At 42.3% G+C, this 287,327-nt stretch overlaps 3 protein-coding genes across 12 annotated transcripts; 1 reads left to right on the plus strand and 2 right to left on the minus strand.

Moving 5' to 3' along the window:
• Nucleotides 1–3,420: 3,420 nt before the first annotated feature.
• Nucleotides 3,421–199,324, minus strand: DNAH3 (dynein axonemal heavy chain 3). Of its 7 annotated transcripts, none has more exons than XM_049903322.1 (63): nt 198,806–199,324; nt 196,119–196,294; nt 194,086–194,190; nt 192,902–193,124; nt 188,793–188,865; nt 187,066–187,237; nt 184,470–184,656; nt 182,267–182,462; nt 178,777–178,902; nt 177,363–177,558; nt 172,463–172,642; nt 170,526–170,612; nt 167,774–167,910; nt 164,260–164,365; nt 163,891–164,069; nt 161,346–161,530; nt 159,530–159,653; nt 155,471–155,624; nt 154,506–154,650; nt 147,098–147,309; nt 141,564–141,655; nt 134,508–134,622; nt 131,692–131,808; nt 129,692–129,871; nt 127,966–128,102; nt 123,946–124,147; nt 122,707–122,799; nt 120,921–121,031; nt 114,575–114,689; nt 111,954–112,152; nt 110,363–110,471; nt 110,035–110,148; nt 108,514–108,690; nt 106,102–106,193; nt 104,016–104,235; nt 103,250–103,384; nt 97,529–97,640; nt 96,019–96,260; nt 92,459–92,559; nt 90,075–90,180; nt 87,387–87,516; nt 78,780–79,025; nt 66,045–66,148; nt 63,283–63,577; nt 61,938–62,117; nt 50,570–50,693; nt 50,322–50,478; nt 49,935–50,078; nt 48,135–48,801; nt 46,775–46,940; nt 44,612–44,828; nt 39,982–40,164; nt 33,725–33,923; nt 28,369–30,510; nt 23,914–24,139; nt 17,840–18,084; nt 15,906–16,022; nt 11,970–12,124; nt 10,977–11,144; nt 8,910–9,052; nt 6,119–6,323; nt 5,280–5,417; nt 3,421–3,818 (listed from the first exon to the last, which is right to left on the minus strand). In XM_049903322.1, exons 2-63 carry the CDS (start codon nt 196,164–196,166, stop codon nt 3,465–3,467), a joined length of 12,309 nt encoding a protein of 4,102 aa, XP_049759279.1. In that variant the 5' UTR covers nt 196,167–196,294; nt 198,806–199,324; the 3' UTR covers nt 3,421–3,464. The 7 variants fall into 7 exon arrangements, with proteins under 7 accessions (XP_049759279.1, XP_049759274.1, XP_049759273.1 ...); XM_049903317.1 differs by lacking the exon at nt 170,526–170,612 and adding an exon at nt 195,451–195,682; XM_049903316.1 differs by lacking the exon at nt 170,526–170,612.
• A 6,838-nt stretch (nt 199,325–206,162) lies between these two features.
• Nucleotides 206,163–222,172, plus strand: LDAF1 (lipid droplet assembly factor 1). Of its 4 annotated transcripts, none has more exons than XM_049904162.1 (6): nt 206,163–206,286; nt 206,710–206,931; nt 208,818–209,001; nt 214,729–214,897; nt 217,162–217,300; nt 220,976–222,172. In XM_049904162.1, the coding sequence occupies exons 3-6, from the start codon at nt 208,906–208,908 to the stop codon at nt 220,986–220,988; spliced, it is 417 nt and encodes a 138-aa protein (XP_049760119.1). In that variant the 5' UTR covers nt 206,163–206,286; nt 206,710–206,931; nt 208,818–208,905; the 3' UTR covers nt 220,989–222,172. The 4 variants fall into 4 exon arrangements, with proteins under 4 accessions (XP_049760119.1, XP_049760122.1, XP_049760121.1 ...); XM_049904165.1 differs by having other exon boundaries at nt 206,710–206,911; XM_049904164.1 differs by lacking the exon at nt 206,710–206,931.
• Nucleotides 222,173–266,193: 44,021 nt separating this feature from the next.
• On the minus strand, nt 266,194–278,857 carry ZP2 (zona pellucida glycoprotein 2). The gene is made up of 16 exons (XM_049905033.1): nt 278,776–278,857; nt 277,725–277,808; nt 277,200–277,294; nt 275,243–275,401; nt 273,838–273,999; nt 272,974–273,070; nt 272,700–272,881; nt 271,805–271,931; nt 270,557–270,744; nt 270,392–270,480; nt 270,150–270,274; nt 269,810–269,999; nt 268,360–268,495; nt 268,184–268,280; nt 267,419–267,502; nt 266,194–266,336 (listed from the first exon to the last, which is right to left on the minus strand). Exons 1-16 carry the CDS (start codon nt 278,855–278,857, stop codon nt 266,194–266,196), a joined length of 2,040 nt encoding a protein of 679 aa, XP_049760990.1.
• Between the last annotated feature and the right edge of the window lie 8,470 nt (nt 278,858–287,327).

Genomic DNA, 287,327 nt, shown 5'->3' on the forward strand with positions numbered 1-287,327 from the left:
GGATAAAGACAGAAGCTGAAATGTGCCAGCAGTTGTGTTGGTCATTCCACTCAGTGAGCACATACACCAGCCTAGCTTGAATCGATCTGAAGGTTTGAATCTGCTGTTCTCTGGGTCACTCTCCTTCCAGCAGGTCTCACTGTGGAAGCATTTTCCTGCCCTGAAGTGATTCTGATGTTTAAAGTTAAATACTTCTCATGGAACATATGGCCTGTGAACTCAAGCCAACTGTTTCATCTGGTGGTCAACCAAAAAAAAAAAACAATCTGTCCTGCACTGGAGGCAAAACTGGCTATGCTGGACCCAGTGAGGCATGGCCTGCCTGCATCTGTCGTGGTCTCGTTCTGAGTAGCTCAAGGTGATTGTGACTGTGTGCGATTTTCATTTTACCCTGCTGAGTTTAGAAACCAGCCTTCCCTATCCAACCTCCTCCAGTATGAAAGTCAACCATGATTGCCAGCTAGCCTTGGAGTGTCTTCCCTGTCTCAGGAATCTCACCTACATGTGAATTTTATATGCCCAGCCTCATTTGTAAAGATACTATTACACAAAAGCATAATTATCAATTTACTTCCAAACCTTGCATGTAATCTGTTTTGTTTATAATAGCATTTTTTTTTTCATTTTCTCTCCAAAACTACAAAATCCCCATCTTCAGTCTTTTAAAGGCAGAACCTACCTTTCCTACATTCTTTTTTCCTTCAATGTAATTTTCATCCAGGGCTGACAAGGACTGAATTGTTACTGTTTACCCAACAGCCAGATTTTTAAAGAGCAAGAACTAGCTTGGTGAGAAAACTTGCCTGATGTCATAGGCTGAGCTATTTATACTCAGGGCCTGCAGCTTCTCACTGAGCTGATCTCTGGCCATCTCTGCCCGAGGACTCCAGCCTCTAACTCACCATGGTTTCTGAAGAACATACTGCTCTTTCCCAGGGGGAGACATTAATTATACTACATTGGCCCAACAGAAAATGACCTCAAATTTAGGGCATTTTTTCTTTTCAAAGAGGAGGAAATTTTTTAAATTACAAAAATGTAATCCATCATACGGGAACATTCTGTCCCTTGACCCCTGAAGAATGAGACAACCAGTCCCTGCCTTCATCAGCTTTTTGTTGCTGAAGCTGGAGTTAGATAACTATAATTAAAATTCAGTTGTTCTCTCAGCAGACCCCTCACAGCCAGCTCTTTTACCGCTTACAATGTGACTTACCTACCAGTCCAAGATTCAGGGATTTGGGATCCTGACCATCTTTACATCTCACATGACTAACAATCTTATTTGGAATGATATGGCAGTTCCAGCGATCTGTTCATTCTGCCCCCCCTTTTTTTTTCCTCCCACTGGCAAAAGCTGTTTCTTTCTTGAAAAAAAAAAAAAGCTATTAAAGCTACTGTGAGCTGAACGAGACTGGCTCCTTGCTGTCTCTATTGCCCCCTGGCAGAACTTGGAGAACTTCTCTTTCGCACTTATCTCTAGGATCTGATCACTTGGATGATTTGCCCATCTCAGCATTTGGAGTCCTCAATCAGAATTTGGTCAGTGCCATTTTCCCCTGAAGAAATTGAGGTTTTCTGGAATATGTTAATTGGATTCTCGGCAGCTTCCTGCATCCAGGAAAAATGAAAGACTGAGTTAGGGACATTTCTTAAAATGAAGAGGCAGAGAAGCCAGTCCAGACAGATGAAGACTCTCAAACACACCTTATGTCCTTGCTCAACTAGGTATTAACCCTGAAAGATGCCACTTAGATCCAAAGAACTACACAAGAGTTAGTTGAGAAGTAATACATCAAGAACTTTATTTTTATTCCCCTCAGGTTACTCTTTGAGCTGGCCCTGGGGAGAAATAAGTGATAAACTAGAAATTTGGGGGGCATGGTGGTTAGAGTCACACATTTCTTCTAAGATTCTTTATCACAACATAGCCAAGTCGTTGGCAGGAGGGCAGCACATGACAGTGAAAAATGAGTGGGTTTTACAAACAGACATATTCGTCTGAAAATCTGGCTCTGCAGTGTGAAAGAGCTGTGTGACCTGAGGCAAGTGACTTAATCTCCCAGAACCTCCAGCCAAAAAAACAAACAAACCCATTGTTATCAAGTCAATTTTAATTCATAGAGACCCTATAGGACAGAGTAGAAGTGCCCCATTGAGTTTCTAAGGAGCAGGTGGTGGATTCAAACTGGCAACCTTATGGATAGCAGCCACGCTTTTAACCACTGCACCAGCAGGGCTCCCTGAACCTCCAGAGGGAGAAGCAATCATACCACATAGGATCAAGCAAGATATCTGTAAGTCTGGGCACAACCCCTGGCACACAGTAGGCAGACAACAAAGACTGGTTCTCTCACCTCGCCTTTCTGAAATTTCAGCTCGTCTATATAGGTTATTAGAGAAGCAATTCAGTCCAGTTCTACCACTGACTAGCTGTGGAATTTGGGCTAATTACTATTCTAAGCCTTCATTTCTACATTCGTAAAATGACAATAACGATAACACCTACCTTATAAGAGTGTTGTGAGAAGTGCATTTTAAATAGAGTCATGCGTTGCTTAATGTCCATGGTACGTTTTGTGAAATAGGATGTTATGTGATTTGGACATCGTGTGAACACCATATTATATGCAGGTAGTCCCCAGACTACAAACGAATTCCATTCCTAAGTCTGTTTACGTCAAATTTGTATGTAAGTCGGAACAGTTAGGTACAGTTCATATCTAACATCAGTCACATGTTTGTCTTAGTATATAGTGTACCTTTCTGTGTATAAAAACATTAAAGAAACATTTCTGGATACACTTAAGCATCTTTAACATAATACAATAATAATGACATAAATGTTTTGATGCGTGTTGCAAAGTAGTGCCCATTTGTTATGAACCATTGCATGTACCGCAAATTTTGAATATAGTAGGCTTTCGGAGGTTGATTCATATCTACGAGTTGTATGTTTATAACCTGGGGACCATGGATAAATACGCAGTTGGACATTGCCTGGATGATTGTATATCAAAAGCCTTAAAAACTAAAAGTGGCCTAAGTCTCTCCCAGCCTCTGAGAGGCCCCAATTTTAGCTTCCATAGACTAGGAAAGAAGCAACTGAATTCAACAGTAGTTACAGCAAAATAATAGGAAAAAAAAAATAAATAACCTCAAGGGAGCATAGTCAAATGGGAAGTCCTGGTTGCCGAGTCCCACTCTCTGTGTTAAAATCCAGACTCCAACACTTGGTAGCTGTCTGATTTGTGGAAATTACTTACCTTCTCTGTATATGGTTTCTGTAGCCATAAAATGAGTATAATAATAATACTTTATAGGGTTGCTGTGAAACACCTGGCTCATAGCAAGTGCTCTATTAATATCACCATCATCTCATACCATGTGCCTCTCAAGAAAGGAAAACCAGGATGTAGTCAAGAGTGAAGTGGTTTTTATTTTCTGAACTGAGACAGATGCTGTCAGTCATCCAGCTGGCACAATGAGGCTACCCCTCGGTTTATCCAGTGCTTCTGGGGCCTGTCTGTCGGGAGCTCAATGGAGAGGACATAGTTGGTGGAGTGGCCGGTGGTGGAGAGAATGCCTCTCCGAGCACTTGTTTTGTAGACTGGACACACGTAAATGTTCTTATGCAGAAACGTGGCACTGTCCCCAGGTTTCAGCCAAATGATGGGCAGTGGGTCGTACAGGATTTTGGGGAGAGACTCCCCGATCTGCATTGTTGTCCTGTCCCAACGGCCACCTTCTAAAAACAGCCCTTTTATGTAGGCCCCATCTTCTGGATTACACTCCATGGCTGTTTCTTGTTTGGTCACCTGGAAGAGTGGAAAGCTATGAGCTCTATCACCCACCATTTTCCTAAATGGGGCAACATTAAAAGACTGCAGTCCTCAGACACCCAAAGTGCAATCTCACTGCCAAATCTGCCTCTCCCAGGATGTATCTTTCAGGACACTGGGGCTTCTGTGATAATATTCCTGCCTGCCATACACAGACATGTCTGATTCGCTGCCCTTTTATATGGTGGGACAGAAAGAGCAAGCACTGAAGTAGGAGGCAGGAGGCCACATTTGCTATAACTAGCTTAGTGACCTTGCACGATCCCTCCCCTTTCTGGACCTGTGTCTATAAACTGAAGGGTTATATTCCGAGGCGTGCTGGTGAAATGGTTCTGGGGGGGCATGCTGGGAGGGCAAGCTTGATTGTTGTTGGTTTTTGTGGTGTAAATACTCTTGACCATGGTCTCTTTCAGGCTACCAACTATTAACATCCAGCTCATAAAATTCCTGAAAATGTAACAACTGGCTCTGGTAAGTTGATATGAGCCAGCTCCAGCATACCACTGTTTAGATTCAGAGGTGGTAAACTCACATTCCTTCAGCAGAAAATGATCTACATGTAGGAAAATAGAAAGTGGTGGGGCTTATGGTGAATCGGCGATCATAAGCTCCATTTAAAATCATTCAAGTTCTAATCTTTTATTGTGAATGGAATGTTTTTCCCATTTTTACTTCTAAGTACTTATTGCTAGAATATCAAAAGGCTATTAATTTTTATGTATTTAACCAGTATCCAGTTACCTCAGTGGATTCTTCTATTAATTCTCATGGGTGTGTTTTTAGAATCTTTTGGGATTTCTAGGTATACAATAATTTCAGAATCAAAAAGATAGTTTTATCTTTTTTCCAGTGTTAATCCCAATTATTTGTCTTCTTATTGTATTCAATTTGGCTTAACATTGCTCAGACGCCCATCAAATCAAGTTCATTCATAAACTAACTTGAGATCTAGAGCAACCAATTTATGACTTCTGACCTAGGATTTTACCACAGAATTTACAATTCTATGATGCTCCATAAGAGTCCCCCTTTCCCCTTCCTCTCCATATATTGATAGGGTGATGCTTAACTATGGGCTATTCCTCTGACTTTACTCCAGGCAAAGGACTACCCAAGGGGATTAAGCTTCTTCCAAATGTAAGAGTACCCCAAGTTGAACAGACAGCCTAGGAGGATGCTTCCATTGGTATGATAGTGGCAGAGTTTTCCTCTGGAAAGCTTCCTTTTTATATACACAGAGACAAAAGCCTTGGAAATACTCTGATGCTGGTGAGAAAAGCTTTTGGAGCTACTGTAAGTCATGCCAAATACTTCATTTGTGCCATTTCCGAAGCATTTGGGCCTTAACACACTCAGATGTTTGGGCTCGTAAGGAAATGAGTAATGTTGCTTTCTCTGGTTAGCCCTTCGAGCTGACCTAGCCCAAAGCACCCCTACCTCAAACTCAAATCCGATGTGATCAATGGGGATGGTGTATTTCCGGGCATAATTCTGGGAGACGCCCGTCAAAAAAGACTGTGTGAAGTAGAATCCAGAGATCCAAAAGACCACAGGGGGCCCCTTGTCAATCCATTCCTGGAGAACCATGGGAAATAAAAATTCAAAATCAACAACACATCAAAAAGCATTCAAAGGCAGGTAATAGACATGAGTCCCACAAAGAAATATGCTTTTCTGGATTTTTCTTGAAAGAGGCAGCCATCTCAGTTTAGCTTATATTTCCCCACTTTTGATAGAGATGAGGGTACAAAGTAAAATATTTCTACTTTAAGAAAAGCACAAGTGCAAATTGGTGTCAGGAAGACAACAGAGAGTGGTGGGGACTGTAGCAGCAGGGAATATGTGCCATGTCTAAACTGAGCAAGGCTGCTCATCTCTAGAAGTTGTTGCCACGCAAGAATGCAGTCCCATTATTTCAGGTCTTTCATTTTTTTGCAGGACAAACACCTGCATTTTTATGTATAATAATCCAACGTTTACATGCTAGCTCAAAATGTTTTAAATTACCAGGCAGCCAAACCAAACATATCTATTGACCAAATCTGGATGATGAACCACCAGTTGGTGACATCTATTCTAGTTCCTACTCCTGCCTCCGTAGGTCTTTGAAAAGTTTCCCTCCTGCCCCCAACGCTGGGAAAACTGTTTCTAGTAGGTATTCAATCCAGAATACCGCGTGGATGTCTGTCCTCCCCCATGCCTTTAATCTGTCATTTTAGGATGTCCTCTCTGCCTGAATGAGTGCCAGGTGCCCAGTTACCCTAGCTCCCCGGTACCTGGAAGAAGGTCAGGCGGGCCAGCAGGTCAGTGATATAACCCCCCAGGGGCTTCAGCGATGGGTAAGACTTGGCTGCCCACATGGAAGGCACTTTACCCACGAGCATACTATTGAAGACATCCTCGAGCTCCGAGGACATCAGGACCTGCCCTTTGATGGCTCGGCCAAGATCAATGAGGCTTCTGCGAACCACTTTGGTCAACCTGCAAGAACAAAGGAGCTGAATCAACCTGGCTCTCCACTCAAATATACTGACTCTGGGTCTTCTTCCCTCCCACTTCCCTTAAAAAAGTCACTTAATCCACATTCATGGTAGGAAAATTCTAAAGAAAAAAATTAAATCATCCATTATCTTACCACCAAAAGATAACTTTGGTGTATATCTTTCCCAGTTTTCTCTTTGTAAATACATTTTTTTCCCCTCCATGGGATCATACTATATTTACCTTTCTGTAATCTGCTTTTTTCTCTTAGCCTATAGGGAACATATTTCCAATTCAATAAATAGGGAACTGAATTGCCTGTGTTAGTTACTGCGGTGTGTTCCATTTTATTTAACTCTCCCCCTATTGTTGGAAACATATTTCTGGATTATAGTCATTGTAAACAACATTGCTAGGAACATCTATCCATACCAATCTTTGTTCAAATTTCTAATTATTTTCTTATTAAAAGTAGAATTTCTAAGTTAAAGTGTATGCACAGTTTTAAGGCCTTTAATCTGTATTGCCAAAGTTTTTTTTTTTTTTTGTATTGCCTGGGGTGATTAGTCCTGATTAAACAGAACAACAAAGCCATTGCCAGAGTCAGTTCCAACTCATAGCCACCCTATGGGACAGAATAGAACTGCCCATAGGGTTTCCAAGGCTATAATCTTTATGGAAGCAGACTGGTGGGGTTCAAATCACCAACCTTTTGATTAACAGCTGAGCACTTAACCACTACAACACCAGGCTCCTTTAGTTCTGATTACCATGAGTAAATAGGATTGCCGTTTCCCCACAGCAACGGCCAGTGGTAAAGGCTCACGGAGGCTCCTACCACCACTAAAGAAGGGCTCCAGTGGACCACTACAGTGGTTCTGGCCATAGGGGAAACTGGGGAGCAAAGGAGGGAAGCCATGAGGCCTGGTGTCTGGTTGGACAAAGGAGAATTACAATCTATCATGCCAAGGTGTCTGACTTACAGCAGAGGTAGCATGTCATAGGCTCATACCCATACCTTGTTTGGCTCCCCATACAGCTATCTTAATTAAAAAAAAAAAAAAATTACATATATATATTTGCGTGTGTGTGTGTGTGCTGTAGGTGAAAGTTTACAAAACCAATCAGGTCCCCATTTAACAATTTTTATACAAATCATTCTGTGACATTGGTTACATTTCTCACAATGTGTCAGCATTCTCATTATTTCTATCCTATTTATTGTGTTTCCATTAATCTAGCTTCCCTGCCCTTCCTTACCTTCTCATCTTTGCTTTAGGGTAAATGTTGACCGTTTCATCTCATATAGTTGATTATTTAAGGAAGCACAATATTCATGGGTGATATTGTTTATTTTATAAGCCAATCTATTATTCGGATGAAAGATGACCTCTGGGAATGGCTTTAGTTCCAAGTTCAAAGTGTATTTTAGGGTTATAGTCTGTAGGGTTCTATTAGTCTCTCTTGGTCTGGACTTTTTTAGGAATTTGAGTTTTGTTCTACATTTTTCTTCCATTCTACCAGAGACCTTCTATTGTGTCCCTGGTCAAAACAGTCAGTAATGGTAGCTGGGCACCATCTAGTTCTTCTGGTCTCAAGCTAGCTGAGACCGTGGTTCCAACTGTCTATTGACTCTATAGAGTAACCCTAAGGCCAGGGAAGTCAAGAAATTCTCACATGACATTCCTCCAGTTTCTCAATCCTTGAGAGCCAGGGCTATCCCTAAAATCGAGCAATGACTCCATGAGACAAAATGGAGACAGTAACACATAGAGTATCTGGAATAACAAGAATTTGGACCAGGAGGCAGAAGTCATGAGTTTCAGCCCAGGCCCCAATACAGAGTCACTTGAGACCTGAATCAAACCACTTGTCACCTCAGGGCCTCAGTTTCCTCAACTGAACAAAATGGCCTTTGGGAACCCTTTCAGTTTTGACTAGTTACAAATCAAATCAAGATGATCTCACTGTGTTCTATGCTGTACTGACTGGGGGGAAAGACATGGTCAACCCTTAATGCCCTTTCCCTATCTCTGTGGCAGAGGCAATGGGATGAAATTCTCCTCACCCATTTCTATGTTTACCTTGATTTTGCATATTGGTTAAGTGCATGGGTTCTGGAATCAGACTGCCTAGGTTCAAACTCCCTTCTGCTGCTGAATGACTGTGTGACTTTGGGCAAATTACTTAACCTTTTGGTCTCAGTTTTCTCGTGTGTAAAATGGTGGTGGGGGAGGGTTAAAGACTATGCATATTTCAAAAGGCTATTGTGTGGTTTGAATGAGATAACATGTTTATGCTTGGAGTCATATCTGGCACTGAAGTCTCAGTAAAAGTGGCTCTAAGGATTATTTTTACAATTAGTCTATGCTTGGATTGGTTCTAACTGGACTTTACAGAAGGCATGCAAATGTTGGGAGAGAATGAATAGGAGTGATTTAACCCTGGGCCCAAACATGCTGGGCATGGCCCTATTTATAGCCCTCCCTATAGGTGGGGCAAATCACTTCCTCAGTAATCTCTTATTAAATGTCCATCTCAGCTGCCCCCCCATTAGATTTGGCCCTTCAAGAGTACCCGGCCCACCTGTTGAATCTGATGAGCTCCTGCCTCAGGACGGTGTTCATGGACTCCTCATAGACCACAGGGTACAACTTCATGACCACTTCCAGGTCAAAGTCCTTGGGAAGCTTGGAGAGTACATCCTGGGCCAGCTCCTCAACCACTTCCTTAAAGTGCAGGCAATGGAGAAGTGAGTGAGAAACAAAACCCTCAGGCTGTGCCTTTGCTGGGTAAATGTGAAGTGATTTTCCAACATAGTGTGCAGAAGTGAATTCCACCTTGGGGGCGGGGAGAGGACATCCACCAACCTCACCACCCATGGGGAGTATATTACCCCTTGGCTCAGAAGCTAAGCAAGGTGAGCCCTGTCCTCACACCTGAAGCAAGGGCCTGAGGGTTAGACAGGGATTTCTGGCTCAGCAAGGTAGCCTCAGGGCAGTGCTGAACCCTGCAGAACTCTTCCTGTATTCAGAGTCAACCTGAGTAGGAATCTCCCACAGTCTTCCCAGCTCCCGGTCCAGATGGGACTCGTGCTTAGTGCCCAATGAAACCTGGGAAGGTGCTAGGCTATTCCTCAGCACTGAGCAAGAAAGGCCCCGGGCAGTGGGCTCAACAGAGTAGGGAGGGAGACAGACCTGGAGGAACGAGGAGGAGTAAAGTGTGGGTGTGAGAGAGAGGGACAGCTCTGCAATTCTATGGATCTGAGGGCCTAGAGCCTACTCTTCTTTCCCTCTTCCCTCTGTGAGAGGAATTTCCACCCCTAAATTGAGACACGGAGCCCTGATGGTGCAGTGGATAAAGAGCTTGACTGTTAACCAAAACAGCAATAGTTTGAAACCACCAGCTGCTCCTTGGAAACCCTATGGAGGAGTTCTACCCTTTCCTATAGGGTCGCTATGAGTTGGAATCAACTTGACAGCAAAAGGTTTTTGTTTTTTTTTTTAATTGAGACACACCAACTAGTCTGGTTTACCTTCATTCCTATTATCATTTGTGGCACTATGAACCAAGTCAAGAAACTGAATAAGTAAGATCCAAAGCTGAGAGGGGCTGAGCTTGGTATAGCTTGGAAGCTGGAGATGGGAAGGGAAGGATAGAAGCGAATGGGGTGTGCTGGGAGTCAGGAGACTTGGTTCTGGGTCTGGCTCTGCCTCTGATTTTATGAACCACTTTGAAGCAGGTCACTTCGTCTCCCAGAGTTTGTCTCCCTCTGGTTTATTGACTGAGGAGGTTGGACTGGGTCAGTGTTTCACAAAGTAGGGACTGGTTCCACTAGAGTACCCAGAATGATTTTAGGTGGTTCAAAGTTGTGGAGCAAATAACATTGAATCACATGGTGAGAAGTTTCTCCCTTTTCAAGTTTTGGCCACCTTTCTCCTCTCATTTCTCTCAAGAAGTCTCAGATTGATGCTAATTTAAGAGCCCCGTAACACTTGCTAATCTTTTTAACAATAAAGGAGCAACACCTCAACTCAGAGGCTTTGGCCAGGAACACCATCTGGGAAGAATTTAATAAGTTTTTAGTGCTCATTTGCTTTTTGTGGTTATCATGACTTTCTGGAAGTGATATTATTTTTCCACTTATGGTGGTGATGTCCGGTTTCTTTTATAAATAAATGTTTTAAGCAGAATAGAGTTAGTTTTAAAAGTATTATGTAAATGTAGTACAATAGGCTCCTCCCCTTATCTCGAGGGTTCTCTTTCTGCAGTTTTAGTTACTAGCAGTCAACCACGATTCGAAAATGCTGAATAAGTACACAGGATGATGAAATCGAAGACTGTTCTGCTTTATCATTCATATAACTTTTATTACAGTATATCGTTATAATTGTTCTCTTTAATTATTAGTTATTGTTAATCTTTTACTGTGCCTAATTTATAAATTATACTTTATCATAGGTATGTATGTATAGGAAAAATCACAGTATATATAGGGTTCGGTACTATCTGTGTTTTCGCGTATCTGTGCATAGGGGGACTTCTGTATAGGAATCTTTTCACTGTGATTAGTAAGTAAGCCAAGTAAGCCTGTGCTTACCTTGCTAATTGGGTAATCCACCACCCCTGCAGTCTTGCCCCAAGCCTAGTTACCTGAGGGGACTTGCCACTCCCTGCTGACTGCCTAGGGAGGGTCAGCAGCACCCCCTGAAACAGCTGGTTGGTTTCCTGATTGTCCTTGGTGATGTCGGCATTCTCGTGGAGACCGAATACTTCTGGGTGGGATGTGATGGGGAGGCCCCTGAGGTACTCGATGTAGGACTGGAAAGGAAACCTTCAGTTGACCTAAATGTGGGTTCCCTGGGATTCCACAGATCATTCAGGGCTTGGCTGGACCAGACTCAAGCAGGAATCACAGTGTGTCAGTAGCACAACCTCTCCCTCGCACCTCCTCCCCTCCACAAAGGCTTCCTAAGCTCTTCCACATACGTTATTCTGGGGAGTGAATATGAAGGCAGGTAGGGCTGAGTATTTTCCCTCCCATCCCTCATTCCCTCCGCCCCCCAGTAGTCCTGGCTTTAGAGTTAGACAGAACTGAGTTTGGATCCTAGCTCCATCTCAAACTAACTGTGTAACCTTGAGCTAGTCATCCGTTGCCTCTGAAACCCCAGCTTCCTTATCTGTAAATGGGAAGATAAAGAGATTATAAAGGAATAAGGCCTTGGCACATAGCAGGTACTCAATAAAAGTTAGCTCCTTTTCATCCTTCCTCTAGATACCTTGTTTTCCTCTTCCGTTTCTCATTCCCCATCCAGTTTTTCTGTTCCTTCCCTGTTGCCACCTTCTGGACCTTTGTATTCAAGTAGCAATTTCTACCTTGTCCACCACCAAGGCTTTGTCTTAACCATTCTTCCCTGTTCTCCCAGATGGATCCCAAATTTTGAAAGCCTTTGTCTACCCAATTTTTCATTCATTACACAATAACAATGTCTCTCTTGAAGGCTTTCTGAAATATTACAAATCAATTATGGACCCAAGTCAGGAGGCCCAAGGCTATCCCTGGCACTCCCTGGACACACTGCTGTATTGAGACTACTGAGCCCCCTCTGGAGGAAAGAGGGAGGCCATTCTCCCCTCACCCCTCACCTGGTAGGTGCCATGGGCAGGGATATAGTAAGTGTCTCCAGGAGCGAGGTAGTAATGGTCCTGCTCAATTTCCTTACAGTAGAATGTGGACAGAAGGGACAGCAGGAGACGCCTGTCTTTGTCATCCGTCACTCTGCCACCATAATTACATTCCCCTGGGGAGAACCAGCAGAGGAAGAAGTTGAGCCCCAGGCAGGTCATAATGAATTTGGTTTTTAACCTGAAACGAGGAATGCCTCTGGCTAAGGAGATCTGCTGGGACACAGAGCTGCTGAAAACATGCTTAGCTTGGGATGAGGGCAGGCTTCTTTGGTATTATGGTTGCTACAAAATAATACATGCTGACCACATTAGAAATTAGAATATAAACATAAACTGAAAGAAAAAAATACAATTGCCAGTAATTTTACCAAACAGAGCACTCCTATTTAGGCATCTTCCAGATATTTTTTTCTGTCTGTGTGCATACATATATGTGAACTTCGGTTCAGGGCAAAGACTTTGGCATGAGACAGTCTGAGTTCCAATTTCAGCTCTGCCACTTAATAGCAGTTTCTCATCCATCGAGAAGTAGAGATTTAAAAAAAAAAAAAAGTGGAGATAATTTTAGTACCCATCTTACAAGGTTATAAGATGATTAAATGAGATAATGCTTCTAAAGCATTTAGCACAATGCTTACATACAGCAAGTATTCAGTTAAATACAGCTAGTACAAATATGTACCTTTTACAAAATTGGTATTGTCCTATATACACTGCTTTGGGATGTGCCTTCTCTCCCCCCATCATTAACATTATTCTCTGATACTCAGGCTTCTACATTTAGATTTTTTAATGAAGAATGAGGCAATTTTTTGGAGGGGACATCAAATCAAGCCCACTAACCCCATGAAGCATTTTCTTGCTTGTCCAGATTCCACGGGTATGTTCTATTGCACTTACAGAATATATGTGCCACTTGGTATCTGGTAGTTGGGGACAACACATTAGGTCTGTAAGGACCATCTGTATGGGACTCCCTGAAGGGTGGGCTCATTCTCAGTCATTCTGGACAAAGGCAGGTCTCAGGCAAGAGACAGGAAGCATGACCTGAGTTGGTGAGCTTCTCTTGGTCTTGACTTGGAGGCATCTTAATGTCTAGGAGGAGAATCCTGGGTTGCTAGTTAGGGGAGAAGTAAGGACTAAGGGGAAATTCATCTTGAGTAGCTTGATCCCTACAGAAGCAGTTGTACCTTCAGTTAGACCATCCAGATTCCAAAGCTCCTCTGTTGACTTCTCCAGGCTGTTAGCAAAGTTCAGTTTAACACTACAGCTTATCTCAGCTCTAAAGAAGTTTATGATGGCACTGAACTACAGTGTTAAGGGGAGAGTGTCCCCCACCCCCCCACACCAGCAAGGCAGTGCTAGAGGGCACCCAAGAGGGACCTCAAGTGAAGGTAAATTGCAGGCAGAGAGTCAAGACCCAAGGTCCACCATTACTCCCTCACTAGTAAATGTTCCTTCAGGGGACATTCTTGCAGGCTCTGGGTTTTATGTTTATAAAGGAAGGTGCATTTCTTTATAGCTACATATATGTCTATTCTTTGTAGCAAGAGCACAAATTTCTAGAAGGGCAAGGATGTACCTCATGCCTCTTCTGAATTCTCCCTTGTCCCTGCCTTAGGGCTGGGTACCAGATTAAGAATATATTGACTTCAACCCATCTGACTCAATGACCACACATTTGTAAGCTAGATCCGTCTCCCCAGTTAGTGTTGTAGAGAATTCTAATGGTCACATAGGAAGATTATGCTTCCCTGGGTCCCTTGCAGTGGGGTGGGGCCAAGTGACAAGTTCTTGCCAGTGTGATCCCTTCAGTGCTACCCTGAGGCAGTGACCACACAAACACATGTTAAGATGGTGGCAACAAAACTTGTTGGAGTCTTTGCCCACTGTGTTTCTGATAGACAATGACAATGATCAGAAGACCCCGGCCAATTCACATTGGACATGCAGTGTGGGCAATAGACAGGCTTTTGGTGTCTTAAGCCTTTAAAGTTTTAAGTGTCTTAAACTTTTAAAGTTTAAAAAAGGGGCACTGGTGGTGCAGCGGGTAAGCACTGGGCTGCTAAATGAAAAAGTCGATAGTTTGAACCCACCAGCCGCTCAGCCAAAGAAAGATGTTGCAGTCTGCTTCCATAAACATTACAGCCTTAGAAACCCTACAGGGTGGTTCTACTCTGTCCTCTAGGATCACTATGAGTCAGAATAGACTCGATGGCAGTGGGTTTGGTTTTGGTATTACCTCAGCCTAAGGAGCCTATCCTAACCAGTTGGGGCAGGTTGGTTTATGACCTGCTGGCAGTCCTTTGCTGAGACCAGATCCCAGGGTAATTGTGCACTCATCCTATGGTCTGAAGACGAGTCCTTGGATATGCAACTTCAAGATCTGGAACAATGGAAACATGGCCCACTTCTTTGAAGAGCTTCTGTCATCAAACAAGGATCCACTGAACTTGGGTTTTGTTATAGGGGACAATGCGCTAAGTTAAGGTCTCTGTGAGCTTCTCTAACTGAACTTAATCACTCAATACTATTGACATTTTGGACCACATCATTCTTTGTTCTGGGGGACTGTCTTGTGCACTGAAGGATGTTTAGCAGCATCGCTGGCCTCTGCCTACTAGATGCCAGTAGCACACCATTCCACTTGTGACAACTCAAAATGACTCCTGGCATTTATTAGCTAATAATAATATTATTACTAGGTCATTACCTAGCAATGCAATAAGCTACACTGAAAAACAATAAGAAGCTACCATTTATTAATGTTTATTATTATTGGGAATTATTATTCATGTCTCCACATGTCCCCTGGGAAGCAAAACTGCCAGGGTTGAGAACTGCTCCTCTAAGCCTCAGTTTCCTCACCTATAATGTAGGGTTACTAACATGGAGCTCACTAGATGTTGTGAAGATCAATGTGTTGATTGTGTATATAAAGTGCCTGTCACAGGCTTGGGGAAGGGATCTAGACCAAGTCCTCGGTGTATAAAGATAGTGGACCTGGGGCTCAGGAAGGAACTTGAGTGTGGTCTTGAAGGTGCCCTAGTTTTTCTACTGAAAACTTGGGCATGGTATTCCATTGATCTAGCATGCCTCTACTCCATCTCCTGTCTCTGGGACTATGTGGTGTGTTTTTTGAGGGTATGGACCAGGTTTTATACATTATTCTTCTATACTACGTACTAAGGAGCCCTAGTGACGCAGTGGTTAAGTGCTGGGCTGCTAACTGAAAGGTCCACAGTTTGAACCAACCAGCCACTCCGCGGGAGAAAGATGTGGCAGTCTGCTTCCATAAAGATTGCAGTGGTTCTATTCTGTCCTACAGGGTCGCTATGAGTCAGAATCAGCTCCAAGGCAATGGGTCTCTACTATATACTAGTACATCCCCCACTTACATACTGAATGACTAATAAATCTTGCTAACAGATTCCTTTAATACAAAACAGCAAGTGCTGTTTCTACCTCAGGGTCCCTCTGCTGAGCAATGTTTTCTTCCTCTTGCCTATTGCCCCTTTCCTCTTCTAGATGTAAAACTCCTACTCATTCCTCAAGACCCATCTCTATGTATGCCTTCAGGAAGTTTTCCATGACATTCTTCTCCCACCCTACACTCCTCCCCTCGGATTTAATCATTGTGCTGCCTTTCTACTTTATAAACGTTTCTCTGGTTGAATTTATTGTGTTCTCATTTATTTTACATTTTTCTCTCCCTTTCTAGACTGAACCTCTTGAAGGTAGGGGTTCTCTCTTAATTACCTTGGTTTTTGACAATCTCTAGCACGGTGACCAGCACTTAATAGAAGCTCAATGTTTGCTGAATGAATGAGTAAATAAATGAATGGAGACCAGAGCAGAGAAGCAGGAAGACGGAGCATAATACTGGAGGTTTACCTGTAAGGTAGATCAGAGCATCAAATGGCACCTCCTTATATTCATTCAGAAACATCTGGGTCTGCCGCATACTAATCCTCAAGTCAGATTCGTTGAACTCATAAGGGATATTCCAACCTGCGTGAGGCAGAGAACAAGTGGAGGCTTCAGTGTTAAGAGCTCTTAATTTCCACTCAGAGATCGAGCTGGTGGAGTTAAGCATCGTTATGGATCAAGAGCCTCATTCAGCCTATGAATATCAAGCACAGGGCCAACTATTAGCCTTGATGTTTACTGCCAACCTGGGAGCCATTCTGCTTGAAAAACATCCATTCTAAATCAGTTTCCTTATGGATCTCGCTATTTGCTAAGGAAGATATTAACATTCTGGGATTTGTGGAATGAGAATAATTCACCCTGGCTGGAATACTGTGGCAGTGCACAGAGCTCCAAAAATAATACAAAAGCAGAGTTAGAGAGCAGTGTCTAGATAGGGCAACAGAACTAAGTTAGCTCTGAGAACTCCCCTCCTCGAGCTGGTGGGAGAACTGGATAGCCAGCCTTGAAGACACTGTGGCTTCTATTTCCAAGGCTGGTGGCTGCCTGAGTGGCGCAAATGGTTAAGTGCTCAACTACTAGCTGAAAATTTGTCGGTTTGAACCTACACAGAGGTGCCTAGGGAGAGGGGGCTGGTGGATCTGGTTCCAAAAGCTCACAGCCTTGAAAACCCTATGGAACAGTTCTACTCTGCACACATGGTGTCACCATGAGTCAGAACTGACTAGATGGCAACTGCTATTTCCAAGGGTATAATGCTAAATATCCTCTGGGGCAAGACAATGACACAAATGTGTGAACCCGGCCTGGTGTAAGATAGCAGGGTACGGTAGGACCTGTGCTGTACTTTCCTCTAGACACTTACATTCAGATTAAAATAATCCAATAATAAAATTTGAGTGCTGGCAAAATAAAACAAAACTAGGCAGTGGGTTATAAGCCAAACTCTTGCACTGAATTTTGGAAGCCTGGCATGCGTAGAAGAGTGGTGGTGGGAGAAAGTGATGTATGAAATGCAGAGGCCGAGGGACTGTCATCCTTGGCTGTCTCTTTCTCCCACCCCTCAGTAAAAAGAGTCAGGTGATCTCTGGAGCTAAATGGGGCTGGAGGACTGTAGACAGAAGGAAAAGGAGAGGATGCTCAGAGACAATCACCAAGTAGACAAAGACCTCCTTACCTAACCCAAAAGAACAGCTGAGGATACCTTGAAGTGGGTCACTCCAAGACTACTGACACACAGCCCATGGGTGAGAGGAAGGCAATCTGACCTTAAAGCCAGGATGACACGGGCTTTGTATTTAGCGGTTTGATGACCTGCTGTAACATGGTAATTAAACTACTCTTAAGTTAGGTCAATAATACTACATTAAAAAATAAATTTATTTTAATTTTTTCAAGAAGAAGCACAGACTAATGTCCCAGGGGTGGTGTTTCTGTCTTCATTGTTATGCACACGTCAAGGAAGCTACCTAAAGTGTTACAAATTACCTGGTGACAACTCCCTGGAGAATGGTCATTGTGCCTAAGATAGGTATTTACAATACAATAGGCCAAAGGGAAGCTCCCCCTCCCTCTCACCTCTCGTTATCACATTACTTCAGTAATTAAGGGATCTTCGATTTTGGAGCATCACCTCTTTCCCTGACACTGACATTGAACTGGATACAGGGTTGTCAGATTTAGCAAATAAAAATACAAGACACATGGTTAAATTTTAATTTCAGATAAATCATTTTTAGTGTTAAGTATATCCCAAATACTATATGGGACATACTTATACTGTATTTTACTGGCAATCCTACCTGAGTACAAGCTTGAACACACACACGGACACACACGGTCATCTGTTTGTTTGTGACCTTTCCTACAGGGAACTCAGGTGAGCTTTCATTGCTTACCCAGGGGTCCAAAGTTTCTCCTCTCTTGAACGATGGCATGGAAGAAACAAAGGCCAAACAAAAGCTTTTGCCACATTACTGCCTTGGTGCAGCTTTGGAAGAATACAGGGTCTGAGATAGGGTCATTGAGGTAGGAGCGCAAAAGGTTGGCCCGGAGCCCTTTGGGAGGCTCATTGGTCATTTTGATCCCATTCTGGAGAATGCTGACTGGAAACTTCTCTGATGGATAGCTAGTTAGCCAGAGTCTAGAAGAACAACAGACCCAACTATTTAGAGCAATGCAATAAGTTACACTGAAAAAAAACAATAACAAGAAGTCAAATCTGTGCTAAGAATTTAATATATGTCCTTTCATTTGCTTTAGTCTCACACCCACCTATCAGGAGGGTATTACTATCCCCTTTTACAAAAGAAGGAAACCTTTGTGGAGTAATGGTTAAGAGTTTGGCTGCTAACCAAAACGTGGGCAGTTCGAATCAACCAGGTGCTCCTTGGAAACCCTATGGGGTAGTTCTATTCTGCCCTATAATGGCACTATGAGTCAGATTCTACTCGACAGCAATGAGTTAGAAGCCCTCATGGCACAGTGGTTAAAGTACTGGCTGCTAACCAAAAGGTCGGCAGTTCGAACCCACCAGCTGATGCTCAGGAGAAAGATGTGATAATCTACTTCCATAAAGATTACAGCCTTGGAGACCTTATGCGGGCAGTTCTACTCTGTCCTACAAGGTAGATATAAATTGGAATTGACTCTATGGAACAGGTAGGTAGGTTTACAAAAGAGGAAGCAGAGGCATGGAGAGGCATAACAGGAGTACGAGGTGAAGAATTACTTTACCCAAAGAATTTAGTCTTTTCCTTGGTTCCTGGGAGATAACTTTAACCTGGGATTTCTTGGATGATTGGAGTATCTTTGTTAATCATGGAAGGCTTCCAACCACACCTGATGGGTTCTGTTAATAAGGTGACTCACGCTGGGTGGCGACTGGCCCATGCCAGAAACTACCACAAGCTATCAGCCTGACCTTTAGGGAGGGGAGGTAGGCTGGAGATTGAGTTTAACCATGTGGGCCATGATGCAACCAATCATGCCTACATGATGAAACCCCAATAAAAGCTCTGGACACTGAAACTCAAGAGAACTTCCTGGTTGGTGACAGACATTGATGCACTGGTAGGGTAGAGTGTCCCTTGGGAAGTGAAAGCTTCACTTTAGGGATCCTCCTAGACTTCGCCTTTTGTGTCTCTTCTTTTGTATCCTTTTTGCTGTAATAAAACTGTAATCGTAAGTAACCCAAGTTCTGTGAATTGTTCTAGCAAATTATTGAACCCAAAGGGGTAGGGGGACTCCTGAATTTATAGCTAGTTGGTCAGAAGTGCAAGTGTCCTACGGACCCTTGAGCTTGTGGCTGGTGTATGAAGTCCTGGGTGGACTTGGAAGTCTGGAGGACTGTGCCCCCTAATATGTGAAGTTTTGGATCTAACTCTGGGTGGTTAGGGTCAGAAGAATAAGGACTACATTTGCAGCTGGTGTCAGAGAAGACATTTAGAGTTGGTGTCAGAAGAGGTTGAGTTTTTTTTTCAAGAACTCACAACTTAAAAGTTGCTAAAACCAAGGTGTGAACTTGGCATTCTCTGACTGCAAAGCCCATGCTCTGAGTCACCGCACCACACTGCCTCCCCTGCTGGACTTTTTGAGCAATGCATGGGCCTTTATAGTAAAGTACTACATCACGAACTATGGGAGTGACCAAAGTGAGCAAAGCATTGTTTCTAGAAACAATGGGGGGAGTAAGTGAGGCGCCAGGAAGGGGAGAAAAGCAGGATGTGACAGTACAAGACATTATAAAATCAAGAGTATAGAGAAATAATGGGCTATGGGAGTCCACGGAAGAAAGAGCCTCTGACGGGCTGTGGGGAGCTAGACAAACATCAGAGACCAAAAGTTGGCAAACTATGGCCAGCAAACCAAATGCAGCATGCTGCCTGTTTTTGTTTTTTAAAATTTTCATTGTGCTTTAAGTGAAAGTTTATGTCAGTCTCTCATACAAAAATTTATATACACCTTGCTATATACTCCTAGTTTGCTTTCCCATTAACGAGACAGCACACTCCTTCTCTCCACTCTCTATTTTCGTGTCCGTTCAGCCAGCTTCTGACCCCCTCTGCCTTCTCATCTCCCCCCCAGACAGGAGCTGCCCACATAGTCTCATGTGTCTACTTGAACCAAGAAGCTCACTCCTCACCAGTATCATTTTCAAGTCTGAAGAGATGGCTTTGGGAATGATTCCTGTCTTGGACTAACAGAAGGTCTGGGGACCCTGACCTCCAGGGTCCTTCTAGTCTCAGTCAGACCATTAAGTCTGGTCTTTTTATGAGAATTTGGGGTCTGCATCCCATTGCTTTCCTGCTCCCTCAGGGGTTCTCTATTGTGTTCCCTGTCAGGGCAGTCATCGGTTGTAGCCAGGCACCATCTAGTTCTTCTAGTCTCAGGCTGATGTAGTCTCTGGTTTATGTGGTCCTTTCTGTCTCTTGGGCTCATAATTACCTTGTGTCTTTGGTGCTCTTCATTCTCCTTTCTCCAGGCGGGTTGAGACCAACTGATGCATCTTAGATGGTTGCTTGCTGGCATTTAAGATCCCAGATGCCACTCTCCAAAGTGGGATGCAGAATGTTTTCTTCATAGATCTTATTATGCCAATTGACCTAGATGTCCCCTGAAACCATGGTCCCCAAACCCCTGCCCCTGCTACAGTGGCCTTCGAAGTGTTCAGTTTATTCAAGAAACTTTTTTGCTTTTGGTTTAGTCCAGTTGTACTGACCTCTCCTGTATTGTGTTGTCTTTCCCTTCACCTAAAATAGTTCTTGTCTACTATCTAATTAGTGAATACCCTTCTCCCTCCCTCCCTTCCTACTCTTGTAACCATCAAAGAATATGTTCTTCTCTGTTTAAACTATTTCTCAAGTTCTTATAATAGTACTCTCATATAATATTTGTCCTTTTGCAACTGACTAATTTCATTCAGCATAATGCCTTCCAGATTCCTCCATGTTATGAAATGTTTTCACGGATTCTTCTTTATCGATGGGTACTATTCCATTGTGTGAATATACCATAATTGTCCGTTCATCTGTTTATGGACACCCTGGTTGCTTCTATCTGCAATGAACATGGGTGTGCATGTATCTGTTCGTGTAAAGGCTGCCTGTTTCTGTAAATAAAGTTTTATTGGAACTCAGCCATGCCCCTTCATTTACATATTGCCTATGCTGCTTTCACACTACAAGGGGAGACAGAATTGAACAGTTGCAACAGAAGCCATACGGCCCACAAAACTGAAAATATTTACTACCTGGCCCTTCATAGAAAAATTTTCCAACCCCTGTCATAGAGGAAATTGCATTTGAAATGGGCCTTGAAGAACATGGAGGATTTTTTTTTTTTTTAATACAAAAGTTTATCTGTGCCCACAAAAAATGGGAACATTGGAAAGACATAACATTTATAACTTTACCACCTAGAGGTTAACATTTTGGCATATCACCTTATAGGCTTTTATTTATTTACTTTTCCTACCTGAGCCCAAATTACATATACACCACGGCATATCTTATTTTTTTGCTTGGCATTAGAGAGCGGGGCTTTCAACAGGTGGGTCGGGGGTGGAACGTCATTAGAAACAGAGGGCTCAGGCTGAGCAATTGCATGGAGGAGGGAAAACTACACATATGATAAGGCTCCGCGGGCAGCGTGGTGTGATCCAGGCCCAGCACGTGAGCTGGAGGAGAGTAAAGAGGCCACCAACTTGTGGCCTCTTTACTCTCCTCCAGCTCACGTGGCCCTACTTCACCTACAGATAGGTGATGCTTGGCTGGTACCATGCCAACCTACCCAGTGTTGTAACATATTTTTGAAATAGGTGCCAACTTTTGAAAATCTGGAGCTTTCTTTTAAAATTCTAGATTTCTACCTTCCCTTTAAAAAAAAAACCAGACACTCTGATTACAAGAGGTCTTTATGCCTACACACAGCAGTCAGCTGGTACTGAGCATAACTGTTCCTCTCTACAGGGCATGTGCTCCTGGTTCACCGCAGCCCCCACCACTATTGCCATTCAACCCTGAGGCTGGCTGCCTGCAGTGATTGCTGTTGCGCTGTAGGAATACTTCTTGTGTCCAGACATCTTCACTCATTTGTGTTATATGCCTGGCTCCTGAGGCACTTGAGTTTGTGACTTTTGGGTTAGGTAGGACCATATTATGTTGTTGTATCCCGTTGAGTCAATTCCAACTCATAGTGACAGAGCAGAATTGCCCCATAGGGTTTCCTGGGCTGTAATCTTTATGGAATCAAATCACCAGGTCTTTTATCTCTCAGAGCCCCTGGTGAGTTCTAACCCCTGACCCTTTCAGTCAGCAGCTGAGTGCTTAACCACTGCACCACCAGGGCTCTTGACCATATCATTTTAAAAAAACAAAAACTCATTGCCATTGAGTCAATTCTGACTCATAGCGACCCTACAGTACAGAGCAGAACTTCCCCACAGGGTTTCCAAGGAACTGCTCGTATATTCGAACTGCCAACCTTTTGGTTAGCAGTTAACCACTATACCACCAGGGCTCCTCAACCATATTATAAAAAGACCTTAAATGCCATCATGAACAATTTTTTCTTCGTTGAGTGTGCCATTGATGGTCAATGAATCAACTCACCACCCCAAACCAAGTAACTCCTTGAAATTAATGGGCCTCCCCTAAATTCTCTCTCCTTTGGAATTCTTGGAGCCCTGGTGGCTCAGTGGTTAAGTGTTCAACTGCTAACCAAAACGTTGACAGTTGGAATTTACCAGCTGCTCCTTGGAAACACTATCAGGCAGTTCTTCTCTGTCCTATATGGTCGTTATGAGTTGGAACTGACTCAACAGCAACGGCTTTGGTGTGGCTTTTGGTTTTGGAATTCCTGCATGAATACAAATCAATTATACCCTAATCTGGTTTTGTAAATAAGCACCAAGCACTTTCCTGTTTTTAGGCAGACATAACTAAAATGAAAATAACTAGCATGCTTCATTGCTTAGAGCAGGAGTTAGCAAACTTTTCCTATAAAGGAGCAAACAGCAAATATTTTAAGCTTTGTGGCCATATGGTCTCTGTCACAACTACTCATTGTAGTGTGAAAGAGGCCATAGACAAGACACAAATGAATGAGCATGGCTGTGTTTCAATAAAACTTTATTTATGAACACTCAAATTGAATTTCATATAATTTTCATGTGTCGAGAAATATTATTCTTTTGATTTTTTCAACCATTTAAAAACATAAAAATGATTTTTAGCTTGTGAGCTGTTCAAAAGCCGGCAGCAAGCTGGATTTGTCCTGTGGGCTAGTGTTTGCTGACTCTGGCTTGAAATAAGAGAAGTGCTGAATGTTTGAGTTGAAAGGGTCTTTAGAGTCTCTTGGGTTCATCTCCTCCATTTGTGAATGCAAAAAACAAGGCCCAACCTTGCTGGGCTTTAGAGTTCACAAAAAATCAATAGCTATTTCCAATGTTGATTAAAATTCCATGGACCCAAAGATAGGCAAACAAAAAAAAAGTAGTGCTTGGACTACAGATAGAATTCTTTTTAGACAAATATGAATTAATAAAAAATTAGATTTACTGACATTCAATTTACCCTCCTAAACATGTCTCCTATCACCTCCTGCCCTCGCAACTTCTCACAGTATACACCCCAGGATCATAGGAGAATTTCTTGGTATTCCCTCAATATACCTCTTTGCTTCTGTAAATGCTGTCCTTTCTGCCTGGAATGTCCTTCCTGGCAAACTCCTTTTCATCTTTCAAAACCCCAGACAATTGTCAGGCTGCCAGGTCTCCCCCAACTTTTCTCCCACCTTTTCTGTGTTCCTCGGCTCTTGTTCACATTATAAGTATAGCAGGTATTGCATGGTATCAACATAATTCATCTGTGGGCTGCCTTCTGCTAGACTTCTTTAGGGAAGGGGCTATGCCTTGTTCTTCTCTGCATTCCCAGTCATCTGCATCAATACCCAGAGACAGGCAGCATCTTACCTGAATCGGATGTTGGTGCTCTCAGGAACGATCACCTCCTCGCAGATCTTCTCCAGTGTAGGCATCCAGCTTGTGGCCAGATGGCAGTTCTGTAAAACCACCCATGTCCCATCTTTGATGGCAGTGTTGATCATTCTGGCAGCAATAGGGCCTTGGCCTTGGCCAAGGGAGATGGTCTGTGTTTTGGCACCTCCCATGCCAAGATCATCAGCAAACTTCAACAAGCCTGAGGCCACGAAGAAAAAGAATGTTTTAAAGAGGACAGGTCAGCTAAGACCATCTTAGGAATAGCAACACAGAAGGAGGAGCTGCATTAAATTTCCGGACTCAGAAAGAAACTCATCAGCTCTTATTCATTACAAAATAAACACCTCTTTGGGAAAGCTTTAGATTTCTGATAATCCGGTGCACTAAGCTAAAATTAATTCCAAACACATAAGACATTCTTAACAAAAAATCATACTACCTGGGGAAAAACAAACGAACAAAAAACTGGGTTTGAAAGGAGGAGAAATCCCCAGGTGCCAAAAATGAAGAGGTAGCTCAAAACCAGAGAGGTGAGCACACAACCAAAGAACTGGGGACTGAGTTTTTACAAATTTATTTTACTAGGAAATATAGGCAATTTGTACAATGAAAAGTAAGCCCTTTTCAATCCCTTGACCATCCTGTTGTCTTCCTGAGAGGCAGCCAATGTTACTAGCTTTTTGTGAATCCTTCCAGAGATATTTTATGCATTTAAATAAATGTATACATCCTATTACATAAATGTATTGTAGAATACTGCATTTGTTTTCTTTACTTAACAATGTGTCTTAGAGATTTTTCCAGATCAGTATATATAAACCAAAAAACCTGCTGCCATCCAGTTGATTCTGACTCATAGCGATGCTATTGGACAGAGTAGAACTGCACCATAAGGTTTCCAAGGAGTGGCTGGTGGATTCAAATTGCCAGCCTTTATGGTTAGCAGCCAATCTTTTAACCACTGTGCCATCATAGCAATGCCTTATTCTTTTTCATGGCTGCACAGTATTTCACCATAAGAAAATACCATACTTTATTTAGCCTGTCTAGAGGTTAGAGTTTTAACGCCCAAGGGAGACATAACTTTGCAGCCATAAACAGTGGGGGGCTGGAACTGAGACTTTTGTATAAAGTTAGGATCCTAAAAGGGCTGTGCCTTCATGGTAAGAAGGCCAAGGAAAATTCAACACCTCTACAACAGAAAGGCAAATAATCCAATTAAAAAATGGGCAAAGGAAATGAACAGGCACTTCACCAAAGAAGACATTCAAGCAGCCAACAGACACATGAAGAAATCTTTGCAATCGCTAGCCATTAGAGAAATGCAAATCAAAAACACAATGAGATACCATCTTACCCCAGCATTAGCAGCACGAATCAAAAAAACAGAAAATAACAAATGTTGAAGAGGCTGTGGGGGGATTGGAACTCTTATACACTGCTGGTGGGAATGCAAAATGATACAACTATTTTGGAAGACGATTGGCACTCCCTTAAAAGAAAGCTAGAAATAGAAATACCATATGATGCGGCAATCCCATTCCTAGGAATATATCGTAGCGAAATAAGAATCGTCACACGAATAGACATATGCACAGCCATGTTCACTGCAGCACCGTTCACAATAGCAAAAAGATGGAAACAACTTAGATGCCCATCAACACATGAATGGATAAACAAACTATGGTACATACACACAATGGAGTGCTATGCAACAATTAAGAACAATGATGAACCTACAAAGCATCTCACAATATGGATGAATCTGGAGGGCATCATGCTGAGTGAAATAAATCAATCACAAAAGGACAAATATTGTATGAGACCACTACTATAACAAATCATGAAAATGTTTACACACAAAAAGAAACAATCTTTGATGGTTATGAGGGGTGAGGATGGAAAGCCCTAAATAGACCATAGATAAGTGGTAACTTTGGTGAAGGGTAAAATAGTACATGATACTGGGGAAGCCAGCACACCGTGTACAAGACAAGGTCATGGAAGCTCCATAGACACATCCAAACTCCCTGAGGGATCAAATTGCTGGGCTGAGAGCTGTGGGGACCATGGCCTTGGGGAACATCTAGCTTAACTGGCATAACATAGTTTATAGAGAAAATGTCCTACATTCTACTCTGGTGAGTAGCATCTGGGGTCTTAAAAGCCTGTGAGCGGCCATCTAAGGTACCTCACTGATCTCACTCCTTCAGGAGCAAGGGAGAATGAAGAAAACTAGAGATACAAGGGAAATATTAGTCCAAAGGACTAATGGGCCACAACTACCACAGCCTCCATCAGACTGAGTCCAGTATAAGTAGATGGTGCCTGGCTACCACCACTGACTGCTCTGACAGGGATCACAATAGAGGGTCTTGTACAGAGCTGGAGAAAAATGTAGAACAAAATTCTAACTCACAAAAAAAGACCAGACTTACTGCCCTGACAGAGTCTGGAGAAACTCCCAGAGTGTGGCCCTGGACGCCCTTTTAGCTCAGTAATGAAGTCACTCCCGAGGTTTACCCTTCATTCAAAGATTACAACCAACCCACTTTAGACATGCCCATAAAACCAAACAAGACTAAAGGGGCACATCAGCCCAGGGGAAAGGACTAGAAGACAGGAGGGAACAGGAAAGCTGGTAATAGGGAACCCAAGGTCGAGAAGGGAGAGTGTCGACACATCATGGGGTTGTTAACCAATGTCATAAAACAATATGTGTACTAACTATTTAATCAGAAGCTAACTTGTTCCGTAAACCTTCGTCTAAAGTACAGTTAAAAAAAAAAAAAAAAGAAAGCCAGAAATCTAGCTACTGACTCTGGGAGGCAACATGGGAGCTTATCACTGACCTAGAGCCTGGGTGAAAAAATAAACAACAGCAGCAACTCTGCAGTAAGAAATCAAAACACCAAGTCTATCCCACATGAAGATGAGGGGTGTGAATTTACAGTACCGTATTGTGTGGAATTCCCAAGCTGAGAAATTTCCCATAAATCTGATCCAGAATGGTGAACCTCCTGAGGCACCAGTATTTGTTCATACAAAATTGTTCTGTTGGAATGCCCCTAAAACCTAAGGTATATGACACTCCCACAAAATAACATAAGTTTGCTGATGGTGAACTCGCAATAAAAAGTTACAAACTATATGAGGCAATACATCACTATAAGGGATAGTCAGCACATAAAACAATCAGTAGAATTAACACCCCAAGGAGTACATATAGTCTCTGAAAGAGACCATAAAAGAAACGCATCTAAAAGCATTAAAGAAGGAACATGTTTAAATTCAGAATTTTATGAAGAAAACAAATAAAAAAAGAATATATGGATTTGGAACAGAACTAGAAATGGAAATCATTGTCATTGAAGATAAAAACACAAAGCATTGTTTAAAAGAGCAGATTAAATACAGTCAAAGAGAGAATTAGTGGCCAACAAGAGGCCTAGAAACAAGGATTTACCCAGTAGCAATGAGTACCCCTAGCGCCCAGCTGGTGGTTTCCAAACAGCATTGCTTGCTAAAAGAAGCAGGGTTCCTTAGAGAAATGACTATTTCCAGATTAGGGGCAGGAGATGTACAAGATAGGCCTGGAATATATGTTGTTCTAGAAAGCAAAGAAGCTACCAAAAACTACTGGGTTTATACGAAAAGGACACAGGCACGAAGGAGCTGCCACAGGCCAAAGACTGAATAATTTGGGCATTGAAAAGTATAATGGCTGCAGTGGGGTAAAACACCACCATATTTGAAACATCAAATATGTTAAAAATCTATTAATTCACAATAGTACACAAATTTGTATTGGCTCACTTAGGAGTTTACTAGGGCACTACTTAATTATTCTGAAAGCTGATAAGTGAAGAGAAAGAATGAAGTATCTATTCTCCCTGTCCTGTTTGAACTATATTCAGAGTAAACCCCTGTCCTACGCCTTTTGGTATTATTTGAATTTTTTTAATCACAATGCAGTATTAATTATTCAAAAAAAATTTTTTTTAAAGGAAAAAGCCCTGCCGAGACAAGCAATAGTCAGAGAAAATGGTTTAAGATCAAGGTGACAAACTGGAAGGCAGGAAGCCAAGTCTGGCCCCTGGCTTGGACCTCAGGAGATAGTTAAGAAGAAATCTGAATGAGTGATGGAAATTTAAAATGGGAGCTTTCTGGTTTCTCTGGAAAAATCAGATGATCTGGCTATCCCGGGCTCATATTACCGCATGGCACAATTTGTCAGAGCTGAGTAGCAGCTGCTCCCTTTAGCCAGAAAAAAGAAGTCTTCAGTTGCCCAGATGCACCTTAGCCTGGCAACTGCTTGGCCATCTAAGACAATTGAGTTTGAGATCCCTGCTGTCAGAGATATGCTATCATTATCCATCCACTCATTCTGGGCTTTCCACGTCCTACCATATAACATTCTGTCCTTACCTGCCATTGGGTCTGCACCTGGAGACAACACGAAAATCAACGGTGCACAACAACTGGAATCATCGTAGGAACCCTGCAGATCAAAAGTGGGAGGTTCAACGTATACCTTTCCCATGTGTTCAGCAATGAACTCCCGAACAGCTGGAATAATTTTGTCAGGCCGCAAACATCGAAGGATCACCATCCTCTCTAGTCCTTGAATGAACTTCCACTGTCCGGGAAATGTCTCCTCATGGGGCCAGGCTGAGTCATAGATAAGTTTCCAATCCTCAACATTTTGTTCAAAACTTTCCATTAGGCCTTTCAGTTTGGGTAATGCGGATGCACGGACAACTTCCGACCATGCCTTCTCAGACAGCCATTCAGGAGCTGGGTTGGGGAAGGGGTTATCCAGGGCAATGCCTCCAGTTAGAAGGAAGTACCAAATTTCCTCATTAATTTGCTTTTTCTCTTTCATGATGCCGATGGTCAGGAGGAAGGAGAAGAGCAGTTTGTCCTTCTCAAACAGAGAGCGGCAAACGTTGTTGTAAATGCTCAGGGTGAAATGTTCAATGATGTACTCGATACGTAGGTCTAGCTCATCACTTTTCCTGCTGTTAGCCAGGGACTGAACATACAGGTTTATGAACCATGTCAGGGAGTACTGGTACATCGGCTCGATGTTGGCCAGGTCAGAGATGCAAAAGAAGATGGTGGCAGAATGAACAGCCACTGGCTTGTAGCCCATCCGAGTCTCATCAATCTGCATTTCTGTCACAGAAGCAATTTCCTGTTTCTCAGATATTTCTTCAGACAGCACTTTAGAGGAAGACAAAACTTTGATGGCAGTTTCATCCTCAAGGATGTTGCCCTCGGACAGGGAGAGGACCTCCAAGATTTTATCTTCAATTTCCTTTAGCTGCTTCTTGTTCTTGGCACTTTCCACAATCAACTGGTTCTTCTTCTCTTCCAGTTCTGGCTTCTCCTTGGCAGCCACAATGCCAAGGAGTTGATCTTGGAGACCCAAGGGGGTGATCATGAAGTTAAGGAGACAGACTTTCACGGCGACTTCAGGGAGGTAATGTGGGTTCCTCAAACGGGTTGTGATGTATAACTTAAAATCCTTGGAGTATTCAATGATATTTTCGCCCAGCCTCATATATTCAACCCCCTGCTGCTTGAATGTTGCCTTGAGCAAGATGGGTTCAATGGAGGCATCCAGCTCTTCTCCGATGTTTTCAAGTAAGACAGGGGTGCCAAATTGCAAAGCGTTTTCCAGTGTTCTCATATAGTTGGCATCAGTGAACTTGATGACAGACAGCTTATTAGCTTTCTCCATGTTCTTAATCCACTTATTGGCCTGCCCCTGAGGGTCAATCATTAAGGCCCAGCGTCTGGAATTGGACACAATGATGCCATTGTCAATGGAGAAGGAGTCAATGGGCAGCCCAGCAATCTGCCAGGCCCGGATTTTTACAGGATCCCCTAATGTGTTGCTGAGACTAAAGTCAGCAGAGCCAGGGATGACCTTCTCCTTGCAGTGCTCCAACCACTGCTTTTGGCACTTGGTCCGATAATCCACTGTAAAGGCACCCAGGTAAGCCACGGTCCCCGAGGACACCAACACATCCCCTGTCAGGTTAATATAGCGGATCCCCAACTGCCGGGCAGCTTCTGTCCATCTGTCCTTCTCTCCCCCAAGACCACTGATCAGCTTCTCTGCCCTGATTAGCTTTTGGGAGCAGATTTCAATGTTTTCCTCCAAGGCATTTTTCTTGAGGTTCATGTCTTCAAAGTCATCATTCAGGGCCTGCAGGCGGTCTTCCACCAGCTTCAGCTCTGCCCGCTTCAGGTTCAGTTTCTGCATCTGTGCGTCCAACTTCCCCTCAGCCTCCTTCAGCCGCTCCCGTTTGGGAGCCACCACTTTGGCCACGCGGTCGTATACCTCCATGGCCCTCACCCACTTGCATAGGCCTTCACAGGCCGATGACACATTTTTAATGACAGCTGGTTGGAAATCTGGGTGATCGATAAACTTTTCCCGGATCCTCTTCATGACGGTTGAGGGGATGTTGTCTTTATCGTATGTCTTAAGACTCTCCAAGAATTTCAGATCTCCAAGAATCTTTCTTGACACCCCCCAGAAATCTTCTATCATCTTACCTATTCAGTACAAGAAGCAGAGATAACAGGTACATACTATTAAGATCTTCTGGTTGAGACTTAAGACTGCATAGAGGCTATTCTTTGTATCTGGGAAAAACCATCTAAGCTCCTCACCATGGCCTGGGAGGCCCAGCCAACCTCAACAACTTCATTCCCAGCCACTCTCTCCCTCACTCTCTGGACTTGGGTTACAAATCACCTTCTTTCGATTCCTCCATGATCCCAAGTGCTTTCCTATACATGAGCCCTTCACCTACGCTGTAAATGGCATCTGGCTGGCTCCTGCCCATATTTTGGATTTCATTTTAAAAGTCACCTCCACGGAGAGGCTTCCCTAGATTAATTGCTCTCTTTAAGGTGGTCCCTCATCTCTCCCCCAGCATCTTCTCTTATCTCAGCTAGGAGGAGGAGTTTGCAAGAGAATCCTTCAAGAAAACAGCTCAGATATAAGTTAGCCTGAGCAAGGATGAGCTAGCCAGTACCTCTCCACCCTGGCTGTCCCTGGAATTTCCTGGGAGCTTACAAAATAGGAAAGCCCATGCTTCGTTCCCTTTACAGCACTTGTCACAATTTCTAATTTTTGTTTACTTTTTATTGTCTACCTCACCCTCAAAGCTGTAAGCCATTACTGTGTTTACTAGAATCTAGCTCAGTGCCTGATATTCAGTGATCACTAAATATTTATTGAATGAATATTACCCTGTATCCCACTCAAAGACAGAGAGGGCAACAAGGGTTAAAGCCTGTGAGCATGTATTTTGAATACTCCTTTTCAAATCTGGGAGGTAGTTTGGATGAGCCTAAAGCGTTCCTCTGGTGGACAGTGGGAGTGAGCGAGTAGGGTGGCACCTGGGCAGAAGGCTGTCCATGGCCTCCCCAGAAAACAAAGCCAGGCCCACATTTTCCTTAGTACCAACTGTGCTGCTGACTAACGATGGATCAAGTGAGCTGGAACGCCACCCTGGGACAGTGGCCCTTTTGTTGACATGCTGGAAAAAAAATTCAGGAGTCTCTTTGGCGCATGGTACTGTAAACACTTGCCAAGCTCAGTCGCCTCAAAAAGTTATGCTTTTAGACACTGTATTAAGTCAAACAGGTCAACTGTGTCCCATTGATTTCTAATGTAAGCACAGCCACCAGCCAAATAGTTTCCATGAAAATTTTTGTTTACATTCTGGAAATTAACCTGCGTCATTTAAATTGACAAAGCTAATTTGATAACTCTTTTGCTCCATTCACATGTACCCACTAAATTCTATAGGTTGGGTGAATAATATACACCAATTAAAAAAAAAAGATCTCATCAAGTCGACCCTGACTCATAGTACTCCATGAATGTCAGAGTAGAACCATGCTCCATGGAGTTTTTGGTGGCTGATTTTTCGGAATAGATTGCCACATCTTTCCTCCATGGTGCCTCTGGGGGGACTTGCCAACATTTTGGTTAGCAGCTGAGCTCGTTAACTGTTTGCACTACCCGGGGACTCCAAATAACATACCATATTTTTACACAAATAATGCATGCCTCCTATGTTTGTTTGCCAACCTTGCCCTCCCCGCTGGAGATATTTTCAAGGTATTTTTATAAGAGCAAAATTAGCACAGTGCACTTATAAAAGTACCTCTGGGGGGAGGGAGAGCTTGGCAAACAAACGCAGAAGGCACAGGTTATTTGCATAAACTACGGTACACAATCTGCTTTAGTTTTAAGGTAAGGCAGGTAGATGTTGGGTCCTGTGCTGATCATCAAGGATCCAAGAAAAAATTGACATGCATGATCTGGCCCTGCTTTGTGTATCACAGGAGTTCTCAACCTTGGCTGCATCTTAGAAAATGCTACTACTGTGCTCAGGCTGCACTCCAGACCAACGGCACGGGCCTTAGTATTTTTTAAGCTCCCAAGTGATTGCAGGGGCAACTAGGGTGGAGAGGTGCTGGCTAGCTCATCCTTGCTCAGGCCAACTTATTATATCTGAGCTGCTTTCCTAAAGGATTCTCTTGCAAAGTCCTTCTTCTGCTCCTCCATTCCCAATCTCGTTTGCATCTTCTTCAGGTGGCTTTTGGCCAGAAATTGGCCAAAAAGGAGGAAATGTTAAGAAAAGAAGGGGAAGCAAGAGCTGGAGGTTCCCACGTGAGGGTGCAGAGATTTCTAACAACATTTCTGAAGGAGTGAAGGAGTGGAAGGGCGGTTTCCAGGAAAGGAGAACTCAGAAGGCAGGAAGTATCACTGGACTTGGTTTTTAAAGCTCTTGCTCAGTTCTAAGACACTGGTCTTAATACAAGGTCCTACAACTAATTCCGATTTTAAGTAGAATGGACGTTTACCCATAAATGCCTCTAGGCTCAATTGCAAAACAGAGCTTTCCTTTGTCCCTCCTTTATTCCTTTCTCCTCATTTCCAACTCTTTGTAGTCTAGCCTCTCCCTGTCTCTCTGCTTCCCCTTGCCCCTCTCTCTTACTCTCCATTGGCAGTGCTCTCTCTCTGTTTCCACTCCTGTCTGTCTCCTTCTGGTCTTTTCTTCCCACTTGCTTGCTCTTTGGCTCTGTGACTCCCCATGTGTGTCTCTATCTCTGGGTCTCTCTGTCTTCATTTTTCTCCCACTTTCAGCATTTTTGTCTCTCAGGTTTTTTTTCTCCCTGTTTCTCTCTCCACATTTCTCCCTCCTTTGTCTCTCTATGTCTGACTTCAGGTATGTGAGTCTCTGTCTCTCCTACTCTCTCCCTGTCTCTGTTCTTCTCCTTCCTGGTTTCTTCCCCTCCCGGTCTCTGTGTGTGTTTCAGTCTCTCTCTCCACCTCTTTCTCAGTGTCTCAGTCTCTTTCTGTCTTGCCTTGCTTTCTCCCTGCACCTTTCTCTCTCCTGTTTCTCTCTGCCTCTCTCCCTCTCCCACACACCCTGCTCTGTTTGTGCTTGCTCCATGGCAGTCCTTTTATCTATGTGACCTTCATTTTTGGGATGATTTGCAGGCAGGGGCCTTGACCCAGCTTAGCTTCACCCACAGATGCTGCATCTTCCCAAATGAGGAAGAGGAGAGAGGATGGAGAAGAAGCACAAGTGAGACCTACAGGTGCACAAGTACATCCCAGTGCCTTTTTTTGATTCCTCCAAAACGGTGCTGCCTGCTGGCCTGGTGGGGGCAGGGGCACCCTCCCTGTCAGGGACCAGCAGACCCTGAGGCCTCTGGGTGGGGTGGGGGTGCTGGTGGGGATTACCAGAGCCACCGGGGTCTGGCTTCCTCTCTGGTCGCAGCCCTTTCATGACACAAATGCTCTCCATGACCAGCTTGACCGGGCCAGGGGGGTTCTGCATTGACTTCACCAGGGAGATGTCTGCAGGGTTCAGGGTGTCGAGCGCGGCTAGTGCGGCCTCCAGTGCTGGCATCGCCTCTGCCAGGTCTCCCTCACATTCGTTCTGCAGGCAGTAGAGAGAAAGGGTGAGTGCCTGCATGTCCCCACGGGCTGTGCCTGAAAGCACTGCCCTGAGCGTGGCTCTCGCTGTCCACCAGCCACAGGGAAGGGGCACGGCCTCAGGGACTGCGGTTTGGATGCTCTGGACATCTGAGCATTCACCTAATCTTAAAAAATTAAGCTTTTGGTTTTTAACAAATTCCCAAGAGATATATGCAGTGGGTAACTTCACACCCATCAATTAGAGATGGAGTAAAGGGTAAGGGTGAGGCTTGAGTGACAGACGGATTGAGGACCTGGGTGGGAAGAGGGTCAGGTCAAGTTTAGGGGAGAAATAAGGCATAAGGAATGGAGAAGGTGAAGGATGGGCTCAGAATCAGGAATATATTTCAGCTCAGAGACGGGGTAGGGAGGAAAGAGGGATAGGGTGAGGCTTGGGGATAAGGCAAGGTGCCATGGAGTTGATTCCAACTCATAGCAACTGTACAGGACAGAGTAGAACTGTATTCTTTACAGAAGCAGACTGCCACATCTTTCTCCTGCGGTGCGGCTGGTGGGTTTAAACCACTGAAATTATGGTTACCAGCCGAGCGCTTAACCACTGTCCCACAGGGATCCTTTCAAGGCAGGGTCAAGATGAAGAGTGGTGGTAGAGAATACAGCTGGGTAGGGAGTCAGAGGTAGGGTAAACTCAGGGCAAACAGGACAGTGTTATGTCCACTATTTGCTAATTTAACAACAAAATTAATACAATGGAATATTATTCGGTCATAAAAGAAACACAGCACTGATTCCTGTTACAACATGGATGAGCCTTGTAAACATTATGCTAAGTAAAAGAAGTCAGACACAAAGGTCATCTATTGTATGATTCCATTTCTATGAAAAAGGAAATCCATGGAGACAGAAAGCAGATTAGTGTGGCTGGTTGCCAGGGGCTGACAGAGGCGAGAATGGGAAAAGGCTGCTAATGAGCACAAGGAATGAAAATGTTCTGGAATTAAGTGGCGATGTCAGCATGATTTTGTGAATATACTAGACAGCACTTAATTGTATAATATTAACAGTGTGTGAATTCTGTATTAATTTTTTTTTTAAAGAAAGCTTAATATTATAGGATTTTAGAACTGGAAGGGGCCATTAGTTAGGTTTTTTAGTAGTTCAATTACCAAATTGTACAAAAAAGAAAAATGAGGTCCGTGGAGATAGGATAGCTTAGCCAAGGTCACCCGGTTTAGTCACAGAGTAGGCTCCAACCCTGAGCTCCCGTCCCCTCTCTCCACTAGTGACCACTCTGGTTCTGTCAGTCCCCCAGACCAAGGAGGGATCGCACAGCCATGACTGAAGTGAAACTTCACAAGAGAATGTCAAGTCTCAGAAAACTTATGGCAAGCGTGTGCTGAAGCTTTAATATCCTGCAAGTTTACTGTGATAGACAAAGGTGTTTCCACCTTTGTACGTATCCTGCATGTGTGTGCACATATGTACGTACCTGCCTGTGTATATCATAAGAAGTCCTGGTGGTGCAGCGGTTAAGCACTCAGCTGCTAACTAAAAGATTGGCAGTTCAAACCCACCAGCGACTCCATGAGGAAAAAAAAAACAAAACTGCCACTCCATGTGGCAGTTTGCTTGTGTAAAGATCACAGCCTTGGAAGCCCCATGGGGCAGTTCTACTCCATCCTATAGAGTTGCTGAGTTGGAATCGACTTGATGGTGTATATCAGGGGCTTTGTATTTTATGTTTTCTGCTTTTCTTATAAACGTATAGTTTTATTGGGCCTCATCATGTTAAAACAATATGTGTCCCCCTTATGCCCCCAAAATGAGCCATGTCAGATGTCCCCGACATCAAAATGGAATGTCCTGCTTCAGATGCCCCCTTCTCATCGCTATGACATCCATCAGAGTAAAGTGCCAAGCACAAGGAAAAAAAACAAAATCAAAACCAAACCTGCTGCTGTCGAGTCAATTCTGACTCAGAGCAACCCTATAGGATGGAGTAGAACTGCCCCATAGGGGTTCCAAGGATTGGCCGGTGGATCCAAACTGCTGACCTTTTGGTTAGCAGCTTCCCTCTTAGCCACTGCGCCAGAAGAACTACTCAAACCAGTCTTTCCTGTTTCTCAAGTCAGCTTCAGAAAGGCTTTGGTGGCAGAGGAAACCCAAGAGGTTGGCTCCATCACAGCTTCGGATGTTTGGCTGATTTTAATAGTCCAGGTGCCTATGGTGTCCCATCGTCAACGGTTCCACCCTATTTTCTTATAACCTGCCAGGCAACTAGAGGCCCAACACTCTTCATACCTGCCAGTGACTTTCTAGCTCCAAGCCTTTTCCTAGGGGGCAGGGCTGGACACCACCTTGGTCTTGGGGCAAGCCTGGTTGTCCAGTAACTAACTCAAAACCGAAACCAAATCCAGTGCTGTTGAGTAGATTCTGACTCATAGCGACCCTATAGGACAGAGTAGAACTTCCCCATAGAGTTTCCAAGCAGCACGTGGTGGATTCGAACTGTCGACCCTTTGGTTAGCAACCATAGCACTTAACCACTATGCCACCAGGGTTTCCCACTAACTCAAAAAAAAAAAAAGAGGCCTCTAATTGTGACATTACCCATAACAGTGACTCGCAAGCCTGCCATGCCTCAGAATCATCGAGGTACATTTAGAACATCTTCCCCGTCAGGCCCCACGCCCGGAGATTCTGAGTCACCAGTCTGGGTGGGGCCTGGGCACCTGCCTTTTTTAAAACTCCAAAGGTGATTCTGACATACAACTCTGGTTTACACTATTGGAACGCTGAACACAAAGGGGAAGGAGGAATCAACTTAAATGCCCAGTAGGGGAATGGCTAAGGAGCCCTGGTGGAGCAGTGGTTAAAGCGCTTGGCTGCGAACCAAAAGGTTGGCAGTTTGAACCCAGCAGCTGCTCTGCAGGAGAAAGATGTGGCTGTCTGCTTCTGTAAAGATTACGGCCCTGGAAACCCTATGGGGCAGTCTTACCCTGTTCTACAGGGTTGCTATGAGTCAGAATCGACTTCACGGCAATGGGTTTGGGTTTAGGGGAATGGCTACTTGATGGGTGATGTGCTTACTTTAAAAAGTCATTAAAAGGATGACAAGGGTATTTTGGGAAAGCATTTGTAATAGGATACTAAGAAAAAAAAGCATGATACAAATCACAATTGTGCTGTGTGTAAGAGCTAGGAAGACACTTGGAAAAATGAGTGTTAAAATTGAGCTTTTCAAAGTTCTCTCCTGTGTGTCATCACTGTTACAACAGTTGTTTCCACGATAAGAGTATCATGATTAAGACTGACCCTGTGGCTTTGCAACGCAAGGAGCAACAGGGCTGTTGGAGACGGATGAAGCATGGGGTACCCTGGTGAACGTATTCAGCTCTGCAGTCATTCTGGCATCATTTATTATCCTTATTAGGGGAAAATAAAGGATTCATGAGCTTAAAAAGAATCATCCAATTAAAGCAAAACTTTGTGCTTGTGAAGCATGTGTGCCAGAGACCCTACTCTTTCCCTTCCGGTCTCCTCATTTCCCCAATATGGATTCCATTCACATGGCTGAGCCCCTGCTATGCATTAGGCTTCACACTGGGTGCTCTTCCTTGTAGCATCATTTATGGAGTGTGATGAGAGTAGAGAAAATTCCCAGACCTCCCGTGGAGGAAGAACTGCAGCTCTGAAAAGTTCAGGGCTGAATTCTGGGCCACATGAGAGCCCCAGGGAAGCTGTGGAGCAAGCACAGATTTCTTCTCCTTGGGTGGACTCTTCTCCCTCCTGACACACCTCCATGATGTCACTGCAGGACCCGGGATGGCATGGCAGACGTGAGACCTCACCCTCTGCACCGAAACCCAAGGTGGCAGTTTATTGCCCTAGAGTGGGTGTGGTAGAGAGTCCTCGGTCATCTCCTTATAAACCTTAGTCACTGCCCTCCTCCCTCCCTCATGTTTGCCCCTGACATTGCAGAGCAGAATCCTGAGTATGGTTTCCCCCTTTCCTACGGTCCCCTATGTGGTGAAAGGCTGGCCTTATCAAGCAGGCAAGTCCACGTGGTACAGGGCAAAGAACAACTGATTTGGACCGTTAAGGCCTGACTGTGGCTGGGCACGTGCTACAAACATTACATGCTTTTCTCTTAGTATTCCCATTTTATGGATGAGGAAACTGAGGCTAGGCAAGGACAGCGAAAATTGAGCCCTGGTATGCCTATAAAAGCACGAAAGAGGACAAATCCACGTGTCTTCAGGGGTCAGGTGGTTGTTCTGAGTGCGGGAAGCCAGCTAGCTGGGGCTTTGGTGAACTGGGACACACAGGGGGCAGCACCTGGTCAACACCACTGATGGTGCAACACAGGAATATAGGCCCAATGTTGCCAAAATGCCTGATTTGGGGTTTTTTTTTTTTAGGGAAAAGTTCAACATTCAAATTTTTTTTACTTGAAATCTCCAGAATTTTAAATGTCAAAAACTAGTTTTGAGTTTTAAGAAATACTCTGGGTAGTGTGTGTCACAGTGAATATGTGCTCCCTAGCTGCCAGTTTGCAACTTCTGGAATAAGGGTCAAATACAAGGGTTTTGGGACCAGAGAGCTCTAAGTTTGAATCCTCGTTCAGTCACTTAGTAGCTGTGTGACCTTGGGCAAGCCTTTTAAGTTCCTATATCAGGATTTCCTCATCTGTAAATTGGGAACGATACCACTTGCTTACAGCGCTACTAGGATGACAAAAGGTAATGTAAATTAGGTGGAGTCGGAATATATCTCCCATGGAGGAAAGGAATGTTGTCCGTCTTATTCATTCCTATTTCCCTACTGCCTTGAAAAGTGCCAGCACATCGTAGATGCTCCATAAATATTTTTGAAATGAAGGAATACAAGAGACACCACCATCATGCTGATTAGAAGTTGTTACTGTCATCTTGTTGCACAATGGCAAATCATTTGCCAGATTATGGTTCTTGGTGCTGGCGGTCACCGTCTTTTATGGTTCCACTCATGCCACTAGGCCTGTGAGTGAACAAGTCTCTGATACCCAGGGCATTCACTGTGAGTCTCTGAGATCAGGGATTAGACGAGAGGCCAAGTCTCAGAACTCATCGGAGAAAAGTCAGTCTGGAAGGCCTGTCCTTTTCAAGAAAATAGCCCATGACCCATTTATCATAGAAGGCAGACACAGGCTATTTCTTCAAGATCCTAGTTTCAAAAACAGTTGACAGGCTTTTCTAGCTGCTAAGTGAGGGCATAGGACAAGAACCTTAAGCTCAGTACCACGAGCCTTGGATTCTGATCACACTAACTAGCTGTATGACTCTGGTCTAGTCATTTCACCAATGAACTTCAATGCCATTGATTCTCAGATATTGACACCTGTCAGTCCTAAGTCTCAAGGTGATTGCGATACTCAAATGAAATAGTGTACTCAAAAGCACTTTAAGAAATACACATCACATCAATGTTAATTAGGTGTTCTTCCAGTATCTGAATATAAGTTAAGCCCTTCCCAGGATTATTTCTTCTCTGGGTGAAAAAAAAAAACCTTTGAACGGAACCCTTTAGGTTCAACATCCATTCGTTTGATAAATATTTATTCCACACCTACATTACACTAGGTGCATTTGAGCAAAAACATGATGGAGATGGAGGAGACAGCCAGGTAGGTATCTGCAGGAAGAGCATTCTGGGCAGAATGCAAAGGCCCTGGGATGGGAGCTTGCCTGGTGTTTCTTTGAAGGGCAGTAAGGAGGTCAGTATGGCCAGAGCAGAGTGAAAGGGGAGGGGAGTGAAGTAGTAAGAGATGAGGTCAAATCATGCCGGGTCTTGCAGGCAAATGGAAAATACTGGAAAACAATAATGCTTCCTGAGGAGAACCAGGGGCCAGAAAGACCTGCTTCATCACTTACTAGCTATGCGGCACTGGAGAAGTCACCTACCCTTTCTGAGCCTCACTTTTCTCATCTGTGAGATGGGCATGACTACAGACATCATACAGGGCTGTGTTAGGCTCTAGTGAGATAAGGGACTAGCCCTTTTCTCTTGGCTCTTTATACCTTGATTCCTTGAGCAATCGCAGCAGCAGCATTGGCTTCTTTTTCATCGGCCTGCACGAGAAGCTTCTTGGCATCAGCTTCTTTCGTCTCCGCTTCAATTTTCACCATCATCTTAGCGGTCTCCTCAGAGGTCTGAATGAGCTGAGGCTGAAGTGCAGTCAGTTCTATTTGCATGACTGCCACCTAGCAAGGAAAGAGGGGCAGGAAGAAAGGAGGGTCAGGACGTCAATGCCGAAAATGGCCGTCGGCAGGAGTGGAACCCATCGGCCAACGAGCAGAAAAATATTTACTAATGATTCTGACATGGTACTGGGATTATCTTTTTCAGTTGCTGTTCATCTCTTTGATCTTTTAACAGTTAGTTATTGGGTTCAAAAAATGGGTCGCCCAGACATAAAATGGTAAGCTAAAACTAAAAAAAAAAAAAAACAGGCTGTGTTTCTTTCCTCATTGAGCCTACATCCATGTATTATGGTCAGGGAGAAATAGGCTAACAGTAAGTTAATAAATTTTTAAAGATCTCTTTAAAGTGTTAAAAAGCAAAGACGTCACTTTTAGGACTAAGGTGTACCTGACCCAAGCCATGGTATTTTCTATTACCTCATAGGCATGCAAAAGCCAGACAATGAATAAGGAAGACCAAAGAAGAATTGGTGCATTTGAATTATGGTGTTGATAAAGAATATTTAATATACCATGGATTGCCAGAAGAATGAACAAATCTGTCTTGGAAGAAGTACCGTCAGAATGTTCCTTAGAAGTGAGGACGGCAAGACTTTGTCTCTTGTACTTTAGACATGTTATCAGGAGGGACCAGTCCCTGGAGAAGGACATCATGCTTGGTAGAGGGTCAGTGAAAAAGAGGAAGACCCTCAAGGAGATGGACTGACACCGTGGCTACAATAATGGGCTCAAGCGTAACAACAATTGTGAGGATAGCACAGGATGGGGCAGTGTTTCTTTCTGTTGTACATTGGGTCACTATGATCTCAAGCCGAATTTATAGTACCTAACAACAACAATTTTTTTAAGGCTGGATAGAAGGAACTTTCATCTTTTAAGATTATCTTTTCCAACAGTCAGGTGCCCTCTATAACATTCTGCTAAGTGGTTTTCTGGCCTCTGTTTGAACACCTCTAATGACAGGACCACCACCTGTCTGTCAGTTTGTCATTCTTGGTGGCTTGAGTGTTGCTATGATGCTGGAATTATGCCATCAATATTTCAAATACCAGCAGGGTCACCCATGGTGAACAGATTTCAGCAGGACTTCCACTAAGGCAGACTAGGAAGAAAGGCCTGGCTATCTACTTCTGAAAATTAGTCAGTGAAAACCTTATGGATTACAACAATTGCTAGAACAGGACATCATGCTTGGCGAAGAAGAGGGCCAACAAGGGCATGGGAGACCCTCGGTGAGATGGAATGGTACAACAGCCACAATGATGGACTCGAACATGCTGGCAATTGCAAGGATGATGTAGGACCGGGTAACATTTTGTTCTGTTGTACCTAAGGTTGCCCTGAGTTGGAGCTGCCTGGACAGCAGCTAACATCAGCAATGACGGGGCACTCACCAGCCGTTGTAAATTGAATTCTGTCCCTCAAAAGATATGCTGAAGTCCTAAACCCTGTACCTATGAATGTAACTTTGTTTAGAAATAGGGTCTTTGAAGATGTTATCAGGAGCCCTGGGGTGAAGTGGTTAAGCTCTTGGCTGCTAACCAAAAGGTTGGCAGTTCAAACCCACCAGCCACTCCATGGGAGAAAGATGTGGCAGTCCGCTTCCATAAAGATTAAAAAAATACAGCCTTGGAAATCCTGGGGGGCAGTTCTACTCTGTCCTATAGGGTCGCTGTGAGTGGGAATCCACTCAAGGGCAAGGGGGTTTGGTTTTGATTTTAAAGATGTTATCAGTTAACATGAGATCATACCAGAGTAGGGTGGGCCCTAATCCAATCTGCCTAATGTCTTACAAAAGAGAACAAATACAGAGAAAGGGTTAGACAGAGGAAAGATGGCTATATGACAGAGGAGGCAGACGCAGCTACAAGCCAAGGAATGCAAAGGATTGCTGGGAGCCACCAGCAGCTAGGAGAGAGGCATGGAGCAGTTTCTCTCTCACAGCGCCCAGAAGGAATCAACCTTCTACCCTGATGTGGACTTTCAGCTTCCAGAACTGTGAGAAAACAAATTTCTGTTCTTTAAAACCACCCCCTTTGTGGTACTATGTTATGATAACCCTGGGAAACAAAGGTACCACCTCTCAGGGGGGTGGCACCTTTTTTCAGGCAACCAAACCCCTCCCATTCTCCTGACAAAGAGCTGGAGTTTACGCCCCTACAGTTTTTGCCTGCTAGTTCGGATTCTGCCTTCTAAGGCAGCTCAGACACAAATGATTGGCTTTCAAGTATTTGAAGAGGGTTTCTCGACCTGCTCCCACTGTCCTCAGCAAACTGTGTGTGAGAAGAAGCACGGCGTGCTGGCCTGGTTAGAAACACAGGCTCTGAAGTTCAGCAGGACTGAGTTCCAATTTGGCCTGGCCACTTGTGGGGACTCCTTACAAGGCTGCATAACCACAGGAGAGTTGCCTGGCCTCTCTGTGTCTTGGTTTCCCTGCATGTGACGTGGAGATGAAAGCACTACGTTCCTTGCACACAGTGCCAGGCACATGGCAGGGCTCAAGGAATGTTAACGGGCACTGTCATTTTCTTTCATGGTCTAAACTGCCTCAGGCCTTTTGCTGCTCCTCAAGCAACACAGTTTTCTCACCTCTGTCTGGACAGACCCCAGTTTTCAGCATCTCTCTAAAACCCAAGGGCCCCAAGCTGGACCCAGGACCCTGAGGTGCCGAGCAATGGGGCCACCTCTGATGTCCTTTCCCATCTCTATGTTGCAGAATTCATGGGTTTGCTGTTCACAGCGACAGGTCACCCACTATAAACCAATCAGCTATCTCAGTTCTTTATTGGTGGCTGAAAATCCATCTCTTAATGTGACCCTCTTTTTAGATGGTTTGCGAAGTGGTTCCAAGTACAAATGAATTAAAAATTGATACGCCAGGCATTTTTGCTATGGGTTGTACTTGTGTCAGCTCATTTAGTCTTCATAGCAGCACTGTTATGGAATGAATTGTGTCCCCTAACTCTTATACACATAGATATAATCCCACCTAGGAATAGGGCTGTCTTTGTTATGTTTATGAGGCTATGTCAGCGTAGAATGTGTCTTAAGCTAATCACTTTTGAGATATAAAAGGAGCATCTTAGACAGAGAAGCAAGCAAGCACCAACAGAGGGGAAGATACTCATCACATGAAGGTCACCAAGGAACTGAGGAACAGAGCTGAAAAGAGACAAGGACCTTTCCCCAGAGCCAACAGAGGGAGAAAACCTTCCTCTAGAGCCTGCACCCTGAATTCGGACTTGCCTCCCCAGTTCTGAGAAAACAAATTTGTCTTTGTTAAAGCCACCCCCAACTTGTATTTCTCTTATATCAGCACTAAGAAACCAAGACAAGCACCTCTGAGATCATTCTCTTTTTATAGAAGAAGAAACTGAGGCTGGAAGAGGCGAAAAAACTGTGTCCAAGGTTCTATAGCTGCTAAGTAGTAGAGCTGGAATTTAAGCCCAGGTCTGACTCCACAAAGCACCACTGCCTTACTCTGTCCAATTCTCCAATGACAGCATCCAGGGCTGGGCAAGGGTATGAGAGGATCCAGGGCTGGGCAAGGGTGAGGTAAGTGAGGCACTCACCTTTTTGTGTGTGTGTGTGCTTTAGATGAAGGTTTACAGAGCAAATTAGTTTCTCATTAAACAATTAATACATATGTTGTGTTGTGACATTGATTGCCAACCCTGCCACATGTCAACACTTTCCCCTTCCTGACCTTGGGTTCCCCATTTCCAGCTTTCCTGTTCCCTCCTGCCATCTTGTCCTTACCCCTCGGTTGGTGTGCCCATTTAGTCTCGTTTTATTTTATGGGCCTGTCTAATCTTTGGCTGAAGGATGAACCTCAGGAGTGACGTCAGTACTGAGTTAAAAGGGTGTCTGTGGGCCATACTCTCAGTTTCTCCAGTCTCTGTCAGACCAGTAAACCAGGTCTTTTTTTGTGAGTTAGAATTCAGTTCTACATTTTTCTCCAGCTCTGTCTGGGACGCTCTATTGTGATCCCTGTCAGAGCAGTTGGTGGTGGTAAGCTGGGCACCATCTACTTGTGCTGGACTCAGTCTGGTGGAGACTGTGGTAGCTATGGTTCATTAGTCCTTTGGATTAATCTTTCCCTTGTGTCTTTGGTTTTCTTCATTCTCCCTTGCTCCAGGGCACTCACCTTGGGCACAAATTTTAAGAGGTGCCAAAAAACTCGGTACTCAAGATAACTGGTATTTTAATGCAATATTTTTTTTTAATCAAATGTAATGAAAAAAAAAATCCATGATGAAGAAAATATCAAAATCTTAAATAAAGACAGGATCCAACAGGGCTGGAATTAGGGTGAGGAGAATGAGGTGAGTTATATAAATGTAGGTTCAGATCCTCTCTTTAGTTGGCTCCCCCTTAAATGAGTGCCTCACCTGCCTCCACCTAGTCCAGGACCAATGTGTCCCTTTTCTACTTGGTAGCCACTCACCTGTGAAGCTGCAAAATCAAGTTTCTGAAGGCCTGTCAGGTAGCGGTTCCTCATTGTATCAACCTCTTGTCTCTTGCTATTCAGGAGTGTCTTGAAGGTCAGAATCAATTCGAGGTAGGAGGTAGGGGTTACATAGTTGTGTCTGCGCAACGTGTTGTAATAATCGAGGGACAGATTCCTCACGCTCTCCTGAAAATATTTGCACATGGAGACAACCCTGCAGAGGACACAAAGATGGTTAGGGAAGCCCCACTTCCTCCAGAGAGCACAAGTTGGGTACAGACACAAAAGTGTAAGAAAGCACACACTATTAAAGCCCATTCGAGTCCAAGATTCACTGAAGATAATTCAACAGAATCAAGGTAGAAAAGGATGGGGTAAGTGCATACTCTTACTGGAAAGATCTTTGATCATATCATTTCCATCCCTAATCCCTTTGATGAATAATCAGGACTTAACTTTTTTTAAGCAGCAGTTCTCAACATTTGGCAAAATGGTGAAGGCTCTGGACTTTTCAGAATAATGTTTTTAAATGCATAAAACAAAATACATAGAATTCCAAAGGAAACCAGTGATATTATAATAGAGTTTTAAAAATATTTTTAAACAAATTTATGGAATAGTAATGTATGTGCTTCTTACTGGAGCATTAAATCAGGGATTGGAAGACTTTCTCTGTAAAGGCCAGATGGTAAATATTTAAGGCTTTGTGAGCCACACAGTCTGTCACAACTACTAGTCTGCCTTTGTAGCAAGAAAGCAACCATAGATAATATATAAACTAATGTGCAAGGTCATGTTCCAATAAACCTTTACTTAGAAAAACAGGCTGCAAACTAGATTTGGCCTGTGGACCATAGTTTGCTGACTCCTGTGTTAAATAACAAGATGGATCAGTGGGTCTAATAACTACCACTGTTTTGAAGGAAATGATACACTGAGGTATCTAGAATGACTGAATGAGTCTTGAAAATAACCATAATTCCTACAAAGTCACAGGTTTTGCTAATCCTACTGGGGTATGATGACTATATTCATCATTGAAGGAAATGTAACCTACCAGTTAGACATCAGTGAAAATGCAGATAAAATTTTTTCCCGTTCACATTCACCAACCCTCTGAATTCTATCTGTGGAACCTGTAGACCCAGGTTCAGAAATCTCCTGGCCTAGATAATAAAGCTCAAAACTCTCAAAATGGAATTTAAGGCCATCGACATTCTGAACTCTGCCTAACTTCTTAATTTTTCATTCATTCCTTCAATAAACATTCATCGAGCTTGTGATGTACCAGATGGAGCCCTGGTGGTACAGTGGTTAAGAGCTCAGCTGCTAACCAATTAGCATTTTGAATCCACCAAACGCTCCTTGGAAACCCCATAAGGCAGTTCTACTCTGTTCTATAGGGTTGCTATAAGTTGGAATCGACTTGATGGCAATGGGTTTGGTTTGGTTATTTTATGTACCAGACACCTGCTGGGCACTAAGGATGTAGAAGTAGACAAGGCAGGTGACATGATCCTTGCCTTCATGGAGCCCCCAGAATGGTCTACATCATCTCTTTCCTCACACTAGCCAAAAAGGAAGTGCTTTTTTTGGTAGAGTTGTGTTTTACAAATAAAAGAGAAAGATTTTTTTCATTCCCCCAAAAGAACAACAAAAACTTTGTCAAGTGATTCTGACTCATAGCAACCCTATAGGACAGAGTAGAACTGCCCTATTGGGTTTTCAAGGCTGTCAATCTTTAAGGAAGCAGGCTGCCACATCTTTCTCCTATGGAGCATCTGGTAGGTTAGAACTGCCCACCTGTTGGTTAGCAGCTAAGTACATTAACCAGTAGGCCACCAGGGCTCCTTTCACCCCCCCAAGAACCAGTTTTCATCCCCTTGGCAATGATGTCACCCCTATTGAGCATGCATGCTCTAAGATGACTGAAATAGCCATATTACATCTAGGTCCTCATAGATAGATGACAGTGCATGACAAGACAATTCTGAACAATTTCATTTTATTCTTTTTCAGCAAAGGTGTCTTATTAAATATACAACTAAACGTGGTTTGATTTGAAAGTGTAAGACTTCTTCTATATTAAACTGAGACAGCTTTAAAGCAACAGCAAAAATAGAGCCACCATCCAGATTTTCAAAGACAGCTAACACTTACTCTGCCCGAACGTCGTCATCAAGCTCCACATCTTCCAGAAATTTGTTGGCCACTAACTCCAGGGCATCTGTGGGCCAGGACTGGAACCAATCAATTGTGCAGCAGTTGATCAGCGAAGGGAACATCCGCAGGCGGTTCCGGAAGGCGTCCCCAATTGGGCTCATGGCTTATAGAAAGTAACTTTGTTAGTTCCATTCCCTCAAAGCAGGGAGGCCCCCAGGGGAAAGGCAGGTATTTTTCAGGGTCCTGGTTGGGCAAAGAGGTGTGGGGGCTGGTAGTCTATGTTTCCCTTTGGTACTACAGGTGTGCAATCGGGAATAGATATGGTAAATGCCTGGGAAGCTCAAAGGGGATCTTTGGATATTTTCACGCAACTTTGTGATAGGATCTCCAAAACCAAAAACCAAACCTGTTGCTGTAGATGCAATTCCAACTCAAAGCAACCCTACAGGAAAGAGTAGAATTGCCCCATAGAGTTTTCAAGGAGTGTCTGGCGGATTCCAATTGCCAACCTGTTTGTTGGTTAGCAGCCATAGCACTTAACTAGTACACCGCCAGAGTTTCCGATAGGATATCAGCGTATAAAAATAACCTTCTAACTGTTCTCTCATACCCACTGTTGTCCCTTTCAGACCCTTCTGGTCACTTAGCCAGGATGGTCTGAATTCTTTGACTCACTTGCTCTATCCTTATCAACTCACAAGTATAAGAGAACTATGAATGCCCCATAGTTGCTTATAGCAGTTGTTGTGTGGGCCGTGAGCTTGTTTCTGACCCCATCTCCCTCCAACCGCAAATCTTGGGTTGTATACCCCAAATTCCATTCGTTGGTTCTTTAGACTCAATGTGGTAGGAGGAAGCATGATACATAGGTGGAACTGTGAAGAGGTTAGTGTGGCTGAAGAACACAGAGAGAAGGAAAAGCCTGGTTTAAGATGAGTGTGGAGAGGAAACAGGGTCCTGCCTTATAAGGCGACATGTTAGGAATTTTTTTTTTTTTTTAGTGGACAGCTATTTAAATGTTTGTGTGTGTATGTGTGTGAGAGAAAGAGACAGATAGAAAAACATACCTGCAATAAATGAAAAATAAAAAGAGCATTCTGGTTCAGTGGAATAGAAAGGCCTGGAAAGGCAAGAGTGGATATAGACAGGGGTTAAGTTGTAGGGGTTAGGTCTGGGTGAAATAATGGCAGCTTTTTATCTAATGTGAAGGTGGTAGAGATGGAGATAAATGGATGGATATGACGGATATCTAGGAGGTAAAAATCAACCAGGACTTGGTAATGAGAGTGTATTAAACACAACTCCTGGGTTTCTACACTCAGAGGAAAAAAGTCAGACCATGTTTGCTTCATCTTACCAAGGACAATGTGAAGGTTCTTTTTCACTCTTTCAATAAAGAAGTTATACATAGAGAGAGGGGTGATTTCAATCTTCTCTCCTTCTGTCCTGACTGCCATTTGCATCTTTTCCACAATGTCAGCCTTCTCGTCAGCTGGGAAGATGTTGGGTACATCACCTGTGTTCAGAAGCATGTTGATGTCCTCAACGAATGACTCATCCTTGATCTGGTTATCAGCAAAGAGGAACACGGTACTTTTGGTGGCCACACCGACCTGAAGCATGATCTTCTTTAAGTCCTCTCTCCAGTCATTGCCTGTGTAGTTCTTGGTGATCTCAATCTGGTATAGCTCGTATGAATTCATGAATGTGGACAGTTTGGTGGCACTCTGCCGCCCGCTGCCCCCAATGCCCACCAGAAGCAAGTGGCCTTTGTTCTGCTTCAGGACCCTGCAAATCCGGGAGATGTGCTCAATGGCGAACCTGAACATGACCAAGGACATGGGGGCCTTGCTGATGTTGTTGAACTCTTCCAGATAATATTCCATGACCACTGTGAGCTGTTTCAGGTCGGTGATCTCATCATAGATTTTCTGGTCACTCTCTGGTTTGAAGAAATCTCCAAAGAAGAGGCTACGAATGTTATCATCGACGATCTTTCCAGTGGGTGACAGGTGGATGAGGACCTGTGAGAAAGGTAAGTCTCATCTAAGCATTCAGCCAGTGGCCCAACCAGGATGTCAGTGGAAGATATGGGGGGAGGGAATAGGGAACACGCTTGTTTCTTCTGAGCACATTCTTCAAAAGTCATGGTTCACCAACAGTTTTTTTTTTTTTAAACATAATATGCATATGGTCATAAAGACTATGATAAAAGGACATTAGAGAAAAGAGTATGACAGCAAGGATCAGTCTGTTTGCTAAGTGGTTAAAACACTGGTGTTCAGATTGTAAGACTCCCAGAGAAGGCAATCGGAGGATGGTACCATTTTTTATGCGCTTGCTCCTACACCCGATACAGATTTTAACACTAGCTCTGGTTTCCACTCTCTGTGCCTAAAGTAGTAATGTTTTTTATTCTTCCTCCTTCTGATATTACCAAAAACAAACAAAAAAAAACCTGTTGACATCAAGTCGATTCTGACTCATAGTGACCCTATAGGACAAAGTAGAACTGCCCCCATAGAGTTTCCAAGGAGCATCTGGTGGATTCAAACTGCTGACCTTTTGGTTAGTAGCTGTAGCTCTTAACCACTATGCTACCGGCGTTACTTTCAGAACCTGTTAACACTCTACACTTAGCCTCCGGATTCAACATAAAAACTCTCTCAATTTTCATATAAAGAAATCACAACTTCTTAGCAATGGAGGCAGAACTAGATGATGTAAATATATAGGCTTAAAACAACATTTCTTATATTAAAATGGAAAAGAGGAAATATTCACAAATGGAAGACTATGATGATCTTTCAGTTGGGCTTTACCAGGGCCTCAATCAAACCGTGAAAATTCATGGTTCATTTCTTCATTCCCAAATTAGTTGACCCTAAAAATATATTTTAACTGAATTACAACAAACGTCATCATATTGTAAACCACTTTGAATGGGTCCAAACTTATGTATTACTATAGAAGTGAAGCAAAATTGGACCAAACGGAACATTACCAAATCAAATAACTATTTGACTCGGTCCTGTTTCCCAAGAATTAGACAGCACAGCAGTTAGTATCCACTGGGAATAGAACTTGAAATCTGAGACTATTTGGTCAAACATTTGGGACCATTTCTGAGGCCAAATGATCACAGAGTCTGACTTACCTTTTCCACGGTCTGCTTGAAGCAATTGGCAGTGGTTTCTTTCACCATGTTGAAGAAGACCTGTCTGTCCTCCTGGTCAATCAGACGGTCATAGAAGACTCGATAAACCTCATGGATCCAAAGCCGGATAAATTTTTCTACATCCTGAAAATCCGTAATTACTTAGATGAATGGAAGGTGGTACCTGAGGAGGTAGCTCTCAAGTAGAGGTAACTCTCAAGTACAGCTACCTGGGTTAATATGAGGATTAAATGAGATAAGTCTTATAAAATGGCTAGCAGAGGCTAAGTGCTTATCAAAATTTAGCTATTATTATTATCACTGTATATTCCACCTAGCCAAGGATACTGCTGAATAATCTTGGTAACAGAAATGATAGTGGCTGACCTGCAGGTGGGTATGAGGGCAGAGCAGTACCCCTTGGATCACCCGCGAGAAGTCCCGCAGGTTAAAGACGTAATGTGACTTGGAGGGAGTTGGCAAGAAATTCTCTACTGCAGCTTTATAAATTGTCATAGTAGCTTGCACCAACATCTTTCCGTACCTTGGGGAGAAGGGGGAGACAGACCAGTCAATGAGGGACCCAAACTGAGGGCCCTCAGATCAATCGTCAGGAAGACAAAGGAGCCTCTTACCTTAAGAACATGACATCAAACCCTTTCCCAAAGTGCCAGTCAGCGATAGAACTGAAAATCTTAGTTAAAATGTCATCCTCAAAGGCATTGATGGAAAGGATATTCAGATGGCGAGTGAATCGTCCTGGAAAAACAGGCACACATGTGAGTGTACACATACACTTATACTTACCTTGCAGCCCTAGGCAGCCACTAATCTACTTTCTGTCTCCATAGATTTAATTACATATCTTTAAAAAATATATATTTCATTATAAAGTAAAATACAGACGTAGAAAACCACACAAAACAAGTATATACTTTAGTGAATCATTAAAAGGTTAACACCCTTAAAGCTACCATCCTGGACATATCAGGAGAGACCAGTTCCTGGAGAAGGACAACATGCTTGGTAAAGTAGAGGGTTAGCAAAACAGGAAAACTCTCAACGAAATGGACTGACACAGTGGCTGCAACGATGGGCTCAAATATAGCAACTACCGTGAAGATGGTGCAGGACTGGGCAGTGTTTCATTCTGTTGTACACAGGGTCACTATGAGTCGGAACCGCCTCGACGTCACCCAACATCAACAGTTACCATCCAGGTCAAGAAATAGAACTTTGTCGGCCCTCCACAGTAGCTCCTCCACACGCCCTATCCTAATCACAACCCTCTCCTTCCCTCTCTCCAAAAGTTAGGACTATCCTGACTTTTATAGTAATTGTTCCCTTGCATTTTTTTATGGTTTTTAATCACCGAAGTGTTCATTCCTAGATATCAGAGTTTAATCCCGCCATTTAAAAAAGTGTGATATGTCTTTTAAGCCTCTTTTAATCTATAACCTATAGGTTCCACCTCCATCCTTTTCTTTTATCTTTTGTCTATTGAAAATCTGGGCTGTTTGACCTGTAGAATTTCCCATGGTCAGAATTTTGCTGATTGCATACTCATGGTTTAGTTTATCACATTTCTCTGTCCTCTGCGCTTCCTAAATATTTGCAGCTGGATCCAGAGACTTGGTCAGACTCAAGTTCCACCGCTTTGGCAAGATTATAGATGGTGGTATGTTCTTTTGTCAAAAGACACATGATGATGTCTCTCCTTTTGTGATGTTGGCAGCTATTGATGCTTGATGGCTAGATCCATTAATCCACCAGGGATTGCTAAATGGTGATATTCTATAATTTCCTTTTTTTTTTTTTTAATTTTTTAATTTTTATTAAGCTTCAAGTGAACATTTACCATTCCAATCAGTCTGTCACATGTAGGTTTACATACATCTTACTCCCTTCTCCCACTTGCTCTCCCCCTATTGAGTCAGCCCTTACAGTCTCTCGTTTCGTGCCAATTTTGCCATCTTCCCTCTCTCTCTATCTTCCCATCCCCCCTCCAGTCAAGAGTTGCCAACACACTCTCCCGTGTCCGCCTGATTTAATTAGCTCACTCTTCATCAGCATCTCTCTCCCCCCCCACTGACCAGTCCTTTTCATGCCTGATGATTTGTCTTCGGGGATGGTTCCTGTCCTGTGCCATCAGAAGTTCTGGGGAGCATTGTCTCTGGGATTCCTCTAGTCGCAATCATACCATTAGGTGTGGTCTTTTAATGAGAATTTGGGGTCTGTATCCCATTGGTCTCCTGCTCCCTCAGGAGTTGTCTGTTGTGCTCCCTGACAGGGCAGACATCGATTGTGGCCGGGCACCAACTAGTTCTTCTGGTCTCAGGATAATGTAGGTCTCTGGTTCATGTGGCCCTTTCTGTCTCTCGGGTTCTTAGTTGTCGTGTGACCTTGGTGTTCTTCCTTTGCCTTTGTTCCAGGTGGGTTGAGACCAATTGATGTATCTCAGATGGCCGCTTGTTGGCATTTAGGACCCCAGGTGCCACAATTCAAAGTGGGATGCAGAGTGTTTTCATAATAGAATTATTTTGCCCATTGACTTAGAAGTCCCCTCAAACCAAGTTCCCCAGACCCCAGCCCCTGCTCCGCTGACCTTTGAAGCTTTCATTTTATCCAGGAAACCTCTTTGCTTTTAATCCAGTCCAATTAGGCTGACCTTCCTTGTATTGAGTGTTGTCTTTCCCTTCACCCAAAGCAGTTCTTATCTACAGATTGATCAATAAAAAGCCCTCTCCCTCCCTCCCTCCCTCCCCCCTTTGTAACCACATAAGTATGTGTTCTTCTCCTTTTTTTCTATTTCTCAAGATCTCATAATAGTGGTCTTATACAATATTTGTCCTTTTGCCTCTGACTCATTTCGCTCAGCATAATGCCCTCCAGATTCCTCCATGTTATGAAATGTTTCAGAGATTCGTCACTGTTCTTTATCGATGCGTAGTATTCCATTGTGTGAATATACCACAATTTATTTACCCATTCATCCATCGACGGACATCTTGGTTGCTTCCAGCTTTTTGCTATTGTAAACAGAGCTGCAATAAACATGGGTGTGCATATATCTGTTTGTGTGAAGGCTCTTGTATCTTTAGGGTATATTCCGAGGAGTGGGATTTCTGGGTTGTATGGTAGTTCTATTTCTAACTGTTTAAGATAACGCCAGATGGATTTCCAAAGTGGTTGTACCATTTTACAATCCCACCAGCAGTGTATGAGAGTTCCAGTCTCTCCGCAGCCTCTCCAACATTTATTATTTTGTGTTTTTTGGATTAATGCCAGTCTAGTTGGTGTGAGATGGAATCTCATCGTAGTTTTAATTTGCATTTCTCTAATGGCCAGTGATCGAGAGCATTTTCTCATGTATCTGTTGGCTGCCTGAATATCTTCTTTAGTGAAATGTGTGTTCATATCCTTTGCCCACTTCTTGATTGGGTTGTTTGTCTTTTTGTGGTTGAGTTTTGACAGAATCATGTAGATTTTAGAGATCACGCGCTGGTCTGAGATGTCATAGCTGAATATTCTTTCCCAGTCTGTAGGTGGTCTTTTTACTCTTTTGGTGAAGTCTTTAGATGAGCATAGGTGTTTGATTTTTAGGAGCTCCCAGTTATCAGGTTTCTCTTCATCATTCTTGGTACTGTTTTGTATTCTGTTTATGCCCTGTATTAGGGCTCCTAGGGTAGATCCTATTTTTTCTTCCATGATTTTTATCGTTTTAGTCTTTATGTTTAGGTCTTTGATCCACTTGGAGTTCGTTTTTGTGCATGGTGTGAGGTATGGGTCCTGTTTCATTCTTTTGCAAATGGATATCCAGGTATGCCAGCACCATTTGTTAAAAAGACTATTATTTCCCCAATTAACTGACACTGGTCCTTTGTCAAATATCAGCTGCTCATACGTGGATGGATTTATATCTGGGTTCTCAATTCTGTTCCATTGGTCTATGTGCCTGTTGTTGTACCAGTACCAGGCTGTTTTGACTACTGTAGCTGTATAATAGGTTCTGAAATCAGGTAGGGTGAGGCCTCCCACTTTCTTCTTCTTTTTCAGTAATGTTTTGCTTATCCGGGGGTTCTTTCCTTTCCATATGAAATTAGTGATTTGTTTCTCTAGCCCCTTAAAGTATGACATTGGTATTTGGATTGGAAGTGCGTTATATGTATAGATGACTTTTGGTAGAATAGACATTTTTACTATGTTAAGTCTTCCTATCCATGAGCAGGGTATGTTTTTCCACTTAAGTATGTCCTTTTGAATTTCTTGTAGCAGAGCTTTATAGTTTTCTTTGTATAGGTCTTTTACATCCTTGGTAAGATTTATTCCTAAGTATTTTATCTTCTTGGGGGCTACTGTGAATGGTATTGATTTGGTGATTTCCTCTTCGGTGTTCTTTTTGTTGATGTAGAGGAATCCAAGTGATTTTTGTATGTTTATTTTATAACCTGAGACTCTGCCAAACTCTTCTATTAGTTTCAGTAGTTTTCTGGAGGATTCCTTAGGGTTTTCTGTGTATAAGATCATGTCATCTGCAAATAGTGATAGCTTTACTTCCTCCTTACCAATCTGGATACCCTTTATTTCTTTGTCTAGCCTAATTGCACTGGCTAGGACTTCCAGCACGATGTTGAATAAGAGCGGTGATACAGGGCATCCTTGTCTGGTTCCCGTTCTCAAGGGAAATGCTTTCAGGTTCTCTCCATTTAGAGTGATATTGGCTGTTGGCTTTGCATAGATGCCCTTTATTATGTTGAGGAATTTTCCTTCAATTCCTATTTTGGTAAGAGTTTTTATCATAAATGGGTGTTGAACTTTGTCAAATGCCTTTTCTGCATCTATTGATAAGATCATGTGGTTTTTATCTTTTGTTTTATTTATGTGATGGATTACATTAATGGTTTTTCTGATATTAAACCAGCCTTGCATACCTGGTATAAATCCCACTTGATCAGGGTGTATTATTTTTTTGATGTGTTGTTGGATTCTATTGGCTAGAATTTTGTTGAGGATTTTTGCATCTATGTTCATGAGGGATATAGGTCTAAAATTTTCTTTTTTTGTAATGTCTTTACCTGGTTTTGGTATCAGAGAGATGGTAGCTTCATAGAATGAGTTGGGTAGTATTCAATCTTTTTCTATGCTTTGAAATACCTTCAATAGTAATGGTGTTAAGTCTTCTCTGAAGGTTTGGTAGAACTCTGCAGTGAAGCCGTCTGGGCCAGGACTTTTTTTTGTTGGAAGTTTTTTGATCACCGTTTCAATCTCTTTTTTTGTTATGGGTCTATTTAGTTGTTCTACTTCTGAATGTGTTAGTTTAGGTAGGTAGTATTGTTCCAAGAATTTATCCATTTCTTCTAGGTTTTCAAATTTGTTAGAGTACAATTTTATGTAGTAATCTGATATGATTCTTTTGATTTCATTTGGTTCTGTTGTGATGTGGTCCTTCTCGTTTCTTATTCGGGTTATTTGTTTCCTTTCCTGTTTTTCTTTAGTCAGTCTAGCCAATGGTTTATCAATTTTGTTAATTTTTTCAAAGAACCAGCTTTTGGCTTTGTTAATTCTTTCAATTGTTTTTCTGTTCTCTAATTCATTTAGTTCAGCTCTAATTTTTATTATTTGTTTTCTTCTGGTGCCTGATGGGTTCTTTTGTTGCTCACTTTCTATTTGTTCAAGTTGTCGGGACAGTTCTCTGATTTTGGCTCTTTCTTCTTTTTGTATGTGTGCATTTATCGATATAAATTGGCCTCTGAGCACTGCTTTTGCTGTGTCCCAGAGGTTTTGATAGGAAGTATTTTCATTCTCGTTGCTTTCTAAGAATTTCCTTATTCCCTCCTTGATGTCTTCTATAACCCAGTCTTTTTTCAGGAGGGTATTGTTCAGTTTCCAAGTATTTGATTTCTTTTCCCTAGTTTTTCTGTTATTGATTTCTAGCTTCATTGCCTTGTGGTCTGAGAAGATGCTTTGTAATATTTCGATGTTTTGGATTCTGGAAAGATTTCTTTTATGACCTAATATGTGGTCTATTCTAGAGAATGTTCCATGTGCACTAGAAAAATAAGTATATTTTGCAGCAGTTGGGTGGAGAGTTCTGTATAAGTCAATGAGGTCAAGTTGGTTGATTGTTGTAATTAGGTCTTCCGTGTCTCTATTGAGCTTCTTACTGGATGTCCTGTCCTTCTCCGAAAGTGGTGTGTTGAAGTCTCCTACTATAAATGTGGAGGTGTCTATCTCACTTTTCAATTCTGTTAAAATTTGATTTATGTATCTTGCAGCCCTGTCATTAGGTGCATAAATATTTAATATGGTTATGTCTTCCTGATCAATTGTCCCTTTTATCATTATATAGTGTCCTTCTTTATCCTTTGTGGTGGATTTAAGTCTAAAGTCTATTTTGTCAGAAATTAATATTGCTATTCCTCTTCTTTTTTGCTTATTGTTTGCTTGATATATTTTTTTCCATCCTTTGAGTTTTAGTTTGTTTGTGTCTCTAAGTCTAAGGTGTGTCTCTTGTAGGCAGCATATAGATGGATCGTGTTTTTTTATCCAGTCTGTAACTCTCCGTCTCTTTATTGGTGCATTTAGTCCATTTACATTCAGAGTAATTATAGATAAATAAGTTTTTAGTGCTGTCATTTTGATGCCTTTTCATGTGAGTTGTTGGCCATTTCATTTTTCCACATGCTTTTTTGTGCTGAGACGTTTTTCTTAGTAGCTTGTGAGATCCTCATTTTCATAATGTTTAACTTTGTGTTTATTGAGTCGTTACGTTTTTCTTGGCTTTTTTCTTGAGTTATGGAATTGATATTCCTTTTTGTGGTTACCTTTTTATTTACCCCTATTTTTCTAAGTAAAAACCTATCTTGTATCCTTCTATATCGCCTTGTATCACTCTCCATCCGGCAGTTCAATGCCTCCTATATTTAGTCCCTCTTTTTGATTATTGTGATCGTTTATTGATTTCCATGATTTCCTGTTATGTGTATTATTTTGTTTATTTATTTATTTTTTAGAATTAGTCTTAATTTGTTTGTTTTTGTGCTTTCCCTATTTGAGTTGCATTGATATCAGGACGTTCAGTTTTGTGACCTTGTATTGTGCTGGTACCTGATATTATTGGTCATCCGGCCAAACAATCTCCTTTAGCATTTCTTGCAGTCTTGGTTTAGTTTTTGCAAATTCTCTAAACTTGTGTTTATCTGTAAATATCTTAATTTCTCCTTCATATTTCAGAGAGAGTTTTGCTGGATATATGATCCTTGGTTGGCAGTTTTTCTCCTTCAGTGCTCTGTATATGTTGTCCCATTCCCTTCTTGCCTGCACGGTTTCTGCTGAGTAGTCTGAACTTATTCTTATTGATTCTCCCTTGAAGGAAACCTTTCTTTTCTCCCTGGCTGCTTTTAAAATTTTCTGTTTGTCTTTGGTTTTGGCAAGTTTGATGATAGTATGTCTTGGTGTTTTTCTTTTTGGATCAATCTTAAATGGGGTTCGATGAGCATCTTGGATAGATATCCTTTCGTCTTTCATGATGTCAGGGAAGTTTTGTGTCAGGAGTTCTTCAGCCATTTTCTCTGTGTTTTCTGTCCCCCCTCCCTGTTCTGGGACTCCAATCACTCGCAAGTTATCCTTCTTGATAGAGTCCCACATGATTCTTAGGGTTTCTTCATTTTTTTTAATTCTTTTATCTGATTTTTTTTCAGCTATGTTGGTGTTGTTTCCCTGGTCCTCCAGAAGTCCCAGTCTACATTCTAATTGCTCGAGTCTGCTCCTCTGACTTTCTATTGCGTTGTCAAATTCTGTAATTTTATTGTTAATCTTTTGGATTTCTACATGTTGTCTCTCTATGGATTCTTGCAACTTATTAATTTTTCCACTATGTTCTTGAATAATCTTTTTGAGTTCTTCAACAGTTTTATCAGTGTGTTCCTTGGCTTTTTCTGCATTTACCCTAATTTCATTTGTGATATCTTTAAGCATTCTGTAAATTAGTTTTTTATATTCTGTACCTGATAATTCCAGGATTGTATCTTCATTTGGGAAAGATTTTGATTCTTTTGTTTGGGGGGTTGGAGAAGCTGTCATGGTCTGTTTCTTTATGTGGTTTGATATGGACTGCTGTCTCCGAGCCATCACTGGGAAACTAGATTTTCCAGGTAGTCAGCTGGTACGCTGGCTCCTGGTTCTGAAAACGGTTGCTGTTTGCCCGTATTTGTTCGTTTTCCGTCTCTAAGTCTGTGCTTGTTGTTCAGAGTTCGTAGATTGTTATGTATGTGATCGATTACCTTGTTTTTCCGAGTCTTTGTTGCAAGAGGGATCCGTGGCAGCGTCCACCTAGTCCGCCATCTTGGCCCCGCCTCCTCTATAATTTCTTTTTCATTTACTAGTTGGAATACTTTTGTAAAGAGACACCTTCCCTCATCTACCATTTGGTTATACAATGTTACACTCCCTATAAGAAAGTAAGGATAAATGCTTGATTCTTTCCATGTATTTACTAGTTTTCAAGATGAGTTGGTTCCCTATCATTCTCTGAATGTGACCAACCATTATTATTGTTATGGACTCATGGATTTAAATATATGTTGATTAGTTTCAATCTATTGCAGTTACTATCACTGTTGAAGTTCAAAGTTTCCCGCCTTTGGCCAGTGGGAACTTCTTTATGTTGGCTCCTGAATCTTTTTGATATGACCCTTGTAGTCTTTAATAGCTTTCTCATTATCTAGTATATTAAGATGTTCCAGGCTTATCTTATAGATTTCCTGCCCCAGACATGCAATCAGCTATTTCTTCAAGAAGCCCTGATTTCTTTTAGTAGGAAATTAGATTTTAAGACCACAGTCTGGGTGCGAGGCATGCTCATTATTAGTGGGCTGGTCATCATAGTGGAAATTGGTAGAGATCATGAGTTAGTACTGATATTTACAATTAAATTTAGGACTACATGGCTTTTAGTCAACCTCTTCTATACTATATCTTTTTTCTTCCACACTGAGGCTCCTAGTTCTCAAGGACACAAGCGATAATAGAATTAGAAAATTTGACAATTTGCATAATTCACCTTTACAGATATCACAGTCTAAGAATAATAATATACTACAAGCCCTGGTGGCACAATGGTTAAGATCTCAGCTGCTAACTAAAAGCTTGGTGGTTTGAACCCTTTCAGTAGCTCTGCAGGAGATAGACCTGGCAATCTGCTCACCTAAAGATTACAGCCAAGAAAACTCTAAGGGGCAATTCTACTCTGTCACATGGGGTCACTATGAGTCAGAATTGACTTGAGAGTACCCAACAACAACAGCACAACCACTACCAATTATGATAACTGGAAAGTTTAATTTTTGTACATGCTATCCATATCCCCATTCCCCTTCCCTTGTTTATTGTTCTACGTCTGAATTATCAAATCATATAGTCTTTACATATTATTGTCTCTTCCATTTATTCCTAGTTGAACAAATAACCATACATTTAATTCTCACTATCAGTCATTTTTATTGCCTAAAACCCATTTTCTAGTAGATGCCTTAGGAAGGGCTTATATGACTAATTGTTCCCAAGTTCTTGCATGTTGATAAGCATGAGCATAAGTTTCCTGGCTGTAAAATTTTGACTCTCATTTCCTTGATTGTCTTAAGATATGTCATTCCATTTTCTTTTGGCATAAAATGTTACTATTGAAAAGTCTTAAGATCATCTAATTGATTTCCCTTTATAAGTTATGTGCTTTTTTTGCCCAGAAGCCCAAATGATTCTTTTCTTTCTCTCTCTCTCTCTCCCTTTCCTTTCCTCCCTTCCTTCCTTTCCTTCCTTCCTTCCTCCCTCCCTCCCTCCTTCCCTCCCTCCCTCCCTTTCCTTCCCTCCCTCCCTCCCTTCCTTTTCTTTCTTATTGTTGTGAAAATACATAGAACACAAACCCAAAACCTGTTGCCATGGAGTCGATTCCAACTGATAGCAGCCCTATAGGTCGGAGTAGAACTGCCCCATAGGGTTTCCAAAGAGCATCTGGTGGATTTGAACTGCTGATCTTTTGCTTAGCAGCAGTAGCTCTTAATCACTATGCCTCCAGGGTTTCCACATATAACACAGCATCTCCAATTCAACATTTTTTGGGTGTACAATTTAGTGATAACAATTAATCATGTTGTGCAACCATCACCCACAATCATTGTCAAATTTCCCACCACCATAAACAAAACTTTCCTTTTTCTTTAAGGTCTAGTAGTTTTACTAGCATATAATTTGGTAGTGATCATTTTGAATCAACATTCTTAGGTATACAATACACTATTTCAATATTTAACTTTTGAAAATAATTTTTTTCTTTTTTTATTTCAGGAACACTCTATTGGACATAATTTTTATTATTGGTTCTATTTCCGTACTTTGGTTTTCTTCTTCAGATGCTCCTCTTAGTTATATGTTGGATTTTCTTTGCCTAACTTCAATATTGTCGCTTCCTCTTGAATCCTTTTAATCCCTTTCTTCATTTTTTTTTATTTTTAAAAATTTCCTTTTAATTTTTATTTCTTAGGGCATTATTTGTTGTGTTTATTCTCTCCTGTGTTCCTTCTAGTTTAGGGCTCACTTCTAAAACAACCTACCTTTTTCTAATTCCTTTTTGAGTTCCACCATCCAATTTCTGAGTTTTTCTAATTACAATTTATGTTGTTTTTTTGTCTTGTATCATTTATCAATGTCTTTTAGGCTATTTTGAAACAGTAAATTTCAGTTTCATCTATTTAATTTTATTATTATTTTTATTAGTATACCTTTCTGTTGTGCTTTTCAGGTGGGGTATTATTCTGCTCTTTATTCCCTTTTTTCTTATGGTAACTTCCCCCCCAACACCACCCAATTGACAGCTGGTAGTTGGCCTAGAAACTATCAGCAAGGCTGTGGGTTCCCTGCTGAAAAGAATTTCATTAAATATCAACATCAGATGTGGTCACTCCATGACCCTGATGAAACAACACAACAGATGTGTACCTGGTGGTCTTTCAGCACTGGGCTTTTTTATAGGGTCTTTGCAAAGATCATGTTTAATAAGGCAGCTTAAAAATTGTTAATTGCTGGGCAAATGTTAGTTATTACTAATTCTGTGATGTGTGCTGGAAACAGATATTTCCCTTTGATTGGCCAGGTCTTATAGAGGGAAAAATAATGTACCAAGTTCCCCTCCCTCTCACCAGTGAGAGAAGTGTTGAATTTATAAATGCTAGGGACCTGAGATTATGCTGTATTCAAACCCAAGGCAAAGTCACTCTCGGATTCTATACTTGAAGTGGAAGATGATGGCTTGGGTACCCGAGTGAGATCATCCACTCTATTTTCCATATTTTACAGATGAGAAAGCTGAGTGCCAGAGAGAAAAGACTTGTTCAAGGTCAGACAGCAATTTAATATCTCACAGAATCTAAGTCCGCAAATGCTAAGTCTGCAAATGGTTAAGATTCCTAACCAGGTATGCATATCAGAATAAAAATACAGATACTTGTAGATCTGGATCGGCTTGTACCTACTCTGGACTGTCAGGTTACAGGACAAAAAAAAGAAAATCCTTTCTCTTTCTTTTTTTTTTTTTTTTTTGTTTAGGCTACTTTCGGTCAGGTTTTTTTCTGGCAACCTGAAGAATTATAACAAATATACAGATGATTTTGACACGCACCCCCTAGTTGAGGGCCTCTCATCTAGCCTCCTCCCTGGAGGACATGCTGTCATACTGAATTCTCCCTTCCATACAATACTCTTTGTTCCTCAAGGGTCTAGGCAAAAACTTCTCACCTCTTCCTTTTGTCTTCCCTTCCAAGTTCACACAACTTTCAACATGAAGTGTTTCAATGTCACTCCCTGGGGCTAACTCAAACCCTTCCATCTGCAGCATAAACACACTCTGCTCCACCCTCAGTCAGGTCAGAGTGTCCTGTGTCACTTCTGCATTCATTAAGGTGGCCTGGTCATCTAGAGGATGAAGAGGAATGAATTTTCTCCTTCACATACCAGTAATGTCATTCCTTCCTCCCCCGGGTGGCCCCATAGCTGTCACAAGCAACACATCTGCGATGTCCAGCCTGTTTGTGTCCTTCTTATCAAACCAGTAACCGTGGTCAATCCATTGCCTCAAGAGCTCGATGGGGGGCTGGGCCCCATACACCTCTTTGGCTGGCATGTTGAGGTCATCTGTGGAAAGAAGCCAAACTCATACACTGTAAGTTCATGGATCCTCTGGTCAAACCTTTTTGGACAGGAGGTAACAGATAATCATTCTCTCCTAGAGGGAAGTCTGGGCCCAGCTGTCTCAACCCCACTCCATGCAGGGCTTAGCATGTGGACATTCTGACCAGATGGGAAGGGGTTTTCCTGGGTTCTGGACTCTCTTGCCTCATTGTGCCTGTTGTGGCTTTAAGGGTGCATGGGTTGGCATCAACAGATAGGAATTCATTTTTTCCCCATTCCATCAACCACAATATATTGATTGTCTACTATGGGGAGGAGTTTGTTAATTGCTGGGGATATGATGGTGAGGATGACAGTCATGATCCCAGCCAACAGAGAATTTAATTTAATCAGCAGGTAACAGTTGATTTCCACTGGGAGCAAGGCTTTGGAACCAGGGTTTTTGAGCAGCAACAATCAAATAGCAAGAATAGATTGTGACTTCTCCGGGGCAGGGACTATGTTTTCCCTGTACTATCTCTCTCAGTCCTGGCACAGAAGAAGCGCTTAATAAAATGGAGGCTCTTTTTAATTTTCTCCAGTAAACACTGGTTGAATGCCCAATTTGTCAGGCAACATTTTGGGAGTTTTACATACGTTACCCCATCTAATCCAAGTAATGAATTTGTAAAGGAAGTTTTACCTATTTGTTAGATGTGAGAAACTGAGGGTAAATCATAATATGCCTAGGGTTAAAAAAATGAGATTTTGGACACAGGTCTGTTTGACTGCAAAGCTTAAATTGTTGTTGGACAAATGATAAAGAAAAGGAGGGAGAGAGGAATGAAGAAATGAGAATTTAAGGAGTAAGCCACGAGATTGTTTAGAGGAAGAGGGTTCAAGGCAGAAGGAAATGGAAAGCCCTGAGGTAGGTTTGAGGAGCAGCAAAGGACGCCATAGAGCTTGAGTGACTTGAGTGAGAAGGAGCATGCAGGAGATGGCATGGAAGAGCTAACCAGGGGCTAAATCCTTTTTCAAGATTTGGGGGAAAATACTAAGTTATATTAACCAGAAATATTTTCTTTCTCAGAGAAAGTAAAAAGATTGTACAGTGACCCTACAAAGGGAGTTTCTGGCTTGCTTTAGCTTGTGGTCGAAGAACTTGGTTGTATCCAGGCAAATGCCTTACCCACAAACACCACCGCTTTCTTCCCTATGGGAGGTCCAAAAAGGCCTTTCCTCCGCCGATCCAGCTTGGACATGATGATATCCTGGGTCTGATTGGCTGAAGTTCTGGCAGAGAAGTTGATGCAGTTGGGCAGGTAGATGTTTTTGGGAAGGCGGAGAAGGAAATTGTTGGTGATAGCTGATTTGCCAGTGCCTGTGGGACCCACAGACAGTATTGGAATCTCATGATCCAAGTAGGTTTTCAAGAAGAAGGTCTGCCGGGCCGTTTCCATTGTGGGGATGATGAGTTCTGAGACCTGTACCACAGAAACGTGGGAGACTCTTGGTACTGGGCCCAGAAGGCTGGGTCCTGGTATACAAGAGACCTGGGCTTGAATTCTAGCTCCATCCCTTACTATATCTTTATGACTTTGAGTATTTTAAAAAAAAAAAAAGTAGCCCTTATGAAATGGGGATAATAATGGCATAGAGCTATTCTGAGGATTCAGTGAAATCATACATGTAAAGGTGGGTATGATTGTCCCTGTTTGATAAAGAAAGCTGAGGTCCAGAGACCTTTTGCATCTTGCCCAAGTAGCACAGCAAGTAAATGAAAATGTAGCAATTTGTAACCAGGCTTGTCCGATTACAAAGTCTACATTCTTAACTGCTGAACTATGATATTATAAACACAAGTTACAGTAAAGATTGGTCCATAGTTTCTGCCCTCTGAGACAATTGCTCTGAACCAACCTGTCTGCCTTGCCCCAGGTAAGGTTCACCTCCCATATGCCATATATACTGCCTGGCTCATAATCATTAGGTGTGACCTAAACACCCCCATCCTCTCTGCTTGTTCCTGATTTGCTTTTCTCAATACTCAGATTACTGGTTCTAAGATCCATCCCTATCTAACCCTTGGCCTCTTCCTATATGGGGACTATACATACTCTTCTTGGTATTCAGACCTCAACTGGACCTTAAAACGTTGGTCCTGGGCTCCTGGAATCTCCATTACTTTAGGAGAATATCTCACCTTAGCTTGGATCTCTGAGCCCAAACTTTGTCAACGGCCATTTGGCCCATTTGGTTCCTCCGTGGGGGGCAAAGGAAGGGGCGGAAAGATGTGTATCATATGCTGAAGTCTTCTTGTGTGCCTATACTGGAAGAGGTTAGTGAACATAGATCCACTTCAGGGAATAGCACCATTTAGACTGTGGCTTTTGTAAATGACGCCCCCTACAGCATAACTAGATCGTAATGCAAGTGGTGCCATTTGTGTTTGCAACATGGTAGCCCTATGCATACTGGTGGACAAAGGCTTGGCTTCTTCTGATTATTTGATCAAAGAAGGAGGAGCAGATAAGGCAAAGGAATTGAATTGGAGAAGAAGAGAACTAACAGGTGTTGAGTTATGGATGTTTTATATGCATTACTCTCTGCAGTCTTCCCAGTAACCTTAAGAGACAGGTGTATTATTAGCCCAGTTTTTCAGAGGAGAAAACTGAGGGTTCAAGAAAGCTGGCTACCTTGTCCGAAGCCATATAGCCAGTAAGTGATACTGGATGCAGAACCAGGTTCAAGATTCCTATTTGGCCCCAAGACTGTGGATTTAAAGCAAGTTTGTTTTCATAGATTTTTTTTTCCCTCCAGGGGCTTGCACAATTATTTGACAAGGGAAAAATTAGTAGCAGAACTGAAAATACTTTCTGCATTGGACAAAATTTTAAATTTCTGGAGTTCAGAAGACTAAGCTCATTAAACCCCAGAACCAAAACTGTTGCCATTGAGTTGATTCCGATTCATAGTGACCTTATAGGACAGAGTAGGACTGCCCCCATACGGTTTATAAGGCTATAATCTTTACACAGGTAGGTTGCCACATCTTTCTTCCACAGAGAGGCTGGTGGGTTTGAACCATCAATCTTTCGGTCAGCAGCTGAGCTGTTTAACTACTGCACCACCAGAGCTCCCTAAGTTCATTAAGGAGAATTAAAGTTTAGGGCTTTAATTGTTGGAGATTTCTTCACAACACTCAGCACCCCGCATGTGTCTTGAAGTCAGCACACACATTCACCCTCTTCACCTACAGCCATCATCCTGACCACGATTGTCCAAGTTTCCACTTTTTACCACCATTTACCACTGTCTACCATTTCGCCCAGTCCTGAACGACATGAAATCACTCCATAAAAATAAATTATAGCCACAATATTCTACTAACAGAACCATAAAAGTGCACATCAGAAAAAATTTTCCACGAGGATTGAAATGAGGAGGAGTTTTAGGTGAATCACCTACTAACCAGAAAACTTTTAAATAAGAACCTCCTTTTCTGAGAATTCTGATGAAGGAAACCTTTCTCTGAGGATTTTAAAGAAAAAGCAAGGATCCTTTTAGGCTGAGATGACTGAGAGGTAGACTGAGGATCACCTGGCATTAATGATAATAAAGAGAATAGTAATCAACATCAATCTAGCACCTATTATGTGCCACTTGTTCATGTATATTGCCTTCGATCCTTGCAACCATCCTGTAAGTAATTTCTCTTCCATTTTACAGTTGAGTAAACTGAGGCACAGAAAGTGAAGGCTGAGTAAGGAATCTGGGTCTCTCTCATTTAAAGTCCATGCTTTTGAAGGCTCAATCCAGCCCATGTTTGAATCTTTTTCTAAAGAAACCTCTTCAGGCTGCTAATACAGAACTGACATTAATTCCTCCATCTTGGAGAATATTCAGGTAATTCTGGAAACCAAAATCCCATGGCCAATGCCTCTCATTTACCTTTGCATTAGCTGGGATAGTTTCCTCCTCTTTGGTGATATACTCTGTCCAAGCGTTCCAATGTCCACTACCTTGCTTGAGAAAATAAAAGTCGTAGATGCTTCCTGGGCCACAAAGGAGCAAAACAGATCATTAGCACATGAAGGTTTTACATTTCATGTCTGAAATATTTAACTGCCCGAAATATCAAAATCAAAAAACCAAACCCATTGCCATCAAGTTGATTTTGACTCATTGTGACCCCACAGGATAGAGAACTGTCCCATAGGTTTCCAAGGAGCAGCTGGTGGATTTGAACTGCCAGCCTTTTGATTAGCAGCTGAACTCTTAACCCCAGAGCTCCAAGCTAAAGGCATCTAAAATTGTATAATCACCAATACTGCCATAGTTGTGGTGAAACTTACACATTGCCGATAACTACGTAAACTGGAAAAACACTTTTAAAAGAGCAAATTATTTATTTATTTTTTGTATAAAAACAATAGGTGTTAATTATTAAATTATTTTTAATAATGTGAACAGAAAGTACTAAGAACAACAACAACAAAAAAGGCAATAAACACTCCAAATCCCATTTCCAGAAATAACTTCTGATGGCCATCCTTCCAACTCTCTTTCTAGGCACATAAACATTTAGAAAATAGAAAGAAAGATTGATGAGATAAAATTTCTAAGAACGAGATAAGAATATTTATAAGAACGGGATAATTTGACACATACTTATTTTAAAATAAAGATATTAAATTTAACTTTACTTACATTTTAGGAGATTAAAGTCAAACTGGAGTCCCTGGGTGGCATGAACAGTTAAGTGCTCAACTACTAGCCAAAAGGTTGGTGGTTCAAACCCACCTCGAAGTACCCAGGAAGACGGGCCTGGCAATCTGCTTCCAAAAGGTCACAGCCTTGAAAGCCCTATGAAGTAGTGTTATGCTGCACACATGGAGTCATTGTGAGTCAGAATGGACTCAACAGCAACTAACAACAGATAAATAAGCCTTCACTATGGGAAATACTGGTTTTTAAAAGATGCTTATAAATTAAAAAAAAAAAAAAGCCATTAAGGGTTAAAGTCGCACTCCTAGTTAACATAGTGCCAGCAGTCCTAGCTATAGCAACAAGGCAAAAAAAAGAAATAAACAGCATCCAAATTGGTAAGGAAGAAGTAAAACAATCCCCATTTGCAGGTGATATGCTACTATACATAGAGAACCCTAAAGACTCCACAAGAGAACTACTGGAACTAATAGAATGATTCAGCAGAGTAGCAAAAACATACAAAAATCAGTTGGATTCCTATACACCAATATAGAGAACTATGAAAAGGAAATTAGGAAAGCAATACCATTTATGACAGCCCCTAAAAAAATAAAATACTTAGGGATAAATCTAACTGCGGACATAAAAGACCTATATAAAGAAAAGTACAAAACACTACTGCGAGAAACCAAAAGAGACCAACAGCATTCTTTAATGAGATGGAAAAACTAATCATTAACTTTACATGGAAAGGAAAGAGGCCCGAGATAAGTAAAGCATTACTGAAGCAGAACAAAGTAGGAGGCCTTGCACTACCTGACCTCAGAGCCTACTACAGAGCTAGGGTAGTCGAAACAGCCTGGAGTTGGTACATTGACAGACACGAGGAACAGAATTGAGAACCCAGATGTAAATCCATCTACTACAGCCACCTGATCTTTAACAAAGGCCCAAATGGACGAAAAGACAGTCTTTTTAACAAATGGTGCTGGCAAAACTGGATGTCCATCTGTAGAAAAATGAAACAGGACCCATACCTTATGCCATGCACAAAAACTAATTCAAAATGGATCAAAGGCCTAAATATAAAACCAAAAACTATAAAGATCACGGAAGAAAAAATAGGGTCAATACTAGGGGCCCTCACATATAGCATAAATAGGATACAAAGCATAACTAACGATACACAAATACCAGAAGATAAACTAGATATCTGGGATCTTCTAAAACTCATCAAAAGACTTCACCAAAAGAGTGAAAAAAGAACCTACGGACTGGGAAAAATTTTTTGGCTATGACATATTCGACAAAGATCTGATCTCTAAAATCTATAGGAAAATCCAACACCTCTACAACTAAAAGACAAATAATCCAATTAAAAAATGGGCAAAGGATATGAACAGACACACACACAAAAGGATTGAAGTCATTAATCCCATTTTGTTATTGTATTTTAATGTTTTATGATGGAAATATCTCAAAAATACACAAAGGTAAACAGCATAGTATAATAAACTGCCATGTACCCATTATCCAGCTTCAGCACTTATCAATAGTTACAATTCTTGTTCTACCCATTTCCCTAACATCAACCAACACTATATTCACTTTCCTTCGTTCCTTCCTTCCTCCCTCCCTCCTTCCCTCTCAGTTATTGCCTGTTTGAGAATCTCTACCTGTTGCTTTTGTATTTGAACTGTGACTAATATGTCACTGAGAATAACATGTCACATTTCTTCAGAATTTTTCAGACATTTCCGTATTCTGTCTTCTTGCATTTTAAGTTGCTTTTTTTTTTTTTTTTTGTGGGGGTGTCTGAGGCTCTTCATCGACTTGTCTTTCTTACCTAGTTGCCAGACAGGATCAATTTCTTTTATCCTCGAAGTCCACCAATTTAATCAGACTATTGTTCTGTATCAGTTTTTTTCATGGAATATACCATACACTTAGAATTGGTAGAAGCAGTTCTTTCTTCATTGGGGAAAATTTTCTCCATTTTTATCTTTGTATATAGTGTGTATACTATTTATTGGGTTTCCTACATCAGGTATTAGCTCTGTGTGGCCTCTATGTCAATCATATTCTCTCTAATTGCCTCAATGTCTTTGTCTTTTTCTTCTACAGTAAGTCTGATTATCTCAAACCATTCCTTTAAGCTATTTAGTAGATGTTTAGCCTTGTTGGTTCTAATTTACTTATTAGATCTTTAATGGTATTGTTTGGTTCTCAATTTGTTTCTTTGGTTTTTCAATCTCTCTTTTCATTTCTATCTGGGATTTTATCACCTCATCCATAAACTTAAAAAAAAAAAACAGCTTTATTAAGCTAAAATTCACATACCATACAATTCACCCATTTCAAGTGTAAAATTTAATGGTTTTTAGTGTATTAGCAGAGTTACAAAACCATCACCACAGTCAATTTTAGAACATTTTCATTACCCCAAAAAGAAACCCCACACCCCTTATTCATCATCACCACTTCAATTCCCTACCTCCTGTAGCACTGGGCAACCACTAATCTACTTTATTGCTATAGATTTGCCTATTCTGGACATTTTATATAAATGGAATTATACAATATGTGTTTTTTTGTGACTGGCTTCTTTCACTTAGCATAATGTTTTCAAGGTTCATCCATGTTGTAACAAGTATTAGTACTTTATTTCTTTTTTTGCTGAATAATACTTCATTTTTATGGATATACCACGTTTTCTTTATCCATTCATCGGTTGATAGACATTTGGGTTTTTTCTACTTTCTCACCATTATGAATAATGCTGCCATGAACATTCGTGTGCAAATTTTTGTGTGGACACAGGCTTTCACTTCTCTTGGCTATATACCTAGAAGCAGATTGCTGAATCATATGGTAATCTATGTTTACCGTTTGAGGAACTGCCAAACTGTTTTCCAAAGCTGCACCATCTTACATTCCCATTGGCAATGTATGACAGTTCCAATTTCTCTACATCCTTGTTAACACTTGTTATTATCTGTCTTTTTTATCATAGCCATCTTAATAGGTATGTAGTGGTATCTCATTGTTTTGATTTGTACTCCTCTAATGGATAATGACATTGAGTGTCATTTTATGTGTATATTGGACCTTTGTATATCTTCTTTGGAGAACTATCTATTCAGATCCTTCGCCTATTTTTTAATTGGGTTGTCTTTTTTTTATTCAATTGTATTCCCTTATCAGATACATGATTTGCAAAAATTTTCTCCCATTCTGTGAGTTGTCTTTTTATTTTCCCAGTTCTGTCCTTTGATGCATAAGAGTTTTTAATTTTGATGAAGTACAATTTATCTGTTTTTTCTTTTATTGATTGTGCTTTTGGTTTCATGTCTAAGAAACCACTGCCTAATCCAAGGTCACAAGGACTTGAACCTATGTTTTCTTCCAAGAGTTTTATAGTGATAGCTCTTACATTTAGGTCTTAGATTCATTTTGAGTATATTTTATGTTGTGAGGTAGGGGTCTAAATTTATTCCTGTGAATGTAGATATTCAGTTGACCCAACACCATTTGTTTAAAAGACTATTCTTTCCCCCATCCAATTGTCTTGGCACCGTTGTGAAGATCAATAGGCAATAGATGTATGGGGTTATTGCTGGGCTGTCAATTCTATTCAGTGGATTTATATATTTATCCTATATTAGTACCCGGAAACCCTGGTGGTGTAGTGGTTAAGAGCTACTACTGTTAACCAAAAGGTTGGCGGTTTGAATCCACCAGGTGCTCTTTGGAAACCCTATGTGGCAGTTCTACTCTGTCCTGTAGGGTTGCTTTTTTTTTGTTTGTTTTTATACTAGTACCAGACTTATCAATTTAGAATTAAAAAAAAAATTAAATTCCTATTATTGCTAAGTTCTTTCAACAGAAATATTCTCTGTTCCTTAGATCATATTTCCTCTTAGACTGGATCTCTCTTTTTGATGTTTACACAGTTGCCATACCATTCTTGCTCTGATATACCATCCTCACCAGCTGCTGTCAAGTTGGTTCTGACTCATGATGACTCCACGTGTGGCAGAGTAGAACTGTACTTCACAGAGTTTTCACTGGCTTATTTTTCACAGTAGATTGTCAGGTCTTTCTTCTGAGATGCCTCTGGGTGGACTTGAACCTCCAACCTTTCAGTTAACAGCTGAGCACATTAACCGTTTGCACCACACACATTTCCCAACATTATTTGGGGCCAGTTTACCACCTTCACTTTCTTGGCCACAATTCAAGGATTGGTGTGTGACTTTCCTTCCTGGAACCTGGGCTCTATGCTCACTCTGAAATTTGGCAACTATCCTGAATCAGGAAACCCTGGTGGCGTAATGGTTAAGTGCTACAGCTGCTAACCAAAAGGTCGGCAGTTCAAATCCGCCAGGCACTCCTTGGAAACTCTATGGGGCAGTTCTACTCTGCCCTATAGGGTTGCCATGAGTTGGAATCAACTCGACAGCAGTGGGTTTTGGGTTTTATCCTGAATCATGATCTATCCCAGTCCCACCCCAGCTAGTAATATGCCCCACTTCTGCAAGATTTGGGTCATGTCTCCAACCCAGCATGGTGCTGCGGAAGATTGAAACCTTGGTAGTCTCTTCTGCCCCTGCTAAGGTACTGCAGAATTATATTGGGGCTCCTGTGCTTGAGGGTTTCTCTTAAGCATTTTCCACAGTTGCCCATTCACCATTATAGTATGCTTTCTCCAGAATGGTGATTGCCAGTGAGAACTCTCAGAGTTTTAGTAACTCACCCCCTTTCCTCTCAGCATCATTCTCAGCAGGACAATGGTGGTAGTGGGTTGGAGACGTACCCACCACTGGATGTACCCGTCACTGAAGAGATGCCAGAATCCTTTCTTTCCCTTCCTGCCCATCGCTTGTCAATATTTATAGCATAGGTTGTAACACTTCCTTTGGTCATTGTTGGAGAAATTCTTAGCCTTTAAAAATTTTTTGTTGTTCATCTCAGTAGGCACTAGAGAAGGGAGCTTCTGTATTCCTACGTCATTCTGTAGCTTTACCTAGAAGGCAATCTGGTACAACCCTTTTAGAAAGCAATCTGGCACTATGTTTAAAAAGCTACAAAAATGTTCCCTACTCTAACTCAGAAATCTCACTTCTGGGAATTTATCATAAGGAAATAATTCATAAAGAAAAAAGAATCTGTATACATGACTATGTAGCACCATCTGTGATAGCAAAAAATTGGAAGTGATTTCCATATTCCACATTAGGAGGCCAGTCAAAATCACATCTTTTAAGATGGATGAAATGTTTGGCAGTCATTAAAATGATAGCTACAAAAAGCATCAACATAGAAAATGCTTTTAAGAAACAATGATAGATGAAAATAGCAGAATGGAAAATGGAACATATGCCACTGGGGCAACTACGTGAAGAGATGAAAGCAAGTGGGTAGGCCAGAGAAGGGATTTCTTTTTGAAAAATAAAATACTTGTGATAAGATATGATTTCAAGGGAAATACTTTTGACCATTTTTCTTTAACATAACTGAATTGTGTGTACCATAAAAAAAAAAGTGGAAACTAAAAGCATGAATTAGAAAGTATTTATCCCCTTCCCTTGAGGATGTTGAGCTAAAGCTAATTTGTGGCTTCATACATGAATATTTAGGCCAAAGAGAAAAGGTCTGACTGGATAAAAGTAGATTTAGCAGCTGTGTAATATTAGCCAAGGTGACTGCACATCTGTAAAATGGGTTTGATTTTAATTCTAGCTTGGAGAATCACGGCAGACAGAGAGTGAGCTATGTGTGTCAAGGATTCGCACAGGTCTAAATCTGTAAAATGGGTTTGATTTTAATTCTAGCTTGGAGAATCACGGCAGACAGAGAGTGAGCTATGTGTGTCAAGGATTCGCACAGGTCTAGGCACACAGAAAGGTGCTCAGTAACATTCAGCTTTAGGTCTCTCTGGTTCTCTGCTCAGAGTAATGGCGCCCCTTCATTCTGTGCTGCTGTTGTAACTCAAACTCTTAACAGAGTGCAAGGGAGGGAAGGGAAAAGCAGCAGAAACCCAGGAAGACAGATGACTGCTATTGTTTCTGCCACCTTCAGCTCTGTTTTCCTCTCTTCCACTGAGAGAATAAGGCAAACTTTTCAACAGAGAGGCGAGTGACTTTTAAAAGAGCACACAGTGAAAGTGAAGAGAGGGGGATTTAGTACTTTCTGGACAAGTAAATCCCTGGGTTAACAACCAAGGATTCATGTCAGGTGATGTGAACTTGACATTGAGAGGATCCCCCAAAGGCCTGCCTGTGTAATGTTCATTCCCCAACTTGGTTCCTCTGGCATTTATTTGAGAGATTCATTTCCCCGGGGCTCCTAGATCATGGAAAGCCAGCAGACAATGCTCTAAGAGGGCAGGGAAGGCCTCTCTAGAACTCTCCCCGTGAGACGCTTGTAGAAAGGTTAGAAAGGCATTTTAAGCTTTTTAAAGATGGATATAAGAAAATATACTCAAAGCCAGATACAAGAGCCACATGCTGTATGATTCCATGTATATAAAATGTCCAGGAAATGCAAATCTATAGAGACAGAAAGTAGATTTGTGGTTGCCTGGGGTTGAAGATGGGGACAGTCATTAATGTAAACGGGTGTCGTGGATTGAATTGTGTCCCCCAAAATGTGTGTCAACTTAGCTAGTCCATGATTCTTAGTGTTGTGTGATTGTCCACCATTTGTCATCTGACATGATTTTTCTATGTGTTGTAAATCCTACCTCTGTGATGTTAATGAAGTGGGATTAAACCAAAACAAAAAGTGGGATTAGCAGCAGTTATATTAACAAGGCAGGACTCAACCTACAAGATTAGGTTGTGTCTTAAGCCAACCTTGTATCTCTCTTTTGAGATATCAAAGAGAGAAGTGAGCAGAGAGACATGGGGGACCTTATAGTACAAAGAAAAAAAAAATCCTTTGGACCCGAGGTTCCTGCACTGAGAAGCTCCTTGACAGGGGAAGATTGATGAAAAGGACCTTCCCCTAGTGCCAACAGAGAGAGAAAGCCTTCCCCTGGAGCTGGTGCCCTGAATTCGGACTTCTAGCCTCCTAGACTGTGAGAGAACAAAATTTTTTTTGTTAAAGCGATCTACTTGTTGTATTTCTGTTATAGCAGCACTAAATAACTAAGACAGTAGGCATGAAGGATCTTTTGGGGGTGATGAAAACGTTTTAAAGCTGGATTGTGGGATGATGCACAGCCAGGTAAATTTACTAAAAACCACTGACTTGAACACTTAAAATGAGTGAATTTTATGGTATGTGTACCTCAGTAAGGAGCCCTGGTGGCAGTGGTAAAGAGTTCGGCTGCTAATCAAAAGATCAGCAGTTCAAATCCACCAGCTGCTCCTTGGAAACCCTATGGGGCAGTTCTATTCTGTCTATAAAGTTGCTATGAGTCGGAATTGACTCGACAGCAACGAGTTTATACCTCAATAAAGTTGTTTTTCAAAAAATAAAAGTATGCTTAGCCTTTAAAAACATGCCGTTTGATTCAAATGGGCTCTGAATAGTAGCTTGCCAATTTCTGACCAAAGTAGATAAGAAAGCACAGGAGAAAAGAGGAATGACATCACTGAAAACAAAAATGGAAAGAATCTAGGCAGAATCTCCTCTAGCTATAGTGGAGACAAAGCTGGACTGAGAAAAGTTACTTCAAGAGACTGCATGAGGGGAGGCAGGAAAGTCCACCTGACAGCTCCCCAGTGGCCACCCAGGATGCCAAGACAGGGGTTAGATCCTGCACAGAACACCAGGCAGCTGTTCTTTTGCCCTTCCAGGAACCCATCTGGGAGGCCTGTTCTCATCTTCTTACCATCCCCTGGCCAGGCCATCTTTCTATAGTTGATAGGGGCAGCAGGATCCCAGACCACAATGAGTGAAGAGGTGAAAGTTGAGGCACCATGAATTCAGTGAGTTGTGTACCCCACCCCACCCCCCAAAAAAAGTAAAGAGCTACAGAAGCCCTACTGTTGAGGAACTTCCTTTTTTTGAATGCTCACCGAGGAAACAAACAGAAATGGCTGCCTCCGACAGATGGTATTAGTTGACCACATCATGTGGTCATTGGATCTTGGCCATCCTATTGCTCCTTACTCTTGAGCAAAGTTTACTGCATTTGAGTTCATTTTTAAGGCATTTTATGAAAACTTAATTTACCCTTTTCACATTCAAAACCAGTGAGAATTTTGACAATTAGTAGGAAGAGAGGTGTGTGATTACCATGGAGACAAAGTAAAGCTAAACTTTCCATGGACATGTGCACAGTGGTCACTTGTAAGGGCTCATTTTAGTCTTACAAGACTTTTCAGAACCAAACCTGCTTTTAAGTAGAGTAGCTGCTGCAAGAGCAGTTATATGGAGAAACCAGTTTGCAGTGTGTGTTGGGAATTATGGCATCAAAGTAGACAGGAGATGTTATAGGAGAAAGTTACCTAGAAACTGACTGGGAGTTGGGCATACCATCTGCCCTCTAGCTGAGAAGGGAAAGAAAGATGCTGTCATAAAGTGGGCCAAGAGTAGGGTCAAGGGCAATTCATGCACTATCTCTGTTGACCCAGAGTGTGAACAGATTGATCGTGAAGGATGAGAAAAGTGGGAAATAACATATAGAATCTGTGAAAAAACAGTGTAATATATATCAGGTTTCTTTTTTTTTTTTTGGTAAATAGGGATTCAAGCCCTAAATGGTCTTTGCTGTTGTTGGGTACAGTCAAGTCATTTAGTGACCCTGTGTGTCAGAGTAGAACCTTCCTGTAGGGTTTTCTAGGCTGTAATCTTTACAGAAGCAGATCACCACGTCTCTCTCCTGTGGAGCCGCTGAGTAGATTCGGTCCAACAACCTTTTGGTTAGCAGCTAAGCACTTAACAGTTGCGCCACCAGGGCTCCTTAAAATAATGCGACAAAAAGGTAAAGGAACATCAATACGGGAGATCAGCCTGAAGAGCATACCTTCAATCCTTATTAAATGCAGGACTTAGAATAAGATTTCAGGAAACCGCTTGGTATCCTCAATAGTGTGGGAAAAAAATAATTTTTTTTTTTAATATATAGTCAGAAAGTCATCAGAGAAACAAGCTAAGAGAAAAAAGCAAAGAGATGAAATATAAAGAGCAATGGATGAGCTAATAGAGATGATGATGATGGTAACAGCAATAACAATTTTTAATATTTATTCAACCCTTTCTATATGCCAGTTTCTATTCTACATGTTTTTTAGATGTATTAACTCATTTCATCCTCACGAGAACACCACGAATACATACTAATATTATTGTTTGCATTTTATAGTTGAGGAAACTGAGAGAGGTTAAGTAAGTTCTTCAAGGTCACCTAAGGAGTAAGTGTTGGAGCCAGGATTCAAGTCTTTCAATTCGACTCCACAGTTTATGCTCTTGATCATGACTCTAAGAAAGGAGGGCAATGAAATAAAAAATACAACTGCAGAATTAAAATCATTCAAGGCAGTAAAGAGTATAACTGAAATTATGGGCTACTGACATTAATGGTAAGAATCAGCAGCCCACCTATGAAGGGCAAAATATGAAAACAAGGAAAGAGAAGATGATAGTCGTAGATGCCAGAGGACAGGTGGCAACTCATAGACAACTGGCCTTTCCAAAAAGCCAAACCAAACCTGTTGCTGTCAAATCAATTCTGACTCATAAGGAGGGACTAAAACTAATGGAAGAGAAGCCAAAATCAAAAGCTATAATAAAACAAAACTTCCTGTGCTATCTGAAAGGCTTCATCATGTTCCAGGCAAATAAACAAAAGGAGACTGACATCAAGACATGGCCTGGTAATCTTGGACTATCATGACAAAGAAAAAACCTTCAATAGAATATTAGACAAAGAACATAAACAGGCCAAGCAGAACATATGAAAAATAAACAACCACTAAGTATTTAAAAAAAAAGAACTCACTTCAAATAAAAAGATTAGAAAGTTAAAACAATGAGATACTATTTTCATATTCAAATCACCGGAGATTTCGGACAAAAAGGATAATAATCAGTGTTGGTGAGGGCATGTGGGAAATTTAGCAATCAAAATGTGGAAAGTGTATTGACCTTCCGACTCAGTATTTCTATATATAGGAAACTATCCTAAGGAAATAATCATGGGTTAGGAAAATACGTAGCTACCAGAATGTTGTTTATTACAGTAGTGTTAATGATAGCAAGAACTAGGAAACAGCCTATCTAAAATACATAGTCAACTGGTTGAATATATTATGGCACATCCATTCAATTTTTAGCATAATCATTAAAACTCATGTTGTAGAAAAATCGTTTAACAAAGCAGAAATATGTTCCCAATATATCAAATGAAAAAAAAAAGTTTCAAAAGAGTAAGTACAGAATGATTTTCTATTTGTAAAAATAAAACTATAGGCACAGATATGTGTCATAAAAATGTTAGTGGTTGTTGTCTGTTTTTAATTGTATCTTCTATTTTTTATATTATCTGTTCACATTGATTTTTTCCTTGAAAAATAAGAAGGAATATACAGCTGTCTAATGGATTGGCACAGGACTCCCATACAGTTCATCTGACAGACTGACCACATATCACTCGAAGTGCCCCAGGTGTGCTGGGGAAAGAGGGAAGGACAGCGGCACCTGCTTGCTCATTCATTTTTCGATTGTTAGGAAAAATTTCAAACACATGGCACCACTGAAAATACTGTATAGTGAACATCTGTATACCTACCTTCTAGAATTTACCATCGGCTTTTTCCTCGTCTTATCATATACTTGTTCATCCCCCATCCATCCATTAATGCAACTTATTTATTTTTACAACTTTCAAAGTAAATTGAAGAGGTCTGCACTCTTCCCCCTAAATACTTCAGCATGTGTATAATTAACTAGGGATCGATATTTATGCTTTTCCTTTTGATATAAAATTTACATACAATGAAATGCACAAACATTAGGTATCTATTCACTGAGTTTTGACAAATGCACATATCTATGTACTCCAAGTCCCTCTCGATATATACAACATTGCCATTACCCCAGGAAGTTCTGCCTCATGGCCCTTCATATATATATTTTATAATCACAAAAAATAAGCTACCTGGAGAGGATTTATAGTATTAGTATTTTTTGTTAAAAATATGCACAGAAAAACTGGAAAAAATATAAAAAGTGATTCTCTCTGAACAATGGGATTACGATTGATCTTTATTTTCTCCTATTTCATTCTTTGCATTTTCCAAATTTTATATAATGCACAAATATTACTTGGATGGTAAGAAAAAGCAGTAAAAGCTACTTAAAAGAAACATCATTCCATTTTTTAGCAAGTGATGTCACGCACAGAGAATATTTACAGCCATTAAGGTGATCATTTTAAAGATAATGTAGACAGCAAAATGGTAATGTTTCTATAGGATATTAAATTACAATTACAAAATTAAAAGAAATATTAATACCATGATCACCATGATGTAAAATATGTAAGTACATAGAACAGGACTAGAAGAGAGTTCTGTCCCCTGGGGCCTGTGTTTGGATGATGGGATTACAGGTCTTTTCTTTTTTTTTTTTGTCATAAAAAAATATAACACCACAATTGCCAATTTAATGTTTTTCAAGTGTACAATTTAGTGACATCAATACCATTAATAATATTGTGCAACCATCACCAATATCTGATGACAAACTTTTATGGGTAATTTCTTAATAAAAATACAATGCTATGTCACATTTTTATAAATAAAAACAGCAGTTAAAATAGCCCATAAGACCTTGACTTCAGGGTCACCCATCTCTTACAAGTACGTGGGCCAGTTCTGAAAAAATGAACTTGCCAGTCAAGCTACAGAATCTTCCTTGGTTTCTGTAAATGCTTACTTACATGGTTCGCCCCTTTTGGGTAGGTTTGAAAAACAGGATACAAACCATTATACTATAGGACACAACAAACATGTATTAAATTACCTCTTTCTGGAAAGATGTTATTTTTGGTGAGTTTGACACTTTTGGGCCTCGGGTGGTTGTCATCCATGCCCATAATCAAGTTGCGGAAAAACACATCAAATTTCTTTCTGCTGTCCGCGTTGATGGTGCCAGCTACAGTCCACACCAAGGCAAAGAGGAACAGGCCTTGCAGCCAGAGGAAGATCTGTTGGCTTGTCAGACCTTCAAATAATTCACTTTCCTCCTCTTGTACATCCCTGATTTCATCTAAAAGAGGGGAAAAGGAACCTCAGAAAAAGGTGTAGAGTGATGCCACAGATGAAAAGGATGTGAACTGACTGGCTTTGCCTGTGACCAACTGATACTGGCTGAGAGACAATCCTGCCAGATTCTTTATCTACATTCATCTTTTTTTTTAAACATTTGTAACAAACTTAGGAAAAACGCACGGTTCTCCCTGTTTTATAGATGAAGTCACTAATGCTCAGAGAGGCCATGGGTCACACAGCTAGGCCGTGGTGAAGCTAGATTTGAATACAAGCCTGACTCATCCCAAAGCCCAGACTCTACCACTAAGCCAGTGCTTCTCAAACTTTAGTGTGCACATAAATCATCAGGGATCTTGTAAAAATACAGGTCCTGGTTCAGGGGGTCTGGCAGGGTGTATGGAGGGAAAAGAGCGCTCGGGGCAATCTCCAAGTTGCGGCCCTTCACCCAGTTTCAAGATGAACAGACATGGATAGAGGCAATGAGTCAGCAGAAACATCTTCACCCCTCTTGTCCGGCTGCCTCAGTCAGGGGCCTTTCATATTTGTGGCACCTCAGAATTATCATTCCACACCTTGTCTGATGCTCCCTGGGACTTGTGTCCAAGGCAAGTGTCCCCCTCTGTACCCGCCTCCCCCACACACAAACTCTGGAGTCTGGAGTGGGACCTGAGTAGGGCCTCTACATTTCTAATGAGCTTCCACGTGACGCTGATGTTGCTGGTCCCTACTACTGTGAGTAGCAAGGCACGGCAGAATGTTCTCTTCTTTTAGATGACAGGAAAGCTCAAGAAAAAACTAAGAACTAGATGGAAGTTGTCTTCCACATGCTCCCCTCTCCCTTTCAACATTCTTCCTCATCCCTTCAGATACTTTTCCCTCTACTCATGCTGCCCGTGGTTACCCGGGAGTCTTTGCTGCATTTTATCACCTGGTCTTTCTGCTTTAGTCAGTTTCTAGTACTTTCCTGCTGCTTCTCTTTCCAGCAACACTTAAGAACATTTGGTGCTCCTCTCCAGTAACAATGAGCACCATTAGCATCCAGATCTTGAGTTCTAAATACCCCTCTTCAATATAAAGAACCAGGACTTCTTAGAGAAGTGGTTGATTACAGACTGTGTTGAGCCAGGAAAAATACAGTGTGGAATATCCTGTGGTGTCAAAAAATGAGGAAGTCTTAAAAAAGGATGGGTATGTGTTGCAAGGATACAGGAGCCAACCTGGAGTCCCCAATCTCCAGTAATTTGAGCACCAAATAATTATAGATTTGGATTATAAACCATAGAATACAAAAAATACCCATGAGTCCATACTTTCATCAACAAATAATTGAATAACTAAGTAAATAGGAAAGAAGGGCAGTTCTTCATTACAGAAGAATTCTAATTAGTAAATGTAGAAAGAATAGAAAAAAGAAAATAGAAATGGAAAATTTCCATTAAGCATACACCACTGTAATAATTATTGCAGGCAAGATCCACCAATGGATGCTAAAATTAGTGGGTGAGTTGGAGGAAAAAGATGATATTTTTTTTTTTTTTTTATTCTTTTTTTTTTATAATAACTTTTATTAAGCTTCAAGTGAACGTTTACAAATCCAATCAGTCTGTCACATATAAGTTTACATACATCTCACTCCCTACTCCCACTTACTCTCCCCGTCTTGAGTCAGCCCTTTCAGTCTCTCCTTTCTTGACAATTTTGCCGGCTTCCCTCTCTCTCTATCCTCCCATCCCCCCTCCAGACAAGAGTTGCCAACACAATCTCAAGTGTACACCTGATATAATTAGCTCACTCTTCATCAGCGTCTCTCTCCCACCCGCTGACCAGTCCCTTTCATGTCTGATGAGTTGTCTTCAGGGATGGTTCCTGTCCTGTGTCAACAGAAGGTCTGGAGAGCATGACCGCCGGGATTCCTCCAGTCTCAGTCAGACCATTAAGTTTGGTCTTCTTATGAGAATTTGGGGTCTGCATCCCACTGCTCTCCTGCTCCCTCAGGGGTCCTCTGCTGAGCTCCCTGTCAGGGCAGTCATCGATTGTGGCCGGGCACCAACTAGTTCTTCTGGTCTCAGGATGATGTAGGTCTCTGGTTCATGTGGCCCTTTCTGTCTCTTGGGCTCTTAGTTGTCATGTGGGCTTGGTGTTCTTCATTTTCCTTTGCTCCAGGTGGGTTGAGACCAATTGCTGCATCTTAGATGGCTGCTTGTTAGCATTTAAGACCCCAGACACCACATTTCAAAGTGGGATGCAGAATGATTTCATAATAGAATTATTTTGCCAATTGACTTAGAAGTCCCCGCAAACCATGTTCCCCAGACCCCCGCGCTTGCTCCGCTGAGCTTTGAAGCATTCATTTTATCCCGGAAACTTCTTTGCTTTTGGTCCAGTCCAATTGAGCTGACCTTCCATGTATTGAGTGTTGTCTTTCCCTTCACCTAAAGCAGTTCTTATCTACTGATTAATCAATAAAAAAACCCTCTCCCACCCTCCCTCCCTCCCCCCCTCGTAACCACAAAAGTATGTGTTCTTCTCAGGTTTACTATTTCTCAAGATCTTATAATAGTGGTCTTATACAGTATTTGTCCTTTTGCCTCTGACTCATTTCGCTCAGCATAATGCCTTCCAGGTTCCTCCATGTTATGAAATGTTTCACAGATTCGTCACTGTTCTTTATCGATGCGTAGTATTCCATTGTGTGAATATACCACAATTTATTTACCCATTCATCCGTTGATGGACACCTTGGTTGCTTCCAACTTTTTGCTATTGTAAACAGAGCTGCAATAAACATGGGTGTGCATATATCTGTTTGTATGAAGGCTCTTGTATCTCTAGGGTATATTCCGAGGAGTGGGATTTCTGGGTTGTATGGTAGTTCTATTTCTAACTGTTTAAGATAACGCCAGATAGATTTCCAAAGTGGTTGTACCATTTTACATTCCCACCAGCAGTGTATGAGAGTTCCAATCTCTCCGCAGCCTCTCCAACATTTATTATTTTGTGTTTTTTGGATTAATGCCAGCCTTGCTGGTGTGAGATGGAATCTCATCGTAGTTTTAATTTGCATTTCTCTAATGGCTAATGATCGAGAGCATTTTCTCATGTATCTGTTGGCTGCCTGAATATCTTCTTTAGAGAAATGTGTGTTCATATCCTTTGCCCACTTCTTGATTGGGTTGTTTGTCTTTTTGTGGTTGAGTTTTGACAGAATCATGTAGATTTTAGAGATCAGGCGCTGGTCGGAGATGTCATAGCTGAAAATTCTTTCCCAATCTGTAGGTGGTCTTTTTACTCTTTTGGTGAAGTCTTTAGATGAGCATAGGTGTTTGATTTTTAGGAGCTCCCAGTTATCGGGTTTCTCTTCATCATTTTTGGTAATGTTTTGTATTCTGTTTATACCTTGTATTAGGGCTCCTAGGGTTGTCCCAATTTTTTCTTCCATGATCTTTATCGTTTTAGTCTTTATGTTTAGGTCTTTGATCCACTTGGAGTTAGTTTTTGTGCATGGTGTGAGGTATGGGTCCTGTTTCATTTTTTTGCAAATGGATATCCAGTTATGCCAGCACCATTTGTTAAAAAGGCTGTCTTTTCCCCAGTTAATTGACACTGGTCCTTTGTCAAATATCAGCTGCTCATACGTGGATGGATCTATGTCTGGGTTCTCAATTCTGTTCCATTGGTCTATGTGTCTGTTGTTGTACCAATACCAGGCTGTTTTGACTACTGTGGTTGTATAATAGGTTCTGAAGTCAGGTAAGGTGAGGCCTCCCACTTTCTTCTTCTTTTTCAGTAGTGCTTTGCTTATCCGGGGCTTTTTTCCCTTCCATATGAAATTGGTGATTTGTTTCTCTATCCCCTTAAAATATGACATTGGAATTTGGATCGGAAGTGCGTTAAATGTATAGATGGCTTTTGGTAGAATAGACATTTTTACTATGTTAAGTCTTCCTATCCATGAGCAAGGTATGTTTTTCCACTTAAGTATGTCCTTTTGAATTTCTTGTAGTAGAGCTTTGTAGTTTTCTTTGTATAGGTCTTTTACATCCTTGGTAAGATTTATTCCTAAGTATCTTATCTTCTTGGGGGCTACCGTGAATGGTATTGATTTGGTTATTTCCTCTTCGGTGTTCTTTTTGTTGATGTAGAGGAATCCAAGTGATTTTTGTATGTTTATTTTATAACCTGAGACTCTGCCAAACTCTTCTATTAGTTTCAGTAGTTTTCTGGAGGATTCCTTAGGGTTTTCTGTGTATATAATCATGTCATCTGCAAATAGTGATAACTTTACTTCTTCCTTGCCAATCCGGATACCTTTTATTTCTTTGTCTAGCCTGATCGCCCTGGCTAAGACTTCCAACACGATGTTGAATAAGAGCGGTGATAAAGGGCATCCTTGTCTGGTTCCCGTTCTCAAGGGAAATGCTTTCAGGTTCTCTCCATTTAGAGTGATATTGGCTGTTGGCTTTGCATAGATGCCCTTTATTATGTTGAGGAATTTTCCTTCAATTCCTATTTTGGTAAGAGTTTTTATCATAAATGGGTGTTGGACTTTGTCAAATGCCTTTTCTGCATCAATTGATAAGATCATGTGGTTTTTGTCTTTTGTTTTATTTATGTGATGGATTACATTAATGGTTTTTCTGATATTAAACCAGCCTTGCATACCTGGTATAAATCCCACTTGATCAGGGTGAATTATTTTTTTGATGTGTTGTTGGATTCTATTGGCTAGAATTTTGTTGAGGATTTTTGCATCAATGTTCATGAGGGATAAAAGATGATATTTTTAATGTCTGAAAGTATCTCCCTCAAGATATTAATTACAAGAAAAAATTAGTAACTTTACAGTGGAGAAACGTGGCTCCAATCAAAATTAACTTCACCACTACGGTTGGTGTTGCTAGGTGCTGTTGAGTCGTTTCTGACTCGTAGAGACCCTACGTACAACAGAAAGAATGAAAGACCGTCCAGTCCTGCACCATGCTCACAATTGTTGCTATGTTTCAGCCCATTTTTGCAGCCCCTGTGTCAGCCCATCTCATTGAGGGCCTTCCTCTTTTTTGTTGACCCTCTACCTTACCAAACATGATGTCCATCTCTAGGGACTGGTCCCTCCTGATAACATGTCCAAAGTACATGAGAAAAGTCTCACCATCCTTGCCTCCAATGAACACTCTGGTTGTACTTCTTCCAAGAAAGACTTGTTTGTTCTTCTGGCATTCGATGGCTTGTTCAATATTCTTTGCCAACACCATAATTCAAAGGCATCAACTCTTCTTCAGACTTCCTTCTTCATTGTCCAGCTTTTTTTTTTTGGCAACTGGTTTTATACTTTACTATTATTATTATTTTAATTGTACTTTAGATGAAGGTTTATAGAACTAGTTTCTCATTAAATAGTTAGTACACATATTGTTTTATGACATTGGTTAACAACATGTTGACACTCTCCCTTCTCAACCTTGGGTTCCCTATTACCAGCTTTCCTGTTACTCCTTGCCTTCTAGTCCTTGCCCCTGGCTGGTAGGCACCTTTAGTCTCATTTTGTTTTATGGGCCTGTCCGATCTTTAGCTGAAGGTTGAACCTCAGGAGTGACTTCATTACTGAGCTGGAAGGGTGTCTGGGGGCCATACTCTCAGGGTTTCTCCAGTCTCTGTCAGGCCAGCAAGTCTAGTCTTTCTTTTTGAGTTAGAGTTTCATTCTACATTTTTCTCCAGTTCTGTCCGGAACCCTCTATTGTAATCCCTGTCAGAGCAGCCAGTGGTGGTAACCAGCCACCATCTAGTTGTAATCCAGCTTTCTTATGTATAGGAGATGATTGAAAATATCATGGCTTGGGTCAGGCACACCTTAGTCCTTAAAGTGACATCTTTGCTTTTGAACACTTTAAAGAGGTCTTTTGCAGAAGATTTATCCATCGTATGATTTCTTGACTGCTGCTTCCATGGATGTTGATTATGGATCCAAGTAAAATGAAATCCTTAACAACGTCGATGTTTTTTTCTGTTTATCATGATGCTACTTACTAGTCCAGTTGTGAGAATTTTTGTTTTCTTTATACAGAGGTATAATCCATGTTGAAGGGTGTACTCTGATCTTCATCAATAAGTGCTTCAAGTCCTCTTAGCTTTCAGCAAGCAGGTTGTGTCATCTGCATATCACAGGTTCCTAATGAGTCTTCCTCCAATCCTGATGCCATGCAATATCCCTCACCAGTATTAAGACATATCAGCATCAACATTATGTATCCCTGATAGGATGCACTGAGAATGATACATCATCACTCCTGTGTCATTGTAACCAAAAACGCATGATAATTTCAATCTAATTATGAGAAAACATCAGGCAAGCCCAGATTGAGAGACATTTTATAAGATAACTGACCAACGCTCATCAAGCGTCAAGATTATGAAAGACAAGGAAAGACTGAGGAACTGTCGTAGACTGGAGGAGCCTAAGGAGATAGAGGGGACATTGATGGTTCAGTGGTAGAATTCCTGCTTTCCATGCCAGATTCAATCCCTGGCCCATGCACCTCATGTGCAGCTACTATTCATCTATCAGTGGTGGTCTGTGTGTTGCCAAGATGCTGAACAAGTTTCAGTGGAGCTTCTAGACTAAGAGGGACTAGGAAGAAAAGCCTGGCAATCTACTTCTGAAAACCAACCAATGAAAACCCTATGGATCACAACAGTCCAGTCCACAACCAATCGGGGAGCTGGCGCAGGACCAAGTGGCATTTCATTCCATTGTGCATGGGCTTGCCAAGAGTTGGTAGCTGACTCAAGGGCAACTAACAACAAAAACAAGGAGATGACGATGAAATGTGATGTGGCATTCTGAATTGGCTACTGAAACAGAAAAAAGACAATTCATGGAAAAACTGGTGAAATTTGAATAAGGTCAGTAGTTTAGTTATTAGTACGTACAGTAACAATATAAATTTCCCAGTTCTAATCATTGTACTTTGGTTAGGCAAAAAAAGCTGAATGAAGGGTATACATGACTCTCAGTACTCTTTTGCAACTTTTCTGTAAGTCTGAATTTATTTCAAAATAGAAAGTTAAAAAAGTCTTTAGTTTACTTATCTCAAGGCCTTGTTAACCATGCATGCCATGTTCTTGCATTTTAAAACTGACAGAACAAAAAGTTAAGACATAATAGAGTCAGGTACATCTTTGTTCAAACCAGTCTCCACTTGTTAGTACAGTGTGCATTTGAGCACTCTCAAGAGGATTCATAGCTGTAGATTTGGGAAGGCAAGAGATAAGCCACTCAGAGCTGAGGACAATAAGTCTATTTCTGGTATTTAGTGCCTTTTTCCTGAAGAACACATTATATAAGAACAGTAAACAGATATTGGAAAAACATGCAAAGTTTTAAAAATAATGCAACTACATGGCGTAGTATGCAATTGGTGTACTTCTGAAAAAAACTGCCTACAGATTTAATTTTAGAAAACTAAGTTATCTTCAGCCAAAGGAGGCATCATTCAACTGTTCACCATATAACATTTTTGATCTACACCGACAATGTCTTTGAAAGAGATGGACTGGGAAAATACGTTCATGTGCCAGAAGTTGTAAAGAAGATCCGTTTTGAGTTTGTTATATGCTGCCTTGAAAAAGAAATGGCATTTGATAAAAGTTCTCCAAATGGAAACATCTTTTGTCATTTCCAGCAGAATTCAGTGAAATTTGATTTATGCACAAAAGTTGGAGATATCTGACTTAACCATGAGAAGTACAGAAATCATAGTACCATTGGTTTAAATGCCTTACAGAACTTCCCTATTTTTGGAAGCGAATGTGATCAGCTCTCTTACACATGACTGTGTATTTGTGTGTTTTGTCACTTTATATTTTTGTAATGTAGTTTTTTTTTCATAAATGGGGGGGCATCTGGCAATATCGGGAGATCAAACGTTAGGAGTCTGCATGATAAATATAATGTAGGTTTTTTTAACATGGGAAAATACCCTCTCTATTTTTTCTTCAGAATCTTTATTTCTCAGATAAGAGTCCTGCGTATCATCTAAATTTATTTTCCTCCAGTACACTCCTGTGAAATAAAGTGGTACAGGAATTATTACTCCCATGTGTGGATGAGGAACCTAAGCTGAGGAAAGATGGGGTCATTTGCACAAGGATACCCAGCAAATCAATGCCAAAAGAAGGCTAAAGTCAATACATACTGACTCTTTCCACTACATTTTACTATCTACATTCCAAAGGCTAGCTTGTTCTAGACCAAAAGCCCTGTCCCATTGTAACTCATAGGTGGAAGAGAAGGGTAGGGGCAGAAGAAATAGCCAAGGCACCCCAGCCTTCCCCTGGTTTAAGAATCATGGTTAGCACTTACCAAGCAGAGAGGAGTACAGTCTCATCATAGAGAAGGCAAGGTGGATGGGAGACGTTTGGACCACAAATCTACACTGAAGGCGGGTAAAATCCAGGCAGGGCTGGACGAGCCACATGAACATGTCATCAACCTGAGAGTAGAATGCTATGTGAGAACTGGAGGCATTACCAAAAAGTACGTTGAAGACCAAGTGCTTGGTCTACCTCGGGGAGGCTGGAGGTGTTGGTAAGATTGCTGATTACTTTTGAGTGTCGGTGCATAGGAGAAAGCCCACTGGCACCAAGCTCTGCCCCCACCTTCCGCCTTAATGATCCTAAGGCTGTACAGCCCACAGGCCATGCTGACTCAGTTTCCTATCCTCATCCCTTCTGTCCTACTTCCCAGAGCTTGATACACAATGAGGCTCAGTGCTACTCTAGTTCGGCTGTACAATGCATGAAATAGGTTGAGGGCCCAGCCACAGAGTTTGACTTTGTTTTTATAAAAACGTTAGGCATTCTGAACAACTGATTTATAAATAATTGGCCTTTGTAAAGTGGAAGGGCTGTATAAAGTGGCCATAGGAAGTGCAGAGCTAAGTTTGGGGTTCATTTTCAGTAATTCACTTATTTCCTTCCTTTCTTCCTTCCTCCCTTTCTTCTTTTTTTAGTGAGGGGGTACAATAATTCTTGTCTGCTCCCCACCCCATTTAACCTTTTTAAAAAATTACTGGACTCACTTTTCCTCTCTTAGTGTTTTTTCATGTTTACTATACTTTATTTGTGATTCTCACTGTAAATTATCTTAAAAAAAATTTTTTTAGAAGCAGGTAAAACATCAGTAAATACATGTACCCACAAAAAAATGCACATACATGTGTGAAAAAAACAGGTGCCGCAGTGTCAGTTCTGACTCATGGAGGCCCCATGAGTGTCAGAGTAGAATTTGTCCCATAGGGTTTTCCATGGCTGATTTTTCAGAAGTAGATTGTCAGGACTTTCTTTTGAGTCATCTCTGGGTGGACTCGAACCTTCAACCTTTTGATTGGCAGCCAAGCATATTAACTGTTTGCACCACCCAGGGACTCCAAACCTGTTGCCAGCGAGTCGGTTCCGACTCACAGCGACCCTATAGGACAGAGAAGAACTGCCCCAGAGGGTTTCCAAGGAGTGGCTGGTAGAGTCTAACTGCCGACCTTTTGGTTAGCAGCTGAACACTTAACCACTTCACCACCACGGACTCCAGGTTTGTGAATATGTATATACATGTGTATAAATGCATTTATATGTATGTATGACTACCTGTATATATATGGATATGTGGTATATTCAACAAATACTTACTGAGCATCTATGAATTACATTGTTCTACATACTGGGGATAAAGGATGGATAAGATAGACAAGGTCCCTGCCCTCATGGAGCTTACAGTCTGGGGGAGGAAGAAGACAAACAATAAACAATTAAGCAAGCAAGGAAATAAAATACTTACAGACCATGAAAAGTACTAGCAAGAAATAAAGGTGCTACAATGGAGAACAACAGGAAGGGTTTAAATAGGGTGGTCAGGGAGGGCTTCTTGGAGGAGGAAACCTTTATGCAGAGACCTGGATGGCAAGGCTGAGCTACCCATGAGATGACCTGGGGCAAGATTTCTAGGAAAAGGAATCGAAAGTGCAAAAGCCTTGAGTTGGTAAGACCTGAGGTTTTCTCCAACCAGAAATAAGGCATGAGGGTGGAGAGTAAGGACTCCGGCTCAGGAAGGGGGTAGGTAGTGAAGTTGAAGAGAAGGGCAGGGTTAGATGGAAGACCCCTGTGGACCCTGATAAGGTTTTAGACTTTATGCTGAGGACATTGGGGAGTCCCTGGAGGAGTTTTTGTGTATGGGGATTTGGCAGTTTCCAATGTGTGTGTAAACTGGCCCCTGAGAATGCACGTGCACATGTGTTTGTATAAAGGTCTGTGTTTATATAAACTATCCCACGCATTTAAGTGGTGACAGTCATAGGGCTATGCCACAAAATTCCCCGAAGTGTTTCTATGGTGGGAACAGGACCTGACTCAGACCCTTCCTCACTTCTCTGTTACTGCAGGAAGGGACAGGAGGCACTACAAACACGGTTTCTCCCTGTTTCTCCCCTTCCTGCTTCCCTAGTCCACAGGTGTGGCCTGCAGCTGCCTAGCCTGAACTTTCACACCTCTTTTTGGAAGGGAAGAAGGTTAAGAGTCACTCTTCAGAGCTACAATAAAAGCATTTCCAACTGGTTCCAGCTCCTTCGAGGTGGGAGGTATGGGCCCTAGGTTACTCAAATGGAGGGTGGCAGGGCAGAGAGAAACACAGCTCTTCCTAACTGGGCACATCTCTTTGAGCAACTTCTAGAGATGTTTCTGCTTGTGGGGCAATGGTGAAGGAGGTGACATTCCAGCCACCGTATAGAATGGCTCTTTAAGCACCGGAATTCTCTACTGAAGCTGAGGAGAGATGGAGAAAGTAGGAGGAGGAGGAGGAATTGACTGTACCACTCCACCCCATCCCATGGTGAAGAAAATTAGAAAAATGGCAGGCAGCCATGAAACAAGGTAACTGGGGACAGGCAGGAAAACCCCTGCCCCTTCTTGCCTCCTGAAACTATGTTGATAAAGAGGCAGCCAAGAGGTTTTTGAGATGAGGAGTACGGAGGCAGGGAGGGAAGGGGGCTGAGGGTCTCACCAATGCCTTGTGCTCCTCAGTGAGGCTGGAGGGCAGGGTGTCCATGTAGGAGTCCTTCAGGGGCTTCCAGCCTAGCTGATGGGGCTCCATGTAGATCATCCCACACCTGTCAAGCACAAACAGGACCAGCCTGATCCACATCTGGGCTCGCAGGCATAGAGGGGTGAGGCAAATGAGGGCAGTCATGGCAAGGTAAGGCTCTGGAGTTTGAATCAGGGCACAGACCCCTCACCAGGTCCAGGCCAAAGGGAAGGTGCACGAATGATAAGAGACCAGTTATAAGAACTACGTCTCTGGAGTCAGAGACACTTGGATTCAAATTCTAGCCTCAGATTCTACTGAGTGATCGTAGCAAGTTTCTTTCTTTTTTTTTTTTATAATTTATTTTTATTTTTGTTGTTGAGAATATACACACCAAACTGTACCTCAATTCAACAATTTCTACATGTAAATTCAGTGACATTGATTACATTCTTTGAGTTGTGCAACCATTCTCAGCCTCATTTTCCAAGTTGTTCCTCCCTCGTTAACATAAACTCTCTGCCCCCTAAGTTTCCCATCTGATCTTTCCAGTTACTGTTGGTTAATTTGATCCCATAAGCAGGGTTTGTTTTTTTTTTAAATGTCTTTGAATTTCTGTGGTCTTCTCTACAAAATGAGGAATATATAAGTCTGTGGCTTATAAGGCTGTTATAATGATTAAATAAGAAATTGCCAATAAAGAATTTAGCACCATGCCCAGTACATACCCACTGCCATCAAGTTGATTTTGACCTACAGCTACCCTATAGGAGAGGGTAGAACTGCCCCCATAGGGTTTCCAAGGCTATAATTCTTATGGAAGCAGGCTGCCACATCTTTCTCCTGACAAGCGGCTGGTAGGTTCAAACCGTTGACCTTTCGGTTAGCAGCCAAGTACTTAACAACTGTGTCACCAGGGCTCCCTTGCCCAGCACATAGAAGACCCTTGATCAATGGTAGCTATTGCCATAAATACACACGTACGGACACACAGCATTTTATGTAACATGTCTTTTTTTTTTCCATTCTGCTTCATGTAAATGCTGTCTTGTTCATTACTAATACTGGCTACCATTTATTGAGCATCTCTTGCATGTCTGGCACTCTGCTGGCCTTAATGGCCTTCATCTCTGAATCTTTTTCCTCATGGACTGCATTTCAGACATGAAGAGGTTGTGGCTCAGAGAGGTTAAGTGGCTTGGAAGGGGTCATACAGCTGGCAAGTGGTATAGCCAGGGTGGGAGCCCAAGTCGGTCTAACTTGCCATGTACTCTTTCGACTCCGTCTCATTCATTACCTTTGGGAATGTGGGCTGATTTTATTTTATTTTTTATGAAGTTCAGGTGCATAGATGTGGATTACTTATCCTCCTTGGCAAACTCGGAGCTCTGATGGTGCAGTGGTTAAGAACTGGGCTGCTAACCAAAAGGTTGGCAGTTCAAACTCACCAGCTGCTCCTTTGAATCCCTATGGGGGCAGTTCTACTTTGTCCTATAGGGTTCCTATGGTCAGAATTGACTCGATGGCAATGGGTTTGGGTTTGGATTGGCACACTCATCATTAGCCTATGCGTGGCCTTTCCTAGTTTATTGTTTTCAGTAATATAATAAATGCCCATTAACCTACCACCCAGGCAGAAGCTAGGATCTTGACAATAACCATATAACTTGGAACCACGTAGCTATAGCTTATCCTACTGCCCTGGCTTTCCCCCTGAGGTAGCACAGCATCTTGAATCTTGTGGTCACCTGTTCCTTGATTTCCTTCCTTTTTAAATCGTTTTATAGCATTTCTGTATATCCCTAAAACACATACATTTTTATTTTAGTTGTTTTTAATAATTTAAAAGGGGCACCATACTTTATGTAAGATGTTGGACTTATTTGTATATACACAGTATTGTTATGATTTTAACCTTAACATATTTACTAAAATTTATCCATATACTTATATGTCAGTATAGTTCATTTATTTTGAGTGCTATATAAATATTCCAACTTATGACTATATTAAACTTTATTCATTCACTTCTGTTAAAGGACATTTGCATTGTTTCTAAGCATTTGTCACTGTGAACGATGCCACTATGGGCAAAAGTTTTTTTTGAGCATATCCTTAGGAACAAAATTGTTGGGCATGGGGTGTATGAATGTCCAACTTTAGGAGATAATGTTAAACTAACTCTTTTCCAAAGTGCCTGCTCAATTTTAGAGCAATGTGGGTTGAGGGCTGATTTTATGACCAACCTAAGTAAGAACAAATAATGCAGCCGAATGCTGGGGTTAATCACATTTGTGAGTTTTTAGCCGCCCCCCCTCCCACCACAGGTCAGTGGGGCCACCCCTTCCCTCGAGGTGACTTACCTGCTCACAGTGGCCGGTGAGGCCTGCTCGAGGTCAGCTGGCTCGAAGACCAGACTCATCTTGGGGCTCATTTGGATAATCTCTCCACTCATTAAACACAGCTGAAAGCGCAAAGCAGAGAGGCAGAGTGCAGGCAAAAGGGTTAAATTCCATCTTAAACAACAGGCTTTAGTGGAGACAAAGCTTGTTTGAATTCACTGAACATATATTGTTTGTGCACTGACTATGTGTCAACACCATAATGGTATTGGAGAAGAATACTGAATAAACCATGGACTGCCAGAAGAAAGAACAAATTTGTCTGGGAAGAAGTACAGCCAGAATGCTCCTTAGAAGCAAGGATGGTGAGACTTTGTCTCACTTACTTTGGACATGTTATCAGGATGGACCAGTTCCTGGAGAAGGACATCATGCTTGGTAAGGTCAGCAAAAAGGAGGAAGACCCTCAACAAGGTGGATTGACACAGTGGCTACAACAACGAGCTCAAACATACCAACGATCGTGAGGATGGCTCAGGACTAGGCAATGTTTCGTTCTATTATATATAGGGCCACTATTGAGTCGGATCTGATGGGATGGCACCTAACAACAACAACAACGACAGCACTATGTGTGAGGCATTGTATTAGGTACAGGGAATAAAACATACAACCTCTGTCCTTTTAGAGTTTACATTCTACTGGGAGGAGACAGATGCTAAGCAAAATACATAGTCTATAAAACGGTGAAAAGTGTTAGGGAGAAAAATAAAGTAGAAGAGGGGAGAGAGTGGTACTGAAGTATCACTACCCTCACTCAGAGTCAAGTTAATTGTAATTTTAAATAGGGAGGTTAGGGGCTCACTGAATTGTAGCCTTCATTGTAAAGGACCAAGAAGTTCTTAGACTGCCCCACCTTTCATGGTCCCTTTCTTAGTGCTTCCCATTTGCTAACATGGGTTCAGGCAAGATGTTTAAGTCATAAGACAGCCTGAGGCCTTCGTCTCTCATAAGAGAGAGGAAACACCATGGCTCATCCTAACTGGTGGGCGAAAAGCTTCCTGTATGTTACCTGGCCCACATCAAACACATCTTGAAACAGGTCACTGTGTGCATACCCAGTAAGGTCACAGCTGCCATGGGGCTACCACCACCAGCAGTGTCATCTCTGAGACCCAAGAAAAGTAAAATAGACACCCACCTGTGACAGTAGTTTGATTTATATCCAGAGGTGAGAAGAGAAATTAGGAAATTCACTCATTAGGACACTTTTGATATGCCTAATCTCAAGACCGACCTACACATTTGTACAATTAGTATATATAATACAGTCCACCTCATGTAATAAAATTGATTTCTATTTTTATAGGTTATATAATCAAAATTATGCACACACTATAATTAGTGGATGTGTAATTTGGATAATCAGGCCTTCCATGGTTGAGCATGACTCACTCTTAGTCTTGTGAAATTTAAACAGCTATGAAAATATATTTTGACTTGATAATGACTTATATTCACTGTAGGAACCCTTCCTTAAAATGGCAATAAATTTTATTATTTATTTTATTAAAAAAATACTTATATAGCTCCTGCCATATGTCAGGAAGTATCATAAGCAGCTTGCAGATATTAATTTATTTAATCTTCCTAACAACACTATGAGGTACATACTATTTGCGCATTTTACAGATGATGAAACTGAGGCATAGAGAGATTAAGTAGCTTGTCCAAGTTTATACTGCCAGTAAGTGACAGAGTTAAGAGATGAACCCAGGGAGTCTGTCTCCAGATACCAAGCTCTTTAACCACAACACACATTTTGACAGAATGTATTTTCCAAGAATTGCTGCAATAATTTCTCCCATCCCACACCCACTTTGTAATGTGATCTTGCCGCACTTCCATCAAGGGGTGGAGTCTATTTCTCTATCCCCTTAAATCTGGGGGGACTCTGTGACTTCTTTGACTAAGAGAATTCAGAAGAAGTAATGCTGTGCCAGTTCTGAGGCTAGCCCTTAATTTCTTTTAAACATACACTTCTTGCCTCTTGGAAGCCAGCTACCACATAAGAAGTGCCACTACTTTAAGAACATCATATGAGAAGCCCAACCCACGTGGAGAGGCAGGGAGATTAAGATGCTATTTGCAGAGAAAGAGACCAAGGAGGAATGAGACCCCAGTCATTGAGTGAAGAAACCATCTTGGATGTAGATTCTCCAGCATTAGCTGCCCAGCCGACGTCCCAAGGAAAAGAGACCAATCATCCAGCTGAACCCTTCCAAAATTTCTCACCTCAAAATCATGAGCACAATAAACGGTAATTTTAAGCCGCTGAGTACTGGGGTAGTTTGTCATACAGCAATGAATAACCGAAACACTTCCCATATATCAGATACTACACCTGCACGATCTCATTTAATTCTCAACAAGCCTATTTTATTATTATCTTTTTACAAATGAGAAAACTGATGTTCAGAGAAGTTAAGTAACTTGCCCAAGACAACACAGCACCGTGGCAGAGCTTAGAATTCCAATCTGATACCACCACCGAGGCTTTTAACCACTGGAAACATAAGCAGTTGATATCTGCTACTTTCTTTTTTTTTTCTTTTTACTATTGTAAACGTATAGGTAACAGAACATTTGCCAATTCAGCGTTTTTCATTTGTACAATTCAGTGAAACCACTTAGACCAATCATGTTGTGCAACCATCACCAACATCCATTGCCATATTTTCCATCCCCATAAACAGAAACCCAGTGTTAGTGAAACAAAGATTCCCCTTCCCTCCCGCCACTGGTAGCCGCTGTTTGTTAAACTGTTAAACTCTGATCTCTATACATTTGCCTATTTTAAGTGTTTCATATTAATGAGATCATACAATGTTTTTCTTTTTGTGATTGACTTATTTCACTCAGCATAATGTTAGCTAGGTTCTTCCACGGTGTGGCATGTTATCAGGGCATCATTTCCCTTTATAGCAGAGTATTATTCAATTGTATGTATGCACCACATTTTGTTGATCCTTTCATCTGTTGATGGGCATTTGGGTTGTTTACAGGTTTTGACTGTTGTGAATACGGCTGCCACGAACACTGGTGTGCATGTCTGTTAGTGTCGCTGCTTTAAGGTCTCTTGGGTATATTCCTAAGAGTGGGATTGTTGGGTCATATGGCAGCTCTATTTTTAACTTTTTGAGAGACGACCAAACTGTTTTCCACAGCAGCTGTACCATTTTGCATTCCCATCAGCAATGGTTGCGGGTTTCAGTTTCTCTGCATCCTTGCCAACATTTGTTATTTTCTGTTGTTTTTTTTTTTAAAATCTTAACCATCCTAGTAAGTGTAAAGTGGTATCTCCCTAATAGCTAATGACACTGAGCATCTTTTCATGTTCTTGGTGGTCGTCTATATATCCTCTTTGGTAAAATGTTTATTCAGGTCCTTTGCCCGTTTTTCTATTGTGTTGTTTGTTAATGTAGCAAATGTATGTATTATATATTTTTAATTAATCACTCACTTCAATAGAAGAGTTTATACCCCACCCATGTAAAAGTGATATCAGACTCAGTAGATACCTTTTTATTGTCATCTAGAACAGTGTTCATATTTTCAATCCAAACAGCATCCACTGGCCCATCAAATATAATCCACTTGCGGTCGTCAGATACTGAAGATGCTTGTTCCCGGAAAGCGTTGGCAAGGACACCGTCTGTCCACTCATGGCTCACTGGGTCAAAGCACCCATAGAGTTGCCCCATGGTGATAGCCTTGGGGTTGATGACCTTGTACTCCACGGCAAACTCCTCCATCTGGTTGGCTGGGCAAGAAGGTCCAACACCAGTTACAAAAGCTCCGAGGAGACCAGGAATATTAGAGAAGAGATTATGTCATCTCAAAGACCAACCAACCTTTATGAATGTGCCATCCAAAGACAGTCCTTATAAAATGTGTGATCAGTTCTTATAAAAATTGGGATATCTGTATAAGCAATGCCTTAAATTGTTAGGTTACTATTAAAAAAAAACAAAAACAAAAACAAAAAACAAACCCACTGTCATCAAGTTGATCCTGACTGACAGCGACCCTACAGGACAGAGTAGAACGGCCCCATAGGGTTTCTAAGGCTATAATCTTTATGGAAGCAGATTGCCACATCTTTCTCCCTTGGAGCAACTTGTGGGTTCAAACCACTGACCTTTTGGTTAGCAGCCAAGTGCTTTAACCACTGCGCCACCAGAGCTTCTTATCAAAACCTCAAAAATCCAACAGCGATGCAATCATCAAACGTTATTAGAAAAAATTTTAAAATGAAGTACTTGAAGTGATCATGTAAACACACCCACAACAAACCACTGCTTTTCAAAACCACAAGTTTGAGTTTTACTAAGAAACAAAAAGAAACCCGCCCAAAAGACCCATTCCTTTTAAAATAAACACAGCTTACATTTGTTGAACAGGTACCGTGTGAGGTTATTTACCTGCATAACCTCATTTAATTCTCACAACAATCCCGTTTTACAGCTGGGAAAACAGAGGCTAAGAAGAAAACAGGGAGGTTTACTCATTTGCCTAAGGCCTGGGTCTGATTCAAAAGCCTGAGCTCTTATCCTTTACATTAAAAGAAAAAAAGAAAAGGCAGGAGGGAGGAAAAAGGATGAAAAAGAAAGAGAAGGAAGGAAGAGAAAGAAAAGGAAGGAGAGGGGAGGGGAGGGAAAAGGGCAGATGGAAAGGAAATAGTAATGATTTGCTTGTAAACTAATACAATGATTTGTTTTTAAACTAATTTTGTTTAGGCCAAAGACAGGAGTTTCTCTCTCAATGGGAAACCTTTGGAGAAGCCACCTTTCAGCATTTGAGAAAATTCCTCCAGTCTTAACGGCATCCACATAAAATCCTGTTAGGAGCCCGCCTCTCCCCCTGCCTTGTATTTCCCACCAGCAGACATCTGTGTGCCATGGTCTATTTCTAGCTCTGACGTCATCATCCAGGACTGGCAAGACTAACAGCCTGGCATTATCTCCATGGAGCCAGCCAACTGACTGGGGAGTCCTGTTCTCCCCTGGAAGCCAGAGATATGAGTTTTACCTGCATATAAATCACCCAGAGCTGCAGCCAACACTTTATAAGCACAGGTCTTGCCGCCCATGGGGTCTCCGACAATCATGTAGCCATGTCTCACCAGCATCATCTCGTAGATCTGGGAGGAGACACCATATAAGAAGTTAATCAGTGCTGGCCTTGCCAAACTGCAAGTGAGTCATAACCACATGAGGAATGAAGGGCTGAAAGGAGAGGCTCATGGCCACTTCTACATCTGGTGAGCCGTAGTCCTTTTTATGATCTATTGTTTCAATACTTTTTGGATGAATAAATATGTGTGCATGCCTCAAATTATTTAAGAAGTTAAAAAAAAAAACAGTTGTCATCGAGTTGACTCTGACTTACGGGGAGCCCATGTGTGTCAGAGTAGAACTGCTCTCCATAGGATTTCCAATGGCTGTGATCTTTTGGAAGTAGATCACCAGGCCTTTCTCCCTAGCACCTCTGGGTGGACTTGAACCAACAACCTTTCAGTTAATAGGCAAGGGTTTAACTCTTTGCGCCACCCAGGAGGCCATTTGAGGGATGTCATTGTTGGGTGCTGTTGAGTCAACCTCGACTGATAAGAGACCCCATGTGACAAAGCTGAATTGCCCCATACAGTTTGCTTGGCTATAGTCTTGATGGAAGCAGATCACCAGATCTTTCTCCCATAGAGCCACTGGGTGGGTTCCAACTGCCAACCTTTTGAGTAGTAGCCAAGCACTTAACCGTTGCACCACCAGGGCTCCTTATTTAAAGGATGTTGCTGCATGCCGTTGAGTAGATTCCAGCTCATAGCGACTCTATAGTACAGAGTAGAACTGCCCACAGTGTTTCACAGACTGTAATCTTTACAGGAGCAGATCACCAGGTCTTCTCTCCCTCAGAGCCACTAGTGGATTCGAATCACGGACCTTTTGGTTAGCAGCTAAGCACTTAACCATTGCACCACCAGGGCTCCTTATTTAAGGGAAAAAACCAAAAAAAAAAAGCAAACCCATTGCCATCAAGTCAATTCTGACTCATAGCAAACCTATAGGACAGAGTAGAACTGCTCCATATGGTTTCCAAGGAGCACCTGGTAGATTCAAACTGCCAGCCTTTTGGTTAGCAGCTGTAGCTCTTAACTACTATGCCACCAGGGTTTCGTGCTATTTAGAGGATCCCAAACAAAACCCAGTGCTGTTGAGTCGATTCTGACTCATAGCAACCCTATAGGACAGAATAGAACTGCTCCATAGAGTTTCCAAGGAGCGCCTGGAGGATTCAAACTGCCAACCCTTTGGTTAGCAGTTGTAGCACTTAACCACTATACCACCAGGGTTTCCATTTAGGGGATAGGAACTACTATTTGCTCAGCACCTTTCTAAGTGTTAAGCATCAGGTGATTTACCCAAATTGTTTCACTTTGTCCACTCAGGTATCATTATCCATGTTTTACTGATGGGAACAGTGAGCCCAAGAGACGTTAAGTAACTTGCCCAAGCTCATCAGTGGTAGAGCCAGGATATGAGCACAGGGCTGTCAGACTTCAGTGCCCCTAACCTTTTCATTACACCGTTGCCATTTGCTTTTATAGAGAAAAAGGGAACAGTGGTCATTTTAGCAAATTGTACTTCTATTGAAACGTCCCATCTCAAGGCTTAAATGCTGTTCTGCCTTGATCGGAGCTCTCAGTAGATGAAAATGTGTTTTCTGAGCCAGGCCTCAGACTGTAAAATATCAGTAACCTTCCATATAAATTTACCCTCAACCTGGAGAAGCAACAGCTACGAGGAAGCCCATTTCTTGAATGTTCTGACTGCTCCTCCTTGTCTGTGACAAATAGCCTGGTTACAGTTGAAACACAAATGCCACGTTCATTTACGTTTACATGAAATTTTATGGCTTTTCTCTCTCTGTCTTTAGAGTCCCCCAAAGAAAGGGGACACAACAAAGATGAGAATGTAAAGTGGCGGGGAAACTAGATTAACGGACATGTAACAACCAGAACAGAAATATTGAGAATGTTCACACATTGTGAAGAAAATAATCAATGTCACTGAACAACTTGTATACAAATTGTTGAATGGGAACCTAAACTGCTGTGTAAACCTTTGCCGAAAACACAATAAAATATTATAAAATAAATAAATAAGAAAGGGGACACATGAAGGTTTTTTTTTTTTTTTTAAAGATGACGTTCCCATTATTTTTCTTGTCGGAGGTGAGTGATAGAGGTCTAAATGAGGGTAGTGACAACAGAGTGTAGTGCAAGGTGTTAAGCACCTATTATGTGCAGGCATTGTTCTAGGTGCTGAGGATGTATCAGGGGAACAAAACAACTAGATCTCTTACCATCAACTGAGCTTATATTCAAATAGATTTGAAAGCTATTTCAGATTGAATACAGATAGATGGTGTGACCATGTATTAGAAATAAAGCACAGGAAGGTATCAATGATTTAATAGCCTCACACCTTCCCCACCACATACTCCTCAAGTGGATTATCACGGTGTCAGTATAAAAGGGCATGTGGCTCCAGATATCTTCTGAAAATACTAATACTTGGTACCAACCCACATAAAAGCTCATCTGTAGGTCTGCGACTTACTTTGAAATATATGATGGCTGGCCAATGATGGATGGATAAGTGATAAAGCAAGCATAGTAAAACATTAACTGTAAAATCTGGGTGGTGGGTACATGGGTGCTCACTATACAATTCTTTTAACTTTTCTGTATGTTTAAAACTTTTCAGAATACAATATTAGGAATAAAAGCTCACGCCTAATTTAAAAAATAGCCCATCTGTAAAACATCAATGAATATGTTGGGATTCAGTATTGGTTTACATGAATTGTGTAGAAAACTAGCTCACTTGGTGATCTCACAGGGGAAAAATCATTATTTTTATCACGAGACAGTCTGATCTCAGAATGCAGAGACTTGGGTTCTAGCCTTTGCCCTCCTTCTAGTGGTTATGAGTTCTGCTGCTAACCAAAAAGTTAGCAGTTCAAATCTACCAGGTGCTCCTTGGAAACCTGTGGGCAGTTCTACTTTGTCCTATAGGGTCAAGTCAGCAACAAGTATGGGTTTTTTTTTAATTTTGGTTCTAACTAATGGTGTGACTTTGGGAAATGAAGATGCTGACTATGCTGATGATGACTGTGGAAGTGAGGGAGTTAATAAGCATGTAGTAGTATTGGGCACAGTACCTGGTTCTTTAAAAAAAAAAATTTCATTGCAGTCAAGCTAATTCCAACTCAAAGCAACCCTATATGACAGGTCAGAAGTGCTCCATAGGGTTTCCAAGGCTGTCGTCTTTACAGAAGCAGAATGCCACATCTTTCTCCCATGGAGCAGCTGGTGGGTTCTAACTGCTGACCCTTTAGTTAGCAGCTGAGTGCTTTAACACTGTGCCACCAGGGCTCCTCACCTGGCACTTTATATACCTGTTATCTCATAGTTACTCTATGGAGAAGGTTTCACTCCCTCCATTTTGCATACAAGGAGCCTGATTTAGACAGAGGAACTAAGGTGCCCAATAGTCCACAGAAAAAAGTGATGGGACTGGGATTTGAACCAAGGTCTGCATTAATCCCAAGCCTCTTCCCTCTTCAGTCTCCTTAAGGAGACTGAGCCAGATGGCATTTAAGGTGCCTTGTAGCTCCATCCTGTGATTCTGCAGACAAAGTGCATTTGGGGCTTATTTCACTCAATTGATCATTTTACCCTGAAACTAGCATGATGATTTACTGTGGTTTTCTAATGTCAGGACTGTGGAGACATTTGTGGTTTGCCTGCCCAACATCCCTTCTCTGTCTATTGATAACAGCACACTAAGTTTTTCTGGGGAACCACCACTTCGTGGTTCAGTCCACATGACTTGGGTGGAGCTGACTCCATCTCCATGTCCAGTGGAGGTGTGTATGTGTATGTGTGGCAGGGGAGGTTATGGCCCAGGCCTTGTCTGTGTGATTGGTTCAGGGCTGGCCATGTGACTTTATCAGAACCATTCAAAGCTAATCCTGAGACTTTTGCTGAAGCCACCTGGACAGTCATGTTCTCTTTTCTTCAGGGCTTGAACCTGAGAAGGTCTAAGTCTGAGGTTCCTGGGGACCCATCTAAGAATGAAGTTTTAACATAGAGAGAGGCAGAGCCCAGAAATGAGGAAAGAGAGATTCCTAATGACATTATCTAAAGACCTGGATACCGCTACACCTGAGGCCAGCCTATTTTGGGACTATTCAGTTAGATGAGTGGATAAATTCTCTTCTTGATTAAAGCAGTTTGAGCAGGTTGAGAAAAAAAAAAAGAAAAAATCACTAATTCAAAATCTAAAGCCAAAGGTTGTGTTTCATTTCCAAATTAAAAAAGAAACCCCAAGGAAGACAGTCACAGGAAGATACTAGATTTTAAACTTTGACTCCTGAAAACAAAATTGAAGGCACAAACAGGTAAGTGTTTGCCTCCATCTCCTCTCAGGTTCCATGGTGCCATAAGTCTTTCTAAAGGACTTTGAACCAGTTCTTCCTGGTTCAGTCATATTTGAGGAAGCGGCATCATTTTAACAGACCCAAATTTTTAAAATGTGGGTGAACCTGAATGATAACTGGAATGGGAAAAAACAGGTCAAGCCCTGCTAGAAACTTAATCTCCCTCTTAGAAAATAGCAGCAGCATGCACATTGCATAGTAAGCAAATCTCTTGACCAGCAGAGTTGGAAAAAGCACTGCTCAGCTCAAAGGTAGTGGCTGACCACACCGCTTTGAATGTGTGCTGCTCTCCACCATCCTTCCAATAATCCAGTCTCCCACATCAGGCTCCTGAAAGCGTTCACTATACCTCTTCTGAGTCTCCCACTTCAGGGCTTCGACTCATAATTTTTCCCATTCCGGTTCACCCAAATTTTAAAAATTCAGAGTCTCTGGGAACATCTAGCTCAATTGGCGTAACACAGTTTATAAATGTTCCACATCCTACTTCGGTGAGTAGTGTCTGGGGTCTTAAAAGCTTGCAAGCAGCCACCTAAGATATTCCACTGGTCCCATCCCACCTAGAGCAAGGCAGAATGAAGAAAACCAAAGACATAAGGGAAGGATTGGTTCAAAGGACTAATGGACCACAATTACCACAGCTTCCACCAGGCTGAGTCCCAGCACAACTAAATGGTGCCCGGCTACCACCAACTGCTCTGACAGGGATCACAATAGAGGGTCCCAGACAGAGCTGGAGATAAGTGTAGAACAACACTTTAACTCACAAAAGAAGAGCAGACTTTCTGGTCTGGCAGAGATTGGAGAAACCCTGAGAGTATGGCCCCCGGACAACCTTTTAACTCAGTACTGAAAAAGCTCCTTAGGTTCACCCTGCATCCAAAGATTAGACAGGATCATAAAACAAAATGAGACTAAATGGGCATATCAGCCCAGGGGCAAGGATGAGAAGGCAGGAGGGGACAGGAAAGCTGGTAATGGGGAACCCAAGGTTGAGAAGGGGAGAGTATTGACATGTCACAGGGTTGGCAACCAATGTTACAGAACAGTATGTGTATTAATTGTTTAATGAGAAACTAATTTGTTCTGTAAACCCTCATCTAAAATACAATAAAAACTTTTTTCAAAAACGCAGGTCTGTTCTGATGTCACTTCCTCGGCCATGACTGAAGCATTTCGAACCGGTTCAAAGCCCTGCTTGATTCAGCAAACTGTAAAATTCCCAGAAGGATACAAAAAACCAACCTGAATAATTTTCCCAATAAACCAAGGTACTGGCTGCAGTTTCATCTTTCTGATGTTCTCATTCAGCACTTCCATGAAAACGTCATAGTCTGGCTTTGGAAGAACGACTCCAGGAAACAAATCTGATATAATGCCCTGTTAACAAGAATTCAGGAGAAGGTGAGGAAGATGATGTATCAGATATGTGATCTCAACATTTTCCTAAAAAGAGATCTATACCAAAAAAAAAAAAAAAAAAACATGTTGCTGTCGAGTCGATTCCAACTCACAACGACCCTATAGGACAGAGAACTGCCCCACAGGGTTTCCAAGGAGTGGCTGGTGGATTCAGACTGACACCTTTTGGTTAGCAGCTGAGCTCTTAATCACTGCGCCACTGGGGGGGTCATGTTTTACAGATAGTGTTGTAATTTGTGATTTTAGGTGAGTTTTGTGGAGGAAACACAAGGTTTGGAATTTTTCAAAAATCTCTGGTATCTATAGATCTCTTTTATCTAGACACCTCTGGGTAAGTTTGAACCCCCAACCTTCCAGTTAGTAGTTGAGCACTTAACCATTTGAGCCACCCAGGGACTCCTTGCTATCATCATTGTTATTTAAATTTTGGGGGGAGGGTATTAAGCAAGAGTCATGCTGGCTAGACATAGAGAGGGGTCAGGAGATGGAAGAGGAACACCACAAAGATGTGCTGAGGATGTCAAAGAAAACATTTCATCTTTAGAAGTTGTGCCCCAGTACTTGGCCAAGGTTCCAAACCACTACTTACCTGAAAAAGAGGGACATCTTGAGCCAAGAACTTGGCTAGGTTGACATCAAGCAAGGCCCGGAGTAGCAGGACACTCTCATCCTCCTCTGGATACTTGAGCTTCAGGTTGCCTGCAGCAGTGAGCACAGACTTGACAGCACGCATGCCATAGTCATAGTGGTGCTGGGAAGAGAGCTGCTCCGAGCATAGGCGGTAGGTTGCGACAATCTTCTGGGCAAGACTGAGAGAGCAAAGACGTGCATGTAGACCCTCAGCAGACGTTTCCAACATCCTTGTCCCCTGCCCCGTTAGAAGCCAGGCTTGCCATGGACTTGATGGAGAAGCCCTATCATTTGAAGGTCTTTTTATAGAGTTACCAGAGTGAGCTAAGGTAGCTCTATAATTATTTCAAAGTTAAGATCCTCTAAGATATGTTGATTGAAAAAAGCAAATATACACACATACATATGCGTACACACGTGCACATACACATTATGAAATTATGTGTATATACTTCTATGTATATATACATGTACACATACACACACATATATAACATACTGTATATGGAATTACATGCATATATACTTACATGTGTATATATCAATGTATGTGTATACATATACACACACACTAACACCCCCCACACACAAAGCTTTAGGAAGAATACATCAAACTATTAACATTGTTAAATCCCGGAGAGTGGGACTAATGGCAAACTCACTTTTTTCACTTCTGTAACCTTACCAATTTCTTCAATGTTTTACTTTTTTAATTGAAAAAAATCAATTCAAAATTTAATATACACAGAACACAACACATGTACACTCAGGTGCACTGCCATTTCTTATTCTTCCTTGGCATACAACTGGACCACATTTCCCAGCCTCCCATGCAGTTAGGTGTGGTCACTCTACTGAGTTCTGGCCAATGGAATGTGAATGAAAGGGAAGTACGCCACTTTCAGGGCTGGTCCACAGAAACCTCCTCCCTGAGATCTTCCATGCTCATGTGTTGTAGCCACAAGATACAAGTAACCTGGGCCCGTGAGTTACCCCTTGGGGGAGAACCGCTCCTGATCATAAACACCTATTTTGGTTTTCCAGTGAGTGAAAAACAAACTTCTGTTATAAACCATTGGGATTTGGGAGTTAGGGTTATCCTAACTAATACATGTATGCACACTGCCCTGATGGGGGTCCTCTTTATAAAACTGATTTATCGTAAAAGCAAAGGGTCTGTGTTGTTCACCAGCCCCTACCTAGCACAGGGCTTGGCGTAAGGCTCAATAATGTTTGCCAATTGAATAAATAAATAAATTAAATGGGCAAATCAATGTAATCTAGTTGTACTATAGAAAAAACAAACCTCATAACACTAAGGCAGTTTCTTGGCCAAGGAAGGGTGACGCATTCTATTGAGACTCTGCAGCCCCTTGGATGTGTTATAACACAAAGGCACTAAGGGCCTTGTGGAGACATCTGTTGTAACAAAAAATCAATTGACTATAGTCAAGACAGTGGCTACAAAATTTGGGACAAATCAATATAAGCCACTTTACAATCAATATTCATTACTCTTGGTGCGTGTGTTGTAGGTGCATGTACGCACACACACATGAAGATACTGACCTGTGTGTGTATGTAAATGTGTGTTTGAAAACTAGATAACACTTGAGTAAGAGATAACCTGGTTTATTGCAGTCAGTAAATGTTATAGGGATAACAATGTTATATTAAATTTTCCTCTTCAATCTTAAAATAATTTCTTAGGTTTTACAGTCTCACCTTAAGCCATTTAGCAGTGCGTGTTAGAATGAGGGGTGGGCAGGAGAGAGTTGGTGGCTTTCTTTAATAGAAGTCAGGATGTATGTAAAAAAAAAAAAAAAGAGGTTTCTTGGGAACCTGGGCCATTTCCCAGGCAGGGATGTTATCAGGATCAAGGCCAGGACTGTGTGCCCAATGATCAGCCAATGAACAGAAGTAAGTTCCTCAAAATTGTCCCTTTTCTCCCAATGGGTAACTCAGCTTGAATTCACCAGACCAAAAACTACTCTTTAAGAGCCTTTCCTAACTGACTGGAAGGTAGAAGACCCAATGTAACATACCTTCTAGAGTCCAGAAACCCCATAGAGTAGAGGGAGATTTCTCCAATCAGGGCGTAATCTGGCACCATCATGGCCACTGTTCTGAACAAGGCCTGGAAAAGAGATAACCAGCCAATCAGAGCCTGGACACGTACACTGATTATGGGGGTGGGGGAGTTCATTTACAGAGGCAATGAGAAATAGCATGATCATGCAGATGGCTCCAATGATAATTATAAAAGGAGGCCTGGAGAACAAGTTAATGTGGAGGACCACCTTCACTGGATAGCTGCGCTGCTCAACAAACCTCCCCACTGGCCCTGTCCAGGTCTGTGTTGTCACACTGGGCCCTCGAATGGCTGTATGGGAGGCCCTAGATACTGGTATCCCAGTAGCACCTTATTCTCCTATGCTGAGTGAGTTCATTTCAAAGCATCATTCAACCATTGGCGCTTCCCAGGGTTCAATATGGACAGCAGAAGTCATTTAGGAGTGCAGGACCAACATGCATCAGAAGAATCCTGAAGTCACAGACCTTGTTTTGAGTCCTCGTTCTGTCACCTACTAGTTGTGAGCAAGTTAAATAAGTGGCTGCTAGATAGGGCAACCTCAGCCTTCTAGTCTTCAGTTCTTTCATCTCAAAATGTGAAAATAACTTTACCCTCTTCACAGAGAACAAATGATACAATGTAAGTGAAGTGCTTAGAAAAGTGTGTCACATTGTGAGTGCTCAGTAAACATCAGCTTTTGTTGTTATTGTTATCTGAGATCTTAGAGGAGATGTGAGCCCCAGAAAACTGAAGTGGCTTGCCCAAGTCATACAGTTAGTTAGAGGTGGAGCCAGGTAGAACTCAGGCTTTCTGATGCCAACCCCCGGGTGCTTTCTACTGTGCTACACTGTCTCATGCAAGTTGCATGTGCAGATCCAACACGGTTGCTGGCTGTGAGAGGTGCAGGTTGGGGGAGCTATAGCTACTAGGTGGTAAAAAAAAAAAAAAAAAAATGAGGAATCTGGGTCCAAATTCGACTTGTACATTCACTGGCCTACGCTGACCTAAAGGAGAGCAGCCATACTTAACAAAGGATCTCCCTGACTCTTTTCCATTCCCAGAGAGACAGAGGAATCATCTGTCTAGAATAGATTCCAGACACTAACCAGGATGCATTTTTAGCAGGTGGAGTCACCGTGCTCTAAGTCAGTAGATGTGGGTGTGGTTGGGTCTCCCTTGTCTCTTCTACTTCAGGGTGCTGGAGCAATAAATTAGAATAAAATCAGTAACAGAGCAGGCCTGGAGGCAGGGGTGGATTACCTAATAAGCAAGGTAAGCACGGGCTTATTTGTGCTTACTTCCTAATCTGTAGTGAACAATTTCACGTTTGCTACAGATTAGGAAGTAAGCACATGTAAGCCCGTGCTTACCTTGCTCACTGAAGGAGCCCTGGTGGTGCAGTGGTTAATGCGTTCAATTGCTAACCAAAAGGTCAGTGGTTCGAAACCACAAGCGGCCCCCTGGGAGAAAGATGTGGCAGTCTGCTTCCATAAAGATTTACAACCTTGGAAGCCCTGTGGGGTCACTATGAGTTGGAATCGACTCAATGGCAGTGCGTTTTTTCTTTCTTTCTTTTTTATTTTTTTTTTTGGTACCTTGCTCACTAGGTAATCTGTCCCTGTCAGGGATTATAAATTTGAAAAGAGGCTTTCATTCTGCAGGAAGGAGCTCTGGAGTTGGGAGAGAGACAGACGCCAGTCATACCTAGAAGCAGAATCTTTGATGTGGTGAAAAAATGTGAAATTGTTCACTACAGATGATCTGGTAAGCAAGGTAAGTACAGTGCCCCTGCCTGGAAGTCTCCCTCCGGTTGGTCTTTTCATGCAGCTCAGGTGGTGGGAGGAGACCTAGCCATCTTATACCCTTTGGTTTTTATTTTCCTTCCATGAGAACAGCGTACTAAGGTCACCCACTAGCAGCAAGGCCAATGGATATTGTCATGGTTGTACCTTGGACTAGCTCAGCAATAGATACTGGGGCAAATGTGCTCTCTAGAGCTGGTTAGAACATCCTGCTTTGGTCTGGAAACCACTTAGGCTTAACCAGCTTCGTTAGGTGGTTCACACATGGGGCATCTACCAGAGTCCCTACCATGCCCAGCTTGCTTCTCTCCTAGAGGCAATTGAAATAGTGACCCTTGTTATAGTGTTCATTATTTCCTATTTACCACCGGTTACTATGTATGTATTCCCCCTCCTTCCATGAGACCTTGTTGAGGAGGTGGTTGTGATCTGGGGCCAAGTACCATCTTAATACCATCAAACTCCACTTTTACTTCTCACAGCTGAAAACGCGACCTGGACTCATTGTTTGGCTTCTCTACGAGGTCCCTGGCTACATACAGAGATTCACATATCATAAAGTATACTCAGCATTGGATTACCTTGAGGTTATCTGGCAGCTCAGCCCTGCCAGCATACCCAGGGTTCATGGTGATGAAGACGGCACAGGTTGGGTTCAGAGAGAGCTCAGTGCCTTCAAAGATGAACGTCTTTAGCTTCCGGATAATGGCTTGCTGAATGCTGAGAATCTGTTGAGCTACCACAGACAGCACTTCTACCTGGGGTGAGAACACCTGGTTGATGCAAGCTACTGCTTCTGACAGCCTTCCCACTCTGCCAGGGTCCCCTTCACTTAGCAAGGAGAGAACCCAGTCACCTGGAACCAGACCTTCACAGTCAAAACTCAGAGCATGATGTGAGATTTGAGTAGGGAGAAGAAAATTGGTGTGCATGTGTGTGTGAGTGTGTGTGTGTGTAAGTGGTTTCCATAGTATTTTATCTTTGTTCCAGCACTTAGCTTAGTGCTTGACACAAAATAAGTATTCAAACTGTTTATTGATTCAAATTTCTTGTTTAAATTTCCTGACCTCCATTAGCACCCAAAAAGAACTAATCACCCCCTCTTTTAAAAAAAAAAACTTTTATGTCACCACTATAAACTTCTAGCATATTAATTTGTTTTGTTTAATTTTTATTTCCCTATACTAGATTGAAGGAGCCCTGGTGGCACTGTGGTTAAGCGCTTGGCTGCTAACTGAAAGGTTGAAGTCACCTGCCCATCCATGGAAAAAAGATGCGGTAGTCTGCTTCCGTAAAGATTACAGCCTTGGAAACCCTGTGGGGCAGTTCTACTCTGTCCTATAGGTTTGCTATGAGTGGAAATCGACTCAATGGCAAAAGGGCTTTTGGTTTCCTGGTACACTAGATTGTAAGGGAGCCCTGGCAGTGCAGAAGTTAAGAGCTCAGCTGCTAACCAAAAGGTTGGCAGTTGAAATCTACCAGCTGCTCCCTGGAAGCCCTATGGGGGAATTCTACTCTGTAATATAGGGTTGCTACGAGTGGGAATCTACTTGATGGCAACGGGTTAGATTATAAGGAGCCCTGGTGGCACAAGGGTTAAGTGCTCAGCTATTAACCTGAAAGGTTGACTATTTGAACCTACTAGCAGCTCCGAGGGAGAGAAGGCCTGGCTATCAGTTCCCATGAAGATTACAGCCTAGGAAACTCTATGGGGCACTTCCACTCTGTCACATTAATCGCTATGAATTGTAATTGACTCAATGGTGCGTAAGAACAACAACACTAGATTGTAACAGTCTAGAGGGTAAGAGCATTTCTTACTCGTCTTTGTATCATGAATATAGGCAGACTACCTCACATACAGTAGCTGCTCAATAAGTGAGTAAATGAATGAATATGATGGGAGTGGGGATGATGTTTATAACGTACGAATTTTGTCTCCTTGAGGATGTTTTTGTTTTTAGTTCATTGAGTACCTAATCTCTGCATGGGGCCGTGGAAGAGACAAGGCCCTGTCATCCTGTCATTAAGGAGTCAAGAGCCCAGAAACATAGCCCCTGTGTGTCCAACCCTTCTGTTCTGTAGCTTAGCAGCAGAGTTACCTCAATCCTGTTGAACTCATCAAAGCAGGCCCATGCTCCAGCCTGGGCCAGCCCCTTGAAGAACTTCCCCATGGCTTTGTAATCCAAACCATCAGAGCAGTTGAAGACCACACACTAGAGAGAGGAAGGATGGAGGCATCATTCAGGATGGGTTCCATCACAACTAGATCATCCTGCACCATGAAACAGGTGGCCGGGGCTCCTCTCTTCCTGTTACAGTGGAGGAGCTGGAGCCCACTCTGCCTGTTACACTAAGCCACCTTGAACTTCATGCTAACTACCAGAGGGGAGTGGGAAGAGAGGGTAGGGGTGAATGGCATTTCCCTACCTGCTTGGCCAAAGCTTTGGCCAGATCTTTGGTGGTTTCTGTCTTGCCTGTCCCAGCTGGGCCCTCTGGAGCGCCCCCAAGGTTCAGCTTCAAAGCTCCCATCAGTGTCCTAAGGGGAAGAAAACAAGAACTCAGTGCCTGAGGCCTAAGAAATTAGAGCAGAGAAGCTGGCTTTTTGGGTTTTCTTTTTTTTTTTTTTTTTGACTCATACAAATAGTTTAAATTTTTTCTCCTGGTCATAGAGCCAATATATTCTGTTTTATTCAGCATCAGGACCTCAGACATGGCACAGTGCCTGCAACATGGGTCCCAGAAAACCCCAGTGCCCTCGAGTCAATTCCGACTCATAGCGACATCTATAGGACGGAGTAGAACTGCCCCATAGAGTTTCCAAGGAGCGCCTGGTGGATTCGAACTGCCAACCCTTTGGTTAGCAGCCATAGCACTTAACCACTATGCCACCAGGGTTTCCGCAACATGGGTAGCACCTATAAATATCTGTTGAATGAACAACTGAATGAATAAGTGAACATGCACATACATACATAAATGAGTCAAAAGCAAAAAATTCTCATAAATTCCACATTCTGAAGACAACTGGTGCTAATGGAATGGTGAAAATAGCATATTTCTCCCACAAGATTACGAGGTCTTGACTACAGAAATGGTATTTGATTCCGTTTCATATTATCCTTAGCAAACTAATACAGTGTCGGGCACTTGGTAGATACAACAAAAACGTTAGTGAATGAGTGGCGTGGTAACTGTGGTTTCACAGCCCCTAGATGAGCGTCTACTAATTTCAGTTAACACACCACTTCATTGTAATCCTTTGTGTATGTGTTTCTCTCTCTCTTCTATTAGATTAGGGTTCCTTGAGGCCATGCATGGGGTACAGGAAGCTTTAATAAATGTTAAATAATGAGTGGAATAAATGAATGAATGAATGAAGAGCAAAAACCACAAAATAAAGAAGTTATTGAGGATTTTGAAAGGAGAAAATATCCAAGTATTATTTTCATAATTTAAAAAGATTCCAAAGGCTGTAAGGAAATATACAAAAGCAAAGAAAATTTAAACATCACAAAATTGACAAATTCACAAAATTGAGATTTTAATGTTATGAATTCCAAGGAAAGCAGCAAAGCACTTTGCTGAGCACAGGATGACAGTGTGTTTTTATCACAGGCCCTCTAACCCCAGTCTGGCTGGCAAAGCTTAGAAGTTCCTTGCCTGGATTCTTCATCAGACTCCTTATCTATCTCCAGGAGCCATCTTGATTCCCGCCATTGGACAGCTTTCTATTTAAGTACCATGTCAGTTTCAAGGACATACATCATCCTTCCCCTTGTTGGTTCAAACATATTAATTTGCACTAGGGTTTCTACTGGGTCCTCATTTCTACCCTGAAGGCTTCGTTTCTGTCATCATCTATGGGGCCATGGTGACTAAGAGCAAAATTCTAAAAATCCAAGAATCTGAAATGTAAAGATAATGAACACAAGATATCCCTACCCTCCCCCCCAGATTCTTTCACCTCTGGAGTTCTTCTCTATTCACCCATCAGTTCTGAGGGAGGCCCAGCATTTACCTGTAGCAGCGGTCAGTGAGGGGAGTAATCACCAGTCGGGGGGAGTTGCCCAGGTACTCATAGCCATACAAGGCTTCTGTAGTTATCATCTGCACCTTCACATCCTTGGCGTCCCAGTAGTAGCGCAGCTGGGAGATCCATTGGAAGTCGTTCAGATCAGAAATCTTGTCCTCAGATAACTTGGCCACCACGTCACGAGCTATTGGGACACAGAGATGGAAATACACACATGTGGAGCCAGCAGAATCCTTCCATCTCTATAAATTCCTCAGAAGAGGTCTACGGAGATCATCCAGGCTACCTCTCACTCTCCAGTTTTAGGCTCAACTACCTTCCTTGTCTACCTGCAACCTGTAGGCAGTAGTATCTTTCAGAAATTGGTTTTAGCTTATTCCCAAGGAGCCAGGCGGAGAACCTGCTGAACTGTATGCTCTCGGACAGTATGGCAGAGGCATTAAAACCACATGCTCTGAACTGAGACTGTCTGGGTCAAAATCTGGTTCTACCATTAACTAGCTATGTGACTTTGGGCAAATTCCTCAATTTCTTTCTGTCTCTCAGTTGTATAATCTGTAAAATGGGGATAATATAATATAATATGGCTATTATGAAGATTAAATGTAAATATATGTGTGTGTGTATATATATACACGTAAGAGGCCCTGGTGGTGCAGTATTTAAGCATTTGGCTGCTAACCAAAATGTAGGCAGTTCAAATCCACCACCTGCTCCTTGGAAACCCTATGGGGCAGTTCTACGCTGTCCTACAGGGTTGCTATGAGTCGGAATTGACTTGACAGCAACAGGTTTTGTTTTGTTTGTGGTTGTGTACCATCAAGTTGATTCTGACTGATAGTGACCCTATAGGACAGAGGAGAAGAGCCTCATAAGGCTTCCTAGGCTGTAATCTTTACAGGAGAAGATTGCCAGGTCTTTTCTCCTGCAGAGAGCCTCGACGGTTGGAGCCCTTTTGGTCAGCAGCCGAGCACTTAACCATTGTGCCATCAGGGCTCTCTCTCTACTAACTGAACTGTGCTTCACCCATAACATTATATGAATGTTAGCCTCTGTTATACTGTTATCATCCCCAAATTCTTGGAGGACAAACCCAGAGGTCTTTGCAATATATAGTTTCTCCAAATGCCACCATATCCTCGCTATGACCCCTTTGGCCCTGTTCCAGGCCTCTAGGATGGCCTAGAAGAATGCAATCAGCTTGGCTTGCCATGGTTATCATGGGAAGGGGTCCCATGAATTCATAGTTAGATGTTTTCTTTCCACTGGGGGCTGTGAAACCAGCTGGGGGATACATTCCTAGGTTTTCCGTTTCTCTCATAGGATTGTGAGTTCAGTTTAATTTTCTCAGTAATGGTCACCCTGATGTTGGAGAATGGACATAGCCTTATGAAAATCATTGATTTTTTTTCTTTTTTAGGTAGCTCAGATAACTATTGAGATCTCAGAGCTACTACAGTATGTTCAAAATTAGAATCATTGGAAACATAAATTTGCAAAAGGACACTTCTGAAAGTCTACGGCCTCTGTGCGAGAGAAGTATCCCTTATTACAGTAAAATCCAAAACTCCGCAGAGAAGAGTCCTTAAAGGAGATTACACCAAAAGCCCTTCTTCCCTTCCCAAGGAATTTAACTGGATTCTTGGTAGTAGGAGTAGGGATCTGCATGACAGTCCCAGGAGGAAGGTGAATATCAAAGGGATTGAGTTGGGGATACCTTTTCTAAGCTGTGTGTGTGTGTACACGTGCTTTCATTGCCACACCTGCACTTATCATGCCTACCAGCTGTGTAGAATGCCATATTATTCCTTCTCTCTCCGCAATTTTATGTTAGTCTATCCAAGTGAAATCAGATTGAAATGAGCATCAGCCTTGAGGGGAGTAAGATGCCATGAAATGCCAGTAGAAAGCTGAATGTATGAGCAAGAGACACTGTTACCAGGCAACTAGCCTGGTCCAGCCCTTGTTGCCTTGGTGATGATGGAGGGAAGATGTGGGAGTGGTTTGTTTTATATAAAGACCCAAGTTTTTTGCTGTCTTCCTTTTTTCTTTAAGGAAGAGCTGGAAGGCTTCATCCCTCACCCACTCCCTCCCAGCATCACTGCCCATTTCCAGTCCCTTGGGTTTGGAATAAAACAGACAAATTCAAATTATGAAAGAGCCTCTGCTACTTACTAGCTGTGTGCCTCTCAGAAAGTTATTTACCTCTCTAAGTCTCAGGTGAAGTACATATGAAAATGAGATAATGTGTGCCAAACACTTAGCACAAACCTTGGCATCTAGTGAGTACTCAAAAATATCAGCTATTGTTAGCCCGAGGAAATCACCCCAAGTTGGTAAATCTTGGAATTGGCTTTGGCCATTACTGTCTTAGCAAGAGGTCTTCTTGGAGTGTTCCTTGCATAACGTTGGGGGTGGGAAAGAGGGACAGAAGATGGAGGACACAGAACCTTTTTGGTGTTGGCTTCTTTCCTTACTCCTTCACCTTTGTCTCAGTCGGAGAAGTCAGGAGACCATGTATCATTCCATCCAGGAGAAGGGGAAGGGGTACATGTGGCTGCTGTTCCTGGACAGTCGGTAACACCAAAGGAGGTCTCTTTGCTTACCATGGACATCGATGACCGTGAGGGCCCCAAGAGTGAGCCGAGCCCCACTGCTCAGCTTTCCTCGCACCAGCTGGACAATTTGTGCAATCTGATCATTGCTCTTTTGCAGAAAATCCTGGCAGGAGCATAGGTGGAGACAATTGGTTAAACTGGATTCTCCTCTGGTAATTCCCATCTCTGGATATAGCACCATCAACCACCCAATGGCCAAAGCCATACACTTGGATGTTGTCCCTCAATACCCCCCATTCCTCACTTCGTGTTATTAACTTCTAAGTATTAACTTCCTTAATATGTCCCTCATTTGCTATTATTTTTCGTTCTCATTATCACCACCCTAGTCTACCACCCTGTCTCAATGGAATATTTCAGCAGCTTGCTACACTCATCTGCCTGCATCCTTTCTTGCCCCCTTCTCATCTATTCACATAAAGCTTTTATCTTTTCATGTTGCTCTTCAATGGGAAAGAATATGGCTTTAAGGCTAATAATAAGCAAAAGCTTGATAAACTACAAAATCGTTACTTTTCTTCAACCCATAAGAAACCTGAGGTCACAGGGCAACCAAACCACCAAAACCAAACCCATTGCTGTTGAGTCAATTCCGACTCACAGTGACCCCATAACACAAAGTAGAACTGCCCCACAGGGTTTCCTAGGAGCGCCTGGTGGATTTGAACTGCCAACCTTTATGGATAGCAGCTGGAGTTCTTAACCACTGTGCCACCACGGTTTCTAATTAAGTAGCCTGAAATCTAAGGAAAGACAGATGCCTCCAAGTAGCAATGGGATGTAAGCATCAGCTTGTCTGATTTGAAGAATTACTATGAAGTTAGAGCAATTAAGACAGCGTGGCAGTGACAAAAGGATAGACGATGGAACAGGGTAGAGAGGTCAGAAATAGGTCTACACATATACCATTTAATAGGTTTTTTAACAAATGTATCAAACAATTCAGTGGAGAAAGGACAGTTTCCATTTTTTTAACTAATAGTGGTGGAACAACTGAATATCCACATGCAAAAAAAAAAAAAAAAAAGAACCCAATCTATACTTTGCTCTATATAAAAAATGGATCGTAAACACTAAATATAAAACTTAAAACTATAAAATGTCTAGAAGAAAACATGAAAGTTTTTTTGACACAGAATTAGGCAAAAGAAAAAAATTAATTGGATTTCATCAACATTAAAAATGTCTGCTCTTTGAAAGACACTGTTAAGTCATAGACTGGAAGAATATATTTTCAAATTGCATATCTGAAAAAAAATGTGTATATATAAATATATAGAAAGAGCTCTGAAAACTCAATAGCAAGAAAACCAACCTACTCACTCAAAAAAATGGGAAAATGATCTGAACAGGCTAATGTTACCAAAGATGACAAATGGATGGTACATAAGCATGTGAAAAGATATTCAGTCTTATTAGTTATTAAGGAAATACAAATTAAAACTACAACGGGATAATACCACACATCTATTAAAATGGAAAAAAATCACAAATAACAATACCAAAAGCTGGCAAGTTTGTGGAGCAACTGAGACTCTCATTCTTCGTTGATGGGAATCAAAATGGTACAGTCACTTTGGAAAAGTTCGGCAGTTTCTTATAATGTTAAACATACAGTTACAACACACCTCAGTAATCCTAGTCCTAGGTATATACCCAAGAGAAACGAAAACTTACGTTCACACAAAAACCTGTACATGAATGTTTATAGCAGCTTTATTCATAATCATCCCAAACTAGTAACAACCCAAATTTCCTTCAACTGGTTCATGGATAAATATAAAATGAAATACTACTCAGCAATAAAAACAAACTACTAATGCACTCAATCTGTATGCTAAGCAAATAATCTGAGAAGTTGGACCATATGAAGAAGAATGAGGCATCAGGATTGGAGGAAGACTCATTAACAACCTGCGTTATGCAGATGACACAACATTGCTTGCTGAAAGTGAAGAGGACTTGAAGCACTTACTAATGAAGATCAAAGACCACAGCCTTCAGTATGGATTACACCTCAACATAAAGAAAACAAAAATCCTCACAACTGGACCAATGAGCAACATTATGATAAATGGAGAAAAGACTGAAGTTGTCAAGGATTTCATTTTACTTGGATCCACAATCAACAGCCATGGAAGCAGCAGTCAAGAAATCAAAAGACACATTGCATTGGGCAAATCTGCTGCAAAGGACCTCTTTAAAGTGTTGAAAAGCAAAGATGTCACCTTGAAGACTAAGGTGCACCTGACTCAAGCCATGGTATTTTCAATCGCATCATACGCATGTGAAAGCTGGACAATGAATAAGGAAGACCAAAGAAGAATTGATGCCTTTGAATTGTGGTGTTGGCGAAGAATATTGAATATACCATGGACTGCCAAAGAACGAACAAATCTGTCTTGGAAGAAATGCAACCAGAATGTTCCTTAGAAGCAAGGGTAGTGAGACTCGGTCTTACATACTTTGGACATGTTGTCAGGAGGGATCAGTCCCTGGAGAAGTACATCATGCTTGGTAAAGTACAGGGTCAGCAGAAAAGAGGAAGACCCTCAACGAGGTGGATTGACACAGTGGCTGCAACAATGGGCTCAAGCATGACAACAATTGTAAGGAACACTGGGCAGCATTTCGTTCTGTTGTACATAGGGTCGCTATGGGTCAGAACTGACTCAATGCACCTAAGAACAACAACAACACTATCAACTCACCTAACAACACCACCACCACCAATGTACACAACAATATGGATTTATCTCGAATGCATTATACTAACTGAAAGAAGCCAGATTTGAAAGGCTATATACTGTGTGATTTTATATGTACGGTATTGTGGAAAAGACAAAACTACAGCAGCAGAAAGCAAACACTTTAAGGGCTAAAGTGTGCCTGATCTAAGCCTTGTTATTTTTACTCGCCTCATATGCATGTGAAAGCTGGACAATGGACAAGGAAGACCAAAGAAGAGCTGATGCCTTTGAATGGTGCTGGTGAAGAATATTGAATATACTATGGACTGCCAGAAGAATGAATAAATCTGTCTTGGAAGAAGAACAGCCAGAATGCTCTTTAGAAACAAGAATGGCAAGACTTTGTCTCACATACTTTGGACATGTTATCAGGAGGGGCCAGTCCCTGGAGAAGGACATCATACTTGGTAAATGGTCAGTGAAGAAGAGGGCTTCAACAAGATGGGCTGACACAGTGGCTACAACAATGGGCTGAAAGATAGCAACAGTTATAAGAATGGCTCAGGAGCAGGCAGTGTTTCATTCTGTTGTAAGTAGGGTCACTGTGAGTCAGAAGCGATTCAGTGGCACCTAACAACAACAGCAACATAGAGGCAGAAAACAGATTGGTAGTTGTTGGAGGCTGGGATTGGGAGTACAGAAAGTGTTTCACTACAAAGGCAATGAGAGAATTTTTAGGGTATGGAACTGCTCTACGTCTTGGTTGTGATGGTGGCTACACAAATGTATGCATTTGCCAAAATTAAGAACTATACAGTAAAAGGGGTATTATTTTACTATATGTAAGTTAGATTGCAAAACACCAGAACTGACACCAACAAACAGACTGGGAAACTCTTTCAGATTAAAAGAGACACAGGAGATATGAAAACTAAATACAACACGCAATCCTTGATTGGATCCTGAACCAGAAAAAAAATAAAAAAGACATTAGTGGGACAATTGGCTAAATTTAAATAAGGTCTATAGATGACATAACAATAGTGTATCAATGTTAATTTCCTGAACTGGGTAACTGTACTGTGGTTATGTAAGATGTTAACATTTGGGGAATCTAAGTGAAGCGTATATGGGAATTCTTTGTATTGTTTTTGCAACATTATTTGTAAGTCTGTCACTATTTCAAACTGAAGAGTTAAAAAATAAAAAAAAGAATTAAAAAAAAAAAAGTGAGACCACTGTGGGTTCAAACCCTCACCTTTCCCACTTTCTAGCTATCTGATTTTGGGTAAAAGATTTTAACCCTCTGAACCTCGGTTTCCTTATCTGTCAAATGGAGATAATTACAGCTACCTCTCCACGCTGTTTTGAGGGTTAAACAAGATAGTCTATGTGAAGCACTTGGCACAATGTCGGATGTGAAGAAAGCATCCAATAAATAGTGGGAGTTATTACTGTTATGGATAATTAAGTACTTGGCACACAGCAAAGACTTTAAAAACAGAAACGTTTTTTAAGTCTCCCCATCACCTTTGACGTGTCTGCGAGACCCTTCCTGATAGGGCTATTCCCCACAATTCTCTTAACCATGTCCATTCTACAGCTTTCCTGGACTAAAGGGCCTTCAGCTGCAGCAATGCAGCCTGCTTCTCATCTTCAGACTTTGGTATGCTCCAGTCCCTCTCTCTAAAACACTCCTCCTCCTACTCTTTCCTTGGCCAACCCCTACTCAAATTTTAGTTCTCTCCTTGTTAGTTGCCGTTGAGTCTATTCCAACTCAGAGAGACCCCACGTGTGCAGAGTAGAACCTTCATAGGGTTTTCTAGACTGTGACCTTCAGACATAGATCACCAGTCCTGTCTCTCTGGGTGGAAGTGAACCGCCAATCTTTCAGCTAGTAGTCAAGGGCTTAACCATTTGCACCACCGAGGGACTCCTTAGGTCTCCCCTTAGACACTACTTTTCTGGGAAGTCTTCCCCAACCCTAACTATTCTCTCACTTCCCTCCTCCCTCCCTATGCTTCTTAGATCCCTGTACTTACTGCAGTTCTGTAAAGAGCCCTTTTATCTCCCCAACAAAACAAAACCAAGCCCATTGCCAACGAGTCAATTCTGACTCATAGTGACCCTACAGGATAGAGCAGAACTGCGCCATGCAGGGTTTCCAAGGAACAGCTGGTGGATTCGAACTGTTGACCTTTTGATTAGCAGCCAAGCTCTTCACCACTGAGCCACCAGGGCTCCCCAACTAGACTGTAAATCCAGGAGGGCAGAGACCATGACTTGTTCCCCTGTAATTCCCAGTATCACAGTCCCAGCAGAGAGCAGACGCCAAACAAATATCTGTTAAATGAATCATGAGTGCATGGCTGGATGGCTGATTACTCTGTTCCAATGCCTCCTGCCTTTAGGATGCCCAGGCCCGTCACTCAGCTACCTGCACTCCAGCTTTGGGTGTGCGATAGGAGTTGTTCTCCTCACTTGACAGGCAGGAAAACTGGGGCACAGAGAAACAGTCAGAAAACTCGGAAGTTTCTACAATTTTTGAAGATTGAAACGGTACGTATGAAAGCAGCCTAATACATCTATTAGGAATTATCAGCATGGAATCTATGTAAATTTGAAACTTGGTCAAATACTCCGATGTTCTAATTTTCATGTATAAAGCAAAATATAGTAATGTAAAATACATTCTGGTTCACAGCCGATAATCTATAGGGGAATAACAGGAGGTCTGGTGAGATAACCGTGGGAAATAATACCACTGTAGAAAGGTTGGGAATGGAGTTACCACCATTCATTCTTTCAACATATGTTTTTTGAGCACCTACTATGTGCTGGGCTATGCATTAACCCTGGAAATAGAATAGTGAGCAAAACAGACATGGCCTCTGCCCTGTGGGGTTTAGAGCCTAGCATCTAAGTACTGAACCATTTACCGGCATCTCATTTAACCCCTCCACAGTACTAAGATGTGATGCTATTATTAATTGCCTTTTATGGACAAGGAGACTGACACTCAGGTTAAGAGTAACTTGCCCACACTCACAAAACTAATAACCCAATGTGTCAGGATTTAAACCCAAGTCCATCTAGGTCTTGCACTCTGAAGCACTGAAATCAATGGCAGGACTTGACTGAAAATATGTGAACCTGGATTCACACTCAGGAGAAGTGTGAGGATAAGCAGGCACTTGATTGCACTCGGTTTCAAGAGGGAGAAGGAAGGGCTGGGGTGGGTTTGTGTGGGAAGGGGGATGGTGAAACGGGGTCGTGGTGGAGGTGGAAAAGAGGAGAATAGGACCAGGTGGTCTCTTAGCCCAGGGTGAAGACAGGGATGGGTTGGGGGATCTTTGCTGGTGGACATTCTGACAGGTTTACCCCTGGAGGCAAAGGGGTTAATTGGCAAAGCCTGATGAGCCTCAGAATTTCTGTTTGGGAAGAACTATGAGAGGTCTTGCCCTATAGAACAGCCCCAATTCCAAATTCTCCACCCCTCTGTCCCCATGAAAACCCTGACTTTTGTGACACCATGGACCCCAATTATTTTTACGTAGAAAACATGACTACCGCAGTTCAATGCCATTCAAATCCTAATCAGGTGTGTGAATGTCTTCTGCAAGCTTCATGGCAGATTCACTTACTGGAAGGGTGTTTTCGACCAGGGCTTGGGACACCTCCTGGGTCCAAAAGATGGAAGAGACGCAGATAACCACCTGGCCAGGCCACTGCAAGACCCAGGAATTACGAGGCACCTGGGGAAATGCAGAAATGGCTGACTGAGTGAGGTATGCTGTCGGATCAGTTCATCTCGGTCATGTGTGATTTAACCTGACTGCTTAAGAACATCCGCCACCACCTCACTCCCACAACAAAAACAAAATCCTCCTCCATCTGCAGATGCCATGAGGTTTGAAATCTCTGGGATTACTGATTTATGCCATCCTCTTTATATTTTTTGAAAGAGAAGAAAATTACCAACAATCTCATCAATTCTTTGCATTTTTTTTCACGTTCCCATCCAGTGATTTTCTGCCATATAGGGCAGTTCTACTTTGCGCTATAGGGTCGTTATGAGTCGGAATTGAATTGATGGCAGTGGGTTTGGTTTTTTTGTACTGTAGGCGATGTTCTGTTTTCAGAGAGTATTTACAATTGTTCTATTTAGTGGCTAATGACACTGCTGTGCTGTGCCACAGTTTTCTCAGCCATGCCCTCTACACCCACTTTTAGCTACAGATCAGGGGTCAGCAAACTATGGCCTGAGGGTTAAATCTAGCCTGCAGTTTAATTTTGTAAATAAAATTTTACTGTAACACAGCCATGCCCATTTGTTTACATATTGTCTATGGCTGCTTTTTCAATACAAGGGCAAAGTGAAATTTTGTTGTGACAGGTATGTGGCCCGCAGAGCTGAAAATATTTATGGTCTGGCTTTTTACAGAAAAAGTTTGCTGACTATTAGTGTAAATGCTATTTCATGAAATAAGTTCATCCATGTAGCTGTTTTTCTTTCATTGAATTTCTGATTTAGAATATATCTTAGAAAAGAGGGTTGTCCTTTTATTTACAATGTGAATATTATGAGAGGGATAGCAGGGTCAGTTCCCAAAGTGTTAACTGAATATTCTTCTGTGTAATGGAAGGGGCCCTGGGAATGGGGCTGGGAACCGGAAAGTAGGAAGAAAAGGCACATAACGTAGAGGAGACAGCACTGAAGATGTATAGTGTGCCACCTTGACATTGCCCTTGCTAGGGTCAAGTTGGAAGAGCTAATGTGACAGGTTCTTTTCTCTTATTAGTACCTTACCACCCTAAACCTGTGGGTACTCATTGAGTTATGCCATTCAAGGCATGTGTAATGGAAATGAAAAGCCTACAGGGGGAATGCTGAATTGGACCACCAACTGGCGTCAAGTCAACTCCAACTGATGGCAACCGTATGTGTGTCAGAGTAGAACTGTGCTCCACAGGGTTTTCAATGGCCGATTCTTCACAAGTAGATCACCAGGCCTTTCTTCTGAGGCACCTCCAGGTGAACTCAAACCTTCAATCTTTCTGTTAGCTGAACAGGTTAAACATTTGCACCACTCAGGGACTCCTGCTTAATTGGAAGGGACTCTAAACAGACCTCGTGCCATCAATTCCAACCCACAGAAAGGACTGGCCCGTAGCAACCAGAGGGTCCTGGCTAACAATCGTGTTAGCAGCTGCTTCCAACTGCAAACATCTTACCAGAAATATGTTCATTCCCCCAGAATTTACAAGGAAAGGAAACAGAGGTACAGGGTGTCAGGTGTCACCTATCAGGAGAGGACAGGTTTTGGTAGAAGGCAGAGAGAGGCCATTAGAATTGATCAGTTTAACCTTCCCCCCAAGTTCCTGTTACTGTAGCAGCATCTTGGCACGCGGACCCTCATTCTTGCTTACCTTGGCATATGCTTCAATCCCAAGTCTAATGACCTCTCGCATACTGGCGAGCATCATCTGCTCCACCTGCTGGAGCCACTTCTCCACCATGCCCTGTGGGGCAAGACACACAGACAGGCAGCAAGAGTCAGCCCAAGCCTGGAGAGAGGGACCATGGGCAAAGCCCAGCTTTCTATTTGGACAGGGATGGAGGAGGCTGGAGATTCGGCCCCTTCAAGCAATAGTCTTTAATTATTTGCTTTACATTATTTACTGTATTCTAGGAAGTGCCTGCCCTTAAAGAGGCAACGAAAGGTTTGAACACGTGTTGCTTTCGTGTTTTGAAACAGACAACTTCTTGGGAGGCAAACAAAGTCATTTATATTTCAGTTAATAAAATAAATTGTTCACTTACAATGGACAGTTCCAATTCATGCACTTCCCAGTGGTTCCTGAGCTTTGCTGTGCATTAGAATCACCTGGGGATCTTTAGAACATAATGGATGCCTTGATTCCCACTCCCAGACACTCTGATTTAATTCGTATGGGATGCAACCTGGGCACCAGGATTTTTTTTTTTTTTTTTTAAAGCTCTACAGGTAATTCAAATGTGCAGCAAATTATTCAGTTTTAGAATTTTAGCTAACTGTAGCCGTTCATTTCAGGCACCTGTCAGCTAGCTGGTGTCTGGTTTGGTGACACAACTCTTGGTTGTTACAGCTTTTGTGTGTGGGTGGCAAAAATAGTCAATGACATGAAGCAAAGAGTGCTTGGCTATTTCCATTCTAGGGTGCTGTCTGGTTCAGCAGGAGCAGAAGTCATTTACATTTTCGTCATTATGTGAGGGCACATGTATGAAAGCCTGAGTTACATGGCGTCATATCTCTCACCAATGCCCCAGGAAGCTGCCTGAACGCATGGCCCTTCAAGTGGGCTCTGCTCAGAGAGATCTAAACATCAGTTGTTTGGATCTGATTCCTGCTATCACCTCCACGTTAAATTTGGCTGAAATCCCTTCCACAAATTTCGTTACGTCACTTGGATTGCAGTATAATCCCCATTTTCAAGACAGGCAAACTGAGGCTCAGTAAGATTGAATAACGTCCCAAAGTCACCCAGTTGTTAAGTTGTGGAACTGGGATTCCCACCCAGGCAGTCTGCAACTAGAGGCCAAATGCTTAACCAATACTCTCTGCCTGTCTGTGTTTTGCTCTGTTGTGGAGAAAAGAACCCCCAGAATAAATGGGGGCAGGGAGTTACTTTGGCTTTAGCTGGGTAGATTTTCTGTTTGAATGGAACGGTTTCTTTTTCCGAGCTGATCATGCCCTCGATTTCCATGTTTTCTGTAAAGTTCAGCTTGGCAATTCCCTCAAAGCACTTCTTCAAGTGTGGCTGGACTCGGAGTGGGTCCTTTGTCTCTGATAAGATCTCCAGCAGTTCATCATTTGACAGGAAGAAGAACCTATTTCAAAGCAAAGGAAGATGGCAACAGGAACCTCTTCTGTGAACTTCTATCCCCAAGAAGGTGATGCTCCCCCGCAGGTAGATCACACTCAGGTGAATACTAGATACGTCCTAGAGTCCTTTCTAAGGCCTACTCCCTTTGCCATTTTTCATCTAGAAGATGGAGATGGTGTTGACTCAGAGAATAAGAAAAAGTATGAAAGCTGGTACACAGGACTTTAATATGGGTTTTTGGGGGGTAGGGTGTTACCAGCTGAAAGAAGCATGGGTAGAGCTGTGGTTCTCAACCTTGGTTGTACATTTAAACCACCTGGAGAGCTTTCAAAAATACCAATGCCTGGGCCTCACTGCCCAGAGATTCTAATTGATTAGGGATTGGGCCTGGGGATTTATAGTTGTAAAATTCCCAGGTTATTCTAATGTGCAGTCAGTGCTGAGAACCAATGAGTAGGGGAAGGAGCAAGAGAAGACCCCACTGTCTTTCATTACCTCTAGGTATTTCAGAAAATGTTACAGGTTTGAAACAAGAAGTGCATGAAATAAAGAACCTATTTACATGCAGAAACCTTTACCATACTTTAAATTAGAGATAGTAAGACAGCTTCACTCTTTTGTTCATACCCTAACAGCAGCAATAATGAACCTTTAGAAAATGTCCAAGGGACAAATCTCTACTGTGGCCATAGGCTGACAGTTCCACAATGGAAGGACCATGTTAGTATGGTCTTCACTGTATGTGGTGGATGACAAAAATAGTCACAATACTTTGCAGCTCCTCTCATCAAGAGGTGGAGTCTATTTTCACATCTCTTAAGCCTGGGCTGACTGTGTCTTGCTTTGGCCAACAGACTACAGAAAATATGAGTTTGGGTAAGTTCTGAGCCTTGGCATTAAGAGGTCTTGGAGCTTCCACTCTTGCTGCTCTTGGGAACCCTACGACCAGCACCATGCAATAAAGCCAGGCTAGCCTAGAGGACGAAAGCCATGTGGCTAGCCAATAGCCAGCCAACCACCAGACAAGTGATTGAGGCCATCAGCTGCCATTTAGCTGTACTCACATGAGTGACCCCCACTAAGACCAGAAGAATCATCCATCTGAACCCAGCCCGATTTGCCCATCCACAGAATTCTGAGCTAAATAAAATGGTTATTGTTTTAAGCTTCCAAGGAGTCCTGGTGGTGCAGTGGTTAAGTGCTTGGCTGCTAACGGAAAGGCTAGCAGTTCAAACCCACTAGCCACTCTGCAGTAGAAAGATGTGGCAGTCCGCTCCCGTAAAGGTACAGCCTTAGAAAACCTATGGGGCAATACTACTCTGTCCTATAGGGTCGCTATAAGTCAGAATTGATCTGATGGCAATGGGTTTGGGTTTTGGTTACACAACAGAGCAAACTAATACATTGCATCTGTAGTGTGGAACACATAAAGAAGCTCAATAATTATTTGTTCACCAAATGACTAATATTTAATGGGGAGGTTAATTTCTCCCCCCCACCTCCAGTGAAATTCAAGCAGGGGGACCCTAATGATTTATATTGCCACTGTCTCCATCATATGTGACAATGAATAAGGCCCAAATGTCCATCAGAGTAATAATTAATATATTTACATAATTTAAAGTTAAAAGCATTATTTATGTAATTTAAAATAAAAACCATTATTTAGCTTCCTATATTTTTAAGATATATTTTTAAGACTCGACGGCACTGGGTTTTATTTTTAAGATAAAATTAATTTAAAATATGTGACTATCCATAACATGTTCAAAGTGTTTAGTGAGAGTGCTTAATTTCACTTAATAAAAATGCATAAATAAATATTGAGATATTCTGATCCATTCTGTGTGTGTGTGTGGTTTTTTTTTTTTTTTTGAACTTATGGAGAAAATGTAGTCCAGAGAGGTTAAATGACTGAGCATCTTATCCAGACTGACTGGGCTTGAATTCCAGCTTTGCCATTTACCAATTGTGTCTCCTTGAACAGGTTATTGTTTTCGCATTTATAAAATGGAGATAATAACAATGGTCTAAACCTTACAGGGTTATTGTAAGGATTTAATAAGTTAATACATGTAAAGCACTTAGAACAGTGTCCTGGCAGATAGTAAGCACTGTATTAGTATTGGCTATTATTAATATTTCCATTAGGAATAACAGTACTGGGCAGGGGTCTAGGAGCTAAAACCTTAAGGATTTCCTGAGTTTAATCTCTTTGCAAGTTCTGTGCTCCCAAATCTGGGTTCACTCCATTATCTGTGCTGTATTTGTGCATCCAGTGTAGTGGCCATGAGCCACATGTGGCTATTTACACTAGAAAAATTAATATTAAATTAAAAATTCACTTCCTCAGGCACACTAACCACATTTAAAGTAGTCTGTAATCACATATGGCTAGCCAGTCATGATACTATGGTATTGGACAGCACAAATACAGAACATTCCAAAGTTCTATTGGACAATGTTGCACTTTATAATAGATAGCAAGGACATTTAGGAGTCCCAAACAAGCCACTTTTTTTTTTTAATGGTGAGCAGGGTGCTAACTTTGACCCTATATAAGTGTCATGGATTGAATCGTGCCCCCCAGGAGTGTCTGTTGGCTTGGCTGGGTCATGATTTCCAGTGTTGTGTGATTGTCTACCATTTTGTCATCTGATGTGATTTCCCTATGTGCTCTAAATCCTATCACTATGATGTAATGAGATGGATTAGTGGTGGTTATATTGATGATACCTACAAAATTAGATAGTATCTTAAGCCAATCTCTTTTGAGATATAAAAGAAAGAAGCGAGCAGAGAGACATGGGAACCTCGTGCCACCAGGAGGACAGTCCTGGGAGCGGTGCGTGTCCTTTGGACCTGGGGTTCCTGTGCAGAGAGGCTCCTAGAAAGAAAGATTGATGGCACAGGCCTTCCTCCAGGGTTGGTGGAGAGAGCCTTCCACTGGAGCTGGTGCCCTGGGTTTGGACTTATAGCCTGCTATATTGTGGGAGAGTAGATTTCTCTTTGTTGAAGCCACCCACTTGTGGTATTTCCATTGGAGCAGTGTTAGTTTTAGATGACTAGGACATAAGGGAACACTCAAATTTATTTTTTCTTAGAGGCCAACTGGGATCAAACCTAATAAGAGTCAAATGACATGGGTGACCAGCCATTGTGAGCTAGACAGGGATGAATTATCAGGAATGGTGACCCTCCTTTCTGGAACTAGCCCTCTAAAACTACTTTGACTTAAACTTAGAAGAACATTGGCTGTCTGTCATGGAAAGAGTCAAATATTTATAAACGTACCTACCAGAAACTAAACAATTTAATGGCAAAAAAAATTTAACTGACATTTCTTAAACACACAATCTAGGTGCTAAATGCTTTACAAGCATTATCTCATTTAATCTGCACAACAAATAGATGAAGTAGGGGACATTATTATATCCCTATTTTACAGTGGAGGACCTGAGGCTCAGATAGATTTGCTGAAGGTGTCACAACTATTAAGTGGAAGAGCTGGAACTTGAACCAAGATCTATCTAACTCCAAAGGCCAGGGCTCTTAATTGTGACTACTGTAGCCTCTTCAATGGGGGCAATGACCATGGCTGGTTGGCCAAAGTGTGGATCCAGTCCCCAATGGTTTCAACTTGACTATAAACAATGGCCATAAATACATACCTTACCCTGACAGCTGTCTCCTGAAGGAATGGAGAACCAGGAGAGGTTATGGAGACAGTTTGGTAGAAGCCATCTCTCAGTATGAAAAACGTAATTCCACCTATATATGGCTTAAGAGAGCAACTTCAAACAAAAGAATAACATTGACTACCTGGGGAAAAATAGTCTCTTCTTCTCCAAGTAATCATTTAGCCCCCTCTGGATATCATCCAACAGAAGGTTAGCTTCTTGAAGCTTCTCATTCATCCGGGGCTGGTCAGCTGCCATCAGAACCCTGGAATCTTTTACCTGAGTTCAATCAAGAGAGGTGAAAATCACCATGGGTTTAACCTCTGACAAAAACATCATTATCCTGGGTTCTGAGATGGTCATTGTAATGAGTGTGTGACCAGCCCATCAACTAATGACCCTCCCTGTTCAGCTAACTGCCTCCTCAATCCCACAGGGGTGAATTCTTGGCAGTCATATAACATGACCCTTTTCCTTTGGCCATGGTTGACTGGGTCAGGGTTGGGCACCTGAAACAAACTGAGCCAATAATACATTAACTCTGGGAGTCTGGAATTCAGACCATGACATTCTATACTAGTCTGGACTGGCCCCTAGAATGAGGGGACTTCGGAGTTGAGTGAGGGTTGTCTTCCACCATCTGACTGAGTGGCAGAGCAGAGATTAAAGCAGAGAGAGATTGAAGCAGGTGTGGAAAAATGAGAAGGGATTAGAGGCACGGAAAGAGCACTCTGGGAGTTCCTGAAAGGTTTCTGGATTCTAGATCTATCATCTGTGAGATCTGGCTGCACTTTCTGCTCTTAGGTTCCATTCACTCAGTTTGTTGAGTGGGTTTTTGTTACTTGCAACCAAAGAACCTTAACTAAGATAGAATTGGCCGAAGCAAGGCACTATGAGAATTGGTTTCACTGGCTGGGCAGATATAAATTCCCACTTAGTTCACTCCTGCAAACAACTAGAACAGACATATTACCTTGAGACAAATTCTTTGTAAGTGTGCCCCAATTTGAGCATACTCAACTTAAAAAAGATGAACTTCTCAATAGATAACCACTGTCTGTCTTGTGCACCTGGTAAACTTCTCATCCTTAAAGACTTGGTTCCAATGCCACCTCTCCTTTGGAAGGCTTCCTTGAGAGTCTCAGGCAACTAAGTCACTCCTCTGTATTCTAAAAACTGTTTTGTATACTTCTATTATAGCTCTTATTTATCTAAGCCTGTCTCCCCCACAAGACAGTGAATTCTATAAAGATAGAAATCATATTGTAGTCATTCTCAAATATTTTCTGACTCCTATTACAAAGCTTGGGCCATCTTAGGTAGTGAATAAACATTTGTTAAATGACTAAGTGGTGAATGTGATAATTATTTGACTTCTAAAAGGATTCTCAGTCTATAAAGACTTTATTGTATTACCCTATAACAAAGTCTTCTACCTCATTAGAAATGATAACTAAGTAATACAAACTGTTAATAGTTGGAACCTTGGTGGTGAAGTGGTTAAGAGCTCGGGTGCCAAACAAAAGGTCAGCTGTGCTAATCTATCAGCCACTCCTTGGAAACTCTATGGGGCAGTTCTACTCTGCCCTATAGGGTTGCTATTAGTGAGAATTGACTCGACAGCAACGGGTTTTGCCCTGTTTTGCTAATAGTTACCTCTATGGAGGTGGGATTTCTATATTACAGATTTCTATGTTTGAATTTTTAATAGCAATGATAAATTTTGAAATTAGAAAAAAGATATAAAAACATCAAATTCACAAAAATCCAGTTTATATTCACGTTTCAAGTTACAAAGCACAACGAGGAATATCTGCATGGCATTCCACATTTCTGCTGGTGAGATTTGCTTGGGGGTAAAAACTTACCGCTTGGGACATGATTGACTTCCAGTAACCATCAACGATGGCAAATTTCCTGCCCTCTTCTGGCATCTGGGCTATGATGTCCTCTGAACTGAAGATAGGTTCCAGGTACAGCCAGGTGGCTTGGCACTTGAGCCAGGAATCCAAAATTTCCTGCACACGGACTAGCTTTTCTTCCCACTTCTGTGAATTTAGCATTCCATATCTAAATCAGTAACCTGCCACTTTGCATCACAGGCCCATGGACTGAACAAATGGATGGATGGATTCACTCACTCATTCATTCACTTGTTCATTCATTTAACAAGTACTTATTGAGCGTCCTCTATGTTCTGGTCACTGTTGTAGGCACTGTGGATACAGTGATGAATGAAACAGACAAGAGTCCTTATTCTTGAAAATATTCTTTGATGGTTACAAGAGGGGGAGGGAGGGAGGGTGGGAAGAGGGTATTCACTAATTAGATAGTAGATAAGAACTACTTTAGGTGACGGGAAAGACAACACACAATACAGGCGAGGTCAACACAACTAGACTAAACCAAAAGCAGTTTCCTGAATAAACTGAATGCTTTGAAGGCCAGCATAGCAGGGGTGGGGGTTTGGGGACCATGGTTTCAGGGGACATTTCAATCAATTGGCATAATAAAATCTATTAAGAAAACATTCTGCATCTCACCATGGAGAGAGGAGTCTGGGGTCATAAATGCTAGCAAGCGGCTATCTAAGATGCATCAATTGGTCTCAACCCACCTGGACCAAAAGAGAATGAAGAACACCAAGGACACAAGGTCATTATGAGCCCAAGTGACAGAAAGGGCCACATAAACCAGAGACTACATCAGCCTGAGACCAGAAGAGCTAGATGGTGCCTGGCTACAACCAATGACTGCCCTGACAGAGAAAGCAACAGAGAACCCCTGAGGGAGCAGGAGAGCAGTGGGATGCAGACCCCAAATTCTCATAAAAGACCAGGCTTAATGGTCTGACTGAGACTAGAAGGACCCCAGTGGTCATGGCCCCCAGACTTTCTGTTGGCCCAGGACAGGAACCATTCCCAAAGTCAACTCTTCAGACAGGGATTAGACTGGACAATGGGCTGGAGAGGGATGCTGGTGAGGAGTAAGCTTCTTGGATCAGGTGGACACTTGAGACTATGTTGGCATCTCCTCCGTGGAGGGCAGATGAGAGGGTAGAGGGGGTTAGAAGCTGGTGGAATGGACATGAAAAGAGAGGGTGGAGGGAGGGAACGGGCTGTCTCATTAGGGAGAGAGCAACTGGGAGTATGTAGCAAGGTGTATATAAGTTTTTGTGTGAGATATTGACCCGATTTGTAAACTTTCACTTAAAGCACAATAAAAATTAAAAATAAAGAGTCCTTATTCTTCTTATAGAGCTCATATTCTAGTGGAACAGTAATAATAATAATAACTATATATACTTGCTGTGTGCCAGGTACTGTTCTGAGTGATTTATATATATGAAACCAATTTAATTTTCATGACAGCCTTATAAGGTAGCTATTGTTACAAGCCTCACTTCATGAATGCAGAAACTAAGATGTAACAGTTCAAGTACCTTGCCTAAGGTCAAGGTCACACAACTAATATACGTCAGAGCCAGAATTTGAACCCAGCTAGTCTGGCTCCAAGTCTGTGTCTTAGTTTATACAACTCCTCACAAACAGTAAGCAAAAGCAACCAAAATCCCTACTATCACATAGTTTACATTTGAGATTACTATAGTCCATAGGATATTTATATAACCCTCAAATGTCTTTTTATTTGGTGCTTTCAACATCTCTTTGGGCAGACTGTTGCAAAGGGTAACCATGCCATCCGCTTAGCTGGATGGTTATTACTTTCAGTCTTGTGTTAGTTTTTTTTTTTTTTTTTTCTGGAGAGAATGAATTTCCTTGTCAAGAAACTTGAAAACCTTCAACCTCCTCTGAGAAACCCAGGGCAGATGGGATGTCACAAAACATTCAACCTCATTTCCTCTTACCCGGCATTCTGCTTCTATCGGTTTGATGAATGGCGAGCCACACATGGTCTGGGTCTTTATCACGTGATCATCGAGTAGCAGTTGAATGTCATCAACTGCACATAAGATGCTTGTATCCTGCAGATAAAGATGCCCCACCCCATCAAAACCATGAGACCTCTGCTCTTGGTGATAATACCAAAGGTCTCACAGATCAGATCTCTACGCCAGTGGGTCAGGAATCTGTTTTGCAGTAGATGGAAAATTCCTATTTTCTTCCTTGAAAATGTTGTTAAAGACATTTATAAGCTCAGACACTGTTGGGGTGGGGTAGAGTTCTACCCCTTTCCCTAAGCTGCTGCTCATCTGCCCACTTGCTTCCTGGCTCTCCCTCAGTTAGCATCAGCTGATAATCTGACTGGTTAGGCCTAGATCTGTGGTTCCCGAACTGTACACCAAGGTGCCCAGGGCACTATAACAAACCCCCAGGAAATAATTGTGGTTATTTAAAAATACTGTACATATATTTTTTTCAAACAGCTATTAAGGTGATAGGACATAAATACTTATTTGGACCTAATTACTTAATAAATGAAGCTGGTAGGTATTTCTTTCGGCCTAAGGGCACCATGGAAAAAGTACTTAGACACAAAAGGTATTGTGAACCAGAAAGTTTGCGAACCTCTGCCTTGTACATTACTGGGCCATTTGGCGCAGTGGTTAAGTGCTTGGCTGCTAACCGAAAGGTTGCAGGTTCAAACCCACTAGCCACTTTCTCAAGGGAGAAAGATGTGGCAGTCTGCTTCCATAAAGATTACATCCTTGGAAACCCTTTGGGGGCAGTTCTACTCTGTCCTACAGGGTCAGTATGACTTGGAATCGACTCAACAGCAATGGGTTTTTGGTTAGGGCTATGGTGCTTTAACAGGAGCCCTGGTGGGCAGGGGTTAAGCACTCGGCTGCTAACTGGGAAGACAGGGGTTCGAACCTACCAGTTGCTCCACAAGAGATAAGACCTGTCAATCTGCCCCAATAAAGATTACATCTCACGAAACCCTATGGGGCAGTTTTACTCTGTCCTATAGAGTTTCTACAAGTGGGAATCGACTCAAGAGCACACAACAAAAACAACTGTGTCTTAAAGGTCAGTCTCTGTGGATAGCACTTTCCCTCCTGGGTCCAAATGGCAAGCAAACTGACAAGGGTCTGTGCCTTGGGGCAGGCTTCGTCCTTCTGTTTTCAGTCCCTTCAAGCCTATGTCTGGGCTGGGAAGTTTGGTCCAGGACATATTCTCTCATCTACTTTTTACCAATAGCTTTGCACTGGGAGGCTTGTTAATAAAGAGGTACCTTGATTTCAATTTTGCTGTTGATCTTTGTCTATAGCTACCTCAGTCCTAAACCCTGAGGATCGAGCAGGTGTAAATCAGCTGTTCCCAGGTCCTCCAGCTTAACTCCTCATCTCAGCCCAACAGCCTCTAGCAGTATCTAATCCAATCAGATCATGGAGCACCAAGCTTAAGGTAGATGAAACATGGGCTTCGGTACCCATGGTGGCCTGTTTTCTCTGGCAGAGGCCCAGGAACTAGCCCGTGTGCTCTCAGCTCTCATCCCTTCCATTAGCTCCTGCATAGTTCTTATCCAAGTAAAATTAAGGCACCCTGACTATTGAAACTGGAGGGGAAAGAAGTCACAAAAGGATAACATGCAGCTTTGGGGGTGGAGGGAGAAGTATAGGAGCCCTTAGCGTTTTGGTTCTCAACCCAGGCTGCACATTAGAAAAACCAGAGGCCTTAAAAATATAAATGTCCAGGCACTCTGGGGTGGAGGGACCAGGAAGGATTTTTTAAAAGCTTCCCAGTGATGGTACTGTGCAGCGAGAGTTGGGATGCACTGCCTTAAGAGCTGATGGTCTGCGCTACGAGAGTTCTGGCCTATTGCCTCGGTGATTTGCAGCTCAACCAGAGCAGCAAACACCTCCATCCCAAGAGCAAGCCAGACCTTAGAGAGAGTGAGCAAACACTGCTGGTTTATGTGCTTCCACATGCCCTGCACAAACTCGTAGGTTCTCTACAAAGGCCAGTGAAAAGAATTAAGTCTAAAAACCAATGAGTTACCATTGAGTCGATTCTAACTCATGGCCATCCCTGGGTGGCGCAAACAGTTAACACACTTGGCTGCAGACCAAAAGGTTGGAGGTCCCAGTCTATCCAGAGGTGCCTTGGAAGAAAAGCCTGGTGATCTACTTCCAAAAAATCTGCCATTGAAAACCCTGTAGAGCACAGTTCTACGCTGACACACATGGCGTCACCATGAATTAAGTCTACTTCCTTGAAATTCAAAGGGTGGTCTAGAGGCCACAGCTCCACCATCAACCTGGGAGCTTGTTGGAACCGTACAACCTCAGGCCCCGCCCAGACCTGCTGAATCTGAACCTGCACTTTTAACAAGATCCTGGGGTGATTCCTCCACATATTATCTTTTAAGAAATGCCAGCCTAGGCCCTTGTCTACTCAGCTATGCTTCTGAGGGACTAGGGGAGCTTGGGATAGGCACATAGGCTGAGCCCTCCCTGGGAGATGCTAATTCAGGAGGCCAGCTCAGCTCTCTTCCACTGAGAACGCTTCTTGCTCCGGATCAAAAGGCCTTTCTGGTATGAAAAAGCATACCTTGGTGGTGACTGGTAGGAAGGTGACTGGCCCCAGAGGGCAGACAGGATGAGATAATCTAGATGTTAGGGATGAGAGTCCTGTTACTATTCGGAATGAATCACCTCTGCAATCTACTACATAGAAAACGGCTGCTTTCAGGGGGCCCCGCAGTTGGATTCAGACTCACGGTATCTCTGTATTTCACGAAACTGAACGTCATGTTAACCCAGTCCAACTTCATTCTGTCCAAGTTTTTCTCCAAAGAATATTCTTTACTGGCTGCTGCACCAATGGGTTCCAGTCTAAAGAGAAAACACACCAACAGTATCAGCAACAGGAAGAGCAGAGAAAACATGCCAAAGGAGGAATTTCAGCTCAGCCTTCAGAGAAATTCAAAAAGCCCTTAGCTTTACCAGAATGTTTACCTAGCCCAATCTAAGATTCGCCAGCTGCCACCACTGCTTTGCAGGGTTTCTCACCCTCAGCCTATCAACATTTTGGGCTGGATAATTGTTATGGGAGCTGTCCTATGCACTGGTAGGATGTTCAGCAGCATCCCTGGTCTCTGCCCATTAATTGCCTGTAGCAGATCTCACCCCTCAACACTCCAGACCCCTCTAATTCCTTACCCTTTTCCCTGACTCTCCACTCTACCAGGTTCAACAACCAATAATGTCTCCAGACGTGACCAAATGTCCCTTGGGAGCGGGAAATCACCCCCAGTTGAGAACCACTGTTTTAAGGTCACTAAAACAAGACTTCTTTTTTCCATTTTTATTTACTCCTTACTTGCCTACCTTCTGATATCTTATTCAGATCTTGAACTTATGTTAATTTTCTTAATTTTAATTTTGGTGCAAATATACACAGCAAAACCCACTCCCATGCCACAGTTTTTGGACATAATGATCAATGACACTGGTTGCATTCTTCACATTGGGCCAAACTTTCTCCTTCTTTCTGTTCTAGTTGTTTCACTTCCTGTATTTAATCTCCCGGCTCCCCAGCCTTCTTATCTATGCTTTAAAATAGCTGTTGACCCTTTGGTCTTAATTTTTTTTTAAAGAAATACAGCACTCAAGGGTGACAATCTTTACTCTTTGGGCTAAACTGTTATTTAGTTTAAAGGTGACTTCAGTGGATAGTTTCAATTCAAGGTCTGAAGAGCAACCCAGGACCATAGTCTTGGGACTCCTCCAGCCTCAGCAGGTCCAGTAAGTCTGGTTTCTTTAAGAATTTGAAGTTCTCTTCCACATTTTTCTCCCTTCTTATCAGATTCATCTATTGTGTTCCCGATCAGAACATTCAGTAGTGATAGCCAGGCACCATCTAGTTCTTCTGGTCTCAAGGTGGAGGAGGCAGTGGTTCATGTGGACAAATTCGTCCTGTAGTTCAGTTCCTTCTCTGATTTTTAGTTTTCTTTCTTTCTCTTTTGTTCCACATGATAAAAACCAATGCAGTCATGCATCACTTAACGTCCACTATATGTTCTGTGAAATAGGACGTTATGTGATTTGGACATTGTGTGAATACCATATTATATACCAGCAGTCCTCAGGTTATGAACCTCCAACTTACATACAATCTGTAGTTACGAGCCAAGCCCCATAAAGCCAATTATATTAAAAATCTGAGGTACATACAATGATTTGTAATAACAAATGGGCACTACTTTGTGACGGGCATGAAAACATTATTATTATTGCTGGATTATGTTAAAGATGTTTTAGTGTACCTGGAAGTGTTCCTTTAATGTTTTTTACGCATAGAAAGGTACATTATATGCTAAGACAAACATTTAACTAACTGATGTTAGATATGTCTACTATGTCCTATTCTCCAATTGGGTTTTCTGAACTCCATTATAAACTTATGGGACCATGGATGTATATGCAGTTGGATGTTGTCCAAACAGATGTTATGTGGTGCATGGCTGTACTTGTATCTTAGATGGCCGCTTGTAAGCTTTGAAGACCTCAGACCTCACCATACTAAGGTAGAACATAAACTTTAAGAACTATATTATGCCAGTTGAATGGATTGTCCCATGAAACCATGGCCCTAAACCTCCAAACCAAGAGAACTAATCCCATGAGGTAATTGGTTATGTCTATTTAGTATCAGCATCTGTAATCCTCCCTTTTTTGGGGGGTTGCTGTTATTGTTGCAAAATCATACACAATCTAGCATTTGCCCATTCATCCCTTTACGTACAGCTTATAGACATCAGTTACCTTGCAAATTTCACCCATATTCAGTGCCACTTTTCCCATTTCTATAAACCTTAAAGTGACTACTACCTAGGAAGTACTTCTCCCTCTTCCGCCCACCCGCCACACCCCCACCACCCCTGGTAAGCACAAATGAAGGTTAGTTTCTGCATATTTACCTATTCATGTCATTTCATAAAAGTGAGAACATACAATATTTATTTTGTGTGTGTGTGACTGACTTATTTTGCTCAACATAATGTCCTCCAGGGTCATCCACTTCGTAAGATGTTTTGGGAACTCATTTTTATTTATCACTGAGTAGTATTCCATTGTATGTATGTACCACATTATACTTGTCCACCCATTGATGGGTATTTAGGTTGTTTCCATCTTTTTACTATTGTGACTAGTGCTTCAATGAATACAGGTGTGCATATGCCTGTTCATGTCAATTCTATCAGATTCCTAGGGTGTATACCTAGGAATGGAATTGCTGGGTCATATGGTAGCTCTACTCTAGTTTTTTTTTTGAGGAAACACCAGACTGTTTTCCACAATGGCTGAACCACTTTGCATTCCCACCAGCAACAGATGAGGATTCTAGTTTCCCCACATCCCCTTCAACACTTGCTATTTTCCTTTTTGTTTTTAATTTTAGCCACCCTAGTAGGAGTGAGATGATATCTTATTGTGGTTTTTATTTGCATTTCTCTGATGGCTGATGACATTGAGCATCTTTTCATGTGTCTGTTGGCCATTTGCATATACTCTTTGGTGAAGTGTCTGTTCATGTCCTTTGCCCAGTTTTTGATTCGGTTGTCTTTTTGTTGTTAAATTGTAGAGTTTTTCTATATATTTTAGATACTAGGCCGTTATCAGTTATATCATTCCCAAAGACTTTTTTCCAATATGCATGTTGTCTCTTTACTCTTTTTATAAAGACTTTTGATGAATATACCCATTCAGTTTTATGAGGTCCTAGTTATCTATTTTGTTTTCTGTTGCTCATGCATTCACAGTTGTTGATAGTTGATAATCTATCCTTGAAAAAAATTAGGTCCCAAAGCTTTTGCCTATATTTTCTTTCAAGAACTTTATTGTCTTAAATTGGACATTTAGGTCCTTGATCCATTTTGAATTCCTTTTTTTATATGGCATGAGGTATGGATCTTCTCTCTTTTTTTCTGCATGTTGAAATCCAGTTTTGCCAGCACTATTTGCTGAAGAGACTGTTTCTTCCTCACTGAATGGATTTCGATTCTTTGTTGAAAATCGGTTGACCATAGATGGTTGGATTTATTTCTGGGTTTTCAGTTCTATTCCATTGGTCTATGTGTCTATCATTAAACCAGTACCAGGCTATTTTGATTACCATAACTGTGTAATATGTTTTGAAGTCAGGGAGCATAAGGCCTCTTACTCTGTTCTTCTACTTCGAAATTGCTTTGGCTATTTGGGGTCTCTTATCTTTACATATAAAATTAAGAATTTAATTCTTCCATTTCTGTAAGCAATACTGTTGGAATTTTAATCAGGATTCCACTGTATATGTAGATTGCTTTTGATAATATTGACATACAGACTGTATTAAGTCATCCAATCCATGAGCACAGAACGTCTTTCCATATATTTAGGTCTTCTTTATTCTGTTTCAGCAGTGTTTTATAATTTTCATTGCGTAAGTCTTTCATATCCCTGGGTAAATTTATTCCTAGATATTTTATGTTATTAGTTATTGTAAATGGAGTTGTTTTCTTAACCTTCTTTTTAAAATTTCTCATTGCTGGTGTATAGAAGCCATTCCAACTGATTTTTGTGTGTTGACCTTGTAGCCTGCAACTTTACTAAATTCCTCTATTAATCCTAGAAGCTTTTTAGTAGATTCTTTGGAATTTTCCTATATACAGGATCATGTCATCTGCAAACAGAGGTAGTTTTACCTCTTCCTTTCCAATTTCCAATCTGGATACCTTTTATTTCTTGCCTTATTGCTCTGGCTAGGACTTCAGGTACAATATTAAAGAGGAGTGGTGAGAGTGGGCATCCTTGTCTTGTTCCTGTTTTCAAGGGGAAAGTTCTTAATCTTCCTCCATTGAGTATAACGTTGGCTGTTGGTTTTTCATAAACACCTTAATCATACGGAGGAACTTCCCTTTTATTCCTATCTTGTTAAGAGTTTTTTTAATCAAGAAATGGTGCTGGATTTTATCAAATGCATTTTCTGCATCGATTGAGATGATCATGTGGTTCTTTTCTTTTGTTCTATTAATGTGGTGTATTACATTGACTGATTCTCTAATGTTGAACCAACCCTGCATTCCTGCAATAAATTTCACTTGATCGTGATGTATAATTCTTTAATATGCTGTTGGATTCTGTTTGTTAGTATTTTGTTGAAAATTTTGGCACCTAAATTCATAAGGGGTATTGGTCTGTAGTTTTCTTTTCTTGTGGTGTCTGTCTGGCTTTGGTAACAGGGTAATGCTGGCTTTATAGAAAGAGTTAGGGGATATTCCTTAATCCTCTACTTTTTGAAAGAGTTTGAACAGGACTGGTGTCAGTTCTTCTCTAAATGTTCAATACAATTCCCAGTGAACTTGTCCGGTCCTGGACTTTTCTTTGTTGGGAGCCTTTTTATTACTGATTCAGTCTCTTTGCTTGTTATAAGCCTGTTGAGGTTTTCTACTTCCTTTTGAGTCAGTTCAGGTAGCTTATGTGCTTAACTCGTGTTAATTTACATGATGTTTTTGCTCCATTTCCTGCTCCCCCTCCTTTTAAAAAACACCTGCTATTCTTCCTGATACACTGAGTCCACCCAGCTACATCCCTTCTGTTCCATAGAAAAGTGCCTTGCGGAAGACAAATTCCATTCTTCTTATTTCCGTAAAAAGCCTCATACCTCAGTAATAGGTAGTGGTTGTGTACATGGACGTTAATTCCATTCACATGACACGCCTTATCTCATTAACCCTCACAATAACTCTAATCACCTACCTACTATAATTCTTCCCATTTTACAGATAAGTACACTGAGGCACACAGAGAGACACAGCTTGGCCAAGGCATCCCCATTTCTGGATTCATCACAGTTAAGCACACTCGCATGGAGAGTAGCAGAGCAGAGGTGTGTTTGCTCAGGCTCTGTCTCCTGACATGGGTTTACTTTTTAGGCAGTAAAGGGTAATCTCTACATGGGCTTAAATCTTGAATTTGTTAGTTACTAGCTGCGACTGCTGACTAGTTACTTAACCTCTCTAACCTTCAGTTTATTTCCTCATCTGTAAAACAGGAATAATATTAGGTAGAACATTAGGTTGTAGTGATGGTTAAATTTGTTAATGTATATAAAATTTTTGGTGAAGTACAGGTGTTCAACAGCTGGTGTCTCTTGGAAGCACCTTATTTGGGTAAAGCTAAGGATCCTTAAGAAAAGTTAAATTTGGTAAAAATGCACATCTCTAGGCCTGCTCCTTAAGGAGGGACAGTACTGGTGGTATAAGTAGGCACCAGAGCATTCAGGTGGCAGAGAGATTAGGGGGCTAGGAAGTAGCTTAGATTAGACCTGTTCTGCTGCTGTATGGAGCAGGAGTTCTCAAACTCCAACACGCATCAGAATCAACAGGAGCAGCGATCTATACATATTGCCACATATAATGTGAACCATCTTTGTCATTTTATATAATCTCATATTTATATATGCACCACATACGTAATTTTAAAGTTTCTAGTAGCTACATTTTTTTTTACATTTAAAAAGCTTTAAAAAAAAAAAGTGACATTATTTTAAATTCTTTTTTCTAACTGAATATATCCAAAACTTATCATTCCAACATGTAATCTATATAAAAAACTTAATATGTTTGCATTCTTTTCTTTGTAAGTCTGACATCTAGCAGGTATTTTACACTTACAGCCAAAAAAACCATACCCGTGCCACTGAGTCAATTCTGACTCATAGCGACCCTATACACTTACAGCGCATCTCAGTTCAGACAAGCCAGGTTTTAAGGGCTCAGTAACCACCCGTGGCTATTGGACACTGACATGGAGGATTTGTTAAGGCACAGACTGCAAGGTCCACCCCAGAATTTCTGATTCAGCAGGTTTGGGGTGGGGCCTGAGGATGAGCATTTCTAAAATGTAGCTGGTCTGAGGACCACACTCTGAGAACTACCCCGTCAAGTTAGACCCAAACCCAGTTGCCTAACAGCGTCTCCAATCCAGGCAGGCGACGCCGGTCTCCCCATCTAACACCCCACAGGAAGCGTGGAAAAACAAACAGCAACCTGAGAAACTCTAGCTCTAAAAAACAGCAATTCAAATAGTACAAATTCTAGAACACAAATTCCTGGGGCATCTGGAGAAGGGGAGTAAGCAAGCACTGTATCTGACAACATTCTGTTGTGATCCATGGTGCTTAGGGTCGAAGAACTTAAAAAAAAAAAAATTCCCTTTGAAATAAAATCTTTGACTCAATTTTCTAGGCACAATCTGCCATTTAGATCTGCAGCTAAAAACTGGGCATCACCAGTAGCTATTCGGCCAAAGTGGAGGTTACTAAAGTGTCTTAAAAACCCGTTGCTGTCAAGTTAGTTCCAACTCCTAGCGACCTTATTGAATAGAGTAGAGCCGCCCCATAGGGTTTCCAAAGCTGTACACATCCTTCTTCTGCAGAGTGGATGGTGGCCACCACCACGGCTCCTGTGAAAAAGTTTTAAGTCACTCTAAACCGGGGCGGGGGGGAGGGGACTTGACTTGAGGCCAATTATATCATTACGGGGTCTTACAGCCCTAGTGGTGCAGTGGTTAAAGTGCTCGGCTGCTAACAAAGTTTGGCAGTTCGTACCCACCAGCTGCTCCATGAGAGAAAGATGTGGCTGTCCAGATTTACAGCCTTGGAAACCCTATGGGGCAACTCTATAGGGTTGTTATGAATCAGAATTGACTCTACAGGAACTAGTTTGGGTTACAGATACTCTGATCAAAAAAAAAAAAAAAAAAAACTTCCCAAAGGAAGGGATGAGCCTTACTTTTCAATGAATTTGCCAAATCCCAATTCCAGCATATTTAGGAGGCAAGTCGTTTCGTTGGGCTTTATTTCATAGCCGATAATCTCACTGATCTGCAAAGAAAAGAGAAAACAAGTGCTTATCGTACAAGGTTGCCCAACAGAACATTCTGTGTTGAAAGAAATATTCTATACTGTCCAATACAGCAGTCGCTGTAGCTAGTGTGACTGATGACCTGATTTTTAAATTTATTTAAGTTTAATCGATTTAATGTTAAATGTAAATAGCACATGTCACTGTTGTGTGCTGTCGAGTCTCTTCAGACTCAGAGCAACCCTACAGGACAGAGAACAGCCCTATAGGATTTCCTATGTTATCATCTTTATGGAATCAGGTTGTCAGGTATTTTCTCCCTCAGAGTCGCTGGTTGGTTTGAACTGCCAACCTTTTGGTTAGCAACTGAGCGCTTAACCACTGCGTCACCAGGGCTCCTTCACAGTCGAGTCGATTCCGGCTCTTAGTGGCCCTATACAACAGAGTAGAACGGCCCCAGAGGGTTTCCAAGTCTGTCATCTTTATGGAATCAGACTGCCACATGTTTCTTCCGAGGAGCAGCTGGTAGGTTCCAATTGCCAACCTTTTAGTTAGCGGCCAAGCACTTAACCATTGTGCCACCAGGCCCCCACTCACATGTCACTAATGCTACCGAATTGCACAGCATGGATCTAAGGGATCAGGAGCCCACTCTGCATTATATCTGGTTTACTGAGGGATGGCCTCTCTACCAGGGTGCCAGCACCGTAAGGGCCAAGACTGGGTCTGGTTTGCTTTTGTGCTCCCAGGGCCTAGTGCAAGGTCCAGTCCATGACAGTAGTTGCATTCAGTATTTGCTGAATGAAAGAATGGAGTCAAGAGTACATGAGACAGGCAGACCCCCAAATTCTGGAATCTGAGGATGCTACAGAAGGACGAAGGGCCCTCCATTTAAAAATTTCTCCTTCCACCCCAGTGAGCTAACTTGTGGGAGATCTCCAATTCCCTTGGATTAACAACTACTCCAGGCTTATCTTTTAAGTGCAAATACCCCTGAGAAAGGTCTCAAGTGAAGTGTCTGATGGCTTTTGAAAACTTTTCTCAGGGGTTGAGAGATTTGTGTGGAATGAGGGTCACGTGTGCAGAAGACAAGACCAGCAGGCTGGAAGGGGAATGAGGTGCCATGAAAAACCTGACCTACTGCTCCTTAGAAGCAAAGGTGGCAAGACTACATCACACAGACTTTGGACACGTTATCAGGAGGGACCAGTTCCCGGAGAAGGACATCATGCTTGGTAAGGTAGAGGGTTAGTGAAAAAGAGGAAGACCCTCAATGAGATGGGTTGACATGGTGGCTGCAACAATGGGATCAAGCATAAAAAGCATTATGAGGATGGTGCAGGACTGGGCAGTGTTTCATTTTGTTGTTCATAGAGTTGCTATGAGTTGGAACCGACTCAAGGGCACCTAACAACAATGACAAAAACTGCTCAATTCTGTCTCTGTCCAGCCCCAGAACAATTAAAGAATGTCCAAGCAGGAAGGGACATGAGAGTTGTGTCTCATTCTGTGTTATTTAGCCCTCAGTCCCCAGTGCCTGGCATTTAGTTTGGCATCAGTTAGTATTTGTGGAGTGAATCAGTTAATTCAAATGGCTTCCAATCTAGGGCCTAGGGACACCTGGAGGTCCACAAGGGTAATGGAGATAATAATTAGCATTTATGGAGGGCTCACTATGTAGTTAGTCCCTGAGTGGCCCAAACGGTTAAGCACTTAACTACTAACCGAAAGGCTGGCAGTTCGAACCCATTCAGTGGCAGAAGAAAGGCCTGGTGATCTACTTCCATTGAGATTATAGCCAAGAAAAGCCAACAGAGCGGTTCTACTCTGTAACACACAGGGTCGCCATGAGGCAGAACAGACTCAATGGTGATGGGTTTGGTTTTGTACTATGTGGAGGCATTGTTTCAAGAGTTTTATGCACTTAGTTCATCCTCGCAACACTGTGAGGAAGGTACTAATGTACTATTTTTTCCATTTCACAGATAAGAAAACTTGAGACAAAGAAATCAAGTATCTTGTCCAAGGTCACCCAGCTAATAAATGGCAGAATTAGGACTTGGATCCAATTCTTTCTGATACCAAAGCTTCTTATCCATTATACCCTAGTGTCTCTCACAGGTCTTCCATGTACAGTTGTGTAGGTTATACACTGCACAACTCTAGAAAGTACCAGTCACACTGTAGTCCATAAAAGGAGCATTCCTGAGAGTTGTGCATTGCACAACCTGCACAGTTGTTCCAGTCACCCTGGGTTTTCTCATTTATTCTCCCATATCTGAAAGTGTGGCTTAGAACAACACACTAATTTTCTCTAGGGCTCAATGGCATACCCATGTAAAGCACTGACAGCAGTACTTGGCCCATACTAAGGACTCAAAGATTGGTAGTTTTATTTTTTAAATTACTTTTGTTAACTATGGAGATTAACAAAGCACCTGGCTCTCTAAGTCTAAGAGCCTAGAGCTATGCTGTGCAGTAGGTATCCGCTAGCCTCTGGCTACTGGGCGTGGGAAATGCAGCTGGTCCATGTGCTGTTGTTGTAAAAACACACCATATTTCAAAGACAGTGTGAAACTGTAAAATATCCTTGATATTTTTATATTGATTATATACTGAAATTCATGATAATATTTTGGATATACTGTATTTGGTTAAATAAAATATATTTGTAAAATTAATTTCAGCCGTTTCTTTTACTTTTTTAAATGTGGCTATTGGGAACTTAAAACTTGCCTATGTGGTTTGCATTATATTGCTATTGGACGGCACTGTCCTAGAAAGCCAGCTCTGGCACATATCAGTGCGGTTTCTCCCTAGGTTCAAACGTTACCTTGCTGCATCTTGCTTTAAATCACTGTAGCAACCCCATTGCCAATATCAGTAAAGTCTGTTCCCCAAACACAGGAGAACACACTTAATTGATGGTGTTCGCCTTTCTTGCTTAAGTTCTGGAGAATAGCCAAAAATCTCAGCACAGCCCCCCTATAGCCCCGGAAGGTCCATTGTCTAGCCTGGAGAGCTACAGATGGTTCAGCCTTCAGAGGCCCTGCCAGAACCAGCTCCTGGGCAAATGGGTCTCCTGAGTTGGCCATTAGAACAGAGAATGGCTTCCCCATGTTTCAACCCGGGGGACATGGTGCTGTCACTGGTGTGGTCTGTGGTGTGACCTACATGGTCAGCAGAAATGTGCTTTGAGTGGGGACAGGCTCGAGTGTATCAGATGGCCTTTATCCTTTCACACACACCCCACCTCCTGATGACACAAGTGGTAAAGTGCTCGATTACCAACTGAAAGGTTGGCAGCTTTTGAACCCACTCAGAGGAGCCTGGGAAGACAGGCCTGGCAATATTCTTCTGAAAGATCACAGCCTTGAAAACTTTGGTCACAGCAAGGTTCCACTTTGACACACATGGGGTCACCACGAGTTGGAATTGACTCTACAGCCACTAACAACAACAAAACAACAACAGCCCTCCTGCCCCTCTAAGTCATCTCCCATAGTTAACTGTTCAGCCCACTGGGCTTCCACTTTAGGGGCTCACTGCTCAGGAACCACTCTTCCCTGTAGTTCACTGCTCCCTACTCTGCCCCTCACTCTGGCCTGATACTTCTCACCCCCTTCTCATACTTCTACGCTGAGTCAAACAGACCTAGATTCCAGTTTCCTCCTCCACTACTTATTAGCCATGTGATATTTACTTAATCTTTCTAAGTCTCAGTTTTTTTATCTGTGAAATGGAGATAAAAATAGTCCCTACTTCACAGGGTTAAGAGGATGAAATGAGAGAATTCAAAAAAGTGCTCAACACAATACCCAGTACATAGTTGGTACTCAAGACACTTTAGCTATTATTATTATTATCTTATTATCACTCTAAGAGGCATTTTTCCCAATCTGTCTATCCAGAGTAATCTAAAAATGAAAATTATGAATGTCTAGCAATGGTTGGGGAGCCCTGGTGGCACAATGGTTAAGAGCTCAGCTGCTAACCAAAAGGTTGGCAATTCGAATCTACCAGCCGCTCCTTGGAAACCCTATGGGGCAGTTCTACTCTGTCCTATAGGGTTCCTGTGAGTTGAAATCGACTCGATGGCAATGGGTTTTTTGGGTATAGAAATGGTTGGGATTTTTAAAGTGTCCATATGCGAGGTGGTGACATAAGCATCATCATGGGAGAAGTGACGGCTTTTTTAACCCACCTGGAATATAATATACATGTCACGGATGAGGACACTTGATAGTGCCATCTCATGGAGGGACCTACCATTACCAGAGGCCCTCTGCCTACCTGGCCACCCTAATCCTCCAAACAAGTCAAAGTTCTAGTTAGGCTGGGTTCATAGGGAGAGGCACCCTATGAGCATCAAGGAAGAGCACCTACCCCTGAGCAGATCCCTCTGATGGGACATTTCAAAAACGGAAGTTGATCCAGATGACCTCTGTCTTTCTTTATGTCACCCCGCGCCTTCCTTCGGTCTTAGGTCTCAGGGCTTTCTGGGAAATTGGAAGTAATGCCTCCCTACAGAAAAATCTTGTATCTCTCATGCAGCAAGATCTCTGTCTTCCAAGGGAGATCAAAACACTTCTAGCAATGGAGCTAGGAGTTCCACTCCCTTGGAGGTAATATGTGTGCCTTCCGATTTTTTTTTTTTTTTTTCCGATTGGGCCCTTCCAGAGAGAATGTCCTCAGTCTTGTTCAAGGTTCCATGAGAGGGAATTCAAGGCCATGTCAGAGCGGAATCTGCCCCATGGAAAGCCAGTCTTTACCTACACATACAGCAGCTTCCTGGTAGAGGACACCTCAAAGCCATTGCTAGCCCTTGAATGTGGCAGCTTTTTTAGAAATACAGTGAGTTTTCTTTTTTCAGCTGAATGTTCACACCACACTTAAAACCCTCAAAAAATCTCAACTATTTTTAGGGGGACTATTTATTATTCTCATTTACAGACTCCAAGGGTTGAAAGAAAAGTACAAAATTATTTCTGAACACTGACTGTTAGCTGATGCAACTCCACACCAAAGTCAGCCCAAGCAGGACTCATCTGGCATTGTTAGCAGCCTCTTTTGTGTATCCCACGTCAAGGAACAAATCAAGGCCCCTCTGCTATAATTCAATACCCTTGTCACTTTTTGGGACCCTCAGCAGCCATTTGCTTAGGAAAGCAGACAAGGAGACCTTTTGTGGCCACCTGATGGAACAATATTCAAACACCAGGAAAGGAATTCCCAAAGAAAACAGACAACCTGTTTATGTGGACAAGCAGGCAGTTCAATCCATATCCTACCAGTTTTCTTCCTTCAAAGACTATTACCCCCATTACTACTCCCCGAGACTCAATTAACTTCTCCTTTCAGAAAGGTTAGGGACTGTTGACCTGGCAGTGTTCCCTGCCTTTCAAATGGCTACCACAATGCGGTAGAGGCAGAGCCAGCTGGGGGCGGGCAGTGACAAGGACCTGTCGCCAGTGCCGTTCTTTCATTCCTGGGTTGCAGGCGATGCTCAGAATTGGAATGTTCTGCTTGAACTTATCGATCTTGATTTTCACATTCTCTGCTAAGCGCCTGGGTGCTGGCACGTCAGCCAAGGTCTTGGTCAGTTTATATATCGTCCTCCACATAGACCCTATTTCCTCTGCGATTTCCTCAGCATTCAGTAAATAGAGGGGTCCTAAAAGAGAAAAGATGGAGTGAGGGAAGGGTCAGACCATCAAGTAGATGTTAATCATGTGTTCCTCTAACTCCCTGAACTTAGAATTATGCCTATGGTACGGTGTACTGGGGGGCCCTCGTGGCACAGTGGTTAAGCACTCAACTACTAACTGAAAGGTCAGTGGTTCGAACCCACCAGCAGCTCTGCGGGAGAAAGATGTAGTAGTATGCTTCCATAAAGATGTACAGCAGCCTTGGAAATCCTATAGGGCAGTTCTACCATGGCCTATAGGGTTGCCATGAGTCACAATCAGCTCAATGGCAACGGGTAATGGGCATGGTGTACTGGAACAACCACAGGGTTTGGAACTGAGTCTGAATCTGAATCCTCCACTTTGGCAGTAATATCTTGGGCATGTTACTGAGCTTTTCTAAGCCTCAATATGATCATCTGCGCTATGGGGCTAATAATGGATATCCTGAAAAGTGATTATAAAAATTAACAGCAATAGCATAACTAAAATACCTAACCTAATGCCTGGCATACAATGGATGTGCAGTTAGAGTATGAATTGTTATTATTAACTGTAGATGCTGTTACAGTAGTATTAAAAGACATTCCACAGATGCAATAAAATATTAACAACTGGGAAATGTGGGTGAATGGCGGATATGGAAGTTCTCTGTATTCTTCTGGAAACTTTTATGTAAGTTTGAAATTATTTAAAAATAGATTATGTGTTCAGAGAAGAGTTAACACCACTACTACTAAAGGTATTTCAAAGCATAGAAAATGATGGAATACTACCTAACTCATTCTATGAAGCCAGCATATCCCTGATACCAAAACCAGGTAAACACACCACAAAAAAAGAAAATTACAGACCTATATCCCTCATGAACATAGATGCAAAAATCCTCAACAAAATTCTAGCCAATAGAATTCAACAACATATCAAAAAAATAATCCACCACAACCAAGTGGGATTTATACCAGGTATGCAAGGTTGGTTCAATATTAGAAAAACCATTAATGTAATCCACCATATAAATAAAACAAAAGACAAAAACCACATGATCTTATCAATTGATGCAGAAAAGGCATTTGACAAAGTCCAACACCCATTTATGATAAAAACTCTCACCAAAATAGGAATTGAAGGAAAATTCCTCAACATAATAAAGGGCATCTATACAAAGCCAACAGCCAACATCATTCTAAATGGAGAGAGCCTGAAAGCATTTCCCTTGAGAACGGGAACCAGACAAGGATGCCCTTTATCACCGCTCTTATTCAACATTGTGCGAGAGGTCCTAGCCAGAGCAATTAGGCTAGACAAAGAAATAAAGGGCATCCAGATGGGCAAGGAAGAAGTAAAATTATCTCTATTTGCAGATGACATGATCTTATACACAGAAAACCCTAAGGAATCCTCCAGAAAACTACTGAAACTAATAGGAGAGTTCGGCAGAGTCTCAGGTTATAAGATAAACATACAAAAATCAGTTGGATTCCTCTACATCAACAAAAAGAACATCGAAGAGGAAATCACCAAATCAATACCATTCACAGTAGCCCCCAAGAAGATAAAATACTTAGGAATAAATCTTACCAAAGATGTAAAAGACCTATACAAAGAACACTACAAAGTACTAGTGCAAGAAACTAAAAGGGACCTACATAAGTGGAAAAACATACCTTGCTCATGGATAGGAAGACTTAACATAGTAAAAATGTCTATTCCACCAAAAGTGCATACAATGCACTTCCAATCCAAATTCCAACAACATTTTTTCATGTGATGGAGAAACAAATCACCAACTTCATATGGAAGGGAAAGAAGCCCTGGATAAGTAAAGCATTACTGAAAGAGAAGAAGAAAGTGGGAGGCCTCACTCTACCTGATTTTAGAACATATCATACAGCCACAGTAGTCAAAACAGCCTGGTACTCGTACAACAGGCACATAGACCAATGGAACAGAATTGAGAACCCAGATATAAATCCATCCACATATGAGCAGCTGATATTTGACAAAGGCCCAGTGTCACTTAATTGGGGAAAAGATAGTCTTTTTAACAAACGGTGCTGGCATAACTAGATATCCATTTGCAAAAAAATGAAACAGGACCCATACCTCACACCATGCACAAAAACTAACTTCAAGTGGATCAAAAACCTAAACATAATGACTAAAACAATAAAGATCATGGAAGAAAAAATAGGGACAACCTTAGGAGCCCTAGTACAAGGCATAAACAGAATACGAAACATTACTAAAAATGACAAAGAAACCAGATAACTGGGAGCTTCTAAAAATCAAACACCTGTGCTCATCTAAAGACTTCACCAAAAGAGTAAAAAGACCACCTACAGATTGGGAAAAAATTTTCAGCTGACATCTCCAACCAGCGCCTGATCTCTAAAATCTATATGATTCTGTTCAAACTCAACCACGAAAAGACAAACAACCCAATTAAAAATTGGGCAAAGGACATGAACACACACTTCACTAAAGAAGACATTCAGGCAGCTAAAAGATACATGAGAAAATGCTCTCGATCATTAGCCGTTAGAGAAACGCAAATTAAAACTACAATGAGATTCCACCTCACTCCAACAAGGCTGGCCTTAACCCAAAAGCACAAAATAATAAATGTTGGAGAGGCTGCGGAGAGATTGGAACTTTTATACACTGCTGGTGGGAACGTAAAACGGTACAACCACTTTGGAAATCTATCTGGCGTTTTCTTAAAAAGTTAGAAGTAGAACTACCATACAACCCAGAAATCCCACTCCTCGCAATATATCCTAGAGAAATGAGAGCCTTTACATGAATAGATATATGCACACCCATGTTTATTGCAGCACTGTTTACAAAGGCAAAAAGTTGGAAGCAACCAAGGTGTTCATCAACAGATGAATGGATAAATAAATTGTGGTATATTCACACAGTGGAATACTACGCACCAAGAAAGAACAGTGATGAATCTGTGAAACATTTCATAACATGGAGGAACCTGGAAGGCATTATGCTGAGTGAAATCAGTCAGATGCAAAAGGATAAATATTGTATAAGACCACTATTACAAGATCTTGAGAAATAGTTTAAACTGAGAACACATTCTTTTGTGGTTACAAGAGGGGGGACGGAGAGAGGGTGGGAGAGGGCTATTCACTGATTAGATAGTAGATAAGAACTACTTTAGGTGAAGGGAAGGACAACACTCAATACAGGGAAGGTCAGCTCAACTGGACTGGACCAAAAGCAAAGAAGTTTCCAGGATAAACTGAATGCTTCAAAGGTCAGCGGAGCAAGGGCGGGGGTTTGGGGACTATGGCTTCAGAGGACATCTAAGTCAATTGGCAAAATAAATTCTATTAAGAAAACATTCTGCATCCCACTTTGAAGTGTGGCTTCTGGGGTCTTAAATGCCAACAAGCGGCCATCTAAGATGCATCAATTGGTCTCAACCCACCTGGATCAAAGGAGAATGAAGAACACCAAGGTCACAAGATAATTATGAGCCCAAGAGACAGAAAGGGCCACATGAACTAGAGACTTACATCATCCTGAAACCAGAAGAAATAGATGGTGCCCGGCCACAACCGATGACTGCCCTGATAGGGAGCACAACAGAGAACCCCTGAGGGAGCAGGAGAACAGTGGGATGTAGACCCCAAATTCTCATAAAAAGACTAGACTTAATGGTCTGACTGAGACTGGAAGAATCCCGGGGGTCATGGTCCCCAAACCTTCTGTTGGCCCAGGACAGGAACCATTCCCGAAGACAACTCATCAGACATGGAAGGGACTAGACGATGGGTTGGAGAGAGATGCTGATGAAGAGTGAGCTACTTGTATCAGGTGGACACTTGAGACTGTGTGGGCATCTCCTGTCTGGAGGGAAGATGGGAGGGTAGAGAGGGTTAGATACTGGCAAAACGGTCACGAAAGCAGAGACTGGAAGGAGGGAGCAGGCTGACTCATTAAAAAAAAAAAAAAAAAATTTTTTTTTGTTTTTTGAGAGTAAATGGGAGTATGTAGTAAGGTGTCTATAAGTTTATATGTGAGAGACTGACTTGATTTGTAAAATTTTACTTAAAGCACAATAAAAATTATTAAAAAAATAGATTATGTGAAAAACAAAGAGTGATGCCTCATTTAAAATAAAATAAAATTAAAAAAGTACTCCAAAACCTTAATTTCCTTCTCTTCCTTTTCTCTTATAGGGAACATTTAGATTTGAGTTTCACGTTCAGCCAGAATCTTTTTATTTTTTTTTTATTGTACTTTAGATGAAGGTTTACAGAACAAACTATTTTCTCATTAAACAGTTAATACATATATTGCTTTATGACATTGGTTAACAACCCCACAACATGTCAACACTTTCCATTTTCGACCTTGGGTTCCCTATTACAAGCTTTCCTGCCCCCTTCTGCCTTCTATTCTTTGCCCCAGGGCTGGTGTGCCCCTTCAGTCTCATTTTGTTTTACGGGTCTCTCCAATCTTTCAGCCAAAATCTTTCCATGCTGCTGCTTCCTTTTGGATAGCTCAAATTTGTATTAAATCTTGCATCATGATGTTGCTAATTTACTAAAAAATATTTTTCTTTCAGGGTTTCCAAAACTAAATACAGCTTCATTAATTCAACATGCTTCATCAACCTAACATTTTTGTTGAGCAATCAAAAAATCAAAATTAAAAAAGAGAAGAAAAGAGAGTGCCTTCCACGAGCCAGAAACTATTGTAGGTGCTGGACTAGAGTGGAAGAGACCTAAAAGGGAACTGAGTAGCCTCTGCTTGGAAGGATTTGACTGCATTATCACGGCGATTTCACAAGTGGGAAGAATAAATTCAGTAAGGCTCTTGAGACAGAGGCACAAAAGAGCAAAATGACTTGCCCAGGCTACTTGCAATCAGCAGGGTAAAAGGAGACAGTCTTTCTCAGCCTGGAGCAATTTCTCCCAGGTGAAGACTGTCTGGAGATAGACTAGGATGACTATGCCTACAAGAAGGAAATACTTGGGATAATTTTGGAATTTTAGGGACCGCTGTTTGAAATGAAGGCATGAATCTCTTTATTCACATACCTAACCTCATAACTCTGAGTAAAGACCATACACTAGAACTCGAATTCTGACCTTAAAAGATAAGACAAAACCACAAAACCAAACCCAGTGCCGCCAAGTTGATTCTGACTCATAGAGACCCTATAGGACAAAGTAGAACTGCCCCATAGAGTTTCCAAGGAGCGCCTGGCGGATTTGAACTGCCGACCCTTTGGTTCGCAGCTGTAGCACTTAACCACTACGCCACCAGGGTTTCCAAAGATGAGACAAGAGGTGGTAATTTTTGCAGTAGCTACGTGGATACGGTTAACTCAGTCTATATTCCATACGGTGGTTGGAGGAAATAACAGGTGAGGTTCTGTTCAGCTCTGACATTCTAGAGTTCTAAAAAATATTGCCAACGGCATTCCTTAAGGTCATACTCTTCAGCCCCAAGGATGTAAATGAAGAAGAATGTCTAGGCAAACACGGCATTGTGAGGCCATGCCTTTAACTGCATCTGCCTTTCTTAATTCCCCACTAAATGATCAAAGGGGAAACCTCCATCTCTACTAGAGACTGGAGAAGGATGTCAACCAAATGTGAGTCACTAGAATTTCTGTAGGATATCACAGTGGTTTTCAAACTTTAGCATGCATCAGAACTGCTGACAGGATTTGTTAAAACATATTTCCAGGCCCCACCCTCAGAGTTTCCGATTCAGTAGGTCTGTATATGAGTTAAAAAATACATAAACATTTTTATAAATGCAATATTCATGTCTAATTAAAAAGACTTGGTAAATTATAAATAGTTCCTTAACACCACAAAAATTCTTAGTTCAAACAACAAAGCATCATGTTTAAAGGTGATCCTATAGAAGCATTCCATTAAAATCAGGACAATGAGGGTGTTCATTATTATCACTACAGTATTACATTTATTATGGAAGTGCTAGCCAACATGGTTAGAAAAGAAAATGATAAAACAGGCATAAATATTATAAATTAAGAAGGTAAAATATTCTAATTGCATAGATATGATTGAGTACTTGGAAAAATTAAGAGCATCAACTGAAATGTTATGAAAACTAAAAAATTATTTGAAGAAGGGAGTTTAGTAACACTCCAGTAGAAAAAAATTAGAGCTCACGAGAAGAGACTTTTATAAAACAAGGAATCCATTTGTCCAATGAACATTCAACTTCAGTGGTAATTAAAGGAAAGGATTTTTTTAAGATTAAAAACGAGGTATCATTTTAAACATCAAACTAGCAAAAAAGTTTTAAAAGGTACTGATTCCCAAGATATTTAAGGGTGTCGGGAATGGACATGCTTACACTGCTAGAAGAAGAATAAATTAAAACATAATTTGTCTGGAAGTCAATAGCAATAAAAAAAGCATTTTATAAAACCCTAATAATTTTCATCACATACCCTTTGATCCAGCCATTTCACTTTTAGGAATTCATCCTAAGGAAACAGTCATAGTTGTGTCCAAAAAACTGGCCACAAAGATGTTCATCACAGTTGTGTTCATTATACTGAAGCTAATTATACTGAAGTTCATTATAAACAAGCTCAGGATCTCTGAGTTTGTCTGCTCTTACAAAATCAACGTATTCAAGTTAATTGCTTTTCCCCCAACAGGCTTGTCACTTCTCTTGTTCTTATGCCAGTGATGGCAACATTCACCAAATTGCCTGAGCCAACCATCTGGAAATCTCCCTAGGTTCTTCCTTCTTTCTCATAGCCTCCTACCCACATCAGATCAATCATTAAGTCCCATTGATTCTACCTCCTTAATACTCTCTAGACTCCAGAGTCTAGAGTAGAGGAGATAGTTTTACAGATGTTTACAGGATCGGTGTCTCTCTTAAAGCAGCACAATAGTGGCACTGTTAACTTTATCCTTCCATAATTTGCCTCTCAGAGTCACTGTCTAATTCATGGTTCTCTAGGTTGTTCTATTTTACCTTGGCAATAGGTCTGGCTCTTTGATCCCTACCTTCCATAACTATCACATCAGAAAATTTTGACTGGGCCTGCCTTAATCCAGAGTGTCCAAATCTGAAAAAGCCCACCCAGAATCTGAAGTCCAAACCTTATTTCAGAACTGGCTGGGGGTCCCCATTCTGCTCTAGTGAGACCACAGCATACCATTCATCCACTCCTCTGATTTGGTGCTGAACTCATAGGCCGTCACCCACAGCTGCTCGTAAGGCACTTTGTTGGTCATCACGGTTTGCAGAAGCGGGAAGGTACTCTTCTCTTTTTCCAACAGCTCCTCCTCCTTATTGATCAACTGAAGGGCAAAAGGGGATGCTGATTATTGAGTGGGCGGTTCTCCTGAACCCTGAAAGCCACTGTGACAAATTTTTCAGTACCTCGTAAATCAAGTAGAGGAAGATGCTAAGCACATCTAGAAAGCAAGAGATGGAAATAAGGCATGAACTCAAGCAAGCAGATGCCTCTGTGATCTCAGAGGGCCAAGGCAGCTGCAATCTAACTGGTTGAAGCTCTTGGATAATGTGCTACTTGTTACATCACCTTTGCTCCCATGGTACCATATTCATATCTCCATTTTCATGCGTTTCATTTGTACTTTAGCTGTTTACGTGATGTCTTCTTACACTGATTTGCCTCAAAGGTTAGAATTCTAATAGTTAAAGAACTTACTATCTGAACTTTGGGGCAAGTTACTTAACTTCTCTAAGAGTATTTCCTTACTTTAAATGAAGATAAATAAAGATACAGATACATATAAAGTGCCTATTTTAGCGTTTAATAAATGGGGATAATAACATCTATCCCAAAGGCTTGTTATGGGCATCGAGATATCGCATATGAAGCCTTCTGTACATTGCCCAGCACACAGTAAATGTTCACTATATGTGAGCAATTACTCTACTTCAATTTCTCCTCTGTGTACTCTGTGACTAACAAAAAACCTGGTATAATATAGGGGCACGATAAAGGTTAGTTGAAGGAACCAGTAAAAGAGCTGGTCAATCAATCAACCAGTGCTATCCACCTGACAAGTTCTGTCAGGAACATATGACAGCAAGGACCAGAACCATTAAATCTAATACAGAGTCACAAATCCTTATCCCAAGACTCCAAACCTCAAATTCCACCAGCGCCTGTTCCAGGTTCTTTGATATCTCGTTAAGCTTTTCAACGTTGTTCTTCATCTCTTCTGTGGTCATCACTTCACGCTTCCTAAAAGCTTCCAGTTCCTTGTTGTAGCCCTCAAGCTTTGACTCAAATTCTGAGCACCTTATAGCAAAGAGAGCACAGTCACATTTGAACTTGCCATTTTGTACATTTTCAAAATATAAGCATTGCTCACCCGTATTCAAGCCTGGGAGAATCTCATCTTCTGGGACCTGCAGATTATGTGTATATACGTGTGTGTGTGTGTGTGTATATATTTAAATTTCTAACTGCAGAAAAATACGATGATAAAAGAAGTTGAAAAATAATTTCAACAACCTATAGTCCCAACTCCCAGGGCTGGCTACTGTGAACCTATTGGTGATTAAACATTCCCAGATGTTTTCTTGTATACGTAAATATATATAAGGTATGTATGATGTATACACATATTATTTATTTATCCATCTATTAAATATTAGATATTTAGTATTGAGTGCCTAATACGTTCTAGGAATTACTCTAGGTATCAGTGTGGAGTACACTGTTAAGCTCCTACCCTCATGGAGCTTGTATTTTATTGGGGGGAGACCCAGACAATAAACATGCATGGGTGGATGGATGAATGGGTGGATGGGTGCATGGATGGATGAATGGATAGATCCATAGATAGATAAAGATGAAATGAGACAAGATATTTAATATAATTTGATAAGTGCTCTGAAGAAAACAGCAGGGCAGAGTGACTAGTGTATGAAAGTAGAAGCCTACTTTATCTAGACTCATCAGAAAAGACCTTCCTAGAGATTTATCTACTTCATCCATATTATCAAGGAAGCAAGTTTCAAATCCACTTCTCTCTTTTCCTAGCGAGGTAGAATAACATAGCGTTATGTGCACAGGCTCTGGAGTCAAACAGCCTGGGTTCAAATCTCCTTCTGTCACTTACTAGCTATGTGACCTTGGGCAAGTGACTTAACCTCTCTATACCTCAGATACGTACAGATACAGATAAAGTTCCTACTTTAGTATTTAATAAGTATTAATGTGTAGTATTTAATATTCTTACTAAGGTAACATACACAAATTTCTTACAAATAAGACTGGTACATATTTAATAAGGTAACATATAAAATTCTTAGAACTGAGCCTGGTATGTAGTAATCACTATATAAGTATTCACTCTCATTCATTAGAACGTAAACTCTACAAACGCAATTTTTGTCTCTTTTATTCCTTGTTTTATCTCCAGCACTTTAGAAGAGTAAGGGAAATTTGCCATTTAGAACAGCTAGTTTTTTTTTTTTACTATCCCATAAAGTTTAATATACAACATGGTCATTATTTTGTAAGTATTCTGCTATGGTAGTTTTATTGCTCTTTTTTTCCTTAAAAGTACTTAGGAAGAGTTAATTTTCAGGTCCACCACTGTCTGTCAGTGGCTTGCATGTTACTGAGATGCTGGAGGCTATGCACTGATATTTCAAGTACCAGCAGGGTCACCCGTGGTAGACCGGTTTCAGCAGAGCTTCCAGACTAAGACAGACTACGAAGAAAGGCCTAGTGATATACTTCTGAAAATTAGCCAATGAAAACCTTATGGATCACAACATAACACTGCCTTATTCACTTGCTTGAACATGTCACCAGGAGGGATCAATCACTGGAGGAGGACATCACATTTGGTGAAGCAGAGGGCCAATGAGGGCAAAGGAGACCCTCAGTGAGATGAATTGGCACAACAGCCACAATGATGGACTCAAATATCCTGGTGATGACGAGGATGACACAGGACCAGGCAACATTTTGTTCTGCTATACATAAGGTCACCATCAGTTGAAATCAACTCAACAGCAGCTATCTATCAACTGAATTTTCAAGTAGTTTTATTTGGGTTTTATTACAAATTGGATTGTGTGGTAAGCAGCCTCTAAGATGGCACCCAATGATCCATGCCTCCTGGACCTACTGACTCACTTTTAATAAAAAGAATATGGCAAACATGTTAGGATGTCACTTCCAAGATTAGGTTATATAGAAAGGCTGTGACTTCTGCCTTGTTCACTGTCTCTCAGCCTCTCCTTCCCTGAGGCTGACAGCCTGCAAGAGACTGAATTCCACTAACAATCCTGTGAGTGAGAATGAAAGATCCAGGAAAAAAAAAAGATTAAGTTTCTCAGAGAGGAACAAAATTGTTTTCACAGAAGATGAATGAATAAATGAATACTGTTTATGCCTCCTCATACAGGGTTGTTCTCCAGACTGATGTAAAATAATGGGCAGGAGGCTCAAAGATTCACCAGAGAGGGCTGCACCAGGGCTGCAGGTCTCTCCTCTCTGAGGCTTTTCTAGAGCCGCTCCTCTGCTGGCCCCTGCGGTTATGAGCTCAGGAACTGGTGGATCAGATCAAGCCGAGCGTTCTCCTAGTCACCCCTTGTGCCTCTTAACTTCAATAGCACTACTGTCTCTCATTAGTCTCTCTCCAGCTTACAGTAGGGTTACGATCTAAAAGCATGCTTTCAGCGTGGTGGTTTGGATGTTAAGAAGCGCTTTTTTCTCAAAGGAAGTATTGTTACAAGGGAGAAGGAAGCTGACAGTTTTGAATGCCTGTTATGTCCTGGATGGAACCTAGGTACAATCTCAGATCCTCTTATCTCATTCTTGACCTCAGTAAGGTAGTCACTATTGTTAACCCATTTTCTAGATGAGGAAACTGAGGCTTAAAAAAGATTAAGATCCCCTATAGGGTCGCTATGAGTCAAAATCAACTCCCCGGCAGTGGGTTTGGGTTTTTTGGGTTTTAACCTACATATATAATGATTCTGCTTCTTGATTAACCATCAAAAATCAGTTCTACCCATCAAGCTAAGTTCTGAATCCTGGGAACAGTATTGTTTTTGTTAGTTGCAATTAAGTGGATTCTGACTTATGACAACTCCAAGTGTGCAAGGTAGAACGGCTCCATAGGGTTTTCAAGGCTGTGAACTTTTTGAAGCAAGTCACCAGGCCTGTCTTCCAAGGCACCTCTGGGTGGGTTCGAGCCTCCAACCAGTGCTTAACCATTTGCGCCACCCAGGGGCTCCTAGAACAGTATACGCGTGTGTGCAATTTTTTTCTTTTTGCTGGGCAGCAGAGCTAGGCTACATTTTGGGGGTAGCAACCAAATGGGTTTACCCTTCAGCCCAAACCCCCAAATGCAGCTATTTCTCAATGCAGTTAATTTCAACAAGAGGTTTGAAGAGAAGTATCTCGTATGGAAATCCTGGCTTTCACCTGCCTTCTTCCTTTCTCAAGAATATTTCCAGGGATTACGGCAGCTAAAGTTGGGCAGTGGGAATTTCGTGCGTGATAAGGACAGGGTATGGATCTGCAGTTCATAAACAAAGTGGTATGTGCGTGTGTCTTTACTATGTACATGGCACCTGGCCCATGTCACCTGGCACTGCCTGATTTATTTACCTGCCAACACACATACATGTCTAGAATAGAGCACAGCATGTAGTAAAAAATCCATTATAAATACTGGTGGGATTGACAAATAATGAATGAATAAGTGATTACAGCCACATTAGCGTTAAACAAGACCAGCTGCAAAGTAGGCAATTTCTCAGCCTCCTGCCACGCCCTTGTTATTCCTGCCTTCCGTGATCTCCAATGTAAGGCTGACAATTTTGCTATCATTACTTATTGCAGAGGCCATTATTACATGCCACTATCTTTGCCTCTTGTTTCTGCACAGCCAGATTGCAACTATTTAAGGCAGAAAGGGAAGATATTGGCAGAGATTACTACAAAGAAGCAGGCTTAAAGAGAACATCCCTCAGTGGGAAACAAAAGGAAATTTCTTCCCAACCGTCTTCAACCATAACCCACATGTTACCTGGGGTGTGGATGGGGCAAGGGTAGGAGGAGGGTGGGGGTAGGGGTGGGATAGGGAGGGGTGAGGGGCTCTAGACAGAACCAGGAACGTGCAGCAGGGGTTATGAAGCCAGGCCTTATTTCCAAAGCAACCCCAGACTTCCCCATACCTTTTAATCAAGTCCATCTCTGCCTGATCCCTCTTGTTAAAGAGCAGGTTTCGGCTGTTTTCAAAGATATCTTCAATCTGATCTGGCCAGAGGAACAGAGTGCTGTTCAACTTGATATCCTCTTCTGCAAAACACAGACAGTCTGCTCTAGGACACTGCTCAGCATAGGTCCAGCAGAATAAGAGGTCAATAGAAGTAGGTATGGGGATGGCAATGAATGGACAGTGGAGCGGGGCAGGGGGCACTTTTCTGAATGACTAGTTTAGTTCCCCCAGCCCATTATGAAGGAATGAGAGCCAACATTTACTGAGCACTTACTAAGGGCCAGATTAGAAGGTAGGTGGTATTACCATCCGTGTTTTTACAGATGGTAAACACAGAGGTTAAGCCAAGTGGTCAAGCTCTGTGTTTTGGATATAGCCGTGTTCCCCCACCAAAAAAAACATGTGTTGGAATCCTAACCCCTATACCTGTGGATGTGATCCTGTTTGGGATTAGGGGCTTCTTATGTAAAAATAAATAAATAAATAAATTTTATGTTAATGAAAACATATTAGTGTAGGGTGTGTCCTGAACCTAATCATTCTGAGTTATAAAAACAGCAGATTTCACACATGGCCTAGCACATACTGGGAAGACAGATGCCATGTGAGGATCCCCGTGAACCAAGGAATGCCTAGAGCTACCGACAAGGGAGGAAGCAACAAGGAAAGAATAAGCTGAGACCCTGATTTGGACTTTCTGGCTCCAGAACCGTAAGAAAAAATAAATTTCCATTCTCTAAAGCCGCCCACTTGTGGTATTTGTGTTACAGCAGCACTAGGTAACTAAGACACACTGTTAGAAGGTGGCAGAGCCAAATTCGAATCCAGGTTTAACCAAGTCCAAAGTCTAAGCTCTTAACCACTCTGCTTTATCACCTAGGTCTGAGGAGAATCAGCACCTGGATTGAAGTTTGGGTTTTGCTCTACACTCAAACCATTTCATCTTGTCTGGGTCTCAGTTCCTCCTTTGGTTAAATGGAGGCAATATCAATGCCTGATGCTCCACTCATCTTATGGTTCTGGCCAATTAAAATGCTCCGGGTTCCACCCATACACTTGGGAACTTAGAGGGCAGCAACCACATTGAGTCCAGTGTGTGTGTACACATGGTCGAGGGCACAGCTCATGAACGTGAGTGTGGATGGTTAGGGGATCATTTTTCACTCCCAGTCCCCATCTCTTCCTCCTATGGCTGCTCTCCTCCCACCTCCAATTATGAACATCAGGTAATTAACAGGTATTTCCAGATGGGAAAGGCTCTGAAACTTGGCTTCTGGAGAGCGTATCAGCTTTTCCTTCAGTACCTGGTCCCGGTTACAATCTCTAATTTAGTCCAATAACCCTCCAGGGGCCCAGGCCATTTCTTTTCTTTTAAGATATGCAGGAGTATGAAGAAAAATGCTCTGGCCTCTTAAAAGGTGAGGCTGTATTAAGATTACAGATGAGTGCAATCCATCCATTTATAAAGTGCATTCTGCGTTTGGAAGTGGCTTTTCCAAGAACTCCAGGCACGAGATGCCAAGAGAGGCATCTAAGAACTAGAAGCCAAGTCTCTAGATAGTTCCTCTTTTTGTCTAATAAAGTTCCCTTTGTTTGATTCAAATTCCTGTGGGTAAGAGTGTGAACTCATAGTGCCTCTAACATATGGACCCACTTAAAAAGCAGCTCTCCTGCTATTCAGTGGTAGGCTTGTATAACTCTCCTTCCCCTGCCTCTCTGTCCATAAAAATATAAATATACATTTGCATATAAATGTGTAGCATTGGACGTACGGGGCAAGTCTGCATAGTCCAGCAAAAACTCTAGCCGTTCACTTGCATCTCTAAGTTGCCTCCTGAGTCTGAATACGGTGACGTCGCTGGATTTCTTTAAGAATTCAATGAGGAATACCAGCTCCTCAGTGTTGGCGGGAATCTCACTGACTTTGTCTGCGATGGCACTGTACTGATTACAAATGCTACAGAGAAAAAATGGCTATTGTCATCATCATCATCATCGTCACTACCACCATCACCATCATCATCTAAAATAACTTTCTTGTAAGAACCCATCATGCTGAACAGACATGATTCCTATTTAGAGACCAGAACAATGGCTTCCAACTTTTCTCCATTGGAAATCCTTGATGGATGCTATTCACATGCATATCACCCATACCACAGCCATTGCCTTCAAGTTGTTTCTGACTCATTGTGGCCCTATAGGACAGAATAGAACTACCTCATAGGGTTTCCAAGGCTGTAAATCTTTACGGGAGCAGACTGCCACATCTTTCTTCCACAGGGCAGCTGGTGGATTCGAACCACTGACTTTTTTGTTAGCAACCAAGTGCTTAACCACTGCGCCACCAAGGCTTCTATGCACATCATATGCCAGTAATAACAGTAGTAAAGGTTATAGTCCAGGAACCCTATGGGGTAGTTCTACTCTATCACGTGGGGTCACTATGAGTTGGAATCAACTCAACAGCACCCAACAACAACAGCAAGGAAATTACATATTTATTTTGATTAGCATGGATGCGATGACTAAATAAAGCACCTTGTTGCTTTGATTTGGCAAGGAAAAAATGGGCTGGTGCTTAAGAAAAATAATATAATTCCTCAAATTTTCCAAAGGAAGTGTCCCAGTAGTGTGAAGGCTGAAAACCTTTTATTGTCAAAGTCCTAAAACCTCATCCTATAGATGAAGAAACTGAAGATCAGAGAGATAAAGTGACTTGTCAGGGTCCATACAGATAGTCAATGGAAGAACTTGGATTCAAAACCAAGTCTTCTGGCTCCAAGGCCAGGAATCTCAGTACGTCATCTCTCAGTGAGAAAGATGAGTGTGGGGGTTGAGAGCATGGCCTCTGGGGGTCAGAATAAGCTAGGTTAAACCCTAGATATGCCACTTGCTAACCTCTCTGAGTCTGTTTCTTCACTGACACAGTGGAGAGAATAAAGCCAACCTCTTATGGTTGTTATGAAGAACTGATTAATTAGATCTCTTATATTCAGAGTGTTTACATGGTGCACGGACTATAACATGTGTTGGATAAGTGGTAGCCATTATTATCTTTGGAGTCCCTGGGTACTGCAGACCATTAATGCATCTGGCATTGAACCATAAGGTTGAAGGTTCAAGTCCACCCAGAGGTGTCTTGGAAGAAAGGCCTAGCAATCGATCTACTTCTGAAAAATCTGCTACTGAAAACCTATGGAGCACAGTACTATTCTGACACAACCCAAATGGGGTGGCCATAAGTCAGAATGGACTTGACAGCAACTGGTTTTATTATTATCATTAATTTGCTGATGATTTTCCGATACTCATTTTGTAAACCTTACAGTACTATAAAATGTTACAATAGTGTATATGAATAGTACGATGCTTTTTTGTGCCGTGGAGTTGATTTTCGATAGCAACCCCACGTGACAGAGTAGCGCATCCCCCATAGGGTTTTCTTGGCTGTAATCTTTATGGGAGGAGATTGCCAGGTCTTTCTCTCACAGAGCTGCTTGATGGGCTCAAACTGCTGACCCGTCAGTTAGCAGCCAAGCACTCAAACACTGTCCCACCAGGGCTCCTGAATAATACCTATACACAATACACAACAGTAATAGTGATCATTATTATTAAATAATCTTAGTCTATACTTTAAAGTGAGAAAGAGAATTAGGATAACAAGGATTAGCCATTTTGTAACATTCAAATAGAGACGCTGGAGCAGACAGTTGCTATCTTTGCCTCTCAGAGCCCATTCTCTCTCCTGGTAACAACACCCTATGCTTTCTTGGGGAATCACCACCCCCCCGTTCATGTGGTTTTTATAGTGCTGACACCCCACCACGGTGATGGGAACACCACCCAGATTTGAGCCATCTTCATGGCCACAGCAATTGGTTGAGGGTTACACAAATGACCCAAGTCAGCATGATGTCATTCAGGCCAGGGCTTTTGAGAGACTGTTGGAAAAAGATAACCTCTCTCACCCTGCTCACGGGAACATGGAAGATGTAAGCCTGGACTGCTGAAGAGAGCTTCTCAGAGAACAGAGCCAACACAGAGGAAAGTAGAGCAGAGAGAGAGATGGCACCCTTGTTGCAGTATTGAGTCTGGACCTAGCACGTAGAGGTTAGCAACTTCTGAACTTTTCAATATGTGAACTCCATATTCCTTTTTTTGCTTAAGCCAGTCTGAGTTCAGTTTCTAACCAAAAATATAGACATTTATCAGTAAAAATGAAGACATAACATAGAGCTTCAGATCAAACAGCACAATTGCCAGACCGTGCGTGCCAAATAGCGCTATTTCTCTAAACAGAATAAACAATACCTGGTGTTGGTGTCCCGGTTTACATCCACTTGGAATTGAATCAGCCGGTCTTTAAGATTTTGGGCTCGCTCACAGAGATCATAATTTAGGGTCATGGTATCAAGGCAGAACATGGCCAAAGGCACAGTGATGTGCATGGATGCAATTTCATTTCTCAGCTTCTTAATTTCACTGATCCTCTGTAGAAAGGAGCACGTTCAGTAGCTTAGTTTGCCTGAGCCTCTATCTACTCATCCTCCTTCCTACCCCAGCAGAGGCTAGTCCAATGTCCAGCACAGTATGTATATTAGCCAAGCAAGCACTGGTTACTGATTGGGCTGTCTGTAGGACAGGCCACCAAAGCATGAAACGTGGAGTGGCATCTCCTACCTTCACAAAATCCTCAATTTCATGGTTTTCTTTCAGGAATGCAGTGATGTTTTGTTCTGCCATGTTATCCAATAAGTCATCATATTTCTTGTATACATTTAAGTACCTTCCATATTGAAGAGCACAAAATCAAACACACAGGTCACCAAATCAGATTAGTCAGAGTGGCAAACAGAGCAATAAAATCTTAAAAATGAACCCAATGGGAGTGACTGTTAATGGGATGTGGTCTTTTTTTGGTTGGGGTTGGGGAGAAAGAGGGGTGATGAAAATGTTCTGAAATTAGGTAATGGTATGGTTGTAAATGGAAACCCTGGTGGCTTGGCTGTTAACCAAAAGGTCACCAGTTCAAATCTACCAGGCACTCCTTGGAAACCCTATGAGGCAGTTCTTCTCTGTCATACAGGGTTGCTATGAGTCAGAATCGTCTCAGTGACAACGGGTTTTGTTTTGTTTTTTTTGTTTATGGTTGTACATGGGGCCCCGGTGGCTTGGCAGCTAACCAAAAGGTCGGCCGTTCAAATCCACCAGCTGCTCCTTGGAAACCCTATGAGGCAGTTCTACTCTGTCCTATAGAGTTGCTACGAATCAGAATCGACTCGATGGCAACAGGTTTGGTTTTTTTTGGACGGTTGTACATCCTCGTGAATATACTAAAAGTCAATGAGTTGTATCCTTTAAAATGGTGAGTTTTGTGATACATGAATTGTGTTGTTGTTGTTGTTAATTGACATTAGTTACGGACTGCTACTCAAGGCAAACCCATGTGTTACAGAGTAGAACTGCTCTATAGGGTTTTCTTGGCTGTAATCTGTACAGAAGCAGATCGCCAGGCCTGTCTTCCACAGTAGGAGCCCCTGGATGGTGCAAATCATTAAGCACTAGTCAAACCCACCCACAGGCACCTCGGACGACAGGACTGGTGATCTGCTCCTGAAAGGTCACAGCCTTGAAAACTCTATGGAGCAATTCTACTTGGCACACATGAGGCCACCATGAGTCGGAACTGACTAGGTGGCAACTAACAACCACAACAACAATCTTCTGCAGTACCACTATTTCAAAGGTTAGAATCTTTGATATTTAGTGAAAATGCTAATTAACACATCATTGGATTATTGTAAAACTTAACTGTAATAATGTATAGAAAGCAATTAATACTATCCCTGACATACGGTTAATGTGCAATAAACATTAGTTCCCATCCCTCCTTTCAGCTCTAAAATTCTATGTCTAAATTTTAAGACAAAAACTGGAATTGATGAACCTAAAACCTATTAAGTGAAATTAGGTTTGTCTTTGTTATCAGAAAAACCAAAAGCCAAACCCAGTGCCATCGAGTCAATTCCGACTCATAGCGACCCTATAGGACAGGGTAGAACTGCCCCATAGAGTTTCCAAGGAGCACCTGGCAGATTCAAACTGCAGACCCTTTGGTTAGCAGCCGTAGCACTTAACCACTACGCCACCAGGGTTTCCTTTGTTATCAGATCACACAAAAATGGCTAGATAGATTTTTCCCATAATTGGAGGATGTGTTCAGAATGATCTGACTTAAAATAACTTTGAATTAAAATAAAGATGATGTGGAGTAGGCAGAATTAACTTTGTGGGGACTCAGTGAACACTCCTAAGAGTTGGCCAACACTTTAGAGTCTCTGAAACTGAGGTAAAGGAGAAGCAAATGGAACTGTCAACTCAAACAAACTGTATAAGACCCCACAGACAGAGAAAGCAATAGTTTCTAATAGAAGTCCCCAAATCAAATTCACAAGGGCAGGTGTTCCAAATCTGAGGCCATGATTTTCAGACCAGGTTAGCAGTACTTCTCAAATGGGGGTGATTCTGCCCCTAGGGATACGTTTTGTCCACGTCTGGAGGCATTTGTGATTTTCACAACTGGGAGGGGAGGGTGTTTGTTATTACTGAGATCTAGTGTACTAGACCAAAAAAGAATCGATGCCTTTGAGTTATGGCGTTGGTTAAGAATACTGAATATACCATGTACTGCCAGAAGAATGAACAAATGTCTTGGAAGAAGTACAGTCAGAATGCTCCTTAGAAGCAAGGATGACTAGACTTCGTCTCACGTACTTTGGACATGTTATTAGAAGGGACCAGCCCCTAGAGAAGGACGTCATGTTTGGTAAAGTGAGGATCAGTGAAAAAGAGGAAGATCCTCAACAAGATGGATTGACACAGTGACTATAGCAATGGGCTCAAACATGGCAATGATTGTGCGCATGGTGCAGGACCAGGCAGGGTTTCATTCCATTGTACATAGGGTCGCTATGAGTTGGAACTGACTCAACGGCACCAAACAACAATAACAATGTACTGAGGCCAGGGATGTTCTTAAATCATACAATGCACGGGACAGCCCTCTACAGCAAAGAATTTTCCAGTCCAAAATGTCAATAGTGCTAAATGTTGAGAAATTCTGGGTTAGGGTGACCATATACCTTGGTTTCCCTGGGACAATCCAGGTTTACACTTCTTGTCCCATGGTAGTTATTAATAGTGCCTCTTTCACTCTCAGTGTCCTTGTTTGGAAGCCACATTATACGGTCACCCTAAACTATGTACATGTAGCAATGAGTATATGTATGTGAGCAACTGTGAACCATTCCACAGTATGATGATTGAAGAGCATGCACTCAGACGACCGGTCTGCAATCCCTTTTATTCAATTCCTAAACCCAAAAAGCTCTGAAAACAAGCAAGTTTCTTCAAAATTCATTTGATAGCAAAACCTGGCCTAAAACTGATATGGGGCTATGTATGTGAATATTCATAGGTTTAACTGAAGAAATATCAATATGTTTGATTAAGGGGTGCTGCCCCAAACCCCTCTGAAGCTGTCAAATAATATTTGATGGACACATTATGTTACATTTCTAAAACCCAAAAGTGTCTAAATGCAAGACCCATCTGACCTGAAGATTTCAGATCATGAGGTGGACTTGTAATTGAATTTGAATCCTAGCTCTCCTACTTAATTGTTATGTAAAAAAACAAAAACAAAAACAAAAAACCTGTTGCTGTCAAGTTGATTCCAACTCATAACAACCCTATAGGACAGAGCAGAACTGCCCCATAGAGATTCCAAGGAGTGTCTGGTGGATTCAAACTGCTGGCCTTTTGGTTAGCAGCCCTAGCACTCAACCACTATGCCACCAGGGAAACCAGTGCTATAGATGCTAACCAAAAGGTCAGCAGTTCGAATCCACCAGGTGCTTCTTGGCAACTCTATGGGGCAATTCTGCTCTGTCCTATAGGGTCGCTATGAATTGGAATCAACTCAACGGCAATTTTTTTTTTTTAATCTGTAAAATGGGAAAAAATAATCATTGTCTGGATTACTTATCTTTCCAGTGTTGGCTATTTTTATTATTATGTATGTTTCTCAGGGCATGTGGGAGTGGGGATTGTTTATTTAACGATAGTTAAGAGCTTTACACCAATGCCAAAAGGCTAACTAATAGGTAACAAACTTACAGCTGAACCAACTTACTTGTAAGGGCCAACTTGGTTTTTCTGAAATACCTCAAAAGTTTGATCCACAAAATCAGAAACCAATTTTTCTTCAGAATTCACAGTCCCAAGAGTCAGGTTATATCCTTTCAGCTCTGGGAACAGGAGAGATTCCACCTAAAGAGTAGAAAACATTTTTTTTGGTTGTCACAGAGAGAGGGAGATAGCACCAAAACTCCAAATCTCCAGCAACGGACTCATTTCCAGGGACTCCAGTTGCATTTTTACTGTATTTCCTCTCGGGTAGCACTGGAATCACTATGCTGGTCCCTCTACCTCTTTTCTCCCTCTGCTCCCCTTGCCTGGATCACTTATCTTTCAAATCCTTGCTCCTCTCAAGTCTCACATCCTTAGAGAGTTCCCCTAGGCCCCCAATGTGTATTATGTTTCCCCAGTAAAAGCTCGGCACTCAAAACAATGATAATTAAACGATTGTGTAATGAGGTAGGTGTTCAATGCTTGTCTTCCCAGCTACAGTATAAATACCACAAGGGCCTGGATTGCATTTGACTTCTTCATTATTGTGTTCCCAGGCCTACCTAGTAAGAGCTTGGCACATAGTGGGTGCTCAATAAATAGTCACTAAAAAGATTATAGTGGTACCCCCTCCGCCCCCACCACCCACTATCCCTTTCTATTGAAAAGTTACTAGAGTCATGGCTTCTAATTCCGACTCTGCCACTAAGTGACTGTGTGATCTTGGGTAAGTTACTTCTTCACTGGACCTCGGTTTTTTCATCTGTAAAAGGGAGAGATGTACAAGATTCTCCTCTCAGCTTAAGGGGAAAAAAAAGTCCTGGCTTTACGATTATGAGGGACCATGGGTATCTCTTCTGAGAAATGGAATTCTCCAACCATTATTTTTTTAAATAATTCATGTTTTTGTTGTTGAAAATATACACAGCATAACATATACCAATTCAGTGACACTAGTTACATTCTTCAAGTTGTGCAACCATTGTCACCCTCCTTTTCCAGACTGTTCCTTCCCCGTTAACAGACACTCACTAAGCTTCCTATCTAACCTTTCAAGTTGCTATTGTCAATTTTTTCCCATACAGATGGAACTGTCCAGCCCCTTATTGGCACACATGTCCTCATTTACACCACTCATGCAGGCTGTGGCAGAGTCCCAGCTGGGAGCCTGTTGCCTTCCACAGCCCACTCTGCTAAGAAAGTTTTTAGTGATCAGGCTCAGACCTTCAGAGTCCTTTACTGAGTTACACGTGTTAAACACCTTTGATGAAAATGCACCAATTTAGAAAAGGAGGAAGGCAAGTGCAAATGATCTTTAGCCAATCCAAAGGTTTTTAACTCAGCGGAGAAGCAACTTCTTTGCTGTGGCCGTGTTGGGGATAGTGGTTGAGAGCAAGGAGGTCGAGGGGCTGGCATTGGTCAATCTCATGTCAATGAAATGGTTTGTTGTTGTTGTTGGGTGCCATTGAGTTGATTTCAACTCACAGCAACCTCATGTGACAGAGTAGAGCTGCCCCAGAGGGTTTCCTAGGCTGTAATCTTTATGGAAGCAGATTCACCAGATCTTTCTCCCACAGAGCCATTGGTTGGGTTCGAACCACCTGCCTTTCAGTTTGCAGTTGAGTGCTTAACCGTCACACCACCAGGGCTCCTGATGAAATGGTATAGGGCAGTACAGGTGCATCGAAGCTAGGCGACGGATCAAATGTGAGTGGGATAATAGGTTGTCTCTTGGGAAGAAGTCTTCCATCTACAGAGGAAGAGATGCCTCCTGTTGCCCGTTAAATGTGGCCAGTTCTCCCATGCCCTGTAGTGCACTAGTGGAATTACACCAAATTGCTCTGTCCAGGTAAGTAAGTGTGGCTTTCTGACCCCAGAACCCTTGGTTTAATCATCACCATGCTCACACCTGCATATTTCCTTGGCTTTGGCATTCCTTGGCACTCTGAGCAAGAAAATTCTCCCATCAGGAGAGAGAGAGGCCCTAGCAGCCCCTTTCCATAGTGACATATTTTTTCTGATTACAAAAGTAATACACCAACATGGCCTCTAATGCTTATTTAAATGCTGCTCATCGTATTCTTAGTTTTATAAGCCCCTTCCCTTAATTCAAAGAGCCCTGGAGACACAGTGGTTAAGCACTTGCCAGCTAACCAAAAGGTCAATGGTTCGAACTCAACCAGTAGCTCCACAAAATAAAGACCTGATGATCTGCTCCTGTAAAGATTATGCCAAGAAAACCCTATGGGGCAGTTCTACTCTGTCTTACAGTGTCGCTATGAGTGCAAATCTATTGATGGCAACGGGTTTTTTTTTTGGTCCCCTATGCCATACAGTTCATTTTATTACTGCCTCTCATTCACCTCTTTTCAGTCAGTATCAGAAAATAAGGCAGGATGGTAGAGGGTGTCCATATGTTGTTGTTACAACCCTCTTATTAGATATTCAACTGGAGGAACTGTTCTTTTAGATTTCACTACCAATTTAGAGATAAAACAGTCTGAGGAGCTTGGAAAGGGAGCCAGTGCTGTGGGCAAGACCAGATGGAGAACTCCGAGCCTGTGTTGTTTCTTCTCACAGTCTGGTAAAGTCGCTGGCATTCACTTGGGCTCAGTTTTCATACCTGGTACAAATTGGGACCTGTGACTATGTTTTCTTGGCATTGTTGTTAGGTGCCATCAAGTCAGTTCTGACTCACAGCGACCCTATGTACAGCATTTCGAGCCACCAGATCTAGTACCAACCCCTGCAGCCACTTGAGCCCGGGGCTCTCCCAACCCAGCTGCTTTCAAACACTGCGGCTCAACAGCAGAGAAGGAGAACTCAAGTAGCATGTACTTTATCTGTCCCCAAGCCCCACATTTATCCCTCCAAATTACAGGGTCTTCTCTCTCATTTTCTTCCCAGCGATGCTGGTTGCTCGAGAGACTCCTGCTGTTTCTCCCCTTCCACACACCTGGTTTTCTTGTTAAATAGGTTTGGTTGGTTCAAAACCCCAAATGCGATTTCTCTGGTAAAATCAACTGGAGCTTTTGATTCCATATGCTTCTCCCCAAACCCCAACTCTAAGCGCGAGTTCTTAGAACACTCTAGATACAGGATTACAGAGAGGAGAATTCTCAAGAGTATCCAAGCATGCATGATATGAGAAAGAGTGCAACACCAGGCCACAGGCCCTCTCTCATGTGGGACTGAATCCCGACCCTCTTACCACACTACCCATCCAGAGGGAAATAGAAGACAGACCTCAAAATAGTCACATCATGTGGATGGACTTGCCCTGTGGTAAAACTCTGTTAATCAGTGTCTGGAATCTGTTTAACAACTCTGCCCTGGAAGGAAACTGGAAAGGGCTTGGGACAGGAAGGAAAGCTTCACTCCCTCCCCTAGAAGCCTACAGTGGTTTAAAAAAACAAAACAGATGGAACTATCAGAATGAAAGTTTTATGAAAAATCTTGGCAAGTTCATAGCAATTGATCCTAATGAAATATTAACCCAAGTCTCTATATGGCTTGAGGCACATCTGCCCTTCTGAGATTGGCATATGGAAGCAAATATACGCTTTCACAAAGTAAGTGTTTTTTTCTTTTTGGTGCTGTTTCTTTTTTAAAAATTTTATTTATTTTGTTGTTGTTGAGAATATACACAGCAAAACATACATCAATTCAACAGTTTCTCTGTGTACAATTCAGTGACATTGGTTACAGTCTTCGAGTTGTGCAGCCATTCTCATCCTCCTTTTCTGAGTTGTTCCTCCTCCATTAACATTACCTCACTGCCCTCTAAGGTTCCTATCTAATCTTTCGAGTTGCTGTCTTCAATTTGATCCCACGTAGATAGTTCTTAAAAGAGCATAATGCTCAAGGCAGACTTTTTTTTTTTTTTTTTTTTACTAGTTAAGCTAAACTATTGTTTGGTTTTAAGAAGACTTCAGGGAATATTTTCGGTTTAAAGTTTAATAAAGATTATCTCAGGGCAACAGTCTCAGTCGGTCTCACAAAATAGCTCCTTTTTTTTTTTTTTTATTGTGCTTTAGGTGAAAGTTTACAGCTCAAGCTAGTTTCTCATACAAAAATCTACACACACGTTGCTATGTAATCCTAGTTGTTGTCCCTACAATGTGACAGCAAACTCCTCCTTTCCACCTTGGATTTCTTCTGTCCATTCAACCAGCTCCTATCCCTTTCTGCCTTCTCATTACACCTCCAGACAAGAGCTACCCATTTAGTCTTGTATATTTACTTGAACTAAGAGGCACACTTTTCATGAGTATGTCTTAGAGTTCAGTTCAATATTTGTCTGAAGAGTTGGCTTTGGGAATGGTTTTAGGTCTGGGTTAACAGAGAGTCCAGGGGCCATGTCTTCTAGGGTTCCTCCAGTCTTGGTCAGACCATTAAGTGTGATCTTTTTACTAGAATTTGATTTCTGCATCCCACTTTTCTCCTGCTCCATCAGAGACTACAAAAAGTAACTCTTAATGCTCTTGTTAGAAGAACAATTCTGGGCTGCATGGACATTTCTTTATGGCCCAGTTCCTCTTTCTAAGGCCCAGGGGTGTACTTAGGACCTATTCCCCAAAGTGAAACTTCCCCATCTGAATATCACGCTAGACTGCCTTATTCAGTCACCTCAAAAATATTTTATTTAATAAATGAACAAAAATATAAGTGAATGAATAAGTGAATACTATACCTTGGGGATCTTCTCAGAGTTCCTAATAATTTCCAAGAAAGAGTCGTGTATTAATTTCCAGCAGTCATCAAAAGATGGCTTAAAGACAATAGCGGGTTCATTTACTTCAAGTTTGATCATGATTAGCTGAGGCATAAAGAACTCCATCTCTCGGTAGGGCTCCTTGAAATCATTCCCATCCTTTAGGAGACATAAGGCATGACGGTCATCACAAAATGGAGCATTTCAACATTCAGGGAGTGAATCTTAGCTCTTAATAGTGTACGTCAGCACCAGAAAAGGAAGTGAAGGGTAAACGGTACTGTTCATGTTCAAAATATGGGCTGTGTATAGCCTAGGACCCTCTGAGTTCTTCTCTATTCCTCTCCCAAAGCCTTATTCAGTGCTGTTTATTTTGCTTGGAAATTTCTGCCTCCTAATCTCTACATCTTTCCCATTCTTCAAAATTTAGCTCAAAATCCTCTCCTCTGGGAAGTCTCCCTGCTCCCCAGCTAGATATAATCTCCACTTCTGAACTTCCATATTTCTACTACCTTCCTGGTGATTTTTTATTTTTTCTTTCTTGCAGGGATTTGTATGCACATCTTGTCTATTCCAGTCCAAACTTTAGGGCAAGATCTATGTCTGATCTACTGTCTCTGAAATATTCAGGACAGCATTCAGCACATAGTAGGTGCTTAATAAATATTTGTTGATTGAATCAAAAAGTGCATAGTTACCTGTATATCTCAAATGGAGTTGCTAGTGGGTATATAGTCTATCTCAGATACTCAAAACGTTAACTTCCTACAACAGAAATATCGAAGTAGAGGTATTTTTAATTCCCTACAAGAGCTGTGTCTTAGTCATCTATTGCTGCTATAACAGAAATACCACAAGTGGATGACTTTACAAACAGAAATTTATTCCCTCACAGTCTAGGAGTCTGAATTTAGGCACCAGCTCCAGGAGAATGCTTTCTCTGCCAGCTCTGGGGGAAGGTTTTGTCATCAATCTTTCCCTGGGCTAGGAGCTTCTCAGTGCTGGGACCTTGCATCTAAAGAACACGCTTCGCTCCCGGCACTTCTTTCTTGGCGGTAACGTGGTCCTCTCTTCCCTCCTTGGTTCTTTCTTTTATATATCAAAAGAGATTGACTCAAGATACAACCTAATCCTGTAGATTGAGTCCTGCCTCGTTAACACAACTTTCTCTAATCCTGCCTCATTAACATCACAGAGGTTAGGATTTACAACACAGAGGATAATCATATCAGGTCACGAAATGGTGGACAACCACACAATACTGGGAATCATGGCCTAGTCAAGTTGACACATATTTTGGGGGGATACAATTCAATCCATGACAAGCTGTAACACAAAATATCTTTTAAAAAATGATAATATTTTATTGTGTTAAAGGTGAAAGTTTACACAACAAATTAGGTTCCCATTTAACAGTTTCTACACAAACTATTCAGTGATATTGTTTACATTTTTCACAATGTGTCATCATTCTCATTTATTCCATTCTGGGTGGGTTGTACCATTTCCAGTACTCTAGTTTCCCTGTCCTTTTACTTTCTCATCTTTACTTTGGAGTAATTTTTGACCATTTCGTTTCATATAGATGATTTTTTAAGCACAAAATAATCTTTAATAAACTGCAGTGCCTAACAAAGATTGCCACATGCAGGTGTAAAGTACTTGTCTAAGAAATCGGTTTGAGAGATCTCTATACCTGCTTAAGGATAACTCACAAACATTTGTTGACTGTCTACTGAGTATCAGGTGCCTGTGAATTTTAGACTGACTTGTTTTCATATCTGAGTTTCTTCTTTTATTTATTTTTAATTTATTTTGTTGTTATTGTTGAGAATATACACAGCAAAACATACACCAATTCAATCATTTCTACGTGTACGATTCAGTGACAACGATTACATTCTTCTAGTTGTGCAACCATTCTTACCCTCTTTGTCCGAGTTGTTCCTCCCCCATTAACATAAACTCATTGCCCTCCTAAGGGTCCTATCTAATCTTTTGAGTCGCTGTTGCCACTTTGATTCTGGGTTTCTTCTGCTTAGTAAAGTAAATGACTACAATGATGCCTACAAATTAGTCCTCTTTAGAGTGCTAACACTGAAGTCAGAACTCAGCGGCATCGGTTTCTGTATTTTTTGATCAAAGGGTCAATTGTACATCTCTGCTTCATTTGGGAAAATGCTTAGATTTAAACTTTTGTAACCAAGCTAATTTTTTTTTTCTTTAACCAAGCATTTTAAATTGTTATGACTCTTTTTAAGATATACTAGTTTTTTTTTTTTATGTGCTATAGGGTCGCAATGAGTCAGAATCGACTTGACGGCACTGGGTTTGGTTTTGGGTTTTATGTGATATAAAAATTCAAAGGAATTTTTTTTCTAATGCTTTCTCTTTTTTTTTGAGTGAAAACATATACAGCAAAACCCACTCCCATTCCAGCTTCTAGACATAATGATCAGTGACAACGGTGACATTCTTCACACCGTGTCAACACTCTCGTTATTTCTGTTCTAGTTGTTTCACTTCCATTTACTTAGTCTCCCTGTCCTCCTCACCCCCAACCTTCTCATCTCTGCTTTAAAATAGCTGTTGATCCTTTGGTCTTATACAGGTAATTTTTTTTTTTTAATGCAATACTCAAGGTTGACAATCTTTACTCTTTAGGCTAAACTGTAACTTAGTTTAAAGGTGACTTTAGCACACAGTTTCAATTCAAGGTCTGAAGAGCAACTCAGGGCCACAGTCTTGGGGGCTTCTTCAACCACAATAGGTCCAGTAAGTCTGGATTCTTTAAGAATTTGAAGTTCTGTTCCACATTTTTTTCCCCTTTTTTATCAGGATTCATCTATTGTGTTTCAAAGGACTATTTCTTGATCCCAATGCTATTTAAAGTTAGGGGATAATATGATGCTTTGAAAAAAAGGACTTAGTGCTTTTAGTTTGTATTTCAACTTCGCTGAAGCAGTTTCATGGAAACCCCCCCCCAAAAAAAAAAACAAACCCGTTGCCTTCGAGTTGATTCCAACTCATAGTGGCCCCTACAGGACTGAGTAGAATTGCCCCACTGGGTTTCCAAGGAGCAAGTGGTAGATTTGAACTGCTGACCTTTTGGTTAGCAGCCTTAGCTCTTAACCATTACATCACCAGGGTTTCCAGTTTCATGGAGGAAGTTATCAATTTGGTAAACATAACTTTTTGTTTTTAGAGCTTTAAAAACCCCTCAGAAGAGCCATCCCTTCCAAAGACCAAAAGTCAATACCTGCAATGAATACATGCAGATTCGGTTAAATCAAGTCAAAGATTCTAACAAACCTTTTTCAGTCTCTTCCTTGTAACGGAGAGGATGAAAAAGGGACCCCCATACTGTAAGAGGTGTGCATTTCATCTTATGCAATTTTCCTTTTAATTTTCTTAACAACTTTCCTATTTCTGTAGATTTCTACCAATTTATTAACCAGAATGAATAAGGAAGACTGAAAAAGAATTGACACCTTTGAACTGTGGCGTTGGTGAAGAATATTGAATATACCATGGACTGCCAAAAGAATGAACAAATCTGTCTTGGAAACCCCGGTGGCGTAGTGGTTAAGTGCTACGGCAGCTAACCAAAGGGTCAGCAGTTTGACTCCACCAGGTGCTCCCTGGAAACTCTATGGGGCAGTTCTATTCTGTCCTGTAGGGTCGCTATGAGTCAGAATCGATTCAATGGCACTGGGTTTGGTTTTTGGTTTTGGTCTTTGAAGAAAAACAACCAGAATGCTCCTTGGAAGCAAGGATGGCAAGACTGCGTCTCACATACTTTGGACATGTTGTTAGGAGGGATCAGTCCTTGGAGAAGGACATCATGCTTGGCAAAGTAGAAGGTCAGTGAAAAAGACGAAGACCCTCAAAGAGATGTATTGACACAGTGGCTGTAACAATGGGCTCAAGCATAGCAACAATTGTGAGGATGGCACAGGCCTGGGCGATGTTTTGTTGTGCACAGTGTCCCTGTGAGTAGCGACTGACTCGACAACACCTAACAACAACAACAATCAGTGGCCGTTGAGTCAATCCAACTTACAGTAACCCTACGTGTATCAGGGTAGAACTGTGCTCCATAGGGTTTTCAATGGCTAAGTTTTTGGAAATAGCTTGGCAGGCCTTTCTTCTGGGGCACCTGGAAACTTTTGGTTAGCAGCTGAACATGTTAACCATTTGTACCACCCAGAAACTCTTACCAACTTATGAGTAGGTTACCATGAATCAGAATCAACATGAAGGCAACTGGATTTGGTTTGATTTAATTATCTCAAGAAAGCCTGCTTTATGGTAATAAATAAATAAATAACTTTTATAAACTAATAATAACCTGATGTGTGTCCAAATCAAGAATTTTACTTTTTGGCTTGGCTCACAGCTGAGGACAGATGCTATGGATTGAATTATGTTCCCGAAAAATATGTGTCGTAAATCCTAACCTCTACGCCTGTGGTTACAGCCCCATTTGGGAATGGGTTGTCTTTGTTATATTAATGAGACAGGATTAGCGTAGGGTGTGTCTTGAGTCAATCTCTTTTGAGATATAAAAGAGATTAAACAAGCAAGCAAATGAGCAGAGATGGGGTAAGACGGATCCCAAGAAACATGGAGATCTCCAAGGAACAGGACTTTCCTCCAGAGCTGACAGAGAGAAAAAGCCTTCCCCTACAGCTGGCACTCTGTATTCGGACTTCTAGCCTCCTTGACTGTGAGGAAATAAGTTTCTGTTTGTTAAAGCCACCCAGTTGTGGTATTTCTGTTATGACAGCACTAGATAACTAAGACAGACATGATGGAATACCCGATTCTAACTAGGTTGTTTTCTCTCAAAAGGGCCCACTACTGGTCCCCTACCTACCTTGTGTATCATGAAGAAGGAAACAAGGTCCTCGAGAGACTTGATGACCAATTCCCTGAGCTGGAGTGACATGAAGGATGCAACAGAAGCAAAATATTCCTCAATGATACGAGAGGACTCATAGTCATTCTTGGGAGCAAAATGGACCCACTCTTCCTTCCTCGAGATAAAAAGCTTAGCACATGTAGGGACCCACCTGTAAAGATAAGAGAGCATCCACGTGAGAGCCTCTTCAGAGCTCTAAGAAACCTTGTTAGCCATCCCCACTCTCTCTAACAGGACAGATGGCCTCATTGACCCTTAAACAGCCTTGCAAATTGGTACCTTCATATCCCTGGCCACCTTACCTGCCACCACCCCTTTCCTGAGAAGAAAGTAATGAGAGTTGAACTGAGAGACCATTCTTCCATTACCAACGACCAAATTGACAGGGGATATCAGTGGCACCTCCTGCTGAGGCTACATTTTTCTTCATTATAATCAGAGATTGGGGTGAAAGGGCACAAGGAACTGGAATGATTCTCTCCAACTTCTCTGTATGGCAGGTGCCTGATCTCTAACTTGGACTTTGTAGGGAGAAAGAAAGAAAGAAGAGGAAAGGAAAAAAATATGGGTGGAGAACTCCAGTGTGGTGGTGGCTGTTCAGAAGTTGAGAGCAGGAATTAGATAACCAAAAGAAGAAATGGATGCCTCATTGTTCTTTTCTTCTCACTTGCGCCAATTTCTAATTCCCACTGGGAACCACTGCCCAAGGCCTTTTCATTCCATCACGCCTCTTCTCTAATTGCTGGAAAAGTATAATCTAGCAATCAAAGTAACAGTCATAGTCATAGAGGTAATAATTATGATATTTTTGGAGTAGTTACTATGTGCCAGCTATTACACATCTATTTTCTCTAACCCATAATAAAAACCTATACAGTAGGTATTATTATCACCTTTTACAAGAGGGAATTTCCCTGGCTCTGGACACAGTTCTGCATGCATTTGCAAAGGAAAAAGAAATTAAGTGACTGAAAACCCCAACCCTTAGAAACCTTAGAACCTTGAGGCTGTTTATGGGGCCATTTGAACACAATCACTCAAAGGTTTTGTCCTATTACCTGGAAAGGCCTAAGGGATGTCAGAGTGAGGGAATGGAAAGGGCACCCTCACAAGCAATGGAAAAGGAGAGTTTCAAAAAGGCAAGGGAGACTAGGAGTGAGGGGTGAAGAGTAGCCGGAAAAGAGAGACACAAAGGCTCTCAGGGGACAGGAACATGGCAAGAGGAGAGCTGGGTAGGATGGAGCCAGGAAGTCAACAGAAGTAGGAAGTGGCCCCTTTGCCAGGCTGGGTAGGGAACAGTTTTCCTTTCATATAGTTTTCAGTCTTCATGATACCGTGATGCAGCCCCATTTCGAGGCCAGATACTGACCTGCTGAGAAGAACTTGACGCGCATCCATGCAGTGTTTCTGGATCACACTTTCGTATTGGTGAGGCTGCAGAGGCAATTTTCCCACCAGTAATTCTGCTGTTCGAACAAACCTGAGGTCAGCAAATCTGCCAAAGGAGAGGGAGAAACTTCCTAAGCTGAAAAATGCTTAATAATAAATACTGCAGGTCAGGTTCAAAAGGCATATGTTCTCATTTTTTAATGAGAGGAAACTTAAGTAGATTAAAACTGTGTCTGCAATATCAGGATGTCTGAGGAAGATGTGGGTAGTCCAAAAGGATTCTTGCAAAGAGCAGAAAAATGAGTCAATTCAACTGGTGTTTACTTACGCTAAGTAAAAGAACCCAGTCACAAAAGACCACATATTGTATGATTCCATTTATATGAAACACTCAGAATAGGTAAATCTATAGAGACAGGAGATTAGTGGTTGCCCGCAGCTGGGGAGGGGGTGGGGAGTGACTGCTAATGGGTACAGATTTCTTTGCAGGATGGTGAAAACGTTCTGGAATTAGATGGTGGTGATGGTTTCACAACATTGTGACTACAACATATTATACGCTGTCTTAGTCATCTAGTGCTGCTATAACAGAAACACCACAAGTGGATGGCTTTAACAAAGAGAAATTTATTTCCTCACAGTCTAGTAAGCTAGAATTCCAAACTCAGGGTGTCAGCTCCAGGGGAAGGCTTTCACTCTCTGTTGCTCTAGAGAAAGGTCCTTCTTATCAATCTTCCTCTGGACTACGAGCTTCTCTGTACAGGAATCCTGGGTTCAAAGGCTACTCTTTGCTCCTAGTGCTTCTTTCTTAGTGGTATGAGGTCCCCCCTTCTTTGCTCGCTTCCCTTTCCTTTCATCTCTTGTAGGCCACACCCCAGGGAAACTCCTTTTACATTGAATCAGGGATGTGACCTGAGCAAGAGTGTTATATCCACCTTAATCTTTAACCACAGGCAGAGATTATGATTTACAACACAAAGGATAATCACAAAATGGAGGACAACCACACAATACAGGGAATATGGCCTAACCAAATTGACACACTTTGGCGGTGGGGGCGGGGGGGGGGGACACAATTGAATCCATGACATACACTTTTAAAGGGTGAATTTTATGGTATGTGAATTATATCTCAATAAAAAAATGAAACAGAAAAAAATAAGTAATTCCCACCTCTTCTGGACTCCTACAATTCCTGTGACCAATTTAGTGACTGATAAATGTAACAGAGAGACGACTGCTTGCAATCCCTTTGCTGGCACTGAGTCACATAAAGGAATAAGCCCCAACCCCCTATGCAGCTCACAGGCTAGCGGGAGGGACAAACAAGCAAATATACAATTATAACTCAGCGTGGTAAGTGTTATAATGGAGGTCATGACTAATTATCATGTCTTGTTGTTGTTAGGTGTTATTGACTCAGTTCTGACTCATAGGGACCCTAAGTAAAACAGAATGAAACACTGCCTGGTCCCTCATCATCCTTACAATTGTTATGTTTGAGCTCATTGTTGCAGCCACTGTGTCAGTCCACACAGCCAAGGGTCTTCCTCTTTTTTGCTGACCCTCTGTCTTCCTCTTTTTTTTTTTCTACCTTACCAAGCATGATGTCTTTCTCCAGGGACTGGTCCCTCCTGATAATATGTGCAAAGTGTGTGAGAGAAAATGTTACCATCCTTGCTTCCCGGGTGCACTCTGGCTGTATTATGAGACAGATTTGTTCGTTTTTCTGGCAGTCCATGGTATATACAATATTCTTCGCCAACACCATAATTCAAAGGCATCAATTCTTCTTTGATCTTCCTTATTCGTTGTCCAGCTTTCAAATGCATATGAGGTGCTTGAAAATATCATGGTTTGGATCAGGCGCACCTTAGTCTTCCAGGTGACATCTTTGCTCTTCAACACTTTAAAGAGGGTTTTTGCAGCAGATTTCCCAATGGAACGTGTCATTTGATTTCTTGACTGCTGCTTCCACGGGCGTTGATTGTGGATCCAAGTAAAATGAAATCCTTGACCGCTTTAAATTTTTCTCCATTTACCATGATGTTGCTTATTGGTCCAGTCGTGAGGATTTTTGTTTTCTTTATACTGAGGCATAATCCATACTGAAGTCTGTAGTCTTTGAGTTTTAGTCCTCTTTGCTTTGAGCAAAGTTGTGTTATCTGCATATTGCAGGTTCTTAATGAGTCTTCCATCAATCCTGATGCCATATTTTTCTTCCTATAGTCCAGCTTCTCGGATTAACTGCTCAGCATACAGAATGAATAAGTATGGTCAAAGGATGCAACCCTGACACACACCTTTCCTGACTTTAAACCATGCAGTATTTCCTTGTTCTGTTTGAATGATTGCCTCTGATCTAAGTACACGTTCCTCATGAGCACAATTAAGTGTTCTGGAATTCCCAATTCTTCACAATTTTATCCATAATTTGTTATGATCCACACAATCGAATGTCTTTGCACAGTCAATAAAACACAGGTAAACACCTTTCTGATATTCTCTGGTTTCAGCCAAGATCCACCTAACTTCAGCAACGATATCCCTCATCCCATGTCCTCTTCCGAATCTGGCTTGATTCAGTACTGGGTGCTTATTTTATATCAGGCACTGTTCTAAGAACTTTGCAGGTATTAAGTTATTTATTCCTCCTACCAATCCTATGGAAACCCTGGTGGTGTAGTGGTTAAGAGCTACAACTGTTAACCAAAACGTCAGCAGTTAGAATCTACCAGGCGCCCCTTGGGAACTCTATGAGGTAGTTTTACTCTGTCCTATAGGGTCGTTATCAGTCGAATTTGGCAGCAGGTTTGTTTGTTTGTTTTTTGCGGGGAGGGATATCAATCCTGTAAAAGTCCTGGTGGCACAGTGGTTAAGTGCACAGCTGTTAACTGAAAGGTCAGTGGTTGGCACCCACCAGCTGCTCCATGGGAGAAAGATGTGGCAGCCTACTTCCATAAAGATTTACAGCTTTGGAAACCATATGGGGCAGTTCTACTACATTCTGTAAGGTCACTATGAGTCAGAATCAATTTGACGGCAATGGGTTTGGGTTTTGGTTTTGGCACCAATCCTATGAAGTAGGTATTCTTATTATCCCAAATTTAGAGATAGGGAAAGCAAGGTATAGAACGGTGATGTAGCATACCCATATTACCTATGATGTGGCAGAGCTAGGATTTGAACCTGAGCAGGCTGGCTCCAAGTCTGTGCTCTTAGCCACTGTGTTCCAGTGCTTAGAGACAGGCATGGGTACCATGGGAGCAAAGAGGGCCACCTGTGAAGGGTGAGGAGTTGTCACTTACGGTCTTATGTGTGCTTTGGTCTAGAAATTTTGTACATCTTATTTCACGTCAAGGGCAGGAATTCTGTTTGATGTTATTTCCACTGTGCCCAGCCTAAGAGGTTCTCTTCTGTGTGGAAGAAACAAAGAAAGGGCAAGAAAAGGGAGGAGAAGCACTTCTTACTCTGAAAACCACAGTTCTTTCAGGCTGAGCATCATGGGGTTCACTGTGTGCAGATGCTCCTCATTCCACTTCTTGGCAGACTTGTAGATACTGTGCCAGGGCACGGGGGCCCGGATGACCCTTTGAGGAAACAAGCGAGGGATGCTCTTGATGAAGAGTCTTTTTCTCTCCATTGGATCCATGAGGATGTAATCAACTATAAACCAGAGAGCATAAACCCAGTTATTATGCAAAGATTTTGAGCACTCTGTGGTCGCAGCCTCAACACTTAGAATGTAATGAGCTGCTATCCGTTTACACTTGGAAATGTTTCCCATTGTACCAGGTCATTGGGAACACCCTGGGAATCACTAAATTGGCACAGCTCCACTCTGTGGGTATATGTTTTTTTTCTAAAGACATTTCAGAGGGGAGAGGAATGTCACTTCACAATCTGGCGGTTCTCAGAAGCTGGGGTTGAGTCCTGTTAGAGTATCTAGCATCATACGCGACAATGAATTAGTATTTGCTGATACCTCTTTAATCATTCATTGATTTCTCACACCAAGGGCTTTAACCAAAAAATCAACACATAGTAGATGACACCAGATGGTTTAGAATGGAAATTTTAAGACCAAGGGTTTCAAATACTATGGAAAGAAAGACTGGCGAAAGCTTCACAGAGTAAGTAAGATTTGAGCTGAGTCATAAAGAATAAGTAGTTTATTAGACAGGAAAAGAAGGGAAGAGCACCAGGGGCAGAAGGAACAGCGTGTGAGGAGGTACTCTGCTTTAGTAGGGTATGTTCAAGGAACTCTGAGCTATTCTGTGACAGAAATGTTAGGTATACATGGTAGAGCTCAAGGTGATAAGACTGGACAAGTAGGTTCAGGCTGGAATTTGAAAAAACTTGTGTTTATCCTTAGAAACTTGGTTCTATCCTATAGTAGTCAAGAAACCTTTAAACTGACATCATTGGAAAGCTCATTAGGAAAACAAAAATAACTAGACAACTTGGTTAAGATAGTTGTCCAGATAGAATAGGAAGGTGTATCACTGAGTAGAAGGTGAACTGATTAAGTAGAAAGGGAACTGATGTGATCACCCTTCCCTTTGATGTGTTTCTCCCATTACTGTCTAAAAATAATAATTTGATGATTACCAATCATCATATATTACCCAATGACCTATTGTGTGCACAAGACCCTGGGCTAAGGATGAAGGGGAGCTAGAATCAATAATATGGCCTTCCCCAACAAAGAACTGACAGTCTAACAGGAGAGCCAAGACCCATGAGAAGTGGAAAGATAATGCCAGTGTTAAATAACAGTAGAGAAATGAAGGCATAGGAGAAGTTTTAAAGCAGGGTGAGCTGAAAGTAGAGATAGGAAATGCTAAGAATTCAGAGAATGGAGTGACCACTGAAAGATGTCCAAAACCAAAAAACCAAACCCATTACCATCAAGTTGTTTCCTACTCACAGCAAGCCTTTAGGACAGGGTAGAACTGTCCCATAGGGTTTCCAAGGAGTAGCTGGTGGATTCGAAATGCTGACCTTTTGGTTAACAGCCAAGGTCTTAACCACTGTGCCACCAGGGCTCTCTGAGGGGTGTATTTATAATGTGTAGAGGGGTAAAAATACTTGAGAGAAGCGATGGGTCTTGAGCTAGATTTTGAAGTATGAGTACCCATTGAACCTGCTGCCATCTAATTGATTCTGACTCATAGTGACCCTGTAGGACAGAGTAGAACTGCCCCGTAGGGTTCCCAAGGCTATAAATCTTTACATAAGCAGACTGCCACATCTTTCTCCCACAGAGCAGCTGGTGGGTTCGAACCGCCAACCTTTTGGTTAGCAGTCAAGCACCTAACCACTGTGCCACCAGGGCTTCTAGAAGCTTGAGTAGGCCCTTAACATTTGTAGTGTGGTCCCAGGGTTGGCAGCATCCGCATCCCCTGGGAACTTTTTAGAATCTCGGGCCTCTCCTGAGACCTACTGAATCAGAACCTGCATTTTAACAGTATCCTCAGGTGATGTGTCAGCATGTTAACTGGTGGGAAGCACTGGTGTGGAAGTTTCTGATGGTGGGTCGTAGTGTGGAATTAAAAGCCGAATGATGTTTTTGACATTTTCAGAGGAACCAGGGTGGAGGACTGAAGTGAGAAGAAAGATGGTGCCTCCCTCACGGGAGCCCTCCGCCCAGGTATGCTCACCCAGCCTTACCAATGCTTTTCATGAGGCTACTGTAGTAATCATGTTCCTTCTCCTCAAAGAGCCCCTCAAGCAGGGCTTCCAAGGTGCTTGTTAACGGCTTGTTAGAAATCAGCTTTGAAATCCGAGTTATCACCTCTTCCTCCTCAGGGGCAATCATGTCTCTCCGGATCCCGTTGGTCAAATAATAACAGTACCTCTTCCATAAACAAACAACCAGCAAGAAAATGATCATGGATGGATAACTGTATCCAGCCACCCACACCCATCCACTGCCAAGGGGCTCTGTTCACACAGCTCCCCTCCTCAGCCTTCACTTGCTGCCATCATGCTTTCTGGACCTGTCACTTAACACTCACTGTGATGAGATCGTGGGCAAGTTTTCCTTCATGTCTCTGGAGGATTCAACCAAAGCCAGAGAGATTTCAGTGGGGTATAAGAAAGGACTGTCAAATGCCACAGGGATAGAAACAGTAGGAGTCCTGAGGCCAGGGATGCAGGCGGCATATCTAAGGATGGTTAAGAGGGATGACAAGCTCCTAAAATGGCCTCAAAGAGTTCACCTCCTTTCCAAAGCACTTTGATTGCATGGCTCATAGCTATCAGTGGGAAGGGAATCTCCAAAGCCCTAGTGAGACGTAAATGATAGGTCTTTTAAGCCAACCATGGGGCTGTGCGTTTAGAATGCAACATAAATACACAAGCTAAACAAAAATGGCCAGTGTAACCTGGTGGCCTCAGGGAGTTTCATTGATTTGTGACTTGCCTCTAAGCTGCTGGAGAGCTAAGCAGCCCTGGGAGGGACGATCTCAGATGGATGAGAAGTGCCAAGTGTAAGAAAAGGGTTTGAAACCAGCTATGAGCTTCAGAACCAACTGCGTATGATCAGAGAGGCTACTGTTGGTAATTGCCTGGTGGCGTAGTGATTAAGCATTTGGCTGCTAACCAAGAGGTCAGCAGTTTGAATCCACCAGTTGCTCCTTGGAAGCCTATGGAGCAGTTCTACCCTGTCCTACAGGGTAGCTATGAGTCGGAATTGACTCGATGGCAATGGGTTTGGTGTTCTCAGAGTTTCTCCAACCTTAATGGAAGCTGTTTAGTATAGGGCAGTATTGCCCAAAACAAAACAAAAGACCGGTTGCCATCAAGTCGATTCTGACTCATAGCAACCCGATAAGACAGAGTAGAACTGCTCCAGAGGGTTTCCAAGGAGCAGCTGGTAGATTCAAACTACCAACCTTTTGGTTAGCAGCCATGCTCTTAATCACTATGCCACCAGGGCTCCAGTATCGCCAAACGTGCTTGATTATTAGAAGTGCCTGGGGCCTCTTGTTAAAATTCAGATTTACAGACCTCTCTTCAGGCAGTTCTGGGGGTTTTAAACAAGCACCCCAAGTGATTTTTATCTTCAGACGAGTCTGAGAAATGCTGGATAGCTCTCACAAGCATAGAGACAAACTCTTATCAGCCTGACCTGGTGTAAGTTCTAGTTTTGCCTCCTATTGTGTAACTTTCGGCAAGTTGCTTAATCAGTCCATACCTCAACTTCTGCATCTGGGCAATAGAAATAATCATAGTGCCCTGGTCATGATGGGGTCAAGCAACTAGCGGGTTTAGCATTGAACTTTGCCAATAGCACATGTTTGGTCACTATGAGTTTTATTATTAAGCATTTATCATACACAATAAACCCACAGGAGTTCCTGGGTGGTGCAGTTAATGCACTTGGCTCCTAACTGAAATGTTGGCAGTTTGAGTCCACCCAGAGGCATCTTGAAAGAAAGACCTGGCAACCTCCTTCTGAAAAATCAACCACTGAAAACCCTATGGAGCACAGCTCTACTCTGACACACATTGGGTCGCCATGAGTTGGAGTCAACTCAACAGCAACTGGTTATAAATGAACAAGCTATTTGTTCTAAAGCTTTGTTCTTCTTTTACAATAGAGTTGGAAACTCAAAAGCCTACCTGGAGCCAGGCAGGCAATGTTACAAAGTGAAAATTGGCTGGACATAAGAAAGGAGTAAGAAATGGTGGGGACTGGGGAAACTGGAGAATGCATTTCTCGATTAAAGGAGCCAGCAACTACTCAGCTCCAAAGGTTTTTATTTTTCAAGAGAGGTTGAGAATCTAGTTTACGTGAGATTTCCTTCATTTTCAAAACATCTACATTTTAAATTCAGCCTACGGTAAGGCTGCCAGAAAAAACACATGATGGATTGGGATATACTTGTACTTTTACTAAAAAAAAAAAAAATGATTCGTTGTTTATCTGAGATTTAAATTTAACTAGGTGTCCTGTGTTTTGTGTTGCTTTAATTTTTGTTTGTTTGTGTTTGTCAAATCTAGCAACCCTTGCCTATGAGTTGCCATTTTACAACCTGTGTTCTAAGACGGCCCAAAGTCACCAATTCCTGGGACTTTTTAGAGCGGAGAACTTTTGCACACACACATATATACCCTCACTCACTACTCTATTATGGGGTCTGGGCATTGGTATTTTTAATACGCTCCCCGGGTGATTCTGCTGCACATCCCAGTTTAAAACCACTGAGATGCTAAGAGTGAGACTTAGCAAACTAAGAGAAAGGAAGCAATAAGAATATACCTCCAAATCTGAGTCAGATGGTTTGGGTTCTTTACGTTCTATTTCCATCTCTTGCTGTAACATCACATTAATTTGTTCTTCTGGACTCATTGGTCTGCTTCGTGGGAAGTCTGAAGATGTCGCCATCTCCTTCATAAGTGAAGAGTTTGAGGTATGGCAGGCCAACTTGATCCTGAAATGTAGATACAGCTCAGCCCTTGGTGCCTGGTTCTACATAGAGGTGCCATGGTGTCAGGCCTACCTTCTCGAACTGACAGGCGTCATTCTGTGTCATCTAATGGCATGTATGTGTAGTCAACGATGGCCTTTAACCACTGAACACCTCATGGCTATGCTGGCACTGGTTTTGTTCAGTTGGTTAATTTAATTTTATTTATAGTCTAAAAAGATTCAAATTGGCTTAAAACAAAAGGGGCGGCCGAAGTTACATAAACAAAAGGGAACTAGGAAAAAAGAGTGTGTGTGCTGAAGAAAGGGGGAAGGAAGAAACGAAGAGTAGAAGAAGAAAACTTAGGCCAAGAGACTAGGTGCTACCACTAGGAGTAAACTGTTCTGTCCTTCTGTCATCCCGGGCTATCTGGGAATTACACTCGGCCATAGAGCTTGTTAACTTTAAAAAGGAAGCACAAACGAAATAATCATATGTAGGGGACACTGAAGAACAAAACAGATGGTATCCCATAATATTTTTACCCACATGGCACAAGGATGAGAGTGTGGGCTTTGGAATCAGATTGACTTAAAGTTCACGCTCTTAGCCTCAACACTAACCCAAAAACCCATTGCTGTTGAGTTGATTCCAACTATAGTGACCCTATAGGACAGAGTAGAACTGCCCCGTAGGATTTCCCAAGAGCGGCTGGTGGATGCACACTGCTGACCTTTTTTGGTTAGCAGTAGCTGTCAACCACTGCGCCACCAGGGCTCCAGTGATTCTCAAACTCTAGTGTGGAGCAGAATCAACTAGAAGGCTTGTAAAAAAACAGATTGTTGGGCTCTACCCCTAGAGCTTCTGGCTCAGTGGGCCTAGGGTAGGGCCCAAGAATCAGCATTTCTAACAAGTTCCCAGGTGACGCTGATGGTGCTAGTCAAGGACCCACACTTTGAGCACCACTGCTCTTGCTCTACCAGCCCTAGTGGCGCAGTGGTTAAATGCTTGGCTGCTAACCGAAAGGTTGGTGGTTCGAATCTATTAGCCGCTCCACAGGAGAAGGACGTGGCAGTCTGCTTCCATAAAGATGACAGCCTTGAAAACCCAATTCTACTTTGTCCTATAGCGTTGCTATGAGTATGAATTGACTCAATGGCAACGGGTTTAATGGGCTCTTGCTCTACCCCATCAGGACACTGTAAATGTTAAATGAGTAACTGGACATAGGACACAGCCCAATATTAGGCACCAAAAGGCATTAAAAATGAACGGCAGCCACTATATCTCTTTGCCCCCACGTTTATCATTGTTCTGCTCCTTGTGTCTTATTTATCTCTATAGTCCTGACTTTCAGATAGTGCCTGTTATTTAATAGTTTCCTGATTTTTGGTAGGGAATAAATCAAAAAATAAAGTTTAGATTAAGGGTTGGTGGAAAAAAACATGAGTCACTGGTTGTCCGGGTGTGCTTTGGAGCCCAGAAGCAGAGCGCTGGGAGTGATAGAGCACAGCTTTCAGGAGACCACAACCTTCTTCCAGTGTAGTCCAGTGTCCAGCATTCCCGCAGGGAGCCTTACCGGGTCGCTTCCTCTTTGTCTCTGGAGGAAAACTTCATTTTCTTCTTGTTGGGCTCTGCTGAGATTCTACTAGCTAGAAGAGTGGGGAAAAAAAGATTTCAGTGATGGGGCAGTGGCTTGGGCCATCTTCTGATCACAGGGACATGACAATCCGGGGCAGCCCAGGGGTACAATAAGGCAAGCGGATACAGTCCAGTGGGATGAGGCCGGATAAGTGGGCTCTGGTCTCCCCTGCATCGCTAATTAACTGTGTGACCCTAAAGAAGTGACTTCATCACTCCAGGCCTCAGCTTTCCCAACTGTAAAATGGGGATGAGTATACTCTCTATTTACCCACACATTTGACAAGTACTAGCGATTGCCTACTTGATTCACTCCCCAACACTGTATGCTCTAGTTTCTAAACATCACTTGGATTATTATTTAATATTTATCTTTAAGTAGATACAGACTTTTAAAACCTAGCACATTTATTTTTAAAGGAAATTTTATATGATGATCATACATAGAAAAATCAGTTTCATTTACCATACATGTAACTATTAAAATAAAAAAATCAATATCATTTGCAATAAATAGAAAGTAACTGGACAAACAAATTCAATCAATGGTATCAAAAATTACATTATTAAAATTTAGCTAGACACTGTTACTTGCTTAGGTCTCTCTAGCCTGAGGCAATTAACAAGTAATAGAAAAGTGTTAAAGACATATTAAATTGACAATTTGAAGGAATCAAAAAGAGCTGAAGACTCCCAATCCAAGATGTGGAGCCCTGCTGGCTTAGTGGTTAAGAGCTACAGCTGCTAACCAAAAAGGTCAGCAGTTCGAATCCACCAGCCGCTCCTTGGAAACCCAATGGGGCAGTTCTCCTTTGCCCTATGGGGTCGCTATGAGTTGGAATCGACTCGACAGCAATAGGTAATCGACAGCAATGTATCATGAGTTCATACTTTCAGCTCCCCAATCTGCTCTGATCACAATAATAGACAAAATAGCCTTTAAAAACTAAAAACACACTGCAATGTTCAACAAGATGCTCTTCTCTGTGGACCTGAAATAAAACAAAAAGCGTGAAGTAAAGTCACAAACTCATTGAATTCTGGTCCAGCAGCAGACAGAAGTAGTTAGGAGTCTGATAACAGGCGGAATCCAAAAACACACCTTGACAGTTGGGAACCGGAACCCGGCTCATGCCATGAAGCCAAGGACTGAAGCGAAGCTTCCCCACCCATGAAGTCAGGCTAAGACACAGCAGCAGGAGCATGGGTTTAAAGTCTATGTATCCTGAATTCATGTCGTGACTGGAGATGCAGAAAAAGACTGACAACAACTAGGCAAAGCCTCCTACTGCCACAGAGACCAGATTTACGAGATCCCAAACATCACCTTGGGATGGGAGCCCCAAGCACCAATATAAGACCAGATACTGATTTGGAATCCTAAGAAGTATAAGAAAGGCATAAGAAAAAAAGTTAGATTAAGAAGGGTATATCACAGCACTTCGGGGACACTGAGCTTCTCTTAAGGGTGATGGAAAAATTTGGGAACAGTTATGGCGGATGGTTGAAGAACACGATGAATGTAATTCAAAGTCACTGAACTGTGCCTGTATAGGTTGTAGAAACATCAAATATTATGTTACCTACATATTTATCACAACAAAAAAAAGTGTGTGTTAAAAAAGTCCACCCTGTCCGATTACATTTATACGTAAGAACAAGCAAAGCTAGTCTACGGTGATAGAAATCAGAAAGTTGTTATTCTGGGGTGGGGTGGGTGATGTGGGTTTGGAGAGAGAATTCCTTGGAAAGGAATACAAAGAAATTTTTTTCTAGTGATGGAAATCCTCTATATCTTCTTTGGGTGGTGGCTATACAATATAAATGATTGTCAAAACTCACTTAACTAATCTGACAGAAACTAGAGGAACCCCCAAGACTATGGCCCCCCTGACGCTCTGCTAACTCAACTGAAGCTACTCCCGAAGGCCACTTTTCAGACAGAAATTAGCAGGCCTATAAAATGAACAATAACGCACGTGAGGAACATGCTTCTTGGTTCAATCAAATATATGAGACCAAACGGGCAACTCCCACCCAAAGGCTAGACGAGAAGGCAGGAAGGGACAGGAACTGGACAAATAGACACAGGGAACGCGGGGTGGAAACGGGGAGTGTGCTGTCACACTGTGGGGATTGCAACCAATGTCACAAACAGTATGTGTATAAATTTTTGAATGAGAAATTAACTTGAATTGTAAACTTTCACCTAAAACACAATTAAAAAAAAAAAACCTCATTGAACTGAGAACTACAGGTCTGCACATTTTATTGTATGTGATTATAACTCAATTTAAAAGAGAGCGAGATGCACACAGTAAGAAGAGGAAAACCCTCAACATCAGCCTGCAAATGGAAACATCAAGACACACAAGAAAAACTAATACTTACAAAATAGCCAGAAAACTCAACAACTGAGTGATGAATTCACAAAACGGAAATAACACAGCAATTATCAATACTGCTACAAAGCAAATGTTTAAGATCCTCAAAGAGATATTGAAAGGACTATGCCCATAAGAATAGAATAAGAAATGGTGGGGCGGGGGAGACACAAGTGGAACCAATTAGAAAATCTGAAAATGAAAAAAAAAAAATCATCATTAAAATAAAATACACTCATTAAATATGAAAAACTCAAGACTGAAAGGAGTTGAAAAGCAAGTTAATGAATCAGGTATAACTGAGGAATTCACCCAGACACAGCACAGAGAGAAAAAAGTGAAAATGAGTTTGAGACAGAGGGCAAACTGACAGGCTCCAACTTATATCTAACATGAATTACTAAGCAGCTATATGTGTACCAGATGGGATTACATAAATTAATAAATATACAGTATTTTGGCTGGCAGCCACCAAGATGGCCCCCAATGATCCTCACTTCCTGGTATTCATGCCCTTCTGTAATCCCCTCCCCTTGAGTGTGGGCTGGACTTAGCGACTTGGTTCTAATGAATAGAATATGGCAAAAGCGATGGGATATCATTTTTTGAGATTAAGTTCCAAAAAGACTTATGGTTTGCATCTTGAGTACTCTCTCTTCCTCTCCCATGTGTTTGCTCTGAGGGAAGCCAGAAGCCATGTCATGAGCTGCCCTATGGAGAGTCCCACAGGGCAAAGAACTGATGTTTCTGGTCAACAGACAGCAAAGACCTGAAGCCTGTCAAGAGCTACACGAGTGCGCTTGGAAGTGGATCCTTCTCCAGTTGAGCCTTCAGATGACCATGGCCCTGGCCAACACCTTGACTATATGGTTGTGAGAGATGCTGAGCCAGAACCACACAGCTAAGCCATGTCTGTGGGCCACGTCCTGACCCACAAAAACTGTGAGATAATAAATGTTTAGTGTTTTTAGCCACTAAATTTTGGGATAATTTGTTACACAGCAATAGATAACACAAGTACATAGAACAGGCTCTGATATATGATAAACCAGTTAAGCAATTGCAAATGACTTGATTACAACTCATGGCAACCCATCGTGTATCAGAGTAGAACTGTGCTCCATAGGGTTTTCTTTTCCTTCTTTCTTTTTTTTTTTAGAAGAGGAAGAAAAGATTTATTATTGAATAAGCAATTAAACCAGAATGCGATGCATCATAGGCAATCTGCTAAAGTGACTACAAAGATAGAAAGGAATCTTAACCATTATATAGCAAAGGGGATACAATCCATTACATTCACGTTTCCAAGATAATTGTTAATTTTCTGATGTTTCTGCCCAGGAGATAAGGCTGGGCCACCTGAGTCCTTTGGGGTTTCAATGGCTGATTTTTCTGGAAGTAGAACACCAGTACTTTCTTCTCAGGTGTCTCTGGGTGGGCTCAAACAGCTAACCTTTCAGTTAGCAGTCGAGCACGTCACAGTTTGCACCACCCAGGGATGCCAGTATATGAAAAATGGTCTATAAATGTTAGCCATTATAATCATTTCCACTTCAGAGATAAGGAGACTAAGACTCTACAAGGTTATTCAAAGTTAGCTAGAGTAAGAGGTAGAGCTGGGATTGGAACCCAGGATTAGAAATCACATTCTGCTTCTAAATACCTGGTGGCAGCCCCTGAAGGTTCCTTTCCCTAGGGACATTGATGGTGACTGGCTGATAGCTCTTCACCAGGCCCTTTAGCTTCAGGTCCTGGGCCATCAAGGAGTAGTTGTTGGCAATGGAGTCGCTAGGTCCACGGTGGTGATGCTGCTCTTTGAAAGGGGCAGCCAGAGTCCATGATGTACGTTGCATCAAGGGGGGATAAAAGCTGTGTGACATGACAGTCTACAAGGGAAGAAATGCAGAGGAGATGTGATGAGGCTCCCCTCAGGAAGCCTGGGCTCTGTGGGGCCTGGGCTCTGCTCGCCGTGAGACTCACAGAGCCCCATATGCCTTAGACTGTGTTTCTACCTTCTGCACATCTAACCTCACTATCCATGAAAACAACTGTACTTCTCTGATTACTGTGTGATTTCTAATGGAAAGGATGACAGTTGGAATTCAGTACATGGTAAGTTTGTGGGTCAAATAATCTCTCCATCTATTGCCTCTATTCCTTATCAGTAAAAACTAGTTGCTGTGGGGTCGATTCTGACTCATGGCGACCCCACGTGTGTCAGAGTAGAACTGCACTCCATAGGGTTTTCAATGGCTGATTTTTCAGAAGTAGATCACCAGGCCTTTCTTTTGAGGCACCTCGGAGTGGACTTAAATCTCCAACCTTTCTGTTAGCAGCTAGACATTAACCGTTTGTACCACCCAGGGACTCTATTCCCTAAAGAGATGGCTACAAGGTAGATATAAACCAAAAAAATCAAACCTGTTGCTGTCAAGTCAATTCTGACTCATAGAAACCCTACAGGACAGAGTAGAACTACCTCATTTGGTTTCCAAGGAGCACCTGGTGGATTTGAACTGCCGACCTTTTGGTTAGCAGCCATAGCTCTTAACCACTATACCACCATGGTTTCCATAGTTACCCTCATTTTACAATTGAAGATACAGAAGTTTAGAGAATTTAAATAATGCAACAGCTAAGTGGTGAAGGCCAGGTTCTAACTCATCTTTGTGCGACTGCATGGCTCTTTCTCCTACACAGCTGTAGCCTCTTCCAGTGGCAGAAATGACCAAAGCCCCTAATCACACTCGTCTAATCTGACTGTTTGCTCCACCAGAAGTAAACACTGAATAGGTGGTAGGGCACCTCGTCACCCTGAGCAGAAGTGTGGCAGCCAGCTGAGCATACCCGATAGAGTTCAGACGGTTCCTCGTTGCCGGAAGCAGGCAGAGGGGGCAGCTCTGGCCGCTTCTGGGAGTGGCTCATGTGATGTATCGAGTCATCTCTGGTGATCTGTGGAAAATGGAAACGAAGCCACTCTTTAGGAACCCAGGAAAGCTTTCCCAGCCTCTGAGAGTAAGGTAAGGAGTAAAGAGGTCTCCAGAAAAGGTTTCAGAAAGAGTTCTGCCCATCAAGCATGTTTTTCATACATTCTGTATTTTTCTTTTTTGAACCATTATTCTCTCCTCCAGCATCTCCCCCTTGGCTTTCCGTCTATGAGCAAATCTGGAGATTTTTTTTTTCCCCTGGGAAGAGCCCAAATTCTGAGGAGGAGTCCCAGCTATTCTACCCTGGGCTATGATTAAAGGGGTTGACTTAAAAAAAAAAAAAAAAAAAAAAGGTTCTTTCATTTCACGTATACAAAGTTCCAAATAAAAATCTGCTCATTCAGTGGTGTTGCATTTTATGTGTGTAACACACAAGCAGCTTTCTCTGCTTCCGGGAAAAGAACAAAATATAATTTAAATAGTGTGGGTGTTTAAGCCCACCGTTTCATTCAGTGAGTGTGTACTCAGGAGTGAGCCTCAGGTAGGAGGTGTGAACTTGTGGCTACCCTGGTCACTCCAGCTCCCATGTGTCTTTCCTGGGGCGAGCAACTTGCAGAGCTCAAAGTGACTGTACTATTGAACTATACCATGTGTATTTCTGTCTTGTGACCCAGCCCCTATGTGCAAGACAACTACGTCACCTGGGGCTGGGATGGAGAAACTGCAATCTGTTCCAACGCTGGATGAAAACTCCAGGGCTGGGCTTATTGAGAGATACTGCTGAACTACACTTTAAAGATGCTTTAAGGGACTTCCAAGGGTCATAATGGTGCTCTGGAATTTTCACCTTAGGTAATGACTTTGAACTTAACTCCTATGTAAGATGGGACATAAGTATATGAGTTTTATTTACTTGGATAGGCAAACTATGCCAGGCAGAATAACCAGAGAGGCATATGAGTCAGTTATTAGCCACCTCTATCTCCAGGCAACCCCTCCTTCATTGCTGACTCAAATTAACCTTCATCATCTCCCCTGGAGCACCTACCTCACTAAATAACAACAATAAAACAATACCGACCATTGTTCCAAAGCATTATGAGCCAGGCACTGTACAGCCCTATGAGAGTTTTTACACCCATATTGTAGCTGAAGAAACTAAGGCTCAGAGAGAATAGGTAACACATCCCAGCCAGACAAGAGCAGTGGCTTGACTTCTAAGCCAGTGCTTTTAAACGCATGCCACTCTGTAGCCCAACACATTGGAAGTTACATGGCAACTTACTTTAGGAAGGCTGTTGTTGTTGTTTGTTGAGTTGATTCCAACTTACAGCAACCCTTATAGGACAAAGTAGAACTGCCCCATAGGGTTTCCTAGGCTGTAATCTTTACGGGAGCAGATCACCAAGACTTTTCTCCCAAGGAGCTGCTGGTACGTTCGTACCGCCAACCTTTTGGTTACCAGCCGAATGCTTTAACCGCTGTGCCACCAGGGCTCCATTAGGAAAGCTATTGACCTTTAAATTAAACAAAACCATCCAAACCCATCACCAAAGATGCGTACTGAGCCTGAGATCTTTAAAAACACAGAAAAGGTGTATTGATCAAATGGCCTAATTTATTTCCTGGTTCTCAAAATTTGTGGCGCATTGGACTCACCAATGGAGCTTTATTAAAAGTGGAGATGCCTGGATCCCCACCTCAAACATGAAGAGTTTGGGAACCACTGATCCTACTATTTTCAACTTAAAGAACTTGCAATGTTGATTTAAATCACTGCATCTTGTTTCTCTGCTATAGACCTCAATTTCAGGGATCTGAGAATTTATGACCTTCATGAGCCCCCTATTTCACTACTGAAATTACTACGAAATCTGCACTGTTGAGGAGACAAAATGGAAAAATCCCACATCAACTTAAAAGGAACCTGGAAATCCAAAGCAGATGCCATACCATCCAAGGAAGATTTTGGCAGCAGTACTTTGAGGAATATGAAGTCATTCATGATTTTCTTCAGGATCCCAGACGTAAGGCAAATCCTGACAAGTAAGAGCTGTCTGTAGTTTGTCTTTGCAAGCAAGAAGGGTTTGTGATCAGTGGGAACCTTTCCCTTGGCCTAGCTTTTAAATCTGTTTCAAACAAAAATCCTCATTAAAGGAGCAACAAGCAAACGCCACAGAATTCAAACATCCTGAGTAAGTTACAACAAGAGTGGGAGTAAGCAGTTAAACCAAAAAACCCTGACCTCTGCAGTCAAGGAAGATGTTAATATTCTGGAAGTATCTTGGCATTCATGATTTTGGTCAGTGTGGGGTAAACCTCCTTTCAGCCCTGAAACCAATTGGGAAGTAACTCATTCCACCGAAAGAAACAGACAAGTTGTAAAGTCTGTCTGATTCCAGGCCCTGGCTCCATGGCAGGGCATGTGTCACAGGCCTGACCAATCAGAATACTCCATCCTCCTAAACACATTGATTGGTTCCGGGATAGGCATGTGACCCAAACTGGGTTGGTCAGAGTCTTTCCCGATACTTTGCTAGAGCTATTGAGAAAAGGCACTTTCCTTTCATTAGGGTCACTAATTATGAGGCTATTTATGACTAGGGCCATCTTTGCCCTATGTCAGGAAAAGCTTACCTTAGAATAAAGCTAATGAAGAAGGAAGCAGAGCCACCAGAAGGAGAAAGACAGACACCCAATGACATCAGCTGGACCTCTGGTCTCAACCTGGACCTCTCGGTCACCTGAGCTCAGAGTTTCCCTTTGGGGTTTGAGCCAGTTTGAATTATAATTCTGTTCTTTAAAATTCTACAGTTTTCTCCATACTGAGAGATTGTGATCCAAGGAATAGGCACAGAGAAAGTTAATTCAATAACAGAGTGCCCAGGTCAGAGAACAGAGATACTGCATTATACACACAGATAAGCCAGTCGTGGGATATGAAGAAAGCAAACCATGAGCATTTTGCAGAGCACAATAAAGAGACGCATAGCCTCTGCAGAAGCTTTGCAGGAACTCAAGCTTTGAGCTAGTTCATAGGCACAGACTAAGACTTATACACAAAGAGTCATAAATGCCCTGATAGCAGAAAATATCTCAGTTCTGGGACAGGAACATGTGGGACACACACAAAATAAGCAGATCTGGAAATCAATTCCCGAACAGAACAAAGAGAGTTTTCTCGATCATACCTGCCTAAAAATTCTCTGTGACACCTTCAAGGGGAGGAGATGGAGGTTTTTATAAGAACTACCTGACTATGCAAAATGATTTGTCAAAATTATTAACGCTTAACTCTTCTCTTTGGTAAACTGCAAGGGGTTTTCATAAAGGTTTCGAACTGGTTCTTCCCGGTTCAATCATGGCCGAGGAAGTAAAATTTGAAAAGACCCAAATCTTCCAAATTTGGGTGAACTGGAAAGATAACCAGAAAGGGAAAAATTATGTATTGAAGCCATAACAGGTTGAAGCCCTGCTGGAAATTTAATCTCCCTCTTAGAAAATAAGGGCAGTGTACCTGTTGCCTAGCAACCAAATCTCTCTTTTGAGCATATTTTGAGCAGAGTCAGAAACAGAGGTGCCCCGCTCAAAGAGGGCAGCCAGCCACACCACTTGAATTTGCATCACTCTCCACAGTCCTGCCAAAAATCCAATCTCACACATCAGGCACCTGAAAAGACTCACCATGCCTCTTCCGAGTCTCCTACTCTAGGGCTTCAACCCATAATTTTTCCTGTTCCAGTTATCATTCTGGATCACCCAAATTTTTTTTTTTTTTTTAATTCTGGTCTTTCTGCTTTTGCTGCTTCAGTCTGACTGAGTTTGAAGCCCTGGATTTCATTTCAGGGTATGGGTTCAGTCATTAGCAACGAATCCATTTTAATTTCATACAGTTTCATTTTAAAATGCTCTTCTGGGCACTTTAATGTATGGCAACCCAGTGGATCTTGGCTTTTTTACAGCTAGGATTCTGGCACCAGGTTGAGTAAAACAGTTACTTTCAGGAGGCTTATTTCTGACTGCGTATGTTTGCATCTCCTTTGTGAAGGCAGTTCCCAAATGCCTCTCTGAGGACCTGTTAGACCACAATTAATCAGGGCCTAGTTAAAAATACAGATTCCAGGGCCCCACTCCAAAACTTCTGAATCAGAATCTTTGGGTGTCGAAACCAAGATTCTATGTTATTTTGATGTGCAGCCAGAGTTGGGAATTGTTGAATGGAATATATGATCTAATGGCCTTGGAAGGGTAGGGAAAAGAACAACGGACATCTATTCCTGAATTTTTCACAGCAAAGCTTGAGGATGTACGAAAGTCTAATACAGAAAAAGCACAGTTCAAAGGTTATAACATAAAAATTTGATTAGCACACTTGCTCAGTCAAGAGACTCTAACAAGACAATTGGTCTATGACAGAAGCATTCCCCGCCCCCCCACTCCCAAATCCTCGAAAAGCCCGTTGCCGTTGAATCAATTCCGACTCACAGTGACCCTATAGGACAGAGTAGAACTGTGGATTTGAACTGCCGACCTTTTAGTTAGCAGCTGGTAGCTCTTAACCACCGCACCACTGTGGCTCCAATCCTCTACGTGATGAAAATATAGGTAAAAAAAAAATATGCCTTAAAAGTCACACTTACCCTCCGAGATGAGCAATCTATGTCATTTGTGGTATCCATTTTAATTAGACCTATCAAAAAAAAGAATGAAGAGCTCTCAGTTTCTGCAGGGACACTCCTCTCTGACTAGTGGCTGTGAAATTCACCCTTCTTTATAGCATAATGGGGATGACACAGAAAACAGAACTTTCTGTCATGTTCTGGAAGCTCTGTTCACAGGGCCACCTCTCTGAGGTCATAGACTTCAGCCTCCTGAGGAGTTGCCTGGTAGAAGAGGAGAGAAAAGGAAGATGGAGAGTGAAGAGGCAGCATTGGGGTTCTGCTGGGTTTTCTTGCTCCAGTCCCTACTCCTTCTGCAATGGCCACCCTTCCTTCCCGCTGAGTGGCTCCTTTCTTGGAACTTTTCCAGGAAAACACCAAGTTCACTGTAGAATAAAAATGGAAGCAAGGTTACATGCTAATACTGAGAGAAGAGGGAGCAAGCACCCCACCAAACAACCCCTTTGCAGCCTCCGCTTTCTCCCTCCTCCTGTTTTACACAGGTCTTGGGGCCAGTAACTAGGTTTCAGCGTCTGTTGCTAAGGGAAGGAGGGGCCTCTGCCATGCCCAGATACAAGACTGGGCTTGACCTGCCTCCATGTCCTGGTCTCTCCCTTTGCTGGGGGCCAAGCTGGAAGCAGGAAGTATTGGTGACAAAGGGGAAAATGGGATTGCGCTTAGCAGTGATCCAAGAATGAAAAGGTCAGTGGCAACAAGAGCCAATGCCTTTGGACAGGTCCAAATGCAAACAGCATGGTGGTTAGATTCTTCGGTTCTAGAGTTGGACAGGTCTGGGTTCAGCTCCTGCTCTTCCCAGTAATGAGCTATGTGTCTTCAGTAAGTTCCTTCTTCTAAGCACTTGCTTTCTCTGTAAAAGGGCAATATTATTAGTATCTACCTCAGAGGATTGATTTGAAGATTTTATGGGATAACATTTATAAAACAATTTGCACATGGTAGAAGGGTAACCAACTCATTTAGGTTTGCTCAGGACTTCCTGGGTTTTAGCGCTGAAAGTCTGTATCCTGGTAACCCCCTCAGACCCAGGTAAACTGTGACAGTTGGTTATTCTACAGCGTGTCATTGTACAAATGTTGGCTAATATCAAAAATTATTATGAACACAGAAACACACCAACACACATAACAATATTAGCTGCTGCCCAAACATTCAAAGAACATGTTACACATCTGCCTTTCAAAGTTCTCTCAAAACCAAGTTAGAATCATAAAGAGAAAAGAAGTTCTGATACATGCTACAACATGGATGACCTTTGAAAACATTATACTGAGCGAAATAAGCCGGACACAAAAGGACAAACACTGTATAATCCCACTTATATGGAATACCTAAAATAGGCAAGTATCTTAGTCATCTAGTGCTGCTATAACAGAAATACCACAAGTGGATGGCTTTAACAAAGAGAAATTTATTCTCTCACTGTCTAGTAGGCTACGAGTCCAAATTCAGGGTGTCAGCTCCAGGAGAAGGCTTTCTCTCTCTATTAGCTCTGGAGGAAGGTCCTTGTCATCAGTCTCCCCTTGGTCTGGGAGCATCTCAGCACAGGAACCTCAGGTTCAAAGGACACGCTCTGCTTCCGGTGCTGCTTTCTTGGTGGTATGAGGTTCCCAACTCTCTAGCTTACTTCCCTTTCATCTCTTGAGAGATAAAAGGTGGTCCAGGCCATACCCCAGGGAAACTCCCTTTATATTGGATCAGGGATGTGACCTGGTAAGTGTTATATCTCACCCTAATCCTCTTTAACATAAAATTACAATCACAAAATGGAGGACAACTACAGAATACTGGAAACCATGGCCTAACTAAGTTAATACACACATTTTTGGGGAGACAAAAATCAATCCATGACAGCAAGTGTATAGAGATCACAGTTGGGATCACAGGTGGGAGGAAGGGAGGGGAAAAGGGGGGCTCATTGCCTAGGGGACACTGAGCTATTAAAAGTGATGGCAAAATTTGAAAACGGGTAAGGGTAGTGGTTGAACAACATGATAAATGTAGCTAATGTCACTGAATTGTACATGTGAAGAATGCTGAAATGGAAAATATTTTGTTACATATACATTTACCACAATAAACAAACAAACTAGACTTACTGAGCTCTTTCTGGGTGCCATGTTTGCATATCTGTTTTTCATCTAATTTTCCCAAAAACTCCACAATGTTCCCATTTCATGGATGAGGGAACCAGAAGTCAGAGAGATGTATAACTCCCCCAAACTGATGCAACTCCTGAGAAGCACTGTCATAGTTTCAATCCTGTCCTTTTGAGTCCAAGTTCAATGCTCTTTCTGAAGTCTTCTGTGCAGCACACAATAATGTCTGAGACCCTACAAAGAGCACGGTATAGCACCAAGTGCTTCTGTTTCTCCTATTATTCTCACTCCTTCCTCAAAGTTGGGCTCTCCACACTTTCACAATAATTCTGAGGCTGTTCATCTCTTGTATTCAGACTCTCTACCATAAAGCGTATATGTTTCAAATAGCATTTGGAATAAATGAGCCAGCGGCAGGGTTTGAGATTTTGGTTCAGACAAAAATGGAATCATTACCAGGTCTTCTGTAACGGGGTATGAAACTCCATGTCCTACAAAAGGCAGCAGCTGTACCCCAACAAAGTGAAAAATTAGAAAGTGCCCCGTATGGAGCTAATCAGACCCTTGTGAGTAGGAGACACTCTTCCACCTAAAATTTGTTTTTGCTGTTGTTAGTTGCTGTCGAGTCGATTCTGACTCTTGCCAATCGCATATGTGCAGGCCAGAACTGCTCCACAGGGTTCTCAAGGCTGTGACCTTTCAGAAGCAGATTGCCAGGCCTGTCTTCTGAGGTGCCTCTGGGTGGGTTCGAACTGCCAACCTTCCAGCCAGTGGTCGAGTGCTTAACCATTTGCATCACCCAGGGACCTGAAATTCAGTGTGATTTAAGTCTGTTGTTGTTGCGTGCTGTTGAGTCGATTCCAACCCATGGCAACCCTACAGGACAGAGTAGAACTGCCCCATAGAGTTTCCTAGGTTATAATCTTTACAAAGTAGATTGGTAGGTCTTTTTTCCACGCAAACTGGCTGGTGGGCTGGAACCGTAGAAGTTTTGGTTAGAAGCTGAGAGCTTAACCATTGTACCACCAGGGCTCCTTATGATTTAAGTCTACCTGTGTCAAAAACATCAAAACAATAATAGCTTTTATTGAGCATATACTAGGTGCTGGGCAAAAATCCCCCAAAATACTAAGCACCCTACGAGCATTATCTCTCTGAATCTTCTCAACAACCCAGAAGATAAACATTAACCAGTTACAAAACCATTGCCATCGAGTTGATTCCACCTCACAGTGACCCTATAAGACAAAGCAGAACTGTTCCATAGAGTTTCCAAGGCTGTAATCTTTAAGGAAGCACACTGCCACATCTTTCTCCTGCAGAGCAGCTGGTGGGTTCAAATCACTGACCTTTTGGTTAGCAGTCAAGCATTTAACCACTGTGCCACCAGGGCTCCTAAATAAATACCTACTACTATCCTAATTTTAGGTTTGGAAAAACTGAGGTGGTGGGAGGTTAAAAAAACTGTCCAAAGTCACTCAGTTAGGTAAGAAGCAAAGTTGGAACTTGAACTTGATTATAGAATCGGCTCCATGGCTTTAACTGAAAACCTATCTACATGTCATCTGAAGATGGAAAATAAATAAAATACCTGCCAAAAAGACTGAAAACGCCACCCCTCCCCCGCCAGGCCACCTGCACCAGAACGGTTTGTCATCTGACTTTACTCTCTGTTACATAATTCCCAAGAGGGGATGCAGACAGGCCTCAAGTCCCTCAATCCCTCCGCCCCCATCCATAGGGATGCTAGATAAAATACAGGATGCCCAGTTAAATGTGAATTTCAGGTAAACAACAAAGAATTTTTTTAGTATAAGTATGTCACATTCAACATTTGGGATACACTTATATTTTTTTATACTAAGTGATTCATCATTTACCCGAAATTCAAATTTAAATGTATGTCCTGTATTTTTACCTACTAAATCTGGCAACATGGAGAGGAGCATTCAGCTAGGTTCCAGGTTGTCCCAGTCTCTGTGGCTCCCAGTCTCTGTGGCATTAACATTTTAGGCTCTCAGTCTGTTGCTGGGAAATTTTCACACATTTCTTATTCAGAGCCCAGTACTCCTGGCAGATTTTTCTGAAGCCTGAAATAGTTGATTAGTTAAAGCAAGTGTTATGGGTTGAATTGTGCCCCCTAAAAGTATGTGTTGCAAATCCTAATCCTGATTTCTGTGGTTATAATCCAATTTAAGAATGGGTTTTCTTTGTTATGTTAATGAGGCAGTATTAGTGTACAAAACAAAAAAACAAACCCACTGCCGTCGAGTCGATTCCGACTCATAGTGACCCTATAGGACAGAGTAGGACTGCACCATAGAGTTTTCAAGGAGAGCCTGGCGGATTTGAACTGCCAACCTCTTGGTTAGCAGCTGTAGCACTTAACCACTATGCTACCAGGGTTTCCAGTATTAGTGTAGGATATGTCTTAATTAAGTCTTCTTCCGAGATATAAAAAGAGCAGATTGAGCAAGCGGAGATGGGGGAAGATAGACGCCAAGCCACATGGAAATCTCCGAGGGACAGAAGCTCAAAAGAGACAAAGATTCTCCTCTAGAGCTGACAGAAATGCTTCCCCCCGAGGTGGTGTCCTGAATTTGGACTTCTAGCCTCCTAAACTGTGAGAAAATAGAATTTGTTTGTTAAAGTCATCCACTTGTTATAGCAGCACTAGAGAACTAAGACAGCAAGTAACTGTGGAAAGGTATTGGAAAAGCTGCACATGGATTTATTTCATTGACCTGTGAAATGTTCACTGAGAGTCCAGTCCTGGTGCTACGGAGAGATGCCAAGATCCAGGCCATCAGGGGATACAGGGCGTGGTGGAGCAGCAGATATGTATACAATGCAAGAAGCAAAACGAGGCAGGAGAGAGGCCCTATAAAAATACCATAGAGGTGGGAAGAATTTTTTTTCACAGAAGAGCCCCTAGATGGCATCCTTGAACAAAAATCCCAGTGGAAGCCCCAACTCAGCTTTTCAAAGCAATGTGCACCAAGGAACCATAGTGGCAGTGTTTTGTTCTAAGGAAAAAAATAAACCCTTTCCTGGGAGGGGCACCAATCATACTGCAGCTGAACAAAGTGCATGAAGCCAGACAGGATTGTCTGAAACTTACGAGTTTAGGGATACTTGTCTGTCCCTATCCTCGTATCTTCCCTTTTATCTCTGCTGTTGTGGAGGTGCTGCAGCCGGATCCCTTAGCTAATTACCATCATCATCATCATCCCCAAGCTTATTTCCCTATCCACTGCCCTTATAGAAATTTCAGGTGGCAAAAGTAATAATACCACCAAATACATTTTGTGCCCTACTGTATGCCAGATAGGTGCTAAACTCTAATTTACAGCCATTATTATGCCAGTCCTCACTACAGCTCGGTGACGCTTTCTCTCTTTGTAGAAAGAATTCTTTTCTAGGTTGCTATTGTTCTAGGGTAAAAATATCACAAAGTTTAGTAAAACAAAAAGAAAGGTTTTATTCATCATATATTCAAAGAGGCAAAAGTGGGAAACAGACAAGCATGCTGCTAGAACCATGTCTGCCTGAGTCCAAGGAATATTACAGAACAGACAAGAGTGGGAAAACAAACAAGCATGCTGCCACAGTCATGTCTGTCCCAGTCCAAGGAACGTTACAGATTCATCAGTATATATGAACATTACAAATGCGCAAAACCATTGAAAACTTCGCCTTTTCACCGATTGGCTAAAACCTGTTCGGTCACTGTGATCCTGTATTTTGAATTGTCTTTCTTAACTATCACTGGTACAGGTTTCAGTAACGATGGTCAGGGGGGTCTTTATCAGTCCAACAAATTTTACTAGTCACTAAACGCTAATAAAAAAGACGTAAGAGTGGAAAGTATGTGGGTCTTTTGTGCTGTTTTTATGAGTGCTTTATGTGAAAGGATCCCTAAAAGATGTTTTCCACGGTTGTCCTTTATACCTCAGGGCCCAGCTGATGTGTCCCTGTGAGACTTTGTGAGTCCAGCTCCAGCTGGGTCACATTCTAGGACGGGGAATAATGGCTCTGATATTATCTCCTAAATCACTATCAACAGGGGCCACAGAGAAAAGGTAGGTCCGAAAGGGCCCTGGATGGGAAGTGCCAGAGGACTAGACAGTAGGAGACCAAGGCTCAGGTCTGTCAGTCTGTCACTCTCCCTGTTACGCAGATGAGGAAGTCACAGTAAGAGTCGGGGCCCAGAGCCCAGGACTTTTGGACTCCTGCCAATGTCCCCTGTGGCCAGTATGCCCTATGGTAGTGTTGTCAACTCTGGGAAACGGTGTTCCCAGGGGACATTTGGCTATATCTGGGGACACTTTTGGCTGTCATGACTTGGGGGGTTGTATTGGCATCTAGTGTATAAACAAAAAAAACCCACTGCCATCAAGTCCATTACAACCCCATTGGACAGAGGAGAGCTGCCCCATAGGGTTTCCAAGGCTGTAATGTTTATGGAAGTAGATTGCCACATCTTTTTCCCTCAGAGCGGACAGTGGGTTCCACTGGCCGACCTTTTGGTTAGCGATTGAGTGCTTAACCACTGCACCACCAGAGCTCCTCATCTAGTGGGTAAAGTCGGGAATTCTGCTAAACATCCTACAACGTACTTGGCAACTTCCAACACACAACACAGAATTACCCTGCCGGAAACATCAACAGTGCCGAGGTTAAGAAACGCTGCTCTTTGGGCAGGATTTGGAGTCAAGAACGTAGGCTCCCTCTGGCTCTGACTCGTATCCTTGCTAATTGAGGGATTTGGGTTTAGTTACTGTCTCCCAGGCCCTTGACTTTTTCATATGTACAATCTCTAAGGATCTCACTGGCTCACTCCATTTGCATTCGAGGAGTTAAAACCTTTGTCAGGGTCATACCTCACCACGTGAGTTCTGAGCTCCAGAGATGCTTCCAGAAGAGTTGATTCTGGGCATTTAGGTAGGGAAAGCCCTAAGACTGTGTGAAAACCCATTCTTAGCTGTCAGTCCACCTGTCTCAGAGGCGGCCCGAGCATTCTCGCTCCAAGCCTGGGGACTCTCTCTGAGCCTCAGTTTCCTCATCTGCAAACCTCTCCCTTTGGTCCCGGTGGCTCCATGGCCCTTTGCCAAAGCTGGGCGCGGCCGCTTGGCGCCTCTGGCCCAATGCTTCCCGCCCCGCGGGCAAGGCGGAAGGGAGCGCAGCCTTGGGGCGGAGCCGGCGGCCGAGGGGCGGGAAAGGCGGCGACGCGAAGAGGACGCACTTTCCGCGCCCGCCCGTGCATTCGTGCGTCGACTCTCCCTCCCTTCGCTCCGCCTGCCGAAGGGGTGCGCGTGGGCTGGGGACGGCGGAGCCTCGGACAAGGTGAGAGCGCGAAGCTTGGGGGCGGGGAGTACAGGGTGCCCCGGCTGGCTGTACCACTGGCGGGCGGAGGAGATGGAGGAGCCCGAGAGCCGGGGCTGGAGAGGGCGGCCGAGTCCCCCACGCCCTTAGCTCTGTATCCGCTGTCTAGTAAAAAAAAATTAAGGGGTTTCTTCTCACCTGAGTCACTGGGACCGGAGACTGGGCCCAGTCGCCCACCCCCTCCCTGGCCACACCCACAGCCCCTACAGCTAGGTTTGGTAGAAGAGTTGCCAGCCCTACCCGACCCTCGAGACCCTGGGAAACCTAGGTGGGGAAACGTCCGGTCTCCAAATCCCCCTCCCCAGAATTAGTCAAAATGGCTGTCCTTCCTCCCATCCTGTCCTTGTTCTCTAACGAGAACCTCCCCTTCCCCTGTCACTGCAGAGCAGAGGAGCTCCAAGCACCAAAGATGGATTCTTCTTCCCAAATTACTCCGACTCCCCCCTGAGCCCCTCTTTCTCAATCTCCACTGCCCTCCACCTGCATCGCACTCCCTTCCTCTTGGATGACAAGAAATGGGACCTCCCCTCCCCGCCCTGGGAAGCTGAGAGACTGAAACCAGATGGGGACCCATGGAACGTTGCAGGTAGCCGTTTGCCCCGAGAGGTAGGAGAGGCAGGATGCTTTATTTGGAGGCTTAGAAGGAGTGGCCAAGGCGGCCAGTGTTGAAGTGGTTCAGCCCGGGAGGTGCAGAGGAGGCGGGGCAGCTCTCGGCTACTCAGGGGTTAACGTTTTCCTGCCTCCGGATACTTCTCTGCCTGGGGAGGTTCCTCTGAGGGGTGAGTAATTGAGGGGCTGGAATTGGCGGCTGGGCGGGGGATTTGACGGCAGTGGCTGGTGGCTTTCCTCCGAGGCTTACCCCTATCGGACTCCCCAAACCGGTCTGGGTGGCTCTTGGGTTTCCCAGGCCCCAAGAGACTTGTACGGGAAGCTGGGCTTGTTTCTACCCGCTGTAGAGATGACATGAGGGGAGCCCAGCGCTGGAACATCCCCAGTCCAAGATCTGTGCCAGCTGCAGCTCCAAAGACAAAATACGAGGGTGGGAGGTTAGTCCTCCGTTCTGGAGGGTTTCCTGTTTTACAAAAGGGATTGTAGCAGGGGTCCCTTAGCCGAGGTGATTAAAATGTGCTTACTTTTGCATATGAGATCCTTGTAGAAATTTTTTTCCTGAAACTCACATAGTCAGCATATGGAATATTCAGCATATAAGTAAATGTGGGCATGTGTCACAGTGCATTTTGGCTGCTGTGACCTAATCGGTTAGGCGTGTGCAGAGTCACTGATGGCAAGTGGTTTTATTATAGACCAGGAGGTCAGTTGTAAGGAACAAACAGTAAAGGCTGTAAGACTGGGGCCAGCCTTATTGTTGTTGCTCTGGAAAAAAATAAAATCAATAAGGATGATATATTTGTTTAGATGAACATCCAACAAGAGTTTAAAAAAAAATAGCTTAACAAATTGCTTTTTATTAAAAAATAAGTAAAATGATGTGAGGTTGGAACAGTTCTGGAAATTCCAGGCTGTTGCCCATAGAGTATCACCGTGGTGAGGGCTGCTTGGGGAAGAGGCTTACGCATATGAGTAAATAGAGAATGGTTTATGGCACTGTGCAATTGGGAAGCAACCTGCACAGTACCAAAAACAAACCCCTTGCCATCGAGTTGATTCCAACACATAGCGACCCTATAGGACAGAGTAGAACTGCCCCATACAGTTTCCAAGGAGTGCCTGGTAGATTTGAACTGCCGACCTTTTTGTTAGAAGCCGTAGCTCTTAACCATTGTGTCAACCAGGGTTAAAGGAGGGAAATCAGCCAAGGTCACAGTTGTTTGGGAAAGTCTTTGTACAGGGGGAAAAACAAGCAATGGGACTTGAGATAGTATATTCAGCTTCCTCGCTTTTTTCTATGTGCTTTTCAGCATTTTGTCAGAATAAACATAAGCACTCAGAGAAAATACTGTTAACATCTTGTTGTATGCACTTCTAGATTGTTTCTATCCCGAGTTCATAGGAATAGCAATATATACCTAAAAATATATTTGTATGTGTAACAAAATGTACGATTTTGCAATCTGATTTCTTTCCATTATCATGGCCATCTTCTCATACCCTATATAAATATCTACATTATCCTTTTACCGACTGTACAATATTCCATTGTATGACTTTATTCTGATTTAGTTAACCAATTTCCTACTAATGGACAGTGAGTTAGCTTCTTTCCAGTGTTTTCATATTTATTATGTAGGTTCCAATGCACAGCTGTTTGGTATATTTTCATATACCTGTTTGATTATTTCCTTCAGCTTCCTGGAAAATGAATTGCTGAATCAGAGGGTATGTAATTCGAAATTGTGACAGATACTGCCAAGTTACCCTCCACCTACACATCCACCAACAGGAATGTGTGAGGATAGTAGAAACTCTTACTGAACTAATTACATGCGGACCATTAACGATTTAAGAATCTTCTTTTGTTTCCTCCGTGACAGCAAGAGAGAGAGCGACATGTGACATTTGACTACCCTGCACTCACTGGTAGAAGAGTCAGTCCCCAAGGAGACTAAAGTGAGTTTCACCATGGCGAAAGAGGAGCTCCCAAGTATCTCAAAGGACTTGCAGGAGCTGCAGAAGAAGCTGTCTTTGCTGATAGAATCCTTCCAGACTAACGTAAAGGTCAGTTTCCAATCACCATGTGTAATGGAAAATCCCAAAATAACATTAGCATAAACAAGATAGAAAGTTATTTCTCAAGTAGAAGAAATTTAGAGGGAGGTCGGGAATCTTTCTAGCTCACTACCCTGTCATGTCTAAACTCTGACCCTCAACCTCATTGTCCAAGATGGCTGCTAGAGCATCAGCCATTACATCCATGTTCCAGGTAGTTGGATGGAGGAGAAGGGGAAAGGAGACTTAACCACCCACCTCCAATTTAAGGAAAGTTTCTAGAAATCACAACACTTCCAATTACATCTAGTAAGCTAAAAATTTTGTCACACAACCACACTTAGCTATAAATGCAATCCTTTAGCTGGACTTAGACAACTCTCAGTCTGAGCCACAGATATCCTTTTTTTGTTGTTTGGTTCATCTGTTAGCCTGAAAATAAGCTAAGGTTTATTTTCAGATTTGAACCCAGGGTTCCACAATAGCACTGTGCAATATAACTATAATGTGAGCTTCATATACAACTTGTAACTTCACATTTTATAGTGATTGTTGTTAGCTGTTGTCAAGTCAGCCCTGACTCATGGTGACCCCATGCACAACAGAACAAAATGCTACCTGGTCCTTGCCATGTCCATAATCAGTTGCAACTTAGACCGATGTGATCCACAGGGTTTTCACTGGCTGATTTTCGAAAGTATATCACTAGGCCTTTTCTCCAAGTCTGTCTTAGGCTGGAAGCTCCACCGAAACCTGTTCAGCATCATAACAATACACACGGGTGGGTGGTGGCTACACATCGAGGTGCAGTGACCAGGAATCCAACCCAGGTCTCCTGCATGGAAGGCAAGCATTCTACCACCCAACCACCAATAACCTCAAGACTTTTTAGTAACTACACTTTAAAATTAAATAGAAACAGATGAAATTAATTTTAGTAGTATATTTTACTTAACCCAGTATGTCCAAATTATTGTCATTTTAACACGTGATCATCATAAAATAATTAGTGAGATATTTTATATGCTTTTTTGTACTACCCAGTGCACAAGTCTTCAAAATCCAGTATGTACGTTACACATTTTAATATGAACCAGCCACTTTTCCAGTATTCAGCAGTCACTCAATGGCACTGGGATTTGAGCTAATATATTCCGCTTTCTTGCATATTCAGCTTTATTGATTTTTACTTGCATATTCAGCTTTGTTGATTTCTTCAAGGAACCCTGGTTGCACAATGGTTACGCACCCGGCTGCTAACAAAAAGGCCGGCAGTTCGAACCCATTGGTTGATCCTGGGAGAAAATACCTGGCGGTGTGCTCCCATAAAGATTATAGACTAGGAAAGTCTAAGGGGCAGTTAGTTCTACTCTGTCCTTTATGGTCACTATGAGTTAAAATTGACTTGACACACAACAATACGCCTTTCAGCATTTCATCAGGGAAGAGTAAACAGCTCTCAAAGATAATACTGTTCACATTTTGTTGTATGTCCTCCTAGATTTTTTTAATGTAATATGCCCACATAAATACATATGTATATGTAACAAAATGACCTATTTTGTAATCTGTGTTTTTGTACTAGACAGCACAGTTCCACTAGGGTCTATTTGAGGAGACACTGCTTTGCAGTCTAGAGCTATAGTCTGCAGAGACCTTTTCTGGACTCCAGAATTGCTCTGGCACTCTGGACTTACCGAGCTATTTTTAAATTGGACAAGTAGCATTCTAGTTATCAGGCTGAACTTCTTGTTACTAAAGGCCCCACACTTAATATTAATTAATGTCGATCGAGCATTTAGTGTGTAGCAAACACTGTGTTAGGCATTAGGCATGCGTTAGCTTATTTAATACTAACATCTACCTTTTGAGGTGCTTGGCACCTGAGGGTTTAATGAATGTTGTCTATTATTACACATAACTAAATCGTGTCGTTCCACGTCTGTGACAGACTGACCCAAGCAGGCTAGACTTCCTTTGGAGAAGACAATTTCTGATTTAACTGTCTGAATCTCAAAATTGCCTCTCTGGTTAGCTGACTGACTTTCTACTCTTTGGACACAGACTCAGAGGAGACTAAGAAAAAAGTAGATTCTTTAAGGACTGGAAGTAGGGTTGGGTTCCCACACCAAACTGTTTCCAAGTCTTATTGATTTTTCCTTGCCATTTCCTTTCCTACATATTCCTCTCTTTCTTCTCTGCCATCAGCCTAGATTTGGCTGGCAATATCTCTTGTCTTATTTCCTGCAAATCTTCCTAATTGCCTTTTGCACATGACTGCCAGGATTTTCTTTCTTAAAAAATCCTTTGATTATGTCAGTTGACCCTGGTCCCCATTGCCTTTGAGTCAATTTTGACTCAACAGCAGCCCTATAGGACAGAGTAGAGCTGCCCCATAGGGTTTCCAAGGCTGTAAGCCCTTATGGAAGCAGATTGTCGTATATTTCTCCTGCAGAGCAGTTGGTGGGTTCGAACCACTGAGCTGAGCGCTTAACTGCTGCACCACCAGGGCTCCATTTGATCCTGTCACCAAACCAAAAACCAAACCCACGGTCATTGAGTTGATTCTGAAGGCTGTAAATCTCTATGGAAGCAAACTGCCACATCTTTCTCCCACGGAACTGCTAGTAGTTTCGAACTACTGCCCTTTGGGTTAGCAGTCGATCGCTTTAACCACTGGGCCACCAGGGCCCCTTGATTATGTCATGGTCCTGTTCAAATGCCAGCAATTGTTCCTTTTTTTTTTTTTCCATAAATAAAGTTTAAATGAGTGCTGTTCAATTGAAATATTATGCATATGTAATTTTAAATTTTCTAGGAGCATTGAAAACTCAGATGAAACTAATCTTAATAATGTGTTTTTTTTAACCGAGTGTATTCAAAATAGTATGTCAACATGTCATCAATATAAAATGTGATTAATGAGATATTTTGTATTCTTTTTTTCATATACTTAGAGCACATCCCAATTCAGATGCTATATTTTCATCGCAAATTCTTGCTCTCCATTCAGATTTCATAACATTTAGAGTTGAAAAAGTACACTCATGTACCCAACGTGTTTGAAATGTATTTAAAAATTTTCCAATAACTGAATCAAATACCAGTTTTAAAATCAAATATTGAGTTCTGCAGTCACACTAGCCACATTTCAAGTGCTCAATGGCCACATTGGGCTAGTGGCTACTGTGTTGGACAGCACAGGTGTAAAACTCTTAAGCCTGGCACCCTGTGGGTTTCCAACTTCCTCTGCTGCTCTTGTCACACAAGTCTTCCCTTACTGGGCAGCAAGCTCACCATGTACCCTGCTGTCCCCTTTCGTTGAAAGCTAGTCTGTTCCTCTCCAGTGGGACAACAAGCTCACTTTGTACCCTGCTGCTTGCTTTCTTAGAGAGCTGGTCTGTTCCTACCTGGTGGGAAGGTAAGCTCACAGTGTACCCTGCTGCCTCCTTTCCTGGAGAGCTGGTCTGGTCCTCCCCACTGGGATGGCAAGCTCACTGTGTACCCTGCTGCCCACTGTTCTGGAGAGCTGGTCTGCTCCTCCCCCCTGGGATGGCAAGCTTACTGTGTACCCTGCTGCCCACTGTCCAGGAGAGTTGGTTTGTTCCTCCCTACTGGGACAGCAAGCTTACTGTGTACCCTACTGTCCACTGTCCTGGAGAGCTGGTCTTTTCCTCCCCAGTGGGCTTACTGGAGAACAGTTTGGTGTGTTTGTTGACACCTGGAGAGTTTACTGCATTCACACGTAGACTAGAGCTGGGAAGCAGTTGAGACCTGAGACGCTCGAGGAACCAGCCCTGCTCTCTGAATCCTTCACATGGTTCCTTCGCCCCTTTCTCACCTTCGGCCTCCTTAATTTAGAAGGATCTCTCATTGAGCTCTAATAACAGAATGTCCAAATGGGTAGCCCCAGCTCAGAGGTGGTTTCTGGTGCAGTCATCTCCGGCTAGAGGAGCTGAAGAGCCAGGTCTTTGATAGCTTCTGTTGAGAGAGATAGTAGAAGGCAGTGTAACCCACAGGCATTGTGTAATTTTGTGGCCTGGCATGAGGTGAAATTTGTCATGCCTGGAGCAAGAGTTCTGCTTAGGACGCAATTCTGAAGCCCCAAGACAGTGGCTGTGACTTCTCTGTGGGACCAAAAAAAAAAAAAAAACAAACCCATTGCTCTCAAGTTGATTCTGAGTCATAGCCACCCTATAGGAATGAGTAGAACTGCCTCATAGAATTTCGAAGGAAAGGCTGGCGGATTCAAACTGCCAACCTTTTAATTAGCAGCCAAGTTCCTAACCACTCTGCCACCAGAGCTCCATTTCTTGGGACAGCCTTTTCCATTTAAGCAGAGCCAGCCCCGCACATCGGTCACCATCAACAAACTACAAAGCCCTCCTGCCTCTCAACATGCCATCCTGAAATCCCTACCATTTGAACCACTTGGGTGATTTAGGTGTTTCTAGGAGGCGCTTGTGTTTTGGTAGTTGCCTCTGTGATCACTGTAGCTTTAATTATGCTGTTATTTTACCTACTGACCTAAAGGGCCCTAAAGATTGAGGCACAGGAAAGGTCAACTTTGATGGGGGAAAGTCCTGGAATGATGAGCCCTTAACAGAACAGGGACTAGCACACCAGTACTAAGTGACTGAGTAAAGAGAAATCATAAGTCCTAGAAGAGACGGAAGGAGCGCTGGTGGTGTAGTGGCTAAACGCACAGCTGCTAACTGAAAGGTCGGCAGTTCCAACCCACCAGTTGCTCTGCAGAGAAAGATGTGGCAGTCTGCTTCTGTAAAGATTACAGCCTTGGAAACCCTATGGGGTCATTCTACTCTATCCTACAAGGTTGCTACGAGTCGCGATCAACGCAACCACAATGGATTTGGTTTTGGTTTAAGAAGAGGTGGGCAATCCCAACCTTGGGGCTAGCCCTACGTTAAAACTCATTCCTCCTCCAAGCCAAATCCAAGAATCCACCTGGTGTGAAGGGAGATAAGCTATTAATAAAGCATAAGTGTGCAGTAGTCATCAGGCTTTGGCTTTGGATCCAGGTTGATGACACAAAAGTATTTTTACCTGATGGGGTGGCAGCTGTTGTATAAGCATTTGGCATATGGAGTCAAAAGACCTCGCTACTTGGAAACTGTGACTCTGGACACCTCATTTAATCTTGTGCTTTTCTCAAACTTTAATGTGCATACAGATTGCCTAAGGATCTTGTTAAAATGCAGATTCTGATTTAGCAGGGCTGGGGTGGGGCCTGAGACTCTGTATTTCTAACAGGCTTGCAGGCAATGCTAATACTGAGTACCCCGAGCTTAACCTCATTGTGCCCCAATGGCCTCAACTATGAAAACCTCAGCTCTAGAGTAGGGTGCAGATTGTATGTATATTACGTCAATGCACCTTTGTGCCGTGGCTGTCTTCTGAGAGGGTCTGTGTTAAGCTGCAGAGCCATGCCTGGTTCTGTCCTCCTTTCACAAGACCTGTGGTTGGTTGGAGCCCTCAAACAGGCCACCTGTCCACAGCTACCTTAAGTTATTGATGTTGTGACTCGTGTCTTTTGGAGAAGTCTTGTTGTGGTGACTTCTTACGAGCTTTCCAACTTTATGATCTCTGAGTATACTTCCCACAGCTTGGGCTGACCATTCAACCTGAGATGTAGGGCCTTGGGTGAATTTGCCCAGAGATGATGGCAAGAGATTCTGATGTGGCATTCAGTCCTGGCTCTTTCTCCTTTGCCCGCAGGTGGTTGCCTTTATGAAGTCTCCGGTGGGTCAGTACTTGGACAGGCATCCTTTTCTGGCCCTCACCTTGCTGGTGTTCATTGCCATGTCGGTGGTTCCGGTTGGTTTCTTCCTGCTCCTTGTGGTGCTTACATCACTGGCTGCTTTTGTGGGAGTCATATTACTGGAAGGTATCTTGCTCAGTTATTCGCTTCCTTGGAAAATGACTCAGCCATTTTTGGGCATCTGCCACTCTTGTCAGTGATTCCCACTCTTGTCAGAATCACGTCAACCAAGGTAGTTTGTCAGAGTAGTTAAGAAATGAACTCTGGAGTTTAGATTAGAATGCCACTTCTACCAGTGTGATCTTGGGCACATTATTTATCCTCTCTGAGCCTCAAATTCATCATATGTAAAATGGGGATATAATGATACTATATCAGAGAATTGTTTTGAGGATTGAAGCTGAGAATTCCATACAGTACTTAGCATAGAGCCTGGCACAGAGTAGCTGCTGACGAAGGCTAACTAATAATAATTATTATTATTCTTAATCAGAGAGGCCATTCATTCTGAAGCTAGTTCTGAGCACCTGTTGCATGCCAGGTGCCTTGCTAGGTGCTGAGGCTCCACCTTCCCCACTTTTCGTCCTGAAGTGCCACTGCCAGTTGCCAACTTCTCCCTCTGTCACCAAGTTAAAATCCCAGAGAAAGAAATCTGATTGGCTCAGTTTGCCTTTTCAAATCAGATCACAGACCACAGGATACTAGCCAAAGGAATGGTTGCTCTCGGGTCATATGATCATCTCTGGTCCACTCCATGCCTTCTCGGGGCTATGAGCACCCAGGGTTGTTTTCCTGCACAGGAGACTATGGACAAGGTAGTTCGCACTCAAAGAAGAAGGTGGGCATGGTAGACAGATGAGTCAAACACAGCCAGGCAGAGTGCTTGTTCAGTAAATATTAGTGGGTAGGTGGGTGAATGAATGAATGGATAGAGAAATAAGTGAGTGATTGAGTCCAAAAGCAGAAGTAAATTTAGAGAGAAAGACGGGAGCCGTTAGATTTTGGTGGTACCAAGGAAGACTTGGTAGACGAGAGGAGTTTAGAGATGTTTAACACTTTGTCTTGGGTGGTCGGGGAAGGGCTTTCTGGACAAGGAAGCAGCATGCGCAGAGCCTTCAGGGCAGTGATTCTTGGACTCGAAGGGCATAAGTCTCACCTCCTTTTTGAAATGTAGACCCCCAGGCCCCACCCAGAGATGGTTAGTAGGTCTGGAGTAGGGCCCAGGAACCTGAATTTTTCATAAGTCTTTAACAGGCCATACTTGAGATGAGATGCTGACCTAGGATTTTTGTAAATTGAAATCTTAATGAAAAGACAGAGAATCTTTGATGTACTCTGCCTCCCTTTCTTCCCAGGGGCCATCCTGAAACTTTGGTAGCCATGGGGATGGAGTACCCTGAGTGGCTAGGCCTGGGCTATTTGATCACTTCCAAGGCAAGGAGAAGGAATTTTGCCACACCATAATCGCATGTTATTAGTTCTACACTGGAAAGAGGATGTTTGCTATGAGTGAGGCAAGGGGAAATGTGCTGGGCAAAAACAATGACCATCCATCACACACATAATAATGCATTTAATTGTCATGTCAAATGCTTTGAGGTAATTATTATTGTATCCTGTTTACAGATGAGTCAAACCAAAGCTCCAAGAGACCACAAGTCACATAGCAAATGACTTAGCTGAGATTCAAATGCAGGCGTGTCTACTGTGAAAGTCACTACCCTTTCCGTTGTACCTTTTACTATTTTTCCCCACAGACCCCACATTATGAGAAATCTCTTTTCCCTGCGCTGATTAGATGGTAACTTATTAATGGTCCCATTAAAAGAATCACTCAATAGTGAATAAAAGGGCTAATCAGAGCTTGTCATTAGTGTGATAGTTGCCAACCTGGGTTGTAAAGGCTATGATTAAGAGCTACATTTAGATTTTACTTTATTTAGTGTGTATAGCCCTTAGACCTATAACCCCATAGGTAAGTATTAATTGTAGTATTTGTTAGGCAGTTTGAAGCATTAAAAGTAATTTATGTCTCTCACGACTGCTTTGGCTGACATGTCTTAGAGGATTCTATTAGAAGCCCATCCCTGACCTGCGGGCCATAAACTCATATACCAGACAGGTAATAAAAATGGTGGAGCAGGCCAAGAACAATACAGGTGGGAAAGGTGGAGCCTGGAGGACACTGGAGGATCAGCCAGTTGTACTGTGCAGTGTCGTCCACTTGGGTAGCCAGGTAACTCCTATTTAAATGATGCCAGAAATTTGTATTTTTATGAGAAATCTCTTTTAAAAAAAAAATCTGAGTTAACTGTCATTATTTTAAACACACTGACTTGGAGTCTGCCAGTTTTCAATGAATGTGTCTCCTAACTATGCCCTCCTCCTAGGACTGGTGATTTCTGTGGGTGGCCTCTCACTGCTTTGCGTCCTCTGTGGCTTGGCCTTTGTATCGCTCGCCATGTCGGGAACAATTACTGTGTCTTATGTGGTGGTCTCCAGCCTCATCAACTACTGGTTTTCTCTCAGGTGAGTACGTGTCAGTGTGATAATGTAATCTTCACCATTTGGGACAATTTTCACAAATAATATTCTAACCCCAGTCAATGGCTAGAAGCAAAATTATAAGAGGCACATGGTTCTCATAATTACCCATACATGTCGAACATCAAATGGGAACTTAAGATGGAATTTCAAATGAAAGCTATTGCTGCCACCATCTGTCAAACACATGATAACTAATTTCATTGTCATGACAACTCTATGAGGTAGTTATTGCTTCTTTTTAAACAAGGTCCATTTAATTTATAAAAATTTGAATAAAGATGGCTATTCAGGTGGAGAAGGGAGACAACAGGAGAAAAACCACATTCTCAACTCCTATACCTAGAGTGGTACCCTTCAGAGTATATCTCACCACACTGTGAGTCTAGTCTTGGAATATATGGATTTTGTTCCTGTAATATGATCCTAAATGCCGGCTACCTCATCTGGGGCTTCACCTGAAGGAACGGTGATCACTTTAGAGGCAGGAGGGAAAACCAGCTGTGCAAAATTACTGAGAGACAGTATGTTTGCCTATAATGTGTCACCTTCCTAGGGATTTCTGAGCATGATCTTATTTATGCTTGATTTTTGCTCTGTATGTTAACTTTTGAAACCAAGTTCCAAGTGGAATGCAGCTCCATGGTGCTTCATCTAAAGCTTTTGCTAAAGTGATGATGGTGGCTAACACCCATTGAGTGCTTGCTCTGTGCCAGGGGTTTCTGTTAAGCACTTTCCAGGCCTTATCTTGTATAATCCTCACAACCACGCTGTGAGGCAGGTACTAGCCGCGTTCTGTGGTAGAAAAGTGAGGCCAGAAAGTGCCAGAGAAAGGACTTAAATCCAAGTCATTTAACTGCAAAGCCCTCTTAACATGATATAAAGTGACGCTCAAACAGAAGTAGGTGAACAATTTCTGTAAGGGCTATATAGTAAATATTTTAGGCTTTGTGGACCATGCCTTCTCTGTTGCATCTACTCAGCCCTGCTACTGTGATGTGAAAGTAGCATAGACAGTAGATAAACTAGTGGGTGGGGCTACATTCTAATAAAATTTTTATTTACAAAAACAGGCAAAAGGTTGAATTTGGCCGAGGGCCATGGTTTGCCAAGCCTTGCTCTGAAAGAACCAATATCTTGAATTTTGAAGGAGGTTTTCTACAGAACAGCCTTTGAACATGTTTCCTAAAGGTTATCCAGTTATTATTCATATGTCAAAAAATAAAATATGAAATGGGTATAACTTAAAATCGCTCAGGAGTGGTTCTCGTAGGAATGCTTCATAGGTATCCTTGGAGTTACATTGTCTGATTCCAGTTAGTTGACTATTTCTTGACATCTTCGTCCGAAGAGATGAAAATTATATACAGGGCTTACGTTTAATCTTCTTGTCCACTCCCGCTCCTCCCAGCCAAAGAACTTGGACCCATCGTTTTCACTAATATCTCAAACTTTTTGTTCTCAGGACCCGTTTTACATTTCTTAAAAATCATGGCGACTTCCAAAGAGCTTTTGCTTTTATGTGGGTTAAGTCTATAGATAAACGTTCCATTAAAATTAAGACAAATTTTTAAAATATTTATTGATTCATTTTAAAAATAACAATCTTACATGTTGATATAAGTAGCATATTTTTATGAAAACTAGCTATAATTTTCAAAAGAAAATTGGTGAGAGAAGTGTTAGCATTGTTTTCATTTTGCAAATCTTTTTAATGTCTGCCTTAATAGAACCATTGCCCTCAAGTCAATTCCGACTCACAGGGACCCTATAGGACAGAACAGAGCTGCCCATAGGGTTTCCGAGACTGTAAATTTTTAGGGAAGCAGACTGCCACATCTTTCTTCCAAAGCAATCTACAGATTCAACAGATCTTAATGAAAATTCCAACAGCTTTCTTTACAGAAATAGAAAAACCAATCCTCAGCTTCATATGGAAGGGCAAGAGGCTCCAAATAGCTAAAACAATGTTGAAAGAAAAGAACAAAGTAGGAGGACTCACACTTTCTGATTTTAAAACATACTATACGGCTATGGTAATTAAAACAACCTGGCACTTATATAACAATACATGCATAGACCAGTGGAATAGAATTGCAAGTCCAGAAATAAACCCAAACATCTATGGTTAATTGATTTTTGACAAGGGTGCTAAGTCTATTCAATGGGGGAAAGAAGTGTGTCTTCAGTAAACAGTGCTGGGAAAATTGGATTTTCACATGCAGAAAAATGAAACAGATTCTTGCCTCACACCATACATAAAAACAAATTCAAAATGGATTAAGGATTTATATGTGCAAACTAAAACCTTAAAAGTCTTAGAAGAACAAGCAGGAGCAACATTGTCAGGCCTAGCCTTTCAACAATGGATCATTAAATATAATAAAAGCACAAACTATAAGAGACAAAATAAATAAATGGAACTTGATAAAAATTAAAAATTTTGTTCGTCGAAAGACTTTACCAAAAAAGTGAAAATACAAGCAACCAACTGGGAGAATATCTTTGGAAACCGTACATCCAACAAGAATCTAATAACCAAAATATATATAAAACTTCAACATTTAACACCAAAAAAAAAAAAATCAGTCATAAAATGGGCAAAGGACTTGAATAGACATTTCACTAAAGAGAACGATGTTCAAATGGCCAGCAAACATGTGAAAAGATGCTCAGTGTCATTAGCCATTTGAGATGCAGGTCAAAACCACAATGAGATACATCCGTACATGGGGTTGTTGTAAGGATAAATGAAACAACATGTATTTTAACGGAATGGCAAATTGCAGTGTCCAAACTGTTGGAATTTAAGTCCCAACTCTACTGCTTGTAGGCTATGTGGCCTTTAGGAAAAAGAAAAAGTGAAATGTTTCCCAGGCCCTCTCCCCATTCTCGTGGAACTGACTTCACACAGGCTAGGACACTGTCAGGTGGTGAACCTAAACTGGAAAGGAGGCTAAGAGGTGGAGTATTCCGTTTTCTCAGCTTCTGTCATAGAAACCAGCAAGAAGAGAGTTGGGAATGTGTTGGTCAGCCAAACTCTGGTGTGCGCCGTAGTTTTCCACAGTGGGGTGTCAGTGCTAGCGAGACTACTTGAAATTTAAAGGTAATCCACAGGTCCAATTTAGTTTGTATTAATAGTGCTACTTTCCCTATCACTTACCTCTGAGACCTGTAGTCATAAAAAAAAAAATTAAAAAGACAGACCCATTTCTCTTTTCTTCCCTGCTTCCTTTTTGATGAAGGTGTCAAGAAATAGTCATCTAACTGAAATTAGAGCAGGTGGATCTGAATCCCAGCTCTGACTTTTTTTTTTTTTTAGCTGTGTTATTTTGAACACGTTGCTGAATTTCTCTGGGCCTCAGTTTTTTTTTTTTTTGTTGTAAAACAGCTACTCTTTGCTCTACCTTTTCACTGTATTATTGTGAGGACACAGACAACAATTGAGAAACCTGCAATCTCCAGCCTTAATTAGAACATAGGAAAGGGGCCTACTCCTAACTCAGTCACTTTAACCTCCTGGGGCTTCAGTTTCTTCATCTGTAAAATTGGTATAGCTCCAAATCTGGTGTTATTGCAAGAAGCCGCTAAAAGTAAATCAGCCAAGAATGTCCTATATATTCTGCCAAGAGCTAACCATTTCCTCTTGTTACCAAACAGACGATTGGCATAGCAAAACCCTGGCGGCGACTGTCAGCTGACAATGAAGCCCCCCGACTTTGTGGGGCCTTACCAGGAATGACCAGCCTGAACAGAACCGAAGCATTTTTCACAAGCGTCTCTGAGTCATACTCAGCCCTTGAGTTTATGACTCTGAGGAGGGGACTGCGTAGTCAGGCATTCCTGGAATGCGTCTTCTAGCGCTTTCATTTACCGTCTGAAGGATCCTGCAGTGACCAATTTGGGGATCTTGTGTCAATTGGATTTGGATGGTTGATCCACCCTCACCTGGAGAATCAGCAGGGAATGGTGTGACAACTCCACAGCTCCTTCTTCCTCTCACGTTCCAGCCCCCAAGTATGCAGACTTGACCTTGGCAGAGCCCTGGGCCTCTAGACCTCTGCAGCTTGACCACCAAAGCCTCAGAGCTTGGGTCCAAGGGCCCAATTCGGGCAACTATGGAATCGTTTTTTTTTTGTTGTTTAAAGAAATGAGGGAAGCAGTTTGTTTCTTTATCCATTTGAAACAAGGTAGGGGAGAAAAAGTACAAACAGCAAACTCTTCTGCCTTACTAGCTTTTTTTTTTTTTTCTTTTTGTCTTGTTAAATTAACTGATGCTTTTTTTTCCCACTTTTTTTTTTTTTTTTTTAACTGTAGATGAAGGTTTACAGAACAAACTAGTTCCTCATTAAACAGTTAGTACACATATTGTTTTATGACTTCGGGTAGCAGCCCCACGACATGTCAACCCTCTCCCTTCTCAACCTTGGGTTCCCTATTACCAGCTTTCCTCTTCCCTCCTGCCTTCTAGTCCTTGCCTCAGGGCTGGTGCAAGGACTTTAGTCTTTGTTTTGTTTTATGGGCCTGTCCAATCTTTTGCTCAAGGGCTTACTAGCTTTTTATGAGAAAGAACAGCAACATTTGGGAATAATCACCACTATGAGAAAATCAGAAAATGGGGTCAAAATTTAACTTTATGGCCAAGGGTGTTTTCTTTTTTTTTTTAAGTCTAAAGGTGTGGTTTCCACTGTTACTGTTGAGTACCATTAAGTATTTTTAATCTGTAAACATTTGCACTTGATACACTTTTAAATTGTTTTAAAGAACTTGTGCTATTAAGCCATTTCTTCAAAAAGTCCTATAAAAACTGCTGAGGGACTATGAAAAATAAAAAAATCCTGTGGGGTTTCTGCTTCAGTGTTTTGTTTGACGTGGCATTTTATTATTTACTTAGGTGGGATTTTTTTTTCCTTTACCGTTTTTCTTCCCCTCTCTTCATCAGACCTGCTTTTTCTTTCCCTGTCAGTTCCATGGCGTATGGTGGGTAGTACATCTGTGAGTTGGAACCGACTCAATGGCAGCTAACAACAACAGCTATTTAGTAATAGTAATCCCACTTAAAGTAGCTTTAAAAGGGGAGTAGGGGATGAATTGTTTCAGTTAAAAGCCAAAGGGTAGTCTTCAGGCACTGTTGGATCCAGGGGCTCAAGTGGTATCATTAGGCATCTGTCTTAATCCCTCAGCACTGCCTGCCTTGGTGTGAGCTGCTTTTCTAGGCAGGCCTTCTCATGTGAAGATCCCAACAGCTCTAGTCTTATATCTGCCTTACAGTTAGCATACTGGCTGAGAAAGATGCTGCTTTTCAATAGCACCCACAAGTATTCTGGGTTTGGCTCTGATTGGTCAGACCTGGGTCATATGAGCAACCCTGAACCAGTCACAGCAGCCAGTCACAGTGGGATATGCTGAGAGGCCAGGGCTGGGACATGCTTCCCTTCTGGAACTGGGGGGAGGTGAGGTAGGTCACCCCCACTGGTTCTACAGTGGGGGCTAGGGGACCCTGGGGTGCACAGAGATGGGAGGAGGCTCTCTGAGGAATATCAGAAGAAAGGAAATGTTTGCTTGGCCAGCAAAAACAAATGCTTTATTGCCTGCCACGTGTGATGGTTACTTTATGTGTCAACTTGGTTAGGCTATAAACCCATTGCCATCAAATCGATTCTGACTCATAAGAAACCCTACCGGACAGAGTAGAACTGCCCCATAGGGTTTCCAAGGAGCGGCTGGTGGATTCGAACTGCTGACCTTTGGTTAGCAGCCAAGCTCTTAACCACTGTGCCCAGTTATTTAATCAAACACTAATCTAGGTGTTCTGTTAATCCAGGTGTCATGTAGTTAATATCTACAATCAGTTAACTTTAAGCAAAGGAGATTATCCTCGTTAATGTGAATGGGCCTCATCCAAGCAGTTGAAAGGTATTAAGAGCAAAACCTGAGGTTTCCTGGAGAAGAAGAAATTCTGTCCCCAGACTGCATCATAAGCATCTGCCTAAGTTCCCAGCCTGCTGCCTGCCCAGCAGACTTCAGACTTGCCAGCCCTTTAATTGGGCGAGTCAGTTCCTTAAGATAAACGGATCTCTACTTTTGTCTCTCTCCTGCTTGTTCTGTTTCTTTGGAGAACCCTGACCGATACACTACACTAGGGCCTAAAGGCTTTAACTGGGTACAGAAACTTCTGTACCCAGTGATGACCAGCCACACTTGACAGTAAAGATAGAATCATCTCCGTTAAAGAACAGGAAGTGTCTATTCCTATGCCAATGCCACGGGGATATTAATATTAACAGCTACCGTTTATTGAATGTTTCTTTCCTCTGTGCAATTTCCTGATGTGTTGTCTGTCTCTGCTATTCACCCAGCTAGGTTCTGAGGCTCCAGTGCTGAAGAGTGGAAAGATCCCCAGCCTCCTGAAGTTTACATTCTAATGCAGACAACAAGCGTATTAACTATCAGTTGCTGCATAACAGTATGGCCAAAAACTTATTAGTTGCTGTTGAGTCAATTGTGACTCATAGCAATCTCACATGTGCAGAGTAGAACTGCTCCATAGGGTTTTCAAAGCTGTGATTTTTCAGAACCGAACTGCCAGGCCTGACTCCCAGGTGCCTCTGGGTGGGTTTGAAATGCCAACCTTTCAGCTAGTAGTCAGCACTTAAGAGTTTGTGCCTCCAACCACGAATTTAGTATCCTAAAACAACATGTTTTTATTATGTCACAGTTTCTGTGGGCCAGGAGGCCGGGCAGGGCTTGGCTGAGTCCTTTGCAAGGCTGTAAACGAGGTGTTGCCAAGGCCGGGTTCTCATTTGAGGCTCTGCTAGAGAAGGATCTACATCCAAGCTCAGGTGATCATTGGCACCATTCAACTTTTTGCAGGTTGCTGGGCCTCAGGCCTTGGTTTCTTACTAGCCAAAAGCCCATGGCCACCCTCACTTGTCACTTGTCCCTTTCCATATGGAAGCTCACGTAATGGCAGCTTGCTTCTTCAAAGCCAGGAAGGTGGACATTACATTCTAATGTAACCATGCATGGGTAATCATGTATTCTATTATATAGACGCAATCCACACTCGAGAGGATCACACGATGGTGTGCATACTAGGAGGTGAGGCTCATGGAGATCACCTTAGAGTCTGTCACAGAAAGTAAAATCAAATATGAGATTGTAATGCATGCATTGAAGGAAATATAACCAGCTGTCGAATTGATCCTGGGTCATGGATCTGTGCTCCATAGGGTTGCAGATTGCCAGGCCTTTTGTCTGAGATGCCTTGAGTGGGTTCAGTTCACCAACCTTTCAATTAGTAGTTGAGGGCTTAACCATTTGCGCCACCCAGGGACTCCATAAAAAAAAGGTGATAGGCAACACTGAAAAAAAACCCATTGCTGTCAAGTTGATTCCGACTCATAGTGACTATATAGCCTAATATATGGCATAAACAGAATCCAAACCGTAATTAACGACACCCAAACACCAGAAGATAAGCTAGATAAATGGGATCTTCTAAAAATTAAGCACTTAGGGACATCAAAAGACCTCACCAAAAGAGTGAAAAGAGAACTTACAGGCTGGGAGAAAAAAAATTGGTTGTGGCATACCTGACAAAGATCTAATCTCTAAAATCTATAGGAAAATCCAACACCTGTATGACAAAAAGACAAATGATCCAATTAAAAAAGGGGGAAAGGATATGAACAGAAAACCTCACCAAAGCAGACATTCAGGCAGCTAACAGACTCAAGCAATCACTAGCCATTAGAGAAATGCAAATCAAAACCAAAATGAGATACCATCTTACCTTGACATTACTGGCATGAATCAAAAAAACAGAAAATAACGAATGTTAGAGAGGCTGCGGAAAGATTGGAACTCTTAGGCATTGCTGGTAGGAATGCAAAATGGTATGACCGTTTTTGGAAAACAATATGGCACTTCATTTAAAAGCTGGAAATAGAAATGCCTTACGATCCAGCAATCCCACTCCTTGGAATATATCCTAGAGAAATAAGAGTCATCACACGAATAGACACATGCACATCCATGTTCATTGCAGCATTATTCACAATAGCAAAAAGATGGAAACAACCTAAATGCCCATCAACAGGTGAATGGATAAACGAACTACGGTACATACACACAATGGAATGCTATACAATGATAAAGAACAATAATGAATCTGTGAAGCATCTCACAACATGGGTGAATGTGGAGGGCATTATGCCAAGTGAAATAAGTCAATCACAAAAGGACAAATAATGTATGAGACCACTATTATAAAAACACATGAAAATGTTTCCACACAGAAAGAAACAATCTTTGATGGTTACTAGGGAGGGGATAAATAGGGGAAAATACTAGATAGTTGATTAAGTGGTAACTTTGAGGAAGGGTAAGACAGCACACAATACTGGGAAAGTCATCACAGTTTGACCAAGGCAAAGTCATAGAAACTTCGCAGACACATCCAAACTCCCTCAGGGACCAAACTACTGGGCAGAGGGTTGGGGACCATGGTCTCAGGGGACATGGAGCTCAATTGGTATAACATAGTCTATAAAGAAAATGTTCTACATCAACTGTGGTGAGTAGAATTTGGGGTCTTAAAAGCCTGCAAGTGGCCATCTACTGGCCCCATCCTGGCTGGAGCAAAGGAGAATGAAGAAAACCAAAGACACAAGGGAAAGATTAGCCCAAAGGACTAATGGACCACAACTAACTACCACAACCTCCCCTAGGCTGAGCCCAGAATAACTAGATGGTGCCCAGTTACCACTACTGACTGCTCTGGCAAAGATCTCAATAGAGTGACCCAGACAGAGCAGGAGAAAAACGTGGAACAAATTCAAATTCACATACACACACACAAAACAGGCTTGCTGGTCTGGTAGAAACTCGAGAAACCAGACACCCTTTTAACTCAGTACTAAAGTCACTCCTGAGGTTCACCCTTCACCAAAGATTAGACAGGTCTGTAGGGCCAGCAATAACACACGTGAGGAACATGCTTCATAGCTCAATCATGTATACGAGACTAAATGGGCACACTAGCCCAGAAACAAAGATGGGAAGGCAAGAAGGGACAGGAGCACTGGATGAATGGAAACAGGGAACCCGGGTAGAGAAGGAGAGAGTGTTGACACATGGTGGGGTTGGCAACCAGTGTCACAAAACAATTTGCGTATTATCTGTTTAATGAGAAACTAATTTGCTGTAAACTTTCACCTAAAGCACGATAAAAATTTTTAGAAAAGGTGATAAATAACTGGGTGTGGGAGGGGAGGGCAAAGGCCATTTTCTTCTCTTTGAGCCAAACCCCAACGAATGGCAAGTGTTCAGCCATGCAAGGGTGTCTGTGACAGAAGGCACAGAAACGTGAAGGCCCGGAGACTGGAAGGAGTTTGCCTTATTTAAGAAATGGAAATGAAGGCAGTGTGGCTGGCCCTGTGAGCAAGAGGTGGATGGTAGGAGATGAGGGAGAGACAGGAGCCCATCATGCAGGACTTCACAGGGAAAGAAATTTACACCAAAGAGCAAAGGAGAAACATTGAGGAATTTTATACAGGAGAGTGACATGATCAGACTTAAGTGCTTAAATCACTCCATGGGCAAGAGATTGGAACAAATTGTGTATAGAAGCAGGAAGACCAGTTAGGAGATCTGTGGAAGTCCAGAGCAGAGGATGACCATGGAGGATGGAGACTGGAAGTAATGATCTTTCTTGGATGGAGAGCCAGCAAGACTTGGTGATGAATTGGATGTGGGTGGTGAGGGAAGGGGACACAAGGATGGCACCTAGATTTTTGTCTTGAGCCAGTGGGAGACGGTGGCACTATTTTCTGAGATGGGAAATGTGCGAAAAATGCAAAATTTGCTTTGTTTCTATTAAGTCAGGTATGACTTGTTGATACCAAGAGCGTGTGCCAAGTAGGCGGTTGGCTCAGAGGGCAGGTCTGGGCCAGTATACTGGGTTGGATAGTGCCCCTCCCCTCCAAATCCATGTCCTTCCCAGGAGCTTAGAATGGGACCTCATTTGGAAGTAAGGTCATTGCATATGTAATTTGTTAAGATGAGGTCATACTGGAATAGGGTAGGCCCTTAATCCAATAAGAGAGGAGAAGGACACAGGGACAGACAGCCATGTGGAGACTGGCGGTTACGCAGAGATTGGAGTTATGTTTCCACAAGCCAAGAAATGCCTGGAAATTTCCAGAAATTAGAAGAGGCAAAGAAGGATTTTCCCCTAGAGAATTTCACGAGGACCATAGCCTTGCCATCACCTCGATTTTGGAATTCTGGCCTCCAGAACTGTGGGATTAAGTTTCTGTTGTTTTAAGCCACCACTTTGTGATAATTTGTTATGGCAGCCCTAGGAAATGAATGCAACTGCAGATTCAAGATTCAGGAATGTTTACAAAATTAAGAGCCTTGAACAGCCTTCGTACGTAATGCCCTCCAGAGAGTAGCCTGAGAGATTGTCTAAAAACATATTTCTGGTCACATAAACACCCTTGCTTCAAACTCTGCAAAGTGCTGTCCCATTGCCCTTAAAAGTGCTACATCCTTCCCCTGAGGGATAAGACCCATCACAAGTTGTTCCTGTCTGCTGCTTATTTTTTATATTCCAGGAATCTGAGCCACCAACCTCTGCATTTTAGAGGGGAAACTGATTCAGTCAAGGAACATGACATCTAAATCAAGGCCTTGCAATTAAGCTATTAATGCAGACTCAGCTCTTTATTCTGTCCTGGGCCTAAGACTGGAAACCCTGGTGGCACAGTGGTTAAGAGCTATGGCTGTTAACCAAAAGGTTGGTAGTTCGAATCCACCAGGCACTCCTTGGAAACCCTATGGGGCAGTTCTACTCTGACCTATAGGGTTACTATGAGTCAGAATCGACTTGATGGCAACAGGTTTTTTAACAGGTTTCAGGGCCTAAGACCTTTACTGATCGTATAGAACCCTAGCACAGAGCTTGCTACAGAACAAGCCCATAAAGTATAGTTGTTGCAGTGCACGGCTACACCAATCAGTTAAAACTGCATGGAACAGATATAACTATTAGTCTTTATCTGGCTGGAACAAAAGAAAAAGTAAGAACCCCCAAAACCAAAGGGGGACTAATTGTCCCCGTGAACCACTGCCTCCTCCACCTTGAGACGAGAAGAACTAGATGGTGCCCAACTACCACTACTAAATATTCTGATCAGGGACACAATAGATGAATTCTGATAAAAAAGGAGAAAAACATGGAATAGTACTCCAAATTCCTAAAGAATCCAGACTTATTGGACCTGTTGAGGCTGGAGGAGCCCCCAAGACTATGGTCCTGAGTTGTTCATCAAACCTTGAATTGAAACTACCTCTGAAAAAAAAAAAAAAATCACCTTTAAACTAAGTAACACTCAAAAAGTCAAGATTATCACCTTTGAGTATTGCTGCTGCTATTTTTTTTCCCTCACAGTGGTTAAGAGATTGGCTGCTAATTAAAGTGTTGGTAGTTGGAATCTACCAACTGCTCACTGGAAACCCTATGGGCAGTTCTACTCTATCCTATGGGGTTGCTATGAGTTGGAATCGACCAACGGCAATGGGTTATATAAGACCAAAGGGTCAACAGCTATTTTAAAGCATAGATGAGAAAGTTGGAGGCGGGGAGGACAGGGGGATTAAATAAATGGAGGTGAAACGACTAGAACAGAAATAACGAGAATATTGACACAACGTGAAGAATGTAACCAATGTCACTGGTCATTATGTCTAGAAACTGGAATGGGAGCAGGTTTTGCTGTGTATATTTTCACCAAAAATAAAATTAAATATTTTTTAAAAACTGAGTCACGGTTTGCTAATATCTTGTTAGGGACTTTTATCTCTGTGTTCATTAGGGATATTTGCTTATAGTTCTCTTGTGGCGCCCTTGTCAGGGTAGTGGTGGCCTGATAAAATGAGTTAGGAAGTGATCCGTCCTCTTATTTTTGGGGGGAGTTTAAGAGGTATTGGTGTCAATTTTCCTTCGAATGTTTGGTAGAATTCCCCACTGAAGCTGCTGGTTCCAGCCTGTTCTTTGTTGGGAGACTTTTCATTAGTGATTCAATTTCTTCATTTGTTATGGAGCTGTTGAAATTTTCTATTCTTGAATCAATATAGGAATGTGTCTGTTTCATCTAGGTTTTCTAATTTGTTGGTGTACAATTGTTCCTAGTTTTTTCTTACAATAGTTTGCATTTCTGTAAATGCAAATACATTCTGTTGTAATGTCCCTACTTTCATTTCTAGTTTTAGTAATTTGCATCTTTTCTTTGTCTTTCTAGCTAGTGATTTGTCAATTTTATTGATCTTTTCAAAGAACCAACTTCTAGTTTTACTGATTTTGTTCTATTGTTTTGCTATTCTCTATATCATTTGTCTCTGCTTTGATCTCCTTCCTTTTGGTAACTTTGGAATTAGTTTGCTCTTCTTTTTCTAGTTCCTTAAATTGTAAAGTTACCTTACTTATTTTTTTCCCCCCACGTAGGCATTTACAAATATACATTTCCCTCTAAGCCCTGCCCTTGCTGCATCTCTTAAGTTTTGATATGTTTTCGTTGTTTCTCAGTATTTTTTGATTTCCTTCACTTTCTTCTTTGACCACTGGTTAATAATGTGTTGTTTCATGTTTGTAATTTCCAGTTTTTCTTCTGTTACTTAATTTCTAGTTTCATTCCATGTGGTCAGAGAAAATACTTTGTATGATTTTAATCTTTTTAAATTTGTTGAGAGTTGTTTTGTGACTGTTATGGATTGAGTTGTGTCCTCCCAAAATATGGATTATAAATCTTAACCTCTATTCCTGTGGTTATACTTCTATTTGGGAATGGGCTTTCATTGTTATATTGGTGAGGCAGCATGTAGTATAGGATTGTCATAAATCAATCTCTTTTGAGATATAAAAGGTCACGTTGAGCAAGTAACCAAGCCAGCAAACAGAGATGGGGGAAGGTAGATGCTACACCACATGACATCTCCATGGAACCAAGAAACAGAAGCTAAAAAGAGATAAGAACCATCCCCCAGAGCCAAAAAAGTCTTCCCATGTAGCTGGCACCCTGAGTTCATACTTCTGTCTTCTTACATTGTGAGAAAATAAATTTGTTTGTTAAAGCCACCCGCTTGAGGTATTTCTGTTATAGCAGCACTTGATAACTAATACAGTGGCTTACTATATGGTCTATCATGGAGAATAATCTGTGTGCACTGGAGAAGAATGCGTGTTCTGATGTTGGGTGGAGTGTTCTATATATGTCTATTGGTTTATAGTGTTGTTCAAACCCTCTATTTCCCTGTTGATATTCTGTCTGGATATTCTGTCCACTATTGAAATAACTATGACTGTAGAACTATTTTCCCTTCAATTCTGTCATGTTTACTTCATATATTTTAGGACTCTTTTGTTAGGTACATATGTAATGGTTATATCTTCTTAATGAATTGACCCTTTTATCAGTATATAAAGTCTTTGCCTGTTGTAAGAGATATTGACCTCAAGTCTATTTTGTCTGATATTAATATAAACTTCCAACTCTTTTGGTTACAATTTGCATGGAATATTTTTTTCTATCCTTCCAGTTTCAACCTGTTTTTGTTTTGGATCTAAAGTGTGACTCTGGTAGACAGCATATTGACACATGAAAACTTAGGGAAAGAGGTGATGACCTAATATACAAATGGGAATCACCAGTATATTCAGGCATTTGAAGTCATGCAAGTGGTTGTGAATAAGTGGAATGAGATGAGAATACGGTCAAGAACACAGCTTTGGGGCATCCTTCCATGAACTCTGTGACTTTGTTGAGCCCTGATGTCCTCTCCGCAGCCCTAATGGCACAGTGGTTGAGATTGGCTGCCAACCAAAAGGTCAGCAGTTCAAATCCACGCTCCTTGGAAACACCATGGGGCAGTTCTACTCTGTCCTGTGCAATCGCTATAAATCAGAATGGACTCAATGACAACGGGTTAATGTCCTTTCCAGCCTGAAGAGCTGTAGATAATTGTTGCACACACTTATTTCAGACTGTTGGATCTAAAGATCACAAGGCCAGGGATCACATCTGTTGTTTGTCATAGCAGACAGCAGGTGCTCAATAAGGGTTTGTTGAGTAAACAAATAACAGTGTTGACTGGTTGTTTGCTTATCTTACATCTAATGAAGTTATGAGTTATGATTGATACCAGTTGTGAGATTCTTTTTTAGATGTTATCAATTTTAGTTGATAACACATTTTCTGTAGTGAGTTTAATGTCACAGCTAAGATTTCTTAAGGAATTGTCTCTTTCCACAGACATGGCTTTTCTTCCACGGAAGATAGTGTAACCGAATTCCTTGGGTTCTTGTCCTAGTAGCTGATTGAAATAAGATGGACACCAATTGCAAGGGAAACAGAAAGTGGCAATTTATTGTCATGCGCTCCTTGTCTGCAGACAATAAACTGCCACTTTGTTTCCCTTGCAACTAGTATTTGAATTATTTCAATTGGCTAATCGGACAGGACAAGAACCCGAGGAACTCAGTTACAAATTCTGGCAACTCCTCTGGGACCTCTGGACTCCAAAACCTGAGTGATGAGTATCCAGACCCCTGCAACCCCTTAAGGTGTACCGAGATCTTGTTTGATTGGTAAGGAATTTCGGGTGGCTACCGTGATCCATGCCGTAGAACGAGGTCTGCCAAGTCCCCACCTCAGCTCAGGAACAGAAGCTGGACGGGAGAGGGTTAGAATCCCTCCCCTAAGTTAAAGTAAGAGTGCTCGACCAGGTTGTTCCACTGGTCTTGGAGGTTAGAGTCTACCATGGGAACTAGGCAAGAAGAGAGTGGCAAAAATGCAGCCCTAAGACCAGGCCCCAAGGGCTAGAGTCTCATTACAAAATGAAGGAAGTAGTGGTCGTGGCCCCTGGGACCCATCCCCTTGGCCCATTGGTGTCCCGAGGGTTAGAGTCCCTCTGAGTCCATCTGTGGTCACCCTATTGGTAACCGGAGGGTTCGAGTTCCACTGTCTTTCGGAACCCTCTTCTCTGTCTGCTCTTTATCCTTTATTTTCCTTCTCTTTCCTCTCCAAGTGGAAAAGGGTGGCTTTTTACCCCTAGATAAACTGTAACCCCAAGAATTACTAACCTTGGCAGTGGGCGTGGGTTAGAAATCGGTAACTGAAAACCTAGTAGTGGTAAAAAAAGTTCAATACCTTGTGACTCCCCTTAGGGGTATGTCATAAAGAATTGGGATTTTTTCAAATCTGAGGGAATAAAGAAGAAAAGCTAATTTTCTCATGTAATACTGCTTGGCCCCAGTATTGTTTAGGGGACCAAGGAAGGTGGTCAGTGAATGGATCACTGAATGGCAACACCATTCTTATATTGTACAAGAAATGGTAAGTGGGATGAAAAACGTTATGTGGAGGCCTTCATGTCATTGCATAATGTTAAGGAAACTCAGAAGGCTTGCAAAATCTGTGTACAAAAGGAAAAGAAAACCTCCACTCCGTTGCGGCTAGTGCTAGTGGCAGAGGACTGTTTCAACCCCAGCAGTACGTCTGCTTGTGGCTCTCCTCCCAGACCTGCGCCAGGCGGGCAAGGGCAGCTGGGGCAAGAAGGAGTGGGTTGGCGAGAGAGGCGGAGAGCACGCTCCTGCTCCCCTTCTTGGTGACTCTTATTTCCTAGAGCAGAGCAGGGTAGGGGTGGGGAGAGGTGGAAAATCAAACAGAAAAGCAGGGCCATTCAAATAGGCTGGGGATCTTTCCTAGCCATCACCTCATACGAGGGTGGGGACACCCTGTCAAGGGACAGATGTGGCCCAGGGTGCCACAGAGCCAGGGCAGAGCCAACAGGGAGGGCCAGCCTCCTGCCAGTATCCCTTCTGCCAAACAACTCCAGCGGCAGACAGGGGCCTGGTTCAGGTTCCTGTTCCCTTTAGTACAGCAGACCTGATTAACTAGGAGAATTACACCCTGGGATAGAACCGGAAGAAAACGTGTGAACTGTTTACTACCATCTTTAACTCTTTTGATCTCACATGGGCAGACTGTCAATCTCTCTTAAGTACCCTCCTCTCCCCAGAAGAGAGGTGGATGATCCTAGACGGGGCTGGAGAGGAAGCCCAGAGATGACATGACGCTCAGCCGGCCAGAGATGCGGTTGATGACATCTTCCCCCTTCGAGACCCTCTCTGGGATCACAATCACACAGCAAAGTATGGTATGCTCACCCATTATCGGGACTGTCTCGTAGTGGGCCTTACAAATGGAGTATCTGAGCCTTAAATTGGAGTAAGGTATTGAAATTTAACAGCATAAAGATGACTTATTTGGCTCCGTGGCACAATGGATAGCATTGGACTTCTAGACAGAGGCATTCAAAGGTTGTAGGTTCGAGTCCCACCAGAGTTGCCAAGATGAGGATCCTTTAGCTTTCCTCAAAAAAGATTTAGAGTCTTTAGGCAATATACTGATCAGGATACCTAGTCGAGATGGCATTCAAGGCCTATAACAACAGGGAAGACAAAGGCAGAAAGTGCCAGGTTGCCTTACTAGCAGCAGCAGTGCAGAATAGGCTCCCTGAGAGGAGAAGACCTGTGGGCCCTAGCAGGAAAGAACTAGTGTACATATTGTAAGAAGGAGGGCCACTGGAAAAGACACTGTCCCAAGAAAAAGAGTGGGCAATGAGTAACTCAAATGTTAGCCCTCACTCTGGAGGATGACTCTGACTAGGGTGGACCAGGGGCAGGACCTCCACCGGAGCCTCTGGTTATAATGTATGTGGAGGAAGAACCTACTCAATTTTCTAGCCACCCCTCTCCCCACTCTGCTCCTGGGAGACCCCATCCACCATGACCGTGTCCAGACGGTGCCATCCACCCAGACCTCCCTGTTGGTGACCTGAGGATTTGAGTCTCTCTGTGGCAGCTTCATAGAGGGTGGCCAACAAAGGGCTGGCTACATAGTCGTCAGCCACACCAAGGACCTCAAACCAAACGCTCTCCCAAACAGAACCTCGGCCCAAAAAGCCGAGCTGGCTGCAGTGATCCAGGCTTTGTGGCTGGCCAGTTCCCCAAGCGGGTGATCATTTATACAGATTGGAAGTACATGTTGTCAGTTTTGCATGCACACAGTGATCTGTGGAAACAGGGGAGGCTTTGAATTCGGCTGATAAAGAAATCAAACACAGCCAACAGATTTTTCAACCTTTTGAGGCAGTGTTACTCCCCACCACTCTGGCTGTGGGACACTGCAAAGGACATCAGGAGGAAGTTACAGCAGCGGCCCAGGGCAACTGAAGGGCCGACTTAGAGGCCAAGTGAGTGGGAAGAACAATGACCCCAGTAGTAGTGGCCACCATCTTTTAACACCCTAGCCTGCCACGAGCCACAGAAGACCCTGGTCACAGTGACAAAGACCTTTATGTGGCCCATTAGTGAAAAAGGATAAGTGACTGTGTATGAGGGATGGAAGACATCCTAAAGCACCTACATGAGGCTGCTCAATACAGGCGGGAATGATGTATGATCGGGTAAAGAGACACTTTGTCAGCCAGAGTTTGCAGGCTGTTTCCAGAGACATTATTAGACAGTGTCAGACCTGTCAGAAAAACACCCCAAGACCTTCTCAGCAGTGCCAGAGGGGTCCAAGTACCAAGAATATGTTCCAGGAAAAGATTGACAGATAGACTTTGCTGAGATGCCCTGGGCTCCAGGTAATTACAGGTATCTGCTGGTGTTTGGGAAACCCTGGTGGCGTAGTGGTTAAGTGCTATGGCTACTAAACGAAAGGTTACCAGTTCGAATCCACCAGGTGCTCCTTGGAACTCTATGGCAGTTCTGCTCTGTCCTATAGGGTCACTATGAGTCAGAATCAACTTCATGGCAGTAGGTTTGGTTTTTCGTTTTGCTGGTGTTTGCAGACACCGTTTTCCAACTGTGTCAAAGCATTCCCCTGCAGGACTGAGAAAGCCACAGAAGTTGCCAAAAGTCTGCTAGAACATCCCCAGGTGGTTCGAGTCCATCTATGATCTGAACCTCGAGTAATAGACGAGACAAATCACTAGGTTTAATCCTGACTGGGGCATGTGTAGTAATAGGGCTCCTGGCTCCTTGGGGAGGATTTGTGGTATCATGAAGCCACTGTCCATAATCTGACTTTGTCTGTAGAAAACACTGCACAATCCACTGCATGGGCCGTGGAAGATCAACAAATGAGCATTGACTCTCTGCCAAGGGTGGTCCTAGAGCATTGTATAGCTGTGGACTACTTGCTAGCTGAACAAGAAGGTGTTTGTGCAGTAACCAACACCTCTTGCTGCACTTACATCAACACCTCTGGAGAGGTGGAAATAAATTTACGAGAAAGCTGAGGAGGTAGAATGTGACTATTTAATAACAGTGACAGGAATCAGGGTCTTGGAGGGGAGGCTCTGGCACTTCTGGAATTGTATCCAGAGGCCGGAAGCTTTTAGATGGTCCCAACCGACAACGTTGAGGCCGAGGAGTACGTGGTGCAGGCAGCTTAGGAGGCTCACATGGCTTGTTGGGTGGGGGAAGTGGACCACAGCGGGGCCGGGGAGGGGGACCCCTGCGGTGTGGGAGAGAGGGATCCCAGCTGTGTGGGGCAGGAGGATCCCAGCTGTGTGGGGGAGGAGGACCCCAGCCGTGTGGGGGAGGGAGACTCCAGCCAGGTGGAGGAGGATGATGCCAGCTGGGTGAGGGAGGTGGAGGACAGCCAGGTGTGGTGGGAGGACAGCGGCTGGGTAGGGGATGGGGACCACGTTCCTGCGGGGTGGGTGGATGGTGGCGGGGTAGGAGAGGGGGAAGCCAGCTACATGGAGGAAGGGGAAGCCAGCTGGCTGGGGGAGGGGGATGCCAGCTGAGTGAGGGAGGCCAGAAGGGTGGGGGAGGCAGACGCCAGCCAGGTGGGGGAGGCCAGAAGGGTGGGGGAGGGGGTCGCCAGCCAGTTGGGGGAGGCCAGAAGGATGGGGGAGGAGGACGCCAGCCAGGTGGAGGAGGGGGATGCCAGCCAGGTTGGGGAGGCCAGAAGGGTGGGGGAGGGGCACAGCAGGCACATGAGGGAGGAGGTTGCTGGCCTGGTGGAGGAGGTGGTGGCCCAAAGGGTGGAGGAAGTGAGCACTCTGGTGGAGGCTTGGTAGGACTGCAGGGTGTACAAGGAGGTGGAGACTTTGCCCAAGCCTTGGGAGGCCAGCTGGGAGGAGGAGCAGGAGGCTGTGGCTCAGGTTGGGGAGCGCAGCTGGGAGGAGGTGGTGGAGGGTCTGGTGGGGAGTATGGTGGAGGGTCTGGTGGAGGGTCCAGCCAAGGCCGGGGCAGATATTCAGGTGGAGCAGGTGGCTTGCTATCCATGGGTGGTGATGGAGGGTGTCTTATGGGGCAATGCATGGCCAGTCTTCCTGAACAGGGAGGGGTCCCTTCTGTAGCCCTCTGACCCTGTGGAATAGAAGCAGTTAAAATTTGAAAATACTTCAATAGGACAGACCAATGAACTACCAACTATAAAAGCTGAGACATAAGGATGCAGGTGTCAGCACCTGGCACCTTCCTCTCTACCAGGTCTCAAAAGAGCAGTATCAGTGCCAGAAAACTCTGTGCCTCCCACCAACCTCACTACAGATTATAAGGTTAAAGGCTGAAACCAAAATGCAAAAAACAAAACAAAAACTAAATTGAATAAATCAAAGTGCACAGGAAACTTTGAAATCATACATACGACTAAGGAAGGAAAAGAGAAAGCCAGGCCTCTCCTGGGCCTGTTACCCTAGAGTTCAGCCCAGGCTTTGGTAAAAAGGAAGGGGAAAAGTGCCCGCACCCTTAAGGCTGGAGTAAGGGCAGAATTGAGTGTTGGAGTCCCAGGAATAGCTGTCAAGGAAGCCGATACAGTGGTGGTTTACAGCACCCTTTAGAAAGTCCTTTTCTTCCATTCCATGGTATTTTCATGAAGCATTTGTTCACTCTGTGCAGAAACGTATACATTCTTCACTACACAACATAGAAAGCCTGGTTTCTGCGTCTTTCCACTTGACATTACATTTAAGAGCATTTTCTGTGTTCTGAAATGTCTTTGGAACATATAACTTTTAGGAGCTGCCTCCCCGTAAGGATTTACACTAGTTCCACCATCCCTCTACCATGGGTGATTTAGTTTGTTGCCACATTTTCACTGTAATCCACCCTGTTCCACTGAATGCGCTCTCACCAGGTCTTTGGATACGTGGTGGCTCTTTCATTAGGGGAGATGACTAGATGTGGGATTGTGCTGAATAAAAGGGTGTGAGTATTTGGAAGGCTTCGAGTAGACAGTGTTACACTGTATTTCAGGAAAGTTGTGAGAATTCATAATTCCACTACCAGCGTGTGAAAGGGGCCCCAGAAGAGTTAATATTTATTCTTTTGATAGATTTTATCAATTAAAAGTTTTCTCATTTAAGTTATACAGTTGTCTTATTCACTGATTCTTTACTAAAAAGATAAAACTATTTCACAAAGTTAGCTTTGATTTCAATCATCAATTTGTGTTCTCATCAGTAATCTAAAAGGAAATCCAGTAATAGGCCAGTGACTATAAGAATTCCAGGTTTTTCATGATTCAAAGCATATCTATAAACCAAAAAATAAAAATAAAATGGCCCCGTTGGCTCACTGGTTACGAGCTACGGCCACCAACCAAAAGGTTGGCAGTTCGAATCCACCAGCTGCTCCTTGGAAACCCTGTAGGGCAACTCTTGGAAACTCTGTCCCGATTATTCATGATTCAAAGAACATCTATAAGGTATGTTAAAATACTCACCGAAAGGACAGTGCGCAGAAAGACTATTGCTAAAATACCAATCCCCATGGAAAGCAAAGTTTTCACAAGTTTTTGGTCCGGCCCATAGAAACGATTTTCAATGAGCTGAAAGAGCAATAGTCAAAGTCAGAAGAAGCCTCAAAGAAATGTACACTATAGCAGTCACCTGGAATCGTGGAGAGAAACCCTAAATCAGCCTCCAGGAAGTACCCCCGCCCCTCAAATATCTCTGGTGCATTCTACTGCTCCAGGAAGGTCGGACGCTGGCCACCTCGTGTTTCTTACTAGGCTGGCAGTGTTGTTAGACGCTGTGAGTGTGCTGTGTCTACTAGGGCTCAATTATTGGTTCCCCAGAGGCTCTACCCGCCCTTGTGTCTAATGCCAAATCACACTTTTCTCATGGATACCTTGATGTTTTCACATCTTAAAGGCTAGTACAAGGCAAAAAAAGAAAACAAAGCAAAAAGAGAAAAACACTACAGAGAAGTTTTTATGCAGAATTAATTAACTTGTAGGGCTGAATAAAAGCAAAATTGTGCCCATGGAGATGACCCTAACAATGTGAGATTTCTCTAAGATCTTTAATTTTCATTTTATTCCATTATTCTGTGAATGGAAACAGGCCTCCTCTGAATATATTCCAGCTGTCCTGATACCTGGTCTGGAGAAATTGCTTTGAATTTAACTGTTTTGTCCTTTTAAACTCATTACTTTGAATCTAAACATTTCCTTCAAGACAGTGTGTTCGACAGAGATAGTCATTGGACAGAATACGATTCTGCAATGAAAATGACCAAATTACGGATCCAGGCAACAGTGATTCATCATGAACTAGAAAAATGCAAATATAACCTGGGACAACCATGTGAAAGTGCTGTCTTCTGGTTTTCTGTTTAAAGGGCCATGGACTACTGAGGAAAAACAGCCCAAGTCTCCTTATAAGGTCAAGGATAAACACACTGTAGTATATTCATATATAGAAATTCTACTCAGTAATGAAAATGAAGAAACTATTGGTACACCAAACCTCATGGATAAATCTCAAAATGGTTGTGCTGACTTAAAGAACCTTGAATAAAAACCAACAGTAAATCCTGTATGCTTCAATTCCGTAAAAATTCTATGAAAATGCAGATCAGTCATTGGAAGAGGGTGTCAGAAATGGAGGGAGGGGACAGACGAAGGAATTAAAAGAATCAGCAGGAATGTTTTGGGGGTGAGGTATGTGTTAATTATCTTCATTATGGTAAATGTTTCATGGCTGTATACATATGTCAAAATTCAACAAACTGGATACTTTAGGTGCTGTTTGTTATACATGACTTATGTACAATCAAGCTGGAGGAAAAAAACTGGATACACAAGCTGTTATAGTTTTTTATTTCCTTGGCCAAAAGAATATTGCAAGTATTTTTAAAATGTCAACAAGATATAACTTATGAATTTATAAGGCAATTCAGAATTGAGGAAAAAATACATACTTACATTATGTGGGAATCCTGGCACTTTATACTGGCTAAAACTATACCCAGCCTGTATGAAAGAATGGGAAATAATAGGAATCAAAATTCTGCATTAAATGTTGTGTATATGAGATAACTATAGATATGTAGATATATAGATACAGTTATGAACATAACTAAGATAGACAGTTGCTATCATAATTTCATATTCCAATAAAAAGTCCAAAATACTCTTTACATCAAGTTTCGGAAACCACTGAAGCTTTCTTTCAACATTCATTTTCATTCTGAACCAGGCTGTGGAATGTCAGATTTTTGAAGTCCATAAAAGACTTGCATAAGAGGAATGTTGTGTATTATATGATTGAATCTATAAAAATAGAAGCTAGTTAGCAACACAGTTCGAGATAGCCACCAACAAGAATTTACTTTCATAGTTCATAGTATTTCACCCAAACCAATGACTAGCAACCTGAAAACTAATACGTAAAAGGAACACAAAAATTTCTGGAATGCATGATCACCACAACAAAAGGCAAAAACTGTTTCTTCAAAAACAAAATTGTACAAGTATTTTAGGAGAAAAATAACTTTGCAACATAATGCATACTAATCCACATGGAGGTTCAGTTTCATGCAGATTGAAGTCTCTCTGGAAAATAAGCTCTGAGCTCTCTAACACTGTCATCTCAGCCCTCACAGCTGAGGTGATTACCGTGTGTGCTTTCAGGAAACACACTGTCTTTGAGTAGCCACTGTCTAAAAGGGAGCAGTCACTCTCAGCAGATTCATTAAAGAGGCAGATCAGATGCATGAAAAGACCAAGGCCATCCTTTCCTCACTGGTCAAACACCCCAGGTCTGGGTACTCTTTTCCCATCCAGCTATTGTTGGAACACTGGTATCAGGAGTACAGTACTACCTAAGTCAAATCAGACAGGTGCCACTAAATGCTGGGGGTTCTGCTGGCCACCCTACTTGGTGGACTGAGTCTCCCTTAATTACCCCCAGAAAAACTATTTAGATTACAGTGAAACAGCCCAATACAAAGTGAGAAACCATGGCATGCCCAAGGATTACTCACATCTTTGATTGGAGGAGTTGTTGGCCAGAGCACCAGGACCCAAAACAACAGACTTTGTGCCTTCATGTCCTGGTCCGCTTGAGGAAGCTCAAGTGGCACAAAGGAGGAGGTGGGGCAGTGCCTTGGAGGGACAGGGGGTACTTGTGCTCCCGAATGGGGAAGGGGGGAAGGAATGGGAAAAGGGTAGAGGCGGCAGGAGTGGGATGGAGGGGCAAGGAGACCACACAGGAGAGAAGCTGGAGGAGGTTTCAAAGTCGGTCAGTAGGTGAGTAGGTCAGCAGATCAGTAGGATGCAAGGAGCAGAAGAGTTGGACTCGCAGGATCAGTAGCCTTCTCCCGTCTGGTTGATGGCTTAGTAACCTGCATGGTTTATAAATTCTCCCTCGTCCAATCCCTGCCTTCACCCCTGACGCATCACACTGGAACCCACACCTGACACACCACAGGTAACCTATCATGTACCATCCCCCACCAACTGCCATACCAACTACAGGTCCTCTCTGGGACCATCAAGAAACTTGTGATTTATGGTCCTTCCCAGCCCATCTTCCCTGTCCTCCACATTCTGGGTTGCTCCCTCCTTTCCTGAGCTCCCACAATTTCCCATCCTAAGTTTTGGCTACAACACTTAGGATAAATGATGACAGAGCTGCAAGAAGAAACAAACAGAAGCAGAGCAGGGGAGTTCACATCCCTGCCTTCTCTCTACACCTGATATAATAAACAGACAAAAATCAGTGAGGATGTGGAACATTTGAATAACAAACATATATATATATGTGTGTGTGTGTATCTCATTTCTAACAGCTGTACTAGAAACGTTATTTTCAAGCACACATGGTACATTTACAAAAATCACTCTGTTCTGGACTTGAAGCTCATCTCCATCAATGTCAGAGGAATGAAATCACAGAGAACACGTTCTCTTGTTTTCTGATCATAACGTAACTGTGCTAGAAATGAATGATACAGTGCTAACTAGAAACTTCCCATGTTGGAAATGGTAATGTGCCCGTTTAAATGAAACATAAAGGAGAAATCTCAAGGGAAAAGGAATATGACCTCAGCGATAAGGACAACCTAAAGTGGCATTTAAATGCACCTCCTTTTCATCTGGGAATTCTGATTTGGGTTGGGAAGATTTTCGGGTCTCAAAATCATCCCTTATTAACTTAGAAAATGTCACACCTTAAATAGCTGTAGAAATATCAGTTAACTATGTCACCCCACTATTCATCAGTGTGGACTTTAAATGATGTACATAAATGGGGAATGTACCAAGCTGATTCTCACAAATGAACTTCCTGGCCTCTCCAAAGAACTCATGCATTTGAAGACAGAAAGTTCCTCAGCTTCTCTTCTGCGGGACCAATGAACAATACCCAGAGAGCATGACAACCCCAGGAATAATGGGTGGTGAGTGTCAAGCAGGTAGGCAGGGTGTAGGGGTACCGGTGACTGGACAAACCCAGACAGGCGATCATCTTTCCCAGGCCCTGCCCTGAGTTGAACTGCTTATGTAGGTGTTTATCGGCATGATTGAACACAGTGATTCTGAAACTTATTCAGGCCCATGGCAGCTGCAAGATCGTTATATTATCTCCAATTACAAGAATAAAAAATGAAAGCCATGACATTACTATCAGCCTTACGGAAATAAAAATGGATTATAAGAGAATACTTTGAACAACTGAAAGCTGACCAAATAGGGTAAATCAAATGAGGCTACAAAACAGCTCAAAAAGAAATAGAAAGTTTGTATAGACTTATAAAAAGTAGAGAGATTAAATCAGTGATCAAAAATCTCCCTACAGTAAAGCCCAGAACAGTTTTACTGGCTAAATTGCACCAAATATTTAAAGAAGAATGATCACCAATTCTTCTCAAATTCTTCAAAAACAAAACAGGAAGAGGGAACACTTCCTAACTCATTCTGTGAGGCCAGTATTACTCTGATACCAAAGCCAGACATAGAAAGACTTCACGAGAAAAGAAAAATGTAGCCCGCTATTCCTTAAGAATATAGACATAAAAATCCTCAACCAAATACAGGCAATGTAATCCAGCAGAACAGCAAAAGGATTACACAGTGTGAGCAAGAGGGATTTATCCCAGAAATGCAAGGGTGATTTAACATAAAAATCAATGTGATATGCTACATTAATAGAATGAAGCACACAAGCCCACACATGATCATGTTAATTGATGGAGATAAAGCATTTGAGAATATCCAATACTGTCATGAAAAAAATGTTCAGAAAGTTTGAACTAAGAGGGAACTTCCTCAACATGATAAAGGCCATATATGAAAAACCCACAGCTAACGTTATACTCAATGGTGAAAGACTGGAAGCTTTCCTCCTAACATCAGTAGCAGGACAAGGATTCTTGATGCCAATACTTCTATTCAACTTGTATTGGAAGTTCTAGGCAGATTAGCCAGGCATGAGAAAGAAATAGCGTACCCAGGTTGAATTAGAAGAAGTCAAACTATCTGTACTCACAGCTGATATGATCTTGTAAAGATTAAATCCTAAAATATTAACAACAAACACTGTTAGAGCTAATAAACGAATTCAGCAACGCTGCAGGATACAAGAGCAACACAAAAAATCAGTTGAATGTCTATACACTGGCATTGAAAAACCCAAGAAGGAAACTGAGAGAACAGTTCCATTTATAATAGCATACAAATGAATACAATACCTAGGAATAAATTTAACCAATGAGGTGAAAGATTTGTACCCTGAAAACTACAAAATATTTCTGTAGGTATTTGAAGAAGACCTGAGTAAATTTGAAAAAGATCCTGTGTTCATGAATGGAAAGAATTTGTTAAAATGCTGGTATTTCCTAAGGCAATCCACATACGCGATGCCTTTCCTATCAAAATCCCGACCCTTTTTGTCCAGAAATGGTAAAGCCGGTCCTAAAATTGGCATAGAATTGGAAGGAACCATAAGTAGCCAAAATTAATCTTGAAAAAGAAGAACCAAGTGGCAGGACTCACGATTCCTGATTTCAAAACTTACTACAGAGCTTCAGTAATCAAAACAGTGTGGTACTGGCATAGAGATACTCATATAATCAGTGGAATAGAAGTGAGCATCCAGAACTGAACCCTCACATATGTGGCCGATTACTTCTCAACAAGGGTACCCAGTCCATTCAATGGAGAAAGAAGAGCCTTTTCAAAAAATGATGCTAGGCGAACTGGATATCACATACAAAATTGATGTTTACCTCACTTCATATACAAAAATTAATTCAAAACAATCAATAATCTAAATATAGTTAATAAAACTACAAAAGTCTTAGAAGAAAACATAGGTGCAATTTTCATGACTTTGGATTTGTCAATGGCTTCTTAGAAATGACACCTAAACCATAAGCAACTATCAAAGAAATAGAGAAATTGGAGTTCATCCAAAGTAAAAATTTTTGTGCATCAAAGGACACTAACCAAAGAGTGAAAAACAAACCACAGAATGGGAGAAAATGTTTGCAAATCATATATTTGATAAAGAGCTAGTATCCAGAAGTTATAAAGGGCACTAAGAACAAAATCACAAACCAGTGTAAAACTGGGCAAATACTTGAATACGTTTCTCCAGAGAAGATTACAAATGGCCAACAGGAACATGAAAAGATGCTCAACATCGTTAGTCACAAACCCCTACTTTGCACAAAGCCCTCGATCAGAATCCTATAGAGATCTACAATTACTGATGCCTGCAGGTTCCCAGAAACCCTGGTGGCATAGTGGTTAAGAGCTACGGCTGCTAACCAAAAGGTCAGCAGTTCAAATCCACCAGGCACTCCTTGGTAACTCCATGGGGCAGTCTCTGTCCTATAGGGTCGCTGTAGGTTCCCTCTCCCCTTAAATCTACAGAACCCGATTCCCTGTCTCCAGCTGGTCAAGAACCCAGGCACTCCTTTGTCCTGAGCATTAGTAGCTCCTTTTGCCCTGACTCCTCTGTTCTTTCCTCCTTTTTCCAGGCCGCTGGGATAACCTTTGGTCATTTCCTGGACAAACTAGGACTCCAGGGAAGGTGACTGCTGAACAGGTGAGCAAGATTTTAATGATGCTAGTCCTCACTAACACTCTCTAAGCACATTATAAACACGAACTCACAGGCACACATATTCACACTGACCACACAACGTCTGACCACGTGAAAATGAATGCAACACACACAGATAGTACAAATGATTGTGTATCTTCTGACAACACATCAACACTGAGAACTTACACATATTCTGACCCCACTCACATCCTGAATTCACACACTGATCACACTTTCTCACATGTTAGTCACCTTGTTGCCGGGTGAAAATCCCAGGTTTTGCTCTGCGTGACTTGTTATAGCCAATAAACAAGAGGCAGAGGTGGGAGATCAGAAAGACACTTTTATTTCCTTGTACAAGGAAAGGAGCATTCAGGGCTGCTGCCTCCAAGACTGCTTGCAGGCAGCTTGGGGAGGTGGGCTTTTACAGAGAGCAGACAAGGAATTGCAAGTTCATGATGAATATTCAGGACTGACCTTCACGCAAGTACTCAGAGCTTGGGAATGACTATGCATTTTCTTTAGACAAGGGTTTGATCCCCCAGAGTGGAGGAAGGGATGAATTTTTCTTCATTAGGATGTTAAGTCTCCACCCAGAGGTGGGTTGAGGCCATCTATGGCCCACTCTGTGGTTATCTTGTCAAAGACAACTTCAGAAGAAAGGGCAGCTTATTTTGCTAGGTGTAGGAGGATAAGCCAGAGCAGGTGTCTCTTAGAAGGGTTGGGCTCTGAGGCTGCCTGCCTCAACCTTAAAAACACACAAAACACGGACAACAGACACACATTCATTGCACATTCTCCAAGATCCCACATGTCCATATACCCACTCATCATAGTAAACGTCAATAAAATACATATACAAAGAGACCCTGAAATGACCATCTACCTTCTGATCATACACAAATATGAAAATCATATGTACACACCATAACTGACCCCCACCACACTGACCACTCACTCTCTGAACACACACACAGACCGCTCACACACCAGAGTTAACAAGGCACCTGTGTGTGCACGTGTGGGCTTTGATCACAGGACATCTCCCACCTCAGCATCAACATAGAAACCCAGAGAAGTGTGGGGACTCATGGGACACAGGGACAAAGCGTGAGATTGTGATGTTGGTCCCTCATGAAGTACATATGAGCCTTCAGAGCTGATTGTCACAGTAGCATGTGAAACAGAGATAGGAGAGCCAAGAGGATAAGAAATGGTGCCTAAGAGGTCTCTGATAAAATACCCATTTCCAAATTAAAGAATATAGATATTCCACCCAAGCTCTGAGGAGAATTCCTCAAGGAATTAAGGTGTTTTCATTTTAATGTGATGATGGAGAATTCTTCCCGGATATCAGTCAATAGTGCTAGTGAAATTCCTATTAAACCTGTTTTTTGGTTTAAAATATCATTTAGAATTGAGAATGTCTATCATTTTTTTTTTTTTTTCCCCCCAGGGGGGCGCGGCCACCTCTGAACAGTCGGCACAAAGCGACCATCCCTGCGCGCCAACAGCCGGCAGAGGGCGCCCCGTCGCCTTTTCTGACCCGCGGCTTCTGGAAGAGCTGGTGGAGCAGGGCGTCGGGCTGGCGGGTGACCGGGCCGCTGGGGCAGGAAGAGCTTCGTTTCCACAGGACCCAGCCCCAGGGAGGCGCCCCAGGCTTTGGGACCCGAGAGTCCACAGGGAGTACAAAGCTTCCTTTTGGGGCCCTGAGTGCTGAGGAGAAGGGGCTTTGCTGTGGCTTCTCCAGGCCAGTCATGTGGAGCCCGAGGTGAAAGGGAAGATGCGCGCCCCTGGGTACAGGCAGTTGTTAACTTTTTAATGGTTGTTTTTGCCAAGAGAAGGAGCCCTGGTGGCGCAGTGGTTAAGCGCTCGGCTGCGGTTGGAACCCACCAGCCTCTGAGCGGGAGAAAGATGTGGCAGTCTGCGTCCGTAAAGATTACAGCCTAGGAAACCCTACGGGGCAGTTCCATCCTCTACTCTAGGGTCACTATGAGTCAGAATCGACTTGGGGGAAGTGGGTTTGGTTGTTTTAGTTTTTAACTGTAACTGTCAAGTAGCTGGGAAATAAAAAATTTGAAAAGTAGCTCTATTAGAACCCTCAACGTTACTGTAATTTTAATTGTTTTTCTTTATTAAAATATTAGAAATTACTATAATTTTACTGTCCTCGTTTTCATGAAAGCGTTGTTGTTAGCTGCGGTGGAGTGAATTCGATTCTGACTGAGGGCGACCCATGTGTGCAGAGTAGAGCTGCTCCATAGGGTTTTCAAGGCTGTGTGACCTTTCGCAATCAAATTGCCATGCTTGTCCTATAAGGCGCCTCTAGGTGGTTTCCAACCGCCAACCTTTTGGCTTACAGTCCGGTGCTTAAGCATCTTCGCAAACCAGGGAATCCTCATGGAAGCATAAAAACAAACAAACGAAAAAAAAAAACGTTACCGTCGTGTCCGAAACAACGACCCTATAAAAAAAAAAACCCTATAGAACAGAATAAAACTCCCCTATAGGGTTTCCAAGGAGCGGCTGGTGGATTCGAACTGACAACCTTTTCATTAGCAGGTGTAGCTCTTAACCATTGCACCACCAGGGTTCCCATGGAAGCGTAGTCATCAATAATATTTTTAAAATATAATTCTTTTTTTGGTCTCATTTTCAATTGAGATAATTGCCATGTTTGAAGATTTTCATGACCCAATGATGATTCTAAATTTCAGCTTTCTGAACCGTCTTTCATAGGACCCATTGTGACCATTAATGTTTAAAAAAAAATTACTAAGACTTGCTCTAAGTTGGGATAATATTGTACCAAGTACAATTTGTGAGTCAGATGTAGATAAACAAAGAACGTTGATAATCTTTTTTAGTTGATATCTTTTTTGAAAACCCTGGTGGCACAGTGGTTAAGTGCTACTGCTGCTAACCAAAAGGTCATGAGTTGGAATCCAAGAGGCCCTCCTTGGAAACTGTGGGGCAGTTCTGCTCTGCCCTGTGGGGTTGCTGTGAGTCAGAATCGACTCAATGGCAACGGGTTTTTTTGATATTTTACACAGCTTAAAACTCTTTAAAATGAAATTTCTATGGAACTTAAGTTGTTAGAATATTTAATAGCCAAGCCAATGGCTGCATATTGGATGTATCCATTGAGCATAATTTTTATTTTCTATTAAAAATCCAAGATTTGGAAACAGTGTACTTTTGATGTCTTCACTTCAAAGGTGAAATCAGGATGTCTATAATGTCCTGTTTAAAATATATCTATTCCCATAATAATTGATACTTGGATCCAGTGAGTCATACATTTCCCATTTCTTTACTTTTGTTTTTAAATTCAGAAATGTATGTCTTGGTAAAGTTTTACATCCACCAAACATGCTTTCAAAGTTACTTTCTCTCATTTACAGTGAACAAGGGGCTAGGCCTTCAAATAAGCGTGGAGCTTTATATACACCCAGGATTTCTCATTGGACAGTTTTATTGACTTTTTCTACTTGGTTCAAAATATCATCCCACGTTGAGGCATTGCATAAAAAGTTGTAATCTATTTGCACAAATATGCTTTTCATTATGGCATAGAAACTTTTTCTATTTCCTATTTTATTAGTACTAGAATAATATGTCAATTTGTATGGGTATTGCCCTGATTACTGTAATCTGATCTTCACATCCACTGGGTATCCTTATGTGTTTGTAATGTAGTTTTTAGAATATATATGAGAATATTTTATCTGCTCATTTAATTTAAAAAAAGTGATGTATTCTTTGTTACATATTTTCAGAGATTGTTGTTATTTGCCATGGAGTCCATTCCAACTCTCGGCAACGTTATGTGACATAATGAGGTGCATTGTGGTAGCTATTGTGTCAGTCCATCTCATTGAGGGTTTCCCTTGTTTTTGCTGACCCTGTATTTTACCAAACACAATGTCGTTCTCTAGTGATTGGTCTTCCCTGGTGACATGTCCAGAGTACCCAATAGGAGAGCCAAAATAAGTCTTGCCATCCTCACTTCTAAGGAGCTTTCTGATTATATTTCTTCTAAGGCTGACTTGTTTGTTTTTGTGGCACTCCACAGTATATTCTGTATTCTTTGCCAACACCATGTTTTAAATGCATCAATTCTTCTTTTGCCTTCCTTTTTCATTGTCCAAGTTCCACATGCATATGAGTGATTGAAAAGACCATAGTTTAGGTCAGGGACATCTTAGTCATCAAAGTGACATTTTCAGTTTTTAAAACTTTAAAGGGGTCTCTTGCACATGTGCCCAATGCAGTGCATTTTTTGGTTTCTTGACTTCTGCTTGCATGGATGCATTCGTCGTCAAAAAGAACATTTCAAGATCCATCCTGAAGTACGTTGCTGTCAGTGATAGGATAATACCCATATGCCTGAAAGGAAGACCAGTTAATAAGACTGTTATTCAAATTTACACACCAGTCACTAAGGCCAAAGATGAAGAAATTGAAGATTTTTTGCCAACTTCTGCAGTCTGAAATTGATCAAACATGCAATCAGGATGTGCTGATAATTACTGGTGATTGGAATGTGAAAGTTGGAGACAAACAAGAAGGATTGGTAGCTGGAAAATACAGCCTTGGTGATAGAAATGGTGCTGGAGATTGCATGATAGAATTTTGCAAGACCAGTAACTTCTTCATTGCAAATACCTTTTTTCACCAACATAAATGGTGACTGTACACATGGACCTCACCAGATGGAATACACAGGAATCAAATCAGCTACATCTGTGGAAAGAGACGATGGAAAAGCTTAATATCACTAGTCAGAACAAGGCCAGGGCCAAATGCAGAACAGACCATCAGTTGCTCATATCCAAGTTCAAGTTGAAACTGAAGAAAATTAAAACAAGTCCACAAGAGCCAGATTATGACCTTGAGCATATCCCACCTCGATTTGGAAACTATCTTAAAAATAGATTTGATGGATTGAACACTAATGACCGAAGACCAGACGAGTTGTGGAATAACATCAAGGACATCATACATGAAGAAAGCAAAAAAAAAAAACACAAAAAAAAAACAAAAAACCCATTGCCTTTGAGTCAATTCCGACTCATAGCAACCCTACAGACAGAGTAGAACTGCCCCACAGAGTTTCCGAGGAGCTCCTGGTGGATTCAAAATGCCAACCTTTTTCACCAAAAGCCATAGCACTTAACCACTACACCACCAGGATTTCTTGAAGAAAGCAAGAGATCATTAAAAAGCCAGGAAAGAAAGAAAAGATCAAAATGGATGTCAGAAGAGACTCTGAAACTTGCTCTTGAATGTCAAGTAGCTAAAGCCAAAGGAAGAAATGATGAAGTAAAAGAACTGAATAGAAGATTTCAAAGGGCAGCTTGAGAAGACAAAGTAAAAATTATTATAATGACATGTGCAAAAACCTGGAGATGGAAAACCAAAAGGAAAGAACACGCTTGACATTTCTCAAGCTGAAAGAACTGAAGAAAAAATTCAAGCCTCAAGTTGCAATATTGAAGTATTCTACAGGGAAAGTATTAAATGACACACACACACACACAAAAACCAAACCCGTTGCCGTCGAGTCAATTCTGACTCATAGCGACCCTACAGGACAGAGTAGAACTGCCCCTTAGAGTTTCCAAGGAGCTCCTGGTGGATTCGAACTGCTGACCCGTTGGCAGCAGCTGTAGCACTTAACCACTAAGCCACCAGGGTTTCCATTATGCAGGAAGCATCAAAAGAGGATGGAAGGAGTACACAGAGTCACTATACCAAAAAGGATTGGTCGACATTCAACCATTTCAGGAGGTAGCGTATGATCAGGAGCCCATGGTACTGAAGGAAGAAGCCCAAGCTGCACTGAAAGCATTGGCAAAAAACAGGCCTCCAGGAACTGATGGAATACCAATTGAGATGTTTCAACAAACAGATGCATCGCTGGAGGTGCTCACTCGTCTATGCCAAGAAATTTGGAAGACAGCTACCTGGCCAACCGACTGGAAGAGATATGTATTTATGCCTAGTCCAAAGAAAGGTGATCCAACCGAATGTGGAAATTATCTAACAATATCGTTAATGTCACACGCAAGTAAAATTTTGATGAAAATCATTCAAAAGCTTCCAGGGCAGTAAATCGACACGGAACTGCCAGAAATTCAAGCCAGATTCAGAAGAGGACCCGGAACCAGGGATATCATTACTGATGGCAGATGGATCCTGGCTGAAAGCAGAGAATACAAGAAAGATGTTTAATTGTTTTTTATTGACTATGCAAAGGCATTTGACTGTGTGGAACATAACAAATTTTGGATAACATTGCAAGAATGGGAATTCCAGAACACTTAATTGCACTTATGAGGTACCTGTACATAGATCAAGAGGCAGTCATTCAAATAGAACAAGGGGATACTGTGTGATTTAAAGTCAGGAAAGGTGTGCCTCAGAGTTGTATCCTTTCACTATACTTATTCAGTCTGTATGCTGAACGAATAATCAGAGAAGCTGGACTATATGAAGAAGAATGGAGCATCAGAATTCAAAGAAGACTCATTAACAACCTATGATATGCAGATGACACAGCCTTGCTTGCTAAAGGTGAAGATGACTTGAAGCACTTACTGATGAAGATCAAAGACCACAGCCGTCAGTATGGATTACACCTCAACATAAAGAAAACAAAAATCCTCACAACTGGACCAATAAGCAACATCATGATAAATGGGGAAAAGACTGATGTTTTCAAGGATTTCATTTTACTTGGGTTCACAATCAACACCCATGGAAGCAGCAGTCAAGATATCAAAAGACACATTGCATTGGGCAGATCTGCTGCAAAAGATCTCTTTAAAGTGTTGAAAAGCAAAGATGTCACTTTGAAGACTAAGGTGCGCCTGACCAAAGCCTTGGTATTTTCAATCGCCTCATATGCATACGAAAGCTGGATGATGAATAAGGAAGACCGAAGAATTGATGCCTTTGAATTACATTGGCGAAGAATAGTGAATATACCGTGGACTGCCAAAAGAACAAACAAATCTGTCTTGGAAGAAGGCCAACCAGAATGCTCCTTAGAATCAAGGATGGCAAGATTGTGAGGATGGCGCAAGACCATGCAGAGTTTCATTCTGTTGTAGATAGGGTCACTGTGAGTCAGAACCGACTCGATGGCACCTAACTACAACAGCTTGTGTGGATATTTATTGTTGATCCAAGTAGAGTTAAATCCTTGACAACTTCAATTTCTTTGCTATTTAGCATGACATTGTTTATTGATCCAGTTGTGAGAATTTTTGTTTTCTTCCCATTCAGGCATAATCTATACTGCAAGCTCTTGTCTTTGACCTTGATCAGGAAGTGCTTCAAGTTGTCATTTTCGGTGAGCAAAGTTGTGTCAATTGATTATTGAGTTTGTTAATGAGTGTTCCTCCCATCCAGATGCTGTCTTCGTTATATACCAGCTTCTAGGATTATTTATCGTGCAGATTGAATAAGTAAGGTGAAAAGATGCAACCCTGCTGCACACCTTTTGCAATTTGTTCTATTTAAACAGTTACCTCTTGATCCATGTACAGGTTAGGCATGAGCACAATGAAGTGTTCTAGAGTTGCCATTATTTATAACGTTACTCCTGTCTGGAATATGCTTTCTTTATTAACTGGGTATTTCCTCTGTTGATCCTCTAGGACAGAGCCCTTGCCTTTCCCTACATTTGCACACACGGGTAGGACTGGCACACAAAATTAATCATCACAACACCTACGAAAATTAACAACAGTTCCTGTGGCCTCTCTTGACCTGTATCTACCAGGCTCCACGGGACACCCCTACTCTAAGGGCCCCTAACAAGGTCTGAGTTCCAATCTCAGGCCCAGAGGCTCTTCCCAGAGTCACCCTGCCCTGGTCACTTTCTGGCATCTCAGCACCCTGGGCACAACCCCGCAGAGGGCCCCAGCATGAATTTGGAGCCAGGAAAGCACTCCCTGTTGTGACAGCTTCAGTGGAGCGGGCATGCCTGGACTGTTTGCCTGCAGTGGCCTCTGTTGGGAGTGCTGGGGCCATCTGTGTGTCCTGTGTGGCCAAGGGTCCATTCCTGTGTGTGAGTGTGTGCATGCAGTTGTATAATCTGTGTGGATGTCTCTGAGCTTCTGAGTCTGTGAGTGTGTTGATTGTGTGTTGTTTTCTTCCGTGTGGCTGTTGTGTCTCTGTGCTCTCCTGTGTGTGTGTGTGTGTGTCTGAGTCAGTGAGGGGTGTGTGTCATTTGTGGAAATCCATGTGTCTCTATGCCTGTGCCTGTGTGTGAGTGTGTGTGTTTGTATCTGGGCATGTGTGTCCCTGTTGGAGTGTCTCTGTGTCTGTGTTTTGGATCTGTGTGTTTATGTGAATTTGCTCCTTGGCGTGTTCCTGAGTGTGTGTCTGTGTGCGTGTGTCCATCTTGTGTCATTTTGCCCTGGGGGGCCATCTCAGGTGACCCTGAGTGTTTGTGTATGTTTGCATGTGTTCTCCACAGTGTCTCTGCCTGGGTCTGCAGTGTGGGGCCCTGTGAGCCTATCAATGAGCCCACACCCGTGTCCCCAGCTGAGACCAGGTGGTCCTTGTCTATGCGTCTCCATGTTCATCATGGCTGTACATTTTCCACTGAGTGTGTGTGTATGTGTGTGCACCCCAGGAACACGCACAGAGGGAACTTCAAGGGTCACCCCCAGGGGGTGAGGGGAGACAATATGTCTGTCCTCCTCCCTCAGGCGGTGCTGGGCCCTTCTGCCTCTGATCCCTCAGCCTCTGGTGTCCTTTTGGTGGTCCCAGGTCAGGTGCCAAGGATGGAGGGAGTGAAGTTTCAGTTCATAGGACCCCCGACCGGGGGGCGGCTGGAGAAGGTTATAGTGAAAGGGGCCTTGGGAGGAGTTTGAGGAAGTCTTGGATCCCTGGGAGGGGTGATTGAGTGGGTGTCCCTAGGCGAGCTGAGGGTCTGTGGGGCTCTGTGTCCCTGGGGTGGGGTGAGTAGCTGGGAGTTGGTGGGAGGGTTGGGGGAGTCCTGGATCCCTGGCGAGGGTTTGGGTGGGAGAGATCTCTAGGGAAATCTGAGGGGGAGGGCTCCTGGGGCCCTGGTTAGGGGTGAGTGGGCAGCACACCTGGGGAGGACTGGAGGAGTCCTTGGGGCTCTTGGATCCCCAGAGAGCCCTGGTCCTTCACTCACTGTGGTGGCCAGGAGCTGGGGCGCTGGTGGCAGCAGCAGCAGCATTACTGTCAGGACAAAAGTGATAGACCCATTGGATGGTGGCAGGTACTGGACTATCTAGCCAGCAAATGCAGCCACCAAGCAAGGGCTGAGCCCCCCAGATGGCCCTCCCGGACGACCTCCGGGCTCACAATCCTGTGGGCCCAGGAGGAGCCCAGCAGGGCCAGAGCCTAGGGCCTTGTGGAGTTTCCCTCCTGGCCTCAGTGTCCCTGGCCATGGAAATGGGTGCATGGGGCCACCCGATGGTGCTAGATCCAGGAGGGAGAACCCTTCTGGCCTGGGATTTCAGATTGGGGGTTAGGGAGAATCGCAGAGGAAGTGCTTAGCACAGGCCCAGGCACAGAGCAAGCTCTCAAAACAGGGGTGCTGTTGACACTGATGGTGGCATTTTATTACCCCTCAGCCTCAGTCCCAGCACTCACTTGGCCAACCCCAAAGGGACAGAGCAGATGGAGGAGGGGTAGTGACTGAGTTTAACTTCAGAGAGGAAAAATGTAGGAATCCAGGCACTCGTGATCACCTTTGAAATCAACTCACTTAACATGTCTCCCCCCCACCACCATATTGGGAAAACTGAGTCGGCCAGTGTTGTGCCCAAGTTCACTCAGTGGGCCTGAGTTGACTGTCAGTTACATCTGCCCAAACTCCTTTTTCTGAAATTCACTGTTTGATCTTGCCGGTGATGGTTTTTGGCAGCTCTGGGACAAACTCCACCTGGACAAGGAGAAAGCAAAACCGACCTGACTGGGTCCTACTGTCATTTCCTTCCATTTCCAACTCCCCTCCTTGTCACCTGCACAGACACCAGACAGGCTAACACCATGTGGAGTCTCCATGGGGCTCACCAGGTATCTCAGGTCCTCCTGCTGACTCCCTGAGGGTGGATGTAGCCACGTGACTTGCTTTGATTGATGAACTGTGAAGTGTGTTACCTCCAGGCAGAAGAGTTCAGGACCCTTCAGATGGGAGGCTGGCCACATGTCTTCCATCAGCGTAGCACTTGGCAGGTGTCTGTATGGTGGTTACAGTTTTTCCTGGTCCCAGGGTGAGGGGACGTGGAGCAGAGTTCCCAGAAGACCCATGGTACTACAGTTTCATCGCTCTAGGCCACTAAGACTCTGGGGCTGTTCGTTACCCACAGTATAACCTAGCCCACCTAATGCCGTGCATCATCTATTCTATTCTCTGAGGCAGCATTGTTGTTGCTGTTAGTTGCCATCGAGTCGGATCTGACTCATGATGACTCACGGACAACAGAATGAAATGTTGCCTGGTCCTGTGCCATCTTCGTGATCATTAGTATGCTTGAATCTGTTGTTTCAGTCGCTGTGTATTTTGAGTGCCTTCCAATCTGGAGGGTTCATCTTCCGGCGTTATATCAGAAAACATTCTGTTGTGATCCGTAGGATTTTGACTGGCTGGTTTGGGGGAGTAGATCGACACACCTTTCTTCCTAGTCTCTGTTAGTCTGGAAGCTGCATTGAAACCTGTCCCCCTTGGGTGGTCCTGCTGGTATTTGAAATACTTGCCTGTTTGTCGTACTGTTACGGCATGCGTGTTGCTATGATGTGAAAGCTATGAGGCAACATCGCCTAACATGAAAAGCCATGAACTTTGTTGTCAGACACACCTGGGTTTGAGTTGCAGCTCTGCCTTTTATGAGCTGTAATTTCAGGCCATTTACTTTGTCTGAGCCTTAGTATCCTCCGTGAAGAACAGGCCTTCACCATCTGCAGCACTGGAGTCAAGGCTCAAGGTGAGTGGCCACAAATTATAGGTTAGAAAAATTTAGTGTTTACTGAATGAATGGAAAAACAAGTTGATGGTTGAGCCATACAGTTGATAAGAGTATGGAGACTTTGGAAAAGGAAAGGACCAGTTTCAAATCCCAGTGTATCCAATTTCCATTGTGTCCCTGGAAAATTTTTTAACTCTCATCTTCAGTTCCCTTCTCTGTGAAATGGGGACAATAAAAGTGCATCCATTAGTAGGGTGTCTGTAGAGATTCCAAGTGATAATACATGTAAAATAGCTGGCTCATTTAAATTTATTGTTACTATTATTTTTAGTAGCGGTATTATCACCGTAATTGTTACCATTATTGTATGTACAATTCTGTGCATGGAACCTAGTGAATAACAAGTGTTGACAATTGATGATGATTAACTGTATCCCCAGTTGCACAGGGCCTGGTACATAGTAGGTTTTCAGTAAATACTTGTTGAATCAAGGAATACATGCTATGCAGCCAGATTTGCTTAGATTCCTGTTCTGGCTCCATCACTTATTAGCTTTGTGATCCAGGCAAGTTACTTAACTTCTTTATGCCTCTACTTCCTCATCTATAAAAACCAAACCAAACCCGGTGCTATCAAGTCAATTCCGAGCCTGGCGACCCCACGTGTTACAGAGCAGAACTGTTCTATAGGTTTTCTTGGCTGTAATCTTTAAAGAGATTGCCTGGCCTTTCTTCTCTGGTACCTCTGGGTGGACTCAAACTTCCAACCTCTCAGCACCCCCGTAAAACATGCCAATGTGCACAACACGCCCGTGCCCCGGTGACAGGCAGGGGCACACGTGTACCCACCCTAGCAGTTAAACATGGGTGTAGGCACACACATGTAGATACACCCTGAGTGACTGGGAAGAGTTGTGGCAGTTATGGATTATTGCAAGTGCATTACCTTCCTGGGGGAGAAGAGGAGGCGGACATTACATCCAAATCTAGTATGCCTCTTGGATGTGTCATTGTGATAAATATTATCCAGCGTGTGTGGTGGAAAAGTCAAATATCCATGGTGCTGGAACCGTCCTCCTCCCTCCCCTCCTGGGGAGGAGATGTTTCCAGACATCCTGTCCTTCCAAGACCCAGCTCAAGGCTGATCCTTACAGGAAGTCAGGTCTTCCTCACATCTACTGGTCTCTAGGCGTACAGCATTTATGGACCAGGCATGGTGAGCAAGTGACAACCTCTATGCTCTGGTTCTGCCAATCCCTGAGTTACTGGGAGATTAAGTGAGGCAAGTAGTCTCTAAATTATAGAAATGCTGGAAAACATTGGAACAATTGCACCCTTGTTTGACTAGATTCTCATTTGCTGATTTTCTCTTATGTGTATTCCCTTCATCCCTTCCTTCCTGCCAGTGTTCTGGGGAAAACAACTGTGTCTGTATCTTTCACTTCAGGTAGACCAGAATCTTACGCACATGCCAGCAAACAATATTCCCGTTGACTAGAAAGACTGGGAAGACTGAATCTAATCCAGTCATTCTCAGCCAGGAGTGATTTTGTACCACCACCACCACCACCACTCACACCACTCCACAGCAGTGGGTTTGGTTTTGGTTTGGTGGGGTCAAAAACTACCAGCAGTTCTACGGAGAAAGATATGGCAATCTGCTTCTGTAAAGATTTAGAACCTTGGAAACTCTGTAGGGCAGTTCTACTCTGTCCTGTAAGGTCACTATAAGTCAGAATCAACTGTATGGCACTGGGTTTGGAGCCATTTTTGGTTGTCACAACTGGCATGGGAAGGTGTGCTACTGGTATCTAGTGGGTGGAGACCAGGCGTGCAGCTAAACATCCTACAATGCACAAGACAGACCTCCACAGCAAAGAATTATCTGGCCTCAAATGTCAACAATGCCCAAATTGAGAAACCCTGATTTAGACAAATAACAAGAATTAAGGGCACTAGGCCAAGCAACAGCAGAGCTGGTTTGGGATGAGGCCAGAATTGACCAGGTCAGCCCCACAGCAGCCAGTTCCCCTAGTGGCACCAGGGACATCCTTCCTTGTTATGATATTCCAGGTTTTCAAAGACCTTTTGCTTCAGTTACCATCTTTGATCTTTCGCAGTGGTCCCAAGAGGTTATTCCCTTCTTACTTCCATGCCCTATCCTTCAACTCACAGAAGAGGAAACTGGTCTAACAGTGGATGTCATCGCCCAAGGTCCCAAAGCTGCCTGGTGGCTAAGCCACAAGAACCCCGGTCGTCTGTCTCCCAGCTCAGATCCTGTTCCTGCCCCCTGCTGCCTTTTTTGTTAAAACAGAAAGGACAAATATGAGACTTTAGGAGGATGGACTACTGCATCCATGGCGATTGGGTGCCAGAGCTTCAATCCCCATCTCAAAACCTTAGAAAATCAGCAGAGGCTGAGGGAAATGGAACTGAAAGTGCTTCCTAAAAAAAGTGTTTAACTCCTGAGCCAGTAGAGGGCGCTCACATCCAGGCGTTCTGAAGCTAGCTTAGGACTCCACAGCATTGATAGCTGGAAGAATTAGACCTATGCTTCGCAAAAAAAAATTTTTTTTTTTTTCAGTGGTTAAGATCTGAGGCTGCTAACCAAAAGGTTGGCAGTTCGAATCTGCCAGCTGCTCCTTGGAAACCCTATGGGGCAGTTCTGCTCTGTGCTAGAGGGTCACTATGAGTTGGAATCAACTCGATGGCAATGGGTTTTTCTCATACTTTAACATGCATACAAATTACTTAGGGGAGGTGTCTTGTTAAAAGACAGGGTCTGATTCAGCAGGTCTGGGGCAGTACCTGAGTTTTTGCATCCTTAACACCTTCTTAGGTGAAGCCTTTTACCCACTCACACCTTAGGTTAACCATTTAGTCATCAAGTAGATTCTGACCCATAATGATCCTATAGGACAAAGAAGAGCTGCCCCATAGGGGAGTTTCCAAGGCTGTAATCGTTAATGGAAGCAGATTGTCACATCTTTCTCCCAAAGAGCAGTTGGTGGGATCGAACTGCCGACCTTTCAGTTAGCAGCCGAGTGCTTAACCATTGTGCCACTAGGGCTCCTACACCACGAGTAGCAAGGTAGTAATAGGTGTCCAATCCTCTTCCTTCTTCAGATGGCAAACCTGAAGCCCAGAGAGGACAGACTGCGTACTCAAGGTCACACAGTATGTGCAGTGTCAGGACTAGACCTATGTTTCCTACATCAAACGCTCCCTTCGTGATCTCCTCTTTGCTCCTCGGACAATGGATCAGAATAAGGGAGGAGAATCCCTAAGTGTGGGTGAGAAGTAAAAGACTGTATGGTCTGATTTGGATCAAACTTTGTACTACACTTTCAGCCAAATCACTTACCTAGTGAAGTACTGGTGGGAGTTCAAAGATGAATAGGACCAGATTCTGTTTCTGTCAGGCCCTGAGAAAGACCTAGTAAAATAAGTTAGCGAAAAGGGTCTTGCTTTTGTTTATGCAAACTGGGCTATTAATCCCAAAAACACATTCTTACAGATGCAAATTATAGTCACAGACTTTCTTCTAAAAGCTAAAGGTTAAGACTGAATCTGTTTGGATGCTTTTACCTATAAAAAACAGAATGCCTCCCTTAACAAATAAGGACTGTTAGTATCTCATTAAAGCATAAAATCCAGAGGGTAAGTTGTTTCCAGAGTTGATTCAGTGAATACAATGAAGTCATCAAGGAACCAGGCTTTCTAGGTTTTTATCCATCCATTCTCAAAGCGGTCTTAGGTTTGTCTCCTCACGATCACAAGATGGCTGCCACAGCTCAAGGACTCTGTCACACAACCACACCCAAAGAGAGAGAGGAAAAAAGGGCTTATCCTTACATACCTTCTTATGAAACAAGGAGGAAAAAGAAGCCTGCCTCCCCCAGTTTCCTCTTAAATCTCATTGAACAGAACTGTAACACATGTCCATCTATAAATAAATGTCTAGCAAGGGGGTTGGGGTTTTATGCTGATTATCTTAGATCAATCAGATTGCCTTTCTTAGGGGTATGGCCAGTTTCTGAGCACACAGTGCTATACCATGCCTGAACAAAGTCAGGGTTCTCTTAGCAAGGATAAAGGGAAAAGAGGAAAGATGACCACGTTTTAGATAAGCAGCCTCTACCGTCTGTCCCAGTACACCCATGAGGGTTTTAGTTGCGATTATTCAGAGTAAAACTTCAGGTGCTATGTGATCAAAGGTCAGGGCTAACAAGGGTTTAGCCAGGTCTAGGGCCTTCACAGGGGGCCCTGGTGGTGCAGTGGTTCAAGCTCTCAGCTACTAACCAAAAGGTTGGTGGTTTCAAACCACCAGCTGCTCTGTGGGAGAAATCTGCTTGCATAAAGGTTTAAGCCTTGGAAGGCCTGTGGGGCAGTTTTGAGGGTTAGTATAGCTTCACTATGAGTTGAAATCTATTTGATAGCAATGGGTTTTTTTTGTTTTTGTTTTTTGCTTTTTTTAAGAGTCTTCAGGATAAGAATAAGGAGCTCTGGTGGCGCAGTGGTCAAGCGCTAGGTTGACAACCGAAAGGTTGGCAGTTCAAACCCACCAGCTTCTGTGTAGGAGAAAGATGTGTCAGTCTGCTTCTATAAAGATTTACAGCCTTAGAAACCCTATGGGGCAGTTCTACGTTGTCCTATAGGGTCACCATGAGTCAGAATCAATTCGACAGCAGTGGGCTTTTGGTTTTTTGGTATGCAAACTAGGAAGGAGCCCAGGTGGCACAATGGTTAAGTGCGTGGCTGCTAACCGCAAGATTGGTGGTAAGAACCCACCCAGCAGCTCTGTGGGAGAAAGACCTGACAGTCTATGGCTGTAAAGATTACAGCCAAGAAAAACCCTATGGGACAGTTCTGCTCTGTCACATGGGGTCACTATGAGTTGCAGTCAACTCAACAGCACCCAACAACATGCACTCTAGGGAGTCCTTGGGTGGTTCACACAGTTAACACACTCAGCTACTAACAGAAAGGTTAAAGGTTTGAGTCCACCCAGAGGTACCTCAAAAGAAAGGCCTTGCAACCTACTGCTAAAAAGTTAGCCATTAAAAACCCTATGGCACACAGCTCTACTCTGACACACAGGGTTGCCATGAGTTGGAAACTACTCGATGGCAACTGGTTTCAGGTGCCTACTAGAGTCCACCAGCTCATCAGGTGGAACCTGCTATAACCATGGGTATGACAGGTAAGACTGAGCAAGCACCTTGTGCCAGGCACTGCATGTTTTACCTTCCACTGACTCCCGCCCTGCCCCAGTGTGGCAGCTTCCCACTCTGTGCGCTGCTGCCTTCAAGCCAGAAGCAATGTAGGTCCATAGGTGGTAGGTCCATAGGTGGTAGGTCCATGGAAGCAATGTAGGTTCATTTCTGCCTTACTGGCACAGCAATAGCTGAGGAAGTAATTCACATCTTGGTACTTCAGCAGGATACAACTTAAACTCCCTGTCTCAGGATCGGAGTTGTACTCTCAGCAATGCCCCCTTCTTATATTCAACCAGAATATACCACTGATTTGGAAATGGAGCTGCTTGAAGCTTGAAGCTGCCAAGTCCTGAAAGTGTAAACTGCTTCCCATACTCTTAGACCCTATGTGGGAGACACAATGTGTGTTCGTTAACAGTCTTTGGCTAGGTTTGCTAGCATTTGTCTAACAGTGATTCTTAGCCAGGGTTCCATGGTGGAATCATCTGAAGAACTTAAACAAACTTAGACCCCATTCCTTAAAGATTTGAAGTTTAGTAGTTGGGTCAGAGTATGTGTATTTTAAAAAACACATGCCTGATTAAAAATCTCTGGTCTAGCATGTAACTTTGTTCAACCTACAGTTATTTATAATATTCTTTATAATATTGTCTCTAAGGCTTTACCTTCTTGGTGCCTTGGTATTTAGATAGCTCTAAAGCTAACTGGGTAATGTATCTACCCATACATTATCTCACTCGCATGCTTCCAAAGCATGTTCTCATCCCATTTTACAGATGTGGAAATAGGCTCAGAGATTGTTTCATCTGCCCAAGGTCACACAGCTATGAAGTAATAGATCTAGAACCCAAACCAGCTCTGATTCTAGAGCCCTAAGCCTTCACAAGACTGCCCAAAGCAGCGAAATGGGGCAAGGACAGAAGTACATTAGAAGGGTCTTCTTAGGGCATATAAATCCATTCTCAGTCCCTCCAACCTCTGATCTCAGAACGCCCCAACGGAGTGTTAGAATCCCAAAGCCTTCCACCTCCTGGCACCTATATTGGGATGATTTAACTGTCCCTAATTTTTTTACCTAATTAGATTGCAAACGTTAGTTTGGATAAGGAGCAACTTCTTAGCATTTGAGCTTTTTTTCCACCATAGTTCCTCTCTGCTAATTAGGCTGCCTCCCCTACATACAGTAGGGTGTGTACCTTCAGAGGTTGAGAACACAACTTTCAGCAGTTCATTATACTTGTTCCAGGCTACCATGGCAGCAAGTGTTCATCCAGCAGCCGCTTCACAGTCAGTTTTGGCTTTCTTCCCTCAAAGCTCCGCCCCAGCATTGGTGGCAAACAGAGCCAAGTCATGCTGTAGTTCAGCCCTGAGACCTAACATACCTGTTCCTGTCTCATGACTACCCTCTAACGTGTGGGTTAGAGGCTACAGTGCCACAATTGAGGTACTGTGACATCTGGAAGAAGCTACTCTAGGATTCAAGTTGCCCATCTGTAAAATGATCATTTTTAGTAAGATGTTTTTCAAAGTGTGGGTGGTAACTCCTTAGCAGATATCTTAGTTACCTAGTTCTGCTATAACAGAAATACAAGTGGATGGCTTTAACAAACAGAAATTTATTCTCCACAGTCTAGGAGGCTAGAAGTCCAAATTCAGAGGAGCATCGGCTCCCGGGAAGGCTTTCTGTCTGTTGGTTCTGGGGGAAGGTCCTTGTCATCAATCTTCCCCTGATCTAGGAGCTTCTCAGTGCAGGAACCCTGGGTCCAAATGATGGGCTCCATTCCCAGAACTACTTTCTTGGTGGCATAAGGTCCCTGTCCTCTGTGTTTGCTTTTCTTATATCTCAAGAGATCGACTCAAGATACAGCCCAGCCCTGTAGAGTGAGTCCTGCCTCATTAACATGACTGCCTCTAATCCTGCCTCATTAACATAAAAAAATTAATAAAATTTTTTTTTTTTTTTTTTAGAATTTACAACACATAGGCTATCACATCAGATCACAAGATGGAGGACGGCCACACAATACCGGAAATCATAGCCTAGGCAAGTCGACACATTTTGGGTGGACACAGTTCAGTTCATAACAGTGGGCATATTAGTTTTCTCTTGCTGTTTTAACAAATTAGCACAAGTTTAATAGTTTAAAACACAGATTACCTGAGAGGGGGGAATACCAAAATCAAATCAAACCCACTGCTGTTGAATCGATTCCAACTCATAACGACCCTATAGGACAGAGTAGAATTGCCCCATGGAAACTCTATGGGAGGGAGGAATGCGGGAGTTAAAATTTTTCCCTTATTGAATTAGATTGTTAGTTGAATTCATTAGTCTGAGATTAAAAATCTAAAGTCAGATTGCATCTTGTTATATACAGTGCTTTCCATGTGGAGTCTCTGGGTGGCACATACGGTTAAACTGCTTGCTAACCAAAAGGTTGGAGGTTTGAGACCACTCAGAGGTACCTCAGAGGAAAGGTCTGGCAATCCACTTCCTAAAAATCAGGCATTGAAAAACCCTGTGGAGCACAGTTCTATTCTGACACACATGGGGCTGCTGTGACTTGAAGTTGATTCAATGGCAACTGGCTTGGTTTTGGTTGGTATACTCTGTTTTAAGCTCCTGCCTCCCAAGGAGAAAGGCATAAAGTTTGAAATATATTTAGTACTTTAATCAGAAATCTTTTTATGAAGATGTCAAAAAAACTGAAATTTCTAACAGTTAACAGCAAAAAATAACACTGAGAATTCGATAAGCTGGGTGTAAATCTGAAAGATGGTGATAACAAAATGATAAGATATAATTAGAAGAGAGATGTATATTTTAATACCTTGAAGGAAATGTGATCAGAATCAAAGAATTATTTTTATATATAAGCAAGGCAGAAAACACAATTCAATCATATTTCTAGAAGGACTCAGTCTAACTTTCATTTTAGAATATGAAGTTTGGACCTAGTTGTTTAATAAAAATAAAGTTATACTTGTTAAGATCACAAAGCTAGAAATTTTATCCCAACATTTTATTATGAGAACTACCAAACATGCAAAAAAGTTGAATTATGCGAATACCTACACACCTACCACCTAGATTCAATTTGTATTTTACTCTATTTGCTTTGTCACATGTCTACATCCTTCCATCCCTCTATCAATCCATCTTGAAATACATTTAATACTTTTAGCTTAAGCTGTTTCCAGGATTTATGAAGCATCATTTTGTTGTTGTAGATGAGTTTAAGAGCCCTGACAGGGAATACAACACAGATGGAGCAGGAGAGCAGTGGGATGCAGACCTCAAATTCTCATAAAAAGACCATACTTAATGGTCTGATTGAGACTAGAAAGACCCTGGAGGTCACGGTCCCCAGACCTTCTGTTAGCCCAAGACTGGAACCATTCCCAAAGCCAAGTCTTCACACAGGGATTAGACTGGACTATAAGGTAGAAAGTGATACTGGTGAGGAGTGAGCTTCTTGGCTTAAGCAGACACATGAGACTATGTGAGCAGCTCCTGTCTGGAGGGAAGATGAGAGGGCAGAGGGGGACAGAAGCTGACTGAATGGACACAGGAATACAGGGTGGAGAGAAGGAGTGTGCTGTCTCATTAGGGGAAGAGCAACTAGGAGTACATAGCAAAGTGTATATGAATTTTTGTATGAGAGACTGACTTGGTTTGTGAAATTTCACTGTAAAGCCTGATTAAAAAAAATACAAACTAAGTGAATAAGTTTGCTAGAGGAAAGGAAAAGAAAACCCTAAGCTTTGGATGACAGTCTGGACTATCTAAGCATTCTGGCAAATATAACTTTGTATTAAAATTTTTTATTAAATGTAAGAAGGAAAGGCTTCTGCACGTTGGAACATGCATAGGAAAACGCTTTGCGGTTCTGGAGACCAGAAGTTCAAATGGGTGGATAGGGCTGTGTCCCTTCTGGGGACTCTAGGGAGAATTAGTTCCCTTGCCTTCTCCATGTGCTAGACATACTGCCTGCATTCCTTGGCTTGTCGCCCTGCATTTCTCCCCATTCCAACATCCTGCCTCTGTTATAAGGACCCTTGTAATTAGGTTGAGCCATTGCCGTGGAGTAGATTCAGACTCATAGTGGCCCTATATGATAGGGTAGGAACTGCCACATAGGTTTTTGAAGGCTGTAATCTTTTACGGAAGCAGACTGCCACATTTTTCTCCCGCAGAACAGCTGGTGGGTTCAAGCTGCTGACCTTTAGGTTAGTAGCCAAGCACTTTAACCGCTGTGCCACCAGGGCTCCTTTAATCCTTTATTCTTCTGTTTTAGGATTCTTAATCACATTTGCAAAATCCTCTTTGCTATCCCTGGTAGTACAATGGTTATAAAGCGCTCAGCTGCTAACCAAAGTGTTGACAGTTTGAACCCACCAGCCCCTCCATGGAAGAAAGATGTGTCATTCTGCTTCCATAAAGATATACAGCCTTGGAAACCCTGTGGGGCAGCTCTACTGTTCTATATTGTCACTACAAGTCAGAATCGACTTGACAGCCATGGAGATGTAATATTCATAGATTAGAACATGGCCATCTTTGGGGGTCCATGATTTAGCCTACCACAAAAAAAAAAAAAGAACACTGCCATTGAGTCGATTCTGACTAATAGCAACCCCACAGGATAGAACTGCCTCACAGGATTTTCAAGGCTGTAAATCTTTATGGAAGCAGACTGCCATATCTTTCTCCTAGGGAGAAGCTGGTAGGTTCGAACCACTCACTTTTTGGTTAACAGCCCAGTGTTTAACCACTGCACCACCAGGGCTCCTGTAGAAGGGGTTAGAGTCAACTAGATGTACATTAAGAGGCAGGCTGTGGCTAAACTCCCTATTGACTGGCAGTGCCAGAGGCTTCAGGTAGGGAGTAAAAAGAATTGTTGCTGTCAAGTTGATTCTAACTCACAGGGAAGAGTTTCTCTATTGGCTCTGGGGGAAGGTCACGTGCCATAGGGTTTTCTTGGCTGTAATCTTTATAGAAAGAGATCACCAGGCCTTTCTTGGGTAGGTTCGAATGGCTAACTTTTAGGTTAGTAGTTGCACATGGGTAGGGGGTCAGAAAAGGCTGAATGACAAGAAGCAAATTAAGTTATAAACTACCTTCTTTGTGCCTACACAGACCAAAGCTGCCTAGAAGAGTGTGTGTAGTTACTATAACCGCTCTAAAAAGAACTGGGGGAAAAAAAAATCCAACTCCATCTAATCTTAACATGAAAATACAAGAGGCCTACTTCAACCACTTTATTTGACAATCCAGTTAGGGGTTTCTCATGGTTCTTTTCTTGCGTAGGTAAGTGACAAGGCCTAGAGTTGCCAGGACACCTGCTGAGGCAGCCACAGCAACCGTTGTTTTAGAAGTGACATCTTCAGTGGTCTCATGCCCTTTAGAGTCCCCAAGATCTGGAGAGGAAACAGATGTTGGGGTCTTAAGATCATGTTTAGACTATAAGCATAAGTTGAATCCTTACATATTGAGACTTTCCAGAGAAGGGAATGAAATTTGGCCTCAAAAGAGCTTCAAAGCTTCGAATACGGTGTAGTCTTACCCCTTGAGTCCTCCTCACTCTACTCCCACTGCTGTTCCCACCTCCTATTTGTTTCTTAACAATCTAGAATCAGATGGGGTTATACCTGGAAAGGACCTTAGACTCCCAACCCATTGTTTAACAGTCTGGTACTAACAGATACAATTAACTGTCCCCTGAGTGCAAGATCTCCAATTAGGTAGGAGTTTAAGACTACTTCATTTTAGGCCTAGAATTTGAGATTAAAACTATCTGGGATGGAGATATAAGATAATTATGGAAATGTGGTCTACTATAGACTTGAGGTAAGTTTGGTAATACCAACCAAACCTACTGCCGTTGAGTCAGTTCCAACTCATAGGGATCCTATGGGACAGAGTAGAACTGCCCCATAGAGTTCCCAAGGAGCACCTGGTGTATTCAAACTGCTGACCTTTTGGTTAGCACTGTAGCACTTCACTACTATGCCACCAGTGTTTCCTATAGCAAGTTAAAGATTCACTGCACATACCTTCTGACTTATCAGTCTTCTAGAAGTACATCCTAAATTTCTTGCATAGTAGGCATAGGCAAAGATTTTAAGAGGATTCCATTATGGCATTGACGAGACTGACAGTAACCTAGTATATCCACAAACAAGCACCCTAAGGTAGAGCCGTATGGAATCCTATATAGCAGTTAATGGGAAGGTAGGTCTTTCCATGCAGATAAGAGATGGCTAAGGTAAGTGAGAAGGCCAATTATAGGACTGTAGGTATAGACTATGATCCCACTTATGTACCCCTTCCAGAAACCTTCCTTTAACAAGAGACTTACAGCTATCTCTGGAAAGAGACTTTGTCTTGTATTCTTCTATTGTTTATTATTAGCATGTATTATTTATGCATAGATGTTAAACTCTTGGCATAAGAGACCAAGAACTTGAGTCCAGGTGTGTCCCAGGCTTTAAATCTTTACCTCTGAATGAAGGGCTGTCTGATAACAGAAGGATGGGTCCTGGGAGGCTTACTGTTGTTTTCCCTTCTTCAGTGGCACCTGTGGCTGGAGACACAGATAATTGGATTTGTGTCTGACCTGTGGAAGGTGTGTGTCAATGGAATACAAGAGCAGTTGCTCTTGTGGAATATGCTGCTGCTCCACTTAGCCTTGCTTGTCTTTACAAGAGACCATGTACCTTGCCAGCAGAATGGGATGAGTTCCCAGAAAGGATAGCCAAACAAGGTTAAGGTCTGAGTCCATCTAGACTCAGGATAGTTAACTTCTCAGAGCCAAATCTGCAAAAGGTCAGGTTACAGCCCATAGGCTGAAACAAAGACTTGCCTGTAAGACTGATTAAGAACCTGCTCGTTTCAGACTTGTGTTAGCTCAGTCTGCCTTACCCGTGTGAGGTCTCTTTGGCTCTTGGTACTATGTGAATTAGAGAGTTGCCATCCAGTTGATCCTGACTCATGGCAACCCCGTGTGTTGCAGAGTAACACTGTACACCATAGGGTTTTCAAGGCCATGACCTTTCAGAAGCAGATCTCCAGGCCCTTCTTCTGAGTAGCCTTTGATTGGGTTCAAGCCACCAGCCTTTTGGTTAATAGTCATGCACTTTATAGTCTGTACCACCCAGGGATTCCTAGGTGGAAAATACCTATCCTTAAAGTCTTCAAATTCTGGAAGACTGAAGTTTGCTTTGAAGTCAGTAATACTCATAGTAATAAGGAATTGAAACTTAACCTCGCCTCCTTCTAGGTGATCCAGGGCAAGTCACGGAACACAAAGGGGAGTCGGGAGAGAGCCTGTTGCAGATTAAGGCACTGCAGTGGAAGTAGACCTGGAGATGAGAGAAGAGAGTTAATTGGAATTGATGCAGTCACGTTCAGCCCATCTCAGGTAACTTGTTAATTACTCACCAGGCTAGAGAGCGCTGGGGTCCCTGAGACAAAGGTAAAAGTCTTTACTTCAAACCTCTGATAGTGATCAGGATGGGTCACAAAGGAGCGAGCCTGATGAAAGGTGGTTTGGTAGTTGTCCAGGTTATATTCACAGCTAGGAGGCACACACCAAGGAGAAACATTAGCCACATTCACTCCAGAGTCTAATTCAATGTCTGTCCAAGTTTAGTCATGGGTAACATCTTCAAACTATTACTATTTCTATCTTCTACTTGTACCTTTGTTTTACGTAACATACATTTTCTGTCTTATCCTATGCAACAATATCCGTGAAATGTTTTATATAGTAGTTATGTTTTTCTACTGTGTTAAATTAAAACCATTATCTGTTTACCAACTAAACTCGAACTACAAGTTGTATATGTGTCCATACAGAAGACATCGGCTTGATTCTTTCTATTAACCCATTAGTCCCAGGCACTATTTTAGGTAGTTTAAAAAAAAAAAAATTTTTTTTTTTTTATGTCAATGACAAAAAATAGGTAGAGTACGCCTACCATTTTACATCTTACACGCTAGCAGAGGGTAGGAGATGATAAAGTAGTATGTTAGGTGGTAAATACTAAGTTACACCAGGGTAAGGGGACTTCAAGGTTCAGTCTCAAGGGCTGGTATTCTTTCACATACCCCTGAATGGATGTGGAACAAGACGTGAGGTTAGTACTGGCAGGTAGCAGTTAAAATAATTTTGATGAGGGACACTTGAGCAAGTCTTTAGCTAGGTGGAAGAATGAGGTATGGGAATACAGTGGCTACACATGGTTCTAGGGCAGGAGTATACCTGGAGGTTAAGGGCTTAGCAGCCAACTACAGCAACTTCAAGAAGGAACCCTCACCCAGGTGCAGACTCCTGGGTAGGACACTGTAGGCAGAGCCAAGAGCACAAACACCTATGCACAACTGCATTCAGTCACAGCTTCAGAGTATTATACCACTCAGGCTCTGGCGTCATATTGCCATTCAGTCCCAGCTCCATCACTTACTAAATACTGCTTCTGGGCTAGTTGGGGTATTGATTCAAGTGGTAAGCTTGGGTTTCTTCTTCACAAAGTGGGATGGTTAGTTCCTCTAATGGGGTCATGAGGCTTGAATTATGCCTATAAAGCACATAGCACACTGCCAGGCTATGTAGTAGATATTCCAATAAGGATAGAGACTAGAGATCCATTCTCTCCAGATGGAGAATAGTTTAAGGCTAGATTTCCCTGGGGAGGATCCCCTTAAGATTTAAGGGCAATGTGCAATAGGAAAGCATGAGTCACCTGATTAGACTAAGGACTGGCTTCTAAGAAATAAGAACTAAGTCAGGGCCTTTGCCCTGGAGCTCCTCTGTAGCCCACAACGACTTCTCTTCACTGGCGTGTTTTGATGGATTAGGTAGGAAACCTTGGGTGTGGAGAGGACCTACCCGTCCACAACAATATTCCACTGTGGGAGAGAGGCTGGATCCATGGTGGCTGTTGCCCAACAGTCATCTATGACCAGCTTGATGTTGGGGTCAGTCCTGTTTAGGATTCTCACTTCCAGGTAAATTGGTTGGCGGAGATATCTCACCAAAGGGTACTCATGGTCCCCATGAGGATGTTGATAGGAGTTATCTGGAATCGAATGGAGACTTCTTCAGTATTTTAGCAGTTGGTGGTTATTAACAGCAATGTTTGAGGTGCTGTTATTTCAACATCGGAAAGTTCATCTTAGAGACAAAGTTCCCGGAAAGTAAGCATAGTTGGTGGGTGACAGTGTCTTACCTGGGTAGGTTTGCAGGATCAAAGCAAGTGGACCTGGCTTCACTGAAGCCACGGGAGGAGGAAGACTTTCAACATTGGTATTTATTAGCACGTCGCTGCTGCTGTAATAGCACTTCACTGTCATTCTGTAAGGGCCAGTGTGGCGGGTGGGGCGGACAGGGTGGTACAAAGAATTTTAGGTTAGAAAATTGCTTAGATTTAAATGAGAGCTTAGGAAGTCAAGCAGCAATTGTTTGTCTTACCTGAATTCACTATCTCTGGAAATTTTGCTTGGAAGATCTGCCCAGAGAGCATATATTTCATTTTCATAGATGACTCTGTCTTCTTTGAACTGAAAGGTTAGAGGAAGTTGGTTAACAAGTTACTTCAAAAGAGGTATTAACCTCTTGCCACCTGCCAGTACTAACCTCATATCTCGTTCCGCATCCATTCAGGGGTATGTGAAACCGTACCAGCCCTTGAGACTGAGCCTTGAAGATAGGCTGGCAGGATGAGTCTCCCACCCTGAGGGTATCCAAGTTGAGAGCTGGCTTAGTTTGGTGGCTGTAGACCTCAAACTCCATAAACCCATCTTGGGTGCACAGCTCATCTGTAACTACACAGCGAAGGTTTAGAGTAAAGATCTGCCATGCGATGCTGTTGTCTACCTACCTTAGAATACAATGAGATAGAAATTATTTTCAGTAGGAAGCACCAGAATGTTTTTAAGTCTTTGTTTAGGAAAATGCCTTGAAAAGCAGCTTGAGTTGGACGACGAGACCCCAAGGAGCCCAAGCAGCAGTTAAGTTGCTCTACCAGAAAACAAAGATTTTTCATCCAAAGGTGAGATAAGGAGACAGGGAGGGAAGTGCCCCAATGAGGTAAAGACAGGTGAGAAAGCCAGATGCTGGGCTAAAAGAGATTTAAGAGTCAAGTTACTCATGGTTTAATGTTTAGTGCCATTTGTCACTATGTCCCTTCTTTCAAGACTCTCAAATCTTCAATGGTTTTAGCAGGGAGAGAAAGTAAAGCAGGAGCTAATACTTCCTGTTTGGCTTCACCTGATACAGTCAACAGAAGCACAGGTGCAAAGGCAGTGCCAAACAAGAGGAAGTACCTACTCGATCGTCCCTCTGAGGAACTAGCAGGAGTTTTAGGGAAATATCTTTTAACTTATAATAATCCTTCTAGTTAGAGGTTTGAGGCATTCTTACCTAGATGGACTCACACCCTTAACCTCCAATCTCCAACATGAAACAATTATGCGGTCTATGTGTGTATTTCAGGAGTGTTATCCTATATAGTGGTGATACCTGGATGGCATAAATGATGAAATACTTGACTCTTAACAGAAAGATAGTCGGTTCAAACCCATCAAGAGACATCTCAGAGGGCCCGTTTCCCAAAGTTGTCGTAGCCTTGAAAACCATGCTGAGCACAGTTCTACTCTGCACACATGGGGTTGCCTTGAGTCAGGATCAACTGGGCAGCAACTGGTTTGGTTTTTGATTATCCTGTGTATGGCCCTATCATGACAGTGAATCTGTTTGATTTTTAGTTTCAAACTAAGCAGTAGATCAGAATCTGAATTAAGTTGTTTTCCCACATGCCCAAGAAGAACCAAGGGAGAAACACATGTAGAAAACCATTTTTTTTTTAAATAAAGTATCTTTTACCTACAGAAACTGGTGATTCACAGAGACATTCAGGATAAACTACCATGGATACGGTCTCTAAATGAAAGTGAAAGGTCAGCTTGAGTGAAGGTAAATAGAACTGCTGGGATAGGCATTTTGCAGAGATCTGAAATGAGAAAAGAAATGTCAGTGTCAGTCAGCAGGCAGTCAGCAGCCAGTGTGTCTGGAGCCCAGTATAGTCACTGGGAGGCAGGAAGGAAGCATGGTGAATACCAGCAGGGTATACACCAGACAAATCCTGTTTCCCGTAACCCAGAACAAGGGAGACCCTATCACTTCTCCAGATCAGGATGCTTTCCCCAGGCAGGAAGTTGGTTGTTTTGAACTCTTTGCCCTGAAGTACCTAGCCCTGCATGCTCTTTGTACTGGGCACTAAATCATAAATTATCAACAGATCAGATTCCAAAGAAGGGCCAGAGTACACTGCCAAGTCAAAGCTGAGCAGTGTTAGTAATGCTACTGGAAAACACACATACCCCAACGAAAGATCACCCTCTGGTGTCTTGACAATTACCATCAGCCAGGGTGGCCTCTATGAGGACAGTTGGGACCGTTTTGTTGGATCAAACTGCTCTATTCTTTTCAATACAGCTGAATGATAGAGGGTCATTATGAGAAGCTTACTGAGTTTCTAGTGCTTTTAAGAACTGAGAAAAACTGAGGACAGTTTCCATTGCAGAGGTTCAGTGTTTGAGAGTGGATTTCAGTTACTTGAGAATTTGCTTATACAAGATGATCAAGTAAGGCCTTCCAAAGTTTGGGTCTACTACCCTGACAACTACAGTTTATAGGCAAGTCATCAGCTATACTAGGATTGCTCCACGACTTTCACATCAGATTTCTTCAGAGTTTAGAGGTTGACAACGGAACGTACTTTTGTTTTGAGGAAACTTGTGCTGAAATGCAGTCTCAAGCCATTTGTTGCTTCCCTCTCGATCCCATTGTCATGCAACTGGCTCACGTTGATGTTTCTGTTTTCGGTGCTCACAGCTTTTAACTGCCCAGGAAACCCTGGTATGGTGAGAGTCATGTGTGTGGCATTACAAGTCACAGAATCTGGAAGGTATGAGAATACCCATTGTCAGCCTTGAATAAGTCTCCAGAACAATGTTTCCCACAACTGAAGTTGTAGTTTCCTGGGGCCTCACCTGTCACACAGATCATTCTTGTCGAAAGGGTGATTGTCTGCCCAGGAGATTCATATATAAGTGTCAGAGGCACCATATAGAGATGACTGTTATCTTGCTGGGAAGGCAGAGGGGATAACAGTAAGGACTTGGTTTGCCTGAATCTCTAACCAATGTTATAAAAATAGAGCAAATGTACAGTCAATATTGGGCACTGATTTGACACAAGTAGAATTTAGGTATTTTGTCCAATGTTTGTTAGAGGTGGTAGAGTTTTAAAGTCTCGTATTCTATAACTTCTGGAAAACTTGTATATCTACTGTTATGACCTCTAGATGATCATTTCTAGGTAGATATAAATGAGAGCTAGTCTTATTCCTTGTTTGCCTTACGGTTATCAGCAGTCAGAAAAGAATACTTACAAGATTCAGTGTGAAACAGGACTATTGTCCAAATATTGGCTGATGTTCAAGTACTTACTATGTGCCAGGCCCTGTTCTAAGTACTTCAACACATTAATTCAGTTAGTGTTTTGACTATTGATCCAGAAAGCACCCAATACCTATCATAAAACACAAGATATAGAACAGTCATAGAAGACTATGAATTAAGGTGTTTTGTTTGGGTTAAGACTTCTTACATCATACAAGATATTTAGGTCTACGGGAAAGGAGAGGCAGGTTGAAAGAGACATATATTTTGCTGACCGTTGTTATTTTAATCACTCAGTGCTGTGCTTGGCACATAAAAAAAAAAATAGAAGGCATTAAATATTTGTTGAGTGAGTTGTATTACCAATGAATTTGAAGACATAGTTGAGACCATGGTTGGACTTTGGAATACTGAGTCTGTGCCTTGGAGGTGATACAAGATTTTCACACCTACCTCATAGTGAGTCACTCCAGTGGCATTGAATGACACTTGGAGGATGATCTTGCCACTATCCATCAGGACAGTATATCCTTGTTTTATGGCCTCCGCAAGGGTCAGACTTCGAGTTGGACCATCACCAATCTTAAGGATCCATCCCAGCAGAGGAGTTTGTACCTGAAGTCAAAAGCTTTATTTACAGAACTGGCACTCACCTTAACCAAAAAGGGTTTGACCTTACATATTCTAATGTTATATCAGGATTAGAGTTAACACCCTTAATGTTGAATTAGATGTTGCTATTTTTTTTTTTTTTTTGAAGATCTATTACTTAAAGTTACTTTCATACCGTAGTCGTATCGTCAAAGCTAGGCATAACCCTCGGAAAGGAAAACTGGAAGAGAAAACAAAAATCATGGTTTTGATTTTGGGGGAGAAAATTTCTCAGTTCATACCACCTGTCACTATGTACAAAAGAATCAAAGTAGCTGCTGTGTATTCCTATACCAAAAAGCTTGGTCGTAGGAAAAGCTACAAACCCCAGCTGTGCCCTTAGACAAGTTGTTTCACCTCTTTGAGCTTCTGAGACTAAAGACTTCTAGTTTTAAGTTGAGACACTGGGCTGCTATTACATGCACAGCCTTTTACTATGTTCCTAGAAGTCAAATGCTATGTAAAGCCATGCAGTTCCGTTGAAATTAGAATGAAGTATGAGTGTTACCATTTAGTTATCCATTGTCTATATAACCCATATTAGAATATGAGTTCCACAGAGGTATTATTGGGCTGTTCTGTTTATTTACTGTATCCTAGCATCTAACAATAGGAACCCTGGTGGCTCAAGGGTTAAGTGCTTGCTGCTAACTAAAGGGTTGGTGGCTTGAATCCACTAGTGGCTCCACAGAAGAAAAGACCTGATGATCTGCTCCTGTAAAGATTATAGCCTAAGAAAGCCTATGGGGCATTTCTACTTAGTTACCTGAGGCTGCTATGAATCGGAATCAAACTCAACAATGCAACAATGCACCTGACATAGGGTCAGTCTGAAAAGCAGTAGGTATCTAACTTTGACAAGTCATTGATGTAATTGCAGCTACCAATTGAACCCTTTGACAGGCACTATGGAGGATTGCTATGAGTCAGAATCAACTCGACAGCAACAGGTTTGTTTTATTTATTTACTAAGCCAAGTATATACCGTCTCAGTCAGTTCTTCAAGCCACCCTATGAGGTAAACATTGTTCCCACATCTGCCTTGGAAACAGAAGTGCAGCATGGCTAAGCAGTTAATCCAAAGTCACACAGCAAGTAGCAGATACAGGATTGAAATCCTGGCCCAATTCCCAACCCCATTTTTTGTCTAGGACACCACTAACACTTTCCCCACGGCAGCCAAATAGAAGCAGCCTGCTTCACTCACAGACATGGAATCCTTCATGCAGTCTGTGGATCCTACAAGGGATTTGGACAGATGATCTTCTGCTTCCATAGCTGGACAGCTGATTTGATACATGGTAGCCTCATTGGTTTTAGCAGCATTGTTGTCCATGAGTCTGATGGTCGTCTGGTACGCACCATGCTGTGTGAAGATGGGATAGTGAGAACAGTAAGTGCCAGTACTTCACTTCAGTGGGAAGAAGATTCCAGAATGCCAGCTGAATACAAAACCCTTAAAGGTACCATTACCACGGATTCTGGAAGGTACCTATATTCCTATACCAGGAGGCTTTATAGCTAGCCCTTTTACAGATAACACCAGCAAGGATCCTATGTTGGCATAAAACAGTTCTCTTGAGCTCCAGTGATTAGAGTTCAGTTTTTATTTTCATTTTACCTCTACCCTGTGTCTGGGTGTCACAGTCCCAGGTGGTTTGAATAACCCAAGTTATTCAGACACTTACTGAGCACCAGCTGGGTAGAGCCATCTTTTGATATTATGCCTGTACTCAAAGAGCTCAGTCTAAAGCAGGGGTTGGCTAGCCTTCTGTAAAGGGTTACATAAGTATCCTAGCCTTTGGGCCATATACTATCTGTAGCATTTTTTGTTTTTTTAAAAAACTTAAAAAATGTGTAAACCATTCTTAATTTAAGGACCATGGCAAACAGGCCATGGGCTGGATTTGGTCATTTGTAGTTTGCAGAGCTCTGGTCTAAAGTAAAGGAGCCCTAGAGGTGCAGTGGTTAAAAACACTAACCTGCTAACCAAAAGGTCAGCCATTTGAACCTACCAGCTGCTCTGCTGGAGAAAGATGTGGCAGTCTGCTCCTGTAAAGATTACAGCCTTGGAAGCCATATGGGGCAGTTCTACTTGGTCTTATAGGGTCGCTGTGAGTCAGAATCAACTCTACAGCAATGGGTTTTGTTGTCTAGAGGAATGCAACTCTAAACTCCCTAAGTTAGGAAGGGCTGTTTCAAAAGGAAGCAGCTTGATCACTGAAGCTTGCACAGAGAGGAGCATATGATTACTTCACAGGACAATCACAGAAGGTCTCAGGGACCAGATAACTTAAGGTTCTCAGGCTTGTTTATAGACTAGGGTCTGAGACTGTCTATACAATGTTCAGATTGCAGATTACTTACATCAGAACCAGGTCAATGAAGTAGCTTATTGAACATGCCAGTTCCTAGGACCCACCCCAAACCTATTAAAACCTGTACTTTCCAAGTTCCCCAAGTGATTCTTCTGTACACTAAAGCTTGAAAACATCTGCCTTAGGTCATTCTTACTGCTTCCCATTATCTTTAACTGGGCAACGGCATTGCTTGGCAATAGAGAAAACCGTTAGTGTTCACCTGCTGCTACTGGTCTTCTAACACCTGTTTTTACAGGACAGCCATTCTGTAGTTTCCAGAACCAAAACACCCTTCTGTTTCATGTGGGGTTTACAGATCATAATGAGTTAATGTTTGAGCATTTATTATGTCTTGGCACTCTGTTAAGCCCTCTACCTGCATTACATCATTTTCTTCGGTTACCTTTGGAGAGGGTAGCATCATTCCTATTTTCCAGCAGGCAGATAGGCTTAGAAATGTTAGATAACTTGCTCAAGATTACACTTAGTGGCAGAACCAGGGCTTAAGCTCAACATCTTTTACTCCAGGATTTCTCAACCTCAGCACTGTTGACATTTTGGACCTCAATCTTGTTATGTGTAGCTGCCCTGTGCATTATAGGATATTTAGCAGCATTCTTGGCTGCTACCCACTAATGTCAATAGCTGTCCCTTAGCTGTGATAATCTAGAGTGTCTCTTGACAATGCCAGGTGTCCCCTGGGCAGGTAAGAATTGCCTCCAGTTGAGAGCTGCCGCTCTACTCCGAAGCCATCATTACTAGGTTGTACCACTTCCCAAATCAGTCCCTATAGCAATTACTTACCACTCTTCTGGTACAATTGTCATATGAGGCCCTCAGGATGAGCTTTTCTGGGTCCAGAACGTAAGTACAGTTCGGTATTTCAAGGCCAAGGGAATCTACAGAAGCCAGAGCAGTTTAGATAGGTGACCAGCGATGGCTGAGAGGACCTGAAGTAAAATTCAGTGACAGAACCAGCCAAGGCTACAAAGCCAAGACTGCCAAGCCATTTCTAAGGTGATTCAATACCTCCGTTTTTTTTTTTATTGGCCCACTGGAAGCTAAGGCACAAGCTTTGAGAAATGCTGTAGCTTACAACTAAAAGGTTTCCAGCTGACTCAGATGACATACTCCCAAGGAAAGTAAGTCTTCTAGTCTTGGTGGCATCATGCAAATCATGCAACACCATGGTTATCATGGGAATTAGATGCCAGTTGCTCCATAGAGTTTGTATATTTTGCTTACCTGGCAAATGGTGCTGTCTAGGAACCAAGGACTTTCTATTAAATGGGCCTAAAATAAGATAATGAGATAATACACATCACCTACCCACCACAGATGCATGCCATTTCTTCGTGCCAAGGTCTTTTGGAAACTCCACTATCATTCCATCTTCATTGCAAGAGACAGTCCCTGGAGAGCAAAGAAAGCATTTGGAGCCTTCTTGAGCTACAGAAGACATAATTCCTACTGAAGCATATTGAGAAACCCCTCCTCTCCAACAGGCATGAGGGAAAGACGCCAGTTGGGAGAGGCAAAACTTGTCGTCTACTTTCAGAGAGCTCTACTTTCAGACAACTACAATGCAAAATAACCAAGAACTGTAAAAAAAAAACAAAACCAAACCTATTACCATAGAGTTGATTCCAACTCAGTGACCCTATAGGACAGAATAGAACTGCCCGTAGGATTTACAAGGAGCAGCTGGTAGATATGAACTGTCAGCCCTTTGGTTAGCTGCCAAACTTTTAACTACTGTGCCACCAGGACTCCAGAAACTGTAAGGAAAATATCATGTTAGTGTCCAAGGCTAAAGAGCTCAAGAATAGGCCTGGATTAAGGTTAACAAAGATGCCTATAGGAGCCTGGCCAGAACCTGGGGGAGGTGGGGATGTTAGTTGGTCTGTGAAGAGCTGGAGGGCAAAGAATTTCTCTAAATTTTTTTTCAAATTCAAGAGCCCTAGGTAAACCCAAGGACACATTTCTACAGACCAAATTCTGCCCCCATAAACTGCTATTCTGCAACCTCTGGCTCAGCTGAAATATTTGAAAAACTTCCTGTTTCAAGCAGGACAGCTGTGATTTTTGTCAGTTATTTTGCACTGGGTGGGGGCCGGTAGGGAAGTTCCTTAATGGGGCTCAGTGTCCTTAGCTTGAGGCAGTAAAGGACTAGAAAGAAGTACAGGTTTATTTCAGAAGTTCTTTCATTTAGTTGGTAGAGCAAGCCTTAGGTAAGCACTAAAAGACCTAGTGACTTGACCAAGGTAAGGAATGGGATGAGTGAGATTGCCTGACTCAGGCCTGTGTTCCTAGCTGGCTAGGCACCCTAGCCACTTTTTGTTCTCACAGTTAAGAGCACTTCCCTCACCCAAAGTCATACCTGGGAAGGCAAGATTCGCCAACAGAGGAGCACCTGCTGAGTTCACCGAAGTCATCAGGGCGAAGAAGAGAGAAAGTGACATGTAGGCTCTGGAAGAGGATGAGGCAGAGCATTAAAGAGGGATGAACTCGACAGACAGGGTCACTACTTCCTCTTCCTTCTTGCTCGGAGTTACTCACCTCAAGGCTCCATGGAACCAGCTTGGGTGACACCTGGAATCTGTTCTCCACCTGCATGCCATGGTGAAAAACACCACCAAATCAAGAAGGTAGAGATGGGTGAGCTGCTCTGTGCTTTTATAGCAGGAAGGATGGGCCGCAGCCCACCCTCTCCCAACTGGGTGCACCTGCGTCTTCTTCAGCCCTCCCAGCTGAGTTGGAGGGTTTGGGCTTTCTAGAAAACCTGAAAGAAGCCGTTTATTGGATACTTTATTGGACACTTCCTGCCTCTGCCCCTTGGGTATTCCACTAGCTGCTTTGAGGGTCAGGCCAGAAATCAGAGTTCCCTGATGGACTTCAGATGTGTGAATTGGGAGTTTTCTCCATAATGTTGGGAAAAATTAGGATCTTTTGGACAAAATGTTTACAAATCCAATGTAGAGTGAAAGAAAGCAGTGGGGATTATCGAGGAAAGAACATTTTTTTTTGTTCAAATCACTAAACCTTTCAAGTACCTCCTAGTCTCCTAGCTATTGTGGAAGGTAGTTATCTTGGCAGTGTGCATCAAGAATTATCTTTTAACAAATAGATGCAGCATTATTTCTCACCAGTTATATAAGTTTAAGTTTATTGTGGGGTCCCACAGGGGTGCAAATGGTTAACCTGCTCAACTGCTAACCAAAAAGATGGCAGTTCAAATCTACCAGAGGCATCTTGGAAGAAAGGCCTGATAAAATACTTCTGAAAAATTGACCATTGAAAACCCTATGGAGCACAGTTTTATTCTAACACTCATGGAGTCTCCATGAGTCACAGTCAACTCAAGGGCAACTGGTTAAGCTTATTGTTAAAAAAAAAAAAAAGTAGACAATTACAAATGGTTATAGAGAAAAGGTAAAGGTTGCCCATACCCTTGTCACTGGTAATATTCAGGTAAGTAATTTTATGGACTTTTTCTATAAGCAACACACACACCGTACATAAAAAAAACAAAACCAAAAAACTGGAATCAAAGTTTAAATACTGTTTTGTAACCTGCTTTTACCACTTTATAACATCGTGAATATTTTCTGTGTCAAAAATAAAGATCTTCATTACCATTTTTAGGGTTAGATAGTATCCACTGCCTAGATAAATAATATTTTATTTTATTTTTTCTTAATGATAGACACTAAGTTTTCATCATTATGAATAACATGATGAACATTCTTGTATACTGCCCTAGTTATTTCCCAGGATAAGTTCCTGGAAGTAAAATTTCTAGGCCAAACGCAGTAAATACCTAAATAAGGAAGTCATATTTTGTAGCCCTTGGGAGTTTACAGATGGGGATACTGAGTCAAAGCAACTTGCCCAAGCTCACATAACTAATGAATGTTAGGGCCAGATCAAGAGCTCAGATAGCCTGAGACCTAGTCACAGCATGTTTTTTCAGTATCTCTCACTGCTCTTTGAGATACCTAGTTGTCTGCAGCCCATTTGCCGTAACGGGTAAAGATAATGCAAATCTGTGCATGTAGTGGTGTAACTCAAGGCGTAATCTCCACTCCGTGTTACAGGCCTCTGAAATACCACTGAAGGTTAGGCTAGTGTTTCCCCAACTTCCTTGATTAAAAAGATGACATGGGGCTCTCATTAATTTCACAAATTCCTGGGTCTCACTCTCATCCAAAAAATCTGCTGAATCAGGCTCTCCAGGGGAAGGGCCTAGGGTGATGGTTAACAAGCACTACAGATGATTCTTATGGTCAGAGAAATTTGCAAACTACCTGGATGGAGGGAGGCCAGAAAATGAGTGGTTGCCAGTGGTTAACCTCTTTATGGAAATTTATTTATTAGATTATGTCCTCATGGAACTGCTGGCAGGGAGCAAAATAAGGATAAGTAGGTTTTGGTGGGTAGAGAGGAGCCCTGGTGGTGCAGTGGTTAAGACTTTGGCTACTAACCAAAAGGTCGGCCGTTCAAATCTACCAATCAACCCTTGGAAAACCTATGGGGCAGTTCTACTCTGTCCTATGAGTTGCTATGAGTCGGAATCAACTCAGTGGCAATCGCTTTGGTTTTTTTGGTTTGTTGGTAGAGATAGTGAAAGGATTTAGATTCAGAACAGAACTATGGTCCAAACCAAAAACCTAACCTGTTGACCCATGTGAGCGGAGTAGAACTGTGCTCCATAGGGTTTTCAAGGCTGCGACCTTTCCAAAGCAGATCGCCAGGTGTGTCTTCCGAAGTGCCTCTGGGTAGATTTAACCTCCAACCTTTCAGTTAATAGTCAAGCAAGTAACCATTTATACTCCCAGGGACTCCAGAACTATGGGAACAGTGATTATTTATTCAAGACATATTTTCCAAAAAGTGACACGTTTTCTATAAGTGAGAAGGTAATTCATCACCAGCATAGGTAAGTCTCTGGTGAGAAGACATTTAAGGAAGAGCCTGTGGAAGCAAGACTGAGAAACCTATTGAGAAAGTGGTCACGGTGATTAGTTACTGTGTTTGCTCTACCTCCAAAAGGCACAAGCCTCGCCACCATGCTAATTACCCCAGACTGTACCTTTTCTCTTGGAAAGTGCAGCTCTGGTCATAGGCCTGAGTTGGGGGCTTCTAGGAAGCTAAGAGGTAGCAAAAAGGCACTGACCAAAAGACAGGGAGAAAAGAAGGACCACTGTGCAGATTGGCGAAGGTGCTTACTGCACCGGAGATTGATTTCAGCTGCCTCCTCAGACCCAGGTCAACGCTGTGCTTGGAATTGTCACTGAACGTTGGGTTCCAAGCTCATAAGAATCAATTTCTAGTATTCTGCCCTAGAAAAACCGTTGCATAAGTGCATAGGGATACATGGGCAGTGTTTTTAGTGCAGCCAGCTTTGAAATGAGGAAGAAATGACAGCTTCATAAAGACAGCATCTCATATCAGTAGTTAGGAAAAACTAAAGCCTCTACAAAATATGCTGCTGTTGCCTGTTGCCCTTGAGTTGGCCCTGACTCATGGTGACCTTATGTATACCAGAATGAGACATTGCCTGGTCCTGTGCCATCTTCACCACTATATTTTGAGTTCCTTCCAATCTAGGGAGATGGGAGATTGGGTGACTCCTGCTTTTTTTCTTTTTAGTTCACTTCTGTATTGACTGAGGAACCCTGGTGGTGTAGTGGTTAAGAGCTCAGCTGCTAACCAGAAGGTCAGCAGTTCGAATCCACAAGCTGCTCCTTGGAAACCCTCTGGGGTAGTTCTACTCTCTCCTATAGGGTAACTATGACCCAGAGTCAATTCAACGGCAACGGGTTTGGTTTTGGGGATTTTTTTGTATTATTAAATTTTTTTGGTGATAAAATAATCAATCAAAATGTTAAAGCAATAACAGCAATAAGAGTAAATCTGATTTCTATATAATTGAGCTATAGAAGCATAGAATCAAAGGCTCATGTGTTGAAACTTCCAATCATGAACGTATGCGGTAATGCCCAAGTGAATGAATTTGGAGCAAGAACCTTCCAAACTCTCTATGTTAAAATGAAAAAACTAAGCCTACCCAAACCAAACCCAGTGCCATTGAGTTGATTCCAACTCATAGCGACCCTATAGGACAGAGTAGAACTGCCCCATAGAGTTTCCAAGGAGCACCTGGTGGATTCGAACTCCTGACCCTTTGGCAGTAGCTGTAGCACTTAACCACTAAGCCACCAGGGTTTCCAGCTGAGCCTAATGAGAGGTTTAGTGGCTTGCCCAAGGTCCTATAGCTAGTTAGTAGCAGAGATCCAATGGGAAGCTGGGTCTTCTGATGCCCAGTCCAGGGCTTTTTCTAATTCGTTATGGTTTTGTCTATGTGTATATAAGAGAGTGTTTTTAAACTCTGTGCTTCTCTTGCAGCTCACTAAGCTTTAAAAGTATAAGACCAAACCAAAACAAACCTGTTGCCATTGAGTCAATTCTAAAAGTACAAGATAGGGGACTAATTAGAAATCAGCAGTATAAGAGAAATAAGAAATGTAGAAATTGTTCCCAGTGATGCTCATATAGCTTAAAATAGCCTTCAAATATCAAGTATGAATTTGAGTTGGAAAAATAAGATAGACTGTGTCATTGAGAATGTTCTTGAACATTGTGTGGTAGTTCATTTATCAGTGTAACTATACAATGTGAATCACATTGCTCACTTGGACCTTTTGACAGTTCCAAGTCGAGTCAATCTCCTAACAGTCATGGATTCAGAAAGAATTGGGACAAAAGCATAAAATGCTTCATCGACCTGTAAATACAGAGACAGGGCAGCTTAGATAAATGGATGACAGAGAAGGCCCAGAAGTTCTGAATAAAAACTCATTTACTTACAAATACTAACACTGAAAACTCTATAGCTAGTAGCTAGGGCAATGGTTACCACAGAAATAGAGAAGAGGTTTCCTTAGCAATGCAGCATATTCCTTTCAGTTGATAAACCCAAAAAACCCAGTGCTGTCAATTCCAACTCATAGCGACCCTATAGGACAGAGTAGAACTGCCCCATAGGGTTTCTAAGGAGTGGCTGGTGGATTCGAAATGCCAACCTTTTGGTTAGCAGCCGAGCGCTTAACCACTGTGCTACCAGGGCTCCTATTCCTACATAACCATAATACAATATTCATTTCTAAGAAAATTAAGAACTAATTCCATAACATCATCTAATAAAAAAAAAATGTACAGCCCATATTCAAATTTTCCCATTTGCCTTAAGAATGTCTTTCATACATTTTATTTTTGAACCAGGAACCAATTACGTTTCATGCACTGAGTTTGGTTATGTGTCTTTAGGCTCTTTTACTATAGAGCAGTCCCTCTCCCCCAACCCCCCCCCTTTTTTTTTTAGGTCACCACATTGACTTTTTGCTAGTACAGGTGGCTGTTTTTCATTCAATGACTTCATTTCTTACCAACAAATTCTTACTTAAAATATGTGTTTATGAATTCTCCAAAGTTGACTTCCGCTGCTTAAAAACTAAATAACCCAAATTAATACAGAATGTTAGATGAGGTTGGAAGGATGAAGGTGGGCAGGTGGGGGCGGTAATTGGGGAACAAGACCACTGACATTTATTGAGCAGCTACCTGAGCCAGGCCTGTACCAGGTGCCTCCCATATGTGCAAGGAAAGACAGGGATGATGTTTGGAACACCTGGACACTGATTAAGCCTTCTTTATTCCAGATGTGGCCTTGCTGATGCTGTGTTTGGTTCAAGAACCCAGAGAAGCTAAAGTTTGTGGGACATTAGTCATGTACTTCCCTCCTCCCCACTGCCGCGGAATGCCCTGCATATAAAAGGGCAGTAATATAGCAAGAAATGGGGTGCTTTTTTTCAACTGTGGTAGGGCTGTATTTGTTTGGAGAATGTGTAAGGGCTCACACATCATGGAACTAAGGGGACAGGATAAAGTTTCATTAAGCCACAGCAGCGTCTAATTCTGCTCTGTGTAGCCACTTCTGTTAAGTTTCTCTATCTTAAGTTAAACTGGGGAATTATACTGCAAATATGTGTGGATGTGTTTGTGTTCCCTTTCTGCTAATCAGTAATTTACCTGTAATTATGGGAGTCCCCAGGTGGTGCAAATGGTTACTGTACTCAGCTGGTAACAAAAAGGTTGGAGGTTTCAGTTCACCCAGAGGCCCTTGGAAGAAAGGCCCAGCCATCTGCTTCCAAAAAATCTGCATTGAAAACTCTATGGAACACAGTTCTGTTCTGACTGCTCTAGTCAGAGTCAACTAGATGGCAACTGATGCAATATGCAAGCTTGCTTAAGACTCAGACCTATGAGTCCAGGTCCTAATGGCTCCATATTCCAATGAGAAAAGCCTTTGTGATAGCCGGGCGTCAGGCAGTAACGCAGGGCATGGTGAACAGAGGGTTTTCACACATGTGCTCAATCTATATTTGGTGACTGGCACAGAAGGAAGTAAGGGCTGGTCAGGATGTAACTGGCATGAAAGATGCTAAGGAGACACTGTCAGACCCAGAGACCATCAGACACACACGTACAGCAGCCAGGCAGGTATTGTACATGAGTGAAGTGGGTTGGGTGTGAGAAAATGGCTTCAGTGAGGAAAGAAACTTTAGATAAGGCTCATCAGGTCCAGGTCCTGGTATGGGCACTAATGCAACTACCTTCAAGGTGGGAATAAGAAAAGGAAATGAAGGCTCCTTGAGCGGGGAGCGGGGGGAATTTCCCCTCAGTTAACAGCTAGTGAGTAGAAAACCCACGTTGAAATCCAACTCTGTTTGACAATAAAACATACACTTTTTTTAAAAATAATTTTTATTGAGCTTTAAGTGAACGTTTACAGATCAAGTCAGCCTGTCACATATAAGCTTATATACACCTTACTCCATCCCCCTAATGAGTCAGCCCTTCCAGTCTCTCCTTTCGTGACAATTTTGCCAGTTTCTAACCCTCTCTACCCTCCTATCTCCCCTCCAGACAGGAGATGCCAACACAGTCTCAAGTGTCCACCTGATACCAGTAGCTCACTCTTCATCAGCATCTCTCTCCAACCCATCGTCCAGTCCCTTCCATGTCTGATGAGTTGTCTTCGGGAATGGTTCCTGTCCTGGGCCAACAGAAGGTTTGGGGACCATGACCACCGGGATTCCTCTAGTCTCAGTCAGACCATTAAGTATGGTCTTTTTATGAGAATTTGGGGTCTGCATCCCACTGATCTTCTGCTCCCTCAGGGGTTCCCTGTTGTGTTCCCTATGAGGGCAGTCATCAGTTGTGGCCGGGCACCATCTAGTTCTTCTGGTCTCAGGATGATGTAAGTCTCTGGTTCATGTGGCCCTTTCTGTCTCTTGGGCTCATAGTTATCGTGTGACCTTGGTGTTCTTCATTCTCCTTTGATCTGGGTGGGTTGAGACCAATTGATGCATCTTAGATGGCCGCTTGTTAGTATTTAAGACCCCAGACGCCACCTTTCAAAGTGGGATGCAGAATGTTTTCAGAATAGTATTATTTTGCCAATTGACTTAGAAGTCCCCTTAAGCCATAGTCCCCAAACCCCCACCCTTGCTCCGCTGACCTTTGAAGCATTCAGTTTATCCTGGAAACTTCTTTGCTTTTGGTCCAGTCCAGTTGAGCTGACCTTCCCTGAACATATACGTTTTTTACTGTACCATGATAGAGGCAAAAACCAAAAAAAACCCAGTCTCTTATTGAGAAGAAAAATGCAGGGGAAAGAGACGAAGGTTTAAATTAAACCAAAAAACCCAAACACATTGCTGTTGGGTTGATGCTGACTCATAACGACCGTATAGGACAGAGTAGAACTGCCGCATAGGGTTTCCAAGGAATGGCTGGTAGATTTGAACTGCCACCCTTCTGGTTAGCAGCCGTAGCTCTTACCCACTGCACCACCAGGACTCCAGGTTTCAGTTAATGCAGTAGTTAATACTATCTGTGATTGACCTAAGGAGCCCTGATTGTGCAGTGGTTAAGTGGTTGAACCCATCAGCTGCTCTGTGGGAGAAAGATGTGGCATTCTGCTTCCATGAAGATTATAGCCTTGGAAAACTTATTGGGAAATTCTGCTCTGCCCTATAGGGTCACTATGAGTGGGAACTGACTGGACAGCAACTAGTTTTGTTTTGGTGATTAAGGACTACTAATCCTCCTCTAAGGTGCCCTGGTGGCACAGTGGTTAAGCTGAGCTGCTAACTAAAAGGCTGGTGGTTCGAACCCTCCAGCCACTCCACAGGAAAAAGATGTGGTAGTCTGCTTCTGTAAAGATTACAGCCTTGGAAACCCTATGGGGCAGTTCTACTCTGTCCTATAGGGTCACTATGAGTCAGAATCGACTCAAAGCCAGTGTGTTTGGTTTTTTTTGAGGTATGATTGACCCAAAGAAGGGAAAGACTTCTACTTTCTACCTTTCTTCTTCTGCTACTACAACATCTACTGAAGGTAATAGTTTACATTCATTGATTACTGACTTCATCATACACTATGCTAAGCATTTTACAAATATTAACTCAATAATTAGGTCCCTAGATGGCACAAACCATTTGCGCTGTACTGCTAATCTGGAAGTTGGTGTTTCAAACCTACCCAGTGGTACTATGGAAGAAAAGGCCTGGCCATCTGCTTCTGTTCAGATTATAGCCAAGAAAACCCTATGGAGCAGTTCTACTCTGTAACACATGGGGTTGCCATGAGTCGGAATCGATTCGATGGCAACCAACAACAACTCATAATTAGTTGTAGCAACCCTGTGAGTAATAATTGGAAATTTATTCTCTTCGTTGTACTGATGAGGAAACGGAGGCTCAGAGAGAAGTAATTTGCCCAAGTTAATGGCAGGATTTAATTTGAGGTCTAATGTCTGACAGTCTCTGACTTTAGAAATCATGTTCTTAACCATTAGTCTACTCT

This window comes from Elephas maximus, chromosome 12 (genome assembly GCF_024166365.1).
Source record: "Elephas maximus indicus isolate mEleMax1 chromosome 12, mEleMax1 primary haplotype, whole genome shotgun sequence".
Taxonomy (NCBI): domain Eukaryota; kingdom Metazoa; phylum Chordata; class Mammalia; order Proboscidea; family Elephantidae; genus Elephas; species Elephas maximus.

Bases quoted from the DNA above. Each gene is read 5' to 3' on its own strand.
- DNAH3 (XM_049903322.1), bottom strand. From the start codon at position 196,166: ATGACTTCATATTCCTCAAAGTACTGCTGCCAAAATCTTCCTTGGATG. The intron at 131,809-134,507 runs GTGAGTCTGAAT...CTTTATCTGCAG, and splicing joins TCGTGAAATACAGAGATACC to GATACAAGCATCTTATGTGC. The intron at 30,511-33,724 runs GTAATCCCCACC...TGTACTGAATAG, and splicing joins GCCAGACCCCGGTGGCTCTG to GTAAGATGATAGAAGATTTC.
- LDAF1 (XM_049904162.1), top strand. From the start codon at position 208,906: ATGGCGAAAGAGGAGCTCCCAAGTATCTCAAAGGACTTGCAGGAGCTG. The intron at 209,002-214,728 runs GTCAGTTTCCAA...CTTTGCCCGCAG, and splicing joins CCTTCCAGACTAACGTAAAG to GTGGTTGCCTTTATGAAGTC. The intron at 214,898-217,161 runs GTATCTTGCTCA...CCCTCCTCCTAG, and splicing joins GGGAGTCATATTACTGGAAG to GACTGGTGATTTCTGTGGGT.
- ZP2 (XM_049905033.1), bottom strand. From the start codon at position 278,857: ATGTCACTTTCTCTCTTCTTCGCCCTGATGACTTCGGTGAACTCAGCA. The intron at 272,882-272,973 runs GTGAGGCCCCAG...CATACCTTCCAG, and splicing joins AAGAATGATCTGTGTGACAG to ATTCTGTGACTTGTAATGCC. The intron at 270,000-270,149 runs GTAAGACACTGT...ATTCGATTCCAG, and splicing joins GATCCTGCAAACCTACCCAG to ATAACTCCTATCAACATCCT.